General features: G+C 52.2%; 10 protein-coding genes, 5 long non-coding RNA genes, 1 other non-coding gene and 1 pseudogene across 32 annotated transcripts; 10 read left to right on the forward strand and 7 right to left on the reverse strand.

Annotated features, from left to right (window-relative positions):
- Positions 1-40962: 40962 nt before the first annotated feature.
- LOC132659868 (uncharacterized) lies at positions 40963-49855 on the reverse strand. Its single transcript, XR_009600811.1, has 2 exons — positions 49769-49855; positions 40963-41453 (listed from the first exon to the last, which is right to left on the reverse strand). It is a non-coding gene; the product is annotated as an uncharacterized LOC132659868 (long non-coding RNA).
- A 13646-nt stretch (positions 49856-63501) lies between these two features.
- Positions 63502-82181, reverse strand: LOC105610497 (uncharacterized). Its single transcript, XR_006059833.2, has 2 exons — positions 82120-82181; positions 63502-67598 (listed from the first exon to the last, which is right to left on the reverse strand). It is a non-coding gene; the product is annotated as an uncharacterized LOC105610497 (long non-coding RNA).
- Positions 82182-82559: 378 nt separating this feature from the next.
- On the forward strand, positions 82560-133381 carry ADGRL1 (adhesion G protein-coupled receptor L1). 10 transcript variants are annotated; one of them, XM_042249817.2, is made up of 25 exons: positions 82761-83585; positions 101894-102056; positions 106447-106660; positions 111518-111627; positions 115238-115255; positions 118838-119638; positions 120657-120971; positions 121688-121791; positions 122073-122258; positions 122577-122615; positions 122765-122948; positions 123102-123224; positions 123730-123944; positions 124239-124409; positions 124835-125044; positions 125163-125383; positions 125619-125685; positions 126159-126250; positions 126910-127078; positions 128318-128446; positions 128594-128690; positions 128772-128900; positions 129060-129077; positions 129395-129457; positions 129543-129653. In XM_042249817.2, exons 2-24 carry the CDS (start codon positions 101987-101989, stop codon positions 129439-129441), a joined length of 3729 nt encoding a protein of 1242 aa, XP_042105751.1. In that variant the 5' UTR covers positions 82761-83585; positions 101894-101986; the 3' UTR covers positions 129442-129457; positions 129543-129653. The 10 variants fall into 10 exon arrangements, with proteins under 10 accessions (XP_060272251.1, XP_042105751.1, XP_060272252.1 ...); XM_060416268.1 differs by lacking the exon at positions 129395-129457 and adding an exon at positions 82560-82628 and having other exon boundaries at positions 83452-83585; positions 115241-115255; positions 128318-128690; positions 129543-133381; XM_060416269.1 differs by lacking the exon at positions 129395-129457 and adding an exon at positions 100731-100905 and having other exon boundaries at positions 115241-115255; positions 128318-128690; positions 129543-133381.
- TRNAG-CCC (transfer RNA glycine (anticodon CCC)) lies at positions 90307-90379 on the forward strand. The gene has a single exon. It is a non-coding gene; the product is annotated as a tRNA-Gly (tRNA).
- A 14943-nt stretch (positions 133382-148324) lies between the features above and the next one.
- Positions 148325-149771, reverse strand: LOC121819593 (uncharacterized). Its single transcript, XR_006059832.2, has 2 exons — positions 149718-149771; positions 148325-149365 (listed from the first exon to the last, which is right to left on the reverse strand). It is a non-coding gene; the product is annotated as an uncharacterized LOC121819593 (long non-coding RNA).
- Positions 149772-150349: 578 nt separating this feature from the next.
- On the forward strand, positions 150350-161584 carry ASF1B (anti-silencing function 1B histone chaperone). Its single transcript, XM_004008474.4, has 4 exons — positions 150350-150578; positions 157628-157743; positions 159299-159475; positions 160368-161584. Exons 1-4 carry the CDS (start codon positions 150470-150472, stop codon positions 160572-160574), a joined length of 609 nt encoding a protein of 202 aa, XP_004008523.1. The 5' UTR covers positions 150350-150469; the 3' UTR covers positions 160575-161584.
- LOC105610499 (uncharacterized) lies at positions 157738-163536 on the reverse strand. Of its 3 annotated transcripts, XR_009600812.1 has the most exons (7): positions 163359-163536; positions 162823-163010; positions 159377-159606; positions 159057-159216; positions 158825-158939; positions 158338-158466; positions 157738-158171 (listed from the first exon to the last, which is right to left on the reverse strand). It is a non-coding gene; the product is annotated as an uncharacterized LOC105610499 (long non-coding RNA). The 3 variants fall into 3 exon arrangements; XR_001434660.4 differs by lacking the exon at positions 159057-159216; XR_006059831.2 differs by having other exon boundaries at positions 158825-159216.
- A 498-nt stretch (positions 163537-164034) lies between these two features.
- PRKACA (protein kinase cAMP-activated catalytic subunit alpha) lies at positions 164035-181282 on the forward strand. Of its 2 annotated transcripts, none has more exon segments than NM_001009234.1 (10): positions 164035-164090; positions 172150-172211; positions 172660-172788; positions 175028-175126; positions 176124-176206; positions 177230-177356; positions 177449-177544; positions 177646-177768; positions 179825-179989; positions 180529-181214. In NM_001009234.1, coding segments are annotated over 10 exon segments (1056 nt in total). In that variant the 5' UTR covers positions 164035-164044; the 3' UTR covers positions 180655-181214.
- Positions 169447-172211, forward strand: SMIM46 (small integral membrane protein 46). Its single transcript, XM_060416270.1, has 2 exons — positions 169447-169749; positions 172150-172211. The coding sequence occupies exon 1, from the start codon at positions 169503-169505 to the stop codon at positions 169653-169655; it is 153 nt and encodes a 50-aa protein (XP_060272253.1). The 5' UTR covers positions 169447-169502; the 3' UTR covers positions 169656-169749; positions 172150-172211.
- Positions 181283-183229: 1947 nt separating the features above from the next.
- SAMD1 (sterile alpha motif domain containing 1) lies at positions 183230-186253 on the forward strand. 2 transcript variants are annotated; one of them, XM_027969506.3, is made up of 5 exons: positions 183230-184283; positions 184702-184996; positions 185087-185183; positions 185294-185405; positions 185505-186253. In XM_027969506.3, the coding sequence occupies exons 1-5, from the start codon at positions 183339-183341 to the stop codon at positions 185661-185663; spliced, it is 1608 nt and encodes a 535-aa protein (XP_027825307.1). In that variant the 5' UTR covers positions 183230-183338; the 3' UTR covers positions 185664-186253. The 2 variants fall into 2 exon arrangements, with proteins under 2 accessions (XP_027825307.1, XP_060272256.1); XM_060416273.1 differs by lacking the exon at positions 185505-186253 and having other exon boundaries at positions 185065-185183.
- A 1212-nt stretch (positions 186254-187465) lies between these two features.
- On the forward strand, positions 187466-190303 carry C5H19orf67 (chromosome 5 C19orf67 homolog). The gene is made up of 6 exons (XM_012177802.5): positions 187466-187811; positions 188476-188620; positions 188743-188843; positions 188930-189115; positions 189470-189604; positions 190043-190303. The coding sequence occupies exons 1-6, from the start codon at positions 187474-187476 to the stop codon at positions 190215-190217; spliced, it is 1080 nt and encodes a 359-aa protein (XP_012033192.3). The 5' UTR covers positions 187466-187473; the 3' UTR covers positions 190218-190303.
- Positions 190304-190804: 501 nt separating this feature from the next.
- LOC121819594 (uncharacterized) lies at positions 190805-193237 on the forward strand. The gene is made up of 2 exons (XR_006059834.2): positions 190805-190962; positions 191618-193237. It is a non-coding gene; the product is annotated as an uncharacterized LOC121819594 (long non-coding RNA).
- Positions 193238-194884: 1647 nt separating this feature from the next.
- On the reverse strand, positions 194885-198285 carry MISP3 (MISP family member 3). The gene is made up of 3 exons (XM_012177806.4): positions 196096-198285; positions 195492-195565; positions 194885-195251 (listed from the first exon to the last, which is right to left on the reverse strand). Exons 1-3 carry the CDS (start codon positions 196661-196663, stop codon positions 195240-195242), a joined length of 654 nt encoding a protein of 217 aa, XP_012033196.1. The 5' UTR covers positions 196664-198285; the 3' UTR covers positions 194885-195239.
- A 4337-nt stretch (positions 198286-202622) lies between these two features.
- Positions 202623-211853, forward strand: PALM3 (paralemmin 3). Of its 3 annotated transcripts, XM_042249819.2 has the most exons (8): positions 202689-202816; positions 205710-205758; positions 205846-205893; positions 206652-206732; positions 207155-207297; positions 207435-207519; positions 209704-209749; positions 209838-211853. In XM_042249819.2, exons 5-8 carry the CDS (start codon positions 207182-207184, stop codon positions 211613-211615), a joined length of 2025 nt encoding a protein of 674 aa, XP_042105753.1. In that variant the 5' UTR covers positions 202689-202816; positions 205710-205758; positions 205846-205893; positions 206652-206732; positions 207155-207181; the 3' UTR covers positions 211616-211853. The 3 variants fall into 3 exon arrangements, with proteins under 3 accessions (XP_027825308.2, XP_042105753.1, XP_042105754.1); XM_027969507.2 differs by lacking the exon at positions 205846-205893 and having other exon boundaries at positions 202623-202816; XM_042249820.2 differs by lacking the exons at positions 202689-202816; positions 205710-205758; positions 205846-205893 and adding an exon at positions 206433-206521.
- Positions 211854-211999: 146 nt separating this feature from the next.
- On the reverse strand, positions 212000-234717 carry IL27RA (interleukin 27 receptor subunit alpha). 2 transcript variants are annotated; one of them, XM_004008476.5, is made up of 14 exons: positions 234459-234717; positions 233907-234024; positions 228503-228660; positions 228263-228417; positions 225944-226103; positions 225778-225851; positions 221157-221340; positions 220880-221068; positions 218298-218399; positions 218064-218222; positions 214046-214171; positions 213353-213446; positions 213042-213135; positions 212000-212698 (listed from the first exon to the last, which is right to left on the reverse strand). In XM_004008476.5, the coding sequence occupies exons 1-14, from the start codon at positions 234553-234555 to the stop codon at positions 212447-212449; spliced, it is 1962 nt and encodes a 653-aa protein (XP_004008525.1). In that variant the 5' UTR covers positions 234556-234717; the 3' UTR covers positions 212000-212446. The 2 variants fall into 2 exon arrangements, with proteins under 2 accessions (XP_004008525.1, XP_042105755.1); XM_042249821.1 differs by lacking the exons at positions 213042-213135; positions 213353-213446.
- LOC121819595 (large ribosomal subunit protein uL13-like) lies at positions 232058-233142 on the forward strand (annotated as a pseudogene).
- Positions 234718-234840: 123 nt separating the features above from the next.
- Positions 234841-237307, reverse strand: RLN3 (relaxin 3). Its single transcript, XM_004009249.6, has 2 exons — positions 237068-237307; positions 234841-235653 (listed from the first exon to the last, which is right to left on the reverse strand). The coding sequence occupies exons 1-2, from the start codon at positions 237243-237245 to the stop codon at positions 235424-235426; spliced, it is 408 nt and encodes a 135-aa protein (XP_004009298.1). The 5' UTR covers positions 237246-237307; the 3' UTR covers positions 234841-235423.
- Between the last annotated feature and the right edge of the window lie 6486 nt (positions 237308-243793).

Genomic DNA, 243793 nt, shown 5'->3' on the forward strand with positions numbered 1-243793 from the left:
TTAATTGTGCGGCATGTGGGATCTAGTTCCCTGACCAGGGATTGAACCTGGGCCCTCTGCATTGGGAGTGTGGAGTCTTAGCCCCTGGACCACCAGGGAAGTCCCTGGAAGGCAGATTCTTAACCACTGGGTTGCCAAGGAGTCCCAGAAACAGGGTTTTTGCAGATAAAATCAGTTAAGGAGCTAGAGATGATCCATTCTTGGGCAATGGGCCCTAATTCCAATGACAGGTGTATTTAGACTAGAGAAATGAGAGGAGTATTTAGACATAGAGAGACAGAGAGAGGAGGCCGTGCAAGGACCCAGACTGAGACTTGAGGGATGCGGCCACAAACCAAAGGCATCTGCAGCCACTGGACACTGAAAGAGGCCAGGAAGGACCCTCCCCTAGAAACTTCAGAGGGAGCATGGCCCTGCCCACACCTTGAACTTGAACTTCTGCCTTTCAGAACTGTGAAAGGATACATTTCCGTTGTTGTAAGCCAAATGATTTGTGGTTATTTGTTACATCAGCCACAGGCCATAAAAACCCAGCTAGAACCCTAAAGCCCTCCACGGACCCAGATCACTTGGAATTAAACGCTGACCCCCGGCAGTGGGTCCCAGACCCATCCCGAAGCAGGTGGCTTCTGCCTTCCGTTGGCCTCCTCATCCCCAGCTCTGCCTGTCACTCCTCTGCTCCGCACAGGCGGGTTTCCCTGCTGGCTGGTTGGACGCCCTCCTCTCGGCCTCTGCCTGTGCGGCTTCCCCTTTCCTGGCCCTCCTCACTCAAATCTCAGCCTACAGATCTGGCCTTCCCTCCACCACGGTCCATTCCGGCTTTATTTTCCTCTAATATCCCTTATCGCGACCTCGCACACACACGTGTTTGTTCAGTGTCTACCTCTCCAGGACGCTGGCCCCAGTCAGGCAGGGATTTTTATCTTGTTCACCCGGGTGCCCCCAGAGCACAGCGCAGGGTCAGACAGAGGAGACGCTCAATCAAATATGCAAAGTGAATCCGGGAAGGAACAATGACAAAGGGACTCATCATGGCCCGCCCCCCTCCAGCCCGTGGGGCTGGTCCTTCTTCCAGCCGGTAGCCTGAGGCCTGTGAGGTACCGGGATTGGCCAATTCTGGTTACAGAAAGGCGGCTCTCTCTCTCTCTAAATCTGCCTGGTCCTTAATCAGAGGGGTCTGGTGGGGGCTGAGGCATCAGGACTCAGCTCACTGTTCGCCTCCCACCCTGGCCTCCCCCCAGCCTGCCTGGGCCAGAGCATCACAGCCGGTGACATTTACAGAGTCTTAGGGTGGCTTTGGCGGAGGGGAGGGGGCTCAGGCGGGGGAAACCACGAGTGTTTGTAGAGCCTCTGTGTGTGTGTGTGTGTGTATACACATGAGCCTGTGAGGATGTGTGAGTGTGTGCAACTGTTGTGACTGCGGGTGATTGCATGAACATGAGGTGTGAGAATTTGAGGCTGTGTGAGCTTTTGCATATTTGGCTGAGCACTTCCTGTGTATCTGACCCAGTTCTGGAGACCAGACTGAACAAGATAAATCCCTGCCTGGGGCTTTGCTGGTGGTGCAGTGGATAGGAATCCACCTGCCAATGCGGGGGACAACAGGTTCGATTCCTAGTCCGGGAAGATCCCGCATGCTACGGGGCAACTAAGCCGGTGCCCCGCAACTACTGAAGCCCGCACGCCTAGAGCCTGTGCCCCGCAGCAAGAGAAATAACTGCGATGAGAAGCCTGCGCACCGCAGCAGAGAGCAGCCCCTGCTCTCCACAACTGGAGGAAGACTATTTGCAGCAACAGAGAACCAGTGCAGCCAAAAATAAATAAGTAAACACCCCTTCCTGCATTGGGCTGATGTCCTGGAGACAGACACGAACCATACAATCGTGCGTGGGTGTGTGTGTGTGTGTGAAGTTGACATAAGCGGACTGTGTGGGTGGGATTGTGTAAGAGTATGCGCGTGTGAATGTGTGTGAGTATATAAGAATGTGTGAGTGAGAATTTGAGGTGTGAGAGTGTGCATGGAAATGTGTGTGAGTATGTGTGAAGATGTGTGTGGACGTGTGACAGTGTATGAGAATTTGAGAGTGTGATCAGGTGTGTGAGAATTTATGTGAGAATGTGAGTAAATAACTGTGAGAGTGACTGTGAGCTTGTGAGGGTGTGAGGAGGTGAACCTGTGTGAGTGCGAGGATTTGTGTGTGTGAAGGTGTGTGACTGTGAGTGAATCTGTGTGAGTGAGTGTGAATGTGTGGGAGTGTATCACTGGTCATGTGTGACTTATGAGAATCTGAGGTGTGGGGCTGTGTGGGGACTTGAAGCGGGGCGGGGGTGAGGGTGTGAGCACGTGACTGGGAGGTGGTGGAGTGTGTGTGTTTGGGGGCGAGGTGACCTGCTTGCCCTGGACGCGCATGGACACTGGGCCTGGGCCTCCCTGGACAGACCCACAGGGCTCGCCCCATTCCCGCCCCTCTCTCGTCGCATCCATCCCTTTCTCCTCGGGGCTTAGTTCCTCTGCCCTCTCAGCCTCTATTCCCGTCTTATAATTTCAGCACGCCCACTTCACACTTAGGGCTTATCTCCCCCGTCCGCCAACTCCATGCACCTCAGGAGAATCAGGAGGCCAGGCCCCTGTACCCAGGGAGGTCTGGGGACCAGGGAGGTGGAAGGAGACCCTGGGCCAGGGTCTGTGTGGGGCTGTTTCCCCACACGGATTCTTCCTGGCCCTTTGCTAGCAGACTTGAGAGCCCTATAGAGGAAAGAGGGAGAGAGGCCTGAAAACCAACCCTCCCCACGTGGTTCTTGGCTACACATTAGCAGCATCAGGGGGGCTGATGTAGTGTTGGCCCTCCATCCGGCTGTACCCCAGTAGGAAGGCTGTGCCCCGAGTCTGGAAGTAGAGTCTCACTCTGGGAACTGCTGACATTTGGGACCAGATCGTTTGCTGGGATCCGTTGCCCTGGAACGTGTTTAGCAGCATCTTGGCCTCCACCCACTATCTGTGGATAGCAACACCCTCCTCCTTGAGTTGTGACAAGCAAATAGGGCTCCAGACATGCCCAGGTTGTCCCCAGAGGGGCAGAATTTGACCCCTGTGAGCCCCTCTGGGCTAGGGGGACAGGAGGGTCTTGGATGGTGCCCAAACACAATACCCCCAGAAAACTCTGGCCCTTGCTTGGTGTGGGGATAGGGGGAGGGGAAAAGCTGAGTAGGGGGACGGGATTCTTCTTGCCACATCCTCCCCCAAAGCCCCTGGGTCAAGAGAGTAAGTGGGTGAACAGAGAATAAGCAGGACCTGGCTTGGCAGGGGCTGTGGGCCCAGGACTGCGAGAAACGGGGGGTGGGGGCTCCCCGTCAGATGCCCTTAGCGCCGGCTGGCGCTGAAGGAAATGATTTCCACCTGCCTTCTCAGCAGCGCTGCCCCAAGGCTGCAGATTAAGAATCAATTAAGAGCGGGAAGGAGGATTTGCCAGGCGGAGGTGGGCGGTGAGAGCTGGGGGCTCTGGGCCGCAAGATGGATGGGGGTGACTGGCAGGGGCGGGGGTGGGGGGCTCAGTGGGCCCCAGGTGGTGAGGGGAGGGTCCCTGAGACTGCGGTCTTGAGTGGTGGTGAAAACAGCGCTTGTTTTGTAAGTCACTGTGAAGATTTAAATGTGTACAGATCTTAGATTGGTGCCTGGCATGCTGAAAGATGAGAGATAAGTATTTGATAAACAAAAATGAGCTAAATGATGGGGCTAAGCTGCTCACTCCCTCTGCCGGCTATAAATGGCTGACAGCCACTTCCGGAGACTGCTGGTGTCCCCACCCAAACTAGATTCCCTTTTCTGGGTCAGCACACCCCTCTCCTTCCTGCTTTGGTGCTGGCTGTGAATGGCTGTCACCTGCCCCTTTTCTGGGGACTGTCTTGTGCTTGTGAAAGCCCCCTTCTCTAGAGATGCGGTGCAACCCACACCAGCACCACTGGCTGTCTGACTGAGGGGTGCTAAGGGCCAGCACCCTCGCCTCAGGGTGAACCAGCTACACGGTGCAGTTCACACCAGGCTGTTCCTCCACGCCATGGAGCTGGACCACATCCTTCCTGCCTCTCTCGCCCTCTCTCTCTCTCTCGAGAGAGAGAGAGTCCTTCCCCCACAGAATTACAGGTGTCTGAGTCCCCATTCAGGATCTGCTTCTAGGTAGGTGCTTTGGGCTGGACGGTACGTATGTGTCCCTCCATCAAATCCACACATCATTGTCTATTACTACCGGGATGAATTGCCCCCAAACATAGCAGCTTAAAACAAACAGTTATTGTCTCACAGTCTCTGAGGACTAGGGACGTGAGAGTGACTTAGCTCAGGGTTCTCATGAGGTTGCTGTCAGGACGTGGTGGGGGCTAGTCATCTGAAGGCTGGAGTGAAGTTGGAGGGTCCTTTTCCAAGATGGCACACCCACATGGCTGTTGGTAGGAGGCCTCGGTTCCTCACCATGCGGGCATCTCCAAAGGGCTGCTTGAGTGTGAGCACAGCATGGCCAGCGGCTTTCCCTAGCAATCCGAGAGAGAGGCTAAAACTGTCACGTGTGCCCCTGGTGCCACTCTGTTCATTAGAAGAGGGTCACTCGCTCCAGCCAGGACTCAAGACGGGACTGGAGGGCTTGGATGAGGCTTCATGTGTTTGCTTGTTTGATTAGTGAGTTGATTTCTGACTGCGCCGAGTCTTCGTTGCTGTGCTCAGGCTCTCTTTAGTTGCTGTGGCTGTTCTTCATTGAGGGGAGTGGGCTTCTCACTGCCATGGGTTCTCTTGTTTCGGAGCACAGGCTCTAAGCTCACAGGCTTCAGCAGTTGTGGCACACAGGCTTAGTTGCCTGTTGGCATGTGGGATCTTCCTGGACCAGGGATTGAACCCATGTCCCCTGCATTGGCACGCAGATTCTTAACCACTGGACCACCAAGGAAGTCCTGTTTGTTTTTTGTCATTTTGGCTTCTCCCTGTGGCTTCTCCCTGTGGCTCGAGGGATCTTAGTTCTGCTCCCAGCAGTTGAGCCCAGACCCATGGCAGTGAAAATGCCAAGTCCTAACCACTGGCCCAACAGGGAATTCCCAGAGGCTCCAGTTTTTGAAAGGAAGAGTATCAGAGAATTTATGGGTATATTTTATTTACTTATTTGTTTTAAAAATTTTGAATTAATATATAATTGACATATAACATTATAATAGCTTCAGGTATACATATGACTTTTTTCCAGTAGTCATGTATGTATGTGAGAGTTGGACCATAAAGAAAGCTGAGTGCTGAAGAATTGATGCTTTTGAACTGTGGTGTTGGAGAAGACTCTTGAGAGTCCCTTGGACTGCAAGGAGATCCAACCAGTCCATTCTGAGGAAACCAGTCCTGAATATTTATTGGAAGAACTGATGTTGAAGCTGAAACTCCAATACTTTGGCCTCCTGTTTTGAAAAACCAACTCATTGGAAAAGACGCTGATGCTGGAAAGACTGAAGGCAGGAGGAGAAGGGGAGGACAGAGGTTGAGATGGTTGAGTGGCATCACAGAGTCGATGGACATGAGTTTGAGCAAGCTCCTGGAGTTGGTGATGGACAGGGAGGCCTGGTGTGCTGCAGTCCGTAGGATCGAAAAGGGTCGGACATGACTGAACTGACTGATACGTACAACTTAATGATTTGATGTATGTGTATTCTACAAAATGATCACCACAATAACTTAGTTGACATCCATTACCACACAAGCTACAATTTTGTGTTTATGTGTGAGGGGAAACTTTCAGAATCTGCTCTCAGCAACTTGCAGATATACAGTATGTGATCACTGACTACGGCCACCATGCCGGACACTCTATCCTCAGGCCTCATTTATCTTATAACTAGAAGTTTATACCTTCTGACTACCTTCACTCATGGGTGAAATGGATGTAAGGGGACATATTTTAGACACAGACAGAGAGAACAGACTTATGGACAAGGGGGTAGGGTAGGAAGGAAAGAGCGGGATGAATGAAGAGAGTTCCGCGGAAACATACACACTAACATATGCCAAATAGACCGCCAGGAGGAATTTGCCGTGTGACTCAGGGAACTCACACCGGGGTTCTGACCCAGAGGGGTGGGAGGGAGGAGGTGGGAGGGAGACTCAAGAAGGAGGGGACATAATGTATGTCAATGGTTGATTCATGCTGACGTGTGGCAGAAAGCAACACAATATTGTAATGATCCCTCAATTAAAAACAAACACATTTTAAAAAATACAAAAACTCCAAAAAACCCACCAGGACTTTCCTGGTGATCCAGTGTTTAAGAATGTCTTTCAATGCAGGGGATGCAGGTTCAATCCCCGGTTGGAGAACTAAGATTCCTCATGCCTCGGAGCAACTAAGCCCGTGCTCCACAAGTACCAAGAAGGTACACCACAGCTAGAGAGCCTGTGCGCCACCATGAAAGATCCCGAGCGCTGTAACTGAGACCCGATGCAGACAAAGAAGGAAATAAATATCTTTTAAAAAAGCAAAAACCCCACACCCAGGAATTTGTTGGTAGTTCAGTGATTAGGACCCTGTGCTCTCACTGCCGATGGCCTAGGTTTGATCTAGGTCGGGGAACTAAAATCGCACGAGCCTCGTGGTACTGCCAAAAAAAAAAAAAAAATACAAAAGCCCACCACATCCTATGGTATTTTAATTATCTTTCCATATAGCCACCTAAAATTTTACCTGTATATAAAATTTTATATATACATATAGGTACAGAAAGATAGCTAGATGATAGCTAGCTATCACTCATTTCCTTATTTGTGGGCTATCTCGTCTGCAGCTGCAATGTAAGGTCCCCAAGAGCAGAAACTGTCCTGTTTGTTCTCCAGCACAGAACACCTGCTTAATAATCAGGTTTTAATCTGGATTTCTCAGAGCAGAGTCTGAGATAATGGTTCAGAGGCAAGTCGTTTATCTAGGCAGTGACCCCAGGAAACATCCGTCGGGGAGAAGGGAAGGAAAGAGCTGGTGATGAGTGTGTTCTCAAGCCAGTTATCGCTGTGACAGAGCCCTCCGGGAGGTAGTGAGGGACACTGCCCAGAGCGGAGCTCGGTGGTCCATTTGACCGCCAACTCCCATCCTGTGGAGAGGCGCTCCTGGGGTAGGGAGATCCCCGCCTGGCGCTTTCAGCCTGCCATGCTCAGGGCAGAGAAGTCTTCAAAAGCTTTGGAGAGAGCCCTCCGGCCAAAAGCTGCTGCCGACAGCGGCAGCTGGACCGCAGCAGGAGCCTGTCGAAATGGTGAGGCCAGAGGGATGTGAATTGGGCATCAATAGCTTCTGCTACAAACTATTAGTTGAATAATTGAATAAAACTTTCTCAATTGTTCCCCATAGCCTAAAGGACAAAATCCACACTTCTGAGCTAGCACATAAAGCCACTGTGACCCAGCTTTATGTCCTAATGCTGCATCAGGGATGACAAACTCAAACATCTGCAGAAGCCTCTGAGCAGGAAAGACAAAGGATAAAGCCAGTTGAGGGTGAGAAGCACATGTGCTCGTTGTTCAGTAGTGTCTGATTCTTTGTGACCCTGGGGACTGTAACCCTCCAGGCGCCTCTGTCCGTGGAATTCTCCAGACGAATACCGGAGTGGGTTGTCATTTCCTGAGAAACGTAGTTCTCCCAGATTTCAAAAAACTTCCCCTTTTAAACTTGTATGTTTATTTAGGCTGTGCTGGGTCTTTGTTAGGCTCTCTAATTGCTGCGTGCAGGCTTTGCGTTGCAGTGGCTTCTCTCGTGGCAGAGCACAGGCTCTAGGCGTGCAGGTTCCATTAGTCAAGGCTCATGGACTCAGTTGCCCCAGGGCATGTGGAATCTTCCCAGACAAGGGATCAAACCCACGTCCCCTGCATTGGTGGGCGGACTCTCAACCACTGAACCACCAGGGAAGCCCTCCGTTTTTACGTGGAGACACAAATATGGCTAGTCTTGCTCTAGGGAAAGCAGCCGGTGCTGTGCATACGATGGTAACAGGGCCTTCACCACAGTGTTGGGAGGCAAATAGGAGTGGTGGGGACTGTGGGAAATTGGAACACGCATTTTCATCATGCCTTGTGGGAATGAAGGCCTAGAGTTACCAGATTTTCTGATTTTTGTAGAAAAACCAGGAATCTAGATTTTTATACAAAATCATTAAATGTTTAGATCTTGGCAATCAATGTATTTCTTAAAGCAAAGAACATCCATGGGCTGGTTTTGACCAGTTCACATCCCCTATACTAAACCTATTTTACAGTTTGGAAACCTGCCATACCCTTTACAAACTCCAAGTCTTTGTATGTGCTGTTCCTTCTGCCTGGTCTGCCTTCCTACTCTCACGGTAAACCCCTGTTCATCCTGCAAAACTCGACTCAGAAATTACCCAGGGCGTCGCCGGTGGCTCAGTGATGAAGAGTCCGCCTGCCAATCCAGGGGTCGCCAGTTTGATCCCTGGTCGGGGAGGATCCCACATGCCTCAGAGCAGCTAAGCCCATGTGCCACAGCTCTTGAGCCTCTGCTCTGGAGCCCGGGAGCCGCAACTACTGAGTCCTCGTGCTGTGCCTGCTGAAGCCTGCACGCCCTAGAGCCCGTGTTCTGCAACAAGGGGGCAGCCACAGTGGGAAGCCTGCACACTGCAGCCAGAGAGAGACCACCACTCGCCACAGCCGGAGAAAGCCCGGGCAGCGACGAAGACCCAGCACAACCGAAACTCAAACAAACAAACAAATAAATAAATCATATATTTTTTAAAAAAGAAATTACCCAAAGCAAGAACTCTTCTGGAACTTCTATTGAGTATTTTATTTTGCTGAGGAGATGTATTTGTCTCTTTCCCCCAACAATGTGTGAGCTCCGTGGTGACCATCTCTGGGATGCAAGTGGAAGAGGCATCTTAAAGTGTAAATCGAACCAAAGGCCTTTGGGACTCCCTGTGGCTTTTAGAATAAAGTCCAAACCAACATGCCTGGTGGCCTCTGTTGGCCTTTTCCGTCTCCGCTCTCGCCACTCTCCCTTCCTCACGGCTCTCAGGCCATTTTCAGGTTAGCCCACCTCCAGGCCTTCTACTCAGTGTCTCTCCCTTGAAGGCTCCACTCTCCATTCTGTGTTTTTTAAATAATGTTACTTATTTACGTATTTTTGGCTGTGCGGGATCTTCGTTGCTACCTGGGCTTTTTCTCTAGTTTCGGCGAGTGAGGGCTCCTCTCGCAGTACATGGGCTCAGGAGTTGCAGCTCCCGGGTTCTAGAGCACAGGCTCAGTGGCTGTGGCTCACGGGTACTTGTTGCTCCACAGCACGTGGGATCTTCCTGGACCAGGGATCGAGCCCATGTCTCCTGCATTGGCAGGCGGATTCTTTACCGCTGAGCCAGCGAGGAAGCAGTTACACCCTCCATTCTTCACTAGCTAACTTCTACCTCCCCTTCACTCAGCTCAAATGCAAAGTGTTGAAGACATTCCCAACTTCCCTCCCAATCTAAATTAGCCCCTGGGGTTATTCTCCTAGCTCCCTGTCCTTTTGTTCTGAGGCATTTATCACAAGTTAGTAGCGACAAATTTGTGTAATTTAGGTATTTATTCCATCAATGTCTAGTTATCAGTCATGTTCTATTTCTTAACCAGGATTGCAGGTATGTAAGTGCTTGTCTATCAAATTACACATTTTAAAATATGTTGAACACATATATCGCCCTTAACTCTCTGTTAATCTAATCAGTTTCAAATATGAATACCTTTAGTTTAGGTGAATTCATTTCACTTTTCAATTATTAGTGAGATGAATGAATTAATTTCAATTTTCAAATATTAGTGCATTTCACTGGATCTTTGAAATAGCCTCATGAAGTAGAGTCTATTATCCTATTTCATAGATAAGGATATAAGGTACAGAGACAGTATCTTCTTCCAGCCCCAGAGGCTCAGTGTCCTCTCCTGCATCCTTCACATCTGATTGGCTAACTCGTGATGAGAGGCCCTATCCTAGACACAGAGCAGTCACTTCCTCTGTATCTTATTGGCCAGAACTCAGCCACATGACCTGCTTAGCCACAAAGGAAGTTGGGAAATACTGTCTCCGAACTGTGGTGTTGGAGAAGACTCTTGAGAGTCCCTTGGACAGCAAGGAAATCCAACCAGTCCATTCTGAAGGAGATCAGCCCTGGGATTTCTTTTGGAAGGAATGATGCTAAAGCTGAAACTCCAGTACTTCGGCCACCTCATGCGAAGAGTTGACTCATTGGAAAAGACCCTGATGATGGGAAGGATTGGGGGCAGGAGGAGAAGGGGACGACAGAGGATGAGATAGCTGGATGGCATCACTGACTCGATGGACGTGAATCTGAGTGAACTCCCGGAGTTGGTGATGGACAAGGAGGCCTGGTGTGCTGTGATTCATGGGGTCGCAAAGAGTCGGACACGACTGAGCGACTGAACTGGACTGAACTGAACTGAACTGCTGTGTACAGGAAGAGGAAACAGGTTTGGTGAGACCATGATTTTGTGGTTGCCATATTTCATGAGAACCTATTAAGTGCCAGGCATCTTATCCATGTTATCCTGTTTAGTGATGGTCAGTACATGAATAAATAAAGTGACAAATAAGCAAATCCATAATAATAAGTCATTTAAAAATAAAAACATAAGTAAATTTTGAAATAAATTATAATAAAGTAATTACATAATTTGCAAGTGTGGAGTGGAGCATCACGGGTTATGGATTGGGGATGATCCCGTCCCTCTACATGGGGCCAGTGGTCCCAGACGGCAGATCCCAGTCCCAGATGGAAGAGATTCACCCGGCAAGGTGAATACTATTCAGAGTTGCCCTCAGCATTCATTCTCCTCTTTCCTTTTAGTATTAGAGTGTTCTGAGTTTTAGCTGGGCACATGGCTCCCTTGCTAGAGACTGTATTTCCAAGTCTCCCTTATAGCTAGGTTTGGTCATGTGTCTAAGTTCTAGCTTATGGAGTGTGAGCATAAGTGATTTGTGCCACTTCCAGGTATGTCCTTCAAAGGAAGCTTTGCCCTCCACTTCCTTTTTCCTGGTTCCTCTGGGAACCCCAGAGGGAATCCACAAGTGATGTGAGCGGCAAAGCTGTCCCACAGCGCCTAACACCTACATGAGTAAGAAATAAACTCTCAACACTGTACTCTCAGGGACCATTTCTATATTTACGAAACAGAAATTGAGTCATGGATGTAACAAGCAAACTTGGGAGTGATGGGAAGCATAAATCGGGAGACTGGAATATACATACTACTATAGCTAACACAGATAACTAATAAGGCCCTACTGTACAGCGCAGGGAACTCCTCTCAATACTCTGTAATGACCTATAAGGGAAAAGATCTAAAAAAGAGTAGATATATGTCTCACTGATTCACTTTGCTGTACAATAGAAAATAACACAGTAGTGTAAATCAACTATAGCCCAATAAGTTTTTTTTTTAATAAACTCTTATCTTGTTGAAGTCACTGAATCTTGGGGCCTCTTTGTTACAGCATCTCGGCTTGCGCCAGACTAATGTGACATCAGTCCTCCCCTCCAAGCTAGTCCCTTGGGTCCTGACCTAGCTCCTAGAGTCCTAGCCCCACAGTATCTAACTCCCTCTCTCTGACTCTGGTGTCCTGAAAAATAATGCACAAATCTTCCTAGACCATGTTCTGTGTAAATATCACTAGGTCAGAGACAGGAGTCAGACAGAGAGGTTATGTCCAGACTTCATTTGTTCCAGGTCATAATGCTCTGGGCTGATTGCACTTTCAATTTCAATTACCAACCTACACTGAATCTAGGCTCATAGAAGTCTGATGCTTTTGCCTCCCTGGCATCTCTTTCCTTTTCTACAGTTTTCCTTTGATGAACCACCTCTAAAATCACTTTTGGTCAATGTGGAACACCACGGCAACGTTGGATTCCCTTCACTTCTATTAGGAAATGTGTGGTCCAAGATGGGTCAGTCATAACATTCTCTCCCTCCAAGAAGGGTGGATGAGAGTTAGCCCTTACACTTTTTGCTGCAACTGTTGGGAAGGAAATGTTTTCTGTCTGCTAAGGTTTGCAAGTAACAGTCTCTAGTCAGGACAAGTGGGACTATCCTGCCACCACTTGTTGAGAGCTTGTCTGAGAGAGAGGCTAATATGGGAAATCTGAGTTAAGAGATGGACAGAACTGGACTCCTGGTGACATCATCTAAGCACCTGGATCCAGCCATGCCTGAAGTTATACCACTGTTGTGCTTTTCAGCTGTATGACCCAATGCCTTCTCCTTTTAAAATTAATCATGACAATTAAGGGTTCTGTCATGTGCAAACTGCACTTTTGGCTACTGCAAAGATTTATCCTCGAACCAGAAGGGTGATAGCCCAATGTTTACCCCAATAGAGTGAGTGTGCCCCTCCCACCCCAGACCTCACCCTCTATCAGAAAGGAAGAAGAAAACCCACTGCTCAAGCAAACGTAAACAATAACAGTCACATTCTAGTTGAACAGCAAATTCAGAGTCAGGGCGGCTCCTGGGTTGGTTATTCAGTCACCTGGTGACATTATCAGCTCAGGTTCTTTCTGCCTTCTCTTCATCTCTACTTTGTCCTAAGGTTGGCTCTCCTCATGGTGCCAAGACAGCTTCCCAAACTCCAGGCAACACATGCAGAACTAACAGATTCCAGTGGAAGAGAAGATCATCTCTTCATATGTCTTTTTTCAAGGGATCCTTTCCTGATTCTCTCTAGCCTGAAATTTGTCAATTCCGTCTGGGTTTGTACACCAGAAGTACACCTGGAGGTATGAATTTGAGTGCAAGTGGTTTATCTGGGAAGTGACTCCAGGAAACACTAACAGAGAGAAGGGAAGTGAGATGAAAGAGGGAGGGCAATGAACGCAAGTATAAATGCGGATATACTGCTGAGGGCAATGGTGGCTCTGTCCTTCTGGGGTATGCTGCAGAGAACGGGTAGGACACACAGCTCAAGAGTGTTCCACCCAAGCGGAGAGGGAGCTGGGGAATGTATCCTTCTGTTCCCATCCATTATAAACAAAAGGCTGTTTGTAGGGCCATTTCTGACCTATCCCACCTGTGAGTCAGAAGAATGCTCCCAGGTAGAGAGTTACAGGTAATTAAAAATCCCGTCCTGGAGACTTCCCCTGGTGGTCTAGCCATTAAGACTCGGCCTTGTAATGCAGGGAACACAGGTTTGATCCCTGGTCAGGAAACTATCATTCCACATGCCTCACAGCAAGTTAACCCAAGCACCACAACTAGAGTCTGTGCACTGCAACCTAAAGATACACACGTGAGGAAGATTCTTCACGCTGCAACGAAGATCCGATGAGGCCAAATAAATAAGTAAATGTTTTTGTTTTTTTTTTTAAAGAATGCTGTCAGCATAAACTTGCCCAGCGGTAAACAAACTCTGTAAAGTCCAGACAGTAAAGATTTTCAGCTCTTCTAGGGTTAGACAGTCTCTGTTGCAACTATTCAACTCTGCTATGCAGTTGCAACAGGTAGGGCAAAAGCAACCACTGACAATTTTAAAATGAACATATGTTCATGTTTGAAACATGTTTTGCACACACATGAGTGCCAATAAAACTACTTGCAAAGAGGATACTTTGCCCAGCCTTGTGCTGGAACAGTGCTGAGTGGAGCCTACAGCTCCGGCTGCTGTGCCTGACCAATCATCAGCCAAGGCGAGAGAATGCTGGATGGATCTATAGCAATCAGGACCAGCCCTTAAATGAGTCATGTCCAACTCTTTGGGACCCCACGGATTGTATAGTCCATGGAATTCTCCAGGCCAGAATACTGGAGTGGGTAGCCTTTCCCTTCTCCAGGGGATCTTCCCAACCCAGGGTTCGAACTCAGGTCTCCCGCACTGCAGGCTGATTCTTTACCAGATGAGCCACAAGGGAAACCCGAGCATACTGGAGTGCGTAGCCTATCCCTTCTCCCCAACCAGGAATCTTCCCGACCCAGGAATCGAACAGGGGTCTCCTGCATTGCAGGCGGATTCTTTACCAACTGAGCTATGAGGGAAGCCCGCTCTAAATCACGTGACTACTCAAAACGGAAATAGATCGACCTCCCAGCACCTCCCTAGGCCCGGGGAAAGAAACCAACTGCCCATGGCAATGATCATGTCTGCAGAGCCGGCACTTGGCTCTGGGGTTTGGTTTGGCCTTTTTTTTTCCTCTACGGACTGTCAGCGGCTGGAGCAGGAGCCTGAAATCCTCTCACTCTGACTCAGACACAGCCTGTTTGTCCCCGTTCTGGTCGGACTGGCCAAAGACCATGCAGGTTTCCAGGAATTGGAAACAAGAGGAATTGGAGTGTGGTCTCCCATCTCATTAGTTCAGGTCTGGGACTTCCAGGCAGAACATTCCAGAAAAGTCTTTTTTTTTTTCTTCTTCTTCTTCTTTTAAAGCCCATCTTCCAGTGCTCTGCAGCCACTAAGCAGAATGAGGCGGGGTTGGATGTGCTAATCTGGGGAGGGTGTCCAAGGTATGTAATTAACTGGAGAAAAAGCAAGTGAGGGACAGCGCATCTGCAACGATCCCCATTTGTGAAAGGAGAAGAGAATATTTTCATACAGACGCTGGCGTGTGAATACAAGACGTCTGAGGGGATCCAACGGGAGGGACTTAGCAGGGCTATATCAAGGTAAAGGGGGCAGCACAGAGGGATACTCAGCACGCCCCCTTAATTCAGTCGGAATCGAGGACCTTTTCATTTTATCATGAGCGTGTATCATTTTTCCTTTCTGAGAAAAATTCTGTTCATTCTCTCACTTATGCTTTTTTGCTACAAGGGTAAGAAAGAGGTTATAGTGGGAATCCCGTAGGTCTTAGGCTAAGTTCCCCTAAAGCAGACCCTGAGGCAGCCACTTAGGTGCAAGAAGTTTAATCTGCAAGGTGATTCCAAGAAACAGCACCGTGAGGAAAGAGGGGAAGGGAAGGCAGCCAGTACGGGTTATGTTGTTGAGTGGATGCAGTTCCACCGGGGACCTCTGGGAGGCAGAAGAGAGCACATACTGCAAAGTCAACCCACCTGTAGGCGAAGAAACTGAGGTATTTATCCTCCAAAATTCTGTCTCTTGTTGGTAACAGTCATATCTGTGAATGATAGCTCCAAGCACTTCCTGCCTGAAAGACCCATAAAAACCCTCAGGCAAAGAAACACACAGTAATAGAAAACGAAGTTAGTAGCTGAGGAGATGCGATGGTTAATTTTATGTGTCAACTTGGCTGGGCCATGATGCCCAGATATTTCATCAAACATTATTTGGGATGTTTCTGTGAGAGTGTTTATTAGAATGAGTTGTTGTTCAGTTGCTCAGTCGCGTCTGAGTCTTTGTGACTCCATGGACTGCAGCACACGAGGCTTCCCTGTCCTTCACCATCTCCCGGAGCTTGCTCAAACTCATGTCCACTGAGTCTGTGATGCCATCCAATCATTTTGTCCACTGTCATCCCCTTCTCCTTCTGTCTTCAATCTTTCCCAGCATCAGGATCTTTTCTGATGAGTCGGCTCTTTGCATCAGGTGGCCAAAGTATTGGAGCTTCAGCATCAGTCCTTCCAATGAATCAGTTCAGTTCAGTCGCTCAGTCATGTCCAACTCTTTGCGACACCGTGGTCTGCAGCACGCCAGGCCTCCCTGTCCATCACCAACTCCCGGAGTTTACCCAGACTCATGTCCATTGAGTCGGTGATGCCATCCAACTGTCTCATCCTCTGTCGTCCCCTTCTCCTCCTGCCTTCAGTCTTTCCCAGCATCAAGGTCTTTTCCAATGAGTTAGCTCTTTGCATCAGGTGGCCAAAGTATTGGAGTTTCAGCTTCAACATCAGTCCTTCCAATGAACACCCAGGGCTGATCTCCTTTAGGATGGACTGGTTGGATCTCCTTGCAGTCCAAGGGACTCTCTAGAGTCTTCTCCAACACCACAGTTCAAAAGCATCAATTCTTCAGTGCTCAGCTCTCTTTATAGTCTAACTCTCACATCCATACATGACCACTGTAAAAACCATAGCCTTGACTAGATAGACTTTTGCTGGCAAAGTCTCTGCTTTTTAATATGCTGTCTAGGTTGGTCATAACTTTCCTTCAAAGGAGTAAACGTCTTTTAACATGTCTGCAGTCACCATCTGCAGTGATTTTGGAGCCCAAAAAATAAAGTCTGACGCTGTTTCCACTGTTTCCCCATCTCTTCGCCATGAAGTGATGCAACCGGATGCCATGATCTTAGTTTCCTTAATGTTGAGCTTTAAGCTAACTTTTTCACTTTCATCAAGAGGCTCTTTAGTTCTTCTTCACTTTTTGCCATAAAGGTGGTGTCATCTGCATATCTGAGGTTATTGATATTTCTCCCGGCAATCTTGATTCCAGCTTGTGCTTCATCCAGCCCAGCATTTCTCATGATGTACTCTGCATAAAAGTTAAATAAGCAGGGTGACCATATACAGCTTTGACATACTCTTTTTCCTATTTGGAACCAGTCTGTTGTTCCATGTCCAGTTCTAACTGTTGCTACCTGACCTGCATACAGATTTCTCAAGAGGCAGGTCAGATGGTCTGGTATTCCCATTTCTTTCAGAATTTTCCACAGTTTATTGTGATCCACAGAGTCAAAGGCTTTGGCATAGTCAGTAAAGCAGAAATAGATGTTTTTCTGGAACTCTCTTGCTTTTTCGATGATCCAGGGGATGTTAGCAATTTGATCTCTGGTTCTAATGAATATTCAGGGTTGATTTCCCTTAAAATTGACTGGTTTGATCTCCTCGCAGTCCAAAGGACTCTTGAGAGTCCTCTCCAACACTGCAGTTCGAGAGCATCAACTCTTTGGTGCTCAGCCTTCTTTATGGTCCAACTCTCACATCCATACATGACTACTGGAAAAACCATACCTTTGATTATATAGACATTTGTGGGCAAAGTGATGCCTCTGCTTTTTAATATACCAATTAACATTTAAATCAGTGGACTTTGTGGAAATCAAATTACCCACATTTACACTTTGCGTTCATTGCCCTCCCTCTTTTATCTCACTTCCCTTCTCTCTGTTAGTGTTTCCTGGAGTCACTTCCCAGATAAACCACTTGCACGTGTGGGTGGGCCTTGTCCAATCAGTTGAAGGCCTTAACAGACCAGAGACTGATGCTCCTGAACAAGCAGGAATTCTGCCAGCATACTGCCTTTTGACTTGAGCTCCAACTCTCCCTGCATCTCCAGCCTGCTGGCTTACCCTAGGGAGTTTGGACTTGACAGCCTCCACAATTGCATGAGCCAGTTTCTGAAAATCAACCTCTCTCTCTCTACACACACACACACATCCTGTTGGTTCTGTTTCTCTGGAGAACCATAATATAGCGGAACTTTATAAATTGTCTCTCTGGTTTACATCTACCCATTACCCCTACTTTATGGATGAGAAAATTGAGGCCCATAGAAGGGAATGATTGCTCAAGGCTTCCAGAGACACTGTCTGTCCCTAGGAAGAGTCTGACAACATTCTAGCTTTCATTATATTTCTTTTACACTTGTAATGTACTCATGATCGCTCGTGGTGGTTCTTTCTTTTTTTTAAAAAAATGTTCATTTATTTTTGACTGTGCTGGGTCTTCATTGCTGCACATGTGCTGCCTCCAGCTGTGGAGAGTGGGAGCTCCTCCCCAGTTGCCGTGCATGGGCTTCCCACTGCAGCGGCTCTCCCTGTTGCCGCGCAGGCTCCAGGGCATGCGGACTCAGGAGTTGCAGTACACAGGCTTAGTCGTCCTGTGATGTGTGGGATCTTCCTGGACCAGGGATCAAACAGGTATCCCCTGTACTGCAAGGCAGATTCTCAGCCCCTGGACCACCAGGGAAGTCCCCATGGTGGTTTTCTATTCATGGCCCTGAAAGTTCCTTTCATGAGTGAATTAGTTTAAACTTAAAACAGAGTAAAGTCGATTTTATAAATAAAATTTAAAAAGTGTGACGAGGCATTCCTTCTTGCCCAGGAAACATCACCTTTGTTTGCTCAAGTCAAACTGATTGGATAAGGCCCACGCACATTATGAAGGGTAAACCTCTTTCCTCAATGTCCACCAATTTAAATAAATGTTAGCCTGGTTCAAGATGCACCCTCACAGAAGCATCCCCAATAATGTTTGACAAAATATCTGGGCACCGTGGCCCAACCACACTGACACATAAAAAGCGGCGTGTCTCCACTGTGGCATGACTTTGCACATATTCCCACAGACCATGCTAGCGAAAGCTTGAATCGCAGTGAATCAGCCTTCTGTTTCATCCTTGCTTCTTTTATTCTGGAGTGTGGGACAGGCTATCAGGGGACTTCTCCTCCTTTCACTATTCATGAAAACAATAAGCCTAGAATTTTAAAACGACTTCTTGTGTTTTTGCCAGGTGACTCCATCAGGTTGTGCCCGCTGGGTGCTTGACAAGGTGTTGTGCAGAAAATGGAGGTGAGTGGCTGAACTTTGGGGGACACTGGGGTGCCCACCTGGGCTACTTTAACCTCACGCCTACTCCTTCTCTTTGTCCCAATCTATTTCTGTCCAGTGTGGGTGGACATGGCCTTTAAATGCTTTGCATTCAGGCTTCCAAAATTTCCCACCCCTTCCTCTCTCCGCATGCTCTCTTTTCCTTTGTTGCCTCCAGGCTGTACAGAAAGGGTCACATGGAAGGTTGTTGTTGCTGTTTTTATCACACTTCAAAGCATGTGGGATCTTGCTTCCCTGACCAGGGATCAAACCCACACCCCATGCATTGGAAGTACAGGATCCTAACAACTGGACTGCCAGGGAAGTCCCCACATGGAAGGTTCTGAGGTGTAAGAAGGAGGTGGTACCACAGTCCACAGGAAGGCGAGGTTTGCAAGTGGACAGAGTCACCTGCCATGTAAGTGAGAAATAAGCCTGGAGTGTAAGTGGCTGGGATTTGGGAATTACTTGTTACAGCCACTGGGGTGTACTTATCCTGACTAATGCAGTATTTGAACTTGCTTAATCCTCAAAACAGCTCTCCAAGGTAAATTCCACGGTAATCCCTGGCCAATAGACAAAAAATTGAGGCCCAGAGAAGGTCAGCTATATACTTGAGGTCATACAGGGGGTGAGAAAGCTAGAATTCTAACCTGGACTCACTGACCGACCACAGTAACCAGAGAGTACAACTCAGAACAAAGAAATTTCTCTTCCCTGGTCCCTGTGATCTCTGCCCTTACAGGGGATGTCCTGTTTCTGTAGGGGTGCAGCCCTAGCCCCCAGCCTTGTCCTTCCTGCTGTATCAATGTGCAAAGGTGCTTTGACCTGCTCGTCTTCTAAAAGGAACTCACCTTGATCTGATGCGGGCGGGGGGTTGGTGCAGTGCTGGTGGACAATAAACTCTCAATAAATATTTGAGATTATTCATATCACCGACGGTGGCGGGGCATTGACCAGGGTAACTCGGTGCTTAAGCCAGAGGAACTGGATTCAAATCCCGTCTCCATCATTTGCTAGCTGTGTGACCTTGAGTAAGTTGCTCAACCTCTCTGTGCTTCAGTTTTGGAAATGGAGATGATGATGTTTTCTGTCTCATAGGTTGTTGCAAGGATTAAGATATAAAATGTTCCAACAGTGCCTGCCACTGATATTTTAGGTTTTACTCTCATTCTACATTTCCCCTCTTCAGTCTCATCTCCCAGGTCCCCAGGCATGGTGACAGCTGTTCGGTGACCAGGGCCTCCCCAGACCGCCCACTCCCAGACTCCCCTGCCTCCCTTCTTCCTTGGCTCCTGGGCACCCCTGCCCCCAGCCGAGGTTCCAGCACCATCTCCTCCCCTCTCGTTTGCCCCTCAGCCTCGGGGTGACCAGAACCCCTGCCTCATGGGACAGCTTTCCAGCACTTTCCCCCTTTTAAGAGATTGACTGCAATTTCTATAATAACATCACATTAGCAAGAAATTAATGTCCTCATTAAGACAGCAATTAGGCACATTAGCACAGCAATAAAAGAGAAGCTTATGAAATAATTGCTGGTTCCAAAATGCCTTTAATTTAGTATTTTATATTGTGCTGTGTTATTAATTTTATCCCTCGGCAGAAGATAATAAGAGAAACATTTGAATTGTGGGGAGGTTTAAAAAAAATTTTTTTAATGTTTAAAGGAAAGCAATGTTGATACCTGGGCTTCCCAGGTGGCACAGTGGTAGAGAATCCGTCTGCCAATGCTGGAGACATGGGAGTCTTGCTTTCAATCCCTGGGTCGGGAAGATCCCCTGGAGCAGGAAATAGCAACTAACTCCAGTATTCTTGCCTGGAAAATGTCATGGACAGAGGAGCCTAGTGGGCTACAGTCCTTAGGATCACACAGAGTTGGACATGACCAAGCAACTGAGCATGAACACACACAGTGTTGATACCTATAGACAGACGATATTTTTTCTCCCTAAAGCCCCCTTCAGTTCCCGAGTCTATGGATGGTATGGTGATGGAGGTGCACCAAGGATCAGGCTGTGTCCTGGGACTTTGGGCCAAGCCTGGAGTTCAGAGGAGGCTAGAGTTGGATAGCCATGGATCCCAGAAGCAGGAGTGGCACCACGTTTATTTGCCTTAAACAATGAATATCTATTTGATTTTTTTTTTTCCAATGGGCTCCATCTTCTGAATTCAAATTCTTTCAGCCAATGTTTCCTTGGTATCTGGTGGCTCCATCTCTGGCAATGTGATGTTTGCAGCCTAATGAAGAAGACAGTGGATGCATCAATGGGGAAATGCACTGATAGACTGGAATAGCAGTTTTGCAACTGAAAATGAAATCATGGGTCTGGGACGTGATCATCCATGGATGGTGACATCATTAGGGGAAAGGCAGATGAAGAACATATTCCTGGTGGGCTCTTTTGCCCCCATGGAAAGTCCGGGGTTGGCTTTGGCATCCCTAAGTATGATATAACTAGTGGTGAACTGCCTTCTAGTGGGATCAACAGATGGTACCCAGCACTACTGGGCGTCCTTGACCCAAATCTAGAATCTTCTTTAGCTGTCTTGGCTTGGTTAGGATAACTTTGAGACAAGGATTTGAGGGCTAGTATATTGACCAGAAAGTGCATAGGGAAGTGAGACAGGGAGGGGAAGGAAATAATTTCAGGTAGTGTTAAGTGCTGGACTTCCCAGGTGGCGCTAGTGGTAAAGAACCCATCTGCCAATGCAGGAGACATAAGAGACACGGCTTTTGATCCCTCAGTTGAGAAGATCCCCTGGAGGAGGGCATGGCAACCCACTCCAGTATTCCTTCCTGGAGAATCCTATGGACAGAGGAACCTGGAGGGCTATAGTTCATGGGGTCGCAAAGAGTCAGATGCAGCTAAAGCGATAGCACATATGCACACGCGGTGTTAAGTGGTATAAAAACAAAGATTAAAGGAGAGAGTGGAATTTCCCTGGTGGTTCAGTGGCAAAGATGCTCCCAATGCAGGGGTTCTGAGTTCGATCCCTGGTCATGGAACTTAATCCTGTACATCACAACTAAAAGATCCTGCCTGCTACAAATTAAGATCCTGCATGCTGCAATAAAGATGGAAGATCTCATGTGCTGCAGCTAAGACCAAGAGCGGCCAAATGATTTTTTTTTTTTTTTTAAGGAAAGAACTGGGGAAGGATCAGAAGACAGCATACTTTTCTGAGTGAGGAAGGGCCTCTCAGTGGAGCGGACAGAGGAGGGACCCATGTGAAACTCTGAAGAAAGAGGGTTCCAGACAGGGAAGTAGCAGGTGCACAGGCCCCTGAGGTGGAACCAAGTTTGGCAAGTGTGAGAAGGTTGATGTGAAGGCTGAATGGAAGCGAGAGAGGAAGGGGATGCAATCAGAGAGATGTCAAGTAATGAAAGAAGTGGGAAGGATTCCTAGCAGATATGAAGATAATGGCAACCAAAACAAGAGTTCCCCAGGATGTGAGTCCAGCGCCTGCCTGAGGAGGGACAAGCTGTGCCCAATGAACCTGTCAGTTCCCTATTGGCCACTGTGCTGTGTAACAGTTCAGTTCAGTTCAGTTTAGTTGCTCAGTCGTGTCCAACTCTTGGCGACCCCGTGAATCGCAGCACGCCTGTCCATTACCAACTCCCAGAGTTCACCCAGGGAATGAATGAACTCTGAATGAATGGACCATTGAGCCAGTGACGCCATCCAGCCATCTCATCCTCTGTCGTCCCCTTCTCCTCTTGCCCCCCAATCCCTCCCAGCATCAGAGTCTTTCCCAATGAGTCAGCTCTTCTCATGAGATGGCCAAAGTACTGGAGTTTCAGCTTTAGCATCATTTCTTCCAAAGAAATCCCAGGGTTGATCTCCTTCAGAATGGACTGGTTGGATCTCCTTGAAGTCCAAGGGACTCTCAAGAGTCTTCTCCAACACCACAGTTCAAAAGCATCAATTCTTCAGCACTCAGCCTTCTTCACAGTCCAACTCTCATATCCATACATGACCACTGGAAAACCATAGCCCTGACTAGACGGATCTTTGTTGGCAAAGTAATGTCTCTGCTTTTCAACATGCTATCTAGGTTGGTCATAACTTTTCTTCCAAGGAGTAAGAGTCTTTTAATTTCATGGCTGCAGTCACCATCTGCAGTAATTTTGGAGCCCCCCAAAATAAAGTCTGACACTGTTCCCACTGTTTCCCCATCTATATCCCATGAAGTGATGGGACCAGATGCCATGATCTTCGTTTTCTGAATGTTGAGCTTTAAGCTAACTTTTTCACTGTCCTCTTTCACTTTCATCAAGAGGCTTTTAGTTCCTCTTCACTTTCTGCCATAAGGGTGGTGTCATCTGCATATCTGAGGTGATTGATATTTCTCCCGGCAATCTTGATTCCAGCTTGTGTTTCTTCCAGCCCAGTGTTTCTCATGATGTACTCTGCATATAAGTTAAATAAGCAGGGTGACAATATACAGCCTTGACGTACTCCTTTTCCTAACTGGAACCAGTCTGTTGTTCCATGTCCAGTTCTAACTGTTGCTTCCTGACCTGCATATAGGTTTCTCAAGAGGCAGGTCAGGTGGTCTGTATTCCCATCTCTTTCAGAATGTTCCACAGTTTATTGTGTAACAACCCCCAAACTCGGAGGCTTAGACAATCAGCATTAATTATGGTTCCACAGCCCACGGGTGAGCTGGACCACTTCTCTGGTCTTGGCTGGGCTCCTTCCTGAGTGTTTGTCAGCTGTGAGCCAGGAAAGCACATTCTGTTTACCCATGTTGGGCTCTCCACGTGTTTGGGGTCTGGCTGGTCTAGAATGACTCAGCTGGTGGAACAGGTTTCTCCCCCATGTCCCTCCTCCACCAGCAAGCTAACTCCAGCTTTGGTCATGCGGCAGAGGCAACATTTTTTGTTTGTTTGTTTTGTTTTCTAAGCAGCTAGTAGAAACACGCAGCATCACTTGAGACCCAGATTCAGGACCGCCCCCGTACTTCTGTGGCATTTGATTGGTCAAAGCGGGTCACAAGACCAGCTCAGATTCCAGGGCCGATGGGAGGAGCTACCCAATGAGGAGGCAGAGAGCGAGGATGTTGAGAGGGTAGAACTGGGTTCACTTAGCTGTCAATCCACGCCAGCTCTGTTAAGTCTCTGGGGGCTTTTGATATTCACTCCCTGTCCTTCCCTCTTCAGCCTCAGTCGGTCTACAGTCCTTGACCCAACCTTGGCCCTTTTAGGAGTTACTCCTGCACGTGTTTGCTCGCTGAGATCCTGAAGGATCTGTAGCTTGTGTTGTTCAAAACCCCCGTTCTGTCAAGTCTTCGCTTCCTCTTCAGTTTTGGGGTGTGCTGTGCCGCATCTTAGTTGCAGCATGTGGGATCTAGTTCCCTGACCAGGGATTGAACCCTGGCCCCCTGCATTGGGAACATGGAATCTTAGCCACTGGACCGTCAGGGAAGCCCGGAATTTTTTATTGACACAGTTGGCTCTCTTAATAGTGAACTCTAGAGTCGGTGTCACCTAGGACAGGGCAGAGGTTAATTCATAGGGTGCTCCCGAGCAAAAGAGAAATGGGCACTCGTGGCATGGCTTGAGTTCACGCTATGTCCTCTTGTGCAGTGCCCAACCTGCACAACCATACCAACCCACCCTGATTAGGGGACTGAGGAGGTAAAGAGAAGAGAAAAAGAAGGGGAAAGAAATTCCACCGGGAATCCGGGGCACTATTTAACTTTAGCCCTCTGGCCAAATTAAGGACCTTCCTCAAACTGATGAGGGACCACGAGGGACCCCGGGGGAGCCACAGCCCAGCAACCCATCCAGATAGGCTGCCTGGCCTCCATGGAACAAGGCTGGCTCAAGCCCTTTGGGGAGGGGCAGGGGACCAAGGGGAGGAAGGAGTAGGGTAGAAAGGTCCCAGCCAAAAGGAACTTCGTCTGTTTCCCATTGCCCACGCCCCCACCCCATCCTGTATCCCAAGGAAATAAAGTGCAGCTGGGTTCTTGGTTGCCATGGAGACTGACACAAAGAATTTGGGGGGGAAACACCCCGGGGGCATGAAGAAGCAATTTGCTCTCAGCTCTGGGAGGCAGGGGATTGGTGGGGAATAAGGATCAGCATTTCCTGAGGAGGAAAACGTGGTGAGAGAAAGCCGGACCTGGGTACGTGGTGTCCAGAAGCCTGGAAACTTCCTTGGCTTCCGCCACCAGCCACCCAAGGGACAGAGGGCCGGGGCTGCTTCGGCTCTGGCGTGGAGGTTTTTGAATCTAAGCTCTCACTTCCGAGGCTCACCAGGGCAGCTGCACGCTCCCCACCCTAAGCCTTCTATAATACACGCCTCGCCTCTACCCGGAGCGGGGCAAGGGCGGGACCTCCATACAGATTTCTTTCTTTTTTAATTTGCAGTTCCGTCTTGGGACAGGGTACTGACTAGGGGACTGCCCAATCCTGATATCCATCAAATTCCCCCAAATCCGGCAAGGGGCCCCAACCTCTCTCCCCAGCCCCTCCCCTCCCCCTTCAGGTTAGGATGGAAAGGTCCAGACATCCTCGTATGTAAGGAGGAGGGAGAATTTTTAAACCCCCAGAGGGGAACCAACAGCCTACTTCTCCCTTCTTCTAGTTTCCCTAAACCTCCAAGAAAATTGTGGTGGCAGCTGTGGGTTTTTTTTTTTTTTTAATCTGTTAATAAAATGCAAGTGAATCAAATCAGCTCCGAGGGAAAGGGGGAGGGGGGCGGCGAGGCAGGGGCCGTGGTGTTTGCAGAAGTTGGAAATTTAATAAGAAGGAAAAATAAAAATAGCCACTGTGCTGGAGAGACAGAGAGAGGGTTGGAAGGAGTAGGCGGGTGTGGGACTCCAGGCTAGGTGGAGATGCGTGCAGAGGGGAGAGGGGAGACCCTGGGGACAGTGAAGGGCAAGGAGGGGCAAGGAAGCTATAGCTGAAGGCAACAGGAAAGGAGAGTTTGGGGCACCACCCAGAGTGGCCCAGTTCCCTGGCAGATTTTCCCCAGGGTTAACTGGGCACAGAGATTGAGGATTGGTCATCTGAAAGCCTAGGTGAGGGGGTACAGCTCCTGATTACTTGGTCTTCACAGTGCCCCTTACCTTCCCCACTGTTCAGATAAGGCACCACACAGACAGGGTTGCCATGAACAGCTGTGTAGTTTGTGCACTGCACAAGAGTGCCTGCTAGGGACTTCCCTGGTGGTCCAATGGCTAAGACTCCATGCTCCCAATGCAGGGGCCTGGGGTTCAATCCCTGGTCAGAAAACTAGATCCCACATGCTGCTATTAAAGACCCTGGATGCTGCAAAGACCAACTATCCCATGTGCCACAACTAAGATCCAGCACAGCCAAATAGATAAATCATTTTTTTTTTAAAGAGTGTCTGACAGAAGCCTGAGCAAGGGCTGATACCATCTGTTCCCCTTATGTCCCCAGAGAAAGGGGTGCCTTTTAAGATCCACACAATAAAGATGGGAATAACCCAAACATCCATTAACAGATGAACTGATAAGTTCATGTGGTCCATCCATACAATAGAATATTCAGTTCAGTTCAGTCGCTCAGTCATGTCCGACTCTTTGCGACCCCGTGAATCGCAGCATGCCAGGCCTCCCTGTCCATCACCAACTCCCAGAGTTCACTCAAACTCACGTCCATCGAGTCAGTGATGCCATCCAGCCATCTCATGCTCTGTTGTCCCTTTCTCCACCTGCCCCAATCCCTCCCAGCATCAGGGTCTTTTCCAATGAGTCAGCTCTTCTCAACTCCAAAGTACTGGAGTTTCAGCTTTAGCATCATTCCTTCCAAAAGAACACCCAGGACTGATCTCCTTCAGAATGGACCGGCTGGATCTCCTTGAAGTCCAAGGGACTCTCAAGAGTCTTCTCCAACATCACAGTTCAAAAGCTCAATTCTTCGGTGCTCAGATTTCTTCACAGTCCAACTCTTACATCCATACATGACCACTGGAAAAACCATAGCCTTGACTAGATGGACCTTTGTTGGCAAAGTAATGTCTCTGCTTTTGAATATGCTCTCTAGGTTGGTCATAACTTTCCTTCCAAGGAGTTAAGCATCTTTTAATTTCATGGCTGCAGTCACCATCTGCAGTAATTTTGGAGCCCCCGAAAATAAAGTCTGACACTGTTCCCACTGTTTCCCCATCTATATCCCATGAAGTGATGGGACCAGATGCCATGATCTTCGTTTTCTGAATGTTGAGCTTTAAGCTAACTTTTTCACTCTCCTCTTTCACTTTCATCAAGAGGCTTTTAGTTCCTCTTCACTTTCTGCCATAAGGGTGGTGTCATCTGCATATCTGAAGTGACTGATATTTCTCCCGGCAATCTTGACCCCAGCCTGTGCTTCTTCCAGTCCAGCGTTTCTCATGATGTACTCTGCATAGAAGTTAAATAAGCAGGGTGACAATATACAGCCTTGACATACTCCTTTTCCTAATTGGAACCAGTCTGTTGTTCCATGTCCAGTTCTAACTGTTGCTTCCTGACCTGCATACAGGTTTCTCAAGAGGCAGGTCAGGTGGTCTGGTATTCCCATCTCTTTCAGAATTTTCCACAGTTTATTGTGATCCACACAGTCAAAGGCTTTGGCATAGTCAATAAAGCAGAAATAGATGTTTTTCTGGAACTCTCTCGCTTTTTCGATGATTCAGCGGATGTTGGCAATTTAATCTCTGGTTCCTCTGCCTTTTCTAAAACCAGCTTGAACATTTGGAAGTTCATGGTTCACGTATTGCTTAAGCCTGGCTTGGAGAATTTTGAGCGTTACTTTACTAGCGTGTGAGATGAATACAATTGTGCAGTAGTTTGAGCATTCTTTTGCATTGCCTTTCTTTGGGATTGGAATGAAAACTGACCTTTTCCAGTCCTGTGGCCACTGCTGAGTTTTCCAAATTTGCTGGCATATTGAGTGCAGCACTTTCACAGCATCATCTTTCAGGATTTGAAATAGCTCCACTGGAATTCCATCACCTCCACTAGCTTTGTTCGTAGTGATGCTTTCTAAGGCCCACTTGACTTCAAATTCCAGGATGTCTGGCTCTAGGTGAGTGATCACACCATTGTGATTATCTGGATCGTGAAGCTCTTTTTTGTACAGCTCTTCTGTGTATTCTTGCCACCTCTTCTTAATATCTTCTGCTTCTGTTAGGTCCATACTGCCGGGGGCCAGCGTGAGGAATTCCGCCCATGGCAAAGGTCATGAGGAAGGAGGCTTGGCATACGCAAAGGCGTGATCAACCTCAGGAAACCCCCTGTTCCTGAGCATCTAACCCCAAAACCAGAGTCTGTTTTATGCTCTCACCTACACCTCGGACTTTACGGGGGGCTCTCCCCCATAACCGTTTCTCTCTGAGAAGGAGTAAACGTGCAGCTCCAAGGCAATAAAAATTCTTGGGCGTGACAAGAGTGTTTCAGCTTATGGACTCCTCTGAAGGTTATCTAGCCCACCTGTATAGGTTCGTCCAGCCACATGTGATTGTTTACAGCCTCCAAACCTGAGAGGCATGAGATGTTTTAGACTTACTAAAGGCAAAATCTTTTGGGGAGTTGGAAATTATTAGTATAGTGTGTTGGTTAGGAATTATTTGGTGAAGGGTTTTTCATTTGTTGTGTCAATAATTGCTAATTCCCTGCTCTGGGTGGGACAAGGATGTCTCAGGTCAAACCTCTCTGCTGACAGACTAGCTTGTGTGACAGGATTATCCATACTCCTGCCACATGATTGTTTACTACCTCTCAACCATAAACAGCACAGAGAGTTTTGGAGTATTTTGAGAGCCTTAATTAGCATAGGATTTTTTCTTCTTGTTGAGTCAATGATTGCCGCCAGGCCTCCATATCCTCAGGCACTTGGGTATATATTAATCAATGTATTTGGAATATAGAAAAGGAAATATAGTAGTTTTTGATGTTAGCAATACTAGACTTTTTGAGTTAATGGATTTTCTCTTTTGTAATAGATCACTGTACTTATAAATCGCTGTGTCCTTGCTATGTAAAAATGTAACTTTATCATATCTTAAGACTAAACAGATCTTAAGGGGAGCATTGGTGAAAGGATTTTCATTTGTTAGGCTGATGTTTGCTGCTAAATCTCCATATTCCCTCCCTTATAATGAATATAACTAACATATAGGAGAAATAAGTATTAACCTTTATGCATATAGGAGAAATAAGTATTAACCTTTAAGGCTAATCATGTTAACCTTGAGTTAAATACATTCCTTTCTTGATTGTAACTCACTACACCCTCACCCTATAGGAATGTAACTTTATTTGGAGGGTGGTGCCTGGTTTAAGAAAAAACACCCTTGGAAGAAATAAGTTTTTTGGTTATCAGAAAGAAAGGATCATAAAATGTCAGCAGGTCTCATTCATGGCCAGAAGATGATGTAATATCCCTAAGACCTTTTTTTATACATTTATGTGAAGCACCTGATTTTGATAAAGGTCAGGACTGCTGACCCCCGCACGACTCTGTATTCATCCCTATGTGTAACAAAAGGTATATAAGCAAACCCAAAAATAAAGAAATCGGATCAGTTTCCGGAAAGACTGATTCCCCCATGTCGCTTCTTTCTTGCTCCCATTTTTCTGGCTGAATTCCCATCTGGAGCATGGATGCTATTCCACGTAATCCAAGTTATTCAGCCTCCTTTTCTCCACTAATCTTCCTACTACACTATCCGTTTCTAATCTCTCTCTATCTGTGATTAAATATGTATTTTTCCAAAGACGCCGACTCCGTCCCCACCTTCGAATCACCCTGGATCCACCGGGGCTGGACCCTGGCACCATACCATTTCTATCCTTTATTGAGCCTATCTTTGCATGAAATGTTCCCTTGGTATCTCTATCTTTCTTGAAGACATCTCTAGTCTTTCCCATTCTGTTGTTTTCTTCTATTTCTTTGCATTGATCGCTGAACAAGGCTTGCTTTCTTATCTCTTCTTGCTATTCTTTGGAACTCTGCATTCAGATGCTTATATCCCTTTTCTCCTTTGCTTTTCGCTTCTCTTCTTTTCACAGCTTTTTGTAAGGCCTCCCTAGACAGCCATTTTGCTTTTCTGCATTTCTTTTCCATGGGGATGGTCTTGATCCCTGTCTCCTGTACAATGTCACAAACCTCCATCTATAGTTCATCAGGCACTCTATCTATCAGATCTAGTCCCTTAAATCTATCTCTCACTTCCACTGTATAATCATAAGGGATTTGATTTAGGTCATACCTGAATGGTCTAGTGGTTTTCCTACTTTCTTCAATTTAAGTCTGAATTTGGCAATAAGGACTTCATGATCTGAGCCACAGTCAGCTCCCGGTCTTGTTTTTGCTGTGTACGGCTTCTCCATCTTTGGCTGCAAAGAATATAATCAATCCGATTTTGGTGTTGACCATCTGGTGATGTCCATGTATAGAGTCTTCTTTTGTGTTGTTGGAAGAGGGTGTTTGCTATGACCAGTACGTTCTCTTGGCAAAACTCTATTAGCCTTTGCCCTGCTTCATTCCATATTTCAAGGCCAAATTTGCCTGTTACTCCAGGTGTTTCTTGACTTCCTACTTTTGCATTCCAGTCCCCTGTAATGAAAAGGACATGTTAAGGTGTTAGTTCTAAAAGGTCTTGTAGGTTTTCATAGAACCGTTCAACTTCAGCTTCTTCAGCGTTACTGGTTGGGGCATAGACTTGGATTACTGTGATACTGAATGGTGTGCCTTGGAAACGAACAGAGATCATTCTGTCGTTTTTGAGATTGGATCCAAATACTGCATTTTGGACTCTTTTGTTGACCATGATGGCTACTCCATTTCTTCTAAGGGATTCCTGCCCAGAGTAGTAGATATAATGGTCATCTGAGTTAAATTCACCCATTCCAGTCCATTTTAGTTCACTGATTCCTAGAATGTTGACGTTCACTCTTACCATCTCCTGTTTGACCACTTCCAATTTGCCTTGATTCATGGACCTGACATTCCAGGTTCCTATGCAATATTGCTCTTTACAGCATCGGACCTTGCTTCTATCACCAGTCACATCCACAGCTGGGTATTGTTTTTGCTTTGGCTCCATCCCTTCATTCTTTCTGGAGTTATTTCTCCACTGATCTCCAGTAGCATGTTGGGCACCTACCGACCTGGGGAGTTCCTCTTTCAGTATCCTATCATTTTGCCTTTTCATACTGTTCATGGGGTTCTCAAGGCAAGAATGCTGAAGTGGTTTGCCATTTCCTTCTCCAGTGGACCACATTCTGTCATAAAAAAGGAATGATGTACCGACACATGCAGGTAAAACTTGAAAACCTCACGCTGAGTGAAAAGAGCCGGGCATAGAAGATTGAATGTTATATGATTCCATTTGTATGCAATGTCCAGAATAAGTAAATCCATGGACACAGAAAGCAGATTGGTGGTTGCCTGGGACTGGGGATGGGGGAGGGGAAGATTGGGGAGTGACTGCTTTCATGGATACAAGTTTCCTTTAGCGTTAATGAAAAATTCTGGAACTAGATAGAGGTAATGGTTTCACAACATTCTGAAGGTACAAAATGTCACTGAGTCGTGTAGCTATATAGTCCAATGGTTAAGACTTTGCACTCCCAGTGCAGGGGGCCCAGGTTCGATCCCTGGTCAGGAAACTAAGATCCCACATGCTGTAACTAAGACCTAGTGCAGCCAAATGAATTTTTTTTTTTAATTCTGTTTTTAAAACAGTTGTAAGGATGATAAAGCTTAAAAAAATAAAATGGTTGATTTTACGTTAGGTGAATTTCACCTCCCCACCCCCCAAAAAAGAAGTATCCATGCAAAGATGGAGGAGACAAGGCTGATCACTCCCACCCCTCACCCCTAGAAAACCCAAGATTGCTGACAGGCCCAAGCAGCCTTAGGGGCCCTCTGGGAATGGCTAAGTGGAATTCATTCATTCACTCCACAAATATTTACTGAATTATTTCATGCCAGGTGCTATGCTGGGTGGTGAATGAATGAACCTGTGCCCTGGGGCTGATCCTCCAGTGGGGCAGACAGACAGACCCAACAAACACAGCCTACAGTACCTGTAGCGGTGGTGTGTGCTATGAAGAAAAATATTGCTGTAGGGAGAAATATTCTATAACATCTCATGGAAAAATGCAAATGACCTTTGAGGCCAACCCAATAAAACCTGCAGGGTTATAAGCAGGCAGGGGTACTGCCTGCAGCTTTCACTGGCTGAACTCACTGAGGAGGTGGCATTTGAGCACCCGAAGCAGGCTAAGAAGAGGCAGTCCCATGATTACGTGAGGGAAGAGCATTCCAGGCAGAGGGAACAGCCCGTGCAAAGCACTGAGCATTGTTGCCTGAAATGAGCGCCTCTAAATGTGAGTTGGGCTTCTTTGGCGGCCCAGTGAAATCCATCTGCCAATGCAGGAGACCCTGGGTCAGGAAGATACCCTGGAGAAGAAAATGGCAACCCACTCCAGTATTCTTACCTGGAAAATCCCATGGACAGAAAAGCCTGGCAGGCTACCATCCACGGGGTCTCAAAAGAGTCGGACCCGACTTAGCAACTAAACAACAAATGTGGGTTATTTAATCATCATTGAGGTTCCATTAGGAGTTTAAATTTTTTTTTCCAATTTTTAAAATTAATTAAGTACTTTATTTCGGCTGCTCTGGGTCTTCATTGCTGTGCACAGGCTTTCTCTAGTCGCAGCAAGCAGGGGGATGCTCTCCAGTTGCAGTGCGGAGGCTTCTCACTGCAGTAGCTTCTCTTGTTAGGGAGCACAGGCTCTAGGTGCAGTTCTTGTGGTGCACAGACTTAGCTGCCCCGAGGCATGTGGAATCTTCCCGGACCAGGGATCGAACCCATGCTTCCTGCACAGGCAGGCAGAGTCCCAACCACGGGACCACCAGGGAAGTTCAAAAAATTTTCAGTTCTGACTTGGATGAGGCACCAGCAGGGAGATGGCACAGGCATGACCGCCATCACATCTCCTGGAAAGCCAAAAGCCTTGCATTTGTATCACCAGTGGATGACCCACGTCTATGCCAGGACCAGAACAAAAGGCACAGCAGCAAATCATAGGTAAGACTTACTGTCTTATCTGCCTCTGTCTTTACTCACTTAACCTTCACAGTGAACCCCAGTGACGTCAAAAATGTTATCTCCGTTTTTGAAGTGCGGAAACGGACTTGAAACAGAGAGGAATTGTCTCGCCCAAGCTGACAAGAGCTCTGGATTCGAACCCAGGACTCCTGTCTGCAGGTCCAGATGTGCAGATGGGTTTCTTCTAAGGCCGGACCTTGATGGGGTTCCCAGGCCTCCAGTCTTGCTTTGGAGCTGCCTCTGAGTCCTGGGGCTCACACATGGGCCGAGCTCTGCAGAGGGTCCCCGGCGCTAGGGAGTTAGCGTGGGCGGGTGATTGATGGTTTAATATCTCACGCTACGACCCGGGCCCCTCCGAGAGGCAGCGATGGGATAATTCAGTTACCGGAAAGAGAACAAAAATTCCAGAGAGAGAGAGAGAAGCGTGCAGACCAGGGGCGAGCTGGGAACTGGTTTGGCTGGGCTCACAAGAGAGGGAGGAGGCAAGTCCCCGATTCTTTTGGGGGATAGAGTTTCCCAGCCCCCGCCCCCCACGCTTCCCCCCCAACCCCGTCCCTCTCCCACCTTCATCTGATTTCCGGTCTTGAAGAGAGCAGATGTGATGAGTGAGAGGCCTCGAGGCAGGATCAAGGGCTCAGAGGAGAAGGCAGAATATGGCCTCCACTTGAAAAGGCTAAATCAAGGCTGGGGTGACAAGGAAGGGAGTCGGGTGCTGGTACCATCTGAGCCACCAGGAAAGCCCCTCTTTCTCTGTCCTCTCACATCCAAATCTTGGACTTCATATCTCCCCACCTCCATGGCCCCGACCTGGCCCAGCCCAGCTTCACTCACCTGGACACTGCAGCCTCTGCCCTGGTCCCAGGCTCCTGCCCTCGCTCTGACGTCTACTTCTGCCGCAGCCCCCAGGGGGCGCCGGGGAACACCTGAGCCGGGTCGCCTCCGTCTCCTGCTCAGAACCTACCTGGTTCCCACCTGGCTTGAGTTTCCTGTGGCAGCCGTTCTAATTCCCATAAATGTAGCAGCTTAAACAACACACACACGTATCATCTCACGTTCTGAAGGATAGAAGTTTGGTTCAGGTCTCAGCGCGTTAAGATCCAGGTGTGGGTGACTGCAGGGCTCTCGGGAAGGATCCTGCTAACTGCCCTTTCCGGGATCGGCAGAATTCAGTTCCTTAGGCTTGTGGGACAGAGGTCTCTGATTTCTTGCTGGTTGTCAGCGGAAGCGGTAGCCTGTTACTCACTGGCTGATGGCCCCTCCATTCATCTTCAAAAACAGCAAAAGGAGTCTTTTTCGTATGGCATCTCTCTGATCCCCCCTTCTGCCTCCTTTTTCTTAAAAATTAATTTTTACTGGAGTGTAGTTGCTTTACAACGTTGTTAGTTTCTGCTGTTCAGCAAAGGGAATCGGCTGTGTGTAAACATGCATCCCCCCCGTTTGGATTTCCTTCCCACTGAGGTCACCACACGGCATTGAGTCCCCTGTGCTATAGGTAGGTTCCCATTAGTCATCTATTCTACGCATAGCAATATATGTATGTCAGTCCCAGCCTCCCAGTCCCCCCACTCTCCCCTTCCCCACTCCCGTGGTAACCATAAGTTTATTCTCTACATCTGTGTCTCTATTTCTGCCATGCAAGTAAGTTCATCTCTACCATTTTTCTAGACCCCCACATATAAGCGATATTATTCGGTATTTTTCTTTTTCTGACTTACTTCACACTGTAAGTCGGTGTGATTGTTTAACAACGTACATCACACCCACAAATCACATCACAATGTGATTGTGATGACAACAATCTCTAGGTCTGTCGTGTCTCTGCAAATGGCACCATTTCATTCCTTTTTATGGCTGAGTAGTATTCCATTGTATATACGTACCTCAACTTCTTTGTCCGTTTCTCTGTTGATGGACACCTAGGCTGCTTCCAGTCCTGGCTGTTGTAAATAGTGCTGCAGTGAACATCAGGGTGCATGCCTCCTTTTGAATTACGGTTTTCTCTGGATATACGCCTAGAAGTGTTATTTCTGGGTTGTATGGGAGCTCTATTCTTAGTTTTTCAAGGACACTCCATACTGCCCTCCAGGCCTCCCAGGTGGTACTAGTGGTGAAGAACATGCTTGCCACTGCAAGAGACATGAGATGCGAGTTTGATCCCTGGGTCAGAAAGATCCTCTGGAGGAGGGCATGGCAGCCCACTCCAATACTCTTGCTTGGAGAATCCCCATGGACAGAGGAGCCTGGCGGGCTACAGTTCACGGGGTCGCAAAGAGTCAGACACAACCGAAGCGACTTAGCATAATACTGGTCTCCAGAGGAGTTTTACCAATTTACATTCCCACCAACAATGTAAGAGGGTTCTCTTTTCTCCACCCTCTCTGGCATTTCCTGTTTGTGGAATGTTTGATGGTGGCCATCTGACCAGTGTGAGGTGACACCTCATTGTAGTTTCGATGTGCATTGATCTAAGAATTAGTGATGTTGTGCATCTTTGCGTGTGTTGGCCAACTGTCTGCTTCCTTCTGCCACACTTAAGGACTTGTGTGGTTAGATTGGGCCTGCCCTATAATGAGGATAACTTTGTCTGAAGATCCTTAATTACAAAGTTCCTATTGCCAGACAAGATGACACATTCTCAGGGCCCAGCAATTAGGACATCTTTTGAGGACCGTTATACTGTCTACCAAGGTCCTCGCTCAGAGTGAAACCCCAGATCCTCACCAAGGCCATGAGATCCTGCACACTCTGCCCCCTTCGCCTCCCTGCCCTCATTTCCCTCCACCTCCTCCCCTCTCTTGGAGAAGGAAATGGCAATCCACTCCAGTACTATTGCCTGGAAAATCCCATGGACAGAGGAGCCTGATAGGTTACAGTCCATAGGGTCGCAAAGCGTCGGACACGACTGAGCGACTTCACTTTCCTTTCACTTTTCCTCCCCTCTCTCCCTCCCTCCCGTCACAGGGGCCCACTCCACTGTTCTCCAAACTCATCAGGCACATTCCTGCCTCAGGGCCTTCGCACAGGCTGTTCCCTCTGCCTGGACCAGCCTCTCCCAGGTAGGTATCTGCCTGCCTTCTCCCTCACCTCCTCCAAGTGTCCCCTCACCTGTCCCCTCCCCATGGCAGTCTTCCCTGTTACACACAACTCCCCTAGCACAGATTTACGACCATTACCAACCCCTATCACAGCTTTGTTTTTTCTGTATCACACTCACCACCTTGAGATACGGCCAGAGATGTTTACTCGTTGTTTGCCCTGTCTCTTGTCTGTCTCTCCCACCTATCAGAGGACGTCGGCTCACCAGGGGAAGTACTGGTCCATGACCCAGGAGTTGGGGAACGCTGCTTTAACATATGAATGGTGGAGGAAGCACATTCAGTCCATAACACAGGATTACAGAGCTCCTGAGTGCTGGAGCTGAGATTCAAGCCCAAGTTCCTACCCACTGATTCTTATAGAGGATGGAGAAGCCGAAAGCTTGCAGAGGGAAGAGAGAACAGATCAGAGAGCCAAGAGAATGCCCTGATCTCTACCCAAGAAGCCAGGAGTTGGGGAGACCTGAGCCCACTTGGGGCCAAGAGCACCCTAAGGTTTTGCAGTGTGAGTTGTTGCTTTAAACCCTAAATTGGACCTGGTCATTTTTTTGGTGCAAAACCCTCCATTGGCTTCTCATCACTCTTAGAAAAAATTATGGGCTCCTCCCCATGACCAATAAGCCCCTGTCACCTCCCTGCTCTCATCTCTTGCCGCTATCCTCCCTGACTTCACGCCAGCCCCCTTCATGTTTCTCAAACACACCCAGTGAGTGCGAGCCTCAGGGCCTTTGCACATGCTTTCGCTGTCATTTGCAGGGCTTGCTCTCTCTCCATTCAGGTTTCAGCTTGAGGCATAGACTGTTTCCTAATAGTCCTTTTTCCTTGTTGTTTTTTTTTTTTTTTTCTGGTAAGCAATTATTTTTCATTGTGATAAAATACCCATAGAAAAAGTTTAGTACATGAAGTATATTCACAATGGTGTATACAACCATCACTACTGTCTAGTTCCAGAATTTTTTCATCACTCTCGATGGAAACTCCACGCTCATTATTCAGTCACTCCCCACCCCCCCTCCACTTTCCTGTTTTGTTTTTTATTTGGCTGCACTACATCTTGACTGTGAGATCTTTAGCTGCCACCTGTGGGATCTAGTTCCCTGACCAGGGATCAAGCCCAACCCCCCTGCACGGGAAGCGTGGTTTCTTAGCCACTGAACCACCAGGAAAGTCCCTGCACTGGGTCTTTCTTGCTGCACTCAGGCTTTCTCTGGGTGCCCTGAGTGGGGGCTACTCTTCGTTGCAGTGCACGGATTTCTGTCTGAGATGGCTTCTCTTGTTGCGGAGCATGGGCTCTAGGCACTTGGGCTTCAGTAGTTGGGGTGCTCGGGTGTGTGGAATATTCCCAGGCCAGGGATTGAGCCTGTGTCCCCTGCATTGGCAGGTGGGTTCTTAGCCACTGGACCATCAGGGAAGACCCTGTCTATGTGTTAATAGAACAATCCCATTTTTAAAGCTAGGTGCACAGCCATCCAAGAAAAAGACTACATTTCCCAGCCTCCTTGAAGCTACAGCAATGTGACTTCATTCTGACCAATGGCACGTGAGCAACTGGCAATGAGTGCACCTTCTGGGCAATGCCCTTGAAGGGGAGGGGTGGAGCCTCCTCCTAACCTTTCCCTGTCCCATTGGCTGGAGGGCGGATGTGATGAGGGATCATCTGGTCCCACTTTAGAGGTAGTAGAACAGAAAACAGAAAGAGCCTGGGCGGCTACCACAATGTTACCAACTATTCCAGCCCTGGACCATTTATACCTAGCTTAATGAGTGAATGCTTAATAGACCTATCTCTTATTTGAGCCACTGTAATGTTGGGTTTCTGTTCTAGCAGCCAAAATACTTTTTTGTTTGTTTTTAAAAATATATTTATTTTATTTATTTGGCTGCACCCAGTCTTAGTCTTGGCACGTGGAATCTTCAATCTTTGTTGCAGCATGTGGGATCTTTTAACTGTGGCATGTGGAATCTAGTTCCCGGACCAGGGATCAAACCCAGGCCCCCTGCATTGGGAGCAGGGGATGGTCTTAGCCACTGGACTGTCAAGGAAGTACCCAAAATGATATTGTAACTAATACAGAATTTGGTAATAGAATCTAAACTATGTGGAATTTCCTTGGCAAGTGGGCAACTGGTGATGACTGAGATATGACAGGCCGGGAAATGCATGGCCTCTGTTATGCAGGAACAAAACATTTAGGAAGCCTACAGCTATAGACAGAATGCATGAGCCCCTCCAATTGAGAGGTTGAAACCAAATCACCAGTGTGATGGTATTATGAGGTGGGGGCTTTGGGGAGGTGATTAACTCATGAGGGTGGAGCCCTCATGAATGGGATTAGCGCCCTTATAAAGAAAACCCTGGAGAGCTCCTGGCCTCTTCCACCAAGTGAAGACATGGGGAGAAAACAGCCATCTATGGAGCAGGACCTCACCAGACACCAAATCTGCCGGGACCTTGATCTTGGACTTCCAACTGGGATTAAATAAATGTCTGTTGTTTATAAGCCACCCAGTCTGTAGGATTCTGTTATAGCTGTCCAAACAGACTAAGACACCTGCCATCTGTCCTATCCTTGAAGACAGCCTGTAGCTCTAGGGAGAGTGGTCTTTCCAACACAAACCATGTACCAGTTATGACTATTATGTGAGTCAGAAGTAAACTACGTGTCCTTGAAGCCATGATAATGTTGCCCTCAGGCTTCCCTGGTTGCTCAGCAGTAAAGAATCCACCTACCTGGATTGAGAAGATCCCCTGGAGAAGGAAATGGCAACCCACTCTAACATTCTTGCCCAGAAAATCCCATAGACAGAGGAGACTGCCAGACTACAGTCCATGGGGTTGCAAAGAGTCAGGTAGGACTTAGCGACTAAACAACAACAACATTGCCCCTGCTCTCCATGTCCATTCAACTTCTGAGTTCAGACGGCAAGAGTCTGGATGGCCAGTTCAGATAGTGATGGAGATTGCACTTTCCAAATAGCAGACTTCTGGGCAGTGAAGGGTACCTGCATTTGGGGGTCTTGTTGTAACAGCAGGCTAACATTTGCCTTAACTAATACTCACTCACAAAATGGACTGCTTCCTTTACTGAGTATTACAAGGATTCAACGAGGGAATACACACACAGCACCTAGCGTGTGCCAGGCACACAGTAGGTGCTCAGTAAATGGTCATTGGTTTTCCGCCACCATCATCACCTCTGGTTTAGGGAAAGAGATGTTCCTTCTCAAACTTCTGGGGAAGATGCTTTGGTATCTCTTGTTTCGAGACAAGAAGACAGGTCCCCAGATGGGCTTCCTCTCCAGCCACAGCGCCCATCTGGCAGACCCCCTCCCCACAGCTCATTCACTCTCCTCTCCCTTCTTCTAATGATGCTGTTCCCTCCCTGTACTCCTTCTTGGCTGATTATTTCCTTTCACCCTGCCCTTATTCCTTCCTTGAATTCCCCTCCACCAATGCTGTAAGCTCACAGCCAGCAGCCAGCTGCACAGATGAGGGCCAGTTTCTCACAAAACTTTTTATGAACCTCTCCTGACTACTAAGTGGTTAAAAATATCCACTCCGCCCAGGCAATTTTGCTAAGCTGGTGTCAGGGGGAGAAAGGGAGACGCGGGAGAGCTCACAAATGAAGCAAATTGCTGAAAATCGGATTTTTACTGTCTTATCTAGGAGCCACATGAGAGGAGAGGAGATTGCAATTTCTGCCGGAACTTTCTCACATCCCCGTGTCTGAGGCGAGAAAGTGGCAGAGAGGAGGGGAGAGGCGAGTGAGAGAAGAGAGAACAGAAGGAAAGAGAGAGGCTAGGGATTTCCCTGACAGCCCAGTGGTTAATGCTCCACACTCCCGCTGTAGGGGGTGTGGACTTGATCCCTAGTCAGAGAACTAAGATCCCACATGTTGTGTGGAGCAGTGGAGGAGGAAAAAACAAAATTAGAGGCTCAAGAGGGAGAGAGCGAGAAGGTTTGGAGGCCGCAACCCCAGCCTGGGGCACTTACTCAGGCTGTATCTCTCTCAATGGCTCAGCAGGTAGAGAATCCGCCTGCAATGCAGGAGACAGGAAACACAGGAGGTTGAATCCCTGGGTCAGGAAGATCCCCTGGAGAATGAAATGGCAACCCCCTTCCTTCTTGCCTGGAAAATTCTAAAGTATTTTCAGTAAAAAAAAAAAAAAAAAAAAAAAATCAGTATTTTTTTCAGTAAAAAATTTTCAGTGAAAAAATTCAGTATTCTTGCCTGAAAAATTCCATGGATAGAGGAGTCTGGTGGGCTACAGTCTGTGGGGTCACAGGAGTCAGACACAAGCGGGCGCACACACAGATCTCTCTCAAAGCCCCTTTGGTCACAGCATCCAATTTTTTTAAACTTTATTAGTGTTATTATTATTTTGGCTGCCTGGCATGTGGGATCTCAGTTCCTTGACCAGGGATCAAACCTGTCCCCCTGCATTGGAAGTACAAAGTATTAACCACTGGGCCACGAGGGAAGCCGAGCATCCAGTTTTAACTGCTCAAGTTGGTGTAATAGGTAGGAACCACTCACCCTCTTTACTGATGAGAAAGCTGAGGCTCAGAGAAGGAAGCCTTTGCTCAATCATAGAGCTGACTTGCTCATGACTAAATGAGAGTCTAGAACAAGGGTGGGGAAATTTTTTCTGTAAAGGATCAGAGAGTAAATATTTTCAGCTTTGGAGGCGACACGATCTCTGTAGCAAAGACCCAACTCTGCCCTTTTATGGTGCCATAGACAAGTAAAGAATGGGCATCTCTGCGTGTCAATAAAGCTTTATTTACAAAGCCAAGTGGGGAGCTTCCCTGGCAGTCCAATGGTTAGGACACCATGCTTCCACTGTGAGGAACACAGGTTCAATCCCTTGTCAGGGAGCTAAAATCTTACGTGCCACTGGACATGGCCAAAAAAAAAAAAAACCAAGTGGCCCACTGGATTTGGCCTGGGGCCTTAACTTAACTCTGGTCAAGTGCTGTACTGTCCAAGATGATAGCCACTAGCCACCTGTGGCTATTTATACTTAAATTCATTTGAAGTAAACAAAATTAAACATTCAATCCCTCAGTCATGCTAACCATGATTCAAGTGCTCAATGGCTGGACTTCCCTCATGACTCAGTGGTAAAGAATCTGCCTGCCAATGCAGGAGATGCAGGAGGGGCGGTTTTGATCCCTGGGTCAGGAAGATCCCCTAGAGGAGGCAATGGCAGCCCACTCCAGTATGCCTGCCTGGGAAATCCCATGGGCAGAGGAGCCTGGCGGGCTACAGTCCAGGGGGTCACAGAAGAGTCAGAGATGACGGAGCACACACACAATGGGCGTTTTACTTTGCTGTTGGTGCTGGGGGCACAGAGGAGACGGAGGCAGACCCATTCTGGACTCATTCATTGCTTTTTTGTCTCTGAATCCCCTTCCACCCACATATCTGTGTGGCATCCTCCGATGCTTCATTCAGGTTTTCTCTCTTGCCACCTCCTCCAGGAAGGCTTTCCTGACCACAGACGCTCAAAAGAAAGCCTCTTTTTCACGCTCTTTACGCTGCTCGATGTCTCTTCACAGCTCTCCCTGATGTTGCGTTGTATATCCACTTATCTGCTTATTTGTTTTCACCTTCTGCACCAGAACTGAAAATCCGTTAGAGCAGGAGTTTAGTTCTGCTTTCTCTTTGACAGGAGTGGTGGCTGTGAGCCCGGGTTTTGGAACTGACTGCCTGAGTTTGCGTGCTTCCCTCCCTTCTTGCAGGCTGTATGATGTTCAGCCAGATGCTTGGGCTCTATCCATTTCTGTTTCCTCACCTGTAAAATGGAGATAATAATAGTATGTTGAATGGTGACCCCCAAAAGATACACCCATGTGCTAATGCCTGGACTCTATGAAGTGATCTTTTTTTGAAAAAGGATCTTTGCAGAGAATTCCATGGTGGTCCAGTAGTTAGGACTCGGTGCTTCCACTGCAGGGGGCATGGGATCTATCCCTGCGGGGAACTAAGATCCAACATGCTTCATGGCACAGCCAAAAATAAGAAAAGAAAAGGGATCTCTGCAGATGTATTAAGTTCAGGATTTGCGATGAAGTCATTATCTTGGATTATCTGGGCAGGCTCTGAATCCAATGACAAATATTCTTAAAAAAGAAGAGAAAGGGAGACAGGAAAGGACATGATCCAGCCCAGAAGTGGCACACGTTGGTTCTGCTCAAAATTCATTGGCCAGAACTCATCATGTGGACCCACTTAATTTCAAGGGGGCCAGGAAATGTGATTCTGCCTGGGATGGGGAGAACCGGAAATATCTGGAGAACAGCAGTCATGACTTAAACACATGGCATGGAAGGGTGGTCTGCAGAGAGATGGAGAACCCCAAACCCAGCATTCAGTGACTGGGTGGATAAGGGCCCTGTAAAGGAGGTTATAAAGGTAGGGATGAGGTGCGCTCTGAGACTTTTCTGTGCGTTGTTCTGATGCCTGCTACAGGCAGAGGAAAGGTGACCCCCAAAAGGCCCAGGAACTGAGTGACGAGAGCATGTGAACGGCCAGGCTGCAGATCTTCCCTACAGTGGTCCAATAGTCCATCCTCCCCAGGGTCCCACTGCACTGGATAGGCTCAGCCTAGGAAGACAGAATCCGCTCTAGGTATTGCAACAGGAAGGGATTTATTGCTGGAAATCCGCCTGCCAAACAACTAGAAGGCTTAGAGGAAGACCTGCCAGCATCCAAGAAGGCAGAGCCCACAGGAACCAGGGAGAATTGTTGTTGTTCGGTCGCTAAGTCATGTCCAACTCTTTGCAACTACATGGACTGCAGCACGCCAGGCTCCTCTGTCCTCCGCTGTCTCCCAGAGTTTGCTCAGATTCATGTCCATTGAGTCGGTGATGCTAAATATCTCATCTCTAAACATCTTGCTCTCTGTTGCCCCCTTCTCCTCATGTCTTCAATCTTTCCCAGCATCAGGGTCTTTTCTAATGAGTTGTCTCTTCACATCAGGTAGCCAAAATATTGGAACTTCAGCTTCGGCAACAGCCATTCCAATGAATATTCAGGGTTGGTTTCCTTGAGGGTTGACGGGTTTGATCTAGCAGTCCAAGCGATTCTCAAGAGTCTTCTCCAGCACTACAATTCAAAAGCATCCATTCTTCAGCACTCAGCCTTCTTTACGGTCCAGCTCTCACATCTGTGCATGACTACTGGAAAAACCATAGTTTTGACTATACGGATCTTTGTCGACAAAGTGATATCTCTGCTTTTTCATATGCTGTCTAGGTTTGTCATAGCTTTTCTTCCAGAGAGCAAGCGTCTTTTAATTTCATGGCTGGAGTCACTGTCTGCAGTGTTTTTGGAGCCCAAGAAAATAAATTCTGTCACTGTTTCCACTTTTTCCCCTTCTATTTGCCATGAAGTGATGGGACCGGATGCCATGATCTTAGTTTTTTGAATGTCGAGTTTCAAGCCAGCTTTTTCAACTCCCAGCCTCAACATCAAAGCGGGTGTTTGAGGATGATGCCCAGAAGAAACCTCACAACTGTCATCTGCAAGCCCCGCGTTACGCTCAGAGCATCCCCAACCAGAGCAGGGATGGCTCCTGTTTCTCTCCTGTCTCACCAATCTTGCATGAATGCCTCTTGATTGTAGACTGCATTCTATAACGCTGCTGACAGTGGAGTTTTAGATGTGTAGTTCCCAGAGGTGCAGAGTTGCTAGTAGACACCCCGGCACACCCCAAAAAGGTGAAACACGGAGATGGTGACAAGAAGGATTCAGAGCAAGAAGCTGGAAGTGATCCTGAGCCATGGTGGGGATCGGATTCCACTCCAGATGTCCAAGACAGCCTCCTTATTCCATGAGGTTTTCCTCCCCAGTTGTCTCTTAAATTGGGGTCTTCCCTACAAAAGGAGCAAACACTGGGCAACAAAGTAGAGCCCTGGTGATGAAGGAGATGTTGAACGGTAAAGAATGGAGCCATATTCATAGGTCAGAAGAAAGGAGCTGCCAGAGGACATGGAGGAAACTTAAATGTATTACTGAGTGAAAGAAGCCAGTCTAAAAAGGCTGTAGACTCTGATTCCAACTACATGACATCCTGGAAAAAGCAAAAGTATAGAGGCAGTCCAAAGAAACTCGTTTCCAGGAGTTCTGGTGGAGTTGGGAGGAATGAGTAGGTGGAGCACAGGAGGGTTTTCAGGGCAGTGAAATTATTCTGTATGAAACTTTCATGGTGGATCTGTGACATCTTGCAAGAGTGAACCCTAATGTAAACTGTGGACTTTAGTTAGTAATCAATACTGGTTCATCAATTGCAACAAATGTATCACAGCAATGCAAGATGTTAATAATAGGAGAAATTGGCAGGTGCAAACTGTCTGCACTGTTCGTCCAGTTGTCCTATACACGTAAAACTGCTCTAAAAAAATAAAATCTCCTAATTACAAAAAAAAAAGTAGAGTGACTTCTTGGGGCTGAATCGTGCTCCACTGTGCAGATGCTCTCTGATGATCAGAAGGAGCTGATTGCTTGAGCTGCCACGAGTGTACTAGGCAGTGAGCTCCCAACCCACTAGCAGTCGTGAACTACTCACCTTGAGCAGAGCTGAGGACTAACCTGGCCTGCTTCTCTTATCCAACTCAGAGGTCTGTCTCCAGGCTCCCTTGGCAAGAACTAGCTTGGTCTCTCCTATATTAGTAAGCAAACTGGACCTTAGTTTCACTGTCTGTAAGTGGAGTTATAATATGTAGTAGTCAGGACAGCCTAGGTTATACTACATAACAAATAAGCCCAGATTGCTGAGCTATAAGGGGCTGTGTTTACAGGTTCCAGACACACTGTTTGTCAGTAGTCAAGAAGCTGTGATTTTCAGAAAAGGATCAGTTATATACGGCAGGCCCAGGTTTGCAACAGATAAGAGGGGCAGGGCAGATATTTCCGAGTTTCCACTGTAGAAACAGAAAACCCCGAGATGCAGACACTTTCGTAAACACGGCTGCCTGCCCCCTGCCTGGAGCCAACCAAGGAGACAGAACAGTTTCAAACTCAGCCTCTCCCAGCATCTACTCTCTCAGTACCAGAGCAAGCCCCTTTCTGCTTTTCTCTCTGCCCCACATTCCTTCAGAGCTGGACGTTAATAAACTCATCACTGATGAGCAGGGAACACATCTGCTGAGGTTTTAATTACAGCAGAAAATTGGCCCAATTGGTATTTAATGTAGAGTAAGTATTGAGTTAACTGGTCAGGGCAGGAGTTGCTGAGGTTGGCATAGAGGTGTCCTGAGCCCTGCCTAGCTAGGTATCCCTGGGAATCTCTGAGGGCAGATGGGGGCATGGTTCTGGTTCTCTGGGGGCTTCAGGAGGACCTCGCAGGCCCTGAAAGAGGAAGGGAAGCAGGCTGGGTGGAGAGGTGAAAGGATATTTCTAAAACCTCAGCTCAGAGCTCTGCTCTCTGGCCTCGGAAATCTTCTCCCCTGTAATACTTGATCACCAGCTCATACAGGCAGCAGCGGACGAAGGGTTGGGGCTCCCACAGTGAAGGTGTAGGGGGTGGGGAAGGAAGTGGAGGTCTGCTAGGACTGGAAGGATTGGGCCCCCAGAAGGTCAAGTTTATGCCAAATGAATTAAACTTTCTGAGTGAGTACTGGGGAGGAGAAAGCTCCCTGTCCTTTTACCCAGCCTCCTGTGTCTCCCCCAGAGGATTTGATAGAGCCAAACCTTCCAGGAGAGCCAGTGCTCATGAGAGAAAGAAATGAAAATCCCGTCAGAGGAAACAGGATAGGAGGAAACAACCCCACCCAGAATCCACTGTGGTTTATGAACTTTCCATACATTCCTGGTCCCCAGGATGACTGCATCTCACCCAGAGAGACAGTTTAGAAATCAGAGCAGAGTCCCTGGAGTCAGGTTGCTAAGACACTGTCTCTGACAGTGTCACTTACCAGCTGTGTGACTAAGGGCAAGTGACTTAAACTTTGCCTCAGTTTTCTTACCTGTAAAATGGGGGTGTAATTTCAAACCGTTAGGCAAGACTAGGCCCAGCTGCAGAAACAAAAAAAAAAATCCAATGTCTCTGCCTGAAAATCACAAAGTTTATTTCTCACTCATGTTTCATGTCTGTTTTGGGTCACTGAGGGGAGGCTTTGCACATCATAGTCATTAGTGGAGCATTCACATTCTGGAACATTCTGGAACATTTCTGGCTGTCACACCAGAGGGACATAAGAGCTTTGGAAGTTCCTGCACAGACAGTTAGATGCTCTAGCATGGGAATAATGTGAGTCAGTTCCACTCGAAGCTCATTGGTTAGAACTAGTCAATGACCTCACCCACAAGATGGGCAGGAAGCACCATTCTTGGCCAGCAGCACTGGCTGTTGTGAGTCCATAATGAGTGTGAAGTGCTGAGGATCAGGCCTGGCCCATTGTGAGCACCCTGTGCGTGTTCCCAATTTTGTGTTTCAGCAGGAAAAGTGATTCCATTCAGATGCCTGTTGTCCTTCTGACACTGGTTGAGCAGGATCGAGATGGACTAGTGGCCAGAAGCCTGGAAGGTACGCTCCAGGTGTGCCCCAGGTGTGTCCCAGGGATGTCCAATCACTGAGGTCCAGGTCAGGGCATGCTTGTGCCTGATCCTGAACCTGGACAAGACCATAGAGTTCCATCATGTATTCTGGGCTGGGAAAGGTGAGCTGGAGCCTGCCCGGGGCCAACAGGCACCCCCAACCCTACAGAGACACACCCCACCCCCACACCATCCATGCTACCTGGGCAAGGGCAAGTGTTCCTGTTGGCTCCAGCCTGCAGCCCTGAACCTCCAAGAGGCAGGAGTCTGCCATACCCGCCATTGTCCTTCATGTATCTGCCGACTGACATCCTTTTCTCTTGATTCACTTGGAACCGAATCCTTTCACTCACTCAGTTCTCAACCCAAATAGAGGAAGTGACAGATCACAGGTAAGGAAACAGGCTGTCAGAGGCAAAGTCACCCGCTCAGTGTCTGCCAGCAGAAAGGGATGGAGGCAGAATTCAAGCCCAGGCTGCTCTGTCTAAGGAGCTTGTAAAAATGTCTGCAGGGACTTCCCTAGTGGTCCAGTGGTTAAGAATCCACCTGCCAATGTAGGGGATACGAGTACGATCCCTGGTCCGGGAAGATCCCACGTGCCGAGGAGCAACTAAGCCCTCGAGCCCCAATTACTGGAGCCCACAGGCCCTAGAGCCCAAGCTCTGTAACAAGAAGCCACAGCCATGAGAAAGCCGAGCGCTACAGCTAGAGAGTAGCCCCCACTCACCATAACTAGAGAAAGTCTGTGTAACGAAGACCCAGCGCAGCCAAAAAATAAAATTAATATTCTAAAAATGTCACCAGCCTGCCTCTCTAGGGCTGCCCCTGTGTCCCCAACTAGCCCCCCACGTGTCCCACCAGCCTCCCACAACCTTCCCCCTCAACCCAGACCGTGAGAGCAGCAATCACGCAGAGGTACCGGTTTTCCCATCACCCAACCGGAGCTCCCTTCCAAAGTGGGAACTGAGGCCTCCTAGACATCCAGGTAGCCCCCCCGAAAGGTCGACATCACCCAAGGGCTCAAAAAGCACCGGCAACTCTAGTGAAAGTCCAGGTGCCCTCCATGGACACAGCCTAATTACACCAACAGGGCCCAGCCAGGCAGCTCCTGGGCCAGGAGGCTTCCTCCAGCAGCTTCGGCTTCAAGGAGGCACCAGAGCAGTGCAGCTTGCCAGCTCTGAAATCCTCATCCAGTCCCTGTGGGAATGGTGGGAGGCCTCGGCCAGCCTGACCAGGAGGGGCCCTTTACCTGGGCTTTGTAGCCACATCGGTGGATTCCCAGATGGGGAGAGGAATGGGCAGTGTCCTGGCACGCTGGCAGGCAGAGGGAAAGAAGTGCCCACCTGCCCTTCCCAGGGGGTTCATATATATATATATATAAATACACACACACACCCCACACTGCCCCTCCTCTGTTACAGGGGGCCGAGAAGCTCCCCCAACCTCAAAGCTTCCCAGGCTTTCCAGGTTTGATTCCTGCAAGCTAAACCCTGCCTGGGGCCTCCCTGCCCAGAAAGGGCAGGAAAGGAGAGTTAAGGAGGATTTAGAGACCCGCCCACCTGCTGAGAGATTAGATGAGATCAATATATAGAGAGCTGGGCCAAGATCCCCTGGAGGGGCTCATTAAGACCCGTGACCCTGAGAGGTAATTAACAGGCTTGCAAGGGTTGGGCCACAGTACCACCCCACCCCCACCCAAGTACTCAAGCAGCCCCCCAAAGCGAGGGCTGGAGTCCCGGCTCCCTCCTTACTCCTCCACACCAGCCTTCGGTTCAGAATCTGGGTCTTCCATCCAGATATGCTCCTGAGGTAGTCTGGAGGGAATCATCCGAATAGTCACTATCGTTTATTGGGTGCTTGCTGTGTGCTGCTACTTGTCGAAAGCTTTAGTTAGCTTCTCAGTTCTGACCACAATCTGGGAGCAGTCGCTAACACAATATCTACTTTTCAGATGGGGCACAGAAAAGTGAAGGAGCTTGTCCAAGGTCACATCACCAGTAAATGATGAAGACTTCCCTGGTCAGAGGAGGAGATGGTTGGATGGCATCACTGACTCGCTGGACATGAGTTTGAGTAAGCTCCAGGAGTTGGTGATGAACAGGGAAGTCTGGCGTGCTGCAGTCCATGGGGTCGCAAAGAGTCGGACACGGCTGAGCAACTGAACTGAGCTCCCTGGTGGTCCAGTGATTAAGAATTCATCTGTCAGTACAGGGGGCACAGGTTCTATCCTTGGTCTGGGAAGACCCCATACTCCACAGGGCAACTAAGCTGGTGCGCCACAATTTCTGAGCCTGCGCTCCAGAGCCCTTGAACCGCAACTACTGTGCCTGCATGCTGCCGCTACTGGAGTCCATGCGCCTAGAGCCTGTGCTCCACAACAAAGGAAACTGCCGCAAGGAGAAGTCAGCACCACAACAGAGAGTGGCCCCCACTCGAGGCAACTAGAGAAAGCCCACAAAGCAACAAACACCTAGTGCAACCAAAAATAAAAATAATTAAAAAAAAAAAAGTAAATGATGAATCTGGGATTCAAATCCAGGCCCTTGGGAACAAAGCTTGGGCCCCCACCCTTGTAAACTACAGTTTCTTTTACTTTCTCCCCATCCCCTGACCTGCTCAGACTGCTAGACAAGGTAACACCAATAATACCACCGTATCGTCCCCAGTCATTTTTATGGCACCTTTAACCACTTAGAAGTCAGCTGAGCATCCAGATGAAAGGAAAAAGTAACTAGGCAATGAAGCACATACTACCAGCCAAAGCATATAACCCAGAAGGTCAATAAGCTCCAGGAAGATGGGGATCCCATTAATCTTATCTTGAGAAGCATAAAGACCAGCATGGGGTGAGTGGTCAGTATCTTTTTGTGGAGATGAATTGGACTCATGGTTGTGGCCCTGACATATAGCCTATTTACTCATAGTTTAGACACAATAATAACTACCATAATAGTTAGCTATGTTAAATGAGCAAAGGGAACTGATCAAGGTGGACAAACCAACAGTGATGAAGGCAAGAGATGGGAGGAAATCTTGCCTGTGCCTGGATTCCTTCTTTTGTAAAATGGGTTATCATAAGAGTTACTGAAAGGTGTATCTTTCAAGCGTCTAGCGTGGTACTTGTCACTTAAATATTAACTTGAATTTTTGAGGAGGCCAGTGTGAAAACTACGAAAACAGACACAAAATCTCAAAAAGCATGGCAGCCTAGGAACAACCTTGTGAGGTTTGAGGAGGGCTATTGAACAAGATCAGAACTTGTTTCTGCCACAAAAAGCAGGACTAAGATCCTGTGATTTACAGAAAGCCTAATGGGGATTTGAAAAACTACCTATAACATTGATATAAGTAATAAGAGCTGACATCTATCAGCTCCGGAGCATTTGTACGTCTCTGCAATTGAATGGAATGGGTACTATAATAATGCAATTTTTAAAGAAGGAAATGGAAGCTCAGAAAAGTGAAGAAAACTTCCCCAAAGTCACCCAGCATATAGTGGTCAGGCTGGGACAAGTCTCAGCTCTGTCTGACCCCAAATCCTGCCCTGAGAAAGATTAGAAGGATAAACACCTGAAGATCAACAGTGATTTCCTCAAGGCCAGAAGTTCAGGCAGAATTTATCGTCTTCTGGTATACACGGAGTGTGTTTCCTGCCTGTAATCAGAAAAAAGCCAAATATTAAAAAATTCTCCCTAAATATAGGTAGGAGGAAAGTTCAAGAGGAAGAAGCCTCTTTGGTTAGGGTCCCCACAGGAAGGACAGGAAAGCCTGGTGTTCTGCAGTCCATGGGGTCGGAAAGAGTCGGACATGACTTAGCGACTGAACAATAACCGCACAGAAAGCAGCCTCTGAAATTTAGGGATGTGACTTAAGGTCTGTTATAAAGATTCAGGAAAGACCCTCCCTGGAGATCCAGTGGTTAGGGCTCCAAGCTTCCACTGCAAGGGGCACAGGTTCAATTCCTGGTTGGGAAACTAAGATCCTGTAGGCCTCATGGTGTAGCTAAAAAAAGTTTAAGGAAGCTGTAGGAAAAGTTCCTTCATGCAACCTGGGGCCCGTGAAGTTGGGGAAACATTACCACCCCTGGGAGCAGTGGTTTCTGGTCAGGGGAGTGACCAGTTTGCAGGACAGGCTTAGAGCTATCCCCCCGCCTCTCCCATCCACCATCACCTGCTGGGTACCTCCTGAATCCGCTGGAAGCCAGAGGACCCAGGAGACTCCGATCCACTCCAGCCTCCCAAGCTCGATGGAGGGAATGAAAGTGGGGCACTTTTTCCATTTGGCCGTGCCGGGTCTTAGTTGCAGCACATGGCATCTTTAGTTGAGGCATGCAGGATCTTTTAGCTGTGTCGTACGAATTAGTAGAGCCATGTGGGATACAGTTCCCTGACCAGGGGTCGAACCCAGGCCCTCTGCCTCGTGAGCCTGGAGTCTTAGCCCCTGGACCACCAGGGGAGTCCTGAAAGTGGGTCTTGAAGGCCACATGGGAACTAATTTATCCTACCTCATATGCCCTCTGGAATGTAAAAGAGCAAGGGATAGGATCAGGAGGCCATCCAGACACAAGTCCTGAAGCAGCTGTGACTCTTAACATACAGGAAGTGAGAAGGAGGCAGAGGGCAGGCAGCCCTTCTCTGTACCCTCAGTGGGGGGCCATGGGTCCATTTTAGAGCCGTCAGCTTGGGTGGTTCAAGGGTCCAGGATCACTGAGAATCTGGGGAATGCACTCATTTCCAAGAGTGCTCAAACCTCAGTTCCCTAATCCATGAAATGGGTATAATCATGGCTATGCCACAAAGTCACTGTGAGAGTTAACCTACATCATTACACATAAAAGGACCAGGAACATAAAAACAGTAACAGACGTATTGAGTGACAGTTGAGTACTACAAGTTGTTTAATCGCTTTTCCCGTGTTAATCCACTTAAGTCTCACAATAACACTATAAAGTAGGATTTAGAGATTCAGTTTCGTGAAAGTGGAAATAGGAAGGTTAAAGAATGAGCTGAGGCCCCACAGTGAGGCTGCTGGACCCCTGACCTTCCTTTACCAAATGCAGTGCTATTTCTACCCACCACCCCATAACTCCCACGGAAAAGAGCAGACGAAAAAAATGGAAGAATGTCAGAGCTGGAGAAAAACTATATTTGTCAGTAACGCCTAACGGGAGCCGCATTAGGCATTACTGACATATATTTTCTTGGGATTTTCTTGGAGCTGGTGGCGGGTGGGAGCGGGTTCAGTTCAGTTCAGTCACTCAGTCGTGTCCGACTCTTTGCGACCCCATGAATCGCAGCACACCAGGCCTCCCTGTCCACCACCAACTCCCGGAGTTCACTCAGACTCACGCCCATCGAGTCGGTGATGCCATCCAGCCATCTCATCCTCTGTCGTCCCCTTCTCCTCCTGCCCCCAATCCCTCCCAGCATCAGAGTCTTTTCCAATGAGTCAGCTCTTCGCATGAGGTGGCCAAAGTACTGGAGTTTCAGCTTTAGCATCATTCCTTCCAAAGAACTACCCGGGCTGATCTCCTTTAGAATGGACTGGTTGGATCTCCTTGCAGTCCAAGGGACTCTCAAGAGTCTTCTCCAACACCACAGCTCAAAAGCATCAATTCTTTGGCGCTCAGCTTTCTTCACAGGGTGGCTAGTATAATAACCCAGGGGGCACGTGTACCCATCCCTCTCCTTTAAAAAAAAAAGTGTTTATTTATTTGGCTGCACTGGGTCTTAGTTGCAGCATGTGGGATATTTGGTTGAGTCACGTGGGACCTAGTTCCCTGACCAGGAACCAAACCAGTCCCCTTGCATTGGGAGCTTGGAATCTTAGCTATTGGACCAACAGGGAAGTCCCCTCCCTCTCCCTTCTTAACCACTGAGTTCCATTTATACCTTTCTTGCCAAATCAGGGAGGGGTTTGGGGCAAAACTGGTAGGGGGAAGCATCTTTTTCATGATCAGAGGAAGGGGGCTCCCCTCTCCTGATTCTCATTTCACTTTTATGGGCGAACAGCACCCCCCACCATGCGATGAGATGAAGCAACAGTTCCTGGGGGCCTCGTGGCCCCATTGCCATAGCAACCAGACTCACTAGCAGTTTCTGCTACAGAAACATTGCTTGGACCCACAGCTTGGGCTGGAGAAGTTGAGGGGTAGAAAAGAAACTTTAAGAGCTTTCTTTTGCTCTGAGACTGGACCACTTACTCTCCAGGGCCAGTGGAGACTAGAAGTCCAAGTCCCAGGACAAGGGGGAGAGGCACTCCCACCCTTGGCCTTCCCTCCTGAATCTGGGGCAGCTGCTTAAATTTTCCAACTTTTGTCTGCACCAAAGACTGCTGTGAAACATCTGAGGAGGGAAGTGTCAGGATTCACTCAGCATATAGGTCACTTATAGCTCTAGGGGACTTTTTCTTTTGTTTTTCTCTTTTCCTTTTCTTCCCTTTGAATGAGGTATAATTTGCATAAGGTAAAGTGATCAGATTTTATTTCAGCTTGATGAATTTTTGTGTGTATATATACCACCCAGCTCAAGAGAGGCCAGGTCCATTCTTCCAGAAAGTTCCCTCACACCCTTTCCTGGAAGTCAGTATCCCCCAGTCTGATTCTGTGATCACAGGTTAGTTTTATTTGTGCTTGAACTTCAAGTAAGTGGAACCGTGTGTCTTCTTCTGTGCCTTGTGTCTTTTGTGTTGGGTTCAGCCTCTGGTGTTATTAGCCTGATCTTTTTTGTTGTTGTATAGTACCTTGTTGTAAGGATTACTCTGTTTCCTTGCTCTACTGTTGATGGATATTTGAATTGTTCATAATAATTGGTTACTGTGAATAAAGCTGCTACGAACATTCTTGTATGTGTCTTTTGGGAAACACAAGTTCACATGTCTGTGGGGTAAATACCCAGGAGTAGAACTGGTGGGTAGTAAGGTAGGTGTTACGTGAAGTCTTAGGAGATAGCGCTACTTTTCCAAAGCGGTTATAGCGTTTCACGCTCCCACCAAGAGCGCATCAAAGCTCCAGCTTCTCCACATTCTGCCAACAACACTTAGCATTAGCAGTTTTTCATTCTAGCCATTCTGGTGAGTGTGATATTTCATTGTGGTTTTATTTTACATTTCTGTGATGACCAATGACACTAAGCATCTTCCTAAATGCTTATTGGCCATTTTGATAACTGTCATTTCAACTCTTCTATCAGTTTGGTTTTCTTGATTTGTAGGTACTCTTTATATATTCTGAATATGAGTCCTTCGTCAGGTATCAGTTCAGTTCAGTCCAGTCGCTCAGTGTCTGACTCTTTGTGACCCCATGCACTGCAGCACACCATGCTCCCCTGTCTAACACCAACTCCCAGAGCTTGCTCAAACTCATGTCCATCACGTTGGTGATGCCATGCAACTCTCTCATCCTCTGTCATCCCCTCCTCCTCCTGCAAATTTCTTCCTTCTGGGAGAACATGTCCTACTCTGAATTTTCTCCCCAGGTTTTGGGCTGGGAGTGACCACAAGAACAAGATTATCCTTTCCCAGTTCCATCATCATGAAGAAAGCAGGTGCCCTGGTTTACTGAATACCTGTGATATGTCAAGGATTTTACATCAGTGAAGTGAAAAGTGAAAGTGTTGGTTGCTCAGTTGTGTCCAACTCTTTGGGCCCCCAGGGACTGTAACCCTCCAGGCTCCCCTGTTTATGGAATTCTCCAGGCACGAATACTAGAGTGGGTTGCCATTTCCTTCCTCAGGGGATCTTCCTTATCCACTGATAGAACCTGGGTCCCCTCCATCACAGGCAGATTCTTTACCATCTGAGCCACCAGGGAAGCCCCAAATCAACAGGTCCCGAGGGGATACAAACCCAGGATCTCCTGTTTACATCAGTCATACCATTAAATAGTCACAACATTCTTATTTATTTAACTCACTTATTCAACACATATCTGAAAATCGAACAGGTGCCAGAAACTGTTGGACACAATGAGAACAAGAGTCAGGGTCTAAAAAGAGACTGTGTTCCAGTGGCAAGTGGTGAGGCATAGTGCACCCATGAAAATACAAAACCAAGGCAGGATCAGAGGGTGGAGGGTGCTGGAAAAGCGGTGGATGGAGAGCAGCTGGGCGTGGTGGGGAAGATCCCATGGAGGTGAGATGGAGCTGGGGCTTGAAGACGAAAGTGGAACCAGCCATGCAAAACCTAGGGGGAACAGTGTTCCCAGAGGTGGGGGAACAGATAGCGCAAAGGCTCAGTGGGGCCGAAGTGGAGTAAGAAATGGGAGAGCGATCCGATCCAGACGAGGTTGAGCAGGTTGAGCAAAGGATTAGGATTGAATCTAGGAGCCGTGGGGATGGACTGCAGCGTCCTGAATACTCAGTCCCGATGGCAGAGAGGGCTGAAGCAGGGAGTTCAAGGCAGAGGCAATGGTGATAAGCCAAGTAATCCTACAGGGACAGGACAAGGGCGTGGGACACAGAAATGGGAAGAAGTAAGTGAATGCAGGCTCTGTTTGAAGACGGTTATTATGGACAGAGAAGCCTGGCAGGCTACCGGCCATAGGGTCACAAAAAGTCAGATACAACTGAAGCGACTTAGCACGCATGCACATTACCATCCACAGCTTGGAGGGAACAGAATCTCAGAGACGTAAAGTGACTTGCCCAAGGTCACACAGCTCAGAAATGGGGAACAGGGAAGAAAAGTCAAGCCTGACTTGTCAATTATATGAAAGATGTCAGGTTGTGGGTGGAGTGACCTCAGGAGACCCAGAGGTGGGGATCCAGGGTGCTGGTGGGGTAGGGGAGGGGGCCTCAGATCCAGAAAATCTACCTGTCCTTAAGTTGGACCCTGCTTGTCCCTGGACTGCAGGGCTGGTAAGCAGCAAGCTGCAAACTGAACGGAGACCCAGTGATCAGACGTATTAGAGGTGATCCAAACTAGTCTGCACCCCGTACACCCAGCGTAGCCCGTTCAGAGATGACAGGGGCCATGGTTCCTCAGAGACCCTGGAAGTCCTGCCTGATCCTTGCGGAGAGGGGGAGGGTGGGCGCTGCGGCTGCCAGCCCCATTAGCACCAACGTCATTATCCCAGATTTATGAGTATAATTCTTCTCTCCCCACTCCAACCCCCAGTAGCTCCAGCATCTCCCCTGGCTGCAAACTAGACTCCCCCGGAAACAGCCGGGGAGCTGCCGGCTTCGTGGTCATTAGCACGCAGGGAAGGGGGTGTGGGGGGAGGGAGCAGTCAGCACGAGGAGGGGGGTACCTACGGGGAGAGGATGCGAGAGGATGAGGGAGGCAGCGAACGGAAAGGATGGGAGTGAGGTAGCAAGATGGAAGAGAAGAAGGAAACTGGGCCGGGAGGGGAGGAGGCGCCACGGCGGGTTCTGGGAGCGGGGCACGTGTCCCAGACGGCGTGGCAGCAGAAAGCGGGTCTCCAGAGCCCTTTCCGGCCAATGCCGAGGCCGAAGGGGGCCTCCTTCAGTTCAGGAGTTACTAGAAAGCCAGACGCCCGAAACCCCTTCTTCTAGGAACCAGCGCCCAAGGCTGGCTGCCGGGCCCCCGGCGCCCCCCACGGCCGAGCGAGCCCACCTGCGGGGGCTGCCCCTTCAGAGCCCAAGCCTCCAGGTGGTGCGGGGGGCGGCGGCCGCGGCCCCTCCATTCCGAGGGAAATCAGTGCCGCGTTAATGTCAGATTTCCAGGCCGGGGGCAGGAGGCGCTTCATGAAAGACGCATTGTTTCGACTGCACGCGCTCCTCCCCGGCATCCTGCAAGATGGCGGCGGCCCCGGCGGAGGGGAGGGCGCCGCGCCGAGCCCGCCGGCGCGGGGAGAGGGGGCGGCAGGAGCGGCGAGGGCGGCCCTGTCTCCTGCTGGGGAAAGTGGGCAGAGATGAAGGGAGGGAGGAGAGCGAGCGAGAGGGAGGCCAGGGGCTGGGGGCGGGTGGCGGGGAGGGCGGTACCGAGGGGGTGCGGACGGCTGGAACCGGAAGGCGGCAGAGAAGAGAGGCCGCCCGCGGAGGCGGCGCCGCGAGTGACAGGAGCGCGCGGGGCTGGGGCGGGGGCGGGGGGCGGGCGCGGGAGGGCGGGCCCGGGGAGCGAGGTGAGCCGGGCGGGGCGAGCGAGGAGGCCGCGAGGGAAACGCGAGCCGGAGGCAGAGGGGCGCCTGGGCGGAGGGAAGGGCCGCCCCACCCCAAGCTGTCGCGGGGCTCCTCCCCGCCCTCCAGCCGGACCCCCGGCTTATGGCTGGTTCCTATGCACTGCCCCCCCCAAGACTCGAGCCTAGGAGACCCCCTTCATGGAGGTGGCTGCACCCCATTGGCCTGTCTCCTAACCCTCTTCTTGTCCTGGCACCAGGGGTGGCAAACGAAGAGGGAACAACCTCCTCCATCCGTCTCTCTCTGGGCATCCTGCCCTGCCCAGGGACTGGCATGGGGCAATACCCGCAGTGTCCCCCAACTCAAGGCCTCCAGGGTTGACCCCAAAGAGCCCCCTTTCCTCCGCGGGAAGGAGGTTTTGGGTACATCTACATCCATCCTACCTTCTGGAGAGGCATGCGGAGGTTCCAGAGAGGAGAAAGTGCGGCAGAAGAGACCCGAAGTCACAGTATGCACTGCCTCACCCCTCCCAAGGGTTCCACCCTAGTGCCCCCCAGCCCCCCAACCACCCCGGCTCCTGGCCTACTCCTCATCCTTCGTGGCAACCACGGTGAGAGTTTCAAGCCCCCCTCCCCCTCTTCCAACCTTCCTGCTTCACCATAGGGGAGCTCTCGAACGCCTGAAAATATCTTTAAATTAGGAAAAAGAGCTAAGCCGCCAGGGTCCTTTGGTCTGTTAAAGGAGGAGCAAAGGCCACGGGCGCCCCCACCCGCCCCCCCTTACTCTGGTTTTGCATTTGAAGCCCAGACAGCGGATCCAGCTGGAACAATGACGGGGGCCTGCCCAGCCAACCCCAGCTGCTTCCTTTTCAGTGGCCCTGTGCCCCCTGCCAGGTGTGCCAAAATTAGAATGGCTCCCTTCTCCGGCCCTTTTCATCCCCCTCTCCCCCTCTGTCCTCTTCCCCTCCCCCCCGGGGGCTCCTGGGGTTTCTGAAGCACTAATGAACCTCACATCCCTGCCTTTAAGCAGATCCTGCCTAGGGGAACTGGAGTCTGGGTCCATGATGAAAATCTGCCCTTGAAGAACTGCCCCCAGGGATGGATTCCAGTGCTATCCTCCACTCAGCACCTCCCCTACCCCACTCCCTACTCAACTCCCTCTAGGTCCTGGTGACATCCACCTCCTCCAGGCAGCCCTCCCAGCCTGCTGGCACTTGCTCCCTACTGTTTCCCATGGGGTCAGGCAGTGGGATCTGGCTGCCTAGGTTCAGATCCAGGCCTCACCTCTTTCTGCCTCTATTTCCCCCCTAGCAGCTTGGTTAACCATTCAGAGCCTCAGTGTCCCCATCTGTCAAACGAAGGTAACTTTGAAAACCTATGTCATGAGACTTTTATACGTGCAAACTGGGTAGAAGAATCCCTAAGCCTGTTGCTAGAGCCACACCGGCCCCTCATGCATGCTAAGTTGCTTCAGTGGTGTCCAATTCTTTGCAAACCTATTATGGACTGTAGCCTACCAGGCTTCTCTCTCCATGGGGATTCTCCAGGCAAGAAGACAGGAGTGGGTTGCCATGTCCTCCTCCAGGGGATCTTCCCGACCCAGGGATCAAACTCAAGTCTCTTACGTCTCCTGCATTGGCAGACAGGTCCTGTAACACTAGCATCACTTGGGAAGCCCTTATACTGGCCCCTCACACAGACACACCCAGACATGCTCCTACCTCTAGGCTTCCTGCTGGATGTTCCTTCCAGATGTCCCCACGGCTCCCTCCTCCCTTTACTCATATCTGTGCTAGCGTGCCACCTCCTCAGAAGGACCCACTTAAGCCATCGCCAGGCTATTTGCCGTCACTCGTTTTATCACCACCTGGCATCATATTACTTACCCGAGCTTAGGCTGTGCAACCCAAGGGCCCTAGCTTCACAGTTATTGGCTGTGTGACCTTGGGCATGTTACTTAACTTCTCTGAGCTTCAATCCCCTCATTTTTAAAATGGGGATAGTAATAAAACCGGTCTCACACAACTGTTGAGTGAATAAGTGACTTAGCAGATGGAAAACCCCCAGAACAGTGCGTTGCCCACACTAGGTGGTATTCCCAAAACTAATTTTGTTTCTATTATTTTTGAGTACCCTCTCTCCTTCCCTCCCAGCCCCACCCCCAACCAGAATGTATGCCCTCCTGAGGGCTAATACTTCAGGGGGCAGTCTTTGTTTTATTCACTGCTCTATTCTCAGTACCCAAATGACCTGGGATCTAATAAATGCTCAATACTTGTTTGTCAAATGAATAAAAGAGGTTCTACTGGACCTGTCCAAGTCTCAGTTTTCTCATCTGTAAAATCGCATAATAGCATATACTTCACAGATGTTGAGGATTCCGTGAAATAAGAGCTATTACTATTTTTTGCAGTAATTCAGTGAGTCTACAAACATGATACCTAGTATTAATACTTAGTGCACAATGTAATTGCGCATTATATATTTAATTGAATATCATATATATAATTGTATATCATATAATATTATACGTAATATATAATTCTAGATCTAGAGGCAGGGAGAATTATGAGAGATAACCTTTTATTGCCTCCAACACTCTTGGTTTCTTCCTTTGCTAACAGAGTATTTGCTCTGATTGGTTGGCAGATTCCCTGTTCTATGCTTCCCGCCCAGCTTCCCTTGCTTCTCATTGGCCATAAATGTGGCTGAGTGACACATTTCTAGCCAATGAAACCCAAGCCAAAGTTGGCTGAGGGGTTCAGGGAAGGATGAGCGTATTATATGAGCCTCCATTGCCTTATCGGAGAAGGCAATGGCAACCCACTCCAGTCCTCTTGCCTGGAAAATTCTGTGTAAGGAGGAGCCTGGTAGGCTGCCGTCCTTGGGGTCGCACAGTTGGACACGACTGAAGTGACTTAGCAGCAGCAGCAGCCATTGACTTATATATAAAATGGGGATTAACAACAGCAACGAGCTGGGGTGAAGATCACACAACTGATCTAGAGGGATATCTAGGTGACCATGGGGATCTAAGTGGTGCTAGGCGTTGGTTTCCAGCAGCCCTAACTCCAGACTGTCTGGTGAGAAAAAAGCAACCTTTTGTTTAAGCCACTGCTGTTCAGGTATTTTTATATTTGCAGCCCAATGTATTCCCATATAATGACACTGAATTTTTCTGGATCTCCAAAAATACTCAGGACAGGGTTTTGTTGTTTAGTCACTAAGTCATATCTGACTCTTTGCAACCCCATGGACTGTAGCCTGCCAGGCTCCTCTGTCCATGGGGTTTTCCAGGCAAGAATACTGGAGTGGGTTGCCATTTCCTCCTCCAGCGGATCTTCCCGACCTAGGGATTGAACCCAGTCTCCTGCATTGACAGGCAGATTCTTTACCACTGAGGCACCAGGGATAGGGTAGCTATTTATCAACGTTTTTATGTCAACAAAACATAGATTGAGGCTCAGGCACTGCAACATTAAAAAAAAAAAAAAAAGGAGAAGTATATGCATTTAACTGGGCCCCTGTGCAGCCCAGGAAGAGGTGACAAGAAACAGTCTGTAAGGGAAGGAGAGAGTTACAAGGTAAATTGTGTTCCCCCTCCAAAAAAAATACATGTTAAAGTCCTAACTCCCAGTACCTCCGAATGTAACCTGATTGGGAAAGAAGGTTGTTGCAGATGTGATTAGTTAAAATGAGGTCATACTGGAGTAGGGTGGGACCTTAATCTAATATGACTGAATTATACATTTCTTCTAAGGAAAGAGACAGACACACAACAGGAGAATGCCACATGGTGATAGAGACAGACTGGAGTGATGTGTGTGCAAGCCAAGGAATGCCAAGGATGGCTGACAACCACTAGAAGCTGGGAGAGGTATGGAGAGAGCCTCCCCTAGAGACCTCAGAGAGAGCAGGGCCCTGCTCACACCTTGATTTCAGAGTTCTGATCTCCAGAACTCTGAGATGATATCTTTCTTTTTAAAATTTTTTCCTATTTATTTATTTATGGCTGTACTGGGTCTTCGTTGCTGCACATGAGTTTTCTCTAGTTGTGGCAAGTGGGAGCTACTCACTGTGGTGGCTTCAGCTCCGTGAAAGTGTTAGTGGCTCAGTCATGTCCGACTCTTTGTGACCCCATGAACTCTAGCCCTTCAGGCTCCTTTATCCTTGGAAATTCTCCAGGCAAGAATACTAGAGTGGGTAGCAATGCCCTTCTCCAGGGGATCTTCCTGACCCAGGAATCAAACCAGGGTCTCCTGCATTTCGGGCAGATTCTTTACTGTCTGACCCACCAGGGAAGCCTTTCAGCTCAATGACTTGGAGCAAATCTTTTGCCCACTCCTGGCTTTTGTATGCTTAGCACTCTCTGCAGTCCCAAGGCATAAAAGTGAACAACAGGGGTCCTCTGTCCATGGACATGGCATCACTTCACATACTGCGAAGCCCTTCCAGCCTTCCAGAATCTCCCCAGGCAGAATTAATGCATTCCAGGCGCCTCAGTGCAGGGTTAGGTGGCTGCTGTCATTACTGAGAATTTAAGGCTATTGATGTCCTTGTTTCTCCAGCAAGTCAAGAACCTCCCTGAGAGCAAGAAATGGCCTTTCACTGATGCAGCCCAGCATGACAGAACTATCTTCTGGTAAAACAAAGGGGTGTAACTCCCTTTAGGTGCAGAGGCACTCAGTAATGTCCATCTGGTCAAAAGCAAGAGAATTTACTTGTGAGACACAAGCTGAATCTCAGTGAAGACCCCAGTGCTGCTGTTAAGAACTGCCTGGGTTCAAATCCCAGTCCAATCTAGGACTGGCTGAATCAATTGTGAGTGACTTTGTTGCTCTGTGCCTCAGTTTCTCTGACTGTAAAATGGGGAATAGTGGCAATCCTCCCTGGTTGGACCATTTCAACGATTATGTCTTTTTAAAAAGTTGAAGTATAATTGCTTTAGGGCTTCCCTGGTGGCTCAGTGGCAAAGAATCCACCAGCAATGCAAGAGATGTGGGTTCAATTCCTGGGTTGGGAAGATGCCCCTGGAGGAGAGCATGCCAACCCACTCTAGTATTCCTGCCTAGAAAATCCCATGGACAAGAGGAACCTGGTGGGCTATAGTTCCTAGGGTTGCAAAAAGTCAACATAACTGAGCGACTGAGCACAGCACACACACACACAACTGTTTCACAAGTCCGTGTTAGTTTCAGGTATATAGCAAAGTGAATCAGTTATGCATACCCATATATCCACTCTGTTTTAGATTCTTTTCCCATATAGGTTATTACAGAGTATCAGGTAGTTCCCCTGTGCTATACAGTAGGTCCTTATTGTTTATTTTATATGCAGTACTGTGTACATGATGGATGAAACCTTTAATCCATTTGAGTTCATTTTACCAGTGATATAAGAAAGGGACCTGGTTTCATTCTTTCGCATGTGAATATCCAGTTTTCCCAGAACCGTTCATTGAAGGGACTACCTTTTCTCTGTTGAGTCTTCTTGGCTTCTTAGTCAAATATTAGTTGACACGTGTAATATGTACGCGTTTACTTCTAGGCCTCTTGAATCCATCCTACTGGTCGATGTGTCTTTTTTTTAATGCCAATACTATGCTGTTTTGATTACTATTGCTTTGTAATATAGTGTGAAAACAAGACGTTTGGTGCCTCCGGCTTTGTTCTCGTTCCCGTCAAGGATTAAATGAGATCATACCTGTCAGATACTCCAGTTAGATGCACAGTAAGTGCATAGTGAGTGTTGGTTCCACACGTGAGTGGGCAGTACCGGCAGAGTGTGTGCATGGAGAAAGATGTGAGGCCAGCAAGCTGCCCCCCAGGGCCCGTACGGTCAGCACCAGTGGGCTAAGAACTCTTCCCGTATATCATTTTCTTCCTTATGCAGGTACAGGAAGGGAAAGGGGCTGACCGGGGGTCTAGCCTGACTTGACACTTTACTCCATCATTACTGAGCACCTACTGGACGCCAGGGTATGACTTATGATACAAAGGCCTCTTAGCAGTAGAGAATCAGCTGGATGGAGACTGATGGGGAGGAGGGACTCCTGCCTTAATGAAAGTAGAGACAAGGCTAGCTTGACATGAGCCAGTGGCAGTGCAAGTGGGGAAACGTCTATGGATTCAAGATAGATTTTGGAGTTTGAATTGACAGGGCTTGCAAATGGACTGGATATAAGATGTGAGAGAAGGGGAAGTCTAGAGTGATCAAGCGGATGGTTTACCGGTTGCTGTTTTGCTTTTTAAATGTTTATTTGTTTCTGACTCCGCTGGGTCTTTGTTGTTGCATGGGCTTTTTCTCTAGTCACAGTGTGTGGGCTTCTCATTGCGGTGGCTTCTCTTGTTGTGGAGTATGGGCTGTATGGCACCTGGACTTCAGGAGTTGTGGCTCCAAGGCTCTAGAGCACAGCATCAAAAGTTGTGGCGCACAGGCTTAATTGCTCTGCAGCATGTGGGATCTTCCCAGATCAGGGATCAAACCCATGTCTCCTGCATTGGCAGACTACTGGGAGCCCTGGGTTTTGTTTTTTCTTTTAAGGGTTCTTTACTGCTGAGTCACCCAGGGAGCCCTGTTTTTTTTTTTTTTTTTTTAACGATGCCTTTTTTATCTTAGAAAAGATATTTATTTGGCTGTGCCAGGTCTTAGTTGCAACATACAGGATCTTTGTTGCCGCCTGTGGGCTCTTTAGTTGCAGCACGTGGGATCTAGTTCCCCAACTAGGGGTTGCTTTGGGAACTCCAAGTCTTAACCACTGGACCAGCAGGGAAGTCCCACCAGTCACTGTTTATGTGCCTTCCCTCATGTCCCTGTGGCACTCAGCCTTACCACATAACAAATTATCCCCAAACCTAGTGGCCTAAAACAGCATGCACTTATTATTTGACAGTTTATGCGGCTCAGGAATCCAGGTGTGGCTTAGTGGGGTTGCTCTGAGTCTCTCGCACAGATGCAACTAAGATGGTGGCTGTGGCCGTGGTCTCGTCTGAAGGACTGACTGGGGAGGATCCACGTCCAAGCTCACTCTTCGTGGGCAGGATTCAGTCCCTCACTGGCTGTTGGTCAGAGGCCTCCTTCAGCTCCTTGCAGTGTGAGCCTCTCCGTGGAGCAGCTCACAACACGATAGCTGGCTTTCCTCAGAATGAGCAAGAGAGAGTGAGAAGATACCCCAAACGGAAGTCCCTGAGGTTTTGTAACCTAGTCTTGGAAGGGATATCCCATCACCTTTGCCACATTCTTTTTTTTTTTCCAAGATTTTTTTTTGGGGGGGAGGGTATGTACCATTTTTCAAGTCTTTATTGAATTGGTTACAATATTCCTCCTGTTGTATGTTTTGATTTTGGCCGCGAGGGATGTGGGCTCTTAGGTCCCCAATCAGGGATCGAACCCACACTCCCTACATTGGAAGGCAAAGTCTTAACCACTGGACCACCAGGGAATTCCCGCCTTTGCCACATTCTGTTGGTTAAAAACAAGTCATAGAGCCCCATCCACACTCAAGGAGGAGTCACACAAGAGTGCGGGTTGATGGGAGGCATTTAGAGATTGCCCTGTGCACATAGGTCCAATGGTTCCGTATCACCAGCACCTGCCGCTCTGCCCGGCAGCTCCCTCTGGCTGCAGAGGCAGCTCAGACCTGCCTGGGAGTCACCAGACATTCCGGAGAATCCACTCCCCTGCGAGCATCCTTCAGCCAAAGAACACACCCCAGCTCCCTCAACCCTCAAAGAGATGACTCTGAGGTGCAGGTGCCGCAGGCCTCCGGAGAGGGGGAGAATTCAGCTCTAAGTGTTCCAGTCTAACCTGCTCGTGAATATGCTCTTTTAAAAAATGTGTTTATTTTTAGGGGTGGGATGGGGAGGGAGCTTCAAAAGGGAGGGGGATATATGTATACCTATGGCTGATTCACGTTGAGGTTTGACAGAAACAGCAAAATTCTGTAAAGCAATTATCCTTCAATAAAATAATCAGTTAAAAAAATTTATTTGCTTTTGACCGCACCGGGTCTTCATTGCTGCTCGAGGGCTTTTTCTAGTTGCAGCCAACAAGGGTACTCTCTAGTTGCAGTGCGCGGGCTTCTCATTGTGGTGGCTTCTGTTATGGAACACAGGCTCTAAGGCACACAGCCTTCGGTAGTTGCCGCACGTGGGCTCAGTAGTTGTGGCACACCGTCTTAGTTGCCCCTCAGCATATGGGGTCTTCCCAGACCAGGAAGGACCCTGGTGTCTGCTGCATTACAAGGCAGACTCTTAACCATTGGGCCACCTGGGAAGCCCTACACTCTAAAACAAACAAACAAATAAACATTTATTTATTTAAAATGATTGTGTGGGGTCTTAGTTGCAGCATGCAAGCTTAGTTGCCCTTTGGTAGGTGGGATCTTAATTCCCCAACCAGGGATCAAACCCACATGCCCTGCATTGGAAGGCTGATTCTTAACCACTGGACCACCAGGGAAGTCCCCATCAATACACTCTTTGCTGGGTGCCCTCCCTCCCCTATCTTCCCCCCACTTCCCCTGCCAGTGCTTCCTGCAGTCGCCTTCCAGGTAAATCACTTGTACTCAAATCAAGGTGTCTCAGAGCTCATTGTGGAGAACACAGCTATGTTTGCTTCCTAGGGCTGCTGTAATAAATAACCACAAACTTGGTGGCTTAAGACAACAGGATTATATTGTCTTATAGTTCTGGAGGCTAGAAATCCGAGTTCAAGGTGTGAGGAGGACTGTTATCCCTCCGAAGGCTCTAGGGGAGGATCCTTTCTTGCCTATTTCCTGGCTTTTGGTGGCTGCCAGCCATCCTCAGCTTTCCTGGGCTTGCAGCTGCATCACCCCAGTCTCTACCTCCATCTTTTTCTCTGTGTGTCTTTGCCTCCTCTTAGAATGATGCCTCATCGTTGGATTTAGAGCCCACCCTAGGTGGCTAAGACAGTAGAGAATCTGCCCGCAAGGCAGGAGACCTGGGTTCAATCCCTGGATTGGGAAGATCCCCTGGAGTAGGGAATGGTTACCCACTCCAGTATTCTAGCCTGGAGAATTCCATGGACAGAGCAGCCTGGTGGGCTACAGTCTGTGAGGTTGAAAAGAGTCAGACACAACAGCATCTAACACTTTCACTAGGTCCAATACATACCATCTCAAGATCTTTGGCTAATGACATATGCAAGGACCGTATTTCCAAAGAAGGTAACATTCTGAGGTTCCAGCTGAACGTGAATTGGGAGGCATTGTTGTTCAGTTGCTAAGTCGCGTCTGACTCTGCGACCCCGTGGGCTGCAGCACATCAGACTTCCCTGTCCTTCACCATCTCCCGGAGTTTGCTCAAACTCCTGTCCATTGAGTCAGTGATACCATCCAACCATGGCGCCCTCTGTCACCCCCTTCTCCCCTGCCCTCAATCTTTCCCAGCATCAGGGCCTTTTCCAGTGAGTCGACTCTTCACGTCAGGTGGCCAAAGTATTGGAGCCTCAGCATCAGTCCTTCCAGTGAATATCCAGGGTTGATTTCCTTTAGGATTGACTGGTTTGATCTCCTTGCCATCCAAGGGACCCTCAAGAGTTTTCTCCAGCACCACAATTCAAAAGCATCAGTTCTTCAGCACATTACTGGGGGGCGTTTTTCCACCCATTACATAGTGGAGAACAGTGGTGCTGCCATTAACCGAGATGCGGAAGATAGGAGAGGTGCAGGTTTAGGGTGAGTGGAGGGATCAAGGGTTCTATTTCGGGACTTTGCTGGTGGCCCAGTGTGAGAACCCACCTTAGAATGCAGAGGACATGGGTTCAATTACTGGTCTGGGAAGACTCCACATGCTGTGGAGCAACTAAGCCCACGCCCCACAACTGCTGAGCCCTTGCTCTAGAGCCGGGGAGCCGCAACTACTGAAGCCCATGCCCCACAACTAGAGATTAGCCCCCACTTGCTGCAACTAGAGAAAGCCCACGTGCAGCCACAAAAAGGCCCAGAGTGGCCCAAAGCACACAAATAAATAATAATCTTTCTAAAATGAGCTCAGTTTCAGGCATGATACCTGGGCATACCCATCAAGTTTCCAAGTGCAGACACCCAGGGAGGCAGCTGAAGGTCAGTGGAGAGGCTCAAGCTGGAGGTGTCATTGGCAGATACCATTGTTAGATATAAGCAGCATTTAACTCCTCAAGGCTGGTCAAGATCCCCAGGGAGCTGACCGGAAGTAGACACAGGAATAAAGAGGGCACGCTCCACGGCTCTCTCGCCAACATTAAGGACAAGGGATGAGGAGGAATCAGCAGAAGACAATGAGCAGAGGCAGCCAGAGACGTAGAAGCAGGACTCGGGGAGCATAGCATCTTGGAGGCTGAGAAAACACCCTTGAATTCAGCAGGATGGAGCCCTTTCCTTAGCTGCGCAGAGGCAAAAAGCCAACTGGAGCAGGAAGGAGAGGGGATTCGAGGGGGAGGATCTGGAGCTAGGGAGGAGAGACAGTTCTTGGAACGATTTGCAGGGGACAGTGAATGTATTTGGGCTTCCCAGGTGGCATTAGCGGTAAAGCATCCACCTGGCAATGCAGGAGATGCAGGTTTGATCCCTGGGTCTGGAAGATCCCCTGGAGGAGGGCATGGCAACCCATTCCTATATTCTTGCCTGCAGAATCCCATGGACAGAGAAGTGTTTGTTTCCGGTGGCTGCTGTAACACATAGGCATGGTCTGGGAAGCTTAAATACCACAGAAAACAAAAAGCAACCAGGACTTCCTGGTGGCCCAGTGGTTAAGAATCTGCCTTGCAATGCAGGGGATGGATGGGAGTTCAATCCCCAGTTGGGGTACTAAGATCCCACGTGCTGCGGGGCAACGAAGCCTGCGTGCTGTGACTACTGAAGCCCAAACGCTTTAACTGCTGAGTCCACATACGACAACTAGAGTGTACATGCCCTATGACGAAAGATCCTGCGTGACACAGTGAAGGTCCTGTGACCCACAGCTGAGACCTGATGCAGCTAAATAAATAAAAAAAACCAGAGCAAAACCAAACCAGAAAACCTATGGAAATTTGTTGTCTCACAGTTCTGGAGGTCAGAAATTCATAAGCAGTATCGTCAGGCCAAAGTCAAGGTAGCCCTTGAGGAGAGTCCATTCTTGGCCTCACCCAGCGTCTGGTGTTTCCAGGTGCGCCTTGCTGTGTGACTGCATCACTCCCAACTTCTGCCTCCATCTTCATGTGGCCTTTTCCACTGTCCTGTCCTCTTCTCTTCTAAGGATGCTGGTCAGGAATTCCCTGGTGTTCTGGTGGTTAATGCTCCATGTTTCTGATGCAGGGGACATGGGTTCAGGGAAGTTCTGCATGCTGTGAGGTGTGGTCAAAAAAGGAAACAAACAAAACGGTCAAAAAAGGAAACAAACAAACAAAATGTAGGGACTCTGGTCAATAGATTTAGAGCTCATTCTAATCCAGTTTGATCTCATCTCAAGATTCTTTTTTTTTTTTTTTTCCAATATGGTCAGTCCTTGTTGGTTACCTATTTTAAATATAGCAGTGTGTACATGTCAATCCCAGACTCCCAATCTAGTCCTCTCTCCATGCCCTCTTCTCCTCTGATAACCATAGTTTGTTCTCTAAGTCTGTGAGTCTGTTTTGTAAATAAATTCATTTGTATAATTTTTTGACTCTGCATATAAGTGATGTCATATGATATTTGTCTTTCTCTTCACTTAGACTTCCCTGGTGGCTCAGAGAGCAGAGAATCCAGCTGCAATGCAGGAGACCCGGGTCCGATCCCTGGGTTGGCGAGATCCCCTGGAGAAGCCAAGATTCTTAATGTAGTGATATCCGCTATGACTCTCTTTCCAAATAAGGTCACATCTACAGGTTCTGGCAGTAGGGATGTGGACGTATCTTTAGGCGAGGGGCCACCATTCAACCCACTACAGGGAGGAAAGGAACAGAGTTGGGGATGGGGAAGATGAGGCAGTGACCTTGACAATCCACATGGCCTCTGAGAGCTGCTCTTTCCAAATAGGCAAAACAAGGACTGGTCTTGGGACTAAAGGTTGAGTATGCACAAGACTGGCACGGCTCCATCTCATGGAGAAACCCTCTCTACCCAGAAACAGGGAGAAAGTCCCCAAGTCTCTGTCCACTGATACACACCAGTCCTCATCACCCACTTAGCCCTGGCCTACACTGGACCCATGACTTTTCTCCTGGATCTGAGCCTGCACCATATTCTTTCAAGCTTTAAGATGCTTGCCCAGGAAGTCTCCCCCTACCTGGATGGCATTCCCTCTTGCAACTCTATCCTCCAAGTTTCAGCTTAAGGGTCTCTTCTTTCATGGATGGGGTTGTAGTGATGCCCAAAGTCCCTATAGTAGATGCTATCCACTCCATCACACCACAAACTCTCTCTCCTGAAGAGCTTCCATGATTGTAATTACATAGTTTCACACAGTTATTATTTTTTATTTATTTTTGGCTGTGCTGGGTCTTCATTGCTATGCTCGGGCTTTTCCTAGTTGTGCCAAGCCAGGGCTACCCTCCAGTTGCGGTGCACAGGCTTCTCACTGCGGTGGCTTCTCTTGTTGCAGAGCATGAGCTCTAGGGTGTGCCAACGTCAGTGGTTGCCGCTCCCGGGCTCTAGTAGGTGTGTGCGCGTTAGTCACTCAGTCATTTCCGACTCTTTGCAACACCATAGACTGTAGCCCACCAGGCTCCTCTGTCCATGGGATTCTCCAGGCAAGAATACTGGAGTGGCTTACCATTCCCTTCTCCAGGGAATCTTCCCACCCAGGGATCGAACCTGGGTCTCCTGCATTGCAGGCGGATTCTTTACTCTCTGAGCCACCAGGGAAGCACAGGCTTAACAGCTGCCGTGTTTGGGCTTAGTTGCTTTGCATGTGGGATATTCCTAGACCAGGGATCAAACCCAATCCCCTGCATTGGCAGGAGGATTCTTATCCACTGTGCCACCAGGGAAGTCCAATTATTTTAAATTATTACAATTTTTTACAATGATTTACAATTATTTTAAAATGTCAATCTCCCCCCTTCCAGAATGCTGGCCTAGGGAGGCCAGGCCTGAGAGACCACTGTGACCCTTGCATCTAGCTCAGGTATAGCTCACACAGAGCAGGTGATCAGTAAACATGCCCAGGTTTCTGAAGGAATTCCTTTGTCCAGGTGAGGGGGATGTGCTGGGAATCAACCACTTAGGCAGGTGACTTGGTGTCTCAGTGATATTCTGGAATCTTCTTTGAGATAAGGGGACGCTAGGCACAAATGTGTGCATGTGTGCACACACACATACAGACAAAATGAGCCCCCAGCTCCCAAATTCTCCACGGAATATTTTTTCCCCAGGGCAGAAAATGAACCATTATTAAAACAACACGGCAACCAGCTGGGAAAACCCATTTTCAGCGATTTATATCACATCACGTGGCTGCCAAGAGGAAATGGGAGAAGCGCGGGGTTTTAAGCACTGGGTGAAGAATCGCGTTCCATCAGAGGAGAACAGATGGGTGTTTTTTCTCCCCTCTCTCCCCCTGCTCGGGCTCCAAGTCAGGAATCCACGTCAGCCCTGGGTTTGTTCTCAGGTGTGACGGGGGCAACTCTGGGAGGTGGGCCCCAGGGGACCCACCCAGGATGCCCTGTCTCCCTGCCCACTGCCTGCCCTGCCACCTGGGCGGGTGGGCTGCCTTCCCTGATCACCTTCTGCTGTTTTACATTTTCTTATCACCACCTGAAATTTTCCTTTCCCTTTATTTCCTCCCTCATCCACTGCCTCTTTCTTCGAAGGCAGTACCACATCCTGTCCCTTCATCGCCGGCGCGGAACACACAGCAGTTGATCAAATATCCACAGACATGGGCTAGCTCATTACCCCCGCGCATCATGTTCTGAGGTTATCATTTACGCATCTGCCCTCCTCGCCAGGCTGTAAGCGCACTCAAAGGAGGGGGCTCTTTCATTTCTTTCGCTCATCTGTGGAGCCACGGTCCTTCCACCCCCAAAGAAAGCCTGATCCACAGCCAGCCTCAGGGGTGGAGAGACTCAAGGCTGAGTGAGTCATTCGGCTGTTTAAAAGCCATCCGCGGCTTCTCGTCTTCAAAGCTGAAACCTGTTAGTGTGACTCCAATGGCCCCTCCCAATCTAGACCCCCAAAACACCTATTCAGTTTCATCCTAACATCCTGCACCTGCGCACCTGCCCTGGGCTGCAGGCCCTTTCTAGTCAAACCAGCTGGCTGATCCGCGGTCCCCATCTCACCCGTGGCGCTTTGCTCGGCTGCCTCTCTGAACCTCCCAGTTTCCACAGTTGGGTGTGCTGCGCGGTCGGCTTCCACCTTCTGACACCCCGAGCCCAATCCAGCCCACATCTGCGATTTGTTTTGCCCATGCAGGGTTTGTAAAATGGTAATAAGGTACCAGCTCTAAAATACCTGGTGATTGTTGCATAAAAATCTGTATTCCTGGCTTTCCATCAAAAGACATAGCCTCTGCGAATCTCAGAGGCAGTGCTCAGTAAGGCCGGCCCCCACCCCCAGGACCCACGCCCAGGAGACAGTGCAGGTCTGCCGGTTCTCACATGGTGAGTAGTTTACGGGAACTCTGGACCCAGGCAGAGTCACTCTTAGGGAATCTTCCGCTTTCCTCTCAGAACAAATCTCCTGGCTTCTCCACCTAGCTTAGTGTCTCAGGAGTCTGGGCTGTGTGGACCACACCGACGGGCTCCTGGGTCCTCCGGGTCAGGTTGGATTCAGCCAGTGAGGGGAGGGGGAGTGAGGGAGATATTTGTTCCCCAGTTCAGCCCCTGTGGCTTCTGAGGGCCGCTCGCGTCCCTGTTGGAGGTCACAGGTCTCCCCCATCCACACGGCCTGTAGTGTTTCCAGGTCATAGCAACTGCCCACTCCCCTCGCCCCTCAGACCTAGGGGTGCTAATAGCTCCCACTTGTCCTAGCCCAAGGCGTGGCGTTATTCCTTGTGGTTCCTGTGGTGCATCTGTCCATGCTGTGTAATGTTGTCCCATCATTTAACTCTGCTCAGATTACCCAGTTTGAATGTACCATTGGTTTCCAGCCCTACGGCCTCTCTGCCTCAATTAAGCCCTCTGGTAAATGGGGATAACACCTGACTGTAGAGTTGATGAGAAAATAAATGAGTTAATACTGTGTAAGGAAAGAACGTAGCAAGCGCTAATAAACGTTAGCAGTTATTATTATTCTGTGGCACAGTCCTCACCACTCCTTATTGCCCCTTGATGCTGAAGTGAAGGTCACCTGTGCCATTGCTCATGCAGACGCTCACGCAGATCAGCGTGTTTGTATTACCTGCTGTCCCCGATAGGTAGTGGCGTGTGTTGTCACCAGCTGTGTGATGTCACCCCTGCTATAGAGTTCCTAGGCAGTCCTCCACCCCACGGGATATCCATCCCTCTACACTGACCCCAGGAATTCGCTGGCAGTCCAGTGGTTAGGATTTAGCGTGCTCACTGCCACAGCCCAAGTTCAATCCTTGGTCCAGGGAAGTAAGATCCCGAAAGCCTCATGGCATGGCCTGTATCTGTATCTATCTATGCACGTGTGCCCAGTCAGTCATGTTCAACTCTTTGTGACTCCGTGGACTGGAGCCCACCAGGCTCCTCTTATCCACGGAATTTTCTAGGTAAGAATACTGGACTGAGTTGCCATTTCCTTCTCCAGGGGATCTTCCCGACCCAGGGATAGAACCAGCACCTCCTGCGTTGGCACACAGATCCCTTACCTCCGCGCCATCTGGGAAGCCCTGTTGTCGTTGTTCAGTCACTCAGTCGTGTCCGACTCTTTGTGACCCTATGGACTGCAGCACGCCAGGCTTCCCTGTCCTTACCGTCTCTTGGAGTTTGCTCAAACTTATGTCCATTGAGTTGGGGAAACATATATATACAGGAGTGATCCATTCATGTGTTTGCTTTCTCCACTGTACCATGATCCTTTCCAGGGGCTTTGTAAATGTTCAGAGAATTGACTATCAGGGCCTCTATTCTTATAGTTCCCTGAAGAGGAACTAAAAAGCCTCTTGAGGAAAGTGAAAGTGGAGAGTGAAAAAGTTGGCCTAAAGCTCAACATTCAGAAAATGAAGATCATGGCATCCGGTCCCATCACTTCATGGGAAATAGATGGGGAAACAGTGGCTGACTTTATTTTGGGGGGCTCCAAAATCACTGCAGATGGTGATTGCAGCCATGAAATTAAAAGAGGCTTACTCCTTGGAAGAAAATTTATGACCAACCTAGATAGTATATTCAAAAGCAGAGACGTTACTTTGCCGACTAAGGTCTGTCTAGTCAAGGCTATGGTTTTTCCTGTGGTCATGTATGGACGTGAGAGTTGGACTGTGAAGAAGGCTGAGCGCTGAAGAATTGATGCTTTTGAACTGTGGTGTTGGAGAAGACTCTTGAGAGTCCCTTGGAGATCCAACCAGTCCATTCTGAAGGAGATCAGCCCTGGGATTTCTTTGGAAGGAATGATGCTCAAGCTGAAACTCCAGTACTTTGACCACCTCATGCGAAGAGTTGACTCATTGGAAAAGACTCTGATGCTGGGAGGGATTGGGGGCAGGAGGAGAAGGGGATGACAGAGGATGAGATGGCTGGATGGCATCACTGACTCGATGGACGTTGGGTCTGAGTGAACTCTGGGAGTTGGTGATGGACAGGGAGGCCTGGTGTGCTGCGATTTATGGGGCTGCAAAGAGTCAGACTGAGCGACTGAACGGAACTGACTGAGGGCTGCCATTGGAGAAGGCAATGGCACCCCACTCCAGTACTCTTGCCTGGACAATCCCATGGATGGGGGAACCTGGTGGGCTGCCATCTGTGCGGTCGCACAGAGTCAGACACGACTGAAGCGACTTAGCAGCAGGGCTGGTATAACAAAGGACCATAAACTGGGTGACTTAAAACAAGGGATTTATTCCCTCACTGTTCTGAAGTCCAAAGTTGACATCAAGGTGTCAGCTGGGTGGTGCTCCCTCTAAAGGTTCTAAGGGGGGATCCTTCCTGGCCTCTTCCAGCTTCTGGGGGCTCTGGGCTTGTAGCCACATCACCCCAACCTCTGCCTCTGTTTTCACATGGCATGTTTTCTCCTGTCTTCATCCCTTCTCTTCATTTCTAAGGACACTTGTCATTGGATTTAGGACTCACCCTAATCCAGGATGACCTCATCCATTGAAAGAGTCTTAATTACATCTGCAAGGGCACTGTTTCCAAATAAGGTGACAGTCCCAGGTTCCAGGTGTTCATATTTTGTGGGAGTCACCATTGGCCCCTATCAGCCAGGACCCCCAGCTTCCTGGAGCCCTTAGCTTGCTTTCTCTCTTCACTCATTCAAATTTTTAAAAATATTTGTTTTTATTTATTTGGCTGCTTTGGGTCTTAGTTGAGGCATACGAACTCTTTTTAGCTGTGGCATGTGGGATCTAGTTCCCTGAGCAGGGTGTGAACCCGGGCCCCCTGCACTGGAAGCATGGAGTCTTAGCCACTGGACCACCAGGGAAATCCCTTGTTCAATTTTTTGAAGCCAGTGTAGACTCAAGATCCTGGAACCCCATCCCCTGGTCCCTGGTCTCTGGCTGCTCACAGTGGGTGGTTCTCCCCTTCCCATCCCCCCACATGGCAGGGGGTGGGGTGGGAGGGAATCATATAGGTCCAAATGCCCCCCATGGTTTTGTTTCCAGTGCAGGCCAAGCTCTCAGGAAGCCTGTTCCTCTGTGAGCCCCCATTGCCCCCTTTCAGCTCTCAGAGAACATCCCCACAACCCCCCTGCAAGCACTGTGGGGGTGTTGATCATCCCTTGGTGGCGTCAGGCTGGGCAGAGCGGTTGTCATTTCTCTTCCACCCGTCAGAACTCTGTATTCCCTTCAACAGCTCGCAGGCTGGCCTCTGACCTGCCTGCGATTTCTTTCTAGGGCTGACAGGTTGGGTTAAGAGAGAGCACTCCCCTGAGCCAAGACATACTTTTTGCTTCAGCCCTCCCTTTTCCAAGAAGGCCCACAGTTCCCGCTTTGCCTCGCACTTTCTCTGGACAGAAGCTGTCTATCACCTCACTTTCCCACCATCCCCTCCCTCCATTGCAAAGTGGCCAAGCTGGCCAAGGCACTGGTCCTGTTCAGCTTGTTTGGGTTGACTCTATTAAAAAAAAAAAAATTCTGGGACTTCTTTGGCAGTCCAGTGGTTAAGACTTCACCTTCCAATGCAGGGGGTGTGGGTTCGATCCCTGGTTGGGGAGTTAAGGTCCCACATGCCTTGGGGCCAAAAAAGCAAAACGTAAAACAGAAACAATGCAGTAACCGATTCAATAGAGACTTTAAAAATGGTTCACATCAAAACCTTTTTTTAAAAAATAATTTGCTTTTAAGGTAAAATTCACACAAGATAAACCATTTTCAAGTGAGCAATTAAGTGTGTTTTTTTATAGTGTTGTGCGACTAATTCCAGAACATTCCCATCACCCCAAAGGAAACCCCAGACCCATTAGCAGCCACTCTTCCTTACCCACTCCCTTCACCCCGGCCCCCAGCAACCGCTCATCTGCCTTCTGTCTCTCTGGATTTGCTTCTTCTGGACTTTTTGCATAAATGGAGTCACGTAACCTGTGGCCTTTTGTGTCTGGCTTTTCTCACTCAGCATCATGTTTTGGAGGGTCATCCATGTCGTAGGGTTCACTCTTTTATCGTGAAGCACGTGCTTCCTAAAATACAGCACTGTGTCTTTTAAAAATATACTCCACCTTGATCATCACCATAGCTCAAGATAGAGAATATTCCAGTCCCTTGGGAGCTCTCCAAGGCCAATTTCTAATCATTGTCTTACCTCAAAAGATCACTTTCCCAGGCTTCCCTGGTGGTCCAGTGGTTAAGAATCTGCCTCGCAATGCAAAGGACACTGGTTCGATCTCTGGGCCGGGAAGATCCCACATGCCAAGGAGCCACCAAGCCTGTGCGCCACAACTACTGAGACCACTTGCTGTGGCTACTGAAGCCTGCATGCCTACAGCTCACGCTCCACCACAGGAGAAGCCACTGCAATGAGAAGCCTGCACACGGCAAAGAAGAGTAGCTGCTCCTCCCGCCACAACTAGAAAAAGCTCATGAGCAGCAGCAAAGAGCCACCACAGCCAAAATAAATAAATAAATAAATAAATCTTTACAAAATATATCACTTTCCCAGTGATCCTCACCTGAAACCGACTGTGCCCCCCCCCCATCCCCCACAACAAGGGAGGGCACAACTAGGCAAGTGCTATTGGCATCTGGTAGGGGAGAGGACGGGGATACTTTTCAACATCCTCCAATGCACAGGATAGGCCCCATGCAGCAAAGAATCAGCCAGCCTCAAATGTCAGTGGTCCGTGGTAAGGAAGCTCTGGGCTCCCCAGCTCCACAGATTACTTCTCTCTGTCCTTGAGTGATAGGAATGTCGTCATGCGTTGCATCCTGTTTGTGTCCTGTAGGCAACACGCACAGGGCTGTGTATGTGTTCATACATTGTTCTTTTTCATCACTGTATTGTACTCCCAATATATATTCCAAACAAATTTACTCCAATTAATTTCCCATTTGCCAGTCAACGGTCACATGGCCAGTGGCCAGTATCTGGTGATGGTGAATGAAGATGCTGTGAACATCCATGTATGTATGTCTTTTGGTGGCAGAAGCTCCCATTCCCATTGGGAATAAAGGCAGGAAAGGAATTGTTGGGTCACAGCAATTGATAGCAATTAGTAGATCGGTCTGAGAGAATTAAAGCTCAGGGAATTTTACACAAAACACCTGACTTCTAGCTTCTCTTGAAGAATCCGTACCAGCAATTCCAAGAGCCTGGCTTCCCACATGGTAGATCTCAGCTGAAGTTGAGGAGCAGCAAGTGGCTGCTGGCTTAAAAGGGGGTGCATCTCCAGCTCCCCACAGCTGTCACCCTCCCTCCTCACTGCCTCACACCTGCCCCGTTTCTGTTTTTTGATCCCGTGTCAGCATCTGGCATTGAGGGCCCTGTCCCTGGCACGTGCAAGGTCAGGCATCACTTTTTCCCCCTTTCTATGGCTCTACTGCGGAGAAGGCAATGGCACCCCACTCCAGTACTCTTGCCTGGAAAATCCCATGGATGGAGGAGCCTGGTAGGCTACAGTCCATGGGGTCGCGAAGAGTCAGACATAACTGAGCGACTTCACTTTCACTTTTCACTTTCATGCATTGGAGAAGGAAATGGCAACCGACTCCAGTGTTCTTGCCTGGAGAACCCCAGGGATGGGGGAGCCTGGTGGGTTGCTGTCTATGGGGTCGCACAGAGTTGGACACAACTGAAGCGACTTGGCGGCAGCAGCAGCAGCAGCAGCATGGCTTTACCGCAGCCTAGTCTCTCCTGGCATTTTTCTTGACAACATTCTCAGAATCTCCTCTCTGCCCAGACCATCAGGGTCTTCTATGTTCAGCTGATGGATTCTTGCTGTCTGCTTACAAGTCACTTCCCCAGGGCAACCTTCTCTGAGCCCCCTGGCTGGGGAGGGCCTCTGGCCTGAACTCTCCCACAGACCCCATCTTCCACCCCATACATCCGTGGAAATCGTGCTGGTTTCCAATCAACTGGGACTGCCTCTGTCTCATTCATCTGCTTACCACCCAGGCTCAATGAACCGTGAACCCCAGCCATGGGGGTACAGGGTATGAAGGAGGGCCCTAGTGCCAGATTGCAGAAGCAAACTGGGCTCCTGCGTGGAGCCTGGCCTGCACACCTCCTCCTCAGAAGCTTTTCCCCCATCTCTGACCCATGGGGTCAAGATCTGAGAAACTATCCCCCTCCCCCCTCCCCCACAGTCCGTACCAGCCACGACTGGCAAAGTGCCAGGCACCTTCTCTGGGGTCCCTCATTTCCCACAGACCAGGCCCACCCCTCAACCATCCCAGCGGTCCCGACGCACTGTCCAAATGTTCCCCAGTCACGTCCACCTCACCTCCAGGACCATCCCTGACTCCTCACCTGCTGACCTATCTTCCCTCCCTCAACTTTGCTCTATGCCCTCAGTTTCCCCCCTCCCCAGCCAGCTCCGGCTCCTTACCTGACTCCTCCAACCTCGCCGTGGCATTTTTTCCCTCCCCTCTTTCAGCATCCTCCACGTGGGACTCGCTCAGCTCTCTCCCTTCACCCCCATTTCGTCCCCCCAACTCCTCCCCCAGTCCTGCGCTCTTTACCCAGGTCCCCTGCCCTCTCGACCAACCAGAGCACCTGCTGGGGAAGAGGCGGGGCCTCCTCCTCACCTGGCGGCCGCAGAGCAGCGGGGCAGCGGCCCCTAGCGGTCGGGGTGGGAAGTGCAACCCAACTGGCCTCCCCTCCCAGTTGGTGCCTTACTGGGAATGGACCACCATTGCTGCCTGCCAGCTGTTGCTCAGACTGGACCTGGGTGGCTTTCTGGACTCTTGCTTCTTGGGAGTGAGGAAGGTGATGCGTCCGCAGTGTGACCCAGAGGTGACATTTGAGAAGTTCTGCTGGGGGAGGGGGATGCAAAGACTAAGGTGTCCGGTTGGCTGTGTCCCTAGGCTGTGCCTCAAATCTGACCCTTTCTCCCCAGCACCCTGTTCAGGCCTCCATCACCTCTCACCTGGATTGACTGTGGAATCCATCTCCCCAGTCTCCTGGCTCCCTCTCAAATCTTACCACAGCCAGAGGGTTCCTGTGAACATATAAGTCGGGGAGAACCCTCCTCTGCCTAGAACCTTCCATGGTGGCTCCCAGGTGACTCTGATTAAAAACCAAATCTCCCCAAAGCACATCAGGCCAGCACGATCTAGGATCTAGCCCATTACCTCCCTACCCTCACCTCCCTCTCTTTTTGCCCTCACCCCCTCCCTCCAGCCACACAGGCCACCTCATTGATACTTTAACAACCAGCATGTTTCCACCTCAGGAACCCCCTCTGCCTGGAACCCTTTCTGCCTGGAACCCCCTTCCCCCAACCCCCGATCTCCCCAGGACTCCTTTTAAGTCTTTATCCAAATACCACCTTCTTAGTGAGCTCTTCCCTGACCTCCTCTATCTAAAACTGCAGTCATCACCATGTTCTGTGTCTTCCTTAATTTTCTTCCGTGGCACTGATCATCCTCTAACATCCTGTACCTTTTAATTGTCTGATTTCTCGTCTGTCCTTCTGATTGGAATGTCAGCCCCAAGAACAGAGAAGCTTGTCTGCCTTATTCACTGCTGTGTTCCCAGAAGCTAGCACAATGCCGGGCGCACAGTAGGTGCTCAACACATGCTTGTTGACTGAATGCATTGCCTTGCCCCCACCAATGACAGCAGTTGGAATTAATCCCCACCCACACAATATCCTCCCAGCTCAATTCTGAGACCTGTTTACCTGCCCTTTTCACTTGAGCCAAGGCACACAGGACAGGATGGGGCTCCGGCAGTGCCCAAGGTGGGGGTACAGGAAGCCTCCAGGAGAGCCAGGGGCACACAGAACTCCACCCCACCCACTCCTCAAGGCTTGGACAGTTCACCATCCACTCCCCTAGCACCCTGCTCATTTTCCAGGGCCATTTCCATCATGCTTTCTGTGCCTGCCTTACCCACTGAACAGGGATGCCCCTGAGAGGAACTCCAGTCTTACTGGCAAGACACTAGGGCATTCTCAACATCTAGCCCCCAGCCACTAAAGGCTATAAGGGGTCCTCTGTGTTTGAGGAATAAATGGAAGGGATGAATACACTGACTGAATGAGAAGCCCCTCAGGGTCATACATCCTGGCCGAGTGGGCTCTAGGTGTATCTAGGCTGGGGGTGCCTGGTGGGCAGTGGAAGGCTGAGCATTTTTCTTGAGACCAGAAATGTGTTTCATTACCAACCCCAACCCCTGCACCGCCCTCGCATGGGTTCCCGCACCTCCGGCACAGGGACCTATGGAACACAAAGAAACAGGACACCCACGACTGAGGGCGCCAGCCCTGAGGTAGAGGACTCAGAAGATCGGGGACAGAGGAAGGTGGAGGAACGCAGCACCCAGGTCGGTCAGCACTGGAGCTCTACACACGTGGACACAGGAGGAGGGCAGAGGGCACAGGTGAGTAGAGCTATCCACGTCTGAGGTCAGGGTGCGCCAAGTGCTAGATGCGCAGAGTGTAGGGTCTCCACGACGCCGGGGGATCCGTACGTGGGGTGTCGTAGGCGCGGGCCACCTGGGTGTGAGGGTTTTCTGGCGCAGGGTAAAGAGAAAAGTGAATGTCCAGTTGCCGGATGGACAGGACGTTGGGTATCCAAGACGCGGGTCACGCTGAGCGTGAGAATCCCGAGGTACAGGTAGGATGCGCAGAGAAGCGCCTTGGGAGTAGGGCGTCCGGGGCGCGGGTACGGACACGCGCGGAGCTGGGCGCCGGGAGCTGGGGCGAGACTGCGCGCGCGCGGGGACGCGTTAGATTGAGGAGCCCGGCTGCTGGCGCGGCCTCCACTGCGGCTGCGCAGCCGGGGGTCTTCGGGGAGAAGCGCTGGGGCTCTTTTGTGCCCCCAGCCTCTACTCATCCTTCGCCTTTTGAGCCCCTCGCCCGCGAGACCTAAAAACTGCGATAGAATGGAGGCTACTGAAACCGATCCCGGCCACAACACGGGGCGCTCTGCTGACCACAGGCTTTGGGGAAAAAGAGGAGGGTTTGGGGGAAGGAAGTCCTAGCCAGGATTTTTCCAAACTGAGCCGGGGGTTCCTTAAAGCATGGCACTCCTTTCCCTCGTATAAATTAAAGACACCGCTTCTCGCAGCCCCTGAAGAACGCAAGTTAGTACCGTCCCCCAGGCACATTCATTGGTTCCGAGGGTCTCTCCATAGAGCAGGTGGGTGAGCTACTCAGGGCTGGACAGCGGGATGGTGGGAGGACTAGGAGCCAGGGGGCTCTGGTGATGCTCAGCCTTCCTTGAGCTGCACGTTCTTCCCCCTTTCAGTCCCGCCAGGTTTATAGAAAGCTGGCTGTGTGGATGTGGGGGAGGGTTCCTGGTTGCCCCCTGCGGTACCGCCAAAGCCTTTCATGGATCCTACCAGGTGCTGCGGAGATATTTCAAAGTGGGAAACTGACGCGTGGAGAAGCGAAACCTCCCCCATTCTCCCATCCTGGTACTGCACCAACCATAGATGGATAGGACACCCTCCGCAGCCACCAATCTCCACTTCATACATATTTGGCCCCTTAGATCCAGCCGATGGGCCTGGCCATCCATATTTAAGGCCCAAGGTCTACAGACACGGAACCCTGGGTGTGAAGGAGGAATGAAGTTAGCTGCCTACTGTCTCCACCCTTGAAGTCTGCGGGCTCTATTTGGCCCCAGTTCCAGGCTATAAGAATCCCTGCCCAGTCCTGAAATGATGGTTGCCCACAGAAGCAGGTGGAGGGTGGTGGGTGCCATAGAGGTAGCCCCTGGTTACCAGGTCAGCCTGGAAGTCTGGCGTCTCTGAGCATGCTCAGTCCTGTTCAAGTCTTTGCAACCCCATGGACTGTAGACTGTGTCCGTGGAATTTTCCAGGCAAGAATACTGGAGTGGGTTGTCATTCCCTTCTTCAGGGTATCTTCCCGAGCCAGGGATCCAACTCACATCTCTAGCATCTCCTGCACTGGCAGATGGATTCTTTACCACTGTACCACCTGGGGAGTCTCTGCTTTTCCCTAAATTCAGGCTTCTGGGAAGGGATTTTTAGAGGATGGGTTCATTCACTTGCAGATGTTCCTCTTAGGGTTTCTTAGATTTTTATAGTGCCCCTCTAAGCCTGCCCCAAGTTTTATCTATTTATTACCCCAACCCTTTCCATTGCTACTTCCATGCTGTTTCCCAATTCCTCACCCATTCTGCAGAGCCAAGTTGGAATGGCAATGCATTCTCTTCCCTGGAGATAGAGACCAGGGTTTGCCATCTTCCTCATCCTCAGCACATCCCCTTCCTCTATAATCCAGGTCAGACTTGTCTGCCCCACTCTCCCCACTATTGCCTGTTCTGTGTCTACCTGAGATTCGGCCTGGACTTTGTATGCTCTGGCCCGCGTGCTAATTAGCCTGCCACTGGATGGTTCCCTTCCCTGAGGATCCAAACCAGGGATTTGCTCCTTCCCATCCATCAGTCTTCCCCTTGCACCCTACCTTCATAAAACGCCAGGCTTCCAGGGCCAGGCTTCCAGGTCCACTCTCCCGAGATCCTCACCGGGTCTTACCTCTCAGGACCTTCTAGTACCTGCCCCCCTCTAGTTTTACCTCAGCCCCCACCCTGCACTGAGCTGTCTATTCTGCCAAAGTGCCTATTTTTGGCCTGGGGCCCGGTTTTATAGCCCCCACTGTGGGTCTTGGCAGTCACAGCTCTGGCTCTGGGAATCCACGCCAAGTCGGACTGCCTTCCCCAACCAGGGAGATGGGGTGCGGGGCTCCCTTCTGCAGCTTCAGCATGAAGCCGGCCCCAGGCCTCACTCGGCCAGATGCCTAGGAACCCGCTGGTTCCTTGTCCTACTTCAAGTCCACCGGCTGCAGTATAGTCGCTCGGCTGCGGAAATCCATACCGAGTTTTTGCTCTTGCCGAAAACCTAAAATGCAATTTTTTCTCTCGCCCCCCCCCCCAACCCAAAGCAAGACCTTTGAGGCGTTTATAGATACTAACCTCCCCCAAACACCCACCCTCTCCGCTCCTGCGACCCGGTCAGTTCCCAGTCCTTGACCAGTTGCCACAGATCTTTAGCTAGGGTCTTGTCCCATCCCGCACACTCCAGTCCTGGCTTTACGGTCTTCCCTTGCCTTATATTGTAGGTCTGGTCTCCCAGGGTAGCAGCCTCCTCATTGCATTCCCTTCGCATCGCCCCTGGATCCTGAAACCGCTTTTACCTGCCTGCTTCGGTGCAGCCGGCGCTCCAGATCCTTTCGTGCCCGAGTCCAGCCCTCCTTTTGCCCCTCCTTCTTGCACGTCGCTGCCAGGAAGACGAGGGCAGCCCACGCCGCCTCAGCCACTAAATAGCCCCCTCCCGGAGCCCCCTGCGAGCCCAGGTCTGGAAACTCTAGGCCAGGTCTTGCTTGTTTCCACTGCATTAGGCATGACGCATTACTCCGTCTCCCGAGGAAGAATCCGGCCCGAAATTTGCGTGCCCGGGGTGCATTTGGCCCTGTCGCAGCTGCCTTCGTTCCTCCCATCTCTGTCTAATCCAACCCGGGTTTTGCAGACCCCTTCCAGATCGCTCTCATTTCTCCCCTCACCGGGCAAAGCGCCTTTTACTCCACTACCTGCAAAATCCGCTCCGGGTCTTCCTCCAGCCTGTCTCCCCTCCCCCACTTCCCGTTCCAACGCTGGGATCCAGCACATCTCCTTCCCTCTCCCGGTTTTTCCATAGGGACTAGAGGTGGGGGCGAAGGGGAGGAAAGTCCATCTCGGGTTTTCGGGCCGGCCTCCGGTGCGCTGGGGCAGGTTGCGGCGGCCGGTCCCGGGCGGCGGTTCCGGGCCGGGTTTTGTGCGTGCCCGCCGTCCCCCTCCCGGAGCGGGTGCGCCGGGGAGAGGGGCGAGCAGGCGGCTTGTCATTGCTGGTGCCCGGCGCCCGCTCGGTCCGCGCGTCCTGCGGTGCCCACGGGCCCGGCCCGGCGCCCCCCCATCTGGCCACCCCGGGGGCGCGACGCCGCCGCGCCCGCCTACAACCGCGCCCCCCCGCAACAAGCTCCGCGCCGCCCGCCCCCTACCCGAGCCCCCCGTGGCCACTGCGGGGAGCCCGAGCCGTCGGCGCGGGAGTTGTCGGCGCTGCGGCGCCCCCGCCCCGCCGTCTGCCGAGGAGGCCCCGGCGAATGGGGCCGCGTGGGCCCCGGAGCGGCGCCGCCGGGCGGCGGGGGGCTGCAGGGGCTCCCTAGCTGCTCCGTTAACCCCTCGGCTGCCGCCGTCGGAGGGGGCTGGGAAGTCGCCTGGGCGCACACGTGCCGCCTCCGTCGGGGCCGCGGAGCTGCGGGGAAGATGCGGGCAGCTGTTGGCGCCGCCTCGGGGGGCTCCGCCTCGCCCCAGCCCCCGGAGCTCTGACACCGCCCCCGCCCCGCCGCCTCCCTCCCCGGGAGGGGCGCGGACGCTCGCCCCCAGCCCCGAGTCTCTGCCGCCGCGAGGGGGCCGCCTTTGGAGCTGTGTAATCCGCTTCTTCTTCTTCTTCTTCTTTTTTTTTTTTTTTTTTAATTTTTGGTTGGTGACAGCGGTTCTGGGCCCCGCTACCCCTCGCCCGATTTCCCCCCTGTCCCGGTTCCGGGAGATGTGCCGGGCAGGGGTCCTGGGTTCGCGGAGCCGCAGGAGAGACGCGCAAGGCCGACCCCGGAGCAGCGCTGGACAGGTGAGTGTCTAAGGACCCCGGGCGAGGGAGACGCCGTACCTGGGCCAGGTGTGGGGGCCGAGGTAGGGAGGATGGGAGCCCGGGCCAGGAAGGGGGAGGGGATGCTGGAACCGCGGGTCACAGCACCTGAGCGCGAGGGGGATGGAGGGCGGCCTGCACCTCACCCCACCGGTGAGGGGGCCGGGAGGGGCAGCCCCCGTGGACTGTCGGGGGTGTGCGGATGCGCGGCCGCGGGGTGCCCGTGGGGGGAGGGAGCCGCGAGTGTGCCCGCGCGTGGCTGCGTGTGCCCGCGCGCGCGCCAGCCTTTGTGGGGAAGCGGCGCGGCAGTGCCTGCGTGTCCCCGGTGCGTGTGCGCGCGGGTGCTTGGCGCCCTGTTTGTGTAGGTGTCTGGGTGTGAGCGGAGAGGGTGCGTGTGCGCGCCGCGCGCCGGCCCCAGCCCCCGGAGGAGCCGTGTCGGGGGCTGGCACCCCACGAAGCCGGGCTGGGGGTTGTTTTTCTCTGGGAGGCAGAGGCGCGGGGGATGGGGAGGGGTCTGACTGGGTGTCTGGCCGGCCGTAGCCGTCGACAGCATCTTCCCTCCGCGGTACCGGGTTAAGCCTGGGAAGCTGTTGGGGTTCATCCACCCGGATTCGGGCTTTGAGGGCCAGCCCTCCCACTCTCCCAGGTGTTCGCCGAGGAGAGCTTGGGGTTTCAATTGTCATCTTTCCATCTGTCTGGGACGGGAGTCCGTGCCAGAAGAGCCTGGGCAGCGCTGTGTGTGTGCTCCCGCCGTGGCCAAAAAGTGGCCCCACAGGCGCACCGCCCCCGCCCGCACACAGCCCTCACACGCATCCCTGGCCCTAACCTTCCAGTCTCGGTCAGCGCCCAGCCCCATCCCTGCCCGGCCCCTCTCTGGACCTTCCTCGCGGTCCGCTCCTCCCTCCCCCATCCCCCGCCCCCCGCGCGCGCACACAGTCATGGCAGCCGAGTGGGTGTCCCTCCGTCGCAGCCTTGAGACAGGGCCCCCTTTCCTCCTGGTTCCTGCAGGACCCGGGGCCTGGGTTCCTCTGCCCACATCCAAACATGTGGTGAGCTGGGGGAGCAGGGGGAGGGGTTCAAGATGGCTGCCAAGATGGCTGGTTGCCTTTCCGCCTCTCTCTTTCTCTGCCTCTCTCTCCCTCTCTCGGCTTGCCCTGTTCTCCTCGCTGCTGCAGGAGTCACCGATGAGAGGGGTTTGGACAGTCTGGGAGACAGATACGGAGGACACCTGAGAGTAGATGTCTGCTCAGGGCTGGTGGATCTCAGTTCTGCTTGGGGAGAGGCGGGTGATCCCTGCTCCCCTCTCCAAGCACCCAAGGGCCGGGCGGGAACCTGTAACCTGACCCCAGACCCCAACTCCCCCGCCCCAAGGCCTAACAGCCTGGGAGCTGCCCGCCCCTCCACCTGGTCTCCTAGGCCTGGCACCCTGAATGGGTCATCAGGGTGTCCCACGCAGGGTCCCCGTCTCTCATTCTCTCCATCTGCCTGATGGCCGGGGGCTGTGGGTCAGGCCCTAGCTGTGGGGGCAGGTGACGTCTCCTTCCTCCCCATTCCCCCACCCCCAAATTCTAATGCCGGTTTTATTACTTAAAAGTAGGATGAAAACAGGGAGAATAAGAGAAGGAATACAACCTTCATTATCATATCGAGAAAATTATCCGTGATTTTCCTAACTAGTAATTTGCCTGCCATGCTGTTCAGAACTGACTTGCCCATTAATTACAGAGATGAAAAATCATCTGGAAAGCGGAAAAGGGAACTAATTCGATCCCTGGCTGGCAGCAAGGGCCCCCATGCACCAAGCCACATACGTGTGTGCTCACATGTGAGTGCCCGGCCTTCCAATGGCATTGCCACCTTCTTCCTTCTCTCTCTCAGGGAACTCCCTCGGGGCCTCAGCTCACCCCATGCTTGTCACTCCTGCTCTCGATGGGATGCCCACCCCAACCCCCTCTCCTGGGAAGCTGGCCTATCCATGCTGATTGCTGCCCTTGGGCGTGGAGAGGATGCCCAGGTTGAGGGAGGGCAGGGAACTGGGGACCAGCCGCACCTGGGCGCCGTGGGGCCTGCAGGGAGGAGGTGGAAGGCAGGAGACTCTAAGCCTGGTTTCTATTCCCAGCCTGCCCTTCTCCTGGGAGGTGGGCCATAGGGGAGGAGCCGGGGGGCCCCTGGCCCCTCTGGAGTCTGTTTGCATCAAGCAGTCTGGTCCTGGCTTGGGCACCACCGCATGTGGGGGGCTGACAGGAGAGAGCATGGTGCTTCAGCCCCAGCCTGGGCATCAGGGGGTAGGGGTGCCAAGCCCAGGAGGCTGTGCTGCCTGGCCCCAGAGCGGGTGCCCCTGATGGAGAACAGGAGGAGCAGTCTCCACCCGCTGTCCCCGTCCCAGCCCCTGTTGGCCACAGGGAGCTGAAGTTGTCAGTCACTGCCCTATCCTATCTCTCCAGCCAGACCCAGACGTGTGACCAAGGACACACAGAAGGCTCTGATTTCTGTGTGGGCTCCTCTCAAGGATTCAATTTCCAGACGCCAGACAGTTCCCCTCCTCCAGACCCTCCAGGGAGGTGAGGAGGGGGGTGATGCTCCTGAGATGGGGGTTCCCTGGGTCTGGAACTATACCTGACTGCACCAGCACCCCTCCCAGCCCTGGGCTCAGCCACCCTGATGAAAGAGGAAGAGGGGTCCCAGGTGGCAGGGGGGCTGCAGAACAGAGGCCTGGGAGCGGATCCCACCGCCCTGAGAGTCCAGGCTGCTGTGACCTGTGGGTACCTGTGCTGTGATTAGGATGGTAACCTGGATGAGCCTGTGTGTGGCCACGTGTCCGACAGGCTGGTCCTGTGTTCATAAGGGTCTCCTGGGTGCTGGTGTTTGTGAGTTTTGCAGAGGGGATGTGTGTGTGCTTCCACGTGTCAGGAGCTGTCTGCGTCTTGTGTGCACCTGCTGTGTGCGCATGTGTGGCTCCTGGGAGCAAGGCTGAGCAGACCTTCATGAAACCTGTGGATGTTTGCCAAGTGTCTTTTCCACTCGGCACTGTGCCGGGGGCGCCAGGGGGACAGTACCCCAGTCCTGTCCTCAGGGAGCTCACAGTCTAGCGACAGGAGCAATTTCAGTCAAGGGGCTCCTATCATAGGAGTTGGGAAGAAGGCATATATCTCCCCATCCAGAGCCGCCGGAGCCCCAGCTGGGGTGGGGCAGCCCATTCATCTTGGCACCCCAAGCATGGGGTGTCCCAGGGTCCAGACCTTCATGATCTTCCCAGTCACCCCTTCCACCTCGCCCCCTCTCTCCTCACTGCTCCTAAGCACGCAGTTTGACCACAGGCCCTTTGCACTGGCGGCTCCTTCGCCCGGGCCCCTCCCCCTGACTCGTACAAAGCTTTTGCTCCCTCACCCAGTGATGAGGGATGTTCCCTCCTCAGTAACCTTTATTTACCCCATGCAACCTGTTTAAAATTTCAGCCTCCCACCCGCCTCCTGACTTTCCCTCGCAAGGATGACTTTTCTCACATTCTGTAATTTACTCATTTATTGTGCCTGTTTGTTTAGTGTATGTCTTCCCCGACCAGGACCTGAGCTCTTGGGGAGTTTGTTCCCTGGTTTGCTTTTGGATGCCAGGTGCCTAGACTCAGGCCAGGCCCATAGTAGGCGCTTGAGAACTCTTAGCTAAGTGAATGGAGGCGGGGAGCCTCTCAAAGGACGGAGACCCCAAGGGACTCTCCCTCCCCAGCTTTGCACATTGAGGGGTCCCTATGGACCCTGGTCCTCTTAGGGGAGCCAGGGCTACCCACCAGGGGCCAGACCAGACCAGCTCAGCAGCTGTCCTATGCACACACTTGTGAGGCAGCTCCCTGAGGGGGCCTCATGGGTACCCCAGTGGGTGAAGGTGTCCCTCTGGGCAGGTGTGGGGCAGTGTGCATATAGGGTTTAGAGCCCAAAGGGTTACTTGGGGGCCTCCACCCTTGCTGGGGGTAGGAATGTCATGGTCAAGGCCTGAGCAGCTTTGATCCAGGGAGACACTGACTCAGACTCTCACAGGATGATGGGAACCACCCCCCACCCTTGTTTCAGATCCGAGGAAATCAGCCAAGCAAAAGCCCCCCGCCCCACTTCAGCTCAGCTCAGCGCTCAGTCATGTCTGACTCTTCACAACCATGGACTGTAGCCCGCCAGGCTCCTCTGTCCGTGGGATTTTCCAGGCAGGGATAGTGGAGGGGGTTGTCAGGCCCTCTTCCAGGGGATCTTCCTGACTCAGGAATCGAACTGCGTCTCTTGCATCTCCTGCACAGGCAGCCTGGTTCTTTACTACTGCGTTACCCCCTCCCACACCATCCTCCCCCAAATCCAAAATTTGGGGAAGATAAAAATTACAATAATTAGATGCTCGGGCTAAAAATACCCTTGATCCCCCTCTCCCCAAAACTATAAATAGCCAGGGCTTTGCCCTCTGAGGCTAAAAATACCAGGCAGACCGGGAAGCCAGGTGGGTGCTCCTATCTGGTGTCAGGGAGGTGAGGCAGACAGGCGAGGGGCCCAGGGCAGGGTCTCCCGGCCGTGGCGTTCCTGACATTGGGGCTGTGTCATTCATTCTTTGGGAGGAGGCCTGGACTTTTCAGCATCCTTTGCCTCCACCCTCTAGATACCAGGAGCAATCCCCCCACCCCTGAGTTATGACACCTAAAAAGGCCTCCAGATTTTGCCGAACAGCCTGGGGCAGGTAGGGCAAAATCATGGGCCCTCGCAGGTGAGTACCGCTGCTCTGGATCAAGGGTCTGGAGACTCCCTCTGTGAAGACCCAGACAGCAAGTGTTGGAGACATTGGCGGGCTTACCAGCCCTGTTGCATAAACTTCCTCCGCCTCTTCTTCTTAATCCTTTGAAAGCGGCCAAGCTCATTGGCTGAGGGCAGTGCCCAGTCCATAGGTGGTCAACTCCCACCCTGGCAGACCCACCCACCCTTTTTTGCCCCTGGTGATGGAGGTCAGGGTGCCCTTGAATGCACCCTCATCAACAGAGAGGCGAGTCTGGTGGTGTTTGTCCCTTTCACCTCCCTGCCCACAGCCCCTGCCATTCCCCTGTGCCCACTCTCTTGACGTTTTTTTTAGTGTTCTTTATGTCTGGCTCATTCACAGCTGTCTCTCCACACCTCGATCAGTGCCTCACACACAGTAGGTGCCCTAAAAGAGACGTGTAGGGACTTCCCTTATGGTCCAGTGGTTAAGATTCAGGCTTTCACTGCCTTGTTCCCAGATTCGATCCCTGGTCGGGGAAACTATGGTCTCACAGGCTGTGCAAGTGTGGCAAATAAATAAGAGAGTCATGTAGAATTGCTAAATATTATTTCTAAGCCCCACAACCACCATTGTGAGACTTTCGTCCCATTTCCCCAGGGAAGAGACAGAAGGCAGAGGAGGGACTGTGGTGGGGGCGGGGGGAGTTGCATCGTCACACAGCCTAAAGTGGGCACAGCTGGGATTTAAACCTAGGACCCTGAGACCTGGGGCCTCTTCCCTGTTGCCCCGCTGAGCACCATCTCCCCCGCCCTCTGGTCTCTGCCCCTTCACTGCCAGCTTGGTGGTAGCAGAGGGCCCCAGAGCATTCTTCCATGTCTTCTGCCACAGGCCCTGGCTCCCGTGACCATTTTCAGCACGGCTCTGCAGTACCTGGGGGTTTCCCAGGTGGCTCAGCAGTAAAGAATCCGCCTGCATTGCAGGAGACCAGGGTTCGATTCCTGGGTTGGGAAGATGCCTTGGAGGAGGGCATGGCAACCCACTCCAGGATTCTGACCTGGAGAATTCCAGGGACAGAGGAGCCTGGTGGGCTACAGTCCATGGGGTCGCAAAGACTTAGGCACAGCTGAGTGACTAGATAGCAGCTACGGGACCTGGAATATATGTGAGGCTTGTGACTGGTCAGGGAGCACCTTGGGGTGGAAATGGGTCTCGGACCGCCGTGGTTCCAACCCGCTGTGGAGAGGAGCATCGAAGAGGTGGCCAGATGGCCTGTAAGGGAGAGCTTCCTGGCGGAGGGGGCTTCCCAGCCGAGGCCTGGAAGGGAAGGAGGGATAAAGTGGAGGGGAGTCAGGAAGAGTTAGTGAAAGGAAGGGACCCGCCCTGAGGTCAGAAAGAAGTGGGCAGCTCAGACAGGAAAAGGAAAGACATTCCCTGGGAGACAGGACGCAAGTCCTGGGAGCTGAAGGACTGTTTTGGATTTGTGTTTCTACTTGTGCACAGGGCCGAGGAGGCCTGGGAAGGGGTCAAGGCCCACGAAACAGGGTTAGAATGTTTAGTATGGGCTCCTTCTGGCCGCTTTGTAGGCGGGAACTGTGGAGGGCCAGGCAGGAAGGGAGCCCAGGCCAGGGGGGAGGTGGAGGAGAGGCCAGTGTGGGTCAGAGGGCACCACAGCTGTCAACATGAAGGCTTGGGTGGGGGCTTTGAGATCTTAGAGAGGGACCCGTGCAGGGCTTTCGAGACAGAGTTGACATGATTCAGTGGGTGACCAATTGGAAGGCAGAAGGAAAGGAGAGGGGTGGGGAAACTGCAGGCTTCTGGTTCAGACAGCAGGGTGGACCTAGAGAAACGAAGAGGGTGGGGGCGGGGAGCACCTTCTGCTCTCATCGTCACCCCCCCCCACACACACACAGAGTCTCATCTCCGCTCGCCCGCCCGAGTCAGGGCACGTCTTGTCCCCACTCCGTCTCAGGGTGGGCCTTCCCTGGTGGTCCAGTGGCTAGGACTCCACACTCCCAATGCTGGAGGCCTGGGTTCGATCCCTGGTCAGGGAACTAGACCTCATATGCCACAACTCAACGTTCATATCCTCAACTCGAGATCCCACGTGCCGCAACTAAGACCTGGCCTAGCCAAATAAATAAATATTTTAAAAAAGAAGCTACACCGCTCCCAGCTCACTGCCACAGGCCTGCTCGCTCTGCCCGCTACATCTGCCCTCACCCCTTCCTACTCTTCCCTTTCTCTAGACCAGAGCCACGCTCTAGCACACTCCTGCCTCCGAGCTTTTGCGTGCGCTCTTCGCATGGCCTGGATGCTCTTTCTCCAGTGCCTCGGCGGCTCACCTCCTGTGACCTTTGCTAAACTGTTACCTACTTAGCCAGGTGTTCCCTCACCCCATCATGTTTGCATTGACACATAATCCCCACCCCACCCCCATTCTTTCTCTGCTACGAGTCTGTTTTCCTCCAAAGCACTTGTGACCAGGTGGGAACTAGGTAACTACCCCATGACTGGACGACCTCTTCCAAGGGTCTGTTTCATCTTTGTTCATTAAACGAATTAATGAGAACGCTCTCCTCACCAGAACTGGGCATGCAACAGAGAGCCAGGCCAATCCATGATGGAATGTTCCCTGATGGGATAAATAGACTTTAAGCCGCAGAGCCCAAGTCCAATTAGGGGAGCAAAATGTGGAGGCCCAGTCTACCGCTAGTGTGGGTGCCAATGCAGTCCTGGGGGCAGAGCCTTTTGGAGGAAGAGAGCACAGAGGGCAGGAGTCCTCTGGGTATGTGGGTGAGAGATGTGGGGGGTGAGGAAAGAATAGGCCAGAGCAGAGAAGGTGATGAAAATACCAGGAAATCCAGGCCTGAAATGCCAAGTCGCAGCCTCTGAGGCAATAGGGAGCCATGGAGGGTTGTAGGCAGGCAGTGATGTGGAGTTTTCATTTTGCCAAGAGCACTCTGGGTGCAGGATGGAGATCAGAAGGGGCGGAAATGACAGATAGATGTGGAGGAGACCAGGGAGGAGACATCCATGGAGAAGGGGAGGCTTTGAATGGTCCCACCCCTGCCACTCGGCTGCCAGAGTGACCTTTTAAAATTTATAGGCAGACAAACCCCACCCTGTGGCGCCGACATCTAGTGGCAGAGAGATAATAAGCAAATAAGTAAAACGCATGGAGAAGGCGATGGCTCCCCACTCCAGCACTCCTGCCTGGAGAGTCTCATGGACGGAGGAGCCTGGTGCACTGCAGTCCATGGGGTCGCTAAAAGTCGGACACGACTGAGCGACTTCACTTTCGCTTTTCACTTTCATGTATTGGAGAAGGAAATGGCAGCCCACTCCAGCGTTCTTGCCTGGAGAATCCCAGGGACAGGGGAGCCTGGTGGGCTGCATAGTCCAGTATATGGGGTCACATAGAGTCGGACACGACTGAAGCGACTTAGCAGCAGCAGCAGCGTGGCAGGCATGATAGGGATGAGTGCCAGGGAGAGCAGGATGCAGGAGTGATGGGGCTAGCAGGACCTCCCAGAGCTGGCAGCGTCTGGGTAAAGACCTGAAGAAGGCAAGGGAGGAGCTTTGCAGGTCTCTGGGGAGGAGAGCCTGTGCAAAGGCCCTGGGAGGGTACTGTGCCTGGTGTTAGTGAGTGAGGAGGAAAAGGTGGAAGGAGGTGAGGGTAGGGACGGGATGGGGCCGAGTGCACAGGGAACTTTGACCTTTGCTCCGAGTGTGGTGGGAGCCACGGAGGGTTCTGAGCTGGAGAGGGACAGTGTGGCGACTCAGGTGCTCACCGGCGCCCTCTGGCAGCTGTAGGGGGAATAGGCTGGGCCGTGAGGGTAGAGAGCAGGAGAGAACGGAGGAGGCGGCAGGGCTGGACCAGGAAGGGGACCAAGGCCCGAGGAGAGAGTGAGCAGATGCTGAAGGAGGAGACGCAGGAGCCGCTGCGGGGATGGGAGGAGGAGAGGTTCTTGAGCACCTCGGAGGACTCAGGGTGCTCTCTGCTGAGATGTTGGAAGATGAGGGGGTGGAGCTAAGGGTTTAGTGGGGACCCTGGCCTGACCCCACCCCTAGAGCCCACAGCCCCCTTCCTGAAGGAGGTTATGTGCCAGACACACTCTGGCACTTGCTCCACCTCTGTGACGGCAGTCTGTCAGTCCCAGAGTTGGGATGGGGAGATGCGCTCAGAGAGGCCAGGAGTCTGGCCTGAGAGCCAAGTCCCTGGCCTTAGCCCAGGGCCTGCCGCTTACCCACTCGGCCATGCCTGAGGGTTCCCTGGAGGAGGCGGGCTGGTGGAGCTGGGCTTTCTGGCTACTGGGATTGGGGAGGACTCAAGGCTGCTGAGGAGGGAGCAAGAGCACCTTGTTCTTGCTCTAGACTTGTTCTTAGGGGCCCAGAATCCTGCTGGTGGTATCCCAACCCCCCGCCTCAGGCATTCAGACTCCCACCCACTTGAGCACAGAGGGTTGCCATGGCAACCACACTCTAGGGCAAGCTCATGGCACCCCCTCTCCACCAGCAGCCGGTTCTCCTCCTGTTGCCCTCCCCTGCCCCATCCCAGGGCACCTGAGGACAGAGCCTGGGCCGCATCACCTGCCCCCAGGATGCCCCTGCTTTTGCCCCTTGACTTGAGACTGACGTGGGGCTCAGGCAAAAACAGAGGCAGGTATGGGGTCAGTGGGCAGCCTGCACGACCTGGGGGTCTAACACACCTGGGGCCCAGTCTCCCTTCTCAATGTGAGGGTGGCGAGCCCTGTTTCCCATGGGTTAAATTGGGAAACTCAAGTTTCCTAAACACTCAAGTTCCCTGAGGCTCAAAGTGGGGACAGACACAGGTGTGGGCTCACCTGACCCCTGTGGGCATGCCCACTTCGGAGGCTGCTCAGGCCTACAGAAGCAGTGGGGGCCCAGACGAGGGGTCTCTTGAGGGCCCCCAGGTCTCCCCAGCTCACTGTGATCAGCCTGGGGTTCCAAGCCCCCTTGCCACTCGGGTGCCCTTGGGATCTCACTTTCCTCTCCTATAAAATATGGGTATGTACCTCGCCATCCTTACTAAGTCCTTATGAGGATTATATGAAATACAGGCGTGCAGTGCTCAGAATGGGGCACGGCGCTGTCAGCGGCTGCCCCTGGCCATCGTGGGTGGTTCTGGCAAATGAGAGGTCCCAGCCGACCCCCCACACCCCCGTAGCAGAAAGGTTTTCCAGAAGTCGTGAGGCTCAAGGCCCATCTCCCATCTCTGCCTACTTACCACCACCCCTCCTGCCCTGTCTGCCCTGACCCCCTGTGTGAATTCACTGGGGCTGCTGTTAAAGCCAGGCTGGGCGGCTTTAACGGAAATGTATTGTCTCCCAGTTATAGACACCAGAAGCCCAAGATGGAAGCATTGGGTTGATTGCTTCCAGGGGCACAGAGAAAGAACCTCTGCCCCAGCTTCTGGAGGTTGGCCAGCAACCCTTAGCTAGAAGGCGCGTCACACCAATCTCTGCCTCGTCTTCACGTGGTGTTCTCCTTGGGTGTGTGTGGGTCTGTGTCCATCTCCTTTTTATAAGGACAGCAGTCTGATTGGATCAGGGTCCACCCTACTGGGGCTTCCTAGGTGGCTCAGTGGTAAAGAATCCACCTGCCAAAGCAGGAAAAGCAAGAGATGAGGGTTTAGCCCTGGTCTGGGAAATGGCAACCCGCTCTAGTATTCTTGCCTGGGAAATTCCATGGACAGAGGAATCTGGCCTGCTGCAGCCCATGGGGTCGCAAAGAGTCAGACATGGCTGAGCACACACACACGGGCACACACACACACACACACACACCCCACCCTAATGATCTCACTCATTTTAACTTGATTACATCTTTATCTCCAAATAAGGTCCCATTCTGAGGTGCCGGGGGATAGGGCGCCAGTGTATCTTTTCTTGGAGGAATACAGTTCCATCCAGCCCAAGGCCTCAGGGCTGGTCAGGCCTGGATCTCCCAGGCAGTTCCCACCTCACCACTTCTGACCTCACTTCCTCACTTCAGTGAGCACCAGGTGCCAGGAGAAACTCCCTAGGGCCGAGTGCATGTGCAGTCAGGCCAGAAAGAGAGGGGACAGAACTGCCGTGTCCAGCTCCCCCAGCTCCAACCCCGATCTGGGGACAGCTCTGGGGATGCCTGGGGCTTCGTGGGGGAACTGCTCCAGGGATGGGGGTTCCAGGAGCAGCAGCAGCCCACGGGGAACACTTTCTGTGCCCCTGAGGCAATGGTACCCATGTGGGTCAGGCTTGGCACCTAGGTCACAGGGCAGATGCCCCATCCAGCCATCCCTACCACCATTCCTGTGTTCATTTGGTAAATATTTGTTTATGGACCTGTTATACATCTGAGCTTCCTTGATAGCTCAGTGGTAAAGAGTCCACCTACCAATGCAGGAGATGTGGGTTCGATCCCTGGTCCAGGAAGATCCCCTGGAGAAGGAAATGGCAACCCGCTCCAGAATTCTTGCCTGAAGAATCCCCTGGACAGAGAAGCCTGGCAGGCTGCAGTCCATGGGGTCGCAAAGAGTCGTAGACAACTGAGCAACTGAACAACAGCTAGTACTGCACTTCTAAGCGCCAGGGGACGGCCTCGGCAGCCTCCCTTCTTGGGGGCAGGGGAGGAGTACGAAGGGCATCCACCAGTGGACCAGTCAAGTCACGTGGCGGTGGCGTGACCGTGGGGCGGGGGCGACAGCGCAGCAAGGGGCACCTGGTGCTCACCGCACACCAGGCAGGGCCCTGCGTGCTCCCCGGGTGTGAGTTCCCCCGGCCGTGGGAGGTTACGGGGTGGTGTGGGTGGGCCAGGCGGGCACTGGCTGCCAGCGGCTGTGGTGCAGGGTGGTGGAGGCCCCCTCGCATCTCTGAGGCGGGGCATGAGCTGAGATCTAAGGGCGCAGGCCAGGACTGCGTGGCCAGAGCAGCGGGGAAGGGGCAGGAGCCGGGCGTGTGTGGTCTCACAGGATATGAAGTGGGAGCCCTGGCAAGGATTTAAGCAGGGGCGCAGTGTGTTGAGATTCTTTTTTTTTTTTTTTGGCTGCGCCACATATCTTGTGAGATCCTGGTTCCCCAACCAGGGATTGAACTCGGGCCACGGCAGTGAAAGCACCAAGTCCTAACCACTGGACCACCAGGGAGGTCCCAAGATTGCCTTTAAGAAGTCCCCTCTGTGGAAGAGACTTATGGACGTGGGGGCGGGAGGGGTGGAAGGAGAGGGTGGAGGGTGGGATGAATGAAGACAGGAGCGTAGAAACGTATACACTGCTGTATGTAAACTGGACAGCCAGTGGGGATTCACTGTATGACTCAGGGGGCTCAGGTCGGCGCTCCGCGACAACCTAGAGGGGTGGGACGGCGCAGGAGGTGGGAGGGAAGCTGAAGAGGGAGGGGATGTATGTATACCTATGGCTGATCTGTGTTGATGTCTGGCAGAAACCAACACAGTATTATAAAGCAATTATCTTTCAATTAAAAATAAATAAATTGAAAGAAAAGGTCCTCTCTGTGGAAACAGCCCAAGTATACATCAGTGATGAATCGATAGGAAATTCCCTGGTCATCCAGTGGTTAGGACTTCACACTTTCACTGCTTAGGTGTTATTAGCTGCTCAGTCTTGTCCAACTGTTCGCCATCCTATGGACTGTAACCCACCAGGGTCCTCTGTTCATGGGATTTCCCAGGCAAGAATACTGGAGTGGGTTGCCATTCCCTTCTCCATTCACTGCCTAGGGAGCGGGTTCAATCCCTGGTCAGAGAGCTAAGATGCTGCGAGGCATGGCCAAAAACAAAAAAAATTTTGACATATATAGACTGCTGCTGCTGCTGCTGCTAAGTCGCTTCAGTCGTGTCCGACTCTGTGTGACCCCATAGACGGCAGCCCACCAGGCTCCCCTGTCCCTGGGATTCTCCAGGCAAGAACACTGGAGTGGGTTGCCATTTCCTTCTCCAATGCATGAAAGTGAAAAGTGAAAGTAAAGTCGCTCAGTCGTGTCCGACTAGTAGTGACCCCATGGACTGCAGCCTACCAGGCTCCTCTGTCCATGGGATTTTCCAGGCAAGAGTACTGGAGTGGGGTGCCATTGCCTTCTCTGATATACAGACTACTCTGTTAAAATAGATAACCAATAAGGACCTGGCTCAGACAGTAAAGTGTCTGCCTGCAATGTGGGACACCCAGGTTTGATCCCTGGGTCAGGAAGATCCTCTGGAGAAGGAAATGGCAACCCACTCCAGTACTCTTGTCTGGAAAATCCCATGGACGGAGGAGCCTGGTAGGCTACAGTCCATGGGGTCACACAGAGTCAGACACAACTGAGCGACTTCACTCAATAAGGACCTGCTATATAGCACAGGAAACTCTATCAGTACTCTGTAGCGGTGTATACATGAAAAGAATCTTTTAAAAAAGTGGACGTATGTATATGTTAATGGATTCACTTTGCTATATACCCAAAACTAACATAACCTTGTAAATCAACTATATTCCAATTAAAAAATTTTTTTCATCCAAATGGATGAAGAAATGTGGTCCATTCATACAATGGAATATTACTCAGCCAAAAAGAGGAACTCAACTGGCACACTTTTCCACATGGGTGAATCTCAAAAACATCTTGCTGAGTGAAAGAAACCACACACAAAAGGCCACTGATTATCTGATTCCATGTGTGTGCAATGCTCAAAACAGGCAGATCCATAGACACAGAAAGCAGATGAGTGGTTGCCAGGACCTGAGGGGAGCGGGGAGACAGAGTTCTTGATTAGCAGGTACCAAGTTTCTGGTGGCTCAGATGGGAAAGAATTGGCCTGCAGTGCAGGAGACCCAGGTTCCATCCCTGAGTCAGAAAGATCCCCTGGAGAAGGGAATGGCAGCCCATTCCAGTATTCTTGCCTGGAGAATCCCACGGACGGAGGAGCCTGGTGGGCTATAGTCTGTGAGGTCACAAAGAGAGTCGGATACAACTGAGCGACTAACACACACACGTTTCTCTTCGGGGCGATAGACAAGTTTTGGAAATAGATAGAGATGCTGGTGGCACAGCATTGAGAATGTAATTAATGCCACTGAATTGTATACCTGAACATGGTTAAAATCCCAAGTTTTACGTCATATATATATATGGGGCTTCCCTAGTAAAGAACCTGCTTGCCAAGGCAGGAGATGTGAGTTCGATTCCTGGGTGGGGAAGATCCCCTGGAGAAGGCAATGGCAGCCCACTCCAGTATTCTTGCCTGGAGAATCCCATGGACAGAGGAGCCTGGTGGGCTACAGTCTGTGCAGTCGCAAAGAGTCGGACACAACTTAGCAACTAAACAACGGTGTGTGTGTGTGTGTGTGATACCACAATCTTTCAAAAAGCCCCTCTGGCTGCCAGGGGAGCCTGGGATGTGGGAGTGGAGGTGCTGGGGGGCAGCGGGGAAGGGATCAGGGCTCTTTGGTGACGATGGGGATGCCCAGGTCTGGAGGACAGATGCTGGGCTGCTCTGGAGGTGCAGACTTTGGGCTTACTCCTGCTGGCTGTGGGGGTGAGGGAAGGGGGAAGTCCCAGATTTTGACTCCTAGGATTCCGACCCAAGGCTCTGGGAGGATGGTGCCAGGGGGGACCATGCCCTGAAACGGGGAGTTTGGTCGGGTCTGGTGAGGCTCAAGGTGCGTTGGAGATCCAGACAGAAGTGTAGCTGTGAGGAAAGAAACGGGGCTGGGACTCAGAGGCTGCAGTCATCCCAGGTACAGATGGTGTCCAAAGCCATGAGGCCAGTGGAATCCCTGAGCAGGGTGTGGACAGGGAAGAGGGCTGGGGTCCTGGGGTTCTGGGGAGCAGGCCCAGCCTGGAGAAAGAGAAGAGCCAGCTCCTTCATGGATGTTTCCTGGGTCCTGACCCTCCTTACTCTGGGACAGCATCCTCTGACGGGCCTTGCTGGCTTACTGTGTATGTAGACTGTGGTCCTTACGAGAACCCTGCCGAAACAAGGTGTCAGGGAACTAGGGGTGGTGGGGGGTCCCACTCAGGGCCTTGAGGCATGAAATGAGAGAGTTGAACCCCAGACCCATGTTGGCCGGCTGTACCCAGAGCCTGGCATCCGGCGGCCTCTTCGGCATTAACCAGACGTTAACCGGTTTAACTCCCTAAGGGAGCCAGAGGGAGAATGCTAACCAGTTACACTCCCTAGGGGAGAGTCAGGGAGGGGAGCATCCAGCAGCCTAGCGCCAGTTCCGCGCTCCACCCCAAGTCTGGAAGGTAGAAGATGCGGGTGGGAATGAGGTGATGCCCCTCCCCCACCCCGGCCCCAGACCACGCAAAATTGTAGAATGCTGCAAAATGCAAGGAAACCATCCAAGGCCACATCTGGACAGGGTTGGGGGATGAGAGAGATGTTTGTGGGCTGAGGAAGTAGAGGGGAGAGTTTGCTGCAGGCTGGGAGCTGGGGAGGGTCCTGGGGGTCGGGGTGGGGAGCTGCGCCGGGAAATTACTTTCCATTTCTCATGAGAGGAGACAGGCCTGGAGGGACGTCCTGCCCCATGAGTGAGCAACCCAAATCTTTATTCCCTGAGAAGCTGTGCTGAGTCCCTGCCCTCAACTGGCTCATGGTCTAGTGGGGAAGGCTGACAATAGACCTGCTTATACAAGAAGGTGATTTCAGGGCCTTCCCTGGTAGTCCAGTGGTTAAGACTCTGGGCTCCCAATGCAGGAGGCCCAGGTTCTATCCCTGGTCAGGGAACTGGGTCCCACATGCTGAAACTAAGAGTTAGTGCAGCCAGATAAATAATTTCTTTAAAAAAGCAAAATGCTTAAAAGAAAAAAGAAGGTGATTCCAGGTGCTGTGAATTAAACATGGGGCTAGGGACTCCCCTGGCAGTTCAGGGGTTAAGACTGCGCTTCCACTGCAGGAGTCAAGGGTTCAGTCCCTGGTCAGGGAACTAAGATCTCACAAGCTGCACAGTGTGACCAAAATAAATTAAAATAAAAACAGGGCTAAAGGAGGGCAAGTGAGGGTACAGGTGTGGTGGGGGCGGTCAGGGTAGGTTGCTCTGCTGGGGTGACCTTGAGGTTGAACCCTGAATGATGAGAAGCTGCAGCAGGCGATGGAGCTGCTGGGAGAGTGTTCCAGGCGGAGGGGCAGCCCAGGCAAGGGCTCAGGCCGGAAGGAAGCTGGAGCTCCTAGGACTGGGAGGAGGGTTGCACTGGAGAACGTGGTGACACCAGGTCACCAGCAGCCTCTGGGTCCTGGTGAGGAACGGAGACCCCAGGGGAGAGCAGAGGGGGAGGTTGATGCTCAAATTCATGTAATTGAATGATGGCCTTAGCACTGAGTGGAGGCAGCGAGGCTGGGAAGAGGAGGAGGCCAGGACAAGCCTCTGGGGGCTGCAGGGTGGTGGCTTGGGCCTGGTGGTGGCCCTGGGGAGTGGGCAGATTGACAGGGTACTTTGGAGGGAGGCAGAGCCCATGGGACTTGCTGGAGGAGCTTATGAAGGGGAGGGGAGCAGAGGAGTTGGTAATTGAGGAGGATTCCTAGGTTCGGGTTCTGAGACTGATTCAGCGTGGAGAAGGGAATGGCGACCTACTCCAGTATTCTTGCCTGGGAAATCCCATGGACACAGGAGCCTGGCAGGCTGTAGTCCATGGGGTCGCAAAAGAGTTGGACATGACCGAGCAACTGAACAACAGCTGTTCAACAAACATTCAGGCCTGTTGTGGAGGCAGGACCAAAACAATGCAATGATCCCTGCCTGTGGAGGGGCACATCCACTAGAGAAGAGAAACAGTTACATCTGAACCAAGGGCTGAAGGAGGCCAGGGAGCCGAGGAAGAGGCCACGTGAACAACTGGCAGGCAGAAGATTCACCCAGAGGAAGGGGCAAGTGCCGAGGCCCTGGGGCAGGGTCTGGGCTGCTTGAAGAAGAGCAGGAGGCATGAGTGGGGTCAGGGAGCTTACTGGGCTGGTTGATAGGCTTTCAATTGTGGGGGGGAAAGGACCAGTCGTCAGGGCTCTTTTGTGATATTCCAAACTGTAAATAAGAGGCTTGGACAGTATGAGCTTGTCCCTGGTGTTGAGACCGTAGGACAGACGGCGGGGAGCGGGGGAGGGGTTGCAAGTAGAGGACAGACCAAGGGTTTGCACACTAGAAGTGAAGCGAAAGTCACTCAGTCATGTCCCACTCTTTGCGATCCCGTGGACTCTGCAGTCCATGGAATTCTCCAGGCCAGAATAGTGGAGTGGGTAGCCTTTCCCTTCTCCAGCGGATCTTCCCAACCCAGGGATCAAATGCAGGTCTCCCGCATTGCAGGCGGATTCTTTACCAACTGAGCTATCAGGGAATGAGAGCCGGTTAAAACATGGGGTGCTGGAACTTGCCTGGTGGTCTAGTGATTAATAATCAGCCTTGCAATGCAGGGGGTGCAGATTCGATCCCTGGCCGGGGAACTAAGATCCCATATGCCACAAAGCAACTACACCCACGCCGCACAACTACTGAGCTGGTGAACCACAACCAAGAATGCAGCCAAATAAATAAAAGAGAAGCTGTTTTTAAAGAAAGAAACATGGGTGCTGACCCTCCTCAGAGAAGGTACATGTCTAGCAAGTTCCTGTCCAGGCTGGTGCCCCTGGGCCAGAGTCATACTTGAAGAACCGGCTTGTAGATGAAGCAAAGGACCAAGCGTGGAGATCTGGGTGTCCCATCTTGGGAGTATCCCAGGGGAGACAGAAGCAGTGAGAAGAGGAGAGGCTGGGAGGGAGAAAAAGTGGTCAGAACCCGGCTCTGTGCCCTCGAAGCCGCTGTGCCCGGGAAGGACAGACTGGGGAAGGGGAGGGCTAGCCTGGAAGGACACACAACTCCCACCCCTCCTCCAGCTTCCCCAGCCCCCCTAAGGGGCTGCACCCACCCCTCACCCCGCCTGCCTGTCTCCAGCTCACCCTGAGGGTCCCCCCGAGAGGAAAGAGGGGGCTTAGTTGTCCCTGGTCCCTGATCTGTGGCGCCAGCCAGCTGGATTCTAATTAGCTTCCAGAGCCAGAGAGACAGGAAGCCAAGGGGCTGGGGGTGGGGCCCTGGACTCCTGCCCAAGCCTGGGAGGCTGCAGGCTGGGGCCAAGACGCCTGGGTCCCCCACCCTGGACGCCGTGCTGGATGATGAAGCTGGGGTAGGGGAGACGAACTGGAAGGGTCTCGATTTTAAGAGGCTTCCAGAGGGTTCTCCTCTGGGGTGGAGGGTCTGGGACCTGCCTGGGTGCAGGTGGGCCCTTCTTAGCTGGTACTGCCCGAAGAATTACCCCAGCCACCTGGGGAAGGGGGTGCTGGCAGACTCCAGGAGGTGCTTCTGGGAGATCCAAGGTGCCCAAATGGGTGGGTCCACCTGTTGGGGTGGGGTGGGGGTGCAGCGTGAGCCAGAGGCCTTGGAGGGGTCAGCCTCTGGCCCAGGGGTGCTGCTTCTGGCCAGCTTGGCCCGCCCCTCTCAGGGCAGCAGGCTAGAGGCCCTCGGGCACCTGCAGAAAGAGAGGAGACCTGCCCTCCTCCTCGGCCCGCCCTGCCCCCCACCTCACTCTCCCTGTCCTCCACAGGCTGGTGGACCAGGCCGTGGTGCCCACCTGGTGATGCGGGCCAAGGCCCCCTGCACAGCCCACTGAGCCGAGAACGCACCCCTGGCCGCCGCCATGGCCCGCCTGGCCGCCGCGCTCTGGAGTCTCTGCGTCACAGCCATCCTCGTCACCTCAGCCACCCAAGGTAGGTGTTGAGGGGGCCGAGGCAGGGGAGGGGGATGAAACCCCGAAATGCCCCCGACCAGGGCTCCCCTGGTGGCTCAGCAGTAAAGAACCTGCCTGCCAATGCAGGAGACCTGGGTTCAATCCCTGGGTTGCGAAGATTCCCCTGGAGGAGGGCATGGGAACCCACTTTTTGCCTGGAGAATCCCATAGACAGGGGAGCCTGGTAGGCTATGCTCTGGAGGGTTGCAAAAGAGTCAACCACCACAACCTCCTGATCCCTTGTTAAGAGAATCAGGCCCCCACCCAGCCTCAGTCTGGCAGACTCAGAGCAGAGAAATACTTGGTGATCACACACGCTGATTCAAGGGGTCCCCGAATCAGCCCCTCACCCCAAACCCAGAGCTCCAGGGCTCATCCCACCAGGGGTCCTAGGGCCTGGGATTTGGGCTGTGGCTTCCAGGACCGGGACAGGCCTTCCTGGTGAGGCTCTTCATCTCCTGTGTGTGTGTGTCTCTCTGTGATTACATCTCCGAGGCTCTCGCTGGGAAGAAGGCTTAATTAAAGCATGCCCGCTGACGTTTATTTAAAAACAACTAATTATCCGGCTCGGCCCTATGCCGGCCCCGGGATCCTGCACACGCCACAATTAGTGCCCGGAGCCTGCCCGCCCACCCTCACCCGATTACTCAATTACTGTCCCCATGGTGGGCCCAGGCAGGGGCAAGGGCAGCGCGGGATGAGAGGCAGAGAGAGGAGGCCCGCCAGCCTCACCCTCGCCCTGGGGATGCATCCGGCCCCGCCCTTCCCAGCCCTGTCTGGAGGCTGCTGGTGGTAGGCCCTGCTCCCCAGTGATCCCTCTCACAGAGAGCCTCAAAGGTGGAGGGGCCGTCATTCAGCCGTGCCACCAGGCCTTGGCACTGCTCCGGCCAGCTGGCAACCTCCGCTCCCGCAGCACCTGTGTTCTCTGCCCATCCAGGTCCTGCCCCACAGCCCCAGTGGGGCCGGGCGGGGCTGCTTCCACCCCCAGACCCATCTGAGCCAGCTCTCCACCCCCAGCCTCCTTCCCAGACCCAGGAAGGACTAAAATTAGACGTGGGAGCAGATGGCGCTGGAGAAACACATGTAAAACTTTTCCCCAAGTGGGACTCAACTCACCCCAAAAAACCCCGAGGGCCTGGCTGCCAACCCCATTGGGCCCCCAGCTGGCATCAGAGGGACTAGATCGCACCACGGGGCCCGTCTGTCTCTGCTGCCAGTGTGCACTGGGACTTTCTCTCTATCCGCCAGTGACAGCCCATTGGCGACTCAGGACCCCTGTGTGTATCCCTGCTTTCCTCGGACCCCCGGCACAGGCCTGGCTGGGACTAGTGTGCAAAAAGGTGGCTGCCCTGGCAGGCGTGGATGATGCTAAGCCTGCTCTGTCCCACAGAGACGAGCTGCCTTCATCATCCTCCTGACAGTAGTAATCAGGGGCCTGTCTGCTCACCGAGGACCAGTTCTGCTGCACCCCTCAGCAGAGGCCCGTGAGGTAGGCGTTGTCGGCTCCCTAGAGAAGGAAGTAAGGGCACAGGGGTGGTCAGTGACTACATCAAGCCACCAGCCAGGGAGTGGCTGCGCTGGGATTTAAACCCTAACTACTGGGCTCCTGAGTCCCAGCTTGCAGTCCCTGAAAGGCACAGGAAGGGAGCTGACATGTGACAATGTAACCTCTCCAAGAGCCAGGCCCATGGCAAGTTCTTCCATTGTCATGGCAACCCTAGGAAGTTTGCCAAGTGAAGGCCAGGGGCCCTCTCCCTGGGATGCCCTAGCTGCCCACAGCACCTCCTTCCAGAGCATCTAGCGCAGAAGCCTCCCAGTACAGCCCTGGGCTGTGGTTTGCTCATTTTACAGATCCGGAAACTGAGGCCTGGTGAGGCGCCAGCAGCAGCTGTCCAGACGAGAGTGTGCGTGAGAATCATGGGGTGGGGTGTACCCATTTAGGGGTTCCTGGCTTCACTCCCGAGATTCGGGATCAGCAGGCCTGGGTCTGGGGGCACTCAGAATCTGCGTTCCGAACACAATGCGGATATGCCCAGGGCCACACTGGGAGAAACTCTGGCCCAAAGGACCCACTTGGCCTGTCAGCTGGGAAGTAGCAAAGCCAGGCTCTGTGGTTTCGTCCAGAATGTGAGGACATTCCCTTCTATACCCTCCCTGCTCTGTGCGTGGGGGTGGTGTGAAGTTAGAGAAGTGCCCCAGGCCACTCTCAGCTCTGATGATTTGCCTGAAGGATTCATGAAATTCACAAACACCATTATTGTTGTTTACTCGCCCAGTTGTGTCTGGCTCTTGGGGACCCCATGGACTGTAGCCCGCCAGACTTTGCCACTGAGCCACAAGGGAAGACTTTCCCTTGCGGTTGATTACTGGTGGCTCAGGTGGTAAAGATTCCTCCTGCCAATGCAGGAGACCCAGGTTCAATTCCTTGGTTGGGAAGATCCCCTGCAGAAGAAAATGGCAGCCCACTCCAGGATTCTTGCCTGGGAAATCCCACAGACAGAGGCGTTTGGCAGGCTACAGTGCATGGGGGTCAGAAAAGATTCAGACCTGACGTAGTAACTAAACAACATCGTTGACTACAGTGAACTGACACAGATGAAAACCAGCCAGGAGAAGAGGGGCCTGGGGCAACATCGGGAAGGTTCTGTGCACGGTGGCTTCTGGGGGTTCTCTCCCAGTGCAGTCGCAGACAGCGGGAACTCTAGGCAACGATGAGCCACACCACGCATGTTATACGCTAACTGGGGAAGCTCTTCTGAGCCTTGGTGTCCAGAGTCTTTACTGAGGCTCAGTCCCATAGACCTGGCTGGCCTCAATCTCCAGCCCCTCTAGAGGTCAACTGCTACATGACCCAAAACACCTGCCTGAAACCGCATTGTTAGTGAGCTATTCATAGTTTGCTAGGCCCGTCATGACCAAGTGCCACAGACTAGGGGCTTAAGCAACAGAAAGGCATTCCCTCCCACTTGTAGAGGCCAGACGTCCAAGATCAAGGTGTCGGCAAGACCGGTTCCTTCTGAAGGCCGCCGGGGAAGGGTCTATTCCAGGCCCTCCTCCTTGGCTCACAGAGGGCCATCATCTTCCTCCCTGCGTCTCCACGTCATCTTCCTGCTTTGTGCGCCTCTGGGTCCAAACTTCCTCTTTTTATAACACCATTCATATTGGATTTGCTGTTGTTCAGTCGTTCAGTCACATCCGGCTCTTCGCAACCCTATGGATTGAAGCACACCAAGCTTCCCTGTCCTTTACCATCTCCCGGAGTTTGCTCAGACTCATGTCCGTCGAGTCGGTGATGCCATCCAACCGTGGCATCCTCTGTCAACCCCTTCTCCTCCTGCCTTCCATCTTTCCCAACGTCAGGGTCTTTTCCAGTGAGTCAGTTCTTCGCATCAGGTGGCCAGAGTATTGGAGCTGCAGCTTCAGCATCAGTCCTTCCAATGAGCATTCAGGGTTGATTTCCTTTAGGATTGACTGGTTTGATCTCCTTGCTGTCCAAGGGACTCGTGAGAGTCTTCTCCAACACCAGTTTGAAAGCTTCAATTCTTCGGCACTCATATTGGATTAGGACCCACCTTAGTGGCCTCATTTTAACTTGAGTACCTCTGTAAAGATGCTGTCTCTAAATGTGCTTGTATTCTAAGGCAGGGGTCCCTAGCTCCTGGGCCGCAGACCAGTAGTGGTCCATGGTCTATTCGGAATCAGGCTGCAGAGCAGGAGATGAGTGGCGGGCCAGCAAGTGAAGCTTTATGTATTTACAGCTGCTTTTCATCATTTGCATTACTGCCTGAGCTCCGCCTCCTGTCAGATCAGCGGTGGCATTAATATTCTCATAAGAGCGTGAACCCTACTGTGACCTGTGCATTCAAGGGGTCTAGATTGCACGCTGCTTATGAGAAACATCCCAAAACAATCGTCGCCATACCCCTGTCCATGGAAAAAAAATTGTCTTCCATGAAACCAGTCCCTGGTACCAAAAAGGTTGGGGACCGCTGTTCTAAGATACTGGGGGTTAGGGCTTGATTTCAGCTTATGAATTGGTGGAGGGGGGAAGACCTGATTTAACCAATTAACAGTTCACACAGGCTACCCTGGCATGGCTCTGGGCCCCCAAGTAAAGACACTCATCTCAAAAAGGACACTGCAAGGGCTCACAGGGCACCTCCCAGGATCCAGACTCTTCTTGGGCCGGGCTAATGGCCTTACTACACAAGTGGGCACACCGAGAAGCCCATTTCACAGATGAGTAAACTGAGGTTCACACAGCCCACAGGCCGATACAGTCAAGCTGGAGGTGGAGCCTCTTCAGTGGGGTTCCGTCCCACCCCTCCTGGGCCTGGTGATGACCAACTCCCTCCCCCTTCTCCCTGCAGGCCTGAGCCGGGCTGGGCTCCCATTTGGGCTGATGCGCCGGGAGCTGGCATGTGAAGGCTACCCCATCGAGCTGCGGTGCCCGGGCAGTGACGTCATCATGGTGGAGAACGCCAACTATGGGCGTACAGACGACAAGATCTGCGACGCCGACCCTTTCCAGATGGAGAACGTGCAGTGCTACCTGCCGGACGCCTTCAAGATCATGTCCCAGAGGTGAGGGGCTCCAGAAGCAAGGGGCGGCAGCAGTCCCGAGGGGCCCCAAATAAGGTGCCTGTCCTCTGCGTGCCCCACGGCCAGTGCACCCTGTTCCCCTTCACCCTTCCTTGTGGGCATTCAACGTAGGTTTCCTAAGCAGCTACTAGGGGCCAGGTGCCACGCAAACAGCCAGTAAGACCCAGCCCACCCCCCCGCCAGCCTGTCACCTCCCCAGTCCATACCCTTCGCCAAAAGCCTGCTGCCTCCAGACGCTCATCCCAAGATTAGCGGGGGCTTGCGGGGTAAGAGCCATGGCAGGACTGGGGGCTGTGTCAGAGGAGCTGAGGGGCAGCCCAGAGGGCTTCCCTGAGGAGGTGACACCTGAACACAGACGGCAGAAGGCTATGTGCTTGTGTCGGAGGGAGGTGTGTGAGAATGTGAGGGAGCGAGTGAGTGTGAAGACTCTTCCTTTCTGTAAGTGTGTGTGAGTGGGGGTGGGAGGTGTACAAAGCTACACACGCAAGCCAGACCACCTAGAGCTAGTCAGCTCTTCCTTCAGATTTTACCCAGATTTAGGACTTCCCTGCTAGTCCAGTGGTTAAGAGTCCGCCTGCCAGTGCAGGGGATACAGGTTCAATCCCTGGTCTGGGAAGATCCCACATGCCACAGGGCAACTAATGCCGTGTGCCACAACTGCTGAAGCCCGTGGGCCTAGAGACTGTGCTCTGGAACAAGAGAAGCCACCGCAATGAGAAGCCTGAGCCCCACAGCTAGAGAGTGGCACCTGTCGCCGCAACGAGGGAAAGCTGGCACACAGCAATGAAGACCCAGTGCAGCCAAATTAAAAAAAAAAAAAATTTTTTTAACCCAGGCTGATTGCTGCGTCCACGCCAAACCCGCCACGGCTGCTTACAGCCTCCTCTGCCCCCTCTCCTTGCCTTCTCTTGCTTGCCTGCTATCGTCTGTTCCCGCCGTAGCAGCCAGAGAGCGCTTGTGAGCACTTGAGTCAGGTTCTGCCCGCCTCCTATCAGATCCCTCCTTGGTGCCCACCTCACTCAGAGCAGAAGCCTAAGTCCTACTCAGGTCCACAAGGCCCTGGACCCTCTGCAGCGTCCTCTCCAGTCCTCACCTTCTCCATGCCCCTCCTCACTGGGTTTCAGTTACCTGGCCACTCCTTAGACTCATCACCCATCTGCTAGGGGCTCCCTCAGGACCTTTGTGCTGGCTGTTCCCCCTGTCTGGAATCCTCTTCGCCAAAACCCGCGTGACTCCTCCCTCCCCTTATTCAGGTTCTTTCATTTGAGTTATGTTTTTTTGCTGCACCCTGCTACCAGCACATGGGATCTTATTTCCTTGACCAGGAGTTGAATGCACGCCCCCACCACCACCCCCCCACTGCACTAAAAGCAGAGAGTCTTAACCACTGGACCGCCAGAGAGGTCCCCCATTCAGGGATTTTTTTTTTTTTTTTTGCCTGACTAGCCTCTTAATGAGGTCTACCTGTCCACATTCTAAAATCACGGTGCCCCTGCCCCACTTCCCAGCCCCTTCTCCGTCTCTCTCTCCTAGTCCTGACTTCTGCCCACAGTTCATTGGCTGTATTGCCTCTTTATCGTGTCTCTTTTACGTCTTCCCTCCCTGGGCTGTCAGCCACAGGGAAAAGGAGTGCTGTCTGTCTCCACCATGTCCACAGCCAGCTCCACCACAGGCGCTCACTGAATTTTTGCCAAATGCCTGAGAGAGAGCAGGGTTCACTCCAGGACCCTGAGCAGAAAAATAGAAAAGCGAAGGAGGCCTGGGGCCAGCTCCACCGCTCCTCGGGGATCCTAGAATCCCTCACTGGATGGGGTCACCAGAAGCCTTCTGAGAGCCTGGGGCAGGGAGTGGGCATGGTCGAGTGGCTCAGGTAGGTGGGCTGGGCGGGAACCACGCCATCCTCTCCCTTCCACCATTGCTTTCTCGCACATCTACCCTCGGGACTTTCCTGGTGGTCCAGTGGTTAAGGCTCTGAGCATCCACCGCAGGGGGCATGGGTTTGATCCCTGGTCAGGGGCTTCCCACGTGGTGCTAGTGGTAAAGAACCCACCAGCCAGTGCAGGAGACATGAGACACGGGTTCGATCCCTGGGTTGGGAAGATCCCCTGGAGGAGGGCACGGCAACTCACTCCAGTATTCTTTGGGGACTTCCCTGGTAGCTCAGACGGTAAAGAATCTGCCTGCAGTGCAGGAGACCTGGGTTCGATCTCTGGGTAGGGAAGATCCCTGGAGAGGGGAATGGCAACCCACTCCAGTATTCTTGCCTGGAGAATCCTCATGGACAGAGGAGCCCGATGGGCTATAGTCCATAGGGTCACATAGAGTAAGACACAACCGAAGCAACTTAGCACAGAGAAATAAGGTCCACGTGCTGTGACGTGTGGCAAAAAAAACCACATAAAACAATAAATTATTCTCCTGCAGCAATCTTCTCCCTCTTCCCTAATTTCCATCTCCCAACACCCCTGCGTGGAGCATCCCAGTCCAGCCCCCCTTTTCTCCTACCCACTGCCTCTCCAGATCCTCCCTGCCCCCTTCACTCAGACCAGCCTCAGGGTCTGTGGTGCTGATGGTTTTTCGCCGTCTCCCCAAGTTGCTTACGCAGAAACTCGCCTAGTTTCCGACGCTCATGGGGTCTCAGTTCTGGGGCAGAGGGGTGGGGGACAGAGTAGTGTGGTCACTGGGGCTGAGCGAACGTGGTGAGGCCGCTGCCCCCGCTGTCTTCGCACGTGGAGACGCTACGTTAGTTCAGGGTCCAGCTCTGTGACTCTGACAGAGACACCTCGGAGTAAGTACAGTGACCTAAACAGGATCGGCTTCCCAGGTGAGGCTAGTGGTAATGAACTTGCCTGCCAGTGCAGCAGATGTAAGAGATGCAGGTTCTATCCCTGGGTTGCGAAAATCCCCTGGAGGAGGGCATGGCTGCCCACTCCAGTATTCTTGCCTAGAGAGGCCTACGGACAGGGGAGCCTGCCAGGTTACAGTCCATATAGCATTGTAAAGAGTCGAACACGGCTAAAGCGACTTAGCTCACAAACAGGATCAGAATTGAAAAGACTCTCAGCACCTGCCTCTATCTTAGTACCGAAACCCCGCCCCCCACCTCCACCCTGGGGCCACTCCCTTAAAGGCTACATCATACCCACTCTCACCTCCTGGGTTAGAACTCAAGTCACAGGCACTTCCCAGCAGGGGAGGCTGGACATGCGGTTTTTCCAGGAAGGCCACCATTTCTGTGTTTTTCTTTTTGTTTTCATAGAGGCGAAATCCACATAACAAAAGATTCACCATTTTAAAGTGAACAGTTCAGCGGCGTTAATTACATTCAGGATATTGTGCAGTCTCTGTCAAGTTCCAGAACATTTCCATCACCTTAAAAGGAGACTCCGTCACCCTGAGCAGTCACTCCCCACCCCTCTCTGAGTCCCTGGCAACCAGTGATCTACTTTCTGTCTCTGGATGCGCCTGTTTTGGACATTTCACATAAACAGAACTGTGAAACTCGTGGCCCCTGGGGCTGGCTTCTCTCACTGAGCCTGATGCTTTCAGGGCTCACGCATGGTGTAGTATTAGCGCTTCTTTCCTTTTTTATGGCTGAATAGTGCTCCGCTGTGTGCGTAAGCTGTGTTCCATTCATCCACTCATTCGCCAGTGGGTTGTCTCTACCGCTTGGTGATTGTGTGAGTGATGCTGCTGTGAGCATTCATGTACAAGCAGTTGTACACAAATACACGTTCAGTGTTGCAGGAGATGAACGCACCTGCTTTCAGTTCTTTGGGGAATAGAACTAGTTCTTTGGGTCATAGGTAACGAAGTCTCTGTTTAACCGTCTGAGCTCAGTGTTTTATATATATATATTATTTATTTTTAACTGAAGGATAATTGCTTTACAATATTGTGTTAGTTTCTGCCATACATCAACATGCATCAGCCACACGTATACATATGTCCTCTCCCTCTTGAACCTGCCTCCTACCTCCCATCAGTGTTACATTTTTGAAAAGGGGAGTTGAGGGGTGTGGGTATGAGCAGATGCTCATGAGTTAAGCAGTCATTGGTTAAGAGCAGGATTGAAATGAAGACGCAGGAGCCCCCTCTGCCTCATACCTGTCAGGAAGCCCCCGCCCCACCAAACCACTTCTTACACGGCCACAGTCAAGGTGCTGTCCTGCCCAGCCAAGACTCGGCCTGCTCCAGGAAATAGAGACCTTGACCGTGGGTATAGACAGCAGAGAAGAAACATCTTTTTGTTGTCGCTAATTAGACTTCGCATTACACAGTAGCCAGACTCCTGAGAAGTTGACAGGGACTTGGGGGAGCTCTGCATGGGGAACCGAGGATGGTTTCAGCCTGAAGGGATGACTCTGCCCGTCTATGGCTGCAGCTCTGTCCAAAAGGTGGGACGTGTCAAGACGTGCTATGAGGTGGCAAACACAGAGCATTTCATCAGTGTTCACGAAGATACCACCTTATATGTATGGCTTCACATCTTATTGAACAAAGGACAGGTTTTATGGTCAATTTATGGGGCAGAAAGACATAATGGCACAGGCGACACTCAGGACGAAAATGATGAAGGGTGACTGGAAAACCAGTTTATGGAGTGACCCCTCCGGCATAGCCCTGAGCTGCCTGCTGTGCCAGGCCTGAGAACAGAAGACTCCTGTCTGGAAGGAGAGAGCAGACAGGAAGCAGAGAACAACACCCACATGCGGCCCAGCCATGGTCGCTGCCACGGTTCCTTCCCGGAGTGGAGATGTCCCTTCCGCTCCTGAGCCTGGGCCTCCACCACCCAGTTCCAGGCTCGTCTTTTCCCAGCCCCCCATCTCTCCTCCACAGGTGTAACAACCGCACCCAGTGTGTGGTGGTCGCTGGCTCGGACGCCTTTCCGGACCCCTGCCCTGGGACCTACAAGTACCTGGAGGTGCAGTACGACTGTGTCCCCTACAGTGAGTCATCTTGTTCCTCATGCGACACGGGCCCTTCCCCCTCCCAGAAGCAAGTGAGGAGGAGACACCTTGAACACACACACACACACAAGGCCCAGCTGGGCCAGGGACACAGGGATGGCTGGACCCGCTCCCCCTCACAGGTTCTCTTCGCTCTGACTCCCCTGTCCACTGCCCCACGCCCACCCCCACCCTTGACTCTGTCCCCATCCACTGGGCACCTTCAGCTCTTATTACTCTGGCCTGCTCACCCTGCTTCTTCACCTGCCCTTGGCTTATTTCAAGGCCACACCCACGTGCTCCACTTGGCACACTTATTATCTCTCTTCTCCCCAGACCTTGCCGTCTAATTCCTCTTCCCCCGCTCTTCCCACGGCCCTTCCCTTCCTGACCACCTCTTACATGCTCTTGCCTCTAACCCCGCTTCCTCTCAGCTCCCTCTCCTCTCTCTTATCCTTCGCACTCCTCACAGGCCCCCACTCCTGCCGCTTCCCAATCCTGGAAGCTGAACATTATACCCATAGAGAAGCAGGTCCCCCTCTGAGGCTTGGCAGCAGATCTCATGTGAAGGGCTAGGGGCAGCTTCCACAGATTCCTAACTCTTGGTTGGTTTGCCTATTAGCATACTAGTACTTCCTGTCTGCACAGGAAGTGCTGCCATGTTGGACTGAGGGTGGCGCCCAGGCATCCTGAGGAAGGTGATCTGGGGAGCCAGGGGCCTGCCATTCTTGAACCCGACCAAAGGAAGCAAACTATCGACAGGGTCTCTCCTCCTCAGTACCCTACCCTTAACATGACCCTCTTTCCAGCCCTCATGCTTCCCCACCCTTCCCCGTCATCCATTCCCTCCTCTCCACCCCCCAGCTTCACATAGCCAACCTGGAGGTAGGGCCCTCTGGGCAGAGGGGGGAGGAGGCAGGGCCACCAGGGTGTCTTGAGTGTGGGGGGCAGGGGCGGGGGAGCAGGAGGCCCTGTGACTCTCCCTCCTCTCCCCTCCCACGCCAGCCTTCCCCCCAACCCCCAACCTTTGATTTCTCCTCGCAGGTGGCCGCAGACGTGCTGGGGGAGATAGGAGCCTCATGTGCTTCCATAGCTTTCTTCTTTTACTCCTTGCCCTTTCCTTTCAGCGACCGAGGCCTCCAGTCACCGCCTGAGGGGGACGCCCGACTGATCCTTGAAGCCTCCCCACAGCACTGGGGACACTGCCCACCCCCTGTGGGCTAGGGCAGCAGGGGAAGGGGGACAGGAGTTGGGGAGCACAGCACAGTGGGGAAATCTAGACAGGGTTCGAGGTTCAGCCCCGGCCCTTGGGTTTTCTGGCTGGGAAACTGGAGCAAATGACTTAAATTTCTCTGGGCTGCTGCAGGAGGCAAGAGTCCGGGAGGTCATGTGTGCAAGGCACTCAGCCCAGGGCCCGCAACAGAGCCCACTCGTGGTGGCAAAGCGCTGGGTGTAAACTCCCCCCACAGGGCAGAGACCTCATCTTCAACCCCCTCCCCAGCGCCCAGACCCAAGCCTGGTTCCGGATGTGCTCAGTAATGGTTTGGGTGTCCTTTCAATCCAGCTGAGCCTATACCTTCCTCTGTGATGCTGGGAGGGGATCAAACACCTCTGAGATGCTGCCAGGACTCCGGAGAACGCGGGTGAAAGCTCTGTGTGCACCCCCAGCGGGAGATGCGAAGGAAACTGCTCCCGTTCTGTCGTGTTGCTTCACTTCATTGAACCTGTTTCCTCATTTATAGACAGGATTCTCGAAACGCGGCCAGAGGGGTGCTTAGCTCGGGTCCTGGCGCCTAATAAGCGCTGAGCAGTTAGTAGTCGTTGCGTTTCTTCTGACCACTCACCGTGACTTTTACCGATTATTATTGCTATTGGTAATCAAATAAAACTAACACCAGATGACAAACCCAGTTTCTCCTGAGACCAGGAAGATAAAAGGCAAGGGGGATAAATATCTCCTGGTCTAAGTGGCATCCAAAAGCAAGTGGGGAAAAAAAAAAAAAAAGAGTGGCTACCATGCAGGTAAAGAAGCAGGGAAGAGGTGTAGAGACTTCCTAGAGCTGAACCTCTGAGTGTAGGCGGGAGGGCATGACCCACGGAGACCAGGAGGGCTCAGGGAATGGGCAGCCCCCAGTCTGATGGGAGAGCGCTACCTTGAGCCCTGGGAGAGGCAGCAGCACACGCGCTTGGGTGTGCACGCACACACACACGCACTCTCACACGCACAGTCACTCACATGGAGGATGTATCTGGGGGACTGGGCTAACTCCTGGTCCCAGAAGAGGGCTGGCATTCCAAGGGTGATGGAAGCCAGGCCACCGGACAGGGAGGCCTGGCACTCACTTAGCCCCAGACCTTTCTTTCTCTGAGCACCTCCTGTGTACCAGGCTCTGGGAGAGGCGCTGGGAAGGGAGTCAGACACTGCCCCTCCCAACAGACAGGTGACAGGACAGCGAGGCCCAGGTCAGAGGTTCCTAAGGGGCCGGGGGGCCCAGACCCTGGAGGGAGCACAGCCTGGGCAGCCCCACTTGCCATGGGCTTCAGGGGCTGGGGTGACCCCAGTGCTGGTCGGGGGTGGGTGTGGGGGCTACTGTGGGAAGGGGGCAGTGGGTGTGTGGGGCAACCCCCCTCCCCTGGCACACATACCCGACAGGCCCAACTAACGCTGGATTTGCCTTGCAGCTGAGCACAGTCTAACCCGTGCCCCCTTCCTCCCCAGGTGCTGCCCGCCTGCCCATCCCAGCTGCGGGCTGGGGAGCTCCCAGCGCCTGGGCCCCCAGGGGGGAGCTGGGCAGAGAGACTGAGCCTCGGGCTTGCCCCCGGGGGAGCGGGGGAGCGTGTCTGTGCCCCCTTCTGCTGTCCTGCCCCATCTGTGATGTCGCCCCCAGCCCAGCCTCTTCCCTCTCTGCCTCGTCTCCCCCGCGGGGCTCTTGGAGGCCCCAGGCTCCGCCTGTCTGCCTCTCCATCATTCTGTGTCCGACGCCACCCTCTCTCTGTGTTGGCTTCCGGGTGGGGGTGGGGTTCCGAGGGTTTGGGGAAACGCAGCTGGACTCTTTTTAAGGCCAGCACAGAAGGGGAGGGCGTTCTGCGTGTTTTCTCTGTGGTGCTCCCAGGCTGAGGGAGGCACTGAATCCCCTCCTGGGCCCCCGGTTCTAGCACGAGGGCAGCAGGCCGGGCTGGAGGGGACCAAGGGGTTCCTCCACCCCCACCATCCCTTCCTGGTGCCCCCGGAGCGGAGCTGCCTCCCGGCTGGGGCTCGCCCTCCCCAGCCTTGCTGCACTGAGGGTGCCCCCTCCGGGCCGAGGGCTCTGTCCGTCTGCCTACCTGTATCTCTCCCCACCCCGACCCATGTCTCTCTCAGTCTCTGTCCTCCCGTGTGTCTCCCTCCTCCCTGTGACTGTCTCCCCGACATCCTCCCTAGGAGGAAAGGACGTGGGGGCGGGGGCTGACGCTACCTTCGGGGTTGGGGAACCAGGAGTGAGGAAAAGAAAGGAAAAGGGGGCGTGTTGCCAGAAAAGAAACGAAAGCAATTTAATCTTTTTTTTTTCTCTTTTTTTCTTGCACATTTTTTTTTTCAATTTGTTTTCTCTCTCTCTTCCGATGCTTAAAGTAGAAGTGGAGCAGAAAGGTAAACGCACTGTTACCAATGCTAACCCCTAACTCAGACTTTGTTTTACCTGTGCCACACTTATGTGACCTGCCCTCCCCTCCGGCCCCTTCTTCTACCCCCCACTCCCAACTTGGTCCAGTTGCTCCCCACCCCACCCCAGTGTCCCCCCCTGGTGGGGCCAGCCCTGGTGCGACCAGGCAACTCCACCCTCCAGACACCCAAGGGCGCTTCTCTGAGCTCGGGCAGGACCTTCTGCTCTCTGCCTCTGTCTCTCTCTCTCTCCTCTCACTCTCTCTCTCCCTGTCCCTCCTTTCTAGTCCCTGGCCCTTGCAGGGGTTGGGGGGGAACCTGACCTTCTCTCATACCTCTTTTGCCTCCTTCAGGAGAAGTCTATAAGCATCCAGGGTGGGTGGGGAGGGAGGGACCCTCTTCCCTGGCTCCCGACTCAGGGGCAGAGGGCACCGGGGGAGCCGTCTGTCTTCTCTTTTCTTCCTGCCCCAACTTTTGTGTCTGGTTCAGGGGAGGCGGGAGGGAAGGGCACCTTTGTTTTCCTTTTGGGGAGCAGATTACCTCCTTCTCCTCCTCCTCTCTCTCTCTTTCTCTCTCTCTCTGTCTCTCTCTCTCTCTCTGGCTCCTGGTGGTTTAAGTTCCTTCTGGTTTGGCGTTTCCAAGGCCCAGAGCTGTTTCGGAGCACGGAGCACCAGTTTTCCCCACCCCCACCCCATCCTCCACCAGCGGGGGGTGGTGGGGGGTGGTGGGGGGCAGCCCCTGGGGAGAGGGGTGTGAGTTGCCCCCAGCCCGGGGAGGGTGCCTACCAGATCACTGGGGGGCCGAGGGGGCGGGGGTGGGCCTCATGGTTGGGGGAGTGAGGGGCGGGGGAGCGTTTGTTTTTTTTTCTTTGGTTCTGAAATACTTGCGAAGCTGCAGTCAGGGTTTCTTCTGGGCTGTTGTGGTTAGAGGACCAGAGAGAGGGGGGCGGGGGAGGCACAGGCTGGGTCTGGGGGCTTCCTTGAGCACCGTAATTTCCACGGCGGGTAGGGAGGGCGGCCAGGCTGGGCTTGGCTGTCGTGGAGGGCCGCTGCCTCCCCTGGAAGTCTTGGGAAATGGACAGTGCTGAGGTGGGGATGGGAGAGATGACCTTTTGGGATCACGTTGGCCTTGAAATTACGGTGGTCAGTGGAGGGTCCCCTTTGAGGGAGGCAGGGCGGGGTCCCTCTGAGCTGCTCCCCTCCCCATTGTCCCTCCCCCCATCTCATAGAGGCCTGGGCCACCAGCCCACCGCCCTGCCCCTCACTGCACCCCACCACTCTCTCCCTCTCTCTTTCCTGGAGTCTCTCCGCCCAGCACCAGACACTCTTCTTGCAGGCCCGGTGGTGGTTGGATACGCAGCCTGGGATCTTTTCTCTTCAAGGGGCGGGTGGGAGGAGGCTGGAGGGCAGAGAAGGCTTTGGGAGCTTGGCGCTGGGGCAGGGTCCTTGCTGGCAAAGGCCCCGAACAGGCCCTTCCTCATCTTCTCCCCATTCCCCCATAACCTCTAACCACGTTTTCCTTCTCCATGCCCTGCCCACCAAGCCGGGCTCTGAGACCTCCCACTGCCCCCCCCCCCCCCCATCCCCCCCCCCCCACACACAAACACATCTGTCAGGCGTCACAAAGCTGGCTGGGGGGCCCGGCTTGGGGAGAGGGAAGACCCAGGCACAGGAGAAAAGGGCAGAGGCCAGTGGGCTGGACAGAAGGTGCAGGCTAACCCCTCGGCACGGGGAACACAGCACTGGAGCCCCAGGCTTCCCTCCCCCTCCTAAAGCAGGGCATGCACCTGGCTGCTTTGTGACCCAAGACCCCTGGATCAGAAAGTCCCTGATACTGTGGAGGGCGGGCTGGAATCCCCAGCCACCCACCTAAGCCTGCTGAAGAATGGGGCTGGAATTAGGGGAATGAGGAATGGTTCCTGGCCAAGCCCCTCTAGCCACTGGGGCCACGCCCCGCCCCAAGCCAGCACCAAGTCCCAGCCCTCTCTTGTCCCCTCGGGCCGGCTGCTTTGGTGACAGGCCAAGCAGGAGCAGAGAATTCACTACAAACTCTCACCCTGGCTGGTCCTCGGGTTCTGCTAGTTGGGCGCTGAGAGGGAGGCCCCCAGCCATCCTGGTTGGAGGGGCCTTGCCACTATGGGAGGAGAAGGAGGGGAGCCTGGCCACACTGTTTGTGCAAGCCCAGACTCCCACCGGGTCAGTAAGGGGAGTCCAGGAGTCGGTGGCACTGGGTCGTGACTGGGCAAGGGTGGGCAGGCCGTTGGTGGCCAATGAGATGCAGTTGAGGTTTTCCTCCTTTTCAGGGAATGGGGGGGTGGGGCGGGGCCCCCCACCTTTCTGACATCAGCGCTGCCTTGGTCCCTCCTCCCGAGCCGGGGATGGTTGCAGGTAAATCGGGTCGGGGAAGGGGAGGTGGGGGGCCTGTCGGGGGCGGGCTGGGTCTTTATCCTAGCACCTGGTTCCCTCCCTGGCCCCCTCTGAGCTGGACCTGGGACTGCCCCCCCAAGGGACCCTCAGTCGGGCCTGGGCCTTGGAGTGAATTCTCTGCTCACCCCCCTCTCTCCTCGCCAGCACTAACTCTTTCTTCCCAGGTGCTCTCCGGCGTGCCTCCCTTGGAGCCAGGACCTCGCCGAGCGCCCCCACACCACCACTTGTCTCTCTTCCCTCCACACAGCTCTCCTCCCCCCTACCCAACTCTCCCGGAGTCCCCTCCCTCTCTGCCCTCACCCCACCACCCCTGTGCACCAGTATCAGTGTCTGCTGCTCAATAAACCCTATGAGACCCTGCCGGCTGGGGGCAGGGCTGGGCACCCCTCAGGAGGGGCTGGACTTTTCCGAAAACCCTTCCTCAGCTCCTGATTTCCTGGGTGCTGGGTGGGGGGTTGTCACAGGCTGCGTCAGGAACCTTGGGTGCCTCTTTCACCCTGGAATAGGAGTGCGCTCCTGACACCCACCCACAGTGGGTATGGAAACATCACTCTACCTTGCAGTTTTTGCAGGAGGAAGAAAATGGAGTTTAAAAAAAACAAACATATATCTGTGTCCTGGTGTGGTTGGTGAAAGAAGGGACCCTTGACCCTAGCTCTTCCATAGGGGCGCAAATGATGGCAAAGAGACAGGGCCCTAAGTCCCTGGAACCTCAAAGCCACCAGTGGCTGCAATGAGAAAATCTCTCCATCCCCCACTAAAGGCACTCGAGACTGACTATGGGATGGTTCTTGCCAAACCCCTTATCCCCAGCCTGTGGGGTCTCCAGCAGCCAGGGAAGGAAAGAGGGGCACCTCCTCCCTCCCCTCCACCACTAACCCTGCTCTTAATGGCCTCCAGGGTTGACATCTCCAGGGAGAGGGGCAGCTGGGCGGGGCAGGGGTCCCAGCCCAGAAACCCCCTTCCCATCACCAGCCCTACCAAGCAACCGTGACTGCAGCAGCAGGAGGGGACAGCCTGGTTCCCCCCGCTGGCCACGTGACCAACTCGCCTCTCTTTCTCCCTCCCTCGCCACCCCCGTACCCCCCCCCCACCCCACTCCTCCTCTCCCTGTGTCCTCCCTGCACCTCCCCGCCCGACCCAGTCTTCGTGTGCCCAGGGACCCTGCAGAAGGTGCTGGAGCCCACCTCAACCCACGAGTCGGAGCACCAGTCTGGTGCATGGTGCAAGGACCCACTGCAGGCGGGTGACCGCATCTACGTCATGCCGTGGATCCCCTACCGCACGGACACGCTGACCGAGTACGCCTCGTGGGAAGACTACGTGGCAGCACGCCACACCACCACCTATCGCCTGCCCAACCGCGTAGACGGCACGGGCTTCGTGGTCTACGACGGCGCCGTCTTTTACAACAAGGAGCGCACGCGCAACATCGTCAAGTACGACCTGCGCACGCGCATTAAGAGCGGGGAGACTGTCATCAACACAGCCAATTACCACGACACCTCGCCCTACCGCTGGGGGGGCAAGACCGACATCGACCTGGCAGTGGACGAGAACGGGCTGTGGGTCATCTACGCCACCGAGGGCAACAACGGGCGGCTGGTGGTGAGCCAGCTCAACCCCTACACGCTGCGCTTCGAGGGCACGTGGGAGACCGGCTACGACAAGCGCTCCGCGTCCAACGCCTTCATGGTGTGCGGCGTCCTGTACGTGCTGCGCTCGGTGTACGTGGATGACGACAGCGAGGCAGCCGGCAACCGCGTGGACTACGCCTTCAACACCAACGCCAACCGTGAGGAGCCCGTGAGCCTGGCCTTTCCCAACCCCTACCAGTTCGTCTCCTCTGTCGACTATAACCCTCGCGACAACCAGCTCTATGTCTGGAACAACTACTTTGTGGTGCGCTATAGCCTGGAGTTTGGGCCGCCCGACCCTAGTGCGGGTGAGGACAGCTCGAGTTCACTCCCCAACAGCCCCTGACCCTGGGTCTCCAGTGAAGGGGGGTGCACTCTGAGCTGCTAGAGGACCTGGAGGTGCTCGGAGGAACCCTGGAGGTCACAGACGTAGCAACGGGACAGGCTGTTTTCAGCACTTTCCAATTAACTCCTCTGATCCTTGCACTCTGAGAGCCAGGGCTTACTGTTGCCTCACTTACAGATGAGGAAACCCAAGCACTGGGTGGGCTTCCTTGCTGGTTCAGATGGTAGAGAATCCGCCTGCAATGTGGGAGACCTGGGTTTGATCCCTGGGTCAGGAAGGTCCCCTGGAGAAGGGAATGGCTACCCACTCCAATATCCTGGCCTGGAGAATTCCATGGACAGAGGAGCCTGGCAGGCTACAGTCCATGGGGGTCTCAAAGAGTTGGACACAATTGAGCGACTTTCATTTACACAAGCACTGGGTGGATGTGAGATTAGCTAACTTGCTTATTTGAGAAGCTAGACCAAGGACTCTGGGCTTTTAGCCAAGCTGCACTGAGTCTCCTAAGAGCGTTTTGAGCCCTGGAGCCCCTTCAACCCCAGTCTTGGGTGGGAGTACCAGTAAAACAGCAAAGCTGAACTGCTGATATTGACTAGGATTGGGAACCCCTCAGCAGTCTCATTCTAACCCCTCAGCCACTCTGAACCAGCTCTCCACAGCCCCACAGCTCCAGAAGAGTCCCCTTGAATCAAAAAGGGGGAACTGAGGTCCCCAGAGGGAAGGGATGTGGCCAGGCCAGAGAGCCCAGAGTAAGAGGAGCATGAGGGTGGGAGCCTTCAACACCACCTTCCGGGCTTGTCCTCTGCAGTTGCTCTCAGACCTCAGAGTACAAATGAGTGGATTTCTGCCACCTTCTGACACTGTATAGTCCCAGGGGTGCATGGGGCCTCTGGGCAGAGAGGGGCTAGGGGAGATCTCCCAGACCTAGTGGGAGACCAACCCTGGGGGTAACCGCATCTCGTATCCCCTCTCCCTTCCAGGCCCAGCCACTTCCCCACCCCTCAGCACAACCACCACAGCCCGGCCCACACCCCTGACCAGCACGGCCTCGCCCGCAGCCACTACTCCACTCCGCCGGGCACCCCTCACCACGCACCCCGTGGGTGCCATCAACCAGCTGGGACCTGACCTACCTCCAGCCACTGCCCCGGCCCCCAGCACCCGGCGGCCCCCTGCCCCCAATCTGCACGTGTCCCCAGAACTCTTTTGTGAACCTCGAGAGGTGCGGCGGGTCCAATGGCCGGCCACCCAGCAGGGCATGCTGGTGGAGAGGCCCTGCCCCAAGGGGACTCGAGGTGAGTGCCAAGCCTAGGTGACCTCTGCTGCAGCTGGCTTGGGGGATGACCACTACTGGCCTGTCCAGGGAAGGGACAGGGGACATGCCCCTAACTCAGCTTGGATGCACTTACCTGTCCACCTTCCCTGCCAGAGTGGGCTGTATGCAAGGGTCATGCTTCATGTCTGCAGCTGTGTTCCCAGGGCACAGTCACAGCTCAGTTAGTGCCCCCTGCTCCACCCCTGTCCCCTCCTGCAATTCTAAGCACCTGCCAAGCAAAGCCCTGGATGGACCCTGCAGGGAGCCCCTGGGAGGTAACCTGAGTCCTGGCCTCAGACCGAAATGGACACAGGCTCAGGAGCAGCTGGGGGCCAGCACACAGCAGCTGACGCACCAGAGAAGGCAGGGCTGGGACCATAGGCTCTGGGGATCCGAGGGAAGGGCCAGAGAGGCTCTGTGAGAGGCGTGGTGGGGACCAGAAGCCTCCGACTGTGGCAGGCCAAGCTGGAAGAGGAGCCGAGAGGGAGGGTTTAGGGGAAGTGGGTGGCTCATGTCATTTCAGAGTGACACCTCTCTTTGTCTGGCCTGTTTCATGTCCGGTCTTCCGTGCCCCCTCACCTCTCCCCTCACCTGCTCATCCCCCTCTCTCTGCCATCTCCTTTCTCTCTGCTCTGGCCCATCCTCCTCTCCCTCCCCGTGGCTCCCTTCTCTGTTCCTGTGTGTCTGTCCCTACAGGAATTGCCTCCTTCCAGTGTCTACCAGCCCTGGGGCTCTGGAATCCCCGGGGCCCTGACCTCAGCAACTGCACCTCCCCCTGGGTCAACCAGGTGGCCCAGAAGGTACCAGCAGCCACCCTGCCCCCAGACAGGCACACGTGCTTACTCTGCTGGCCCTGGGTGCCCAGGCACAGGGCACAGCAGGGGTGGTGGAACTCCTGGGGAGACAGGCCAGGGTCCACCCCTAGTCTCCAGAGGGAACAGACAGATGGGGAGGGCCAGGGCAGGCAGGGAGAAGGGGTCACAGAGAGGGATGAGAGGGTCTGAGCCAAGGCCGGGTGTGTGGAGAGAGAAGCAGGATGGTCCCTGATGAGACTGGGGGCTCCCCCTCCTGCCTCCTGCAGATCAAGAGTGGGGAGAATGCGGCCAACATTGCCAGCGAGCTGGCCCGCCACACCCGGGGCTCCATCTACGCGGGTGACGTGTCCTCCTCTGTGAAGCTGATGGAGCAACTGCTGGACATTCTGGACGCCCAGCTGCAGGCGCTGCGGCCCATTGAGCGCGAGTCGGCTGGCAAGAACTACAACAAGGTGGGCCCGGCAGCAGGGGCCGTGGGGCAGGGGCACCGCCCTGGGAACCTGGGAGATACCCAGCCTGGCACTGTGGAGCTGGGCGGCCACGCATGGCCAGGAGAGAAGGCGGGACAGAGCCCAGGCTGGCCAGGACTCCCTCCTGGATGGTCCTGGGCATGCGGGGGCTTCCTTAGGAATAACTCTGGCTCATGGGCTAGCCCCAGGTCAGTGGCAGAGACAGAAAAAGCAGCTCTCTGGTGCCCAGACGTGAGTGTCAGGGTTCGAGGAGAGAGGGGCTGGGAGACCAGGCCTCACCCCACCTCCTTCTTTCCCCAGATGCACAAGCGGGAGAGAACTTGCAAGGACTATATCAAGGTGAGGCCCAGGGGCTCCTGTCTGCGGAGTGAGTGGGGCGGGCCCCAGGTGGCACTGGGGATAGAGGCTCGGAGAAGGGGGTGCGGAGCCCAGCTGGAGGGATTGAGGGACATGCGGGGAGTCGCAGCATTGCCCCGCCACACTTGCAGGCTGTGGTGGAGACAGTGGACAACCTGCTGCGGCCGGAGGCCCTCGAGTCCTGGAAGGATATGAACGCCACTGAGCAGGCGCACACGGCCACCATGCTGCTGGACGTCCTGGAAGAGGGCGCCTTCCTGCTGGCGGACAACGTCAGGGAGCCGGCCCGCTTCCTGGCCGCCAAGCAGAATGTGGGTGAGTGCTGCTGTCGGGGGGGCAAGTCGGGGGTGGGGGGGTCCCTGCTCCTCCTGGACACCCAGGGCTAACCCTGGCCCTCAACCTTGCCTGGGCCTCTGGACTGTGGACAGGCCTCAACCCTGTGTGCCCTGCCACCCCCTGTCCCCACAGTCCTCGAGGTCACAGTCCTGAACACTGAGGGCCAAGTGCAGGAGCTGGTGTTCCCCCAGGAGTACCCGAGTGAGAACTCAATCCAGCTGTCTGCCAACACCATCAAGCAGAACAGCCGCAACGGTCAGTGTCCGAACCCTGAGCCGGCACCCCAGCTCCTCTCGTGGGGAAGTCCTTAACTCTGATCAGGCTGACGACTCTGATGAGGTCAGAGCCCATAGCCACACACAGAGGTGCCCTTCATCCAAGCGAGTGTAACATTTCAGGGGATTCAGGGGGACCCCACAAAGCCCCACAGAACCTCAGACAGTTTGGAGGGGTCCCTCCTGTGCGACAGCAGCCCGATCCTCAGAGTTTAGGGCAGGTTGTGCCATTTGAGATTAAGGCCCGGAGAAGTCAGGGATTTGCTCCAGGTCACACAGAAAGTGAGGGGTGGGTGAGGTGCGTCCTGGATTGCTACCCTGCCGTTGGGAACTGCCTGCAACTGAGCAGCGGTCCCGCGGAAGGGCTCCCAGAGCCCCGCTTGCCTGGGCGGCAGCCTGACTTCAAAGGTCCCAGCGGCCAGTGTAACTGGAGGGCAGTGCCAGCCAGGGGCTGACAACACACCTGCTGGGCCTGTCCTACCTAGGAGTGGTCAAGGTTGTCTTCATTCTCTACAACAACCTGGGCCTCTTCCTGTCCACCGAGAACGCCACGGTGAAGCTGGCGGGCGAAGCAGGCTCGGGGGGCCCAGGGGGCGCCTCCCTGGTGGTGAACTCACAGGTCATCGCAGCGTCCATCAACAAGGAGTCCAGCCGAGTCTTCCTGATGGACCCTGTCATCTTCACTGTGGCCCACCTGGAGGTGAGCTGAGATGTCCACTCCTTCCGTGAGTGTCCCGGTACCCTCCACTTGCCCAGGCTGCAGATCCATACTCCCCGCCGTGTCCACCCACCCTGAGAGCAAGTTACAGCCCTCCCTGGAGAAGCAGCCCCCCAGCTCCCACCTTAGCAGCTCAGGCCACCTGTCCCAGAGATCTCAGGCTGTGACCTGGAGCCAGAAGCCCCAGGCGTGTCTCTCCTGCTTGTCCCCATGGTGGGGTGTTGGGGCTGGGGCTGGACTCCCAGCTCTGACCCCCCGGCCCCAACCCCGCAACAGGCCAAGAACCACTTCAATGCTAACTGCTCCTTCTGGAACTACTCAGAGCGCTCCATGCTGGGCTACTGGTCAACCCAGGGCTGCCGCCTGGTGGAGTCCAACAAGACCCATACCACATGTGCCTGCAGCCACCTCACCAACTTTGCTGTGCTCATGGCGCACCGCGAGATCGTAAGCTGGCCAGAGCCCCACTCCTCCTGGCGGGCCTGCTTGCTGGCTCAGCCTTGGATGGCCTCTTAGCACTGCTTGGGTGGTGCCAGGGAAGGCCACCTTCATGGGCGTAGGGGGGCCTGAGTCTTGCCCAGGGCAGGAGGCCACATGTCTGGCTCTCCCTAGTCTGAGTTCCACCTTCTCCCAAGGCCCACTGGAGAATCAAGTTGGTGTCAACCTTTGCCATCTCTCCACAAGCCTGCCAGAGCATGGGAAGTGAGCGTGCCACTTGTAGAGGGGTGGGGGCCTGGCTAGTTGACCGAGGTGGGACGGAAGGCCAGGTAGGTGGCAGAAGGCCCAGTGGGCTGCAGCTCGTGGCCCCCGGCCTAGCCCTTGTGTGTGTGCAAGGCCAGAGGTGCTCAGCATGCCCCCTGCTCCTTCCCCAGTACCAGGGCCGCATCAATGAGCTGCTGCTGTCAGTCATCACGTGGGTGGGCATCGTCATCTCCCTGGTCTGCCTGGCCATCTGTATCTCCACCTTCTGCTTCCTGCGGGGCCTGCAGACTGACCGCAACACCATCCACAAGAACCTCTGCATCAACCTCTTCCTGGCGGAGCTGCTCTTCCTTGTCGGGATAGACAAGACTCAGTATGAGGTGGGCGGGACTCTGGGGCAGGAGCTGAAGGGACGGGGAGGAGAGGTGTGATGCCCACTGGCTGGTCGGCGGCCAGGGCAGCGTCTCACCTGTGTTGCTTCCCGACCCCTGCCCCCAGATCGCCTGCCCCATCTTTGCGGGCTTGCTGCACTACTTCTTCCTGGCCGCCTTCTCCTGGCTGTGCCTGGAGGGTGTGCATCTCTACCTGCTGCTGGTGGAGGTGTTTGAGAGCGAGTACTCCCGCACCAAGTACTACTACCTGGGCGGGTACTGCTTCCCTGCGCTGGTGGTGGGCATTGCGGCCGCCATCGACTACCGCAGCTATGGCACCGAGAAGGCGTGAGTGTCCCCCCCCCCCCCCCCCCCCCCCCCGTTTCTCTTCCTTCTGGTTCCCTGCTCAGCAGCCTCCCTTGGGCCAGGAGCCTCAGGGCACTGGTCTCCCTTCTCCTGAGCTCTGGGGGCCCAGCCATTAGAGTCCCTGGGCCCTGGGAGTCAGAGGGAGGGAAGGGCGCACCCCTTCTCCCCTGCCCGCCTCACTTCTCCCCCCCTCTCCCGGGCCCTGGTTCCTTCACAGTTGTTGGCTCCGCGTGGACAATTACTTCATCTGGAGCTTCATTGGGCCCGTCTCCTTTGTTATTGTGGTGAGTTGGAAGGCAGTATCCCCAGCATTGAGTCTGTCTTTCATCCAGACCAGCTCTGACCCCTAGACCCCCATCCTCTCCAAGCCCTTGAAAACTGAGCAGCCAGCTGAGGCAAAAAGAGCAGCTTGCGTCTGTAAAGCTCCAGCACTGAGGTCTGTCTGTCTAGGAGCTGCGGTGTGAGCTCCTGCTCTGTGTCAGGCCCCAGGCTCTGTCCCCCCAGCCCCGAGAGCCACATTAACAGGCACCTAGGGGCAGGAAATGGCAACCGACTGCAGTGTTCTTTCTTGGGAAATCCCACGAACAGAGGAGCCTGGGGGGTATAGTCCATGGGGTCGCAAAAAAGTTGGACATGGCCGAGCACACACACCAGCAGAGGGGACCCTGAAGCAGGGGGTGGCGGCTGGGATTCGGTCAGGAGCCGCTGCGCAGAGGCAGAGGGGCCGCGAGCCAGCCCTCCCCTTGCCCACCCGCAGGTGAACCTGGTGTTCCTCATGGTGACTCTGCACAAGATGGTCCGGAGCTCATCCGTGCTCAAGCCTGACTCCAGTCGCCTCGACAACATTAAGTGAGCACCCCTCCCCATACCCCTGCCCTGGCACCTCTGAGCTGGGCCCAGCCTCTCCCAGGCTTTCCTGAAAGGTGGTGTTCTCACCTCTGGGTTGCTTTTTAAGGACGAAGGTGGTGTTTTACTATGTTCTTTCTGTGTCTGTTTAACGAGTATTAGAAAACATGGTGTTAGCACATCCAATGAAGGTTTCAGGCACATCGCCGCTTCGGGTGAGACTGAGTTCACAGAGCAAGCACAGGGAGTGCCCTAGAGGTCCATGGTCAGGATTCGGTGCTTTCACTGCCAAGGGTGTGGGTTCAGTCCCCGGTTGGGGAACTAAAGATACCTCAAGCTGTGCAAGGTGGCCGAAAAAAATATGTGAGTCCATTTCAGGGTACTTAAAGACACATAGGCAGCAGAAGATAGATTAAAGGGTTGAAGTGTGGCCAAGAGGATGAAGGATGCCGGAGAATGACCAGCTATTCAGAGAACCCTGAGCCCCCGACCTTCACATGCCCCCCAGGCCTAGCTGGGCTGATGAGTGTCGCTGGGCAGGCCTGCTCATGCCAGGGCACCGTCCAGACTTGCTGAAATAGGGATGCGCAGCAGGGCCCTGGGGGTGGTGTCCCCAACGGTGGGGACTCTGACGTCCTGTCTCCTCCCCATCCCACCACCAGATCCTGGGCCCTGGGGGCCATTGCGCTGCTCTTCCTGCTGGGCCTCACGTGGGCTTTCGGCCTCCTCTTCATCAACAAGGAGTCAGTGGTCATGGCGTATCTCTTCACCACCTTCAACGCCTTCCAGGGGGTCTTCATCTTCGTCTTTCACTGCGCCTTACAGAAGAAGGTGAGTTCCGGGGAAGGGGGCCAGGGGCCTGCCGTCCGCAGCGGGACCTGTGTCTGCCTGGAGGGAAGCACATGCTCAGGCAGGTTCTAGCCCGTGGTGAGGAGGGTTCTGGAAGAGAGCAAGACACAGGAGCCCAGAGGAATGAGAAAGCAAGACAGATGTGGGGAGTCAGGAGAGCTCAGGGCAGGGACACAGCTTAGGGTGTAGATCAAGCCTGTGGAGGAATACGGCTCTGGGTGCCACCCAGACAGAATATTTCCTACTTTAATAGTTGCAGGGTAAACCATGAGTTTGGTGGTGACAGGAAGTTTCCTTTTTAAATAAAGGGTGTTAAAGTCTGAATCTTAAAAATAAAATAAAGAGAACAGAAGCAGAGGAATGTGGAGAAGAGCGTACAGGCTGTAGACTCAAGACGGAAGCCAGGGAAACGGAGCCAAGGAGTGTTAGACTTCATCTTGAAGGCAGTGGGGAGCCCCAGTCAGGCCATTGTTGGTCTCAGAGGACAGTGCGGTGGGTGACGGCTGCACAGGGAATGAAGCAGGCAGGGGTCACTGATCTTGGCTGCAAGGTCAGCTGTGTTCCTGTTCTGATGACAGGTCCTCACTGGACGCACAGCGACAGTGGCATCCTTACAGGGCTCCCCCGCCGGCCCGCGGGGTCCGCCCTGGGCTCCCCCATTTCTCCCCGTTCCTCCAGCCATGCTCTGTCTTCTGTCCGCAGACACTCAGGCGTGGGCCTCCCTCGGGGCTTGTCCCCTGCCCCTCCCCAGATATCTGCGGGGCCCGCTGCCTTGTTTCTTTCAGGTCTTTGCCAAAATGTCTCCTTAGTGAATGCCCCTGCTCCCCCATCTGTTGGAAATCACCACCCACCACCCCTGCCGCCAGCCCTGCCTAACCCCCAGCCATGCCTCTCTGGGCAGACTGCCCACACTGAACCTGTAGATGTGTTCAGTCTCTATCTGCTGGAAGATGCCAGCTCTGAGAAGGAGGGCTTTGTTTCTGATTTGCATCTGTCCTTGGGGCCTAAACCACACTTGGCGCATAGAAGATGCTCCCTGAAGGCCTGCTGAGTGAATGAACAGATGAGAACGTAATGGGGAAGGTGGAGAGAGGAAGATGGGCCTGAGTGAGAAGAGAGCGGCAGGCGGGGATGGCGGGGTTTCTGCTGCCCACCAGCAGCCTGGCCCCGGGCCTGCCAGGCCGGGGTTCCTGCTGCCAGCTGCCCGCCCCCCGCCCGCAGGTGCACAAGGAGTACAGCAAGTGCCTGCGGCACTCCTACTGCTGCGTCCGCTCGCCGCCCGGGGGCGCGCACGGCTCACTCAAGACCTCGGCCATGCGGAGCAACGCCCGCTACTACACAGGGACCCAGGTACAGGCAGGGCCCTGCCCCGGGCTGAGGGCCGGACCGAGCGCCCCAGGCGCAGGGCCGCTCTCCGCCCGGGTCCCTGGTGGTGCCCGTCGGGCACGGGGAGGATGGGCGGCCCGAGGGCCCCTCATGTCTGGGTTACGTCCCCAGAGCCGAATCCGGAGGATGTGGAACGACACCGTGAGGAAGCAGACGGAATCCTCCTTCATGGCTGGAGACATCAACAGCACTCCTACCCTGAACCGAGGTGAGGGGGCACTCCTGAGCCCCACCTGCACTCCCTTTGAGGCTCTCCCGGCTGCCTCGTGACCGCTTCCCTCCTGGGCAGGTACCATGGGAAACCACCTGCTGACCAACCCTGTGCTGCAGCCCCGTGGGGGCACCAGCCCCTACAACACCCTCATTGCTGAGTCAGTGGGCTTCAACCCCTCCTCGCCCCCAGTCTTCAACTCCCCAGGTGAGAGCACTCTGGTGCCGGCAGAGGGTGCCAGGTCTGGGGGTGGGGAGGGTCTCTACGGGGGGCACCCTCTCGCCTCCCAAACTGGACGGAGCCTAGACCTGGCATTCTGAGCCTGCTCTCACCTTCTCTCTCTTCCCTCCTGGCTGGCACCTGCAGGGAGCTACCGGGAACCCAGTAAGTGTGACTTTTCCTGGTGACATTTCCAAGGGTGGGACAAGAGGGGAATGCGACAGCGGCCCCCTCAGGTGACCACACCTTAGAGAGAAGAACTGGGGTGCCCCCCACACACAGACAGGAGTCTCTGGCTTGGCAGCCGGCTGGATGACATTGCATTAGGTGGGGAGTCACGGTGATGGAGATCACGGGAAAGGGACCTGGCCACCCAGGCTCCTCATACTGCTGAGTCTCCAAGTCCCCAGGTCGGGGGGGACCCTGGGGAAATCGGTCCCCACCCCCACTAACCATCTGCTGAGCTGGTTCCCCACTGCCAGTGAGGAAGAGAGGGAATAGAAGACCCCAGACCCCAGGGACGGGGTGAACCCAGGGAAAGCCAGGTGAAGGCAGACACCCACCTCCCACGTGGCCCACATCCCTTCCACTGCCCAGCTCTCCTCCTGAGCCGCTCCCTTCTGCCTGCAGAGCACCCCTTGGGAGGCCGGGAAGCCTGCGGCATGGATACGCTACCCCTCAACGGCAACTTCAACAACAGCTACTCCTTGCGAAGCGGGGATTTCCCTCCCGGGGACGGGGCCCCTGAGCCCCCTCGAGGCCGGAATCTGGCCGACGCCGCTGCCTTCGAGAAGATGATCATCTCGGAGCTGGTGCACAATAACCTGCGGGGGGGCAGCAGCGGAGCCAAGGGCCCTCCACCGCCGGAGCCCCCTGTGCCACCAGTGCCAGGGGGCAGCGGGGAGGAAGAGGCCGGCGGGCCCGGGGGCGCTGACCGGGCAGAGATCGAACTTCTCTACAAGGCCCTGGAGGAGCCACTGCTGCTGCCCCGGGCCCAGTCGGTGCTGTACCAGAGCGATCTGGACGAGTCGGAGAGCTGCACGGCGGAGGATGGAGCCACCAGCCGGCCCCTCTCCTCGCCTCCAGGCCGGGACTCCCTCTACGCCAGTGGGGCCAACCTGCGGGACTCGCCCTCCTACCCGGACAGCAGCCCCGAGGGGCCCAGTGAGGCCCTGCCCCCACCCCCACCTGCACCCCCTGGTCCCCCTGAAATCTACTACACCTCGCGCCCGCCGGCCCTGGTGGCCCGGAACCCCCTGCAGGGCTACTACCAGGTCCGGCGGCCCAGCCACGAGGGCTACCTGGCGGCCCCGGGCCTTGAGGGGCCAGGCCCCGACGGGGACGGGCAGATGCAACTGGTTACCAGTCTCTGAGGGACCTCATGGACCGGGGGCTGGTGGCCCGGGCCAGGGAGGGGCCCCTGGGTGGGGCTCGTGGGAGAGGGAGACGGATGGAGACAGTGGCCGATGGGCCACTCTCTCCAGGCGCCCCTTGGCCGTGGGCCCTCCAGGCCCCTTGGGGGCTGTGCTGTGGGGGCCCGAGGTGCAGGGTTCACAGACAGGGTTTCCCACCAGCCATGTGCACCAGCTCAATTCGGGGGAAGTGCAGTGAGGAGCCAAGAGGCCCCCAGGGGAGTGAGGAAGGAGACATTGGAAGGGTGCAGCCCACCCTTGACTTCCCCCCACCCCTTCCTGTTCCCTGGAGGGAAATGAGGATTCTGCTTGCCCTGGGCCAAAGGCCCTGCTGGATGAAGCCTGTCAGCTGCTCCTCTCTTTGCAGCCGAAAGTGCTGCCGGCTGCACCCAGATGGAGCAGCGGGCGCAGGACAGATGGACAGGTTCCTCTGCACTCCAGTTCCCTGCTCCTCGGAGACTGGGGCCGCTGGCCTGGGAGAGCGCCCTCACGGGGAGAAAGCCCCAGGGCGAGAGGAATGGGCGGTTGTGGCTGGTGGTTTACAGGTGGAACTTTCTTTGAAGCTCCTTCTCTCTGCTCTTTGTCCCTGCTTTCCCCGGCAAGCCTGCCCCCTCAGCCCTCCCTGAGTGCACCCAATGACCCCCTCCCTTGGGGCGACTCCTGATGAAGCACAACTCCCTGCAGGGCCCCCAGCCCACAGGGGTGGCCGGACTTGAGCAGTTCCCAGTCCTGTGGGCTCGGCTATCGGCTATCGGGGGAGCAGATTTTGGGTCTGGAGCTCCCTGGGGAGTGGGTCCTGGGCTTGGATCTTTCCCTAGGGGGCCCTCTTACCCCCCTCCTCTCTCTTCCTCCTCCTCCTCTTCCCCCATTGCTGTAAATATTTCAATGAAATGGAAAAGAAAAAAAAAAGACAAAAAAGAAAGAAAGAAAATCTCATCACTTGAAGCCACCAGGAGCCTGCGGCCCGGCCAGCCCGGGATTTGTCCGGAGCCGAGCTGCGCCGCCGGGCCCTGGCAGCCAGGACTTCTCCATGTACGTGTGCATCCCCCAGCCGGGGTGGGCGGGCCACCAGAGCAGCTTTTTACAATCCAGAGACAACAAAATCTAGAAGCAACATCGAAACAAAGAACCTGGTTCTGTCGCCCCCCCCCAACCCTCCCGGTTCCGCGCCTCTCCCTGGCATCAGTCAGCCCTCCTGGGGCGTGTACCTCACTGCCTGCCCCAGGGCTCGGCCCGTCTCCCCTGCCCCTCCCCGTGGCCCGGGGAGGCACCCTCACGCCCAAAGATGCTTCTGCCGAGATGGCTGCGCTGTCCCTTTGAGTTCCTGCTTCTTGTATATTGCTTCTGGGACTGAGGGCCTGGGAAGAAGGGGCTGATTTCCTGCCTAGAGAAGTTGATGGGAAGGAAAATGAGGGCAGCGGTGTTTGCTGGGGGCAGGTAGGACTGGGAAGGAAGGAATGGGAGTGGTGAGGTGGTCTTTCACCAGGTGGGGAGGCTGAAACTGAGAGGTCGCCTTGGCTCCCCTCCACCCTCCTGCAGGAGAGGCAAAGCCAGGTACTAGGGCCTGGCTGGGGTGTCTCCTGAGGACCTCCCTGCCCCCTCTCCAGTCTGTCTCCCTGGCCTTCCCAGCAACCCTCCCCCCCACCTCTTTGGAGGTAGCATAGTCCCATTGCCATAGCCCAGCCCTGTCATTGCCATTTCCCCAGGGGTAGCCCTCCACCTTTGCTCTGACCCCTCATCTCTTTTATCCCTCTTTTCTCACAAGTGCCATGAGTTTTCAAACATCTTCGGGTCTCAGCCTGCTGCTGCCATGAACTTCTTTGGGTTCAGGGGGAGGGACTCTAGGGAGGAACTGGGGAAAGGGGTGGAGGGGTGGCTGGAGGGACCCTTTTTGCTGCTAGAAAGCCCCTCCCTTCTCCTGAGGAGCTGGGGCTGGCTGGTCCCCATCAGTTAGGGGAGAAGGGGCCAGACCAAAGAAGCTGGTTTGTCCCATGCCGGGGGACAGGAGTGGGGAGAAGGTAAGGCTGGGTTCCATCTGTTTTCTGGAAGGGAGGGTTAACCCCTTTGACCAGACCATGGGCAGGTCTGAGCGGAGGGGAAGGAAGGATGGGAACAGTCTCGCCCAGGTGGCTCCGTGAGGAAGGTATGGGGCAGCTCCACCGCTTCCCTTGACTTCATTAGGCCAGAACTCCTCTGTGGGGACTAGAGCGCTGCTGGGAGACGAGGGTAGGTGGAAGGGTGGGCCTGGCCCAGGCATCAGCCAGGCTAGAGAGTCAGGCCTCCTCTGGCACCAGCAGAGAGGTCTGGAAGAGCTGGGGGCGGCGGGGGTAGAGGTCCCGGGGACTGGAGGCAAGCAAGGCGCCTCGCTTCCTCTTCCCTGCCCAGTCCTTTTATCTCTCCAGACTCTGACAATCAAGGGGAGAGAGAGGGTGCAGCGGGTCCTGGGGCTCCCACTCCAGGCAGAATCCCCAAGGTGGGCTCCCAGGCCTCAGAGCTGTGTGGCAGGGCCCCCTGGTCGGTAGGTCTGGACATGCCGCAGTCCAGCATGAGGCTACCCTGAGCGCCCAGGTGTCCCCCCACCCCCGCCAGACCTGGTGCCTTGACGCCCCCACCCCAGCTGGGACAGTGTAGAGAAGGAAGGGTCTTGGTTTCCTCTCCTACTCCCTTCCTTGGGCTCCTGAATTCATTTGCTTTGGAATCTTGTTAATTATTTTTCTTCGGGTTTGGTGTTTTTTTTGGGGGGGGGGGTTGATTTTCCTTGCCTTCCTTTCTCTCAGTGTCTCCACCTCTTCCCCTGTGTCTTTCTCACTGTCTCTGTGTTCCTCTTCTCTCACCCTCAGTTTCTCTCTGTCCATTCGGGCCTCCTCCCCTCTTCTCCCATGACCCCAGTCCCTCCTTGGTCTCCTTTTCGATATGCCAAACCAATTTTGGGTCGAGTGCATTTAACGAGAACAAAACAAAAGGCTCATAACAACAAGAACGTTTCAGAAAAAAACAAAAAGTTTAAAAAAAAATTGTTGAGTCAAAAATCAATAAAGAAATTAAGATTTCTTGGAATGACAAGAGTGGCATGACTCATTGAGGTGGGGGGCGGCTGGGGGTGTGGTGAGTGAGCGGCTCTTTACAGAGCATCCCTGTGAGGCTGTGACCCAGTGAGGAGCCTGCACTGCTGTTCAGAACCCACGGCAGAGGCCTGGTGCGCCAGCCAGCCAGCCATGTTCACAGCACTTGGTGGGCTCAAGGGCCTAGCTGGGCAATTCAGGTGCAATTTCTCTCTCAAGCCTCATAAATGCTTTGGGTGGAGGGTGCCTGTGCTCCATTTGATAGGTGGGGAAACAGGCCTATAGCACCTGGATGCACGTCCCAGTCTCTGGGCTAGGCCACTGTGCCACATGGCGTCTCATCCAAGCCCTTCTCGGCCCGGACCTCTGTCCACAGGCTGTTAAAAGCCAAACCCAGGAACCATACGCTGCGCCCTGTGTGATTCCAACTGCCATTCCTGGACTCCCACGTGTTACTGGAGTGGTGCATTTTTGATCGTGACAGCACAGTGGAATGGCACCACGTCTATCTCACTTTCTCAAATACAGCAGCCAGTATTCAGAGAGAGGAAAGACCAAACAGTCCTAGAACCTCTCTCTCTCTCCGTCTGCCCTCAACACAGGCATCTGGGGTACCACCCCCTGCCATTCCTCTCCCCAGCTACTCCTTCCCAGTCTCCATGCCGGTTCCCTCTCATCTCCTGACCTCTTAATGTTGACAGGCCCAAGGGTTCAGCCTTGGACCTTTACCTACACTCACTCCCTGGAAGATCTCATCCCATTTCATGGTTTTAAATAAAGCTGACCCTTCAGCAACACATCACCACACAGGTCCACTCAGATGAAGATTTTTTTTTTAATAATTATATTGGAAACATTTTTGGAGATTTGCAACAATTGGTAAAAACTCAGTATAGCCTAGAAATATAAAAAAAATTAAGAAAGGTATATCATGAATGCATAAAATATATATAGATACTATTTTATCATTTATTACTATAAAATGTGGGCTTTCCAGGTGGCTCAGTAGTAAAGAAACCATCTGCCAATGCAGGAGACCCTGGGTCGATCCTTGGGTGGGGAAGATCCCCTGGAGAAGAAAATGGTAACCCACTCCAGTACTCTTGCCTGGGAAACTGCCTGGACAGAGGAGCATGGCGCGCTACAGTCCATGGGGTCACAAAAGAGCCGGACATGATTTAGTGACTAAACAACAATCATAAAATATATACACATCGATTATAAAAAGTTGAAGTTAAAACTTATCAAAACTTTCGGACTTACAGACCATACATGGCGCCACTGACCACACAAGGCTCCCATAAAGCAATCGTCGCTGCTGCTTCATTACCAATGAGTGAAGCATTATACCTGTAAATAAAAATGAATTTCTTTTTCACAGTTATCTAATTTCATTTCTGATGTCCACTGTTAGGAATATGTGTAACATCTACAGTGTTGTTTTTTTTTTTTTTATCATATAAGAAAACACTGATGTAGGTACTGAGAGACAATTCATCTTGTAGACAGGTAAGGTAAACTTATAGTATTGATAACTATAGTATAGTACTGTAAATGTATCATCTCTTCACAGCTGAAGTCTACCAAAAATTTAGAGAAGAGCTAACACCTATCCTACTCAAACTCTTCCAGAAAATTGCAGAGGAAGGTAAACTTCCAAACTCATTCTATGAGGCCACCATCACCCTAATACCAAAACCTGACAAAGATGTCACAAAAAAAGAAAACTACAGGCCAATATCACTGATGAACATAGACGCAAAAATCCTCAACAAAATTCTAGCAATCAGAATCCAACAACACATTAAAAAGATCATACACCATGACCAAGTGGGCTTTATCCCAGGGATGCAAGGATTCTTCAATATCCGCAAATCAATCAATGTAATTCACCACATTAACAAATTGAAAAATAAAAACCATATGATTATCTCAATAGATGCAGAGAAGGCCTTTGACAAAATTCAACATCCATTTATGATAAAAACTCTCCAGAAAGCAGGAATAGAAGGAACATACCTCAACATAATAAAAGCTATCTATGACAAACCCACAGCAAACATTATCCTCAATGGTGAAAAATTGAAAGCATTTCCCCTAAAGTCAGGAACAAGACAAGGGTGTCCACTTTCACCGCTACTATTCAACATAGTTCTGGAAGTTTTGGCCACATCAATCAGAGCAGAAAAAGAAATAAAAGGAATCCAAATTGGAAAAGAAGAAGTAAAACTCTCATTGTTTGCAGATGACATGATCCTCTACATGGAAAACCCTAAAGACTCCACCAGAAAATTACTAGAGCTAATCAATGAATATAGTAAAGTTGCAGGATATAAAATCAACACTCAGAAATCCCTTGCATTCCTATACACGAATAATGAGAAAGTAGAAAAAGAAATTAAGGGAACAATTCCATTCACCATTGCAACGAAAAGAATAAAACACTTAGGAATATATCTACCTAAAGAAACTAAAGACCTATATATAGAAAACTATAAAACACTGATGAAAGAAATCAAAGAGGACACTAATAGATGGAGAAATATACCATGTTCATGGATCGGAAGAATCAATATAGTGAAAATGAGTATACTACCCAAAGTAATTTACAAATTCAATGCAATCCCTATCAAGCTACCAGCCACATTTTCACAGAACTAGAACAAATAATTTCAAGATTTGTATGGAAATACAAAAAACCTCGAATAGCCAAAGCAATCTTGAGAAAGAAGAATGGAACTGGAGGAATCAACTTGCCTGACTTCAGGCTCTACTACAAAGCCACAGTCATCAAGACAGTATGGTACTGGCACAAAGACAGACATATAGATCAATGGAACAAAATAGAAAGCCCAGAGATAAATCCACACACATATGGACACCTTATCTTTGACAAAGGAGGCAAGAATATACAATGGAGTAAAGACAATCTCTTTAACAAGTGGTGCTGGGAAAACTGGTCAACCACTTGTAAAAGAATGAAACTAGATCACTTTCTAACACCGCACACAAAAATAAACTCAAAATGGATTAAAGATCTAAATGTAAGATCAGAAACTATAAAACTCCTAGAGGAGAACATAGGCAAAACACTCGCAGACATAAATCACAGCAGGATCCTCTATGATCCACCTCCCAGAATTCTGGAAATAAAAGCAAAAATAAACAAATGGGATCTAATTAAAATTAAAAGCTTCTGCACAACAAAGGAAAATATAAGCAAGGTGAAAAGACAGCCTTCTGAATGGGAGAAAATAATAGCAAATGAAGCAACTGACAAACAACTAATCTCAAAAATATACAAGCAACTTATGCAGCTCAACTCCAGAAAAATAAACGACCCAATCAAAAAATGGGCCAAAGAACTAAATAGACATTTCTCCAAAGAAGACATACGGATGGCTAACAAACACATGAAAAGATGCTCAACATCACTCATTATTAGAGAAATGCAAATCAAAACCACAATGAGGTACCACTTCACACCAGTCAGAATGTCTGCGATCCAAAAATCTGCAAGCAATAAATGCTGGAGAGGGTGTGGAGAAAAGGGAACCCTCCTACACTGTTGGTGGGAATGCAAACTAGTACAGCCACTATGGAGAACAGTGTGGAGATTCCTTAAAAAATTGCAAATAGAACTACCACACAGCAATCCCACTGCTGGGCATACACACCAAGGAAACCAGAATGGAAAGACACACATGTACCCCAATGTTCATCGCAGCACTGTTTATAACAGCCAGGACATGGAAACAACCTAGATGTCCATCAGCAGATGAATGGATAAGAAACCTGTGGTACATATACACAATGGAGTATTACTCAGCCGTTAAAAGAATTCATTTGAATCAGTTCTGATGGGATGGATGAAACTGGAGCTGATCATACAGAGTGAAGTAAGCCAGAAAGAAAAACACCAATACAGTATACTAACACATATATATGGAATTTAGGAAGATGGCAATGACGACCCTGTATGCAAGACAGGAAAGAAGACACAGATGTGTATAACGGACTTTTGGACTCAGAGGGAGAGGGAGAGGGTAGGATGATTTGGGAGAATGGCATTCTAACATGTATACTATCATGTAAGAATTGAATCGCCAGTCTATGTCTGACGCAGGATACAGCATGCTTGGGGCTGGTGCATGGGGATGACCCAGAGAGACGTTATGGGGAGGGAGGTGGGAGGGGGGTTCATGTTTGGGAATGCATGTAAGAATTAAAGATTTTAAAATTTAAAAAATAAAAAACTAAAAAAAAAAAGATTTTCTTAATAGTTTCTTTTCTATAGCTTATTTTACTTTAAGAATACAGGATATAATACATATAACATACAAAATATGTATTAATTTACTTTATGTTATTAGTAAGGCTTCCAGTCAACAGTAGGCTACTAGTAGTTAAATTCTGGGGGGAGACAAAAGTTATACATGGAGGGACTTCTCCGGCAGTCCAGTGGTTAAGACTCTGTGTTTTCCACTGCAGGGGACTCAGGTTCAACCCCTGGTTGGGGAACATGCTGTGTAGTGCAGTCAGAAAAAAAGAAAAGTTACATATGGATTTTTGATTGCACCAGGGTCAGCACCCCAAACTCCTGCATTGCTCAAGGTCAGCTGTACCATCTATTCTACTGATATCTTCCAAATGTAGAGCTCCAGCCTGAACTTCCATCTCAAGCTCTAGATTCATCTACATCTAATGAACCACTCCACATCTTCCCCCGGGTGTCTGGTAAGATCTCAAATGTAATGTGTCCTGAACCCAGCTACACACACCTGCTCCAGTTCCTCCTAATGTAACGTGGCCTGAAGCCAGCTACACACACAGACACACACACCTGCTCCAGTTCCTCCTAACGTAATGTGGCCTGAAGCCAGCTACACACACACACACACACCTTGCCTGCTACACACACACACACACACACACACACACACCTGCCAGCTACACACACACACACACACACACACACACCTGCTCCACACCCGGAGATTCAAGATAAGACCCTTGGAGCCTCCCTTGAACTCACTCGCTGTTTCATACCCCATGTCTAATCTGAAGCAGATGCAATGGTGGCTCTAACTTTAAAATACCCAATTAACTAGTTCTTACTACCTTGGTTCAAACCCCCACTGTCTCTCACCAGGACCATGGTAACAGTCCACGAACTAGCTCCCTTGTCCCTCTTCAGTCTTTTCTCAACACAGAAACCAAAGTGATCTCAATAAGCATACTTTTGTCCCTCCTCAGCTTAAAGCCCGGAAGGCCTCCTCCTGGCCCAGACAAAAGGGCCAGGACAACAAAATGGCCCACAGGCTCTCCAGCATCAGATCTCATCCCCATGGCTCTCCTCCTTCCCTCCACTCCAGTCACACTGGGGTCCTCACCGTCCACAAACACACAGGCACTCTCCTGTCTGCCTCAGGACCTTTGCACCAGCTGTTCCTAGGGTTCACATATTCTCCTGGCAGGGCATATGAAAATCAGAGCTTCCCACCAGGCCTGACCAGGCTACTCCATTTAAATGGCAATTGCTGCTCCAGAATTTCCCAACCCCCGTCTTGCTTTGTCTCCCATCTCACAAACTATCTTTTTTGCTTGTTTATTGTCTGCCTCCCAAACTAGAATATAATGCACAAGTCACGTCCAATTCTTTGCGACCCCAAGGACTATACAGTCCATGGAATTCTCCAGGCCAGAATACTGGAGTTGGTAGCCTTTCTCTTCTCCAGGGATCTTCCCAAACCAGGGAAGATTGCAGGCAGATTCTTTACCAGCTGAGCCACAAGATAAGCCCAAGAATATAATGCATAAGGGTCTTTTTCTTTCCACTGCTGTTTCCTACTGTCTAGCACAGTGTCTGACACACTGTAGGGGATCAATGAATATTTGTTAGAAGACATAAAGCTGAATTGAGCATCAGACACAGAGTAGGCCTGAGATGAGTTAAAACCCTTCCCTCAGCAGCTCTCAGCTCCCACACGCTGTTCTGTGTGATGCTGATGTTAGTTCAGCAAGGTCCTGAAACCTAAGTTCAACAGTTTAGCTAATGCCCAACGATATCCTATGCTGATGAGGAACTAGTTCTACTGGACTTACTGAAAGATGCTCTGTGAGCAAATTCGGGAGATTTAAGCGTAGGTAAACTTAACTGTATGTGATTCTGACCTCATGCTCTTTGAAATTTAATCCTGGCCTAAGATGAGATTCTACAACAAGGCCAGTTCTTCCTCCTTTTTGCCCTTTACTCTCCCAGCACTGCACACACGACTCCTTCCTCCGCACACACAGTGAGGCCTGCTGTGCCTGACAACCTGTGAGCCTCAGGGCTTGCCAGGCACCCGTCCACACTGGGGGCAACCATACGCACGTGCCCAGGAACAGTAACACTTATGTTGAGACTCCTTTCAAAGCTCTTTGCTACATTTCATCTTAATTATCATAACATATGTTATTATCCCCACATATCAGATGAGGAAACTGAAGTGAAGAATGATTAAATGACTTACTCAAGTAAGATTAAGCAGTTCAAAGTGCCCACACCCTGTAGATACCTTACGTATACTGTCCAATTTAATCCTTCCAACCACCCAACGAGACAGGTTTTACTTGGTTCCATTTTACACCTACAGAAGCTGAAACACACTGACGTTCACCTGGCTAAAAGAGAAAGTTGGACCAGGCCTCCATCTTGGTCTTCTGACCTCAGGGGCTGCATCTAGGGTTGTCTGCACTCAGCTGCAGTTTCCTAGCACCGCCCCCCACTTTCTGCCAAGCCTGCTAGGCACACACTAAGGGGGGCTGAGTATATGGGCTCCCCACATCAGAGGAATGCCCACAAACTGTGCCACACCCTCATGGGCCCTACATACCTAGTATGTTAGAGGACTATCCAGAGTGGACTCATGTCAGTTAAGCTAGAGGGAAGGCCCTGATGCAGAGCAATGGAGGATTCTCTCAGATACCCAAAGGACTGAAAGCACTGGAGCCTCTGCTGTTGAGAAAACCTATCTCCCACGAACTCTTGGGAAGATCTAGAGGTGCTAGGCTGAGGCTACCCCTTTATCCCCACAATATCCTCAAGCTTATTCTTTTCTTTAAATTTATTTGGTAATTGAAGGATAAATGCTTTACAGAATTTTTTTTTTCTGTCAAACCTCAACATGAATCAGCCATGTGTGCGTTAGTCGCTCAGTCACGTCTGACTCTTTGCAACCCCATAGACTGTAGCCTGCAGGCTTCTCTGTCCATGGGATTCTCTAGGCAAGAATACTGCAGTGGATTGCCATTCCCTTCTCCGGAGGATCTTCCCAACCCAGAGATCGAACCCTGGTCTCCTGCATTGCAGGCACTCTTTACTATTTGAGCTATAGGCAATCAGCCATAGGTATACATACGTCCCCTCCCTCTTGAACCTCCCTCCCATGTTCCCCCTCTAGGTTGATATAGAGCCCCTGTTTGAGTTCCCTGAGATACATTATTCTTTTTTCTAATTTTTGGCTGCACTGGGTCTTCGTTACTGCACATGGGCCTTCTCTAGTTGCGGTGAGTGGGGGCTGCACTCGAGCTGCGATACACAGGATTTCTCGTGGCTTCTATTGCAGAAGATGTGTCCTGTGCATTGGCAGATGGGTTCCTAACACCAGGGTCACCAGAGAAGTCCCTTCTCAGGCTTATTCTGCTCCTCTCTCACCTTTTCAAACATCTCAGTCATGGCAACAAGCTGCGATGACAGGACCCGCTCCCACCTGTATCCCTTCCTACGTCACTGGACCGCTCCTTGACGAAAACCCTTGTAACCACGACTCTTCCATCTGTCCTGCCCCACTGTTTTCCACCACCCAGCTTCTCACAACTGAAGCCCTCATTTTAAGACAACCAGTCCTCTCCTGGGAACTGATCCTAAGGAAACACCCATGTGCATGAAGACTGCAACAAGAAGGTTCACTGCAACAAGGCTTCTAAGAGTGAAACGCTAGATAATCTAAAATTTCAGCACAGAAAACTGTTATGTGAATAATGCACATCCATTTGCGGCCACTCAAAATGATAACGTAGAAGAACACTAAATGCGTGAAAATCTATTCGTAACAATCCTAAGGATAAAAACCTATATATAAAAACAAGGTGAAGCATGACTTCACTTTCGTTGTGACGGCATGTATATACAGTGTGTATATACAAACGTGAAACTGTATGTGTGTGCATAAATATAAAATATATGCAGAATATAAAGCTAAGCATCAGAATATTAACAGGGGTAACTATAACTTTCTTGAAACTCTGTATTTTAAAAATTGTTTGCATTACACATGTTACTTTTGCAACAGGAAAAAATATTTGTGTGTCCTACTTTCTATGGAGGAACAAAGGCCAAGGATAACCAACACAGATGGAAGAAAGAACAAGGTGGGGAATTAGCCTTGCCAAGACTGGTTATAGTGTGTTAATATTTCACATAATGGGGTGTTGGCAGGGGAAGAGACAAAAAGTCTGAGGGAAGAGACCTGTGGCTAGATGGAAACTTGCTCTAGGCAGAGATTACAAATCACTAGGAAAAGGATTGGAGAAGGCGATGGCAGCCCATTCCAGTACTCTTGCCTGGAAAATCCTGTGGAGGGAGGAGACTGGTGGGCTGCAGTCCATGGGGTTGCGACTAGTCGGACACAACTGAGGGACTTCACTTTCACTTTTCACTTTCATGCACTGGAGAAGGAAATGACAACCCACTCCAGTATTTCTGCCTGGAGAATCCCAGGGACGGGGGAGCCTGGTGGGCTGCCGTCTATGGGGTCACACAGAGTCGGACACGACTGAAGCGACTCAGCAGCAGCAGCAGCAGGAAAAGGATGGATTAATCCAGAGGATCTGACATTTTCTGGTCTTGAGCTCCCTTCACTCTTTTAAAAACTTATTTTAAAAATAATGGTAGGGAGGGGGTTGTCTGGGAGGAGCACAGAGGATTTTATAATGAATATGTCACACATTTGTTGAAGTCCACAGAATGTACACTAAGGGTGAACCTTTCTGTAAGTTGTGGATTTTAGGTGATAATGATGTGTCAGTATAGGTTCATCAATTGTAACAAATTCACCACTTCGGTGGTGGATGTTAACAGTAGGGGATACTATGCATTCACGAGGCAGAAGTAGATGTGAGAAATCTGTCATGAACCTAAAACTGCTCTAAAAAATTAATTTTAAAAAAATTAACAAGGACCCTAATGAGCTGTTCTTTATGGGACTAGAGGTTCTATCTACTTATATTTACTAAACTGGAAATTAAAACTGAGAAAAATTTAAAATATTTAAATTAGGTAATAAATCTTTTAAATGTTAAAATAACCTATTTTATTAAAAATAACTGTATATTTTTAAAAAATAGGTAGTGAAAAGAATGGCATTGTTTTACATTTTTGTAAAGCTCCTACCCTCTAGCATAATGAAAGAGCTGGATTCTCACATAGGTTTCTGCAATCAACCTGTTGCACTATGCTGTCTTGGTTGAAGTATATGAAGAAAAGCCAGCCTAACAAAGGCATATAGTTGGAAAAGGGAGGAGTGTTATAGACTTTTCAACTAATTTGGGATATTTCACTTGGTTACTATACCAAAACTCAACAAGTGGTGGTGTATTAAGTTAGTTACAATGTAGAGTATGAAACTGTATCAATAAACTTTTCTTACTGTTACACTGGAACTCATTGGTCTATTTTACAAATTTTGATCTTATATGACTGATTTTATAACATCATGCATTGGTCTTTAGGAAAACATTAATATGCTGAATTATTATATTTCACTATATAGTTTTTTTTTTAATGTATGTTAATTGTATCACCACTGATCTCATCAGGAAAGCCTTCAAATATTGAAAAGTTGGGGACTTCCCTGGTGCTCCAAATAGAGAGCCTGGGTTCAGTCTCTGGTCAGGGAACTAGATCCCACATGCTGCAGCTAAAGATCCTACATGCCACAATGAAGACTGAATATCCCACGTGCCCCAACTAAGACCCAGAGCAGCCATATATATATATATGTTATCAGGCTCACGGTGATGAATAAAAGCTTCCCAAATGTCTGTTTTGCTTAAAAGCTCAAATATTATCACTGACAACACACTGTCAATGTTCCTCCTAGTGACAACTCACTTCATTCATTTCTGAGAAAATACATGGCCAATATCCTAATCTGAATAGTTAAAAATTAGTGATTATTCAGTAAAAATGGTGTTCATGAAAAAAGTAGGCTGTTCCACTTCCACTCACACTGGACAAATGCATTACCTCCTTACCGTCATTCTCCAGCATGCAACAGAAGCGCGCTCCGCAAATGTCCCATTTCACCACCCAGAATATTAGGAAGACCTGCTGTAGGGCTAAGCTTTAACACAATTACTACTTTCACTGCTCCTTCAAGGACATTCTTCAGTGAAACTGTTTCAACACTGAGCGTGTGTGAGGTGATAAGGAATACAATGACGACCACGACACGATACCTAATACAGTGACCCTGCACGGATTCCGGAAGTGGCCAGCAGTTTTACTGTCGCTCTTGTACCAACAGTACACAAACAACACAGCACAAATGAAAAAGGCAAATAATGCTTTAGAATATTATGAAAAGTTTATCTCATGGACTCCCTAAAAGGTTATTGGGGACCCCCAAGGGGCTGTATTTTGAGAACCACTGGTCTGTTCAATAAATGGAGCTGAAGCTGGAACAACTGGTTATCCATTTGAAAAAAATTAAACCTACCTCACATCATAAACAAAAATAAATTCCAGTTTGATTTTTCTAACCTAAATATGAAAAATATAACTTCCAGAAGAAATACAGTAAGATATTTTATTGACCTCAGTGTAAGATTTCTTAAGCAAGACACAAAAAAACACCAACTGTAAGTAGATTTATAATTCTGATGACATTAAAATAATGATGATGGTGACAGTAATAATAATAGATTCTGAACATCAGTAGACACTACAGTGCAACTTCTCTGGCAGTCCAGGGCTTAATAATCTGCCTTGCAATGCAGGGGATTTGGGTTTGATCCCCAGTTGGGGAACTAATTGGAAAAGGAAATGGCAACGCACTCCAGTACTCTTGCCTGGAAAATTCCATGGATTGAGGAGCCTGGTAGGCTCCAGTCCATGGGGTCGCAGAGAGTCAGACACCACTGAGAGACTTCACTCACTACTGGGGAACTAATATTCCACATGCCTCAGAGCAACTAAGCCTACACACCACGACTAGAGAGAACTAAGACCCAGTGCAGCCAAATAAACATTTAAAAAAGAAATGAAAAAGACACCATACAAACAAAAACACACACCTCACTTATAAGAAGTCCTGCACTCAGTAAAATGAAGACAATTCAGCAGGAAAATGGACAAAGATATGAACAGGCAATTCACGAAAGCAAATAGTCAAACAAACATGAAAAAAGTTCAGTTTCCTTTGTTAATCAGGGTAATGCAAACTGAAACCAGTAATTCACACCCATCATAAGGACAAGTATGTAAAAGTCTGACAACAGCAAGTGTAATAAGGACACAGCAAGAGCAACTTTGTTGGCAGGAGTGATAACTGGCTCCATCATTTTGAAGAACACACTAGCAATATCTAGTCAAGGTGAATATTCCCAAACCTCAGCAAACCATCACCTAAGTATGCATCCCAGGGAGACCGCTGCAAGTGTACACCAAGAGCCATGCACAACAATGAACACTACAGTGCTGTTTGGAAGACAGAAGACTGGAAACTGGGCTTCCCCGGCGGCTCTGTGGTAAAGAATCCACCTGCCAACGGAGGAGACATGGGTTAGATCCCTGGTCCGGGAAGGTCCCACATGAAGAGGAGCAACTAAGTCCGTGTACCACAAATATTGAGCCTGTGCTTTAGAGCCCAGGAGCCAAAACTACTGAAGCCTGTGAACCCTAGAGCCTGTGCTCTGCAATAAGAGAAGCCACTGAGGTAAGAAGCCCATGCATCGCAACCAGAGGGTAGCCCCTGCTTGTCACAGCTACAGAAAAGCCAGCACAGCAATGTGACCCAGCACAGCCAAACCTAAGTAAATTTTTTAAATTTAAGGAAAAAACAGAAAAGTAGAAACAACTTAAATAACAAGCAAGAGGTGGATGGATAAGCAAATTCTGTCCAACAAAACTTTCTGTGATCACGCAAGCATTCTTTATTGGAGTTGTCTAATGTGGCAGCCACAAGCCATGGTGTCTATTAAACATATGAAGTGTGGCTAAGTAACCAGGGAGTTAAGTTTTTCATTTAATTTGGATTAACTGCAAAAAAAAAAAAAAAAAAAAAGCCACCCACGGCTAATGGCTACCGCATCACACAGCACAGCTATGCAGCAGGGAAAACAAACGGCTGGAGCTACACATGTGTCACAAACACATCTTTAAAGTATTATGTGTGACCAAAAAAAGGCAAGTTTCAGAAGGCAGGGCTGGCAACAGAGGCAAGCTAGGTGTCTCGACAAAATTGTAGGAGGCACTTGCCTTCAGAGTTATGCAAGCACAGGTTGGCACTTGTGTGACTTGGAGGGTATGTCTCCTTAAATGTTGTGCCCTTGCTTTTCCTCCCCTTAATGCCAGCCCTGATGGGGTATGTCTGGTATGGCACTGCTTTGGGAATCTAAGATAACCCCTAGCTTCTATGATTCATGAAGAGGATTCATAGAATTCAGCATCTAGCCTACTCAAGGTATGATTCTGTTTGGGTTTTTGTTTTTGGTTCCCTGACCAGGAACTGAAACCATGCCCTCTGCCATGGAACCACGGAGTCCTAATGACTGGACTGCCAGGGAATTTCCCATGGTATGATTTCTTACTGTGAAAGGACACAAAGCAAAATCAGCCAAGAGAAAAGGAGCATGGGGCAAAGTCTGGAGAAAACCAGGCAGAAGCTTCCACAAGTCCTTTCCTGGTGAAGTCACATGGGACTCCCTGAGTTCCCACAGCAGAGCTGTGGCAACACGTGTGACATGCCTACCGGGAAAGCTCGGCACCTAGGGTAGCTGGGGCAGGAGGGGGCTGATCAAGTTTCAAACTTCCAGACTCCAGAAGGAAAGCAGGTGTTGGACCTAAATCACATTGTTTGTACAGTTTAGGCACCGCAAGCCACTTGTATCATTTAGGGAATGGTGGGAACTCTCCTGAAATCCAAGTTCCTATACACCAGCCGGGGCCAACCTTGCAAATAGGCCTTTCTAAGGACAGTGGTCTCAGGCCTGATACAGTTAACTCTTTTGCGCACAGGTATCTTCTGCAGGGCTTCCCAGGTGATGCTAGTGGTAAAGAACTCTGCCTGCCAGTGCAGGAGACGCAGGTTTGATCCCTGGGTCAGGAAGATCCCTTGGAGGCGGGCATGGCAACCCACTCTAATATTCTTGCCTGGGGAATCCCGTGAACAGAGGAGCCTGGGGGGCTACAGTCCATAGCGTCGCAGAGACGGACAAGAGTGAAGTGACTGAAGTGAATGGAGAGTTCCCACCATTCCCTAAATGACACAAGTGGCTCGCGGTGCCTAAACTGTACAATGCGGTTTGGGTCCAACACCTGCTTTCCTTCTGGAGTCTGGAAGTCTGAAACTTGATCAGCCCCCTCCCGCCCCAGCTACCCTAGGTGCCGAGCTTTCCCGGTAGACATGTCACACGTGGTGTCACAGCTCTGCTGTGGGAACTCAGGGAGTCCCATGTGACTTCACCAGGAAAGGACTTGTGGAAGCTTCTGCCTGGTTTTCTCCAGACTTTGCAGCAGCAGCATTTCCATAAAGTTGTAGAACGTGACATACAATACTATATATAGTTCGAAGACACCTATCAAAGATATACAAGCATGTACAGAAAGATAAACACTAAATCCAAGATTGTAGTTACATCTGAAAAGAGGGGAGGAATAGGTTTGAGGCAGGGATATATACGGCCTTTCAATTGCATCACTAATGTTTCACTTCTTAAGCTGGGTAAGGAGTAAAAATGTACTTTGTTATAGCATTTCTTCTTCTGAGTGAGTACACCTGAAATACTACGTAAGAAAAATGATGGCTATGCACTGCTGTTTCTTGTTTATGAAGTAGTTTTCACATTCCAGGTACCATGTAAGCCCTTTATAAGGATTTACTCTTTTTTAAAAACAATCTACTGAAAACTTTCTACATGTGAGGTCCTAACTGAGAGGTCTGTATGAGACAGGTGGGATCACTGTCCTCAACCAGCTTTCAGTCTACTGAGGGACGACAAGAGTTCCCTGGTGTTCTAGCGGTTAGCATTTGAGGCTTTCACTGCTGTGGCCCAGGTTCAATCCCCAGTCAGGGAACTGAGATTCCGCAAGCCATGCAGCGGAGCAAAAAAAAAAAAACATATCTACAGATTCTAGCAAGTGCTCCTAATAAGCAGGCTTTTGTGATAAATGAAGGTCTACTTTAACTAGGATGGTCCAAGAAGGCTTCTTTTGGAGAGACATCTGGGGTGAACCATATATGATGAGAATGAGACAGACAAGCAATTAGCTAAAGGAAGCACGTTCCAGGCAGAGGGAAGAGCAACTGCAAAGCCAGGCAGCAGGAATCAAGTTTGGTGTGTTGAAAGACAGGAAATAAAGCCAGGAGGGCTTGGGAGTGGTGACAAGAGGGAGACTGGCAGATGAGGTCAGTTGAGGCCACTGTGCAGGGCCTCCTAAGCCACAGTGAAGATCTTAAGTTTCATCCTAAGTATGATAAGCCTTTGAAGGTTTTAAGCAGAGTAATGACATGATCTAGTTTACAACTGAAGATTATTCAGCCAGCTGTAGGGAGAAGGCATTATAGACAGAGACATAATACTTGTGACTGATGAACTTTTCAGGGGCTATGAAAAGGTTGGGGCTGAGAATGAAAGAAAAAAAGTTCCACAATGCAGAAAGAAAACTACAAAGTTGTAATGAGTAAAATGTTTAATATCTAGAAAACAAAATATAACAACTTCATCAAAGTTCATATGCATAAGCAATTGAATTACATTTGGAAATAATTTGAAAATTTGACCTTCTCAAGTCACAAAAATTCCTAAGGATGCCCAATGACTGCCAAGAACCCAGAGCCAATCATAATGGGAATTTTCTTGCAGCCAAATCGTTTCAATGAGGGGAAGAATCCTTTCAATCCTACTTGAGATGGAGATACAAAAAAAAAAAAAAAAAAAGAGAGAGAATATTCTGAGCATCACGAGGCCACAGAGGTGGATGGATAAGAAATCCTAGTGGCTTGAAATGTACCGTTCAGGCTTATGTTCCACGAATTTGAATGTTGTCCAGGGGGCTCTTGGATTCTCCGAAGAAATTTGAGCAGAGACTTGAATAACAAGGAGGCACCAGAAAAGAGGTGGGGGGTGTCATGTCAGATTTTATGAAACAAAAAGGTCAGTTTGGCTGAAGTTGGTTTTGGCTATCCAATATCGGAAGCCACAGGGGATGACAAGCACCTCAGTGTGGCTAGTGCCACTGTGAAACAGAACATTCCACGTCGCTTAACTTTCATTAATTAATATTTCAATTTATCACCGACATGAGATTGAGTTCATGGGAAATTTTAACGTATGTTGGGAAACACTTGGGCATGTGAATCTCCATTTCAACTGTAAATTTTATGAAACCTCAACTATTTCCGGTGAAAACCTAGCGTCCGGATCACAGCTGTGGTGTAACGTGTAAAATACACAGGTTTTCAAACCGTTAGTACTAGGTAACAAAATAAAGATACCTCAGGTTCGTGTTTGTTTTTTTTTAATACCGATCACATGTTGAAATGATATTCTGGCTATACTACATTAAGTTTAATATATTTATATATATATATGTAACGTGGCTACTATAGAAAAGTTTAAGATTAGGTTTGTTGACGCCCGTGGAAGCGGACTAAAGGAATGCGGCGGCCCCTCGAGTCTTCCAGACAGGGGGCGACGGTGGTCCCGCCTACGCCTGGGAGTGGAAAGAAGTTTCTAGATGTATTATGTAGTCATAAGTCAGGCCAGTAAAATTTCATCACCCCGTTCAATGAGCAGGGAAATGAGGCCTCGGGTGGTGCGTGGCAGAGGCCGGATTCGAAATCCCATTCAGCGCCGTCCACCTGAAACCTCCCCAGGGGCTCTCAAGTAAGAACCTGATTCGAACCAGGCCCGACTACCGGGTCCCGGGCCCCAGAGCGCCGCGTTAGCGCGGCACCGTCTGCGCTCAAGGGTGAGTTAAACGTTCACAACGTTCACAACGGACGCCCAGCCTGCCGGGTCTGCGGGGCCAGGAGCCCCTTAGAGAAACTTCCGGCAACGCTCACCTGCTGACAGATGCCGATGCCGCAAACGCTGCTCCTTTCTCTTCACACTCTGCTCAACCGCGTCAGCGGCCGACTTCCGCTCCACTTCCACGAATCCCCGGCCGCGTCTTCTCTTCTCCCGCCCCCGCAGCCAACTCAGCCAATCACCTCTCAGGAAACCTGCTTTATCTCCGCCCCATTTCTGCCTGCCAATCACTGCAAGTCCAGCACGTCCCTTCCTTCCCGCTTAAGCGAGCGCTGTGCGCCACCACTCGGCGGTTGACTGCGCTGCCCCCAGCTGGAAGAGTCTCCCGGAAAGGCGGGGCTAATCGCGGACCACGCTGGTGCGGGGACCCTAGGGATTGGCCAAGAAGAGCCAGGCGCTCTGACCCCGCCCACCCCTCCCTGGACGTCCGAGTCGGAGACTCTGGGGATTGGTTCCCCGCGGACACCAAAGAAGCCTAGAGACGGTCCCGCCTCCCTCGCTCATCCCTGAGATGGAGCTCCACGGATTGGTCTCGGGAGTCTCGGCGCGCGCCGACCGGCGCTCCAGGATTGGCTGAGGAAGCACTCGCGCAGTCGTGGAGCGTTGACGGTGATTGGCCGTAGGGTGAGAGCCGGCTATTTGAAGGAGGCGCGCGGACTAGATACGCACTTCAGATCGCGGTCAGAGGAGGCGGGAGCGGGTTTGGGCAGAGCTTCGCCGCTGACCCGACAGGACCCAGGCGCGGGCTCGGCCCCAGCTCTGGCCTCAGCCGTGACCCGACGAGGCGATGGCTAAAGTGTCAGTATTGAACGTGGCGGTGCTGGAGAATCCGAGCCCTTTCCACAGCCCTTTCCGGTTCGAGATCAGCTTTGAGTGCAATGAGGCCCTGGCAGACGGTGAGATTGGGCCCTTGTGGAGACCCCACTCCCCTGAGCTAACCCCGACCTCCCTTTGCAGACAACCCCGAGGCCAACCCTGCCAAACACACTTCCTCTCCCCCTCCCCCTCCCCCAACCGCGATCTCCCTTGAACCAAAGCCCGCCCACCAGCCCCAACCCCGCCCCTTGGAGACTACCCACCGCACCCCACCCCCATGGTTACTCCTCTTTTCCCCTCATGGAGACCACTTCATCCTCCTCTTTCTCCTGGGCGTTCCTCCTGAGCATCTGTTTTCTGTGTAGAGACCTCAGCCTCAGTTCTTTAACCTGCAGAGACCCTCAGCCTTCCCATCTTCCTTGTAGCAAGAAACCCCCCATCTTCTGTTTCTGTATGGACAGACTACCATTCCAGCCACCCAATCCTCCCCCACCAATCCCCTCTCCCCTGTGGTGAGACACTTCCACCTCACTCTTTTCCTGTGGAGATGTAAGCTCTAGCCCCCTCCCGTGTCCCATATGAAAACCGCAGCCTCCTCCCTCATTTTCCCTGTGAAGATCCTCGCCCTCTGGCAAGACCTCACACATCCTTATCTCCCCATTTGTCTCCCCATAATATCCCCTACCTGCTGATACTTAACCCCACCCTACCCCCCTTCAGCTTGTTTCCTACCTCAAAACACATACCCTAGAAACTGGCTTCCCTCCTTAGTCTGGCCCCAACCCTCTACTTCCTCAAGAGAGGCATGACCTGGCTTCCTGCTCCAGTGTTTGAGGATGATCTGGTCTCCCCAGCTCCTCTTCCTTCCTCTTCCCTGACTGTGGGCTTCAATGAACACACTCAGATCTGAGGAGTGGCATGGCCAGGCACACGTTAGCTGGTTCCTGCTGTTGGCCTGCTGGATTCCTGCTGACCCACTGCAGCAAAGCTTGCAACACTTTTGATGGCCTGACCTCGACTTGCGCGGTGTGGGGTGGGTGTGCCAGGCCGAGCCATGGTGATGTTTGGCTTCAATCTGGGAGGTCACAGCCTTTTGTGCACCTTTTCCAAGGTGCTTTCACAGATGTGCTTATTCATCCCTGTGACAAAAGGCGGACATGGCTCTCATCTCACAGATGAGAAGGCGGGAGACAGAGTAAAAGACCTTTCAAGTAAAGGCCTATAAAAACCAGAAAGGCTAAGGTTGTTCAGCGAGTCTTGGCACCACTTTCAGGAGGAAGTACTTCCATTAGATGTCTTCTCTACTTGGTGGTTAGAAGAGAAGAGGCAGCCTCTAAGGAGGTAGAGATCTGGAAGGCAAGGGTGTGCTAAACTAGTCGTTCTCAGTGGTTGGTGGGTGGTTTGCCTACAAATGGGCTTCTCCAACTAACATGGGGTTGAAGAGTTTTGATGTGTGCTTGGGTGGGGCCATTGGATCACTCCCTGCTTTCTCTCGTTTTTAAATCAAGGAGTCATTCTACTTATGACTAACTATAGAATATGCCCAGTTAAATCCTTTCTGGAACAAGGCGGGGTGTAAATAAATAAATAAAGTGTAGAATGACCCTGTGGAATAAGATTTAATTTTAAAGCCAGGAGATGTAAGGAGCTAATAGTTCAAGGGATTCATAGTTCCCAGATGGCAGGAGATCGGGTTTCAATCAGCCTGTTTGAGCTCCTGGCATTTAAAAATGGTTGCATGGTCATTATCTAGTACTTTCATTCCTGCAAAGCTACTGCCCTGTTACTTTATTAATCTGTTTATAGAATCAGGAGAGTCTAAAGTCAACCTGCTGGTCATTGTTTTTTATTTGTGTTATATTTTGTTTAAGATTTATTTATTTTTGGCTGAGCTAGATCTTCGGTGCTTTGCTCAGGCTTTCTCTAGTTGGGGTGAGCAGTGACTACTCTTCGTTGTGGTGCATTGGACTTCTTGCTGCGGTGGCTTCTCTTGTTGAGGGGCACAGGCTCTAGGTGAGCAGGCTTCAGTAATTGGAGCGCTCGGGAGTAGTTGCTCCACAGCATGTAAGGTCTTCCCGGACCAGGGATCAAACCCATGTCCCCTGCTTTGGCAGGTGGATTCTTAACCACTGGACCACCAGGGAAATCCCTAAAGACAGTTCTTTCTTTCCCCAAGGTCATTATTTTTCTAATGGAAACAAAATGATTTTTCCAAGGTCACACAGCTGGTGTGTAGAATTATTCACAACTAGGTCTTGTTTCTGAGTTCTGAGTCCAGGGTTCTTTATCTTTGCTATAAACTGGAAAAGAATGCACCCACTATTTTAGAAGTGAGACATAAACAGGACAGAAGAGGGCAACAGGGTCTTATTATTAATTATACCTGAACAATAAAGCTTTTGCTCAGAAGAATTCCAGTTGGAAAGCCAACTCTGGCCTGGAAGTCTACACTCTCTGGTTGTACCTGTAGGGCTGTGCTTCACTCTGACCTGTCAACATGCTTTCTGCCTCTTCCCACAGAGCAGAAAGGATTTGTCTCCTGCCTCCCAAACAAATGGAGTAGGCCTGGCTTTAGAAGTCTCTTAGATTCTGGAGAAATTCTCAGTCAGCCTTATTACCTGGTAACTGAAGATCTGAACACCCAGCCCCAACTCTGAGCCATTTCTCAAGGGCTCTGAAATGTTTTAACTCTCTCTCCCTCTCCCCGCTCAGCAGCATGTGGAAATAGATGCGTCCAAGGCCTGGGTCTGTATTCAATACATTGGGTGTGTTTTCCCCCAGTTTAGTTGAGAGATTCATGAGATACTGCCTGAACAAGTCTTAGAGCCAGATTTTCTGACCTACACCGAACACGCTGTGGTCAGGCCAAGGTTCAACTGTATTATGAACAAAGGGAAAGTGATAAACAGAAAAAGGCATACTAGATAAGTTGTTGGGGTTGGGGTTGTTTTGTTGTTTTTTTGATTGTTTGGGACTTGTGTGTGTGTGGCTACGATGGGTCTTCATTGCTGCACTTGGGCTTTCTCTAGTTGGGAGCAGGAGCTACTCTTCGTCATGGTGCTTGGGTGTCTCATTGCAGGAGGCTTCTCTTGTTGTGGAGCCTGGGCCCTAGGATGAGCAGACTTCAGTAGCTGTGGCACACGGGCTCAGTGGTTGCGGCGCATGGAGTTGGTTACCCTGAGACCTGTTGGGATCATCCTGGACCAGGGATGGAGCCTGTGTCTCCTGCATTACAGGTGGAGTCTTATCTACCGTGCCACCAGGGTAGTCCTGTTTGTGTTTTGGGGGGGACAGGAAACAGATTCTCCTGCTAGTTCAACTACCGTAATTTTTTTTATGTTTTTCATCATACCGTTGGTCTGGATTTTGTTTTCATACATAGTGGAGGAGCATTTTGTGCAGTGGTTAGATGATAAAGTTAAGGCATAAAGTCAAAACAATGGAATCCATTTACCCTTGGAATTACTTAGAAGGCTAGGCATACGTTACACATGTGCGACCTTAATTCATATTCAGCAGGAATGAATTTGTGCTGTTTGTGATTGACGTCCTCACAGCTCATTCAAAAAAGTGAAGTCATTTCAGGATGCCTCTGCTTAAGAGTCCTTGTTTTAGTCATCTTCCATCTTCCATAGATGATTTTATAAACTCTTTAACTTATTTTTTTTTAATATTTATTTATTTATTTGACTGCCCCGAGTCTTAGTCACAGTATGCGGAATCTCTTTAGTTGTGACATGCGAACTCTTATTAGCAGCATGTGGGGTCTAGTTCCCCAACCAGGGATTGAACCTGGGCCCGCTGCATTGGGAGCTCGGAATCTTAGCCACTGGACCACCAGGGAAGTCCCTCAGCTCCTTAATTCCTGAGTGAGTATTGTCGGCCTTGGTTAATTCTCTGGTTTCTTTCTGACCTGAGTACTGGGAACCACTTCAACCCATTCGCCTGACCACCTGCGTTTCTCTCTTCCAGTCTGCACCCACACAGGCTTGTTTAGGTTTTGCCAACAGGTGTTTTTGGGTTTGGGCCATTCCGTGCCAAATTTGGGATCTCAGTTCCCTGACAACCAGGCCACAGCAGTGGAAGACGGAAATCCTAACCACTAGGCAACCAGGGAACTCCGTTGTCAACAGCGTTGAAAACTGAGTGCCAGTCGCATACACTAGGCCCTATTCTATTAAAATTTCCCTTTTGTATCCACCCTCAGCACGTTAGTCATGCTTCCCAGGTGGCTCAGTGGTAAAGGAATCTGCCTGCCAATGCAGGAGACTCGGGTTTGATCCTGGGTTGGGAAGATCTCCTGGAGGAGGAAATGGCAACCCACTCCAGTATTCTTGCCTGGAGAATTCCACAGACAGAGGAGCCTGGAGGGCTACAGTCCATGGGGTCACAAGAGTCGGACACAGCTTAGCCACTGAGCACATAATGCAACACGTTAGTTAAGTGCGCACATATGTGACTCCACTGATGATGGGGAAGGCGGCCAGAAGGAAAGACACCAGATGATAGAACTGTGTCAGAAAGGTGAGAACAGGGCTAGCTTGTTTTCTGTTCATCCAAAAACGTGTTATTTTGGGTTGTGTCACTACTTGTAGCAAAAATAAATCAGTAAGCTTAACTCCTTCCTGCAAGTAAGAGAATGGGCTTTGACTGAAGCCCAGTTCAGTCCAATGGCCACCCACATCCTGTAGACCTGATAAGGTCCCTGAGTAGAAGGCCGGGTGTCAGCTGTGAAAGGGCAGGAAACCAGCGTATCGAGGAAGGGCGTGGAGCTCAGGTGACAGGCCCCCATAGTTGTGGCCCGGCATTGCTGTGCTTCCGAAGTTGGGTGCCCTGCGACTTCCCCGGTGGTCCAGTGGCTGAGATGCCAAGCTTCCAATGCGGGGGGGCTCAGGGTTCAATCCTCGGTTGGGGAACTAAGATCCCACGTGCTGTATGGCAAAGCCAAAAATAAAAGTTAAAAAAGGGACTGCCACGGTTCAAATTAGATTTAGGACATGATAAGATTAATAAGGAACAGGGGTCTAAGGATTATGAGAGGCCATTCCCCGCCTCCACAAACACCTCTGGGAAAATTGAAATGACAGTCGGGGGGAGATTTCTCAGGCCCTTGTAGACAAGTGCTCAGTTGCTCATGTCTGACTCTTTGACCCATGGAATTTTCAGGCAAGAATCCTGGAGTGGGGTGTCATTTCCTTCTCCAGGGGATATTCCTGACCCAGGTCTCTTTCGTCTCCTGCACTGGCAGACAGATTCTTTACCAGTAGCACCACTTATAGACATGGGGGTGACCTTATCCACTCTCAGCCCTACCCTCATTCACTGCCCTCTCCCTCAGAGTAAACAGTAAATTCAAACGACAGGTGTTTCTAATTCACCTGTGCGTTTTAGAAGCAGAAACAATAACATTTCAGTCAGGAACTGTCTCAGGAAGACATGTGTTCCTTTGGCAAAATGCACTCCAATTCATTTCCTAGAATGAGCTCTCTTAGACGCATGTGATGTCCATACTGCCTGAAGGGCCAAGTGATTTTAGAAGGACTTCCCTGGTGGTCCAGTGGCTAAGACTCCGAGCTCCCAATGCAGGGGGCCCAGGTTCAATCCCTGGTCAGGGAACTAGATTGCACATGCCACAACAAAGAGTTCACAGGCCTCAACTAAGACCCGGTGCAGCCAAATAAATATTTTCTTAAAAAGGCACCAAAGTTGGGTGCTCTTGTGGGACACTAGACCAAGGAACAGGGCAACGTATAAGACAGTGTGCTTCCTGCGAAAATCACAGCTTGTGAAACTTCTCCCCGGGCTGCTGGAGCCGGTAGGTTGTGTAATTTCAAAGAACCTAAAATAAGTTTCAGGTCTCCGGCCAGATTTCCCTGTACTAGCGTGACCTTGCCCCTGATACACTTGGCCCCCCTGCCAGAGCCTTCAGTGACTGGGAATTTCCTTTGTTTGACGGGCGGGGTCTCACGGAGTGCTTTTCCTTTTATCTGGCCAGAAGAGAGCCAGGAATGGGGGTCCCCCAACTGGAGGGGATGCCAGAGAGTTGGGGTTCAGGATGGCCTTAGGGTGCCACGGTGTGGACTGAGTTGCTGTCGCTCAAAGGTCCGAGAGCAGGTGTGACTTGGTGTTGGATCTGGAGGACCCAGGGAATGGCCAGCTCCCCCAGCGACCTCATGTCCCCCTCCTGCCGGCTGGCTCTCCAACCAGATTGCTACCCGCTGCCCTGCCCCAGTTGTCGAGGGATCTACTCAGTTAGGTGGCACCAGTCCCTGTGTGTGAAAGAGGATGCTGCCTCCTGTCCCAGCTCCCTGCTCTTCCCTCAGCATGTCTCCGAGCCTCTGTCACGTGGCCCTTAATTCAGCCTCTGCCATACGGTTCACCCTCAGGCTCTGAGAGGCCTGAGTTGCCCTGGAGGTGCAGAGTCAAGGTCACCTGGCCAAGCTAGGCCCACAGGAGAAATTTCGCCACTGGAAATAGAGCTTCGCGCCTGCCCTGGTGCCCAGCGACGCAATGCCTGGCACTGGGTACCCAGTGGATGTCAGGTGTTCTTTATTAAAATTAAAAAAAAAATTTTTTTTAATAGACTTTATTATTCACAGCAACCCTCCCAGGTTTTCCCCATTTTACAGATGCAGAAACTGAGGTATGGCGAGGTTAAAGAATTTCTCAAGGTCACAGGACAAAATGGGGATTCAGACCTTGGCAGGTTACCTCCAGTGGATGTCAGGTGTCCTTGAGAATTAAAATCTACCAATGTATTAAGGCGGAGAAGGCACTGGCACCCCACTCCAGTACTCATGGAAAATTCCATGGACGGAGGAGCCTGGTGTGCTGCAGTCCATGGGGTCGCTGAGAGTGGGACACGACTCAATGACTTTACTTTCACTTTTCACTTTCATGCATTGGAGAAGGAAATGGCAACCCACTCCAGTGTTCTTGCCTGGAGAATCCCAGGGACAGGGGAGCCTGATGGGCTGCCATCTATGGGGTCGCACAGAGTCGGACACGACTGAAGTGACTTAGCCACAGCAATGTATTAAGGACCGATGCAAAACTACCATGAGAAGGCCCTTTCCCAGCTTTCTTGCTGTTAAATTATTTCCATTCCTAACACCTCGTATCCTTGCAGACCTGGAGTGGAAGATCATTTACGTTGGCTCAGCTGAGAGCGAGGAGTTTGATCAAATCCTAGACTCAGTGCTGGTTGGCCCTGTCCCGGCAGGGAGACACATGTTCGTCTTTCAGGTAAGAAAGACTCGGCCTTGGACCCTGACACCTAGAAACGTCCTCTCTGACACAAAAGCACACAGATGGTTCACTGGTCCAAGTTCAGGTTCAGATCCTCTCAAGCACTGTCTGACCTCTCAAAGGCAGTTCAGACATCTCCCATCTCTATTACGTCATAGCTGTTACTGTGAGCCACCAATTTATAGCTGATTCTTGTTACTCACGGGAGTTCTGCAAAGTTGCTGTGGACACTGAATTTAATGAATCCCAAACCATTGCCCGTAGAGCAGCTGTCGCCAACCTTTTTGGCACCAGGCACTGATTTCTGGGAAGACAGTTTTTCCATGGACCCAAGCACGTTACATTTATTGTGCCCTTTATTTCTATTATCAGCTCCACCTCAGATATCATCAGGCATTAGATCCGGGAGGTTGGGAATCCCTGCCCTAGAGGAAATACAGTGTTACGTTTCTGCAAGTCAACATTTTTGTCAACCAGTCAATACATAATCTTGTATTATGTGTTTTTCTGTTTAAAGACACCTTATTTTGGATTTATTCACAGTGAACACATGGCCCACAGGACTATAACTCATGCCTGAGCAGAGCTTACCTAACATATGTGTATTCTCTATAAGGTACATCCCTTCTTGCTCTTAGGAACACGGCAGCCCTCACTCGGCACCACGTTTAGGGCCCTTTTAAAAGGCAAAATTACCAACAAAAACGAAGAAACTGTGGCCTAGAAACGGAAAAAAAAAAAACACGTTTAGTCTGAGATTGCCTGGTTCTGCCTCAAGTAGGAGCATGCACACTGAACTACTCAGATCCCACCTGTGCTCTGTCCTTAGCAACATCCCCCGAAATCTGTCCACTTCTGTCCTTCTCTAAGGCCTGGTCTAAGCCACTGCCCTCTCTCCAGGATGACTTCTGTAGCCCCCTGCCTGGTCTCCCACCTCCCACTTAGCTCTTTTCCTATTGCAGCTGCACTGACCTCCAGAGTCGAATTTTCAGATGGAATGAGCAATGCCACACCTATCTCCTGCTAAACATCCTCAACCTTTCCCAAGCCTTTAATTCACTGATAGCTACCTGCTCACCTCTTCAGCCTCATTTTATCCCGCTCTCCACCTTGCTTCTCAGGTGGCTCAGTGGTAAAGAATCCCTCTACCAATGCAGGAGATGCAAGTTTGTTCCCTGGGTTGGGAAGATCCCCTGGAAAAGGAAACAGCATCCCACTCCAGCATTCTTGCCTGGGAAATCCCATGGACAGAGGAGCCAGGCGGGCTAACAGTCCAGGGGGTCGCAGAAGAGTCGGACACAACTAAGCACCTAAGCAACAACCACCCTCTTGCTTATTGCGTTCCTCCTCGGTGCCATGTACGTCTCCTTGGTGGCATCTACCCCATTCGGCACTTTGTGGGCATGGGCGTGATGGATTCTGTCTTCCTCCCTCAACTGAAACCTCAGAGCAGGGACCACCCTTTTGAATCTGTAAATACACATTGCTTGAGAATCATATTACCAGGGAAGATGGTCCTGTCAGTACTCAAGCCCAGCATGTGTTTCCCCAGGCGGACGCCCCCAACCCATCCCTCATCCCGGAGACCGATGCCGTGGGAGTGACCGTGGTCCTCATCACCTGCACATACCATGGACAGGAGTTCATCCGAGTCGGCTACTATGTCAACAATGAGTACCTCAGCCCCGAGCTGCGCGAGAACCCGCCCCTGAAACCAGACTTCTCTCAGGTGGGGCTCTTCTCCACACTTCCTGCTTCAGACAGGCTGGCTCCTTTGCACCTGGGGGTAGCTGAGTCCCTGGAATTGGGAGCCAAGGTCACTTATTAAGGTTTTCAAGTGGTGCTCAGCTCTCACAGCACCTGGAACAAGAGAGAGAAAGAACTTTGCCTCAGGGTCAAGATTAGATAGGCCCCAGGACTTCCCTGATGGTCCAGTGGTTAAGATTCTGCACTTCCAATGCAGGGGCCATGGGTTTGGTCCCTAGTTGGGGAACTAAGACCCTGCATGCCATGCGGTATAGCCAAATAAAAACAATAATATATTCTTTCTCAAGCCTTTATCAAATGTAGTAGAAAAGCTTTTGTGTATATATACACACACAAAAGCTTTTTTTGTATATAATACATGTATATATTTTAGAAAACTTATGAATTTTTGCCTAACTAAAAAATTTATGACATTTTTATTCCACTTGTTTGACTTAGTATGAATAGAATACTAGATTTCCAATTTAAAAAAAATAGATATGCTACAAACAACAAAGGTTTATATAGCACAGGGAACTGTAGTCAGTATCTTACAATCACCTATAATGGAAAATAATCTGAAAAATAATATAACAGTCACCTTGCTGTGCACCTGAAACATTGTAAGTCAACTATACTTCAATAAAATATATATATTAAGAAAAAAAAATAATGATAAAATTAAGATTAGATAGGCCCCAGCCCTAAGTTGTGGCACACAGGCCTTCCCTGGAGTTGCACGCATATTGTTGATGGTAATGGAATAAGCAAAGTCGGTTCTTCCTGGGCTTTGGGAGGGGGTCTGAGAGTGCACTGTTTTCTGGGAGAACACGAGGGCATGCTAACGAGGGTTGGTGTTCCTTTTCCTACCCCAGCTCCAGCGGAACATCTTGGCCTCAAACCCCCGGGTGACCCGCTTCCACATCAACTGGGACAACAACATGGACAGGCTGGAGGCCATAGAGAACCAGGACTCTGCCCTGGGCTGCGGTCTCCCCCTCAGCTGCACCCCCATTAAGGGCTTGGGTCTCCCTGGCTGCATCCCGGGCCTCCTCCCTGAGAACTCCATGGACTGCATTTAACTGTGGGACTCCAGGCCCTACTTGGGCCCAGCTGGGACCACGGCCAGTCTCTCCTGGCACATCTGGAAGGGGCAGCCAGGCCTCCCGGAGAGCATTAGGAAGGCCACATGGAGGACTTTGGGGCCATCAGCTATATCCAGGCCAGACTCGGCCCCCAGGAAGGAAGGGGCTTCTGGTCTTTCCTAGCCCTGGCCCAGAGGGTCATCTCCCCTCTACTGCCCAGGCCTGAAAGAACCTGGTACTTCAGTTCTTAATTCTTTCTGTCTTGTGTCCTTTCTCTCTTCTACACACACTATATATTCCACCTGCGGGCCATTGTGCCACCGTCATCCCAGGAGTGCCACTGACCCAAAACTTTTCCCACAGACCTCCCTGGCCTGCCTTGAGGCTTTCTTGGTCAATGCCTGGCAAGGCTCCAACCCTGCTGGGCCAAAGGCTCTGCCATTCATTTCCCTTCCCAACCATCTGAGCAGAGCCACCCAGCTGCCTGGAGTCCCAGGCCAGGAGTCTTGGTAGAAGATAGACTCGGACACAATTTCTGTCCTTTTGCCAGGATGATTTTTTAAGACTTTTCAATTCAGCAGCCCTCTGGAAAACTCTGTTCCCAAAAAGGTGATCAGCAGGATGCTGAGGTAGATGGCTGACTCTCCTTTGGGTCACAGCCACCTTCCTCTTGCCTCCCAACTGGATCTGGCTTTCCCTGGAGGCTGCCCCTTGGAGACGGTGGTGCGTTGGAGGGGCCTGCTGTTCTGTCTCAATATTGGTGTCAGGACTCCTCTGCTTCTGGCTGCCTTGGTCTGCACTCTGCCAAGACCTCATGTTCTCAGGCCACAGTGCAGACCAGGGGAGCAGTAGGGACCCTGAAAGCCCTCCTTCCCCTGCCATGCTCCTCACCCTCACCCCTGTTCCCGCGCTGCTACGTGGATGCTGTTGTGATTGCAGTTTGTGTATTAAAGGGTTTTTATATTAAATGTTTGGTTGATCTGAAAATAAAAAGCACTTCATCTAGATTCTTTCTGCTTTTGTCTCCAGTAGGCTGAGGCGGTTTTGTCTCTCTCTCCTCATGATGGGGGCAGTGGGGGGGGCCCTCTTGCCTCAACCAGTAGGTTGACTGCCCCTTTCTCTCTTACTCGCTTCTTTTTATTGTCTTGTCATAGTTTTATTCCAGACTGAGGTCCAGGAAGATTCTTTTGTCAAAACTTAAGCAACCCAGCTGTTCTGTAGATAGAGCATAACCAGTGATTGTTCAGACTTGTCATGACCTTGACCCACCAGAAGAAATTAGCATTGCTCTCTGAGGACCCACATATCAATACGTGTATTAAATTTTACTTAAACTTACTTTGTAACTCCACATCCCCAGGTGAAGTGGTGAGCCATTTCCCCATAATTCACAGGAAAACCCAGACTTCTCTCCTTGAAACGAAGGTGGACTTAGGAACATGGGTCTAGATGGCTCCTGGGTGGGGTGTACAGGTCATACCAGTCCAGGCTCAGAGCAGCCAGCTGGCTTGTAGAACTGAGACCAGTCAGCCTCCCCAAGCTGAGGGAGGCTAGCTCATCCAGTTCCCTGCCCCTGGCATCACTTCCTGTTTGGGCTTTCCTCTACCTCAGTGGTTTCAACTGGGCAGCAGTTTTGCACCCAGCCAGGGCACATTTAACAATGTCTAGAGATGGTTTTGGTGGCAGGTGGCACTAGTGATAAAAGAACCTGCCTGCCAATGCAGGAGACTTAAGAGATGAGGGTTCAATCTCTCCCTTAGGAAGATCCCCTGGAGAAGGAAATGGCAACACACTCCAATATTCTTGCCTGGAGGATCCCATGGACAGAGGAGCCTGAAGGGCTCCAGTCGATGAGATTGCACAGAGATGGACACGACTGAAGCGGCTCAGCATGGCAGAGATGGTTTTAGCTGTCACAAGTAGCAGAAGAAAAGCAGGCTCTACTGGCATGGTGAGGGGGGTGGGGGGCGGCGGGATACTGCTGAACACTCTACAATGTACAAGGCAGTGCCCCACCCCCAGCCCAGCATAGACTGAGCCAGACCCGAATGTCACAAACGTGGCGGTGGGAAACTGACCGTCCTCACTCTGTCTGTATTTAAAGGCGACCCTGAAGGAAGAGGGGCTTTCCAGGTGGTAAAGGATCTGCCTGCCTTTGGAGGACACACAAAAGACGCAGGTTCAGTCCCTGGGTTGGGAAGATTCCCCTGGCAGAGGAAATGGCAACCCACTCCAGTATTCTTACCTGGATAATCCCATGAACAGAGGCGCCTGATGGGCTACATTCCATGGGGTCACAAAGTCGGACACGACTAATTATGCACGCACGCACGCTGAAGGAAGAGGCATCTTGCTACTCTGTTTCAGGAGATAAGGTTCCTTTTGCACTGCCCAGAGGGAATCCTCAACCTGGCTGTGCCCCAGATTCCTCATCTGTAAAATGGGAATGATGATAATAATACCTACGTGAAAGGAGTGTGGTGCGAAGTAATGTATGTAACAAGTGCCAGCTCTTACTGGCATGAGGCCAGGGTAGGCACCCAGCAAAGAGGTGTCTACTGAGGGCCCCACTCCCAGAGCCCAGCATCCTCCTGAAGCTCCTCCAGCAGGGTCCCATCCTGGACCCAACCCTGCTGCTGCTATCCTGCGCCAGGCCTTATGAATGACGACGGCCGGCAGCCCGACGACCTATGACCCGCGGCGCCTGCCGCGCCCCTCCCCCGCTTGGCAGGTGGACAGCGGCTGCGCCGGGGCTGGGGTTGGGGGGGCCGAGGCGCCAACCTTGGCTGGCCCGCAGCCGCTGCCGCACTGAACGGGGGCGGGGGACTGCGGCGCGCACGGGGCCGGGCGAACGCCTGCCTGGACCGCCTCCTGGGCCTCGGAGCGCTGCGCGGCCGCCGGCCAGCGGCCGCCGGCGCGCCGGGGCAGCAGACTGCGCCTCCGCCCCGCCCTCTCACCCAGGGATTGACACTGAACGTTCTGCCGGGGCTTGCCGGACAGCGCGCCTCCACCAATTGGTATCCTCGCTGGGCGGACCCCGGACCCTGTCGGAAGCCTCCGCCAATCAGACGTGTTAGCCCGCCCGGTTGGGGTCTCGCAAGCGCTCGAGTGGCCAAGCGTCCTAGGAGCGCGTCATGAGGCCGAGAGCCTATGGCAGCGCGGGAGGGTCGCGAAGGGCCAATGAATGGCGGCGCAGCGCCGTCAGTCAGGGCGGCCTAGGCCAATGAGCTGCGGGCTGCGGGGGCGTCACGGACAGCAGCAGCGGACTTGGGCTGAGGTTCCCGGGCGGGCGGGCGCGGAGAGACGCGGGAAGCAGGGGCTGGGCGGGGGTCGCGGCGCCTCAGCCAGCGCAGCCAACCCGAGGGGCCGCCGCCGCCGCCGCCCAGCGTGCTCCGGGGCCGCGGGCCGCCTCCAGCACCCGCCGCGCCGCAGCTCCGGGACCGGCCCCGGCCGCCGCCGCCGCCGCGATGGGCAACGCCGCCGCCGCCAAGAAGGGCAGTGAGCAAGAGAGCGGTGAGTGCCCGGGCCGTGACCCCGATCCCGGCCTCGCGCTGCCAGCCTCCTCCCTGTCCATCACTGCTTGGCCCCTCCCCCCACGCCCCCCCCCATTTCTCTCTGCTTACCCCCAGGCGCCCCTTCCCCCTGCCTGTCCAAGGTTGGGGCCCGGGGCCCGCAGAAGACCTCGTAGGAACCCCGTTGCCAAAAACCGCCCCTCCACTGCAAAGACTGTGCTCCCCCCTCAGCTGTCACTGCCAACCATGGCACGTATGACCGCTGGGCCCCCACATGGGGCCCTATCACCACCCCACTCCGTACTTTCCTGGCCCCTCTCCTTAGGTTCTAATCCCCCCCCACTTCCTCACTCACCTCTTCCACAGATGAGACTCACTGCCAAACCCCGACCCAGGCTTCTGCCAGCCTGGGAGTGCTATGGGGTCTGCCTCCGCCCAACAGGGACCTTGGCCACTTGGTGACCACACCCCTACCCCCTCCAGCCCCCGCCATCTTTCTCCTGCCCTTCCCCTCTTCACCTTATCACAGCCCCTCTTCAAACCCACCCTTGAGCATTTCCCAGAGCCACTTCCAGCATTGTTTTTCCCTTCTGTGTCACTTGGCATGGGGGACAGGCTCTTTCTGGGTCCCTCTGCCCCTCTCTCATCCTGTCACTGTCACTGCTTCTCTGCTTGTGCTTCCTTCTCCAAGCAAGCGTCTGTCCCTGGCCGGGGTCGCACACTGTTTGTGAACCTAGAGAACTGCTTCTGTGCTTGCGAAGCCAGGTTTGAGCCAATCGTGCTGGAACTCCATGCGTCCTCTTCCTTGGCTTTGGGGGTGAGGGGTTTCAGCAGAGAGCCCCTTCCCATCTCCTGCTGTGCAGTGAGCTCTAGGCTCTTTGGAGGGCCCCTCAATAAATGGTTGTGTCACAACTGAGGCTTGATCATTCACCCAGTCCCTCAGGCTTCTTTACCTGCTCCTGGCTTGGGATGAAAAGTAGGGGATTAAGAGTGAGTTTACCAGGGCTCATTCAGCTAGAGCTGGGATGGTGAGAAAGAGGACTCAAGGGATGACAGTTAGGAAGAGTAGTGGGTGACATCTAATGACTCGCTTTGCCAAGAGACAGATTCTGATCATCCCCAGGGTTCACCCAGAGGTGGCCCTGTTTCCACCTTAAGCCCCCAAATCATATAGGCCTTTTCCAGCCAGCCAGGGAAAGAGATTCTGTACCTGGAAATGCCTTCAGAAATGGTCTTGAGCTCCTTCCTCAAGTCATCCAGCTCTCAAATTGTCATCACTCCAGCCCTAAAGTTGGGCCTCAACTAGGATCCTTTTCCAGTTACCCAGAAATAGAGTTGAAAAGGAATGGCCACATCCAAATATGCCTTTCCCAGTTATTTGTCTCAGATCCCAGTGTCTGAGTTCCCTGAATGCTCCCTCCCAGAAAGACCCAAGCATGGAAGCCAGGGAACTTTATTTCCACCCAGATTCAAATAGCAGAACTTATAGCTGCTGAGCAGCCATGGAGAAGCCTGACATGTCACTGATGGGCGGGGGAAAGGGAGGCAAGTGCCTGTAGCTGAGCGCTTGATGACAGAGGAGCAGGTGGGTAGTGACCAAAAATGGTCTGGGCATGAGCTTGGAGGGGATAGACAGAAGGGGAGGGGCTGGGCCCCCAGCAGGTGAGGCCCGCCCAGAGGTAGAAGGTAGAAGCAGGCAGTTGTATATTTCAGTGACTCAGTTGAAAGTTGGGGAGGTGCCATAGTCCTGGAAAACTTTCAAGGCGTATCAAACACATGCAGTGGAGAGAGGTGGGGTGGCAAAGCCACACAGGGAAAAGGATTCCCAAGAAAAAGATCAGAAGCTCCAGAAGGAACCGCTAATTCAGAGTACAGGCTGGACAGCCAGGAAGGGACTATCAGGATAAAATAGAGCCACTATTTACTGGGCAGCTAGGATGTGCCAGGCTAAATGGTCTTCATAGATCTTTCTGCTCAAGTGATTTTTCATAACAGGCTGTTACCTGAATTTTACAAATGAGCTCTCTGAGTTTGACATAGATGATGCCACAGAAGCAGGATTCACATCCATTTCCATCTACCAGCCAAATTCCTGGACCCCAGAATTTCCCAACTCAAAGCTGCCCCCCTGATTTTTCACTATATTCACTTCTATTTTGTTAACGGAAATAAAAATTTTGACTCACTTTTGTTCAGATGTAAGTTTTGATCTGTCCTGAGAAATAATATAAATGAAATCATGGGATTGCTATACCAGTTATATTCTCTCTGGTACACCTTAAGATACAGTGTAACTAGAAAGGCAAAATATCCTTAACATCAGTTCGTCCCCAGCCAGTGGGACCTGGTTACACTTTGGGAAACACCCTAAGCTGTACTTCCTTCCAGAGATTTGCAGGGGCTGTTGGAGAAGGAGACAGGATGAGTAAAGAAGCCCTTTTTTGCTTCAAAGCTCCTATTCTGAGAGGATGGAGTTAGGCAAAATTTGCCCTCTCCCGCAACTAGGATGGGGTGGGGGTAGGGATAGTAGCCAGGCCAGCCTTCAGGGGGCACCTGAATTTCATCTGCCAGACATCAGCCCAACTAGAGTAAGGAAAGTGCCAAACCTTAGTAGGCACCATTTGGCATCCTGGAGCCCCCTGTGCTGCCGTCTCCATGCTCGGGCAGGACAGCCTTGGCCTCCTCTCAAGAGGGCAGGAATTTAGAACCAGCCCGGGGATGGGGTGGGGGAAAGTGTTAGTCACTTATGTCAGACTCTTTGCCGTTCCATCGACTGTAGCCCGCCAGGTTCCTCTGTCCATGGGATTCTCCAGGCAAGAATGTGGGAGTGGGTAGCCATTCCCTTCTCCAGGGGATCTTCCCGACCCAGGGATCGAACCCGGGTCTCCTGCATTGCACGCAGATTCTTTATCATCTGCGCCACTAAGGAAGGGGGAAATCTGTACTCAAAGATGCCAGAGCCACTGGCAGTAGCCTGAGTATGATGCTAAGAGGGCAGAGGAAAAACAAGAGCAAGCCCAGGGCTCTGAACAAGCTAGAGGAATTGAGAGAGGGCAGTGGCCCCAAGAGGCCCTGGGGACGGGTGCCAACTGGGGGTCCAGCCTTGGCTGCCCTGGCCAAAAAGGTACTCCTAAGAGCTGGTCCATGGAAGAAGGTACAGGACTGGTAAGAGGAAGCCCTCCAGACCTCCCCCAACCCCTACCCCAGGTCCCAGAGACCAGAAGATTCATGCTCTGAGAATGAGAATTGCCCCCAAGAGGTCCATGCTGCTGCTGCTAAGTCGCTGCAGTGGTGTCCGACCCTGTGCGACCCCATAGACGGCAGCCCACGAGGCTCCCCCCATCCCTGGGATTCTCCAGGCAAGAACACGGGAGTGGGTTGCCATTTCCTTCTCCAATGTATGAAAGTGAAAAGTGAAAGTGAAGTCGCTCAGTCATATCCGACTCTTAGCAACCCCATGGACTGCGGCCCACTAGGCTCCTCCATCCATGGGATTTTCCAGGCAAGAGTGCTGGAGTGGGGTGCCATTGCCTTCTCCGCAAGAGGTCCATAGATGGGAAGAATTGTGGCCTTCATGACATACTACAGAAGCCTGAGAGGGCCAAACACCGTCTGTGCGTTGGCAGTTGTACAGGTGCCCAAGAGGGTCCTGCCAAGACAGTTTTTCCTTTAAGTCCACCTGGGCTTAAAGAAGCTTGAGGGTTCTCTGCCCCTCCCCTGCACCTACTGGCCCCCAGGTTGGGTTTCTTTTCCTGCCACTACCCCAATACTCCCTGGCTCCCCCTATAGGCAGGGCTCTGGTGATGAGCAGCTAAGCTGGTGCAGCAGGTCTCATGAGCCTTCCCAGCCACCGTAGTCCGGGTGCTTTGAGAGGAAGACTGAGTGATGGCTTCCAACCCCAACGATGGTGAGGCTGAGCCCTGTTGCTATAGCAACTTCCCAGGCACACTCTGACCCTCAAGTCAAGGAGGGATTACAGTAGAGTTTAGGGAGCAAGTGGAGAGGAAAAGGCTGTGGACCCCTGACTGGCCCTGGAAACCCTTCCTAACCACCCTGAGTGGAGATGGGTGGTTTAATTCAGACAAGGGGGTGGGGGGTGGGGTGGATGATCCACCCAGAGTGGGGATCTGACCCAGACCCAGGCAATGGGGTAGACCAGCTCAGTGATGGCATTCAGCTCAGAGTGGGGGGTTGGTCCAGCTCAGTGATGGAGTCCAGGTGGTACTAGGCAGTGGTCCAGTCCACTGTTGAGGTCCAACTCAGACTAGGGGGTGGCTCAGCCTAGGGCTTGGCCTTCCTGTCGCAGACTTTCCAGGAGGAGTCAGTTTCAGGGAACAGGGGATCCTGAGATTTTTTTTGGGGGGGAGGAGGTCTGAGCCTGGGATCCTGCCTCCTGCTGGGGCCCTGGGGGCTGTTTTCCCTGTGAGCCCAAATGGAATCTAGACCAGGGTGGAAGCTGGTACCCCTCCTGTGGGAAACAGGAGCAGGCCAGGCCTACCGTCTCCAAAGACAGCAGCTAGCTGGGTTTCCCTTCTCTGCCACTTCCTGTTGTCAGCAGGGGCCGAGGTTGCCGGGCACTCCCGGGAATAAGTAGCTGCCACTGACCCTGCACTTACTTTTGGGGATCTGGAAAGAAGGAGGAAGATGGTCAAAGCTGCCTCCCCCTCCCCCACCCCTGGGTTTAGCGTTTCGTTTCCGGTTTGGACTTTCAGGGCTGAGAGCAGAGCCAAGCACAGGGCAAGGTTTGACAGAGGCCAAGGACATCCCGGGATGCCATGCCCCTCTCCGCCCCTGCACAGGAGCAGGGCTGAGTTAGTGTTACCCATTCCTCTCTCAAAGTAGCCAAATTTGAGGGCTCTAGCTTCAAAGAGCACTTGGGGGAGGAGATAGGGTGTTTCTCACTGCCCCCCCCCCCCACTCCGCCTTTCTCTCCAGCTGCTCTTTCAGCTAATTAATGGAGTTCTGGGGCCTCCTTGACCCCCAGGGAGGCCCTGGCTGCTGCCTGGGCCTGAGCCTTAACTCCTTCCCCTCCCCAGTGGGCACTGCCCTGGGCACATTGGATGCCATCCTCTGGGCAGTCTAGCACCCACTGAGAAAGGCAGGGCCTGGCAGTGGGGAGCAGTGAAGTCCCTGGAACAGGAAGTTAGCTTTAGCACCCCGCCCCCAGGGCAGGCAGGCCAGCCAGGAGGGACACCCTCAGGAGACTCTTCCCACCACCTGTTGCCAAGGAGGGCCTTTACCAACCTTGGCCAGCTGGGAGCAGGTACCTTTAAATGCTTCCCTAGCAACCAGCTCCTCCTCCCCTGTCCACCCCCACCCCGAGGCCCTCCCAAGAAAGTCAGCTCAGAGACTCTGCTGTATTCCTGGTTTCCCTGCAAAGGGAACGTTCCTGGGAGAGTCAGGGCGGCCTGGGATGGATCCGGGGTCAGGCAGAGGCTGGGATGGGGACTCAGAGACCACCTTCCAGCTGTGGCTGCAGCTGCTTCTCTGGGGCCATCTGATTGTCCGCTTCCTGGGTTACCTGCGCCATACCCTCTGGGCACCTAAGCCGCAACCAGCACCTTGAGCCTCCCTGGCCACGGGCAGATGGGCCCCTGAGCACCCCATCCCACTCCACTCCCTGCCCTTGTACCCTCTGCTGGAAGAGGCAGGAAGCAGAGGTAAGTATGGGGACTCCTGGCTGGGTTTTCCCCCCATCATTATTCCTCTTTATCTGCCCTCTCTTCCTGCCACTGCCACACCCTGTCCCTCACCCCCAAATCTGGCAAGCTGATGAGAGCGCGCACAGCCTGGTCCCTCCCGCACTTTGGAAAGGCCGGAGCAGGGCTGTCAGGATCAAGGCATCCTTGTGGAGCCTCTTAGGGGGGTAACAACAGACAGAGACGCCGACCCACCACGTTGGGAAAAAACAGGATGTGGCATTTCTCAGGGACAACTGAGAGGAAAAGAAGAAGCAGGACCTGCTTTTCTCCTGGATTCCTCTCAAATGCACTCCTCTCTGCCTTCTTGGGTGGGTGACGGTAGAGTCCCAAGAGGGTACTTCACCCCCCTGCCCCCCTGCCCACCTTCATCCAGAATTCAGCGTGTACGTTTGGAGGTTTCCAAGGAAGGTGTCGTATGTCAAGAAAGATTCCGCTAGTGAAACCCTTGCAAGCGGTGCAGCCCCCAAGCTCAGAGAGTTCTCAGACAAGTTGTTGGCTCAGCCAGGCATACCAAGCGAGGACCCTCGGCCATTCCTGACTGCCCCCTCTCTGCCTGGTCATTCTTCATAGGGCTTTCCTGGCCAACTATTTCTTCTCCATCTGCCACTCTTGTGCCCCCCCCCCCCCCCAGAAGGCTCTTCTCTTGGAACAGGGAGGGAGAGTCTTAGGATTGATGGGGGGAGGGGTGTGGCTACCCACAAGGCTGTGGGCATTCCTGGCACTGCCTACGGGTGAGATAGGCAAATGACAGGCAAAACCAAAGTGCAAGTGTACAGGACCCTCTCAGGGTGGCGCCCGTCCCAGGGACATCAGGGTTGAGGATAGCTCTGTCCATGGGCCACCCTGGTGCCCTGTGACCCGTCAGAAACAAAGCACTTAATCTCGTGGGTGTGAGAGACTGTCTGGAAAGTGATCAGAAGCCAGTCTTCTCATCTGTCCAATGAGAGTAATAGCAGCTCTGAGCCATCAGTGTAGGAATTAACCGTGGAAAGCATTGAGTGTGTCACAGAGCTGACACACAGAGAGGGTCCCTGAACAGCAGCACAGCTGGCCCCAGGTGGGCCATTGCAAGGACAGGTCCATACCGCAAGAGTCCGTCAGGCCGTGCATTCAAGATCTGAGCATTCAGTGCTCTACCTGTATTTTATACCTCTGTTTTAAAATATACTTGAACCTCCCTGAAGACTCCACACTTCCACTGCAGGTAGGGGGCGCAGGTCCCATCCTTCATCAGGGGAGTTCTGCCTGCCATGCCGTGAGGCCCCAAAAACTTAAAAAATACTTCACAGCAAAATTAATAGCTGACATTTACATAGCTCTAACACCCTGTGCCAGCCACCATCCAAACCCCCTTTGCCAAGATTAACTCCTTCAGTCCCCACAACTACCCTACTGGGTCATTACTATTATTATCCCCAGTTTACAGATGAGGAAAGCTGAGGCCCAGAGGTCAGTTGCCTAAGGTCACACAGCTCTTCAGGGACCAGGCCAGGAGCTAAACTTGATCGTATCCCAGAGTCCTGGCCCCTACCTACTTTGCTGGGGTGGTGCTCCACACTGGTGGGAATGCCTGTTTTCAGGCTTCAGTTGGGGGGGGCTGGTGGTGAGTAGGGAAAACAGATAAAAGAAATCTGGGTAGGGGGGAGGGCGGGGGCAGGCAAGTGAAACAAAGAGGGAGTGGACACAAAGTAACAAGCCCAGGGTCTGCAGGGAAATCTTCAGTGCTAGCTGGACCGTGGTATTCACCTGGGGCTGCTGAGGGGCCTGCAGGGGGCAGGCATCAGGCGAGGCTTTCTTTGAAGCGGCTCAGGAGCCAGGGGCCCTCCATTGGCAAAGGCAGGAATGGAGCCAGCTGGGGGCCAAGGCAACAGCTGAACCCCCAAGGGCGCCTGCTACCCGAGCCCCAGAGGCCTCCACCCGGGCCAGCCTCCCCAGAGAAGGGACCAGAGGAGCCGCCAAATCCAGAGGCTATAAATACCTCGGCTGGCGTCGTCCCTGGCCCTGGAATGTCGGTCAGAACTGGGGCGAGTGGGGGTGGGGTGGCCCAGGCACTGTTCTCTGTCCCCCAACGAGTGACCCCCCAAGTCGCCCTGTCCCCCATTGTGGACAGAGTTGAGACTGGACCCCACCTCTCTGTAGTAAAGGGGACCCACGCCCCAGCCCAGATCAGGTGCCCCCACCCACCCAGGGTTACCCTCAGACTCAGCCGGGAGACCCGAAGGCGCAGGGAGAAGGTCAGGCTCTAGGTTAAGGTGACTGCACCCCACTTTCCACAAATCGGCATCTCCCCAGGAATAGCCTGGGCCCACGCCAGCAACATGGGGTCTTCACCTCACTGTCTTCCTGTCTTTCTTTCAGTGAAAGAGTTCTTAGCCAAAGCCAAAGAAGATTTTCTTAAAAAATGGGAAAATCCTGCTCAGGTAAGCCCCCTCGGTACAGAGTCCCGGGAGGGGTGACTGATGGCCCCCTCACCCCCAACCACATCCAAGTGACATGGCTAGGATTTTTGGGCACTGTAGAGCCGCCTCACCTGCCCTCATTCAACCCATCGATGCTCATGGGGGCGCCTGATCACACACTGCCAGGCTCCTCCACCCCACTACCCTCTTCCAATGGGTGGCCCCTGCCCCTCCAGGCAGCTGCCAGAAGCTCCTGGGCCCCTGGCCAGGGCTGGATCCAGACCCTGCCACCAGCCTTGAGGAATGCGCCCTCTGCCATCTTGTTTTTCCGCCGCCGTCCTTACCAGCTTCGTTCCACCTGGTGCCCACGGCCCCCTCTGCTGGTGGCAGAGGGGACGCCCCAAACTTGGGCTGCGCAGGCTGCAGGGGTTGGGGTGGTCCCTGACCCTCCAGAGCCCTCTGCCCACAGAACACAGCCCACTTGGATCAGTTTGAACGAATTAAGACCCTGGGCACGGGCTCCTTCGGGCGGGTGATGCTGGTGAAGCACACGGAGACCGGGAACCACTACGCCATGAAGATCCTCGACAAACAGAAGGTGAGTCTGGCCCTGCGACACGGCCCAGGTCCCGGCTACCAGGGCTCTGACCGGGCAGTGGTCACCGCCTGGAGCACCTCCATAACGTGCCAGACCCAGGGGCAAGAAGGATACCATGCTGCCTTCAGGAAGCTTCCTCTCCCGGGGAGCCACCAGTGCCAATCCCAGCATGGATGCAGCATCAGACACCTAGCCTGTCTCAAGAAAGCCAAGCATTTTCCAGCGTGAGAGGAGTGATGTCTATGCAGACCTCCTTTCTGTAAATATTTTTGCCAGGCAAAATGCTCTAGAGCAGCAATGTCCAGGAAAAATATCACATATGGTTTTACATTTTCTAGACTCCTCATTTTATTTTTATTTATTTGGCCAAATGGCTTGTGGGATTTTAGTTCCCTGACTAGGGATGGAACCCGGACCCTCAGCCATAAGAGCATGGAGTCCTAACCACTGGACCACTAGGGAGTTCCCTAGAACCCTCATTTTAAGAGCTTTAAAAAAAATACAAGTGGAATTCATTTTAACAATGTGTTGTAATTAAGTCAGTATATCTCCAATATTATCATATGAACACATGCATCCAGTGTAAAAATATCATTAATGAGACACTTTACATTCTTTTTTTCCGTACTAAGTCTTAGAAATCCAGAATGTACTTTACACTTAGAACACATCTTCGTTTGGATGTTCATTTTCACTGGAAAGAAAAGAAAAAGACAAGTTGAAAAGGCAGATTCGCACAGCCCAAGTTGTTCCAAACAGGCTTGAAAGTTGCATTGAGTATCAGTTTTTTAATTTTCATTGTAAATACGCTGAGTTTTATTGTTTAAAGCATCTTTGGGGGGCTGTGCTGAGTCTTTGTTGCTGCTCAGGCTTTTCTCTAGTTGTCGCAAGCAGGGGCTGCTCTCCAGTTGGGGTGCACAGGCTTCTCATCGCAGGGGCTTCTCTTGTTGTGGAGCACAGGCTCAGTAGTTGTGGCACGTGAGCTTAGTTGCTCTGAGGCGGGTGAGATCTTCCCGGATCAGGGATCAAACCCACATCTCCTACACTGGCAGGCATATTCTTTACCACTGAGCCACCAAGGAAGCCCCAAGATACTTTCCATTTTAAACTCGATCCGTCAGTCAACCAGCCATGTTTCAAGTACTCAGCAGCCATACGTGGCTAGTGTGGACTGCCCTGGACAGTGCAGGTGTAGACCCAGAGGATGTCGTTGTGAACAAAGCAGAGGAAGCCCCATTGCAGTGGGGCTCAGAGCTGACCGAGGGGCCAGACTGCGCATGTGTGACAAGCTGGTCTGAGGTTGACTAGCTGCATGTGACCTTGGGCACCACACTTCCCTTCTCTGCATCTGGGCTTCCAGACATGCATGTTCCCAGTGCATCCTCCTCAGGACTCCTGTCAGTATGTGAGGCGGCTGCTGGGGATGGCTGAGGGCCGAGGAGGGATTAGCCCCGGGTTCAGCTGGATTGTGGGGAGGGGCACGCTCTAGTTGCAAGGAAGGTATTTCTAAACCCCCCGCCCTTTGAGTGCCCCTTCTGCCTGTATGTTCTGTTTCAGCTCAGCTGCCCCTTCCTCCAGGAAGCCTTCTCTGACTCCTCAGACTTACCTGGGTGCCTTATCTGGGCGTCCACAGGCCCCCAGCATCCCCCACCACGGCTCTGACCCCTGTAGCCTGGTGACTCATGTGTTCTTGCCCTGAATTGCATGACTGCATGCCATGTGGGGACAGGCACCTGGCCCAGGGCTTGACAGTCCCCAGCCACTCAAACAGTGTGCGTTTTTTTTTTTTTTTAGGTCGAAGCTTATTTATTTATTTATGACTGCATTGGGTCTTTGTTGTGCAGTGCGCACAGGCTTTCTCCAGTTGCGGCGAGTGGGGGCTACTCTCTAGTTGCTATGTGGTATACGGGCTTCTCATTGCCATGGCTTCTCTTGTTGCGGAGCATGGGCTCTAGGGCATGCGAGCTTCAGTAGTTGGGACTCACAGGCTCGCTGGTTGTGACGCGTGGGTAGCTGCCCCATGGCATGTGGCATTGTCCCAGACCAGGGATCGAACCCGTGTCCCCTGCGTTGGCAGGTGGATTCTTCACCACTGGGCCACTAGGGAAGTCCCCACTCGTACAATTGTAGATGAAGGACCTGGCCCGGCCCTGGCACCTCTCCCTTTTTTTTGGGTGGTCAGGAGGAAAAGGACTCGCTCACACCCCATCCTCTCCACTCTCCCGTCCCACTCCTGCAGGTGGTGAAGCTGAAACAGATTGAGCACACCCTGAACGAGAAGCGCATCCTGCAGGCGGTCAACTTTCCGTTCCTTGTCAAACTCGAGTTCTCCTTCAAGGTGGGGTTCCAGTGGCGGCAGACCGGGGCCGCTGCCAGGCAGTGCAGCCTCTGGGTTCCCAGAGCTGGGGCCGGGCCAATCACCACCAATGGGTGTCTGCTGTTGGGGTGGGGGCGTGCAAATCAGCCTGGGGCTCTGATAGCCCCAAGTTCAACTGGGCCTGCCAGCCTCTAGCTTGATAACCTGGGGCTAGTCCCTCAATCTGGATAATGTCCCTCAAAATTCTGTTTATAGCAAGAACCTGACACACGGCCACAAGCCATGCCACTCAGCCTGGGTTCCAATGCTGGCCCTGTACTTCCTGGCTGTGTGACTCTGGCCCGGAACTTTACTCCCCTGAGCCTTGGTTTCTTCATCTGTAAAATGGGTATCATGGCATTCCCACCTGGGGCTGCCATAACAGTTCAAAGCACAGCATGAGCGCCCTGTGTGAGCGGTTTCGGGCATCATCCTAAGCCTTGACTGCGCGAGCTGGGAAAGGCCACTCAGGGTCTGTGAACCCTGCAGTCACAAGGGCCCTGCACTTAGTTTAAGCTTCTGCTGCCACCTTCTTGAAATTGATAATCATGTTTTTTAACAAGGGGCCTCACACTTTTATTTGGGGGGCCCCCACAAATTCTGTAGCCCATCCTGGTCCCAGTTGACAGATGATAAAACCGTGGCCCCAAGAGCCTTGCTCAAGACAGTCACAGACATGAGCCACCACAGAGTTCTGACTACAGCCCAAACACGCCAGCCAGTTCCCTCATGTACCCATAACCAGCCCTCACTTTGGGTCCCCGTGAGCAGGATGATGGCTTCCCCTAGTTTCTTGCAGGCAGAAGGAAATGAGACAGGTAATTGGTGAGCCCAGCACCTGGCACTTGGAACGTGCTCTGCTTGGGAGCCAAGATGGTTGTTGTCACTTTGTGAACACCTGCCGGGTCAGGGCACTAGGCCTGCAGATGGGGCCCAGGGCTTGGGGAGCAGAGCCCTGATCACTTGCTGCTTCCCACAGGACAACTCAAATTTATACATGGTCATGGAGTACGTGCCCGGTGGGGAGATGTTCTCACACCTGCGACGGATCGGGAGGTTCAGGTGAGCCCGACGTCCCACCCCGCCACCTTGGGGCTGTCCATGGGCATCATCCGTGGAAGTGGCCTCTCAGGGTCCCAGTGGGTTCTTGTTCCCCCTGAGCTGAGGAATCTGAATCTACAATGTCTCAACTACCGCGAAACAAAACAAACACAGTGACTTAGGTGTCACCCTGTGAGTGGGTGATTTTATGTCCTTTAAATTTATGCTCTTGTTTTATTTTACTTATTTATATAGCGATACATTTTATGTACAATAAAGTGCATAGGTTTTCAATACCCGGTCCCATGAGTTCTGACAGATGCATACATGTGTGTAGCCATCATCCTGGGAAATCACCTCCAGTGCCTTTCTTGGCAAATCACCGGCCCAACAAAGTCAAACGTCCTTTCTGGCTTTCAAACACCATAAGTGCGTTTGGTCTGGGTCTGGACTTGATATAAATGGACTCACACAGTTCATATCCTTTTGTCCCTTTCTTCTCTTGCTTCACATAATCATTTTGAGACCCAGCCACATTGTTGGGTATATTCCTCATATGTCCTGGTGGTGGTGTTGGGTCCGATCCCATTGTATGAATCTGTTGCAACCTGTGATTCCATTCCTCTGCTGATGGACACATGGGCTGTCTCCAGCCTGGGGCTGTAGATGAAGAAGGTTGCTCTGTGGGTGCTTTTTTTTTTTTTTTTCTTTAATCACAAAATAAGGCTTTTCATTATTTAGCTTCTTACAGTACTCACACAAGAGAAACTGGCAAATCCGCCTCCTTGTTTGGTCGCTTCAGTCGTGTCTGACTCTTTGCAACCCCCTGGGCTGCAGCCCTGCCAGGCTCCCCTGTCCATGGGATTTCCCAGGCAAGAGTATTGGAGTGTGTTGCCGTTCCCCTCCTCCACCTCCTGATGCATCGTGATCACCTAGGCTGGAGACAGCTCCTCAGGCCCACCTGCTGGACTGCTCCGGGGCGGGCGGGCGCTGCGGGTATGGCTGCTCCCACTCACCCATCCCCTCCTCTATTGTCTCCATCAGTGAGCCCCACGCGCGCTTCTACGCCGCCCAGATTGTCCTGACCTTTGAGTACCTGCACTCGCTTGATCTCATCTACCGGGACCTGAAGCCGGAGAACCTCCTCATTGACCAGCAGGGCTACATTCAGGTGCCCACTGGGCCGGGCGAGGGGGCAGCCCCAGGTGGCCCCGGCCTGAACCCTCCCGCCCTCCCAGCCAACCGCCCGTCCTGTGCCTGCAGGTGACAGACTTCGGTTTCGCCAAGCGTGTGAAAGGCCGCACCTGGACCTTGTGTGGGACCCCCGAGTACCTGGCCCCCGAGATCATCCTGAGTAAAGTAGGCGCCTCTCGACCCCTCCCACCGCCCGGAGGCCTGTTCCACCCACGCCCCCTCCTCACCCTTCTCCCCACACCTGCACCTCACCCTTCTCCCTCCAGGGCTACAACAAAGCTGTGGACTGGTGGGCCCTGGGGGTCCTCATCTATGAAATGGCCGCAGGCTACCCGCCCTTCTTCGCCGACCAGCCCATCCAGATCTACGAGAAGATTGTCTCTGGGAAGGTGAGGCCCAGATGTAGGGGGCTCAGCCCTAAGACCATCCTGCCCACTTCCCCGTCCACCCTGCCCACTGTGGAGCCCCGCTCATCACTGTCAGAACAATCTCAGGAATTCCCTGATGGCCCAGCGGTTAGGACTCCGTGCTTGTTTCCACTGCAGGGGGCTTGGGTTTGATCCCTGGGTCGGGGAACTAAGTCCCACATGCCTCAAGGGACAGCCAAAGAAAAACCAAAAGAACAATCTAGAAGTTCATGAAGTCAGGCCAGGTGGTGATACCAGACAGACCCACCACACTGAGGCCACCACTTCACACAGCCTCACTCATCTCTGGACCTTCAGTGCCGAAACCCCACGGGTTTCCAAAAACCCCAGGCTTCGCTCAAACTCCTGCCCTGCCTGACATGAGCCTCATCTCACTTCTACATGACCCCCTTAGCCTAAGTTTCCATAAGTTTGGCAGCAGAAAAACAAGTGTGTTCAGTTCCCAGGCGCTACCCTAGGGCCCTACAGGGAGTCACCCAGGACATATAGCCCCACTTCCTTTCCCAAATGCAGACTTTCTAGCTTGGTGTGGGTAAGGGGTGGGTGGACTGTTAGAGCCCTGGAGTGCATTAAGTGCCTACTCCCCATGTACCCCCTGGGTCTTACAGCACTGTGAGGGAGGAGGAAGCTGAGGCCCAGAGACTGGACATGTCTGGTTCAAGATCACACAGCACTGCTGTCCCGAAAGAGGCTGGGGGCCCCAAGTCTGCCTTCGGTTCACCCCCCTCCCCTGGAGGACCAGCCATCCCTCCACCTGGCTCAGAAAGTGGTGGAAGTGGCTCCCAGCTCAGCCTCGGTGGGCTGACCTGGTTCTAAGTCCCGGCTCTGCCATCCATCAACTTTGAAACCTCAAGCCAATATCTTTGCTTCTCTGAGTCTCATCCATCTCAGAACTGGGGAACAAGCCACTTACCTCTCAGGGAGGTTTAAGAGAGTCACCAACTACAAAGTGGAGTTGTTAAAAAAGGGAAAGATGAGGTGTCTGCCACAAGGCAGAATAGAGGTTGCCAAGAAAATGGCCCAGAGTGGGGAGAAAAAGTCATAGAAGTTTCTGAGGGGGAGAGGAGAAGATGAGCTTGACTCCCTTCTTTGTAGCATTTTACAGTTCCCACGCACCCTCAGCGGGATTATCTCCTTCATGCAGCCTTGGGATATCTGCTCCGTGCCAGAAAGGCAGGCACAGGTCCAGAGAGGTTAAGGCGGTGGCCAAGGTTACACAGCATGTAAGAAGCAGAGCGGTGCTGGAAGTCAGTTCTTGTAGCTGTAAATCCACTGGCTACTTATATACAAGGCTATGGCCTCAAAGCATTTGGGGGAAGTTGCTGCAAGAGTTATACTGAGCCTTAAAAAAATGGAAGAGCCTTAGCTATGCAGAGAGAGAGAAATAGAAAAACAATTATTTCTCTCTGAAACATGAATATTTCTGAAGTCCCCCAACCCCAGCAGAGCTGCCTTAAGACGCAATGGCTAAGGATGCAAGTTTTAGAGTCAATCAGACCCCACATATGGAACCAACCTGTCCTGCTCCTCAGTGTGACCTTGGGCAAGCTGTTTAACCCTGCCAAGCCTCAGTTTTCTCTTCTGTAAAATGGGAACCTCGGGAATTCCCTAGCAGTCCAGTAGGTAGGAGTTTCTGCTTTCACTGCCAAGGACCCAGGTTCAGTCCCTGGTCAGGGAACTAAGATCCCACAAGCCTCATGGTGAGGCCAGAAAAATAAAAAATCAAATGGGAACATCATAGCTCTTACCTTGCTGCAGCGGTTCTCAAAGTGGCCCCCTCTCCAGCAGCATCAGCCTAGCCCAGGCACTGGCTAGAAATATAAGCTCTCAGGCCCTACCCAGATCTCCTGAATCAGAAACTCCAGTGGGCCCAACAAGCTGTTTTAAATGGGATTCCAACACACCATCCAGTTTGGGGTCCTCCATCCAATAAGACTGTTGGGTGAAGAAGGCAGTGTTTTGGGCTCCCCAAGCTCCAGAGGGGTTTCCCAGTCTTTCTGTGTTATCTGCTCTCCAGGTGCGGTTTCCATCCCACTTCAGCTCTGACTTGAAGGATCTGCTGCGCAACCTCCTACAAGTGGACCTCACCAAGCGCTTTGGGAACCTCAAGAATGGGGTCAATGATATAAAGAACCACAAGTGGTTTGCCACAACTGACTGGATTGCCATCTACCAGAGAAAGGTAGGGCACCCCCTTCCTTCCTCAGGTGCTCTGGGGGGTTGGGGAGAAGTATTACCAATGGAGAGATGAAAAGGGAAGGGGAATCTTAGAATAGCCTTCAGGCTCTGGGTGAATCTAGATGTGGCAACTTAGAGCCGTGGGGGTCTAGAAACAGAATTGCAGAATCATTTGGCCACTCTGACCTTGGGCAGGAGACTACTCTCTCTGGAAAGTATTAATAATTTGCCCATCAATGTGTTGGCTATAAAATTCTTTTTTAAAAAAATGTATTCATATGCATTGGGTCTTAGTTGCAGCATGTAGGCTCTAGTTCCTCCACTAGGGATCAAACCTGGACCCCTTGCCTTGAGAGCACAGGGTCATAGCCACTGGACCACTAGGGAAGTCTCTAAGATTCTTAAGATGAGTCCACACTCTAATGCAACCTCAGGCCTGGGTCAGAGTAAGTTATCTTATGAATGTTAGCCCATTCACATTTATTGTTGTAATGATGATTATGTTGACTGCTGAGGTCTGAGTGGTTCTTGACCCCTCTCCAGGTGGAAGCTCCCTTCATACCAAAGTTTAAAGGCCCTGGGGACACAAGTAACTTTGACGACTATGAGGAGGAAGAGATCCGAGTCTCCATCAATGAGAAGTGTGGCAAGGAGTTTTCTGAGTTCTAGGGGTGTGACTGTGCCCCCATGGGTTTTCTTTCTTTCCTTTTTTTTTTTTGGTGGGGGGGGGGGGGGGGTTGGATTGAACAGCCAGAGGGCCCCAGAGTTCCTTGCATCTAATTTAACCCGCCCAGCCCCACCCTCCAGGGTAGGGGGAGCAGGAAGTCCAGGTATTTGGGGCAAAACACCAGCTGCTCCCCCTCACCCCCTTTGCCCTCCTGCCCACCCCTACCCACTGCTTTTGCCTTCCTTCCACAGCCCCCCACCCCAGCCGACTTCTGCCTGTTTTAAACGAATTTCTCGGTTCTTCCCTTCTTCAGGGCAGACCAGGTCTCCCTGGTTTCAGGGACAGGGTGTGGCAAGAGGGGCCCAAACTTAACTACAGCCACCCCTCCCCCCCCCCAAAAAAAAAACCCGACAGGCACCACTCTCTAACGGTGAATGAATGAAAAGCCAACCTTGCCTTCAGAATAATCCTGCCAGGGAAGGAGAGATTTTAGTGACTCGTTCAGTGGGCCACTTGCTGTAATTTTTTAAAAAAATACAATTTACAATCTTATTTAAGTTCCACCAATGCCTTCCTCCCTCCTTCTCCCACCCTTTCCCATGCCCCTCTCTTCAAATCGTTTTTTTTTTTTTTTTAACAAAAACTGGGAAGCAGACTGACTATAAAGGAAGGAGCTGGGGTTCGAACCTCTCCCCCAAGTTGCTACTCTCCTGCCTCCTCCCCCCACCCCTTCCCCCAGGATCCCCTGTCAAGCCTGAAAGGGTCTCAGCCCCTTTAGGAAGCCCCTACTCTGTTCTGCCCCCCACAGACCTTTCTTCACCCTTGGGCCCAGACAAAGCAGCTGCCCCTCTCCCTGCCAAAGAGGAGTGGTCCCCTGAAAAGACAAGAGGGGGAGCCCCGAGCTCAGGGTCGTCCCTCCCAGTAACACTCTCCCCAAACTCCTTGATTTTATTCTCAGCTAGATTTTAATGTCCAGCCTCCTGTCAGTTGGGAAGGCAATCACCGCAAAAGGAGGTAGAGCGCCCCCACCCCCGGGTTCAAGGCCAGGGTTGCTGGCGAGGGGCTGCTTGTTTTATTCACCCAGCAGCCTCCGCCCTCCACCCCCCATCTTGGGCGCTCCTCCTCTGCTTAGCTGTCAGCTGTCAATCACCGGTTCTCCCCCCACCGCCACCACCCATTTGTGGTTTTTTCTCTCTTAATAGAAAAGTCTGGAGTCACCCCATTCATCCCCACATTTGTTCCTCTCGTCATTTCTCCCCATCCCAGGAGGAGCTCTCAGGCCTGGGGTGGGACCCCGGGTGGGCGCGGGGGTGATTCAACCTGTGTGCTGCGAAGGACGCAACTTCCTCTTGAACAGTGTGCTGTTGTAAACATATTTGAAAACTATTATCAATAAAGTTTTGTTTAAAAAAAAGTGTCGCTAGTGTTCCTGACTTCGGTCACCCACCCACGCACCCCCAGGGGGTTGGAAAGAGAATTTCGGACCCCAGCGTCCAAGCTGATCAGCACCTGGCCTGGAGTCCTTGTAAAGCTGGGTTTAGCTGGAATTCCGCCACTCCCCTCCGCCCTGCCGGAGAAGGGGGCGCCAAACTGCCCTCTGACCCAAGATTAGGGGTCCCGACATTCTGAGGCGCACCCCCTCTGCGTCCAACGAGGCCGAAAGGGCGGGAGCTCTAGGGAGACGCTGGGGCCGGCGCGCCTGGAAGCCGAGCGGCGGCGGGGGCGGCCCTGGCAAGGGCGGGTATGGGGTGGTGGAGACCGTGTGCGCCCCCCTCCCCGCGCAGGCCAAGCACGCCCAAGGGGCGCGGAGGCGGCGGTGGTCCGAAGGTCCCTGCGGCGCCGGGCGAGCGCAGTGGCCCGGCCCGCGGGCGGCGAGTTCCCGGTAAGTGCGGTCCCGAGAGCGGAGCGCGCCGGGGAGGCGTGGAGAGGGGGGCTGGGCGCCGGGGACGTCTGGGTCCCGCGCCCAATGGCTGGAGGGCGGCCGAGCACCGCCCGCCCGCCCCGCCCGCCCCCTCTCCCCTCCCCCCGGCGCTCCCCTCCCCCTCCCCCGCCCGCCGCTTTCCCCCGCCCCCGCCCCGGCGCCAACTCCGCGGCGCCTCCTTAAAAAGCGCGCGGGAGTTGTAAGGGGGGGCCGGGGCGAGCCGGAGTGAGCGAGAGCGCAGGGTAAAGGGGGCGGGCGGGGGGCCCGGGCTCCACCTTAAAAGCGGGCGCGTGGGGGTGGGAGGGAGGAAGGCGGGCGGCGGGGAGGAGGGAGGGAGGGAAGGAAGGGGGGCCGGAGTGTCCCGGGCGCAGGGCGCGCGTGCGGCGGCGGCGGCGGCGGGGAGGGGCCGGCCGCGCCGCGCTCCCCTCCTCCCTCCTCGCATCCCCGGCCCCGCGCGCGCCCAGCAGAAGCGGGTCTGTGTGTGCGTGCGTGCGAGTGAGTGAGTGTGTGCATATTTTTTTCTCTCTTTTCTTTCTCTCTCACTGTTTTTTTTCTCTCTCTCTCGCTCCCTCTCTCTCTCTCGTTCTTTTTTTTTTTTTTTTTTGCAAAGAAACAGCAGCGCCGCCGCCGCTCCGCCGAGGCGCTGCGCCCCCCGGGGGGGGAGGCGGAGGAGGCGGGCAGCGGCGGAGGGAGGGGTGCCGGGGAGGGGGGCGCCGCGCTGGGAGGGAGGCAGCGCGCACGGTGCAGCCGGGCCGGGCGGGAGGCATGGCGGGGCCCCCGGCCCTACCCCCGCCGGAGACGGCGGCGGCCGCCACCACGGCGGCCGCTGCCTCGTCGTCCGCCGCTTCCCCGCACTACCAAGAGTGGATCCTGGACACCATCGACTCGCTGCGCTCGCGCAAGGCGCGGCCGGACCTGGAGCGCATCTGCCGGATGGTGCGGCGGCGGCACGGCCCGGAGCCGGAGCGCACGCGCGCCGAGCTAGAGAAACTGATCCAGCAACGCGCCGTGCTCCGGGTCAGCTACAAGGGGAGCATCTCGTACCGCAACGCGGCGCGCGTCCAGCCGCCCCGGCGCGGAGCCACCCCGCCGGCCCCGCCGCGCGCCCCCCGCGGGGGCCCCGCTGCCGCCGCCGCGCCGCCGCCCACGCCCGCCCCGCCGCCACCGCCCGCGCCCGTCGCCGCCGCCGCCGCCCCGGCCCGGGCGCCCCGCGCGGCCGCCGCTGCTGCCGCCACAGCGCCCCCCTCGCCCGGCCCCGCGCAACCGGGCCCCCGCGCGCAGCGGGCCGCGCCCCTGGCCGCGCCGCCGCCCGCGCCCGCCGCTCCTCCGGCAGTGGCGCCCCCGGCCGGCCCGCGCCGCGCCCCCCCGCCCGCCGTCGCCGCCCGGGAGCCGCCGCTGCCGCCGGCGCCACAGCCACAGCAGCAGCCGCCGCCGCCGCCGCCGCAGCCACAGCAGCCGCCGGAGGGGGGCGCGGCGCGGGCCGGCGGCCCGGCTCGGCCCGTGAGCCTGCGGGAAGTCGTGCGCTACCTCGGGGGTAGCGGCGGCGCCGGCGGCCGCCTGACCCGCGGCCGCGTGCAGGGTTTGCTAGAGGAGGAGGCGGCGGCTCGGGGCCGCCTGGAGCGCACTCGTCTCGGAGCGCTCGCGCTGCCCCGCGGGGACAGGCCCGGGCGGGCGCCCCCGGCCGCCAGCGCCCGCGCGTCGCGGAGCAAGGTGAGCGCGCCGCGGAGGGGGGCGCCGTGCGGTGGGCAGGTGCTGGCGAAGTTGGTGGCGGGCGAGAGTCCCAGGAGGAAGCGGGCCGCGGGCGGCCAGGGCTTTGCGCTTCTTCCCTGCGGGCTCGGGGGGTGGTGACCTTGGCAAGTGACTTGATCTTCGCCAGCCTCAGTTTCCTCCGCTGTAAAACGCGACTTAATAGCAGTAGCGACCTCTTGGGGTTGTTGAGCGAGTTTAGTGAGATTTGGCTAGTGAGAGCTTTTATTAACACAGAGCCTGGCACGGAGTGGATGTGTAAAAGTTAGTCCGTGTTGGTATTAAAGGTGATGGTGAGGCAGTCCGCTTGGTCCTGGATCCCCGGGTCGGGCCCAGGGCTAGAACAGCTAATGCCCTCACGGGCCTCCTTCTCTTGCACCAGAGGGGTGGAGAAGAGCGAGTGCTTGAGAAGGAAGAGGAGGATGAAGACGACGACGATGAAGATGATGAAGATGAAGTGTCTGAGGGCTCCGAAGTGCCCGAAGGAGACCGTCCTGCAGGTGCCCAACACCACCAACTTAATGGCGAGCGCGGCCCTCAGAGTGCCAAGGAGAGAGTCAAGGAGTGGACGCCCTGTGGACCCCACCAGGGCCAGGATGAAGGACGCGGGCCAGCGCCAGGCAGTGGCACCCGTCAAGTGTTCTCGATGGCCGCCATGAATAAGGAAGGGGGATCAGGTAAGGATCCCTCTGGGTGGGGGAGGGTGGCTGGTGGGAACGAACTGAGCCCCAAGACAAAACCACAGGCATCTGTTTTTTATTTCCCAGCCTCTGCTGCCACTGGGCCAGACTCCCCATCCCCCGTGCCTTTGCCCCCAGGAAAACCAGCCCTACCTGGGGCTGATGGGACCCCTTTTGGCTGTCCGTAAGTTGCAGTGTTTGAGACGCGGGGTGGGGGGTGGTGGTGCTGCCCAGGTGTGTGTGACAGAACCACAGGAGCGTCACTGCTCACTGGTTTCCTCTGTTCCAACGCAGTTCGGGGCGCAAGGAGAAGCCGGCTGATCCTGTGGAGTGGACGGTGACGGATGTGGTAGAGTACTTCACCGAGGCTGGCTTCCCGGAGCAGGCCACAGCTTTCCAAGAACAGGTGGGTTCCGCCCCCTCAACTTAGCCCCAGGGTTTCAGGGTCTCAGTGGGGATGTATTCTGACCCTGCTCTCTCTTCGTTTCTCCTCTGTCCCACCCAGGAAATCGATGGCAAGTCTTTGCTGCTCATGCAACGCACAGACGTGCTGACAGGCCTGTCCATCCGCCTCGGCCCAGCCCTGAAAATCTACGAGCACCACATCAAGGTGCTGCAGCAAGGCCACTTTGAGGAGGACGACCCTGACGGCTTTCTAGGCTGAGCGCCCAGCCTCACACCCCTGCCCCGACCCACTCCAGTCTCCATCTTACCCAAGACCCCCAAGAGTCTGGGAGCTGGACGGGGAACACCCTCAGCCCTCGTAACAGATTCTAGTGAGGGGGCATTCCTACTCACCTCTCCCCGAATATACATGCCTCTGGCCCCCCTGGCACATCCTGTACTCCCTGACAAAGGAGTATGGGGTGGAACAGGGCCTATTCCTTTCACCCCAGGAAGCCAACCCTTCCCCACCCCCAACCCAGTCTAGGACATTTTGGGGAAAGAAAATGGGGGCTTCCCATCTTCCCTAGATCCTCTTCAGTTCAGCCAGATATTTCCTATATCAGTGTTTTATTCTGCCTGTTCATTTTGGTGGGTGGCCTTTCCTCTCTCCCCCACCACCCAGGCCCCTCCCCAGTCTGGCCCTGGCCTCCAGCCCCTGGGAGCAGCTGGGGAAGGGGTCCCTGGATCTTCCCTATCCGTCCTCCCCTTTTCTTTCTGTTCGTTGTCGCTCCAGCTGGCCGTATTGCTTTTTAATATTGCACCGAAGGTTTTTTAAATAAAATTTTAAAAAAAGAGAGAAGAAGAAAATGCAGTGGAGTCCATTTCATGAAAGTAGTCCAGGGAGGAGAAGAGCCACCCCGGCCCCCTGGAAGTCTTGGGTTTAGGACAAAGCTGTGTGAGGAGGGAGACTGGGTAGTGAGTGGTGCTGCCTCAGAGCTGGCTGTAATTTTGACAGTAACTGTTCAGAAGAACAGGATTCTTCGTTTCTTCTGCCATCTCTCCTTTCCCAGAATAGTCCCTGGGCACACAGTAGGTGCTCAAATATTTGTTAAGTGACTAGCAGTTAACTCTAGGTTTTATGAGCATTCTCTGGGTTCTCACCAGAGCCCCATGAGGCAAAGCTCATAAAAAAAAAACTTTATAGACCTGGCAACTGGCTCATCACTGCAAAGATGCTGGCTCAGTGTCACACAGGGTGGAGTTGGACACCTGTCATTCTTTACCCAGCGTCTTTAAGTATAATTAATGTATTTGGCTTCAGACTTATGTATCTGACAATCTTTGCATGCATGTTAACAAAGAATCCAGCCTACAACTTGGTGGGGGCAGAAGTCTGTTCTGGGCCCATGGTAGGGTCCCCAATCCTCAAGGTCTTTTTCATAAAAGGGACAGGAGGGACTGGGCCATCAGATGAGATCATGAGATGGGAAAATCTTTTCCAAGTGAAGATTTTTATTGTTAGTAATAGTGACAACTACTACATCACAAGAGCCTAGTAAGTTCCAATGCAGTTTCTCAATTCCATTAGGTTTTTTGTTGTTAATACAGATTCCAGGGCCTGGGGGTCAGAGTCAGCGAGCGGGGCGGGGCCTTCCTTGATTTCTATACTTGCAACCCCGCGGGTTTGACAAGCGGTGAAGATCCCTCCTCCCTAGGAAACCACCTCCGAGAGTTAGATGCGCTGGCCCCAGGCTGCGCCCCCAGGACACCGCCGCGCCAGCAGCAGCCCAGGTCACCTCCCCCGGAGGCGCACCCCACTGTCAGGTTCCGGGAGCGCGCGGGTGCGCGGGGCGCCGCTGCCGCGCATCGCGGGCAGGAGCGGCGCGCCCCTCAGGCGTGTTGAAATTCAAATGAGGCGAACTCCCTCCACGCGGCGCCGGCAGGGAGGTCGAGGCTGGGGTGAAGTGGAGGAGGGACGCGCTCCCAGGCCAAGCAGGTCCGAGGCACCCTGGGCGGGGTCGAACCCGCGGCCAATGTGAGCAGCGGAGGCTTAAAGAGCTCCGGTGGTCCCCGCCTCTTGCCGCACGATGGCCACCGAACAGTGGTTTGTGGGGCCGCTCCCCGCGGGCTCTGGGGAAACGCCGCCCCTGGACGACTTGGAATCTGGGGCACAGCCCTGCGAAGACCCCTCGTGGTCGCCTCCTCCTGGCGGACCTGGGAACCCACCCGAGGCGGAGCCCGAGGACGGTGTTCAGGGACAGCTGCCCGAGGCCTCCACCTCTACGCCTTCCCCGGAGCGTCTGGCCCCAGGCCCCCGGCCCACCCCTCCTCGCCTGCCATTGGACACCATGTTCAGCCCCATCACCGAGCAGCTCTGCTACCTGCTTAAGAAGGCAGATGATTTCCAGAGCTACTTGCTCTACAGGTGATGCTCGACGGGGTCCTAGATTCTACCATGGATAAGGAGACAGGAAGGTTTAACAAAATGGGCAAAATACACTAGGTTAGCTAGACGAAGTAAATGGCACTGGCTGATTAGCAACCCAATTTCAGAGTTATGAGAACTGTGTAGAAATTTGGGGTTAGGGAGGGCGGACTGCTATGTGGGCTCTTGAGGCTGCCAAACTGCTAGAACTTTTCTCCCACTTTTTAACTGTTGGCTTAAGTTTCGAACCTTGGGCAGGCTAAACAAAACCTATCTGGGCCAGATTTGGCCTGCTGGCTACCAGTTTGAGACCTCAGAGGATAATATGATTCCCAGATGGAGGGAAGGGGGACTGTGATGCTCACAGATCAATGTTCATTGGAGTCCCCTCGGAGGTTGTTTAAATCCTAGATTTCTGAGCTTCACCCAGGGAATAGTAGTAGGTCAAAGTCAGACGTGGGCCTCAGGTGTCTGCATTTTAACAAGTGTTTCACATGTCTTTGATGATGGTGGTCCTGAAAGGTCCTCTGAGAAAGGCCTGACACTGCAGGAGTTTGTTTGTAGTGGGAATCCAGGCCAGGGATACAGGTGGGAGGGGTGAAGAGAATGGGAGAAATTGGTGGGGGAGCCAAGGACTCAAGCAAAGGCCTGCTTCTCCCTTCAGCAGGGACCGAGTGCAGAAGGAACAGTTGGCAAAGGCCATGCCCACCTTCTTGCGGATGTGTGAGCCCTACTTCCTGTACCTGGAGGCAGCTGCTCGGAGCGTGCCCCCTGTCTATGGAGCCCTGCAGGAGCTGATCCGAAAGGGGGTGTGTGTGCGGAGCAGGTTTCCTAGACCCTGATGCCCCTTTCTGCATCCCTCAGGCCTGGGGGATGGGGAGGATGCTCCTGGAAGGCCAACTAATCTCGTTATGCCCTATCTTCCTTACAGCTACTGGAGATCTCCCAACAACTCACTCTTCGCCTGGAACAGCTGGTCCTAATGTATGCCTCATTTGGCTTCGTGAACTTGGAGGAGACTGACCCCCTAAGGTAAAAGCATAAGAGATTTGGCTTGGGGTCAGGGCTGGAGGAGTCCAGGGCACAGCCTCGTTCCTTACTCTTTAATCTCCTGCCAGCATCTCCTGTTTCTTCTGCGGGAGGTTCTCCATCAGTCCTTCCCATGAAGTGTCCATCTTCAGATACTGTGCCCCTGCCGCCTACACCGCCAGCCACTTCCCCCGATACCTCTATAAGAAGATGCGCTGGAACCTGGAAACCACCCCAGAGCCCAGCAGCCGGGAGCAAGATTCCCACGTGGATTAGTGAGTCCCCTTATCAGAATCCAAGTCCTCCCCCTCGCTATGGGAGAATGCCAGTTTGGGCCACTGAACCGCCACCAAAGTGGAAAGCCAAGCAAGAATTCAAGAACCTTTGCAAGGTCATCCTCACCTTAAATATACATACATACATAGATGCCCCCATCAAAATAGAAGTACTTGTCTTAAAAAACTAGGCTGATAGGGAGAAAAGGCCTCAGTATTGTCACATGCCTACCTGAGAACCTGAAGGCAACTTTTGATGAGTTTCCACTTTACCTCCAAAATTAGAGCCCTCAAACAGAAGAACTGAGAAACTACTCACTGCTCACTTTAAATTGCTGCCCCTTCCCCTCCCAGCTACTTCCTATGCTATAGAGATACATGGGAAGACACAGGCAAGAGTCCGGCCAATTCCTGCCCCCAGATTCAGAAGCTGTGGTCCATCGGCCGATGGGTGCCCCTAGGACCAGCCGAGGATGACCTTTATTCATGGTAGGAGCCAGGGCAATGGTAAGGTGGGTGGGATCAGGAGGGAGGGACAGAAACCAACCAGAGACCATCTGCCTCCCTCAACACTGTTACCACTGATGATAATGAATTTTATTGTGCCCTGAAAAGCGTTTATGCAGACTCATGTAACAACCCTCTGAGGTCTACACTACTAGCCCCATTTTACAAAGGAAACAGGTGTTCAGAGAGGTTAAGTTACCTGCCGAAGGACACACAGCTCGTTGAGCCATCAGCCAGGTCAGGGATAAAATTGCTCAGCCTCCCAGAGCCTTACCCTCTAGGTTTCTCATAACAAGGAAACCACTTTCCCACCCCCAGCTGAAACAAAGCCTCTTTCAGCCGCAGCCTTTCGCTCAAGGGGAGGGGCTCCCGAGTAGCAGGGGACGCTCACGTCCTGGCCTGTCTGTCCCTGGCCCCCAGGATTTTGTGCCCGCAGCCGCCTGGGGACTACCAGCAGCTGCTGACCATCGGCTTCGAGGAGCCGTCGCACATGCTGGCCACCGACCTGCTGGTGCAGATCCTCACGGGCCAGGCAGGCATGGCTCGGCCCCCGAGCGCCGCCGGGCCCGCGGCGTGGGCCGCGCAGGAGTCTTGAACCTGGAGAGAGGGTGGGAGCTGGAGCTTGACAGTTCCAAACTCCAGAAGATGGGGTAGGGGAGGGGCTCACTTGTTATCCTAGTGCGGCTCGGCCTGCCTTCCAAGGGGCCAGGTCGAGCTGGCCCGTCCGCACTGGAACCGGCCCGGCCGCGGAGCCCTGCTTGGGAACACACCAGTTTTGTGTTAAATAAAAGAAAGAAAGAGGTCACAGGCTCACCGTCCGCTCCGTGCGCCGCTCCCCTCCCTCCCGGGGAGAGGAGGCCCCGCCCACTCGCTGTGGCTTCTGGGTAATGTAGTCTTATGGAAACAAAACTGTGTTCCACTGACTGGCCGACGGGAGCTCAGAGCATGCGTAGGGGCTGGTACAAAGCAAAAAGGGAAGTAGCGGCTCCTGTCAACAACCGGAACCCAGATAACCGCAAGTTTCGGGTAGCGAGGAAATTCAACGCCCACTGTGAGAAGGAACGCAGGGCTACGCCCACTCTCATGTTTTGACCCGGAAATTATTTCCCTGTACCAAAAAAGACTCTATTTCCCGACGTGCCCCCAGGAAAGGGCCAGCGATCAGTTTCCTAAGCGCCGATCAGTTTCCTAATCTTTCTCTTCCAGCTTTTGGGTCATGGCTTGGGCAGGTCGCTGTACCCTCCTGAGGTGTCCGGGGCGCGGGCTGGTGGGAGAGCGGTGAGGCACTCCAACTTGGGAACGCTCCCAGCCTTGGACTGAAAAGGAGACCGGGTTGAGAGGTGAGCCCGCCTACCTAGAGCTTCAGAGGCCAAGTGGTGGAGCCTGGACCTGACAGCAACTGGTCACTTGCCAGGGGAGGAGTGTCCTCATTCGGCTGTCACTCAGCTGCGAGTTACCCACCCCTCTCCCCTTAAACTAACGGATACCTTTTGATTCCCTCTAGCATTTTCAGAGTTGGAGGAGAGATTTGGAGCCCTGCTTACCTAATAGTCCCTGACACATAGTATTATCATGTGTTATGATTATCCCAGTTTACGAATTATAAAAATAGAAACGTGAAGTGAATCATGATTAACCAAAACCCTTGTCTTTTTAGAGTGGGAGTAGAGACTTTTGGTAACAATTTCTGACTGCATCAAGGATTTTTTAGTCCACGACCCAGGAGTTTGAATGAGTCCAAACGGGTTCTGAAGCTCCCTTATACTGAGTCAAGGCCCCTCTGAGTTCACCACCACCACTGTTTAGACTCAGTTCAGTTCAGTTGCTCAGTCATGTCCGATTCTTTGCAACCCCATGAATTGCAGCATGTCAGGCTTCCCTGTCCATCACCAACTCACTTAGCCTACCCAAACTCATGACCATTGAGTCGGTGATGCCATCCAACCATCTCATCCTCTGTCATCCCCTTCTCCTCCTGCCCTCAATCTTTCCCAGCATCAAGGTCTTTTCAAATGAGTCAGCTCTTCACATCAGGTGGCCAAAGTATTGGAGTTTCAGCTTCAACATCAGTCCTTCCAATGGACACCCAGGATTGATCTCCTTTAGGATGGACTGGTTGGATCTTCTTGCAGTCCAAGGGACTCTCAAGAATCTTCTCCAACACCACAGTTCAAAAGCATTAATTCTTCGGAGCTCAGCTTTCTTTATGGTCCAACTCACATCCATAACATGACTACTGGAAAACTGTTTAGTCCAGTCCAATAGGAATTTGAGCCACAAATGCGAGTCACCTACATAATTGCAAATTTTTAAGAGCTATATTAAAAGAATAAAGAGGTCAGACTTTTATTGATATTTTTATTTAACCCCAGATGTCCAAAATATTTTTGCAACATATAGTCAGTGTAAGAAATTGAGGTATCCCCCTTTTTTTGCACTAGGTTTTTTAAATCTGTATTTTGCACTTACAGCACATCTCAATTTGGACTAGCCACATGCAGCTTTAGTTTATCTTCCCTTAAGACAAATCCACAGGCCACTTAAAACTATATTTCTGGTGGGTGGTGGCAGTACTGGGAGAAGGAAACAGGTTTGATTTCCTGGGTCCTGTTGGTCAGGAGGGAAGCCCTGGTGGCTCAGTGATAAAGAACCTGCCTGCCAATGCAGGAGATGGGGGGTGGGGGTGGGGTTTCCATCCCTGAGTGGGGAAGATCTCCTGGAGAAGGAAATGGCAACCCACTCCAGTATTCTTGCCTGGGAAAATCCCATGGACAGATGAGCCTGGTGGGATGTATAGTCCATATGGTTGTAAAAGAGTCGGGCACAACTTAGCGACTAAGCAGCCAGTAGTTGCTCAGGAACTGTCTACACCCATGATTCTCTAACTTTAGAATCACTGGAGGGTTTGATCACTAAGTCTGGGCTGGAACTTTTTTCTTGCAAGATCCCAAGTGATGCTGATGTTTCTCGTCCAGACACCACACTTTGAGCCTGTATCAACCTATATTGAGCCTACATTGACCTCGTGGCTCCCAAACTTGGCTCCATGTTAGAAACACCTGAGGAACTTTATTGATGCCAAAGCCTCTATCAGAATCTGATTTATTTGACATAAGCTTGCCTCAGGTAACTTTAAGAAAGTTCATGAACCCAGGTCTACACTTAAGTTCTGTCAAGTCAACATCCTTAGCTCTTAGCTCCTCTGCAGGGGATTAAGAACAGGTTCTTGGTGTTTCCATTTTCCACCTTGGCAGTGCTGGCTCTGAACTGCAGTGCTGAGGGCTTGAGAGTTCCTCGAACTGAAAGATCAAACCAGTCAATCCTAAAGGAAACCAATCCTGAATATTCATTGGAAGGACTGATGCTCCAATCCTTAGGCCCCCTGACGCAAAGAGCTGACTCATTAGAAAAGATCCCGATGCTGGGAAAGATTGAAGGCAGGAGAAGGGGACAACAGAGGACGAGATGATTGGATGGCATCGCCAACTCAATGGACATGAGTTTGAGCAAGCTCAAGGAGATGGTGAAGGACAGGGAAGCCCGGAGTGCTGCAGTCCATGGGGTTGCAAAGAGTCAGAGATGATTGAGCAACGGAACAATAAATGCTGGCTCTTTCTTGCCTTTCTCTCTGTTCCTCCCAGACTCACAGTCAAGATGTGGTCAGTGTGCTGATGATGGAGTCGGGGTGGGTCCTTGGGCTGAGCTACTTTTGGGGTGCAATGCTGTGTGAGCTAGACCCAGGCATAAATCCAAGAGTTTAAACAATGATTCTAAAACAGTCTTTTCTGGGTCTCAGCACACCTCTAAGAATTTGATACATTAAAACTTCAGAATATACTGCACTGATGCAGCTTTACAGCTTATCTTGAACCCCATTGTGGGGCCTTGGACCCCTTGTCTTGGGACCAAGAGAAGTTAAGAAGGTCTTGCCAACTGAGCCACAAGCCCTATTGCAACAGGTATTGTTTGCTGTCTGCTCCTACCTCCCACCAATTAAAGTTTTCTAAATAGCCACAATTATTTAAAGTTCAGTATATTTCTCTTTTAAAGATGATTTCCAATTACTTTGGGGCTTTTTGATTTTGTTTTATTGTAGATTTTTTGACTGCACCACAGGGATTGTGGGATCTTAGTTCCCAAACCTGGGATTGAACGAGGGCCTACCTTTGGCAGTGAAATCATGAAGTCCTAACCACTGGACTGCCAGGGCATTCCCTCCAGTTGCTTTTGGAAAACAAGAGACTTGACACCATTAAGCTCACTCACTCAAAGCGCTGGTGATACGGAGGAACCCCTACCTCCTTCCTGTTGAAACAAGGTCTTTGTTTTACAGCACACCCTCTCTCTCTTTTAATATCTGTCTGGGGTCTATAAGAGCTTCCCTGGTGGCTAAGATGGTAAAGAATCTGCATGCAGTTTTGGAGACCCAGCTTCCATTCCTGGGTTGGGAGGCAACTGACTCAGTATTCTCGCCTGGAGAATTCCATGGACTGAGGAGCCTGGCGAGCTACAGTTCATGGGATCTCAAAGAGTCAGAAACGACTGAGCAGCTAACACACACACACTGGGGTCTGTAAGCATGTGAGGTTTACAATTGCTGCTGCTGCTGCTGCTAAGTCGCTTCAGTCGTGTCCGACTCTGGGCGACCCCATAGACGGCAGCCCACCAGGCTCCCCCGTCCCTGGGATTCTCCAGGCAAGAACACTGGAGTGGGTTGCCATTTCCCTCTCCAATGCATGACAGTGAAAAGTGAAAGTGAGGTCGCTCAGTCGTGTCCGACTCTTCGAGACCCCATGGACTGTAGCCTACCAGGCTTTTCCTTCCATGGGATTTTCCAGGCAAGAGTACTGGAGTGGGATGCCATTGTAGGCAGATTATAAATGGCCTTACACGCCCTGCTAAGGAGCTTGAACTACCAACATTTTTTTCCTTGGTAGCTATTGTTTACATCCCCAGGGCGGGAACAACCTCTTATTACTTCTGTCTAGCCAGCACCATGCGCGGGGCACCTCGTTTGGCACCAATAAAGGGAGGGCATGAGTTCGTTTGTCCCAAAGCCGCAGTTTCCGCAGTTCGCGCCCGCATCGCTAGGGGGCACTAGGACCCCGGCAAGGCCGGGAGACCAGCAGCCACGGAACCCGGCGACAAGGGGACATTCTGCATTCCGGCTGGTGCCTCCCGTGTGTCTCAGGCCTTCCTCGTCTCACCGCGCTCCTGCCCCACCCCAGGAGAAGAGAACCCAGAAGAAAATAGCCTACACTGTCCAGAAAGAAAGGGCTTTATTGGGGAGCAGGGACAGCCGAGGACCCCTGTCCTCTAACAGACAAGGCCAGGAGAGGCTAAGTGCCGTTTGCAGTTAGGCGGAGAAAGGCTGGGCAGTTTTACTGGTGGGGTTGTGACGACGGTGTTTCCCAATGGGGACTAACAGTTTTATAGAAGATTCCGGTCAGTTTCACAAAGTCAGGTTCAAGGATGCTGATCGATTGCGTCTTCCCCGGCACAGACCTGTGGCCCTTCTTCAGGCCTTCCGCGGATCCGGAGGGCACTCCTGAGCGCCCGGGCCTGAGCGTCTGCGGAGCGTGTTACTTTCCTCGGGGGACCCCAGAGGGCCGGAACCTCAAGGCTCCTCCTGCCAGGGGGAGGGGCCAGACCAAAGGCAAATCTTAGCGGCTCGCGCACCGCGAATGGGGACACCCAGGCGCCGGATGGGGCAGTATGGGCCCCACGACCACTGCCTCCTTCTCACTCTCGGGCCACGCCCGGGACTTGGGGTCCTAGCCCGGTGACTTCCCAGGGAGCCCTTTCGCTAGCCCAGTTTTCTCCCACGCAGAGGGTTGGGGTAGGGGCAGGAGGGGAAAAGGGTTCCCACCTGTTCCAGACCGTTCTCCGAAGCCTTTCTGCGAGGAGGCCAGATCACCGCCAGCTTTCCGTCGCCCCTGCTCACTGAGGAGGAAGGGGCGCTCAGCTGGGATTGCACATCCCCCCCCACGCCCCACGCCTTACCAGCAGGAGGCAGCCAGGACGAAGGAGAGCGGCCGCACCCCTTAAACACACACAGGCGTTCACCCCCCTCCTCCCCGCTGAGGCCTCCGTCCCGATGGAGGAGGGAGGAACCCCAGGGAGGGGGAAGGCGAACAAACCAGAGTGAGGAGGTAGGAACCAGAAAACTCAGTGGGGGAGATCCAGGTGTGCCAGAACCCAGGGAGGATCCCTGGGAACCCGACAAACACATCTGGGATCCTCCTCCCTTCCCCCACCACAAGCCTAGGTGGGGTGTGTCTGGGAGCCCGACGGGGTTGGGGGTGGAGCATAGGGACGGTCAGTTCAGAAAGGGTGGGCAGAGAGAAGAGAGTCTGGGGAGTTTGGGAGCCAGGAAGGAAGACCCTGAGGATTAGAGGGCCACTGGAGTAGGGGAGTCGGTGAAAGCGGCTGGAGCCCTGGGAATCCCCAGCGTTGGGACGCCGGTGTCTTACCCGTTAGGCTGGGCGCGGGCTCCTTGAACTCGGCGGTGCCGTAGAGGCTCAGCCGCTGGCGCTGCAGCTCCCGCTCGCGCTCATTCACCTCGCGCACCTCCTGCTCCAGCAGCGACGGCGCGATGGGCGGCGGGGCGCGAGACAGCACCGGACACCGGCCCTGTACGACTGAATGCAGCCGGCCTCCGGGCTCGGGCAGCCGCTGCGTGTCTGCGCTGCCCTCCGCCGCGGGTGAGGAGGAGCACCCGCCAGCAGCCTCGAAAAAGCGCTTGAGCTCGCCCAGGGGCTGCGGCGGCGGCCGGGCGCTCTGCTTCGGGACTTCGGGGCGCGCCAGCGCCGCCTGCCGATAGGCCTCCCGCTCGATGTCTCGCTGCATCTGCGCGCCCGCCCGAGCGCGCTCCAACGCGCGCGGGAGCGCGGGGCTAGGGCCCGGCAGGCTGAGCACCGGCCGCACGCGCAGTTCAACGAGTTCACTGCCCGCGCGACCTGGGCTCAGGCCCCGGCTCCGGCGCAAGCTTTCCTCGCGTTCGCAGCTACGGCGAATTTCGCGCTCGATGGGCGTCTCCATGAGTGGCTCCTCTAGGGGATGTTGTGGGGTCTCCGTACGCAACTGGAGGGCTTCCGAGTTCGATTCAGAGGAGGTTTCCGGACCTTGAGAGAGACACTGCTCCAGGAGCCCCGTGCCTAGCGCTTCAGACGGTTCAGGGTCGTCGCTTCCTTGCCCAGGACTCTCAAAGCCCCCAGCTGCGGTCCCGCCCAGGACGCTCTGCGTCCTGCCTCGCTGATGGTCCGAGGACTTCCCTCTCTTGCTCGGGCGTCTCCGCGCCCTGGTCTGGGGAGGGCACGGGGACGTCGGTATTCAGCTCTGCGGCAGGCTTGGGAATTTCGCTATCTAAGCTGGGGGGTTCAGGCCCACGCGCTTCGGACGACCCCAGGGCTCCGTTCTGCCGCCCAGGGGCCTTGGTAGGTGTCCGGGGTTGGGAGCAGCTCGGAAGCCTTAGCTCCCAACGCTGGAGTTTTGATGCCTAGAGCTGGGACACCCTGCCCTGCGCAGCACCTGTGGTTGCAATTGCCGTCCGCGGGTTCCAAGGCGTCGCCCGCACGGGCCACTTCTCTGACCCGCCCCTGGCCTCCAAGAACTGCCCTCGGGGGCAGGGCCGGGCACCGCCCCCTTGCACCTGCCGGCCGGACTCGGGGCCCCGCCCTGGCCCCGCCCCCGAGGGGGGGGCGCCTCAGCTGGGCACTGGGTTTGGTCCACTGACGCGCCTGTCAGCTCGGGGCATTGGATGTTTTAGAAGAGAGCTTCCCTAGACCTAGCCTGCTACCTGGGGGCGCCAGTCTAGATGCAGTGTTCACTCGATGGGCGCCACCTTGGCACCTTTTCGGGCTCACGTCCCCGGCGTTACCAGGGGGCTTGGTCCCACCCAGCTGCACGCCTGGCTGAACCTCTGAACCACTGTCTTCTGGTGGGGTGTCCTCTGAAATCATCTTTCCGGGGCCTGGCCTGGCCCGCCAATCCTGTGTCAGCCGCCTGGCAGCGACAGCAACGGGCTCCGGGCTGTCCTTTCTATTTCCACCCCTGCAGCGCACAGTTCGGGCTGGAGGGGGCGCCAGGAACCGCCTCTCCGCCCGCCCAAGTCTGTCTTCCAGTGCCTGGGCTCACACTTCCAAGCCGAGCGCCAACGCCCGCGCCAGGCCCATAGGGCACTTCCCCTCACCCCACCCGGAAAAGTTCGCGAGCCGGCCGCTGCCAAGTGCACTCCCAGACCGAGGGACCAGGCAGGCATGCACACACAGCGCGCCCAGGACCCAGAAGAGCGGCTAAGGTTGGAAAGGCGGTCACCTTGGGCCCAGGCGACTGGGAGACCCAGGGAAGTATCCAGGCTTGTGGGGGAAGTAGCTCTCTGCAGCTGGGGCCAGATTGTGGTGTTCTTGGCCAGGATTGATGCCAGGAACAGGCGACCTACTCCCAGGGACATTTTCCACTCTCTTCCACTGGGCTTTCGCCAAAACCTTCCTCCCCCCTCCTCCATCTTGGGATGACCAGTGGAAAAGATAGTTACCTGAAGACAGGGTGGGGGGCAGCTACACAGTCTCAGGAGTGCCAACAATCCCCCAACTCTCTGCCTACCCTGGTGACTCTCTTTTCCATCTGCCCTCTCGCTCTGCTCTCTCCTGGATCCCAATCTCAAGCTGCTACCCTCCTCCCTCTGACTCTATTGGCTCAATTGGAATTGGGCCCACCTGGGTTCCATCCCACTGAGAACCTGAGCTAAGTGTCAGCCTTCTCCAAGATTCAGTTTCTTTATCTGTAAAATGGGGATGGTAGTACTTACCCCTTTGGGAGGTGATGACGATGAAAACTCTGCTTCTGGAATGAGTTGTCTCTACAGTGGACTCTCCACTTTATCACCTCCTGTTCCTCTTCTTCCCCGATGGCTCAGTGGTAAAGAATCCACCTGCAATGCAGGAGACACGGGTTCAACCCCTGGGTCAGGAAGCTCTCCTGGAGGAGCAAATAGCAACCCACTCCAGTATTCTTGCCTGAAAAATCCCCATGGACAGAGGAGCCTGGCGGGATACTGTCCAAAGGGTCACAGAGTCAAAAACGACTTCACAGGAGTATGTACATCTCTCTTCTAGCCAGGCACACTGTGCTCTTGGTTCCACCACACCGCTGACCCTTCTCTGTCCAAGGACCTCCGTGACCTCCATTTACCAGACCTGGTCACTGGCTTTGCCCTGAGTTCCTTTCCACCAGCTCCTTAGTCTTGGAGAATGCTACCCACTTATGGTTTTCCTCTGACCTCCCAAGTGCCCGTTTTCAGACTTCTGGTTCACCTGCATCAATGGGGTTCTTTCCCCTCTGGCTTCCATTGGGTTTGGCTGATGGGAGAGAGGAGAATGAGAGATCAGGATGTTTATCTCACGTGTTCTTCTTCCAAGCTTTGTTGGCTGTGTCTCTCCACTGCCGGCAGCAGTTCCAAACAGCTCTCTCTCTCCAGGGCTATGGGGTGGTAAGAGCTCCCAGCTGATGCTAACCCAGCGAGTGCACTATGCCTTGTTTATTTCCTTCCATTGAGTTCTGATCAATTACTCAGTTTAAGTATACAGTCTCTTTCCTGCCAACACTCAGACCTTGACAAACTCGAGTTTCACACTTTAAACACTATCTCTATGCAGATGTCTCCCAAATTTGTATCTCTAGCTCTAATTTCTCCTCTGAGTTTTAACTCATATCCAACAGTCCCCAGTCTAATAGATAGGTCAAACTGAACACTTTCAAAACTGAATTCTTGGTCTCCCCCCAACTCTACTTCTCTTTACTACATATAGCAACTCACTCATTCTGTTTTTCACGTCCCAAAATGTAGAACTCAGCCTCAATTTCTTTTTTTCCCTACCCACCCCCAGTCCATTCATATATTGGATTGCTGTTTGCTCTACCTCCAACACATATTATGAAGTCGTCCACTTCTCTCCACCCTTTTCCCAGCCATTCATTGCCCTCCGATGTCTCTCCACCAAACTTAGGAGAAAAATCCAAATTTCCTACCCTGGCTCAAAACCCCTTCCCACTTCTCAGATCTCATCTCCTGACACCCTCTCCCTTGATACCTCCTCCATCTGAACTTTTATGCTTTCCTCAAACTCTGCGATTGCATTCCCACCCCAGGGCCTTTGTACTGGCCTTTCTCTCTGCTTGGAATGACTCAGCATATTGCTGGCTTCTGCTATTCAGATGTCACTTGATTCAGATGCCACTGCTTCAGAGAAGTGGTCTCTGATCACCTAGCCTACCTCAAACACAGCTCTTCTCCGTAACTCTATCCCTGCCTTTTTTATTTTTTGTAATTAACCCAGTACTACAGTTGGGCTTCCCTTGTGGCTCAGACGGTAAAGAATCTGCCTACAATGCAGGAGAACCAGGTTTGATCCCTGAGTTGGGAAGATCCCCAGGAGAAGGGAATGGCTACCTACTCCAGTATTCTTGCCTGGAGAATGCCATGGACAGAGGAGCCTGGTGTGCTACAGTCTATGGGATCACAAAGAGTTGGACACGACTGAGCGACTAACACTTTCACAATACTCTAGTTATCACCAATTACCTTTGTTTCTTTATTTGTATATTATCTATCTCTGCCCACCCCCCACCTCAGCTAGAGAGTGAGTGGTATTACAGCATTTTCTGTTTGTCATCTTCACCCAGCTCTCTCACGCCTAGAACAGTGCCTAACACATAACACTTACTAAAGAATGTTCCCAAATTTGGGAACAAAGAAATAGACTTGGAAGTTGCCATTGAGTTTAAGAGACAGACACAATTATAAACAGAACGATCTTGCCTCAAGGTGGAACCCAGGACAAGAGTTCCCTTTAGGGAAGCCTATATAAGTGTTGATCTAAATAGCTAACAGTTATAAAATCAAGCTACAAGCAAGGAAGGAAAATATACACTCTCCTCCAAAAGGTGGGAACAACCCAAATGTCCATCAACAAATGAATGGATAAGCAAAATGTGATCCATTCATACAATGGAATATTATTCAGCCATGAAAAAGGAATGAAGCGCTGATTCAGGCTAAAATATGGATGAACCTTGACAACATTATGGAGAAGGGAATGGCAACCCACTCCAGTATTCTTGCCTGGGAAACCCCACGGACAGAGGAGCCTAGTGGGCTACAGTTCATAGGGTCTTGAAGAGTCAGACACTACTCAGCAACTAACACTTTCTCTTTTGAAAAACTTATGCTCAGTGAAAGAAGCCAGACAGAACAGGCCACATATTGTATGATTCCACTGATTTAAAAAAATGTCCAGAATAGGTAAATCCACAGAGACAGATGCAGATCAGTGGTTGCCAGGGTCTTGAGGAAGGAGTGTCTGTTTAATGGGTACAGAATTTCCTCCAGGGGTAATGAAAAGGTTCTGGACCTAGATAGTGGCAAGTTGCACAACCTTGTGAATGTATTAAATGCTACCAATGGTAAATTTTGTGTATTTTACCACAACTAAAAACTAATTTTTAAAAATGTGTTCTCTATTTCTATCATGGCAAATAAGCTTTTATTAAAAAAAGAAAAACTTGGCTGACTTGAGTCTTAGTTGTGGCACAAGAGATCTTCGTGCCTCATGTTGGATCTTTCACTGTGGCTTGTGGGCTTAGTTGCCCCACAGCATGTGAAATCTTAGTTTCCAGGCCAGGAAGCAAACTCATATCCCCATCATGGCAAGGCAAGGGTTTCTTAACCACTGAACCACCATGGAAGCCCCCCAAATATGCTTTTAGGAGGATCTATTTGGTTCGCCAGAAAGTTCACTTGGGTTTTGCCATACCATCTTTGGGTTGTTGTTACAAAAAAAAAAAAGTCCCAAAGGAACATTTTGACCAGCCCAATAGAAGACCAGGTTCAACTGAAACTATTTTGAATCCCCAGGAGTTTTGTACTTGGCATAGGAAAACCCCAGGCCTCAGTCCGGCCCCATTTGTTTCACACCCCCAAGTCTGTCCTACACAATGAGGGGCCTTGTACATGTACCTAGGGATCCCGCCCCATGTACCCAAGCTCTTTCCTCACTCCTCTGCCACTTTTTGGGCATCCTGAGTAGGATCTAGAGCAGGGAGGAAGGATTTAGTTGGGCACATTCCCTTTGTTCTGTTCAGAGGGAACAGACCCTCTGAAACAAGGAAGGGGCCTAGGGGACTTTCCTGGTGGTCCAGTGGTTAAGACTGCAGGGGCCATGGATGCAACCCCAGGTTGGGTGGGGTGAACTAAGACCCTGCATGCTGTACAGCTTGACCACAAGAGTGCTGGGGACTGCAGCAGACCAGCCTGGAGAGTAGGAGATGATTTCCCCAAGAGACTGGTTGGGTAAAACATGATCAGCTGAGAAAAGGGGCGCTGCTCCTTTAAGAAAGGGATGGTGGGAGGATTGAATAGGGACCTTCAAGACTTGGGTAAGAAGTTTTCTAGACATTTCTTATCACCACACTCCCCGGGTAGTTATCACACCTAAGGGGCGTCCAGTGTCCTGGAGGCTATTTGATCGAATTCTCTCATTTTCTGAAAGGGGAAACTGAGGTCCAGAAAGGGAAGTTGCCCTGAGTTGTCCAGAGCTCAAGCCTTCTGGTGCTCTTGAGGCACAGGCTCTGGTATCCAGAATCTTCTGGTGGGATCAGCCCTTCCTCCTCACCCCAGAGATCAGGGTCCAAGAAGGGAGGGCAGTAGTATGTAAAAGCAACAGTATTCGAAGGCAGGTCACCTTTGGTGGGCAACCGGACTTGAAATGTCTAGGGTGCCAAGTAAAGGTGCCCTTGTCTGAGGGAGTTTGGGAGAACCAGCCCTAGTCCACAGGCTTGACCAGGCATGTGAGAGTGTGTTTGCCGGGAGGCAGCCGAGTGCAGCAAGGAGGCCAGTGGCTGGTAAATAATTGATCAGGACAGCTGATAGTACCTCCCCAGAACTGCCCGCCAGCCCCCAGCCCCCCTCAGCCCGGCCCAGGCGTCTCCCGCCTCCTGGCCCAAACCAGCTGGACCAGCTTTCCCAGTGCCCGCCTGCTGCTGCCCCCCACCCCCAACTCCGACAGCCAAGTCACAGCCTCCGGGGCACTTTCGGCAAGCACCCGGGGTGGTAGGTCTGGAATTTGGAAATCAGAACGTGGGCTTCTGGGCAGAGATGGCCCTGCAGAGCCATGTGTGGTCTCTGGCCACACCCACGTAAGTGTCTGGGGTCAGGGGGCCAGTGGGCAGGGCCTGGGAGGGGCTCATGGAAGACGCTGGCCTTCCTATGGAGGGACGGTGGGGTGGGGGTTGTTGGTGGTTAGAGCTCCAGCTAGCCTCTCCTAAGGGGACCAGGAAGAGTGAAGGGCAGCTGGCAGTCAACCCTGCAACCTCTTCAATGGCCCCCTCCCCAGAAAGTCGGCTGGGAGATGTGAATTCTCACCCCCTTGTTTTTTTGGTATTTTCCACTGGCAGGCTTCAAGCCCAAAGTCCAGCCAGAGGCGGGGTGGGGCTATTAGTTGAATGGGGGATGGGGAATGTCAGGGTCCCTCACTCTCATATTTTGCCTCTAAATTCATCCTTTGGTGTCTGGAGTGGGAAGAAATGCTTGAGATCCAAAAGGGAAAAAAGTTAACAGTTCCCAAACTGAAAAAGAGGATTTAAACAGGGAAATGATTACCTACTTAATGAAATGACCACCAACTGTCCCTGGCAGGGCAAAAAGCTGAAGATTTAGAGACAAGCAACATTGAACAAAGTGTGCAGATTGTTTTAATATTTGAGATGTGAAGGCCTTTGAAAGTCAGAGGATGGAGGGGGTTCCAGAGGTTTGTAGAGACTTCTGGAAAAGGGGCTCCCTCCAGGGACCCCAATTGGGTCCCTCACTCTTTTGGGTTCCCCGTTGCATTATTCACCAACTACAAACCTGGTTGCCTAGCAATGGGAATCTGATCTCCCCCCACCCCCCCAGCAAGGAAGAGGCAGGGTGATTACATCTTGGGCGTGGGAGAACAGAGAGGGTACTTTAGCCTCCCCCAGGGCAAACCTATTAGCAGGGATCTGAGCTTCCTTTGGGACACCCTTTAAAGCATGAACTTCAGCATCCTGCCCTAACTGGAATCGAAGACCCACCTCCCCAAGCTGATCTCTGGTCCCCTGGCTGTCAAGATGAAGATGCCTGAACTTCCATTTCTCCACAGTGTTCCCAGTATTTGGGCTCTAAGAGCCTTGAGTTCCAATCCTGACTCAATGACCTTAGACAAGTCTTCTGCCACTTCTCAGAGCCTCAGTTTCTTTTTCTGTAAAATGGGGACAGTAGTACTATTTACCTTTTAGGATGGTCGAGAGGGTTAAATGAGTTACTAACGTTTTTTGAAAGTGAAAGGTGCTCAGTCATGTCTGACTCTTTGCGACCCCATGGACTAGAGCCTGCCAGGCTCCTCTCTCTATGGAATTTTCCAGGCAAGAATCCTGGAGTGGGTAGCTGTTGCCTTCTCCAGTGGATCTTCCCAACCCAGGTATTGAACTCAGATCTCCCGCACTGCAGGTGGATTCTTTACCATCTGAGCCATCAGGGAAGCCCCAAATGAGTTACTAGGAGTAAAGCATTTAACAGTGCTCAGCACATGGTGTGCACTGGCTAATGGTTGGCTGATTTTCTTCTCAGTTGGAACGTCAACTCAGCAAAAAGTTGACTACAGTGTCTCAAGATCAGGGCAGGGAGGAGGAGGCGGAGATGGCTGCGGGAGCCTAGCGGAAGCCCCGTAGAGCACTTAGAGAGCTATATATAGTAAGTGCTAAATGCCAGCTCACTTTTATGCCTTCATGGTGAAGCCAGAGCAGATCCGGGAGGCCCCACCAGAGTCTGGGCAATGAGGTTTAAGCTCATCCGATAGGATAGTGCTCAAATTAATAAATGTTTGAGGGCTTGCTCTGTGCCCACCCTGGGCTACATGTCAGGACCAACAGGCAGATAGATATATCTTTCTAGATATTGGAAGCACCTCCATGTAGCTGGCACTCAGTGCATCTCTGTGATGGTAAGCTGTCGTGACGATGACTGTCCCCGACGTGCACTGCAGTACCAACCAGTCTCCAGCTTCCAGGGGGAGCCCAAATGGACTAGAGGTGCCCCGGAGGCTGAGAATTGGGGATCCTGGGGTGCTTTGAAGAGGACAATGATGGGGGAATTGCAGGTTAAACCTTAAACAGCAAGCCCCCCTCCCCCCAGTTCGGAGTCCAGCACTAGGCAGTGTGACCTGGTGATCCTTGCCCCTTGGGAGGGTGATTTGCAGGTGGAAGAGGCAGCTCTGGAGTTACCATGGCAATGACATGTGTCCACAGCGAGATGGACACTTCTCTCCCAGATTCTCACCCCCTCCCTCAACCTGCACATAAGGGATGCTGGGTAACAGCCAAGGTCCAGAGAGGGTGTGGGTTTGGGAAAAAATACAGAGCATGTTTCAGCCTGGTGGGATCCGAGCTTCTGGGAATGGTTATTATAATTAATTAAAAACATTATTAGTCATGGGAATTATTTAAATTATCATCATTTTTCTTTTTGACTTGTGGGATCTTAGTTTCCCTATCAGGGATTGAATCCCTGCCCTCAGCAGTAAGAGCCCAGTCCTAACCACTGGACCGTCAGGGAATTCCCTAAAATTATTATTAATATAAACCATGCTACTGTTTTGGGGGCACAATGTCCTAAGATTTTCCTGCATGGATAGATACTTCCCTGCAAGGGAATCTCTCTCTGCAAGGTGAGGAAGGGTCAAGCTATTCTGGTCCATTTTACAGATAGGGGAAACTGAGGCTCAGAGGGGTGATGTCAAGCCTCAGAAAGGATTTAGCTCAGCCTGTCACGGCCTGGGCTCTCTCCCCCTCACAGGACCCCTGCCCTCTGCCCCGACTCCTCCCAGGTGCAAAGGGGAAATAGAGGAAAGTACTAGGTTTGGTTGATTTCCAAGCAGCTCAGGGATCTTGGCTCAAAGATGGGTGTTCAAGAGATGGGTCTGCCGAGTGTTGGGCCCCGGGGAGGCTCCTTTCGCAGCCCAAGGCGGCCTCCCCTCAACCCTGCTCCCCCTCCATCCCCGCCGCCTCCCTGCAGGCCCATGGCGGAGAGCTCCCTCTATCGGCAGCGCCTAGAGGTCATCGCGGTAAGTGACGCCCTACCAGTGCGCGGCGCCCTGAGCCCTGGGCACCCCTCGCCATACCCAGGCCTCTTCCTCACTTTCCTATCACAGGGAGCAGGCCTAGCGCTCTGAACGTGCGGGAAGCACCCTCAGCTCCAGGTGTGCCTGGGGCGCCCCACCAAAATCCTCAGGCTCCTCTGCTCCTCAGTTCTGTATGATCATCGACATCCCCAGAATGGAGCTCTGAGGACTCCGCACTCTCAAATCTGCAGCGTCTGTTCCATTCTTGAACCCCGTCTCCCAAATACACCATGGCTGAAGCCCCCTTTCTCAGACCCCTACATCTGGATCTCGTCTCTCCGAAGCTCCATCTCTGAATCCCCATCTCACTAACCCTCATCTCTCTGCTCCTCCACTGCTGCACTCGAATCTCTCTGGACCATCTCTACATCCTAGCCTCGCTGGATCCTCACGACTGCACCTCCATTTCCGACTCCCCCCCTCACTAGCCCCCTCCACTGGATCCTCATATCTGGACCCCCATCTCTCTGAATCGCATCCGTCTTAATCAATCACATACCTCAGATCCCTCCCTCTCTGGATTCCCATTCCGGGGCCCTCCCCATCCACAGACCCCGCCCCCCTTCCGCCGGGGCGAGACCTCCGCAGCATCTGGGGCGCGGCCAGCCCCGCCCCCACCGGCCCCGCCCCTACCGCTGCTGACTCAGCGCCTCCGCGCCCCCAACCTCTTCCCCGCCCGGGGCCCCGACGTGTGTTCCGCTACCCGGTGCGGCTTGCAGACCCGGGAGTCCCGGGAGCCCCGGCTAACCCGGCGGAGGAGGGAGGGTGGAAGGGGAGGCGGCGGCCCCGCCCGGCCCCACCCGGCCAGCGGGCAGCTCAGGGTCCTCTGTGCGCAGGAGAAGCGGCGGCTACAAGAGGAGATACGCGCGGCGCGCCGAGAGCTAGAGGAAGAGAAACTCCGCGTGGAGCGGCTCAAGGTTGGGGGCGGCCGGGGGAGCCTGCTTAGCCCGGGCAATGAAGTCGGGGTGTCTATGAGAGTCAGTTCTGGGAACCAAAGGAGCCTCTCTATAGACATGGGGTTGGGGGAGTTGGTTCCAGCTTCGCGGATGGGCATCTTCCCTAGCTCGGAAAGAGTGGTTGGTGGTGATGGGGGACGTTTGTTCCACTTTTGGGAAGATCTTGGGAACGTGTTTGTTCCGCTTTGGGGTAGAGAGGGGCTAAGAGGGACGTTGATTTCCCCTTTGGGGGTGTCTGTGCCATTCTGGAAAAGTTGGGGAGATTGATGGGTGTTTCTTCCAGCGTGGGAAAGTTGTCTGCTGGGAACGGGGTGGCTTCCCACTTGGCATTATTAGGGCACGTATCCCAGCCTCTCCGTCCACATGCCCCTTCCCATGGCCAGAGGAAGTCTCTCCGGGAACGCTGGCTAATGGACGGGGCAGCTGAGGAGCCAGAGCGGCCCCAGGACCCCACCTCACAGGACCCCCAATCACCTGAAGACCAAGCTCAGGCCCGCATCCGGAACCTGGAAGACAGCTTGTTCACGTGAGTACGGCCCCCTTCCTGGTGGCTTTGCCAGTCTGACTAGGCCAGGCCCATCCGCCCACTCCACTGAGATTTCCGGTGGGGGTGGCCCACTAAGCCTGGGGTCCAGGCTCCCAGCAGCCCCTTCTCTTCCCCAGACTCCAGTCCCAGCTGCAGCTGCTGCAGAGTGCGTCCACAGGTGCCCAGCACAAGCCCTCAGGCAGGCCCACCTGGCGACGACAGGTGAGGAACTAGGGGATGTGGCCAGCAGAGCTCAAGGCAGTACCTCTCCAAGCACAGTTGTGTTTTTGTGTGACCCTGCCATGTGGCTGTCTTAATTCCCTGCCCAGGGATCAAACCTGTGCTCCCTGCAATGGAAGTGCAGGTACTTAACCACTGGACTGCCAGGGAAGTACCCAAGCACAGTTTAGATGCTGGGTCCTCTTGTGGTCTTGGGCAAGTTGCTTTCCATGCCTAAGCCTGTTTCCTCATCCTTAAAATGGGGATATATAACAATAACACACCGCTGGAAGAGGCGTGAGAGAAAGCCAATGAGATCACAGCTTGGTACTGGAAGCAGGCACAAGGGAATGTTTTGATATGTTGTCGTGTTGTGTTAATCACTTAGTCGTGTCTCTTTGCGACCCCATGGACTGTAGCCCGCCAGGCTCCTCTGTTCATGGAATTCTCCAGGCAAGAATACTAGAGTTGCTATTTCCTTCTCCAGGGGATCTTCCTGATCCAGGGATTGAACTGGGGTTTCCTGCATTGCAGGCAGATATTTTATCATCTGAGCAACCAGGGAAGCCCTATTTTGATATTTGATTGCCAATATGACCTAAATGAGGAAAGTAGTCAGAAAATGTTGTGGGGCAGAGTTGGGGCTGGGGGGCTGGGGCTGGGAGTTCCCTGGCAGTTATGACTTGGTGCTTTCACTATAGTGTTCTGGGTTCAATCCCTGGTTGGGACTACTAAAATGATCCCACAAGCCGCACAGTTTGGCCAAAAAAAAAAAAAAAAAAGAAAAGAAAATATGGGGATGTGTTCTCAGAATTCAGCCCCCCAAATGGGAAAAGGGTCCCCATGAGATGGTCGAATGATTTGAGGCATCTCCATGATTTGAGGGGTTTTGGTTTGGTAATGCCTCTATTAAGATATAATCCACATTGAAAACCAAGACGATACGACTGCACTTAAAATTTGGCTCTCTGGGTTGTCCTTGAAGTTCATATCATAGATCCAGTAACTCATGCACCTGGCCACAGTAAGCTGTGGGTTGCTTTGGCTCCCAGGTGCCTGTCTCAGGACAGACGGGGAGAGGAGAACTTTGGACAGAGGAGGGTAGGATTGAGACCAGTGAGATCTGTGGGGTTTGGTTAAGGTGGCTTGCATGGCCAGGTCCCCAGTTCCCCTCCCTGAGCTCATCCTTCCCTCCATCCCTTCCTCACTCCACTCCAGCCACCCTGACCCTTTCCTATCCCTTGAACTTGCCTAATTCATTATAGGCCCAGGGCTTTGCTCTTGCCTTTCCCCTCTTCCTGGAATGCCCTTCCCACCTCTTGACTCAAGGCTGGCTCTTCTCACCTTTCAGGCCTTTGTTCAATGTCACCACCTCCGAGAGGCCCTCCTGCGTTTTTTTTTTTTGTTTTTTTTTTGGATATTTATTTGGCTGCATCAGTTGCAGCATGTGGGATCTAGTTCCCTGACCAGGGGTTGAACCCGTGCCCCTGAGTTGGGAGCATGGAGTCCTGGCCACTGGACCACCAGGGAAGTCCCCCTCTTGCATTTTATACCTACAGGAGGCACCCCATCACCTCCCAGGCATTTCTTGGCCCCTGTTCCCCCTGCTATTACAGCCCTTCTCACCTCCTGAATTACAGATTTGTATTTCATGTTTATTACCTGCTTCCTCCCACTGGAATTTAAGTTCTAATAGCAAAAGTCTTAAATATCCCTTAAGTGGGATTTCCTAGGTGACTCAGTTGTAAAGAATCCGCCTGCTGGTGCAGGAGATGTGAGTTTGATCCCTGGGTCGGGAAGATCCCTTGGAGTAGGAAATGGCAACGCGATCTCATATTCTTGCCTGGAAAATTCCGTGGGCAGAGGAGCCTGGCGGGCTACAGTTCACAGGGTCGCAAAGAGTCAGACACGACTGAGCACGCATGCATGTCCCTTAAGTAACCTCAGTAGCTGGCAGAGTAGATCCCCAGGAGAGGGAGTGGCTGCATGGACACAGGACTGACTGGGTACATGTGATGTGCACGGCAGTGCAGCGGAGGGAGATGAGACAGGTGAGGAAGCCTCATGCTTTGGTCCTGAAGGAATGGGGAGCCATCAGGGGAGTTTGAGCAGGGTAGGGGTGCTGGCATGCTGGAGGCTGGAAGTGAGATGGGGGCTGCCCTGACCTTGTTTCTGCCATCCCTGCAGGGTCACCGTCCTCTCTCCCAGCCCAACGTGGAGTCAGGTCCTGCAGGTGGGTGTTTTGAGGTCTGGGGGTCGCAAGAGGAAGGGCCTGAATCTCACACTATTGCCCTATCTCTCCTCTTCCCTGACTCCCCCAGGCCAGACCGATCTAAACAAGAGAGCCTCCTTACCAGCCGGACCGGTGGGCGCATACCCAGAGTCCCCCTCCGAGCCCAGAACTGAGGCTGCCGGGGTTCCAGCAGCCCCGAGGCGGGTCCCTGGGGCAGCAGGGACCTCCTCAGAAGCCAATGGCCCCTGCCCTGGATCCAGCCCCCCTCTGGAGCAGGAGCCGAGTCAGGGGGTGGTAGCTCCTGAGGGGACAGTGAATGAGGCCAGAGGGGGAGGCATGGTGAAAGTGGTGTGGGAGGGGTTGAGGCCCACGGAGGACTGTGCCAACGGGGCCACAGGCCTGGAGCTGGAGGCTAAGGTGGAGGAGATGGTGCTGGAGGCCATCGGGGACAGGCAGGAAGCCAGCCGTCCAGAGCTCCCCTCGTGGGTCAAGGAGGACAGGGCCATCGTGGAGGTGGTCTGGGAGGGGGTGGGGGGCACAGAGGGCAGTGACTTGGAGGCCATGGTGGAGGCAGGCAGGGCCCCAGAGGCCGTGCAGACCAGATCCCTGGGGCTCCGGGAGGGATCGGGGGGAGCAGCTCCTGGAGAAGGTGCCCCCAGGAGCAGCCCTGATGGTGATGGGCAGGGGGTCTTTGGAGAGGAGGGGTCCTTCATCTGGGTGGAGAAAGTGACCCTCAGTGAGGAATGGGAGGAGCTGGAGGTGGAGGGGTTGGAAGGGCCAAAGGCACTGGGAAGGGAGGAAAAGGATGAGAGTCCATTGCAGGTGGAGGGCAGAGGTGAGGAGGAAACACGGGAGGCGGAGAGGAGGCGGGTGGAGGGACCTGAAGGCGCAGAGAAGAGAGGCAGTGAGGGGAAGGCAGGCACAGAGCCAGAAGGAGCAGAGACGTCACTGGCGCTAGAGAGGAAAGGAAGCCCGGACTCCATGGAGCCAGAGAGATGTGAGGTACGCGTGGAAACAGAGATCGGAGGAGGTGACGAACCATTGTCGGCCGAAAGAAGAGAAGTTGAGGGACCTCTGGGGGCAGAGAGGGGAAGAGATGAGAAGCCATTGGGAGTAGAGCAGAAAGGAGGTGAGGAAAAGCTAGAGGCAATCCAAGAAACATTGGCAGCAGAGAGAAAAGAAGGGGAGGAGTCACTGGTGGCAGAAAGAATAGGAGGTGAGAAGCCATTGGAGGAAAAGGAAAAAGGAGATGAGAAATCACAGAGGGTAGAGAGAATGGGAGATGAGGAGCCCTCGGAGGCAGAGAAGACAAGAGATGAGAAATCACAGAAGGTAGAGAGAACCAGAGGTGAGGAGCCATCAGAAATAGAGAAAAATGAAGACAAGGACTCACTGAAGGTAGAGAGGATGGGAAGTGAAGAGCCGTGGCAGACAGAGAAGACTCTTGGGGTCGAGGAAGAGCAGAGAGAGTCAGCAGAAGAAGAGGAATGCCAGGCAGAGGACATGAGAGAGGCAGGGGCTCCCCCAGAAGCCAAGGAGGCGCCAAGGCCGGAGGATGAAGGACAGCAGCCCCAGAAGGAGGAAGGCTCCCCAGAAGCAGAAGTGGAAGCAGTGAAGCCCCAAGCTCCTGCTGAGGGCCAGGACCCCACTGGAGACGCCACCGCACTCCTGGCAGAGACATCAGCTCAGGATCAGCCCGCTGAGTGCCAGCCACTGCTGCAGATGGAGGGGCCCAGGGCCAACCCCAGGGCCCGCCCTGTGCCCACCTACACGCCTGCCCGGCAGCCAGAGCCATCTGCCCCTCCAGAAGGTGAAGAGGCAAGCGGCCCTAAGCAGAAGACGTGCCAGTGTTGTGTGGTCATGTGAGCCCATGCCCTCCACCGACTCCCAGCTCCTCTCACAGCTACCTCGGCCTCTTGGCATCCAGCAGGCAGTCCCAGGCGCAGACGGGGCACCAAGGGACTGACCATGGCACCTGGGAGCCAGTTGGTCTACACGTCCACCTCCACCTGGGCTTCCGGACCCCTCACCCGCTGCCTGTGACCCTGGCCCTCTTCTGTGACAAAGCCTTTTATACTTGAAAATAAAATGTTAAGCATTCGGACAGCGCGAGTGTGTGTGTTATTGGCCCACGACCACCTGACCGTCTGCTGGTGGGAAGTGGAGGGCTTGACTCTGCTAGAAGCAAAGATTCAGTCAGAGTTAAATAGATGTGGCTGCTCTAACAAAAAGATCTCAAGCTAGAGAAGCTTTCAAAAGTGAAAAAAATTTATTTCTTTGGACACTTCTATGGGATCACTTGGAAACTCGTTTTCTCTGTTTCTTGCTCTGCCTTCATCTTGGGTGTGGTCAAAGCTGTATCACAGGGTGTATCAATGCTCCAGCTCATGGGAAAGGGAAGGCAATGTGGAAGAGCCCCCACCCAGACCCAGCGTTGGCACGCCACCTCTGCTTATGTTTCACCGGTGAGAACTCAGTCCGGCATTACACCTAGCTGCAAGGGAGGCTGGGAGTGCATCCGACTACAGTTCCGTTATAGGAGCAGGACAGATCTGGGGAGTAGCTGCCGCTCTGGACATCACATATTTTTCCTTTGCTCCCCCATCCATCCACATTTTCCCTGTAGGGCCAGGCCCTACTCCGTAGGGGTCCTTTAGTCTCAGCTCTTCCTTGGCTGGGTGTCCTCAGGCAAGTGACTCAGCTCTGAGCCTCTATGTCTTCATCTGTCAAAGGAGCTCCCCTGTCCTCTCCTGAGGTCGGTTCAGGCCGTAGCCTGGAGCCTGCAGTGGGGCCCAGAAGGCCCAGCTCCTCAGGTGTGGGCAGGAAGTGTTTCTCATACCCAGAGTCCAGTGGTGCCAAGGGCTGGGAGGGCTCCTTAACTGGAACCTCCTCTATTTCCTCCACTTCCAGGATGGGTGAGTCACCAGGGGGCTGGGCCTGGGGCACCTCCTGGGGAGAGAAGAGGCCGAGATTGTTCCCCTTGTACCTGTGAGTGTGTGTGCTAAGTTGCTTCAGTCATGACTCACTCTGTGACCCTATGGACTGCCAGGCTCCTCTGTCCATGGGATTCTCCGGGCAAGAATACTGGAGTGGGTTGCCATGCCCTCCTCCAGGGATCTTCCCCAGCCAGGGATCAAACCCACGTCTCCTTCATTGGCAGGTGGATTCTTTACCACTAAATCCTGGGAAGCCCCTTCCCCTCATACCCTCCACCCTAGTTCTCAACTATCCCCCACTGTCCAGCTTTCCTCAACCCCCTAGAGGGCTCCAAGAAGCCCGGCTTTTCACTCACCTTCATGTGCGGCAGGCTGAAGTTGCTATTGGCAGGGTCAGGAATCTTCTCCCAGACCCAGTGGGGCAGTACCTTGTGCCGCAGATGGACACACCTGGCAAGCAGGTTAGGAGTCAGGGCAGGGAAGCCGGGTGGCTAGATACCCATGCCCAGATGGCAAGGTCCAGGAATGTCCCAGAGCTCTGAAGCATCATCCCCTTATCCCCGAAGCCCCCGCCCCCGCTCCCCACCTCCCCCCTGCCAAGCCAAGCTCAGTGATGCCCAGCTGCCCTCCCCACCTGGGCAGAGACCCGTGTGTCTGACAGCCTCACCTGCTGCAGGTGGCCAGGCTCACACCACAGCCGGTCAGGAGCAAGCCCCACAGCAGACAGACAACAGACAGAACCTTCCAATTCAGGGTGTTATCTGGAGGGCAAGCAGGAGGGGCAGAAGAACACTTGGACACCAAGAAGGCTGGGAGGGCCCAGGGAAGGCTCATGGGAGGGGCAGGGAATGGGTAAGGGAGTGGATAAATGGGCAGGACTCATGAAGGGGTGAGGGCTTCCCAGGTGGCCCAGTGGTAAAGAATCTGCCTGCCACTGCAGGAGATGCAGAAGACTCGGTTTCAATCCCTGGATTGAGAAGATCCCCTGGAGAAGGAAATGGCAACCCACTCCAGTATTCGTGCTGGAGAATCCCATGGACAGAGGAGCCTGGTGGGCTACAGTCCATGGGGTCACTAAGAGTCAGACATGACTCAGCGACTGAGCATGCACACATGAATCGCTAGGGGGAGGCTCAGAGTGAGAGTGGGACTTGGGAGAAGGTCAAGGTCAGGGATGGGTGAAAGGGTCAAAGACACACATTGCCTGTTAACCCACAGCAGTGTTCAGCAGCATCAAAATGCATCATCAACATCCCCAAGTCAAAAGGTTGTCTACCCAATGAAGTTCAGTAAGGATTATGTAACTCCCCTCCAGGGGAACAGGGCCCCCTCCCATAGTAGTCCCACCCCAGACCCCTACCTGGTAGGTGAAACTGGAGGCTTGGACCAGGTGGGCCCTGTCCTGCGATGGTGGAGGCAGTCATCCACAGCTTGCAGGGACCCCAGTGAAGGTCAGGCAGGGTGATGGTTTGGGTGCTGCCAGTCACTGGAGGACATACCCAGAGAGGTGAGGGAGGCAGTCAAGTCCTGCCTCAGGACCTTTGCACGTGCCCTGCCGTCTGCAACACTCTCCCAGATAGCCACATGGTTCCCTCCTCCCCTCCTTCAGCTCTTTGCTCGCAGGTCACCTATTTAGTGAGAACTTTCCTGACTGCTCCCCCCTACCCCAACCAATTAAAACAGCACTTGCTTCTCCATTCATCTTCCTAACGTTATTCCCCTGCCCAGCACTTACCATCATCTGACACACTGCATAGATAGTATTTACTTTATCTATGCCTGCATGCCCCTCATGAGAAAGTTAGGGCCCCGAGGGCCATATTCCTAGAGTCGTGTCCAACTCTAGTCAGTGCCTGGCACATAGAAAGCACTAAAAAATGATCTACAGTTGACCTCTGAACAAGGCAGGGGTTAGGGGTGTCAACTCTTAACTCTGTTAAAAATCCGAATACAGTATAATTTATAGTCTGTACCTCCTTGTCTGTGCTGCTGCTGCTGCTGCTGCTGCTGAATCTTTGCGACCCCATGGACTGTAGCCCACCTGGTTCCTCTGTCCATGGAATTCTCCAGGCAAGAATACCGGAGTGGGTAACCATTTCCTCCTCCAGGGGATCTTCCCAACCCATGGACTGAACTCGAACCTCCTGCATCCCTTGCCCTGGCAGGCAGGTTCTTTACCACTGAGTCACCAGGGATGCCTTCCTTATCTGTGTTCCTCAATAGGGGTTCCCTAGTGGCTCAGATGGCAAAGAATCTGCCTGCAATGCAGGAGACCTGGTTTGGTCTCTGGGTGGGGAAGATCCCCCTGGAGAAGGGAATAGCTACCTGCTCCAGTATTCTTCCCTGGAGAATTCCATGGACAGAGAAGCCTGTGGGCTACAGTCCATGGGGCTGCAAAGAGTCAGACACAACTGAGCAGCTCACACACACTCTGTAATTCCTAGTTCCACATCAGCAGATCCAACCAACCATAGATAGCACTGTTAAAATTTACTATGCAGAAAAGTCACATATAACTAGACCCGCAGAGTTCAAACCTGTGTTGTTCAAGGGTCAAGCGTATATTGGAACAAATAAAAGAATGCCATGAATATCATATCCCTCGGAATGCACAGGACCCAGTGAAGGGAAATTTGCTTCAGACCAGGGGAAGACATCTGCACCTCCCAGAACTGTTGTGGTTACTTCTTTGACCATGCCTTACAGGTGTGGGATTTTCGTTCCCCTGCCAGGGATTGAACCTAGACCTTCAGCTGTAAGAGTCCTAACCACCTGTCCATCAACTATTATCAGTCATTGATAAAGGGCTGCAACTGAAGGGCCTTGATTCCCCAGCACTTCCAGCTGTTGAGGCAGGCAAAATGTTTCAGACCAGAAAAAGCCCTCAGGCCAGGAATGCAGCTGCCAGAGACTGGGAGATAAACTCTGGGCTCTGAGTGGGGCCCTGATGCCACCCATCACAGTAAATAAGGCTCCTGAAATCCTTTCTCAAAATCTGTGGTGCCATATAGCCTTCCCCAACTGCGAATTTTCCAGAACTGGGGCTCCTATTCTTATGGTCTTGGAACTCCATCCTTAATCTCTCACTCGATGCCCTTCTCAGGCTGTCTCAAGTTCTTTACACCAAGGACAGACTGCAGTGTTAAATCTCAGCCTAGAACTTATTGCTAGATCTGAAACTTGAGTATCTGACCATCTCATGGACAATCCCACTTGGATGAGCATGTCACGTGCAACAAATCCAAATGGGTCCCCCAAATTCTTCTCTCAAGACCTTACCACTGGACCGCCAGGGAATTCCCTGTTGTGCGTGCTTTTTAACTGAATATGCCATATAAAGATATCCAAGCTAAAACATCGAGGAGAAAAAGAGAGCTACAAAACATCAGGCATAAGCTTTAGGGGCCTATAACATGGTTCTCCTTTCATAATAATAGGTACATGTACTCATAAAAGGAGAAAGGGGAGCAGAGGATGAGGCGGTTAGATGGCATCACCCAAACAGACATGAATCTGCGCCAACTCCGGGAGATATGAAGGACAGGGGAGCCTGGCATGCTGCAGTCCATGGGGTCACAAAGAATCAGACATAATTTAGCAACTGGACAACACATAAATATATATGATTTTTAACCCAGTGATATCTATGTACTCATGCAAAGTGCAGTTAGGGCAAAGCAACTTTGTTTAAAAAAAAAAAAAGGCTTTATCAGTTAGAGACAAAGGCAGAAGTACCAAATTATTTAAGGGTGAAATGACACCAAAGACACACTAGGTAAAAAGTGTGGGGGATACACTCAAAGAGGAATGATTAAATGCAGTTCACTACTGAGACCAGATGGTGGGCGCACAAGGGTTTGCTACACTGCTTTTCCTACTTTCGCTTGAAATTTTCTTTAGTAAAGAAGTTTAAAACTTTCAGACGACACAACTCAAAAACAACACACAAAAAAACACAACTCCCATCTTTGTGTTAACATACACAGGGCAAAATACGGAAGCTGCGTGATCAGAATCACTGAAGTGATGAGAACGCTGATACATTTGAGTATACGTGCTCCTTTGTCAATTTTTAAAGTACTTTTATTTCTTTATTTTTGGCTGTGCTGGGTCTTTGTTGCTGAGCGGGTTTTCTCTAGCCATGGCGAGCAGGGGCTACTCTCTAGTCGTGGAGCACAGACTTCTCATTGCGGAGGCTTCTCTTGTTGCAGAGCGTGGGCTCTAGGTAATCGGGCTTCAGTAGCTGCAGCACGTGGGCTCAGAGGTTGAGGCTCTCTGGTTCTAGAGGACAGGCTCAGAGCTGTGGCACACAGACTGAGTTGCTCCGAGGCATGCGGGATCTTCCCGGATCAGGGATCGAACCCTTGCCTCCTCCACTGGCAGGTGGATTCTCCACCACTGAGCCACTAGGGAAGCCCCAGTGTGTCAGTTTTTAAAACAAGAACAGATAACTTTTGTAATCAGAAGAAAAGAATATTTTGAATTTTTATTACTTTTTTTATGGTATGTATGTATGAGATGATGGATGTTAACGAAATTTATATTGGGAATTATTTCACAATATTTATAAGTCAAACAATTACAATGTACACCTTAAACATACACAGTGTGTTTGTCAATTATATCTCAATGGGACTGTGGGGGAAAGGGTAATAAAGATAATTTAGGGACTTCCCTGGTGGTGCAGCGGTTAAGAATCTGCCTGCCAAAGCAGGGGACACAGGTTTGATCCCTGGTCCACGAAGATCCCCCATGCTGCAGAGTGACTAAGTCCATGCTCCACAACGACTGAAGCCTGAGCACCTCAGAGCCTGTGCTCCACACCAAAAGGAGCCGCTGTGATGAGCAGCCCGTGAACTGCCGCAACTAGAGAAAGCCAGCAAGCAGCGACGAAGACTCAGAGTAGCCAAAAATAAGAAGGGTACTTTTAAAAGGAATCTGTGCTCAGAGGAAAAATTTAGCCTACATTCAAAGGTATAAAAAAGAAATAAAAATCATATGTAATCCTAAAATCCCTATTGATGCTGGGGAGGAATTTCTTTTCATAGTTGTGTCTCTGCTTTGCTCAGTGCTGGGTTTATTGTACAAAAGTGGAACCGGCCCACAGAGTTTTATAATCCTTTTATCTTTTCACTTAATAAAATATGACAGGCATCTTTCAATGTCAATAAATATAGATCGGACTCTTCATTTTAAATGGCCACATGACAGTCGATTACACCGACAGCCACCAGGGTTATTACCCACTAGGGAACCCAGGATATCAGGTTTTCTCATAGGGGCTGAGAAGGAGCCAAAAGGTCCCGTCTGGGGGCAAGGGGAGGGGTAGACTGATGGGTGGGTCGGATGGGGGCTGGGGCAGAGGCAGTGGAGCTCACCGTTCTTGCAGACAGAAGGCCTGGTTCCACTCTGTGTGCACAGGGTGTAGTGGGTGAGATGGCCCCGAAGTTGCTGCCTTGGGACCTCTTCCCACGCTACAGCAGGGGTCCCTGAGGGGGAATCCTGGATTCGCCAGACCACTGGCCCCGATAACGGTACTGGAGAGAGAAAGTTCAGTGGGTCAAGTTCTGCCAGGATTTCAGAACCCTCCGTCCTCCAAGCCTACCACTTACCTAGCTCCTCTCTGAACTTCCAGACGGAGGGGGCCGGGGCCAAGCCCCAAGGAGAGATCGCGGTCACCGTGATTCGGTAAGGGACCCCTTCCTTGAAATCCACTGAGTAGGGCAGAAGCAAAGACCAGTTAGAGCTGGCTCCCCTCCCCAACGCGTTTCTTATTTTGTAAGGAATCTTCATTTGTGTCTCCAGAGGGACACTCTGCTACAAGGGTTTGAGGAAAAGTAATTTATCTGGGAGGTAACCATAGAGAACACCAATAGGGCAGTGGGGAAATGAAGCAGGGAAGGAAAGACTCCCAGGCAACTGCGTTAGAGAACAAGATCCCAACATGACCAGCCAAGGCTCAGTCCCACTGGTGCCCTCTGGGTGGCAGAAGAGCTGACATTCTTGAACTCCATCCCACCCAAGGAGGGAGGGAGCTGGGGTATTTATCCATCGACCATTATCAGTCATCGGTGAAGGGCTGTAGCTGAGGGGCCTTGATTCCCAGGCACTTCAGCTCTCTAGGCAGGCAAGATGCTTCGGGCCAGAAAAAGCCCTCAGGCCAGGAACGCAGCTGCCAGAGACTGGGAGATAAACTCTGGGCTCTGAGTGGGGCCCTGACATCATCCATCACAGTAAATAAGGCTCCTGAAATCCCTTCTCAAAACCTGTGGTGCCCTATAGCCTTCCTCAACTGGGAATTTTCCAAAACTGGGCTCCTCTTCTTCTGTCCATATATACTTATAGTCTTGGGACTCTATCCTAAGTCTCTCCCTTGACACCTTCTTAGGCTATCCCAAATTCTTTACACCAAGGACGGACTCCTCAGTGTTAAATCTCAGCCTAGAACTTATTGCTAGATTTGAGACTTGAATATCTGACAGTCCCTTGGACAATTGCACTTGGAGGAGCATGTCCGGTGCAACAAATCCAAATAGGTCCCCAAAATTCTGCTGTAAGACTCCCCAACAAGAACCTGCCTGCTTCTCTCCCTTCATCTGTTCCCTCCCAGAAGGAGCAAATACAGTTCTTTCTGAAAGGAAAAGTGTTACTCCCTCAGTCGTCTCCGACTCTTTGCAACCCCATGGACTGTAACCCGCCAGGCTTCTCTGTCCACGGAATTCTCCAGGGTAGAATCCTGGAGTGGGTCAGCATTCCCTTCTCCAGAGAATCTTCCAGACCCAGAGACTAAACCCAGGTCTCTTGCAGTGCAGGCAGATTCTTCACTGTTTAAGCCACCCAGGAAGCCCACAGTCTCTTCTGGGTTCCTCAATTCCAGCCCTCACCCTCCCAGTCTGTTCCTCCCACAGCAGCCAGGGGGCACCTGTGAGCAACCGAGTCAGGACACACCCTTCCTCTGCTTAGAACCCTGTGTGGCTCCCGCCTCACCAGCAGAAAAAATCAGTCTTCGTGAGCCACAAGGCTTTGCACATTCTGCCCTGTCCCCTCCCTGCCCTCACCTCCTCCCACTTTCCCCTTTGCTCATTCTACGCCAGCCACACTGGCCTCCCCACTGTCACTCCAACACATAAGGCACATTTCTGCCTCAGAGCCTGTGGACTGTTTGTCCCCTCTTGTTCCCTTAGACATCCTCATGGATCCTTCAGGTCTTAGTTTAAACGCCACTTTCCCAGAGAGACTTTTTTCTTTTTTTTTCCCTAAAATAAATTCTTCCCTCCTCCCCCTTACCCTGATTTACTTTGCCCCAATTACATTACAGGGGTTTCCCTGGTGGCTCAGTGATAAAGAACCCTCCTGCAATGCAGGAGACGCAAGTTCGATCCCTGCGTCAGGAAGATCCCCTAGAGACGGAAATGGCAACCCACGCCAGTATTCTGGCCTGGAAAATCCCGTGGACAGAGGAGCCTGGCAGAGTCAGATACAACTTAGCAACTCAACAACAAACTGCATCACAGAGGCATTTGGGTTTTGTTCCAATGGTTGCCGGCCCTACAAGATGAGGATGGAGATGTTGGTGGGGATGAGGGTAGGGATGCTGTTGAGAGGAGAGTACAGTGTTACAGTTCAGGGTTTGGCTTTAGGAACCTGACTACGTGGTTCAAATCTTGGTTCCACCACATACTTGCTGTATGGCCTCAGGGGAGTTGCTTAACCTCTGAGCCTTTTTCTTTATCTTCATGATAACAGCAGAAACCTGCTTTATAAGGAAGACTGAATGATTTCATGCTGATGGAAAGGCCAATACACATCAGCTGCCATCACTGTGTTTGTTGTCGTTCAGTTGCTAAGTCGTGTCCAACTCTTGTGACCCCACGGACTGTAGCTCTCCAGGCTCCTCTGCCCAGGGGATTTCCCAGGCAAGAATATTGGAGTGGGTACCACTTCCTTCTCCAGAAGATCATCCCAACCTGGGGACTGAGCCTGCATCTCCTGCACTGCAGGCAATTCTTTACTGCTGAGCCACCGGGGAAGCCCATCGTTGTGTACCAGTGTCTAGAACAGGGCTTGGCACACAGTGGGTAGTCAATGAATAGTTCTTGCATGAATTAATAATACTTGTGGCCTTCCTCTGCAAATCTGGCCTCTCCTGTTCTCCAGCAGCTGAAATGGGAATTCAGGTACCCTTCGGCCTCACCTGGCAACACTGCACTGAGGTTCCCAGGAGGAAGCCGGACCCAATTGAGGTCCTCCGAGGGGTCGCCGTCTCGGATCCAGTCCACCACGTGCTCCTGCAGCTCCCCAGGCTCCTGTTGCCAAGTCACTAGGAGCTCTGTGTTTCCAGAGATGGTCTTGACCACCACGCCATGGGGGGCAAAGTCTGGACCTGGAGGATGGGGAGGAGAAATCTCACCTGTCTGCTTGGGCAGTCTCCACTTGCACCTCCAGGGCATCTCACAAAGGAAGTTTCTTACCCAAGCAGGTCAAAGAGAGGTTGGTAGGAGACTCCCAGCTTGTGGCATTCACGGCAGACACCCCTACCCACTCTGCTTGGGTGGGGATGGAGAAGTTGCAGTAGGGGGTCTCCTCCTGGATCACCTCCTGATCTTTAACCTGGATCCAGACTCTGTAGGTCACCTGCATGCAGAGCCCTGAAGCCTGAAGGATGCGGGGAAGGAGGGGTGAATCTCTCTCCTTATCAGGCACATACTGTGCATCTCAGTGAGGTCACTGGATAAACCCATCAGTGAAACATTTTTGTTGGTTTCACCGTTGTTTAGTCCTGAAGTCGTGTCCGATTCTTTTGTGACCCCATAGAGTGTAGCCAGCCAGGTTCCTCTGTCCATGGGGTTTTTCCAGGCAAGAATACTGGAGTGGGTTGCCATTTCCTTCTCCAGGCCAATCCTCCTGACCCAGGGATCGAACCTGCATCTCCTGCACTGGCAGGTGGGTTCTTTTTTTTCACGGTGCAAGTGAGGAAACCAAGTCTCAGAGTGGCTCAACAGCAGAAGTGAGATTAGAATACAGCTCGTGAGCCAGAACTAGGGTGCAAAACAAGAAAGGATCCCCCAAATCCAATCAAGATAAATTATAGTTTAATGCAATATTTTTAAATTTTATTTTTACTGAAGTATAGTTGATTTGTGAAGCTGTGTTAATTGCTTCTGTAAGCAAAGTGACCCCCCCCCACACATATATATATACACACATTCTTTTTCATACTCTTTTCCATAATGGTTTATCACGGGATATTGAATATAGTTCTCTGTTCTACAGTAGAACTTTGTTGTAACATATTATTTTAATCAATCAAAATTAATGCAAAAAAAAAGCAAACCGGATTTTCAGTAAGGGACTTCCCTGGTGGTGCAGTGAGTAAGAATCCGCCTGCCAATACGGGGAACATGGATTCGATTCCTAGTCCGGGGTAATTCCACATGCCGCGAAGCAACTAAACCCATGGGCCAAGACTACTGAAGCCTGCTCACTCTAGAGCCAGCAAGCTGCCAGCTGCTGAGCTCACGAGCTGCAGCCACTCAAGCTGTCTGCAGCCTGTGCGCCACCAGAAGAGAAGCCCCTGCAGGAAGAAGCTCCTGCACGGCAACTAGAGAGCAGCCCCTGCTCTCTGCAACCAGACAAAACCCACATGCAGCAACAAAGACCCAGTGCAGCCAAAAGTAAATTTTCAAAAACAAGAGGAAACAAAGTGATTTCTAAAAAAATATTTTAAGTAAAGATAAAATCTGGCCACGCACTTATATAACCCTGCCTCACTCACCTTACCCCATTCTGTCCTGTGTGGTTGTTAGGGACTGCAAATTTCCCACTGTTGTACAGAGGAGCCGTTATGTGTAGCAAAGAGGATGGTACCTTCCAGAGTCCTTTGGGGAAACTTGTGAGAATATCTGGTTGCCTCAATGATTGGTATTTGATGCTCAAGAGCCAGGGACGCTACCGCTACCCTCTCCTAGAAACAAAAAGTTGTCCTACCTCCCTGTGACTTTAGAATGTCATCCCAACTGGAAACTTCTGTAGATACAAAAATCTAGCAATTTTAGCTGATCCTAAGACCAAACACCACTTGATGTATAAATACAAAATCTTTGGGGACCTGGTTTTAATATTCACTGAATGTTAAAATATTCTGAACATATAGGGACTCTCCAGGCAGTTGCAATTATCAATTTCCAGCATGATCTGTGTTCTGATCAGAGAGTTTCTCAACGTGTCTTGCCTTGTCTCATCCCTTTGAAGTCCTGGGAAAGTGGCTCAATAGCCTGGCATGTGGACGGCTCTGGTAAATGTCCTGTTTGGAATGGAAAGAATGCATGTTCGAATGCTTCCTATGTGAGTCCACTCGGCTGTCTGCTGGTCACATGCTCAGATCTGCTAGATCTTGACTTGTTTTCCATCTGCTTGTTATGGAATTCCTTAGAGGAGCATATGAAAAATCTCCCACAATGGTTGTGAATTCATAGAGTTCTCCTTGTAGTTCTGTCAACTTTTACTTTATGTCTTTTAAAGCTATGTTATGAGGTACATGGAGCGTCCCTGGTGGCTCAGACGGTAAAGAATCTGCCTGCAACGCAGGAGACCCGGGTTTGATCCTTGGGTGAGGAGAGTCCCCAGAGGAGGGCATGGCAACCCGTTTCAGTATTCTTGCCAGGAGAATACCATGGACAGAGATGCCTGGCGGACTACAGTCCGTGGGCCCACAAAGAGTCGGACACCACTAAGAGACTAACGTAACCCTTTCAGGTAGGTACAGATTTAGTACGCATGTCACACTGGTGAACTGAACACTTTTGCCATTATGTAGTAGCTTTGTTTCCCCTTTATTTTCTACTGAATGCTACAATACACTGTATACTGTATGTTATAACACAATACACTGTATCCATTTTAAAATGCATATATATATATATGGGTTATAAGAACTCTATTTCTTTTTTATAATTCTATTTGTGTATTATTTATTTGGGGCTGTAACGGCGCTTCGCTGCCTCACGGGCTTTTCTCTAGCTGCAGACAGTGGGGCCTACTAGTTGCGGCACTCGGGCGCCTCACTGCGGTGGCTGCCCTCGTGGAGCACAGGCTCTAGGCACACAGGCTTCAGCAGCTGCGGCACATGGGCTCAGCTGTGGCTCCCGGGCTCTAGAGTAAGGCTGAACGGTTGCGGCACACAGGCTTAGTTGCTCAGTTGCACGTGGGATCTTCCCAGATCGGGGACTGAATCCCTTTCTCCTGCACTGGCAGGCAGAGTCTTTCCCACTGAGCCCCCAGGGAAGCCCTGAGCTCTGTACTTCAGTTCAGTATAGTAAAGGGGCATTACAAGGTATGTGTCATAAAACAGGGACACTGAGGGGCCTCGCTGGTGGTCCAGTGATTAAGATTCCATGTTTACAATGCAAGGAGCACAGGTTTGATCCTTCGTCAGGGCACTAAGACCCCACAGGCCCTGGAGCATGGCCAAAAAAAAGTGAAAAAAAAAATTTAAATACATGAAATAAAGGTAGTGAAACTGTGAATTATGCTTTGAAAGCCAATAAACATCAGCTCTGCCATGTACCAGTTATGGTTTGGGGCAACCTCTCTATATCTCAGTTTCTCATCTGTAAAGTTTGTCAATATAAGTAAGTGTATAGGCTAGGACCTGGCACACAGTAAGAGCTCTGGAAATATTATGCATGGTTAAAGTTAGTGATATTATCAGATCGTGTGGCCCAAGAAAGTGAGAGCCCTGTTATTTGGTTTCTCGCCACGTTTACTGTGAGTCAGGGCCTTGCAATGCATGGAACCGACTAGGGGCTTAACAGACTTGGGTCAGTGAGAACTGTTTCATTCCTGTCTGTCATCTCACAAGCCCAGTTTTTGTTTTGGCTTTTTAAAAATATTTATTTATTCATTTGGCTGCACCAGGTCTTAGTTGAGGCACGCGAAATCTTCAATTTTCATTGCAATAAGTGGGGTCTTTTAGCATATAGCATCTAGTTCCCTGACCAGGGATCAAACCCAGGTGTCTTGCATTGGGAGCTCAGAGTCTTAGCCACTGGACCACCAGGAAATCCCTACAACGCCCCCTCCCCCCACCTCTTAAAATTACTTATCTATTTTGGGGCTTCCCTGGTGGCTCAGAGGTTAAAGCGTCTGCTTCCAATGCGGGAGACCCGGGTTCGATCCCTGGGTCGGGAAGAGCCCCTGGAGAAGGAAATGGCAATCCACTCCAGTACTCTTGCCTGGAGAATCCCATGGATGGAGAAGCCTAGAAGGTTACAGTCCACAGGGTCGCAAAGAGTCGGACACGACTGAGCGACTTCACCTTACCTTCACCTTATCTATTTTGTTTTTGGCTGTTCGGGACCTTTGTTCCTGGACTCTGGCTTTTCCTAGTTGCTGCGAGCGGGGACTACTCTAGCTGCGGTGCTCAGGTTCCTCACTGTGGTGGCTTCTTTTATTGCAGAGCACGGGATCAAGGGCATGAAGGCTTCAGTAGTTGTGACACCTGGGCTTAGTTGCCCCAGGGTATGTGGGACCTTCAGCCCAGGGACTGAACTCATGTCCTGCATTGATAGGCAGATTCTTAGCTACTGGACCATGAGACAAGTCCCTACAATGCCCTTTTGATACTAACATCAAAGCCCTTAGTATACTCGGCTGTACTCTGTGGAGCTGAGCCTTGTATTGCTTCTAAATCTTTGCACCCAGCGTCCCCCCCTGCCTGGAACACTCGTAGCCATCTTCAAGTCTCAGTTCAGATCCCCTACTTTCAGTCACCATTGGTGGAGTCTTGCTCTGAGCCCAGCGCCATGCCAGGACCTCCCTGATGATCCCCCTCCTTGAAGCCCTGAAGCAGCCTCAAGAGGGCAGCATAGCAGCCTCCGTTTTGTTTACATCATTGTTTTTTGGTTTTGGGGTGTTTTTGATTTTGCAGCAGTGGGCAGCTTGTGGGATCTTAGTTCCCCGATCAGGGATTGAATCCACGACCTTGGGGGTGAAATCTCGGAGTCCTAACCGCTGGACCACCAAGTAAGTCACCGCAGCATCGTTATCCAGGGTTTCCTGGCATGGGCAGAGAAACGGGTCTTCACAACTCACCTTCCACAGAAGCAGGGGTTCCTGTCTACCCGGTGCCCCACAGATGTTCCCCATGATCCACACGTCTTTTGGAGCTGGTGAGGATGGAAAAAGAAGAGACAAATGGGAATGGCGTGATGGCCAGAATTCCAGGAGAGGAAAAGATGGGAAGCCCAGAGATCCTCACCAGAGGGTGGTGTCTGGAAGGGCAGAATGGGGCTCCACTCGCCCCAAAGATCCTCCTCTTTGTCCACGTGGCAGCGGCCGAACATCTCGTAGCCAGTGGCCAGTTCCAGGTCCTGGATCTCAATGGGCATCAGAGGTATAGACTTCACTTCCGGTTCCAGCTGCGGGAGTGACATGTGAGCGATGAGGCTGAAGGCTGAATTGAAAGTTGACCTTTTACATGTCAATGTGTGTGCTCAGTCACTTCAGTCCTGTCCGACTCTTTGGGATTTCCTGGACTGCAGCCCACCATTCCTCTGTCCATGTGATTTTTCTGGCAAGAAGACTGGAGTGGGTTGCCATGCCCTTCTCCAGGGAATCTTCCTGACCCAGGGATAGAACCCATGTCTCCTGCAACTCCTGCGTTCTTTACCACTGAGCCAGCTGGGAAGCCCTTAGCTGCCAATCGGATGACCAGTACTGTCTTGCTTTGCCTGGGAGACAGAGTGGGTTCTCAGGACACAGGGCTTTCAGTTTTAAAACTGGATAATCCCTGGCAAAAAGAGATGATTTGATTATCCTTTGTGCCAGCTATAGCAGTAGGTGGGAAATTCTATTATTGTCCTCATTTTACAGAGGTCAAGTGACATACCCAAGGTCACAGAGCTGGTGAGTACTACAGCTGAGATTCATTCCCAGGCAGTAGGATTTCAACGTGGGTATCTTAGCACCGTTCTGAACTGCATGACTATTCCCAGTGAAAACAAGTCTACCCTACCTTGCGGTGTTTTGCACCCCAAGCTGTGACTGAGATAGTTGGTTATCCCCAATACCCATTCTCGGCTGCTTCTTTTGGAAACCTTGAGTGTCTGTCAGGACCGTGTATCAAGAATAAAGACCACACTTCCCAGTCTCCCTTGCAATCAGGTGAGACAATGTGACTACGTTTTGACCAATGAGATATGAGATGAAAGATACATGCAACTTTGGGGTTGTGCTCTTAACGTGTTTGGGCAGGCTCCCCAACTCCTGGGGTCCCATTGCTCTGGAGCTTTCGTCTTTTTTTTTTTTTTTTTTTTTTGCTGTGTGTGAGCTTGGGAAAGTTGCTTAACCTCTCTGAGATTCAGTTTCCCCAACTATGAAACAGAGATCATAAAATAATCTATATATAGGGAAGTCGGGAGTCCTCATTAAGATCATCCATGCAGATTCCTTAGCTTGGTACCTGATGCGTGGCTGGGGCTTGGAAATATGAGCTTCTTTTATTATTAACATTTTCAAGTGTTTATTGAAAACCAGGCTCTGTTCCTCATCTGTAAAATGGGTAGGCACAAAACACATCTACCTCAAAGAGTTCTTATAAGGATTTGATAAAGAGTCTCCAACACTGTGTGGCACACAGTAAGTGCTAAGTAGTATCTGCTATAAACCTTTTTTTTTTTTTTTTTTAGTGTTCATTTATTTATTTGGCTGCACTGTGTCTTAGTTGCAATATGTAGGATCTAATTCCCTGCCCAGAGATTAAACACTGTATCAGGAGCATGGAATCTTAGCCATTGGACCATCAGGGAAGTCCCCTGCTGTTAACCTCTTACTTTAAGGTTCATGTAAGTTATCTGAGGAGACAGCAAGGAGATCAAACCAGTCCATTCTAAAGGAAATCAACCATGAATACCCATTGGAAGGACTGATGCTGAAGCTGAAGCTCCAATACTTGGGCCACCTGATGTGAAGAGCCAACTCATTGGAAAAGACCCTGATGCTGGGAAAGACTGAAGGCAGGAGGAGAAGGGAATGACAGAGGATGAGATTGTTGGATGGCATCATCAAGTCAATGGACATGAGTTTGAGCAAACTCTGGGAGATGGTGAAGGACAGGGAAACCCGGGGTGCTGCAGTCCATGGAGTCGAAAAGAGTTGGATACAACTTAATGACTGAACAACAACAATTCATTAAATGAAAGTGTTTGAGGAAGTTCACTGAGTTTCTCAAGAATTCCAAGTGAAGGGAATTAATTCCCCAGCTGTCCAATGGTTAGGACTCCATGCCTTCACTGCTGACAGCCGGGGTTCAATCCCTGTTCAGGGAACTTAAGATCCTGCAACGTGCATGGCATGGCCAAAAAAAACAAATTCCAAGTGGGACTGCATGGAATTTATAGATTATCTTGTGGGGGTACATTTTTTAGCTGAACAAGATGCACGTACAGACCTCTTGTGAGCGATGCGGACAGACTCCAGGGGCAGGTGAGGAACAAGATCTGGGCTAGATCTCTGATTTGGGAATGATGTCCCAGGCCCCACCAGAGTAGGGTGGGGGGAAAGGTTCCCTGACACTCACCAGCACCCAGGACTCCTGGCACCTTCGGTAGTAAAACTGGCAGACCAAGACCTTATGGGGTGGCCATGTAGGAGGGGCCCACTGGATAATGGCCTCCAGGGGGTCATCTTCTGAGAAGTCCACATCAGGGTATAGGTGGGGGGCATCTGGCTTCACTGAAGAAGGGGAAATGCATTGAGCAGGGGCCTCCAGGACCACCCACCCCACACACAGCGCATCCCCAACACTCCCGCCCATTACTTCGGGTTTCAAGGTTCACAAAGACTGGGGGCCAGAGAGGCTGGCCGGCCTTGGCCACCCAGACAAGGAGTTCATCAGACGTGGTGAGCTGTTCCCGTGGGATGGTCACCCAGTTCTGGCCGGTGGGCACCGCCACGGTCCAGGTTTTGTTGGAATGGCTGTGAAGAGAGATGGGGAAATAGAGGTGATAGACAACAGGCTGGGCCCTGAGTCTTTAATGATAACATCTGCTCTGCCTGGGTTCAAGTCCTAGTTCTGCTTAAGAACTGTGTGACCTTGAGCAAGCAACTTCTCTGTGCCTCAGTTTCTTGACCTACAAAATGAGAGTGATAAAAGTGCCTGCGCAAAGGGCTGAATAGGGGAGGGGAATCAATGAGATGAGATATGAAATGCATTTAGAACAGCCAGCAGGACTTCCCTGATGGTCCATGCACGTGTGTTCAGCTGCTCCGTCCTGTCTGATTCTTTGCGCCCCCATGGACTGCAGCCCGCCAGGCTGCTCTGTCCATGGGATTTTCCAAGCAAGAAGACAGGAGTGGGTTGCCATTTCCTCCTCCAGAGGAACTTCCCGATCCAGGGTCAAATCTGAGTCTGTTGTGTCTTCTGCATGGGCAGGTGGATTCTTTACCACTGAGCCACCTGGGAAGCCCTTCCTCTGGTCAAATGATTAAAAATCCACCTTGCAATGCAAGGGAGGCAGGTTCCATCCCTGGATGGGGAACTAAGATCCCAAGTGCTGTGGAGCAACTCAGCCCGAGCGCAGCAACTACTGAGCTCTCGTGCCACAACTAGAGAGTCCATGCACTGCAATGAAGGTCCCTCATGCCACAACTAAGATCCCATGCAACCAAATTAAAACATTAAAGAAAATAATAGCAAGCATCAGGGGCACATACATGTTATATAAGCATTGGTTATTTTATTTATTGAGCACCTATTATATATATCCACATTTACTTCTGTATTTTCTTGGGCTCCAAAATCACTGCAGTGATTCAGCTATGAAATTAAAAGATGCTTGCTTTTCGTAAGAAAAGAATGACAGCTACGACAAACCTAGACAGTGTTTAAAAAGCAGACATCACTTTGCTGACAAAGGTCCCTACAGTCAAAGCCATGGTTTTTCCAGTACTAACATATGCGGCTGTGAGGGTTGGACCATAAAGAAGACGGAGTGCCAAAGAATTGACCCTTTCAAGTGTGGTGGTGAAGAAGACTCTTCAGAGTCCTCTGGACAGCAAGGAGATCAAACCAGTCAATCCTAAAGGAAATTAACCCTGAATACCCATTGGAAGGACTGGTGCTGAAGCTGAAGCCACAATATTTTGGCCATCTGATGCAAAGAGCCAACTCATTGGAAAAGACCCTGATGCTGGAAAAAACTGAGGGCAAGAGAAGAAGAGGGCAGCAGAGGATGAGATGGTTTGATAGCATCACCTACTCAATGGACATGAATCTGAGCAAACTCCAGGAGGTAGTGGAAGACAGAGGAGCCTGGCGTCCACGGGGTCAACAAGATTCTAACTGAACAACAACAAAAACAACTATTCAGTCAGCTAATACATATTGTGTGCCAGCCCCTGCTGTAGAAGCTGAGAATAGGACTATGACCAAAGCAGGCAAGGATCCACTCTCCAGAGCTGGTATTTCAGTGGAGGAGGCAGATGAAACACGTATAAATATATAACTGATGGTGGTAAAAGCAATATAAAGAACAATCAAGGGAGTTCCCTGGCTGTCCAGAGGTTAGGACTCCACACTTCTATTGCAGGGGGCACGGGGTTCAATCCCTGATAGGGGAACTAAGATCCCACAAGCCTCCCAGTGAGGCCAAAAATAGGGAAATAATCAACTTTTTTTAAAAAAAACAGATCAAGCGGGACGAGGAAGATGAGGCGTGCTGAGGTGAAGCGTGACAGTGCTGTTTTAGTAAACGTGGTCAGGAGAGCGCTCTGGTGAGACACGTGAATAAAGGCCTGAAGGAGGTGGGTGCAGAGTTCGTGAAGGATCTTCCTAAACGAAGAGCATTTTACAAAGGAACAGCAGCCAAGGCAAGGGTCCCGAGGCCAAACTGTGCCCGGTGCTTTTTCTTTTTTTTCTTTGATAATTTTATTTATTTGTTTTTGGCTGTGCTGGGTCTTTGTTGCTGCGCACGGGCTCTTTTCTAGTTGCAGCAAGTGGGGGCTACTCTCGAGTTGCGGTGTGCGGGCTTCTCATTGTCGTGGCTCCTCTTGCTGTGGAGCACGGGCTCTAGGGGCGCCGGCTTCAGTAGCTGTGGTGTGTGGGCTCAGTAGTCGCTCCAGAGCACAGGCTCGGTGGGGCTTCCCAGGTGGCGCTAGTGGTAAAGAACCTGCCTGCTAATGCAGGAGACATAAGAGATGCAGGTTTCATCCCTGGGTTGAGCAGATCCTCTGAAGGAGGGCATGGCACCCCCCTCCAGTATTCTTGCCTGGAGAATCCCAAGGATAGAGGAGCCTGGCAGGCTACTGTCCATGGGGTCGCAAAGAGTCAGACACGACTGAAGCAACTTAGCACACGCAAGCACAGGCTCAATAGCTGCGGCACACAGGCCTGGTAGCTTTGTGGCATGTGGGATGCTTCCCAGACCAGGGATCAAACCCGAGTCTCCTGCATTGGCAGGTGGATTCTTTAGCACTGAGCCACCGGGGAAGAGATGGTTAGATAACATCACCCACTCCTGACTCAATGGACATGCAAACTCTGGGAGATAGCGAAGGACAGGGAAGCCTGGCGTGCTGCAGTCCGTGGGGTCGCAAAGAGTTGGACGTGACCTAGCGACTGAACAACGACGACCGAGAGAGGAGTTGAGGATGTCCCAAAGGATTGGATTTCAAAGGTTCAAATCAAGGCCTTCATTAAAGACAAAAACACATGCTGGCAAAGATGTGGCGAAATTGGGGCCCTCTTACATTGCTGGTACGAACATAAAACGGTGCAGCTGTTGCAGAAAACAGTTGGTTCCTCAAAAAGTTAAACAGAACTGCCACATGACCCAGCAATTTTACTCCTAGGCATATACCCCCAAAGAACTGAAAAGAAGGACTCAAAAACGGGCACACACACATTCTCAGTAGCGCTGGTCACAACCACCCACTGCAATTGCTCAAGGGTGGAAACAGATGAGTCCATCAACAGGTGAGTAGATGAACACAGTATATCCGTTTCAGTAGAATATTGCTCAGCTGCGAAAAAAGGAATGATGTTCTGGTTCATGCTACAACATAATGAACCTGAAAACCACGCTAAGTGAACGTATATAGATATCACAGACCACATAAGGCATGATTCCACTTATGAGAAAGGTCCAGGACAGGCAAATCAAAGGGATGGAAAGTAGATGAGCCGTTGTCAGGGGACAGGGATTGACTGCTGTTAGGGACAAAACTTCCTTTCGGGGGTAATGGACATGTTCTGGAATGAAACAGAGGCACTGGTTGCATAACAGGGTGAAGTACTAACAGCTACTGAACTGTTCACTTGCAAATGGTTAATTTCACCTTATGCGAATTTCACCTCATTAAAAAAACAAAAAAGCTTTCCCTGGAGGCTGCCGAAGATGGAGGGGCAGGTCCTGGTGCTTGACAGCCAAGGCCATCTCCTGGGCCGCCTGGCGGCCATCGTGGCCAAGCAGGTGATTCTAGGCCGGAAGGGTGTGGTCGTGCGCTGTGAGGGCATTAACATTTCTGGCAATTTCTACAGAAATAAGTTGAAGTACCTGGCCTTTTTCTGCAAGTGGATGAATACCAACCCCTCCCGTGACCCCTACCACTTCCGAGCCCCCAGCCGCATCTTCTGGCGGACAGAGTGAGACGTCTTGCCCCACAAGACCAAGCGAGGTCAGGCTGCTCTGGAGCGCCTCGAGGTGTTTGATGGGATCCCACCAACCTATAACAAGAGGAAGCGAATGGTGGTCCCCGCTGCCCTCAAAGTTGAGCGTCTGAAGCCTACTCGGAAGTTTGCCTGCCTAGGGCACCTGGCTCATGAGGTTGGCTGGAAGGACCAGGCAGTAATGGACACCCTGGACGAGAAGAGAAAGGAGAAAGCCAAGATCCACAATCGGTCGGAGAGAGCAGCTGCTCATGAGGCTACCAAAGCAGGCAGGAAAGAACATCGAGAAGAAAACTGAGAGATTCAGAGGTCCTCAAGACTCACGGGGTCCTAGTCTGACCCCAATTAACCTGACTGCTTATTCTTCAGAAACAAACAAACAAAAAGTGACTTTCTCTTATTCCCTCGTGCAGGCATGCATGCTAAGTTGATTTGCAGCTCTATGTACTGCAGCCCGCCAGGCTCTTCTGTTCCTGGGACCCTCCAGGCAAGAATACGGGAGTGAAAGAATACTGGAGTGGGTTGCTATGCCCTCCTCCACGGGACTGCCCCAACCCAGGGATGGAACCCATGTCGCTTACATCTCCTGCATTGGCGCGTGGGTTCTTTACCATCAGCGCCACCTGGAAAGCCCTCTTACTTTCTCGTTCTCTACAAATTAAAACCCTTCTGGACATGGATCGTGGTGATGGCTGCACAACAGTGTGACTGTACTTAATGCCACTGAACTGGACACTTTTGAAAAGATTGAGGGGACTTCCCTGGTGGTCCATTGGTTAAGAATCTGCCTGTCAGAGCAGGGGATGCGGGATGGATTCCTGGTCAAGAAACTGGGATCCTACATGCCCTAAGGCAACTAAGCCCATGCACCGTAACTAGTGAGAATCCTTCAAGCCGCAACTAGAGAGTCGGAGCTGCGAAGAAAATCCAGCACAGCCAAAAGAAAGCGATTGAGAAAAAAGGGGGTAAATTTTATGTGTACTTTACCACCATTAAAAAAAAAAAAAAAACCAACCTCCCATGCCAGTTCCCATCTTCAAATGCTCCTTTTCCTCTCCTCTCTCAGCCAAATTTGAAATGAATTTGAGTTTCCAAGTGTGATTCATCACGAAGCAATATCAGTCACCCCCTCAGACTGTGGGCTCCATGGGCCTTTCTGTGTCTCTTTCACTGTTGCATCCCCAGCACCAGATCAAATGATCTTTCCATGTTCTCAGAGAGGTTAAGCTACTTGCCTAAGGTCACACAGCAATAAAAAACAACTTCTAATCATTAAGCATTTTCTCTTTCCCAAGTGCCTAAACTCATTGAATTCTCAGAACCAACGCTGGGAACCAGCTTCCATTATTATCAGCGTTTGGTAGAGGAAGAAACAGAGGCTCAGAGAGGGAAAGTGACTGGTTCATGGTAACCAGCAAGGAAATGAGGGAATCTGGAACTGAAGGGCTAGAGAGTAGGGTCAGGCTGGGAGGTGAGGGTGGGCAGGACGAATGGGTCCTCTGAGAAGGCTAGAACCTGAGTGGCTTCAGTGTCCCCGTTACCCTACGGTACTCACTACTTCTGGCTCTGGACATACAGCACGGAGGGGGCTCCCAGGTCCTCATGAGGCTCCCAGGAGCAGTTCAGGTTCCCCAAGGGTCCAACTCCATAGCACTGCAGTGGCCCCGGGCTGCCTGGAGAGGGAGGCAGGAGGGTTCCAAGGAAGGGGGTCAGTTCCCCCAGCCTCGGGCCCACCCCAGAACTTCTGACAACTGTGGAGGGCGATTCAGGATCCCTTACTAAAGCGAGCAGCAGGAAGGGGGCGCTGGCCACCGCTCCCCAGGCTTTCGGCATAACTCCTCCCCTCCCACCAGCCACATCCTGTTAACTACCCCCCCACTCCCGGACAAAAGCCCTTACCCTACCCCGCGCCTCCAACCCCGGCCTCGCTACCCACCTCGCTACCGCCCATTCCCCAACCCCTCGCATCGCCCGGCCCCTACTCCGGGGCCTGGGAGAGCAAAGTGACTTCTGGACCTCTGCCATTCATTCCGCAAACTTGAGGGTCACGCTGGAGGGTGATGGGCGCGTTCGCGAGCGTGAGACACGAGCTCGCTCCAGAACTCACCCTGGGGCCGAGTCCGGCTGAACAGCAACAATAGCAGCAGCAGCAGCAGCATCGGCTTCGGCCGCGGTGGGAAGGGGGCGGCCGGGCCCCCCCGCATGGCACTCGCGCGCCCCCCCAGTCCGGCCCGGCCTTTCCCGGCCCAGCGCGGCCGCGCCGCCCGCCGCGCTCTCGGGGACCAACGCCTGAGCGGCGACGGGAAGCAGAGCCACCCCTCCCGGCCGCCTCCGCACCTTGCGCTGCGGGTCCCCGCCCCTTATCTGCACCGGAAAGTTCCCGGCAGAACTCGCAGGGGCTGGGGAGGGGGTGGGGGCTGCGCTGAGGGCGTGGCCGAAGCTCCCTTGATACCTGCCCCTTCCCTCCCCAAACATCACACACTGCCAAGTCTTTTGCAACTTTTTATTTTGAGGGGCTAGAGAAGGTTCTGATCCGTTCCCACCACACACACACTGAGCTTCCCACCCCAGGATATGAAAAAAACCCAGGAGTCCTTCCACCAACCCTGGGGTCTACAGCTTTAGAACCCCTCCCAGCGGGCTGGGTTGGAGGAGAGGGGCTGGCAGGCAGGCAGGAAGGCTGGAATGGGGTGGGGGCATAATTTGGGCTGGTGAACGGCCACAGGTGGGACAGGAGAGAGTCGCAGCTTGGGCAAGGGTCTGAGTGTGGCCAGCTTGGGTAAGTAGGGACAATAGGAGACAGAACAGGCCAGGAAAGGAATCGTATGGGCTGCTCAGACGTGAGGGTCCCCATCTGGCCAGGTTGCGGCATAGCTTGCTCAGGGGTGGGATGGACTGCTCAAAGATCGGGGTTGGGTGGGGGAACTCTGAGCCCACAGTGCCGGACCTCTGTGAATTGCTGATGAATGAATGCGTGAGGGACCAGAAACAAGTGCCCAGCGGGACGCCGGTCAGGTGGATGGCAGGGCTGGGGCATTCACCCTGGTGGCCCTCTGCCACCCAGTTCTGCTTCTAGCAGAGTCTGCCGATTTCGCTCTTGCTGCAGCCCCGCTTGCAGCAGTTGCTTGATAGGCCAGTCAGGACGTCGCGTCTGCCCCTCAGAGACCCTGGGGTTCCCTGCCAGCCCTGTCCGTCCCCGTAGAAGGCCTGAGGGGACTTGGTCAGGGCCAGCCACTCGCTGGAGGCCACTGCCTCATCCAGCTCACTCTCTGAGTCAGTGTCCACCTCTGGGAAGGCATCTTCTGCAAAAGATGAGAAGAGTTAGTGCCCGGGACTGTGTCACACCCAGAGTCCCAGCTCCGGGCTCGCCCAGCTACTTCTCTGTTCTTGAGTGTGAATAAGCCTCGTTGAGTATAGACTTTGATTCTGCTCAGACGTGGGTTCCTTCTTTGATGAGCAGCTTAACCCCACTGAGCTTGACTTTCCTCTTCCGTCATAGGTTTTGCCCTGCGTGCTAAGTCATTTCAGTTGTGTCCGACTCTTTTCAACCTTATAGACCATAGCCCACCAGGCTCCTCAGTCCATGGAATTCCCCAGGCAAGAATACTGGAGTGGGTTACCATGCCCTCCTCCAGAGGACATTCATGACCCAGGGATGGAACCCGCATCTTGTCAGGCAGGTTTGGGTACCACTAGCGCCACCTGGGAAGCCCAGCTTTCCCCTCCTACTTAGTTATTGAGGACCTGATGGTGGAAAACACGTGTCTGGGAGCTGAACTGACTGAGCCCTAGTCCAGTTACCATCCTTGAGCTGCAGTTTCCTTGCCTGCAAAGTGGGGGTAATAATAACTCCTGGGACTTCCCTGGCAGTCCAGTGGTTAAGACTTTGCCTTCCAATGCAGGGAATGCAGGTTTGATCCCTGGTCGGAAAGCTAAGATCCCACATGCTTTTTGAAACAGAAGCCGTATTGTAACAAATTCAATAAAGACTTTAAAGATGGTCTACATCAAAAATTTTTTAAAAGCTTCTACCTTGTAGAGTTTTATACAGAGTAGATGACTTAACTAATATGCATTAAAAAAAAAAAAAACTTAAAATAGCATCTGATATACGGTAAGCACTCAGTTTTGTCCTAATCAGTTTAGACTCAATTTTGCCACCTAACAAATGTGCAAGATACAGGAGCTGTGCCTCCTATTTGTAGATAAAGCTGATCAGAGAAGAAAAGCAACTTGGTAGAGGGTCACCTGCTGCTGCTGCTGCTAAGTCGCTTCAGTCGTGTCCGACTGTGCAACCTCATAGACAGAGGGTCACCTGTTAGGTGGTAAATCTAGCCTTGTCCTCACCACACTCCTTTAACTCCCTTCCCTGAGGCTTGGAAAGCACTTTAGTTTTTGCTTCTGAATGGTACTGACCAGGGTTGGGCAAACAACAGCCTTGCGTAACACAGGGCTCACATGTAGTAAGTGTCCCAGACTTCTAGCTGGTTCAAATGGCTTGCCACCCACCCCACCCCATCTCAGCTCTGCAGCTCTGCCAACCAGCTCCCTCAGCCTTGGCACAGCTTCAAGGGCCTGGCCCATCTCCCCAGCTGCATGTGGTGAAGGAGGGACCTTCCGGTCCCAGCCCCTCATCTCACCTCCGTCTCTGGTTTCTGGGACCCACCTCATGTCCCATCAATCCCGTGGCCACACACACTACCTCCCCAGCCTTACCCACAGCATCGCGGGCACGTCTCCACCGAGAGCCCCCACAGGTGAAGATGACCGCTCGGATGAATTCACGGCCACAAAGTTTCACTCCGTAGGGTGTTGCCCGGGCCTCGGTCCTCGGCAACAGCTCCCCAGCCAGCACCCCCAGGGCTAGCAGCAGCAGGACCAGGTGTCTGACCATGCTGGACTGGGCTGCCTGAGAGGCGAGAGTGGGCACACCAAGGCAGCTTCCTGGTGATTGGTACTTCTACCACCTCCTGGCCCCTCATTTATACATCTTAGTTTCCCCCTCCTGTCCTGTAGGACCTGAGTGACCTCCTTTATCTCCATCAGCAGAGGGAAGGCGGGCATGCCCCTCCCCAACCCTGACCTTTCCTGTTTTCTGGACCAAGCGATAACCTTTAGAAGGAATAGGGTGACGTGGCCCAGCTGTCATCATCGGCTGTCATCTGCAACAGAGAGAGGTGAGAAGGCCTCCGCTCAGCAGAGACCAGTGAGGGAATCAATTCTTAGGTAGGTTGATAAGAAGTCCGGGGTCCCCAAGGAGGAGAAAGGGGTCTTGAGTTTTTAAAGGTGAGATAGGGGTCTGGAGTTCTCAAGGAGGAGAAAAAGACAAACGTTTTTTTCTTTAAGCCCTGAGCTGCTGCTGCTACTAAGTTGTGAACTGAACTGCCGCTTCAGTTGTGTCTGACTCTGTGCGACTCCATAGAAGGCAGCCCACCAGGCTCCTCTGTCCCTGAGATTCTCCAGGCAAGAATACTGGAGTGGGTTGCCATTTCCTTCTCCAATGCATGCATGCATGCATGCTAAGTCGCTTCAGTCGTGTTTGACTCTGTGCGATGCCATGGACAGCAGCCCACCAGGCTCCTCTGTCCACAGGATTCTCCAGGCAAGAACACTGGAGTGGGTTGCCATTTCCTGAGCGGTTGATTGCACAACAAAACAACTCATCTTGCTCAAGGATATGTTTTTCCTCTAATTCTGTACCAATGACTATATAACAACAATGTATCCTGCTTGAGGACATGTTTCTCCTTCTTGAGAACCTTCTGACTAAACCTATCGTTTTATAAAATGTATATTGTGGGAATGGGTCTGGTAAGACCTTTACAACCTTGAGACATTCTTTTGATTTATTGTTAATAACCAACTGAAAAGCTTATAGCTCCCTTGCTAAGACTAGCGAGTGGGGCAGTCTCTGTCCCCCTTCTGATGTCTATGTCAGAAGCTTTCTCTGTCTCTTTTTCACTTTAATAAAACTCTGCTATGCAACAGCTCCCAGTGACAAAGCTGGTACCTGGTCCCGAAACTACATCTTTGGAGATCATGAATCCGACACCGTTCACCGTTAAGCTATCAGCAGGAACCAGACCCCCACCAGACCAGGAGGGAGGGCACGACCAGCCCCTCATTACCCCCCTACTGCTAGGGTCCTGGGCCTCTTCTGTAATAACAATAGTGAGCGCTTACACTGTGTGGGTATGGGGCCAGGCACTGCTCTAAATATTTCAGATACTGTTTAATTAATTTAATCCTCTCCATAACCTATGATAATGGTTCTCAAAATCTGAGCCAGCCTCAGAACCCGGAGGGCTTGTTAAAATACAGATCGCTGGGCACCATTTGCAGACCATCTGAGAATCTGTGTGTGTGTGTGCGTGCTCAGTTGCGCCTCACCCTTGTGCGACCCAGTGGACTGCAGCCGGCCAGGTTTCTCTATCCGTGGGATTCTCCAGGCAAGAATACTGGAGCGTGTAAGGAAAGGGAGTTAGAGAAGACGAGATTCGAGAAAAAATAAAACAAACAAGACCGGCACTCTACAGGAACAGATCACCTTATTGAGGCGAGAAGGGGCAGCAGTCAGATTAGTGGGCTGCTGTACTTAGTGGAGAAGAGAGTAGGTATATATAAAAAACATATATATGCGGAGATGCATCGTTCTGAGGGGGTCTGTTTTTCCTCGTGATTATTTTTGATTCGTTAGCTTTCAGCAACTGGGGTAAGGAATTGCTGAGACGGGCCGGAGACTGGGATCAGCTGGGAGCTGAACGTAATCAATATTAATGTCCATTCCTTTCTTTGGGGGGAGAATGCTCTTTATTCTGCATAGAATGGTGGGGAGGACCTGGAGGGAAGTTTTAACTCCAGGCTATTTTGAGCCGTGTAGCTTTCCTTCAGAGTGGGTTGCCATCTCCTCCTCCAGGGGATCTTCCCAAACCAAGGAATTGAACTCACATGTCCTGCCTGTCCTGCGTTGGCAAGTGGGTTATTCACCACTGAGCCACTGGGGAAACCCCGTTGAGAATCTGCATTGGCAACACATTTCTGGGCTGTGCAGATGCTGCTGGTCCAGAAAGCATACTTTTTAAAAAAAAGTTTATTTATTTGGCTGCCCTGGGTCTTAGCTGCAGCATGCAGGATTTTTTTTACTAATAGTTGTGGCCTCTGAACTCTTAGTTGTGAATATGGGATCTAGTTCCCTGACCAGGGATTGAACCTGGGACCCCTGCCTTGCGCGTGTGGAGTTTTATCCCCTGGACCACCAGGGAAGTCTCCAGAAACCACACTTTAGAGAACCACTGGAGTATGAGATCAGGACTAAGATTGTCTCTACGTTACGGAAACAACAGTGACGTGAGGTGTCCAAGGTTAGCTAGTAGGTGAAAGTGGAGATTGAGGTTTAAACAGAGCCTCTGGCTCCAGAGCCCATGCTCTCCAAAAGGGGAAAAAAAGTTTTTAAAAAGTCTTTATTGGAGTATAGTTGATTACAATGTTGTGTTAGTTTCAGGTGTACAGCAAAGTGCATCAGATATACATATACATATATATATATATCCACTGCTATTTTTGGATTCTTTCCTCATATAGGTCACTACAGAGCATTGAGCAGAGTTCCCTGTGCTATACAGCAGGTTCTTACTAGTTATCTCTTTTATTTAGGGTAGTGTGTTTATGTCAGTCCCAACCTCCTAGTTTCTCTCTCCCTCCAGGGAAGATTTGTAAAGAATTTTTTAAAAATAATGGGGACAGAGTTTCAGTTTCACAGGACGAAGAGTTCTGAAGATAGATGGCTGTGATGGTTACACCGCCATGTGAATGAACTGTTCATTGAACTGGACACTTAAAATGGTTACTATGATACATGTCATGTTATGTGTAGGTTACCATAATTTAAAAAATAATTTTTATATGTTTAGCTAATATCATACATGGGCTTCCCTGGTGGCTCAGATGGTAAAGAATCTGCCTGCAACGCAGGAGACCCAGATTTGAACCATGGGTCAGGAAGATACCCTGGAGAAAGGCTACCCACTCCATTCAGAGATGAACTGTCCTGTGCGGGGCAATGCTTAGCAGTGGGCTCTCCAGATACAAAGGAACTTACTTACAAAATGGAAATAGACACACAGAAATAGAAGACGAACTTATGGTCTCCAAAAGGGGAAAAAAAGTTTTTAAAAAGTCTTTATTGGAGTATAGTTGATTACAATGTTGCATAGTTTCAGGTGTACAGCAAAGTGCATCAGATATACATATATATATATATATCCACTGCTATTTTTGGATTCTTTCCTCATATAGGTCAGAGAGTAGGGGAGTAGGGGAGAGAGAAATTGGGAGGTTGGGGTTAATATATACAGCCTGAATGCATGCGTGCTAAGTCACTTCAGTCATGTCCGACTCTTTGCGACCCCATGGACTGTGGCCCGCCGGGCTCCTCGGTCCATGGGATTCTCTAGACAGGAATACTGGAGAGGGTTGCCATGCCCTCCTCCAGGGGAACATATATACACTACTGTACATAAAATAGATAACCAACAAGGACCTACTACATATAGGGAACAATGCTCAATATTTTGTAATAACCTACAAGGGAAAAGAATCTGAAAAAGAATGTATATTATATATGGGCTTCCCTGGTGGCTTAGATGGTAAAGAATCCGCTTCCAGTGCCAGAGATCTGGGTTCGATCCTGGGTCAGGAAGATTCCCTGGAGGAGAGCATGGCAACCCACTCCAGTGGGTTCACCGTTAAGCTATCAGCAGGAACCAGACCCCCACCAGACCAGGAGGGAGGGCACGACCAGCCCCTCATTATCCCCCTACTGCTAGGGTCCTGGGCCTCTTCTGTAATAACAATAGTGAGTGCTTACACTGTGTGAGTATGGGGCCAGGCACTGCTCTAAATATTTCAGATATTGTTTAATTAATTTAATCCTCTCCATAACCTATGATAATGGTTCTCAAAATCTGAGCCAGCCTCAGAATCCGGAGGGCTTGTTAAAATACAGATCGCTGGGCACCATTTGCAGACCATCTGAGAATCTGTGTGTGTGTGTGCGCGTGCTCAGTTGCGCCTGACCCTTGTGCGACCCCGTGGACTGCAGCCGGCCAGGTTTCTCTATCCGTGGGATTCTCCAGGCAAGAATACTGGAGCGTGTAAGGAAAGGGAGTTAGAGAAGACGAGATTCGAGAAAAAATAAAACAAACAAGACCGGCACTCTACAGGAACAGATCACCTTATTGAGGCGAGAAGGGGCAGCAGTCAGATTAGTGGGCCGCTGTACTTAGTGGAGAAGAGAGTAGGTATATATAAAAAACATATATATGCGGAGATGCATCGTTCTGAGGGGGTCTGTTTTTCCTCGTGATTATTTTTGATTCGTTAGCTTTCAGCAACTGGGGTAAGGAATTGCTGAGACGGGCTGGAGACTGGGATCAGCTGGGAGCTGAACATAATCAATATTAATGTCCATTCCTTTCTTTGGGGGGAGAATGCTCTTTATTCTGCATAGAATGGTGGGGAGGACCTGGAGGGAAGTTTTAACTCCAGGCTATTTTGAGCCGTGTAGCTTTCCTTCAGAGTGGGTTGCCATCTCCTCCTCCAGGGGATCTTCCCAAACCAAGGAATTGAACTCACATGTCCTGCCTGTCCTGCGTTGGCAGGTGGGTTATTCACCACTGAGCCACTGGGGAAACCCCGTTGAGAATCTGCATTGGCAACACATTTCTGGGCCGTGCAGATGCTGCTGGTCCAGAAAGCACACTTTTTAAAAAAAAGTTTATTTATTTGGCTGCCCTGGGTCTTAGCTGCAGCATGCAGGATTTTTTTTACTAATAGTTGTGGCCTCTGAACTCTTAGTTGTGAATATGGGATCTAGTTCCCTGACCAGGGATTGAACCTGGGACCCCTGCCTTGCGCGTGTGGAGTTTTATCCCCTGGACCACCAGGGAAGTCTCCAGAAACCACACTTTAGAGAACCACTGGAGTATGAGATCAGGACTAAGATTGTCTCTACGTTACGGAAACAACAGTGACGTGAGGCGTCCAAGGTTAGCTAGTAGGTGAAAGTGGAGATTGAGGTTTAAACAGAGCCTCTGGCTCCAGAGCCCATGCTCTCCAAAAGGGGAAAAAAAGTTTTTAAAAAGTCTTTATTGGAGTCTAGTTGATTTACAATGTTTCGTTAGTTTCAGGTGTACAGCAAAGTGCATCAGATATACATATATATATATATATCCACTGCTTTTTTTGGATTCTTTCCTCATATAGGTCAGAGAGTAGGGGAGTAGGGGAGTAGGGGAGTAGGGGAGTAGGGGAGAGAGAAATTGGGAGGTTGGGGTTAATATATACAGCCTGAATGCATGCGTGCTAAGTCACTTCAGTCATGTCCGACTCTTTGCGACCCCATGGACTGTGGCCCGCCAGGCTCCTCGGTCCATGGGATTCTCTAGGCAGGAATACTGGAGAGGGTTGCCATGCCCTCCTCCAGGGGAACATATATACACTACTGTACGTAAAATAGATGACCAACAAGGACCTACTACATATAGGGAACAATGCTCAATATTTTGTAATAACCTACAAGGGAAAAGAATCTGAAAAAGAATGTATATTATATATGGGCTTCCCTGGTGGCTTAGATGGTAAAGAATCCGCTTCCAGTGCCAGAGATCTGGGTTCGATCCTGGGTCAGGAAGATTCCCTGGAGGAGAGCATGGCAACCCACTCCAGTGTTCTTGCCTGGAGAATCCCCATGGACAGAGGAGCCTGGCAGGCTACAGTCCAAGGGGTCGCAAAGGGTCGGACACGACTGAGCGACTACGCACAGCACACGTATGTATGTGCACATGTGTATATATGTATGTACCCCTGAAACTAACACAATGCTGTACATCAACTATTGTTCAATTTTTTAAAATATGAAAAAACAACAAGGCAAAAAAAAAGAAGGAAAAAACAACTCAAGGGCCTCTCCAGAAATAAAAAGGTCCTGATTTGTAGCAGTTACAGGTTTCTGGCCAATTTCAAGCTACCAACATGATGTTAGTGTGATATAGCCAATTTCCTGAAAAGTTATTAATCAGTTCTCACGAGTCAGTATAAACCGGCTCTAGGACACCACCAAAATATGAAAAAAAAAATCTCAATTTGTGCAATTAAAAAAATAATAATGATTCAAAGACTTTCCTGGTGGTCCAGTGGCTAGAACTCCAGTCTCCGGATGCAGAGGGCCTGGGTTCGATCCCTGGTCAGGGAAAGAGATCCCAGCTGTTGCAACTAAGAAGTCGCATGCTGAAACTGAAAGATTCCGCATGCTGTGACTAAGGCCTTGCACAACCAAATAAGTAGATATATTAAGTCATGATTTTTTAACACTCGTGTCATCATTACCCAGATTAGGAGGACAGTGCCGGCTCCACTGATGCCCCCCCTCCCCCGCCATCACAA

This window comes from Ovis aries, chromosome 5 (genome assembly GCF_016772045.2).
Source record: "Ovis aries strain OAR_USU_Benz2616 breed Rambouillet chromosome 5, ARS-UI_Ramb_v3.0, whole genome shotgun sequence".
NCBI lineage: Eukaryota > Metazoa > Chordata > Mammalia > Artiodactyla > Bovidae > Ovis > Ovis aries.

Bases quoted from the DNA above. Each gene is read 5' to 3' on its own strand.
- ADGRL1 (XM_060416268.1), top strand. From the start codon at position 101,987: ATGGCCCGCCTGGCCGCCGCGCTCTGGAGTCTCTGCGTCACAGCCATC. The intron at 120,972-121,687 runs GTGAGTGCCAAG...CTGTCCCTACAG, and splicing joins CTGCCCCAAGGGGACTCGAG to GAATTGCCTCCTTCCAGTGT. The intron at 122,616-122,764 runs GTGAGGCCCAGG...CCACACTTGCAG, and splicing joins CTTGCAAGGACTATATCAAG to GCTGTGGTGGAGACAGTGGA.
- ASF1B (XM_004008474.4), top strand. From the start codon at position 150,470: ATGGCTAAAGTGTCAGTATTGAACGTGGCGGTGCTGGAGAATCCGAGC. The intron at 157,744-159,298 runs GTAAGAAAGACT...GTGTTTCCCCAG, and splicing joins GACACATGTTCGTCTTTCAG to GCGGACGCCCCCAACCCATC. The intron at 159,476-160,367 runs GTGGGGCTCTTC...TTCCTACCCCAG, and splicing joins TGAAACCAGACTTCTCTCAG to CTCCAGCGGAACATCTTGGC.
- PRKACA (XM_027969189.3), top strand. From the start codon at position 167,975: ATGGCTTCCAACCCCAACGATG. The intron at 172,789-175,027 runs GTGAGTCTGGCC...CCACTCCTGCAG, and splicing joins AGATCCTCGACAAACAGAAG to GTGGTGAAGCTGAAACAGAT. The intron at 177,769-179,824 runs GTGAGGCCCAGA...TCTGCTCTCCAG, and splicing joins AGAAGATTGTCTCTGGGAAG to GTGCGGTTTCCATCCCACTT.
- SMIM46 (XM_060416270.1), top strand. From the start codon at position 169,503: ATGGATCCGGGGTCAGGCAGAGGCTGGGATGGGGACTCAGAGACCACC.
- SAMD1 (XM_027969506.3), top strand. From the start codon at position 183,339: ATGGCGGGGCCCCCGGCCCTACCCCCGCCGGAGACGGCGGCGGCCGCC. The intron at 184,284-184,701 runs GTGAGCGCGCCG...CTCTTGCACCAG, and splicing joins CCCGCGCGTCGCGGAGCAAG to AGGGGTGGAGAAGAGCGAGT. The intron at 185,184-185,293 runs GTAAGTTGCAGT...GTTCCAACGCAG, and splicing joins GGGACCCCTTTTGGCTGTCC to TTCGGGGCGCAAGGAGAAGC.
- C5H19orf67 (XM_012177802.5), top strand. From the start codon at position 187,474: ATGGCCACCGAACAGTGGTTTGTGGGGCCGCTCCCCGCGGGCTCTGGG. The intron at 187,812-188,475 runs GTGATGCTCGAC...TTCTCCCTTCAG, and splicing joins CAGAGCTACTTGCTCTACAG to CAGGGACCGAGTGCAGAAGG. The intron at 188,844-188,929 runs GTAAAAGCATAA...ATCTCCTGCCAG, and splicing joins GAGGAGACTGACCCCCTAAG to CATCTCCTGTTTCTTCTGCG.
- MISP3 (XM_012177806.4), bottom strand. From the start codon at position 196,663: ATGGAGACGCCCATCGAGCGCGAAATTCGCCGTAGCTGCGAACGCGAG. The intron at 195,566-196,095 runs GTAAGACACCGG...CTTCCTCCTCAG, and splicing joins GCCCGCGCCCAGCCTAACGG to TGAGCAGGGGCGACGGAAAG.
- PALM3 (XM_027969507.2), top strand. From the start codon at position 202,776: ATGGCCCTGCAGAGCCATGTGTGGTCTCTGGCCACACCCAC. The intron at 205,759-206,651 runs GTAAGTGACGCC...CTCTGTGCGCAG, and splicing joins AGCGCCTAGAGGTCATCGCG to GAGAAGCGGCGGCTACAAGA. The intron at 206,733-207,154 runs GTTGGGGGCGGC...TCCCATGGCCAG, and splicing joins TCCGCGTGGAGCGGCTCAAG to AGGAAGTCTCTCCGGGAACG.
- IL27RA (XM_004008476.5), bottom strand. From the start codon at position 234,555: ATGCGGGGGGGCCCGGCCGCCCCCTTCCCACCGCGGCCGAAGCCGATG. The intron at 226,104-228,262 runs GTGAGTGTCAGG...TCACTCCCGCAG, and splicing joins GCCAGGAGTCCTGGGTGCTG to CTGGAACCGGAAGTGAAGTC. The intron at 218,400-220,879 runs GTGAGGCCGAAG...TGCCCTACTCAG, and splicing joins CCTCAGTGCAGTGTTGCCAG to TGGATTTCAAGGAAGGGGTC.
- RLN3 (XM_004009249.6), bottom strand. From the start codon at position 237,245: ATGGTCAGACACCTGGTCCTGCTGCTGCTAGCCCTGGGGGTGCTGGCT. The intron at 235,654-237,067 runs GTAAGGCTGGGG...CATCTTTTGCAG, and splicing joins ACGTGCCCGCGATGCTGTGG to AAGATGCCTTCCCAGAGGTG.